The sequence below is a fragment of the Sciurus carolinensis genome, chromosome 11 (genome assembly GCF_902686445.1).
Source record: "Sciurus carolinensis chromosome 11, mSciCar1.2, whole genome shotgun sequence".
Taxonomy (NCBI): Eukaryota; Metazoa; Chordata; class Mammalia; order Rodentia; family Sciuridae; genus Sciurus; species Sciurus carolinensis.
The window spans coordinates 79,243,991-79,519,524 of record NC_062223.1 but is presented as its reverse complement, the minus strand read 5'-3'; the positions used below and the strand labels follow the sequence as shown (position 1 = coordinate 79,519,524).

The 275,534-nt window shown below is 45.7% G+C and overlaps 4 protein-coding genes, 1 non-coding gene and 1 pseudogene across 8 annotated transcripts; 1 reads left to right on the top strand and 5 right to left on the bottom strand.

Annotated features, from left to right (window-relative positions):
- Positions 1 to 13,569: 13,569 nt before the first annotated feature.
- Gdpd4 (glycerophosphodiester phosphodiesterase domain containing 4) lies at positions 13,570 to 119,843 on the top strand. The gene is made up of 16 exons (XM_047517999.1): positions 13,570 to 13,854; positions 17,818 to 17,921; positions 41,118 to 41,211; positions 43,842 to 43,901; positions 54,227 to 54,325; positions 54,398 to 54,491; positions 55,303 to 55,380; positions 56,209 to 56,354; positions 56,706 to 56,788; positions 85,599 to 85,755; positions 103,411 to 103,632; positions 104,598 to 104,752; positions 115,037 to 115,184; positions 118,137 to 118,219; positions 118,941 to 118,993; positions 119,833 to 119,843. The coding sequence occupies exons 1-16, from the start codon at positions 13,570 to 13,572 to the stop codon at positions 119,841 to 119,843; spliced, it is 1,872 nt and encodes a 623-aa protein (XP_047373955.1).
- LOC124958372 (cofilin-2-like) lies at positions 51,617 to 52,267 on the bottom strand (annotated as a pseudogene).
- On the bottom strand, positions 82,896 to 82,998 carry LOC124960786 (U6 spliceosomal RNA). The gene has a single exon (XR_007104118.1). It is a non-coding gene; the product is annotated as a U6 spliceosomal RNA (small nuclear RNA).
- A 22,688-nt stretch (positions 119,844 to 142,531) lies between the features above and the next one.
- Myo7a (myosin VIIA) lies at positions 142,532 to 217,502 on the bottom strand. The gene is made up of 49 exons (XM_047518876.1): positions 217,420 to 217,502; positions 215,516 to 215,575; positions 204,084 to 204,197; positions 199,847 to 199,999; positions 193,695 to 193,879; positions 193,095 to 193,216; positions 192,884 to 193,026; positions 192,488 to 192,601; positions 191,835 to 191,988; positions 190,819 to 190,895; positions 190,068 to 190,187; positions 189,296 to 189,438; positions 188,298 to 188,508; positions 187,684 to 187,819; positions 185,249 to 185,355; positions 179,780 to 179,917; positions 177,715 to 177,873; positions 177,274 to 177,366; positions 175,369 to 175,463; positions 174,133 to 174,217; positions 173,633 to 173,851; positions 173,107 to 173,214; positions 171,818 to 172,027; positions 170,885 to 171,088; positions 170,465 to 170,641; positions 169,905 to 169,994; positions 168,508 to 168,635; positions 166,192 to 166,318; positions 165,422 to 165,541; positions 164,725 to 164,898; positions 163,776 to 164,003; positions 162,320 to 162,490; positions 159,359 to 159,476; positions 158,501 to 158,627; positions 157,338 to 157,507; positions 156,013 to 156,203; positions 155,348 to 155,472; positions 154,710 to 154,867; positions 153,842 to 153,995; positions 152,562 to 152,717; positions 151,985 to 152,090; positions 150,796 to 150,909; positions 149,584 to 149,671; positions 149,322 to 149,428; positions 146,942 to 147,127; positions 146,407 to 146,523; positions 145,116 to 145,199; positions 143,901 to 144,020; positions 142,532 to 143,299 (listed from the first exon to the last, which is right to left on the bottom strand). The coding sequence occupies exons 2-49, from the start codon at positions 215,531 to 215,533 to the stop codon at positions 143,210 to 143,212; spliced, it is 6,534 nt and encodes a 2,177-aa protein (XP_047374832.1). The 5' UTR covers positions 215,534 to 215,575; positions 217,420 to 217,502; the 3' UTR covers positions 142,532 to 143,209.
- Positions 217,503 to 219,029: 1,527 nt separating this feature from the next.
- On the bottom strand, positions 219,030 to 275,298 carry Capn5 (calpain 5). 4 transcript variants are annotated; one of them, XM_047517406.1, is made up of 14 exons: positions 275,236 to 275,298; positions 274,723 to 274,793; positions 256,180 to 256,379; positions 248,689 to 248,820; positions 233,678 to 233,886; positions 229,846 to 230,038; positions 228,844 to 229,037; positions 228,218 to 228,295; positions 226,831 to 227,026; positions 226,062 to 226,184; positions 223,999 to 224,195; positions 222,915 to 223,030; positions 222,265 to 222,401; positions 219,030 to 221,390 (listed from the first exon to the last, which is right to left on the bottom strand). In XM_047517406.1, exons 3-14 carry the CDS (start codon positions 256,342 to 256,344, stop codon positions 221,208 to 221,210), a joined length of 1,923 nt encoding a protein of 640 aa, XP_047373362.1. In that variant the 5' UTR covers positions 256,345 to 256,379; positions 274,723 to 274,793; positions 275,236 to 275,298; the 3' UTR covers positions 219,030 to 221,207. The 4 variants fall into 4 exon arrangements, with proteins under 4 accessions (XP_047373362.1, XP_047373361.1, XP_047373363.1 ...); XM_047517405.1 differs by lacking the exons at positions 274,723 to 274,793; positions 275,236 to 275,298 and adding an exon at positions 273,962 to 274,132; XM_047517407.1 differs by lacking the exons at positions 274,723 to 274,793; positions 275,236 to 275,298 and adding an exon at positions 272,592 to 272,608.
- Omp (olfactory marker protein) lies at positions 240,892 to 243,220 on the bottom strand. Its single transcript, XM_047517409.1, has one exon. The coding sequence runs from the start codon at positions 243,187 to 243,189 to the stop codon at positions 242,698 to 242,700; it is 492 nt and encodes a 163-aa protein (XP_047373365.1). The 5' UTR covers positions 243,190 to 243,220; the 3' UTR covers positions 240,892 to 242,697.
- Positions 275,299 to 275,534: the final 236 nt, after the last annotated feature.

The window sequence follows — 275,534 nt, the reverse complement described above, 5'->3', positions numbered from 1 at the left end:
GCTGGTAGCAGAGATTTTCTCCAATTCTGTGGGCTCTGTTCACGTTCTTGATTGTTTCCTTTGCTGTGAAGAAGCTTTGTAGTTTGATAACATCCCATTTATTGATTCTTGATTTTACTTCTTGTACTTTAGGAGCCTTGTTGAGGAATTGGGTAAGTCATATGTCTCCAGACATTTGTTGATGTGTTCAGGATTTTCTATTTTATTGGAGTATAAATTTTCAAAATAGTTTCTGATTATTTGTATTTCCATAGTGTCTGTTTTGATGTTTTCTTTTTCATCATGAATTTTAGTAATTTGAGTTTTCTCTCCTCATTAGCTTGCCTAAGAGTTTATCAATTTTATTTATTTTTTCAAAGAATGAACTTTTGGTTATGTTGATTAAAAAAAAATTTTTTTGTTTTCAATTTCATTGATCTCAGCTCTGATTTTAATGATTTCCTGTCTTCTGCTTTTGGTGCCGATTTGTTCTCCTTTTTCTAGGACTTGGATATGTAATGTTAGGTTATTGATTTGGTGACTTCCTGTTCTTTTAATGAGTGAGCTCAATGCAATAAACTTTACTCTAATTGCCAGAGATTTTGATATGTTGTATTGCTGTTCTCATTTACCGCTAAGTAATTGTTTTATTTATTTTATCCCTGATTGCTTCTGCTATCCATTGGTCATTCTGTAGTATATTTAGTCTTCAGGTGTTGTAGTAGTCTCTTTTTTTTTATTATTGTAAACAAATGGGATACATCTTGTTTCTCTGTCTGTACATGGCGTAAAGGCATACCATTTGTGTAATCATAAATTTACATAGGGTAATGTTGTTTGATTCATTCTGCCATTTTTTCCCTTCCCCCCCACCCCTCTCACCCCTCCCCTCCATCTATACAGTCCTTCCTTCCTCCATTCCTGCCCCCCTCCCTAAACCCAACTCCAACCCCAACACTAACCCCTCCCACCCCCCATTATGTGTCATCATCCACTTATTAGCGATATCATTCTTCCTTTGGTTTTTTGAGATTGGCTTATCTCACTTTGCATGATATTCTCCAGTTTCATCCATTTGCCTGCAAATGCCATAATTTTATCATTCTTTATGGCTGAGTAATATTCCATTGTATATATATACCACATTTTCTTTATCCATTCATCAATTGAAGGACATCTAGGTTGGTTCCACAATCTGGCGATTGTGAACTGAGCAGCTATGAACATTGATGTGGCTGTATCTCTGTAGTATGCTGATTTTAAGTCCTTTGAGTATAGGCCAAGGAGTGGGATAGCTGGGTCAAATGGTGGTTCCATTCCAAGTTTTCTAAGGAGTCTCCATACTGCTTTCCAGAGTGGCTGCACTAATTTGCAGCCCCACCAGCAATGTAAGAGTGTACCTTTCTCCCCACATCCTCGCCAACACCTGTTGTTGCTTGTATTCTTGATAATCGCCATTCTAATTGGGGTGAGATGGAATCTTAGGGTGGTTTTGATTTGCATTTCTCTTATTACTAGAGATGTTGAACATTTTTCCATATGTTTGTTGATTACTTGTACATCTTCTTCTGTGAAGTGTCTATTCATTTCCTTAGCCCATTTGTCGATTGGATTATTTGCATTCTTGGTGTAGAGTTTTTTGAGTTCTTTATAGATTCTGGAGATTAGTGCTCTATCTGAAGTATGACTGGCAAAGATTTTCTCCCACTCTGTAGGCTCTTTCTTCGCATTGCTGATAGTTTCCTTTGCTGAGAGAAAACTTTTTAGTTTGAATCTATCCCAGTTATTAATTCTTGCTTTTATTTCTTGTGCTATGGGAGTCCTGTTGAGGAAGTCTGGTCCTAAGCCGACATGTTGAAGCTCTGCACCTACTTTTTCTTCTATAAGATGCAAGGTCTCTGGTCTGATTCCGAGATCCTTAATCCATTTTGAGTTTAGTTTTGTGCATGGTGAGAGATATGGGTTTAGTTTCATTCTGTTGCATATGGATTTCCAATTCTCCCAGCACCATTTGTTGAAGAGGCTATCTTTTCTCCATTGCATATTTTTGGCCCCTTTGTCTAGTATGAGAAAATTGTATTTATTTGGGTTTGTGTCTGTGTCCTCTATTCTGTACCATTGATCCACCTTTCTATTTTGGTACCAATACCATGCCGTTTTTGTTACTATTGCTTTGTAGTAGAGTTGAAGATCTGGTATTGCGATACCCCCTGCTTCACTCTTTCTGCCAAGGATTGCTTTAGCTATTCTGGGTTTTTTATTCTTCCAGATGAATTTCATAAGTTCTTGCTCTATTTCTGTAAGGTACATCATTGGGATTTTAATTGGAATTGCATTGAATCTGTATAGCACTTTTGGTAGTATAGCCATTTTGACAATATTAATTCTTCCTATCCAAGAACATGGGAGATCTTTCCATCTTCTAAGGTTTTCTTGAATTTCTTTCTTTAGTGTTCTGTAGTTCTCATTGTAGAGGTCTTTCACCTCTTTTGTGAGATTGATTCCCAAATATTTTATTATTTTTGAAGCTATTGTGAATGGGGTAGTTTTCCTAATTTCTCTTTCAGAAGATTCATTGCTTATGTATAAAAATGCCTTAGATTTATGTGCATTGATCTTATATCCCGCTACTTTACTGAATTCACTTATGAGATCTAAAAGTTTTCTGGTGGAATTTCCTGGTTCCTCTAAGTATACAATCATATCATCAGCAAATAGGGATAGTTTGAGTTCTTCTTTTCCTATTCGTATCCCTTTAATTTCTTTGGTCTGTCTAATTGCTCTGGCTAGAGTTTCAAGGACGATATTGAATAGAAGTGGTGAAAGAGGGCATCCCTGCCTTGTTCCAGTTATTAGAGGGAATGCTTTCAGTTTTTCGCCATTTAGAATGATATTAGCCATGGGCTTAGCGTAGATGGCCTTTACAATGTTAAGGAATGTTCCCACTATCCCTATTTTTTCTAGTGTTTTGAGCATGAAAGGGTGCTGTATTTTATCAAATGCTTTTTCTGCATCTATCGAAATAATCATGTGATTCTTGACTTTAAGTCTATTGATATGGTGAATGACATTTATTGATTTCCTGATGTTGAACCAACCTTGCATCCCTGGGATGAAACCCACTTGATCATGGTGCACTATCTTTTTAATATGTTTTTGTATGCGATTTGCTAAAATTTTGTTTAGAATTTTTGCATCAATGTTCATTAAGGATATTGGTCTGAAATTTTTTTTCCTCGATGTGTCTCTGTCTGGTTTAGGAATCAGGGTAATATTGGCTTCATAGAATGAGTTTGGGAGGGTTCCCTCCTCTTCTATTTTCTGGAATACTTTGAGAAGTATTGGAATGAGCTCTTCTTTAAAGGTTTTGTAGAACTCGGCTGAGAACCCATCTGGTCCTGGACTTTTCTTTGTTGGTAGGCTTTTGATGACTTCTTCTATTTCATTACTTGAAATTGGTCTATTTAAATTGTGTATGTCCTTCTCGTTCAGTTTAGGCAATTCATATGTCTCTAGAAACCTGTTGATGTCTTCGAAATTTTCTATTTTGTTGGAGTATAGATTTTCAAAATAGCTTCTAATTATGTTTTGTATTTCAGTCGTGTCTGTTGTGATATTTCCTTGTTCATTCCGAATTTTAGTGATTTGGGTTTTCTCTCGTCTTTTTAATTTGGCTTATTGATTCCTTCATTTTGCAGTATTCTTCTTGATTTTTTTTCCAGAATCTCTCTTTATTGAGGCGATCTTTAACTTCTGTATTTTCTTTCTGATTTCACTCCTTATACCACCCTTTACCTCACATATCAGTTTAACTATGTACTACATTCTAAACACCTTCTGTGACATTTCTTCCATTCTGGTATCAATGGATTGTGTTATTGAAGTGTCTTGGTTTATTTGGTGTGGTTTTTTTCTCTTGCTTTTTCATGTTGTTTGTGTGTTTACCCATCTAACTGTACAGATCTGCAGCAGTAGAGTTTCTACCCCATGGACTCATGGTATCCCTCAACATTTCCAGTAATTTGTTTCGGGGTAGACAATTTATACCAACAATCAATACAAACAGTATGTGACATTAAACCAAATAGTTCCTGCTATGACATCTACCATATTAATTGTCACAATAAACAGAAATGATATGGTCAATTATTACCTACAATAAAAACAGTAAGTTTGCAAAAGAGTTTACAATTTTGAATGGAGGATAACGAGAGAACAAAAGTGATGTAGGAAGAGATGATTATAAGGGAGGAGAAGGGAATATAGAAGTAAGAAATTAAAGGAAGAGTGAAAGAGAACAATGGAGATTAGCTGTTTACAGAAGTAACAGAAAGAGAATGAAGGGAAGCAGATAAGTGAGAAATATATATGTATATGTATATAGGAAAATTTTTTTAAATTAAAAATATAAATAAAAGAATACAAAACAAAACTGAAAAATACTAATGAAATGTTATAGTCCTCAAAATACTGATCCATGAAAAATAACTTGCTTAAAAAATTATAAAGATAAGATGAAAAACAAATATGAATATATATATATGTCTACAAACCATTAAGGTCACAATTAAACAGAGAAAAGAAAAAAAGGGGAAAAAATCTCAATGAAAAGTTAAAGAATTGTTTCCATTGGAGTACAAAAGATTCTCAGCTTCCCTTCTCATCAGTGTCAGGTGGGATATCTGGAGTGTGTGTGTCTCCACCTTCAGTGTAGGGTTTGCTGGAGTGGTAGAGGTAATCCTGGAGGCATAACTCCTGGAGCCAGTGTTTAGGCTTAGGTATGCTCCATGTTCTTTGCTGAATGCGAGTTGACCTGGAGCTTTTAAATCAGTGTACCTCCAGGGCCCAGCAATTGCTGGTCCATGCTGGAAGACTCAGGGATCTCCCCTGATTCCACTTGTGTGGTGGAAGAGCCAATTCTTAGTCCACTGCATCACCTGTGGACCCCACATTTCCTGGTCTTGGGTTCATTCTCCAAACTCAATCTCTCTCGTCCCCACCCTTTCAAATTCCTGGCCAGGCGTGTCTCTCCTAGCCAGTCCTGTAAATAGCTGAATTGGGTGGGTTTCCAAAACAAGGTGTCCCCTGTGTGAAACTTTCTCCACGTTTGATTTTCTCTTGGTCACTTAGGCACACTCTGTGTCAGGCAGTGTGGGTTCGCCAGGCCTGTATTTCTGGCCAATCTTGTGTTTGCCAGTAATTGGCTCCACTAGCTATGGACACCTGTGCCACAGCTGCAAAACGGTTCCTTCCTCTGTCCTCTGCATGCAGCCATGAGAGATGGGGGTTCCTTCCTACACAAGGATATTGTGAGTCATGTGATTCAGTTTAGTCAGGTAGTATTTTTGATCTCTAAACTCTCCATACCCAGCTACTCCTAAGACCTCATAAAAATGTGGGTTCCTTTAATTCCCTTATTACTTTGCTCACAAAGGGACCGCTCTGGCTGTGGCAGTGGCTGTGGTGCTGGGGATATTTTCCTTATTTTGTCATATCCAACTGCCTGTGTCTCCAATCTGCTTTGAATATTCAGTATTAAGTTCCAGTATAACCCACTCCCCCTTTTTTGTTAATCCACCTTGCTGAGAAACTGTCTCTCTGCTTTTCTGGCTTCACAGCATGGAGCAGCCAGACAAGCAACCTTCTCTCTTCTGTCATTTTAAAACCCCCAACTTGAGATCTTAAAAATTTTGAGTTGTCTACCCCAAGAACATGGAACAGTTTTCTATATATTTGATATCTTTGATTTCTTTCATCAGAGCTTTATGATTTTCAGCATATAAATTCTGTATGTATTTGTTAAATTTACTTAAACTTAAATTTTTACCTAAATAGTCAGTCATTATAAATCATCATTTTAATTTAATTGACTAAAATATTTTTCATTTAATTTTTTAAGGTAAACTTTTTATCTTGAAATAATTTTAGATTTACAGAAAAGTTGCAGTTAGTACAGAGAATTCTCATCTTACTCAATTTCAGTTTCCCCTTATGTTATTGTTTTATATGACCATGGTTCATTTGTCAAAACTAAGAAACCAGCATTAGTACATTACTATTGACTGAATTCCAGATGTGACTCAGATTTCATTAGTTATCCCATTAATTTTTTTTCTGTTTCATGATGTAAATGTGATTTAAGAATTTTAACTTCTTGTTCATTTCTAGTACATAAAAATTCTTTCTTCCTCTCTTTCTCTCCCCCTCTCTCTCTCTCTCTCTCTCTCTCTCTCTCTCTCTCTCTCTCTCTCTCATTTTGGTACTGAGGATTGAATCCAGGGATGCCTAATTACTGAGCCATATCCTCAGCCCCTTTTTTATTTTTTGTTTTGAGACAGGATCTCTCTAAGTTGCTTGGGGCTTCACTAATTTGCTGAGAATGACTTGGGATCCTCCTGCCCCACCCTCCCTAGTCGCTGGGATTATAGACATGCACCACTAGTCCTGTCTAAAATTCTTTATTTTTACATAGGTCTTTGTATGCTACAATCTTGCTAAGCTCACTTATTAGTTCTAAGAAATTTTTGTAGATTCTTTGGATTTTCTGCATAAATAATGGTGGCTACAAATAGACATTTGCTTCTCCCTTTTAGTTCTGCATGCTTTTATTTCCTTTTCTAGCCTCATTGCACTGATTAGGGCTGCTAATATAATGTTGAACAGGACTGGCAACAACAGACATTCTTGCTTTGTTTCTGATATCAGGAGGACAGCATTCAGTCTTTCACCATTAAGTATTATATTAGGTGTTTGTTTTTAATATAGTCTCCATGTGAAAATATAATAATTATCTTTCTAGTCCTTATTTGCTGAGAGTTTTTTTAATAATGGGGTTGAAATTTGTTTAAAAGTGTTTCATACATTTATTATATGGCCATGTATTTTATTTTCTTTAGTTGATAATATGATGAATTGCCTTAATTTATTTTTTTAAAATGTTGAATAAGTCTTGCAGTCCTTAGGAAAAACCACACTTGGTTAGGATGTATTACTTTGGGTTACAAGTTTTTGCATCTGTGTTCATGAGGAACATTGGCTTGTACTTTTGTTTTCTCATAATGCCTTAGGGTTTGGTATCAAGGTAATATTTTGGTGACATAAAATGATTTTAGAAAGTCTTCTCTTCTAAGGTAAGAGCTTTGGTAGAATTGGTGTTAGTTCTTCCTTAGATGGTTAGTAGTACTTATCTGTGAACTCCCAGTATTTTTTTGGTGGGAAATCTTTTAAACTGTAAATCAAATTTATTTAGTAGATATGTGGCTATTCAAGTTGTCTGTGTTTTCTTGAGTGAGTTTTGATAGTTTTAAGGAATTAGTCCACTTTGTATATCTAGAATTTATAGGCATGGAATTGTTTAAAATACTTCATTATTATCCTTTTGATGTCTCTGGAGTTTGTGGTGATGACTCTTTTATTCCTGGTATTGATAGTTTGTGTACTTTTTTTCCCTTTAGAGCCTGTTGGAAATTTATCAGTTTTATCCATATTCTTTAAGAACCACGTGTGTGTGTGTGTGTGTGTGTGTGTGTGTGTGTTTGTGTGTGTAGAGGGATACTGGGCATTGAACCCAGGGTCTTTAGCATGCTAAGCAGATGCTTTGCCACTGAGCTACTTCAAGTTATTAGATTTTCCCTTCACTTATTAGATTGTACCTTCAAATAATAGGATACCACTTCACATATACTGTAAGAACTTTCAATAGCATACTTTAATTTCCTTACTCCTGATCTTTGAGCTGTTGTTTTCACCTACTTTACTTCTGCAGTTGTTATAAACTCATATTCTGTTATTGTTTTTGTATCAAATAGTCAATTATCTTTTGAAGTAATTTTATAAATAGGAGGAACATTATTATATTATATCTACCACATATTTACTATTTCCAATGAACCTTATTCCTTTATGTTGATGCATAGTTCCACCTGGTTTATTTTTCTTTTATATGGAATGACTTTCTTTAATATTATTGTGTAGATCACCTGGTGATTAGTTTTTCCAATTTGAATATATATAAAGGTCTTTTTTCACTTTTTAAATTTTAACTTTTTTCTAAGTGTTGAATTCTAGTAGTTAACAAATTTTGGTTTTCTTTATTCAGCTCAAATTTGTTACTCTGTAGTCTTCTAGTTTTTGTTTTGAACAAGATGTCATTCTTTTTTTTTTCCACACAAGAGATTTTATTAAGTATCAACAGGCAGAGTGTCTCCCTGCAGGGTGAGAGAGAGGAAATGAGAGAAAGTGAGAGAGAGCGCACGTGTGCAAGAGAGAGAGTGAAAGACAGGAGGAGAGAGTATGAAAGTGAGGAGGAGAGAGAGAGGTGAAAATGGCAGGGGAGCTATTCTTAAGTAGTGGAATTTCACGGGTTAATAACAACGGACAAATGACTGGTGAGGAAGTTGGAGGGCTAACAATCTGGGTTGTAAAGTGGTGTGGGGGAGGGAGAATAATGGCGGCAGCAAAATAGCAGATCTGATGCCAACATTTCTTCCTTTTTGTTTTTATAGATACCGGGGGTGGGGCCATGGTCTTTCTTTTGTAGCTTCTTCCTGCTGGTTAGGGGCCAAAGAGTCTCATTCCGAATGAGGCTGGTCAGTGTCTGGATGTGGAGGAGAGCATCCAGGCAAATGGAAGGTGAGACCAGCGTCTGGGGTCTGGGGCGACAGATGGGATTCCACCTGCCTAATGGTGGCAGAAGAGCCCATCTGAGTCACTGCACCAATGAAAGCACCCAGAAACCACTCCGGTCGCAGAACTCACACAAGAGATTTTATTAAGTGGACAGGCAGAGTGTCTTCCTGCAGGGTGAGAGAGAGAAAATGAGAGAAAGAGAGAGAGAGAGCGCAGGCGTGCAAGAGAGAGAGTGAAGGCCAGGAGGAGAGAGCAAGATGTCATTCTTGTTGAAAGAAATGTTGAAAGAAAATAAAGAGGTTATTTTGTTCTCCAGGTACTGTTTTATTTTCCTGTCTGGCTTTGAGATTTTTCTCTTAACCTTTATTTTTAAGCTGTCAAGAATACTATGTGTCTTTTAGTGTCCATGTCTGTCTTTTCCTTGGAGTTTGCTGTGCTTCTTTGGTTCTATGGGTTTATAGTTTTTATCAGAATTTTAAAATTTTCAGCTGTAAACTCTGAATATTGTTTTTGTCCCTTTTTTTCCTCTCTGTTTTAGGGCCTGTAGTCCCATATTAGCTGCTGCTTATTTAAATGCTCAAATTCTTTAAACTTTCTTCTGCAGTGGCTAATCTGCTCTTAGTATATACTCTTAATCTCTGATATTGTTTTTTCATCTCTAGAAGGTCAGTTTAGGTCTTCCTTGGGGTTGGGGTTGTGGCTCTGTTGTAGAGCGCTTGCCTAGCATGTGTGAGGCACTGGGTTCAATTCTCAGCCCCACATATAAATAAATGAATAAAGGTCTATTAACATGTAAAAAAAAAAAGAAAACAAAAGATATCTTCCTTGTCTTTCCTTAACACACTTATTTTCCTCTACTTTTCTTTCCTTTTTTTTTTTTCCTGGTACAGGGGGTTGAACCACTGAGCCACATCCCCACCCCTTTTTTATATTTTATTTAGAGATAGGGTCTTGCTGAGTTGCTAAGTGCCTCGCTAATCTGGTAAGGCTGGCTTTGAATTTGAAATTCTCCTGCCTCAGCTTCCTGAGTTGCTGGGGTTGCAGGCTTGTGCCACCGCGCTCAGCGCCTCTACTTTCTTTCTTCTTTTTTTTTAAATATATTTTTTAGTTGTCAATGGATCTTTTATTTTATTTATTTAAACATAGTGTTAAGCATTGAACCCAGGGCCTCACACATGCCAGACAAGTGCTCTACCACTGAATCACAACTCCAGCCCCCCTCTACTTTCTTAAATAGTGAAATATAGTTAAAATAATATTTTTATGTCCTTGTCTACTCATTTTATCACCTGAGACATGACTGGACTATTGTTGCTTGGTTTTTTCCCCCCCTTTCATGTGTTTTATTCCTTTTTTTGTATGCCTGGTAGTTTTGCATATGTGTATGTGTGCATGTGATACTGGGATTGAACCTAGGCCTTTGCTCATGATAGATAACGAGCTACTGAGCTACATCCTCAGTCCTTTTATTTTTTATTTCATGACAGGCTTTCCTTGGACTTGCTATCCTCCTGCTTTAGCCTCCTGAGAAGCTGGGATTATAGGCATGTGCCACCATGCTTGAATACCTAGTAATTTTTTTATTAGCTGATGCCAGGGATCATGAGTTTTACTTTGTTGACTGCTTCTCACTTTAAAAAAAATTATTTTGGGGGGGGTTTTGTAAGTAAAGGTACTTGGAGACATTTTTTATTCTTTTCAAGGTTATATTTACCCGTCTTTAAACAATTACGGTAGCCTTTAATGTAGCCCACTGCCCCTTATCTTTTTGATACAGGGTCTTGCTATGTTGTCCAGGCTGGTCTTGAACTCTGAGGTTCAATCTATCCTTCTACCGGAGCCTCCTGAGTGCTGGGACTGCAGGCATGTACCACTGTCGCAGCCCACAGCAACAGTTGCGTGGGTATTTAGCGGAGGTGGACTGAAAATAAACTACTTCTCCTATATTCACTAATTTATAGAGGAAGAGAGACTGAAAGAAAGATAGGCTTTGCTTAGAGGAAGAGAAACTTTGCTTATCAGGAAGAGAGACTTTGCTTAGAGGAAGAGAAACTTTGCTTAGAGGAAGAGAAACTTTGCTTAGAGGAAGTTTTAGAGAAAGACAGGCTTGCTATGCTTATCAGAGATCTATTTCTTCTTAGAGGTGTGTCCTGCATCCTGTGAACTAAAGGGTGCAATCTAGAGGTGTGTTCTCAGTTTTCCACTCTACGATCTGCCTTCTGCCGTTGCCTACTGCTTCTTACTGCTAGCTGCTTCTCTTCTCTGCTAGCTGTTGCTTTTCTCTGCTAGCTGCTACTTTTCTCTGCTAGCTGCTGCTTCTCCTAGCTGCTTCTTCTTACTGCTGCTTCTGCTTACTGCTGCTTCGCTCTGCTAGCTGCTGCTGCTTACTGCTGCTAATTGCCTTCCGCCTACTGCCCGCTTATATTCCCTCCAGGAGGCTGAGGGCGGGGCCACACCAGTTGAGATCAGGTGAGGAGCCAGCTGCCCTATCATGGCAAAGGTTAAAGCAAGCAGGCGCAGGCAGGAGTACTAGGGAACATACCACCATGCCTGACTTAGGCCTAATTTCTCCCCGCTACTTAAGCAATATGCTTCTGAGTATGCTATCTAAGGTCTCATATATTACAAGGATATTTTGCCTCATTGGTAGAAACATCAATGATCCCCAGCCTTATCTGATCATTGTATATTGTTCCATCACCTCCTTTTGTGTAGTTCTTTTGCTAGCCTTGGGCAATTTCACATGCATGTACTGATTAGTATTACTGCCAGGATGCACCTTCATTCCCCAAACCCCACACTGATGTTTCATCCTGGAAATTCTGTGCAGGTTGTAAATTGGGCATTAATAATATTCACTTCCATTGTTTCCCCTCTTCATTTCCCTTCTCCGCTGCCTATTCTCTAATGCCTGAAAACTTGTTTCATGTTCTTTCCTGGTTTCAGTCACTGAAGATGGGACAGTAACTACAATCCTTGTTATTCAACAATGATCAAAGTGAAAGTTCAGACCATGTATGCTTAATTGCAATAATAGAGTGCCTTTCACAACAAGCAAAGTGAAACATGACAGTGTTCCAGAATAGAGATAATTGCCTGGCATCAGGTCCTTCATAATGATTGTTTACTTTTCTTTTTTTCTTTTTTAAACTTAATTCATACAATCTTTAAATTGCTTTGAGAACAGTTTTCTCTTATCATAATGGGGCAAGAAAATTTAGTATTTTTCCCTCAGTATCTATTCCTATCCCCCTTTTTTCCCAGTAAGAAAACCTCTGCTAGTGAAATGTCGTGTTCAATTTCTGTATATATTCTTTTTTTAATACATATTTTAATTGTAAGTGGAAACAATACTTTTTTTTTTTTTAATGTGCTGAGGATCGAACCCAGTGCTTCATGCGTTCTAGGTGAGCGCTCTACCACTGAGCCACAACCTAAGTCTTCTCTGTATATATTCTTAAAATAAGGCAAAATAAACTGCTCTGTTCCTTCTTTTTTTTTGCTAGCTGGAATTTGGGGTTATAGTTATAGCTTGAACAACCATTTTGGACCCTGACAAGGAAGCCTTGCAAGGTGGAAGGTGCCTGGGTTCTTAATGCCAATGTAAAGCCATATGCCATACATTTTATTCTTTCTGGGTTTTGTTGCTGTTGTTGGCAAAAGGAAAAATTAACTTGTCTTTTTTTTAGCTATTGCTGTTTTTGTTGTTGTTGTTTGTTTGTTGTACTGGGAATTAAGCCTAAGGGCACTTTACCACTGAGATATATCCTCAGCCCTTTATATTTTTTATTTTGAGACAGGATCATGCTGAATTGCCCAAACTGGTCTGGAACTTGAGATTCTCTTGCCTTTGTCTCTCAAGTTTCTGGGATTATAGGAACATACCACTGTACCCAACTAACTATTGCTGTTTTAAATGTTCCTTTGTTCATAATTGATGCTAACCCTATTATAGTGATACATGCATACTTGTGTTTATAGCAGCACAGTTTATAATAACCAACTATGAAACCAGCCTAGGTGTCCATCAACAGATGAATGGATAAAGAAAATATGGTATACACACACACACACACACACACACACACACGATGGAATTTCATTAAGTCATAAAGAATGAAATCATGTCACTTGCAGGAAAATGGATGGAACTTCAGACTAATATATTAAGTGAAATAAGCCAAATCAGAATATCAAGGGTCATATATTTTCTTTCATCTGTGGAAACTAGAGAGGAAAAAGGAAAAGAAAGTTGTGAGTGTGTTGGTGGTGGTGGGGATCTCAAGGGGAGATCAGTAGAATACAGGAAAGGAACCTGGAGGTAGCAAGAGGGGAGAGATAAGGAAGTGCAGGGGAGTGACATTGGCCAAATTATATTGTTATATTTGTGCATGTACAAATATGTAACAACAAATCCCACCATTATGTACAACTATAATGCACCAATTTTAAAAATGTGGAAAAAAATTAATTGAAGCCAACCCTAACTGATTCTACATGGAAGAAGTAAGAAAGGAAAGGGGCTGGTAGCTATGTGTCTCAATTACTTATTAAGGATTGTATTTTTTATTTACCTCTCCCAGGCCTACAACATCTCGAGCTATTTCAAGAGCATAGTACAGTTTTAAAATCTGATATTATTATCTAGTTTGATGCCTTTAGCATCCATTAGTGGATAGGATAAGAGTATGGTCTTCCTTTAGAGATGAGAAAACTAAACCTAGAATGGTACATTGCTGAAAAACAAAAGCAAAAAACCAACTCAATAAGTTGGTAGAAAAGATAGAATGGAGATTTTTTTCTTCTGTCCCAAATCTCAGATATTATCCTTGATTATAAGTGGGTTTTCTTATCCATATACTTTTGATAGAATTTTCTGTAGAATGATGAGGTAGTATACATAAACTGGAGCTTTATTAGGTTCTGACTGTTTTATTCGTCCTTTCAGTGAACGGGTGAATCATGCCTAAGAAATTGAACACAGTTAAGCCCACTAGAAGGAACACAAGAGGGAACACGAGAGAGAACTTGAGAGGGAACGTGAGAAGGAACACAAGAGGGAACGTGAGAAGGAACACAAGAGGGAACATAAGAAGGAACACGAGAAGACTGAAAGACAATAATCATTGGATTAAACGTATCTTCAATCACAAATGCTATGTCACCTTCCTTACTGGCTGCTACAGTTATGACTGGGAATACAGACAGTGGAAAAAAACTGAGCTTGGATCCTGTTGCTGCTCTCGGGTACAGAGAAATGGGAAGGAGCTGAAGCACACTTTCTCAAAAGTGGGAAACATAGGATACCCGCTGGGCCATAGATGGCTCTTTGGAGTCGTCAGAACTGGAGATGCTAAGGATCCAGTTCTTTCACGAAAGTACTATGCAAATTCTGGAGCCAAAGTTAAAGTCACTGAAACTTGTACTTGCTGTCTTCATTCTTTTTTTGGTTTGCGCTGCTAGAGAGTAAACCCAGGGTCTCCCACATGCTAGACAAACACTTTGACCTTGAGCTACATCCCCAGCCTCTCACTTTTATTCATTATTTGTCCTTTTTTCTATTCTCTTTTATACTATTCATTTATTCATTCATTGCTTTTACTTTTATTCATTCAGTTAAACTTGAAGAAAAAATGAGCTTTGGGTGAATTAAATGTTTTTAGCTAGAGATTATAGGAATGCCTGAATCTTTAATTCTCTTTTCTCTGTGAATTTCCTAGAGGAAGTATACTCATGAGAAAACAAAAACAAAAACAGCAAGTGGGAAACAAAGGTGCTCCTTTATTATTGGTTAAGTTAATGCTTGATTTTCCTTAATGAAGAACTCTGGTAAGGCTGAGTAATAGCCTGTGACCTGGCCTCTTAGAAGGCCTCTTTTTTCCCTCTCAGTCATATATTTGAACCCTTTGGTGGATTAAGTGATATAGGAGATTGAATGATGAGTGTATTGAAGTGAGAAGAGGGCCAAATCATGTACCTTCACTTGATTGTAAACATGGTTAAACTGGGGTCCAAGAATCTGACCAAGGGATCTCTAATTTGTTATGTCTGGCATGGGAAGTACAAATAAAGAGGTAGGAAAATTGGAGACTTCCCTGGAGTAGATTGGAAAGGCTTCTGTCCCATATATCTTTCATTTCCAGATATTTGGCTTCTACACTAATCACAGGGGATACCAAAAGTGCATACAGAGTTTTAGTATGGCAAGATAAGTGCTATAACTGTGTGTATATGCACTTAGGCATATTATCAAGGGAGTGACCAAAGATAATTTTTATTTAGAAGGCAAAAGTGATTAAGAATTGGAAATTATAGAAGAAACAGTATTAAAGGAGGAGTCAAAGGGCTTGGTGAGTTTGGAGATTGGTAGATTTATTTTAGGTGGAACAGAAATGTATGGAGAAGTGATGGGAAATGAAATTAGAGAGGGAGATGGATCAGATGTTGTGTGGTTTTAAGAATTTGACCTCTGCCATATAGTAAATAGAGTGCCTCCACAGGGCCTGGGGTATAGTTCAGTGGTAGAACATGTACCTAGCATGCCTGAGACCCTGAGTTTGATCCCCAGCACCAGAGGGGGGAAAACGCATCTTCAGGTTTTAACCTGACAATGTGTATGAGTTATATTTTAAAATGATTATTTGAACATGTGAAGGGTATATTAAAAAGGACAAAACTAACTCAGGAAGGCTCTTCACTTTCAAAGAAAAATAATAGCAGTATTTCAAGTAAGAGATGTTGGCAGCCTGGATTAGAGTAGTGATAATAAAGACGGAGATAATGGGTAGAGTCTACAAATACTTATTACTTAGAAGTGAGGTAGAAATTCATGTGAGAATTATAAAGGACATAGAAGAAAAAATAGGAAGGCTTCATGGAAAAGGTAACATTTGAGGCTGTATGGTATAATAGAAAAATCCCTAGACCAGAGTCTAGGAAGTATGTTATGGGTCCTAATTATGTCTGTCCTTGGGCTGGTTATCTCTGAGCCCCTCTCTTCAGCTAGGGAATTAGGTAACTGTCAAGATCCCTAGATGATTTTGAAGTCCCTTTTCTCTCAGAGGAACAAATATAGCATAATATAAGTTTAATAAGATATTGTGTCCTAGGGAAAGACTCTCCAGATTCGATTTATAACTTCACTATTGACCATCTCCAGATTAGAATTCCACCACTTTTGGAACTTGGGCAAGTTAATTAACATCTTGGTGCTTCTGAGTTCTCAATAGAATAATGGACATAAGAACAATAGGATCTACCACTAGAGTTTGTTTTGAGGTGGAAGAAATACTTCCAGTTGTGTTTGACACACAGCACTCAGTAAATGCTTAGAGTTACTGGTTTGTGGATGTGACATATAGAAATGACGACAAAAGTCCAGAGATACAGAAGCATAGTGGTGTGTTTAGGGAAAAAAATGACTTTCTAGTGTTGAATTTAGGGATGTATAAGGGGGTAAATAAGAAGAGGATTGGAAAGTATTTTGATGATGTTATGAAGACTTTTTATATCCCCCTGAATACTTGAACTTTATCCTATCAGCAGTGCTGAGCCTTTGAAAAGTTTTGAGCCAAATTGGACACGTTGAAAATTAAAAAATGGAAATAGATTTATTTAACAAAAAGTTTATTTAACACTTTATAATAATTGAGATAGCGAAGGACCCTGGACCTCCTGCAGCTTAAATTTCAGTGGAATAAGTTAGATAATAATAAATGAAGAAAAATGCTTTAAGATAGTAGCAAGAATTTTGAAGATACTACAGTAGGAAAATGTGTTACAAACTGGACTGGAAAGTAGCTGAGTCAACCTTTTATACATCTGGGAGCAAAAGTATTCCAGGCAGAGGAACTATTAAATACAAGTTCCTGAGGTAGGAACAAATTTGGTTGCGCTAGAAATAGCATCTAGATGGAATCAGCACGTGGAATGGAAGTAGGTGGGAGATGGGTAAGAGCTCATCAGGTAAGACCTTGTGGGCCATGTAGGGCAGTTTAGGTGATATCTTTTCTCGGCTCCCATATGAAGGATTGAACTGAGGGCATCACATGTGCAAGGCAAGTACTCTACCACTGAACTACATCCTTGACTCTTTTTACTTTTCCCAGGCTGGGGAAAAGTAAACCAACCCCCAAGTAGCTGGGATTGCAGGTGTGGGTTACCATGCCCACACCTGATATTCTAATACAGTAGGAAACTCTGGGAGAGTTTTGAGCTGGAGAGTAATATTAATTTTAACAAGTTTTTAAAAGTTCACCCAAGATCCATTTAGAAAATGTTTAAGACCTGAGTCAATTTCTGTGTTGTCCATCCTCCTAAATTCAGGGTGGTAGTTTGACACCCATAAGGTCTCTCTTCAACTTTTTCGAATGCCTTTTCTGTTATCCGTTTTGCTTTATTTTTTATTCTTACTCCCTCAGATTTTAGAAAAACCAGGGATTATTCTGTTTTCAACATGCTAAACAGTTTAAAAATGTGGAATTTCTTATTTATTTGATCTGAGGTATTTAAGATCATATCTCAGCAATCTCAGGAAGGATTTGACAGTCTGTGGTGACTGGTTTGTAATATGATTTTCAGTGTTGGGGGGTTGCTTGCCTTCAAGACTTAGTTTGGATCCTTCCTCCATAAAGATATCCTCAGTTCTGGCTTTGAGCTCACACAGATCTAGTCCTGCTCCTGTCTCTTAGCTATTTGACCATAACCAGTTATTTTACTTCTCTGAGCTTTCCTCTGTAAAATACCTAATTCATATGACTGTTAGGAGAAATAAATTAAATGAAAATAGCTTGTAAAGTCCTAATACTACTCAAAAAAATACTTATTCCCTAACTCTGATTCTTCATTGCTATCCCAAGTGGGTATTCAATGATGAATAATGAATGAATCATCAAACAAATATTTGGTGAGAGCCAACTACATTCAAGAATATTGGCAATACTGAGATATGTTAGAGAAGTTCCTTTTCTTGAAAGAAGTAGTTTAACATCAGAAATAAAAAATAAGCATGTAACTATAAAGTTCAGTGTAATAAATGTTATAAGTAAGTATATGTAACATTAGGTGGAGGTAAAATCAAGAGAGTGGTTACTCCAACCTGGGGTGGGTAATACATGACCCTCAACTATACTGACCTTTGTCAAAATTATATAGAAGTCACTGAGGTAACATTGATAAATACAGCTAAGTCAGAATTCTTTCTTTTTCCAGAGAGAGCAATACTTTCACATGTTCCTGGTAATTTCATTTTTCTTGTCTGTGATTTTGCTGTTCGTGTGGGTAGAAACCTCCAATGAATACTTTAACTTTGACTGGTGAGTTTCACTTTTTGTACTTTTACTTGTGTAAGAGCTCTTTGGTCTGATAGCTGCCTGGATTCTACCTTAGGTTGAAAGCATTTGGCATAGTAGGGAAGGTAGACAAAATTAGACTTTCCACAGCTTGTGGGTAAGAGACCTGACTTTGGGACAGGAGTAGGATGCTTATTAGCACTCTAACCTATTTCCCTTCCATCCCAGTCTTACACTGAAGACCAGAGCTGGCTCACTGGAAAGCTTTCTCTGTGCTTCCAGTGTCCCCAGTCCTTCTTAGGTAATGATTCTCTTTCATCTTGTTCCTCATTCTCTTCGTTTGGGTTATTGAGCTAAAACTATTTTGTCTTCTTGATTTCTGCCCCTGAGCCCTGCCTTCTCTACTTCTCCGACAGTCTCTGCCTCCCTCTGTCCTTAGGGACCTGCTGGAATTCTGAACACAGGGACAAGTGTCCCTTCTCATCCCCCTTTCATGGCTAAACTCCTACCCTGGAGTGCTCCCAGACCAATTTTTCTAGCCTGATGCCTTCTAACATTGCTGCAAACATTATCCATTATAAGATATTTGGGGGAGGAGGGTGTATTTGGGTATGAGGTTATTTTCCCTTTTATAGAAGTAAAATGTAGTTTGTTATTTTAAATGTTAAAAATGCAGACGATTAGAGAATATCTGTTCAGCCAAATTGTTGAATGACAGTCATTTGGCATATATTTTCTGGCCTTTTTTCTGTGTTTATTTTTATATTCTTAGGTTCATACTGTTAATATAACTTTGCTTTCATTTTTACTTAAAATAGTCATAAACATTTAAATAAATTATTAGAACTTCTAATACACATCACTTAAAGTGGTTTCAGAATATTTTATGATAAGAAGATGCTAATATACTTACTTAGCTATCTATTATTAGACATTATAAATGTTTCCAGTGTTCTTGTCTTGGTAAAATAATAATGCAGAAAAATCTTCATATTCTGACTAATGTTCTTAGATTAGATTCCCACAAGTGGCATTATTGAATCGAAGACAGTAAACACTTAAAATTCATTATGCCCATTGCCAAAGTATTTACTCAAAAGGTTGTAGCATTTTCAACTTAAAACAGAGGTATGGGAGACGCCCCTCCCCCCGCTGGAGCGGTAAACACGGACAACTGGGATCATCGTAGAGGAGGCGGTTCAGCACAGCGCTTGGACTCGAGCAAACACTGGGGCTCCGGGCGACTGCCTGAAGAGGAGCTGCGTGGCGAGCTGTTTAGACCCAGAACGACCGCTTCTGAACACCGGGGGGTTGCCCAGAGGAAGAGGAGAAGCCCGGCGGGTCGCTTGGTCTAGGAGTGACTGCATCAGAGCCACAGGCGGTTGCCAGAGGAGGAGCTGCGTGGTGAGCTGTTTGAACTCAGAGCGAGCACTCCTGAACACTGGGGGACTGCCCAGAGGAAGAGGAGGAGCGCGGCGGGTTGCTTGACCTAGGAGTGACTGCATTAGAGCCACAGGCAGTTGCCAGAGGAGGAGCTGCGTGGCGAGCTGTTTGAACTCAGAACAACTGCTCCAGAACACTGGTGGCCTGCCTGGAGGAGGAAAGCGGTGGGACACTTGGTCTAGGAGTGACTGCATCAGAGCCACAGGTGGTTGCCAGAGGAGGAGGCGAGTGGTGAGTTGATTGGACTAAAAGTGACCGCTCCTGAACACCGGTGGCCTGCCTGGAGGAGGAGCGTGGTGAGTCACTTGGTCTCGGAGCCACCGCTCCTGAACACCCGGGGGGCTACCCCAAGGAGGAGGAGGAGGAACAGGGCGGGTCACTTGGACTTGGAGTGACTGCCTAGGGCTACGGGTGGTTGGCGGGAGGAGGAGACCCGAAGTGAGTTGCTTGGACTCCTAGTGACTGCGTCGGAAACCGGGCGGCTGTCCGGAGGAGGAGGTGTGTGGCGGGTCTCTGGGTCTCAGAGCTATTGTACGGGGCTCCAGGTGGTGGCTCAGAGGAGGGGCTGCATAGCCAGGCGATTGGTGCAGAGCAGGGTCCCAGGAGCTAGGTGGCTTCTTGCTGGAAGAGCCGCACAGAGACACGCCTAGGGGCGGAGCGAAGTTTCCAGGGCTGCGGGCAGATTCTCTGGGAGAGGCAGCCTAAGGAGACTCGCCTGCGAAGGGTGAGGCTCCCAGGCCCAGGACGTAGGTCCCGGCCCCTGGGATCGTTGCAGAGGAAGACAGCCCAGCCCAGGCGGTAGTTGTAGATTGAGGGGAACCTCTAGGAGGGCAACTGACCAGCGAGACGTCCCCATCGAGTGAGTCTTCCCTGCCGGGTGAGGTTTTCCCACAGGGACGGTAAAACCAGAGACACAGGCACAAACAGGCCTTGCCTCAGCCCACAGTCTAGTTCCCCATTGGATGACCATTGGTCAACAAGTGGAGGCACCTCTGCCCACTAGCAGGGAATAAACACCACCTGAGGGTCACCACCCCTAGAGAGGCAGCTTCTTCGTGGAGCTCTGCATTATCAACCTCCTCCAAGACTTCAGGCTACTGAAGGATAAGAGGGGATATACTAGCAATCTTCAGGGACATTATAAGTCGATAGAGGAAATCTGCAATATCTTAATGACCCACTGATTCCTGAATATGAGAAAACAAGGGAAGAAAATGCCCCAAACAAATCTAGATGTTACATCAATAAAATCCAACGACACCATGGCAGAAGAAATGACAGAAAGGGAGTTCAGAATGTACATAATTAAAATGATTAGGGAAGCAAACGATGAGATGAAAGAGCAAATGCAGGCATTGAACGATCGCACCAATCGACAGTTAACAGAGCAAATTCAGGAAGCAAAAGATCATTTCAATAAAGAGTTAGAGATATTGAAAAAAAACCAAACAGAAATCCTTGAAATGAAGGAAACAATAAACCAAATTAAGAACTCCATAGAAAGCATAACCAATAGGATAGAACAGCTGGAAGACAGAACTTCAAATATTGAAGACAAAATATTTAACCTCGAAAACAAAGTTGAACAAACAGAGAAGATGGTGAGAAATCATGAACAGAATCTCCAAGAACTATGGGATATCATGAAAAGGCCAAATTTGAGAATTATTGGGATTGAGGAAGGCTTAGAGAAACAAACCAAAGGAATGAACAATCTATTTGAAGAAATAATATCAGAAAATTTCCCAAATCTGAAGAATGAAATGGAAAATCAAGTCCAAGAGGCTTATAGGACTCCAAATACACAAAATTACAACAGACCCACACCAAGGCACATTATAATGAAAATACCTAACATACAAAATAAAGACAGAATTTTAAAGGCTGTGAGAGAAAAGAACCAAATTACATTCAGGGGGAAGCCAATACGGATATCAGCAGATTTTTCAATCCAGACCCTAAAAGCTAGAAGGGCCTGGAACAACATTTTTCAAGCTCTGAAAGAAAATGGATGCCAACCAAGAATCTTATACCCAGCAAAACTTACCTTCAAATTTGACGATGAAATAAAATCATTCCATGATAAACAAAAGCTAAAAGAATTTACAAAAAGAAAGCCAGCATTACAGAACATTCTCAGCAAAATATTTCACGAGGAAGAGATAAAAAACAAAGAAGCAAATCAGCAAAGGGAGGAATTATCCTAAAGGAACTGTCAACTTAAAGGAGGAACCAAGATGTGTCAAAAATTTTAAATATGAACCAAATGACCGGGAATACAAATCATATCTCAATAATAACCCTGAATGTTAATGGCCTGAATTCATCAATCAAAAGACATAGACTGGCAGATTGGATTAAAAAGAAAAATCCAACAATATGTTGCCTGCAAGAGACTCACCTCATAGAAAGAGATACCCATAGACTAAAGGTGAAAGGATGGGGAAAAACATACCATGCACATGGACTCAGCAAAAAAGCTGGAGTGTCCATCCTCATTTCAGATAATGTGGACTTCAAGCCAATGTTAGTCAGAAGGGATAAAGAAGGACATTTCATACTGCTTAAGGGAAGCATAAATCAGCAAGATATAACAATCATAAACATCTATGCCCCAAACAGTGGCTCATCCATGTATGTTAAACAAATCCTTCTCAATTTTAGAAACCAAATAGACCATAACACAATAATACTAGGTGATTTTAACATGCCTCTTTCACCACTGGACAGATCTTCCAAACAAAAATTGAACAAAGAAACCATAGATCTCAATAACATAATCAATAATTTAGACTTAACAGACATTTATCGAATATACCATCCAACCAAGAGCAAATACACTTTCTTCTCAGCAGCACATGGATCCTTCTCTAAAATAGACCATATATTATGCCACAAAGCTAATGTCAGCAAATACAAGAAGATAGAGACACTACCTTGTATTCTATCAGATCATAATGGATTGAAGTTAGAAATAAATGAAAGAGTAAAAAACAGAAACTACTCCAACACCTGGAGATTAAACAATATGCTACTATATAATGAATGGATAACAGAAGATATTAGGAAGGAAATTAAAAAATTCTTAGAGGTAAATGAGAACAAAGAAACATCATATCAAAATCTCTGGGACACTATGAAAGCAGTACTTAGAGGAAGATTTATTTCATGGAGCGTATTTAATAAAAGAAGTAAAACTCAAAAAATAAATGACTTAACACTACAGCTCAAAGCCCTAGAAAAAGAAGAACAGACCAACACCAAAAGTAGTAGAAGACAGGAAATAGTTAAACTCAGAGCTGAAATCAACGAAATTGAAACGAAAGAAACAATACAAAAAATTGACAAAATAAATAGTTGGTTCTTCGAAAAAATAAACAAAATTGATAAACCTTTAGCCACACTAACAAAGAGAAGACGAGAGAAAACCCAAATCACTAAAATTCGGAATGAACAAGGAAATATCACAACAGACACGACTGAAATACAAAACATAATTAGAAGCTATTTTGAAAATCTATACTCCAACAAAATAGAAAATTTCGAAGACATCAACAGGTTTCTAGAGACATATGAATTGCCTAAACTGAACGAGGAGGACATACACAATTTAAATAGACCAATTTCAAGTAATGAAATAGAAGAAGTCATCAAAAGCCTTCCAACAAAGAAAAGTCCAGGACCAGATGGGTTCTCAGCCGAGTTCTACAAAACTTTTAAAGAAGAGCTCATTCCAATACTTCTCAAAGTATTCCAGAAAATAGAAGAGGAGGGAACCCTCCCAAACTCATTCTATGAAGCCAATATTACCCTGATTCCTAAACCAGACAGAGACACATCAAGGAAAGAAAATTTCAGACCAATATCCTTAATGAACATCGACGCAAAAATTCTCAACAAAATTTTAGCAAATCGCATACAAAAACATATTAAAAAGATAGTGCACCATGATCAAGTGGGTTTCATCCCAGGGATGCAAGGTTGGTTCAACATCAGGAAATCAATAAATGTCATTCACCATATCAATAGACTTAAAGTCAAGAATCACATGATTATTTCGATAGATGCAGAAAAAGCATTTGATAAAATACAGCACCCTTTCATGCTCAAAACACTAGAAAAAATTGGGATAGTGGGAACATTCCTTAACATTGTAAAGGCCATCTACGCTAAGCCCATGGCTAATGTCATTCTAAATGGCGAAAAACTGAAAGCATTCCCTCTAATAACTGGAACAAGGCAGGGATGCCCTCTTTTCACCACTTCTATTCAATATCGTCCTTGAAACTCTAGCCAGAGCAATTAGACAGACCAAAGAAATTAAAGGGATACGAATAGGAAAAGAAGAACTCAAACTATCCCTATTTGCTGATGATATGATTGTATACTTAGAGGAACCAGGAAATTCCACCAGAAAACTTTTAGATCTCATAAGTGAATTCAGTAAAGTAGCGGGATATAAGATCAATGCACATAAATCTAAGGCATTTTTATACATAAGCAATGAATCTTCTGAAAGAGAAATTAGGAAAACTACCCCATTCACAATAGCTTCAAAAATAATAAAATATTTGGGAATCAATCTCACAAAAGAGGTGAAAGACCTCTACAATGAGAACTACAGAACACTAAAGAAAGAAATTCAAGAAAACCTTAGAAGATGGAAAGATCTCCCATGTTCTTGGATAGGAAGAATTAATATTGTCAAAATGGCTATACTACCAAAAGTGCTATACAGATTCAATGCAATTCCAATTAAAATCCCAATGATGTACCTTACAGAAATAGAGCAAGAACTTATGAAATTCATCTGGAAGAATAAAAAACCCAGAATAGCTAAAGCAATCCTTGGCAGAAAGAGTGAAGCAGGGGGTATCGCAATACCAGATCTTCAACTCTACTACAAAGCAATAGTAACAAAAACGGCATGGTATTGGTACCAAAATAGAAAGGTGGATCAATGGTACAGAATAGAGGACACAGACACAAACCCAAATAAATACAATTTTCTCATACTAGACAAAGGGGCCAAAAATATGCAATGGAGAAAAGATAGCCTCTTCAACAAATGGTGCTGGGAGAATTGGAAATCCATATGCAACAGAATGAAACTAAACCCATATCTCTCACCATGCACGAAACTAAACTCAAAATGGATTAAGGATCTCGGAATCAGACCAGAGACCTTGCATCTTATAGAAGAAAAAGTAGGTCCAGAGCTTCAACATGTCGGCTTAGGACCAGACTTCCTCAACAGGACTCCCATAGCACAAGAAATAAAAGCAAGAATTAATAACTGGGATAGATTCAAACTTAAAAGCTTTCTCTCAGCAAAGGAAACTATCAGCAATGCGAAGAAAGAGCCTACAGAGTGGGAGAAAATCTTTGTCAATCATACTTCAGATAGAGCACTAAACTCCAGAATCTATAAAGAATTCAAAAAACTCTACACCAAGAATGTAAATAATCCAATTGACAAATAGGCTAAAGAAATGAATAGACACTTCACAGAAGAAGATATACAAGCAATCAACAAACATATGGAAAAATGTTCAACATCTCTAGTAATAAGAGAAATGCAAATCAAAACCACCCTAAGATTCCATCTCACCCCAATTAGAATGGCGATTATCAAGAATACAAGCAACAACAAGTGTTGGCAAGGATGTGGGGAGAAAGGTACACTCTTACATTGCTGGTGGGGCTGCAAATTAGTGCAGCCACTCTGGAAAGCAGTGTGGAGACTCCTTAAAAAACTTGGAATGGAACCACCATTTGACCCAGCTATCCCACTCCTTGGCCTATACTCAAAGGACTTAAAATCAGCATACTACAGAGATACAGCCACATCAATGTTCATAGCTGCTCAGTTCACAATAGCCAGATTGTGGAACCAACCTAGATGTCCTTCAATTGATGAATGGATAAAGAAAATGTGGTATATATATACAATGGAATATTACTCAGCCATAAAGAATGATAAAATTATGGCATTTGCAGGCAAATGGATGAAACTGGAGAATATCATGCAAAGTGAGATAAGCCAATCTCAAAAAACCAAAGGAAGAATGATATCGCTAATAAGTGGATGATGACACATAATGGGGGGTGGGAAGGGTTAGTGTTGGGGTTGGAGTTGGGTTTAGGGAGGGGGGCAGGAATGGAGGAAGGAAGGACTGTATAGATGGAGGGGAGGGGTGGGAGGGGTGGGGGGGAAGGGAAAAAATGGCAGAATGAATCAAACAACATTACCCTATGTAAATTTATGATTACACAAATGGTATGCCTTTACGCCATGTACAGAGAAACAAGATGTATCCCATTTGTTTACAATAAAAAAAAAGAGGTATGTGACAGTTTCTGTTTTCATCTTCCAGTGACAGCTTTAAATAATCAAATTTTAATTGCCTTTTATTAATTTTCTTGATGGATTTATTTCTATTTTGCTTTAATTTGAATCATTGAGTTTCAAAAACTATTTTATTTAACATCTTTCTTTTGTTTGTTTTTTGTTTTTGTTTTTGTTTTTGCAGTATTGAGGATCGAACCAAAGACTTCAGGCTTGCTAGGCAAACACTCTACCATTGAGCTATATCCCTAACCCTTTTAAAACATTTTGACTTATTGAATAATTCTGAAACAGTGTCTCACTAAGTTGCCCAGGCTGGGCTGGAATTTATGATCCTCCTGCTTCAGCCTCCCAAGTAGCCTAGATTGCAGATGTGTGCCACCTTACCCAACAATACATTTTCTTTTTAGATTTTTCTTCCTTTGCCCATTTATGCTTTGGGGGGACTTCAGTAACTTTGTTTTTATCAGTTTATATACGGTCTCCACTTATGGAGTAGTTCTGAATTGTTCCCCAGCACTTATTTTTCAATTTTTCTTTGTATTTAAAAAATATTGGGCCCTGAGATCCATACATCCATAAATGACAGTTTGTACAAAATTAATATCCAAATTTTTCTGATTCTCTTCCTGTCTTTTGAGTGGAATCAAGGTCCTAAGACTTTGCACAGCAAAAATAGCATGATGATAGTGAGGGGAACCACTAGTCATCAATCTGTGCTGGTTACTTTTGGTCACTGTTATTTCTGTTACACAATTCTCTAGTCAAGAACTAGTCCATAGACAAGTTTTAGAATTGCTATTCCAGGTGTGGTACAAAATTGTTTCTTACAACAGGCTTTTGTATTGACCACAAACACAACCTAGGAAACCCTCACCCAAGACTGAGATGCTCATTGGTCAACTTCTGTAATTTTCCTTGCAATCATTCCCACATGTGATCTTCTACCTCCAGGATGCAAGGTAAAAGTTGAGGACAAGTTAAATACTAATAAAGTCCTCAGTCTTAGTGCAGTTATTTATTTCTTCATATTTTTATAGGAGGCATATTCTTATTTTCTTCATATATTTTTATTTTGAAAATAGTTATTTTATATGATATTAATTTATCTCTAATAACTTTGCATAGTTATTTTTCTATGTTGTTGCTTTTTAACCTTTTTATTTTCTATGTTTTAGAATTTTCTCTTATAAATAGTATATGGTCGAGTTTCTCAAGTCCAGTTTGGTAATATTTGTCTTTTATGTCCCACATAAAACAAATCTCTGTAATAATATTTGAGCTTATAATCATAATCAGGATTCCTGTCAGTTCTGTATTGTTTCTTTCCTCTTTTTTTGTGTTATTTGTACTAAATAATTTCTTATTTTATTTTTTCCCTTTTAAGTTGGAAGGTATACCCACATTTTCTACCCTATCCACTCCTGTAGTCCTTTTTTGTACTTACCTTAAAAATTATGACATATAGTTTTGACTTATTTAAGTCTAATATTACCAGTGTTTTAGCCTTTTAAAAAAATATTTCTTTAGTTGTAAGTAGACACAATATCTTTTTTAATGTATTTATTTTTATGTGGTTCTGAGGATCAAACCCAGTGCCTCACACTTGCAAAGCAAGTGTTCTACCACTGAACTACAGTCCCAGCCTAGTGTTTTAGCCTTTTTATGGATAGAACAAAGATCTTGAAACACCTTAACCTCATTTACCTCCTTCTGAGTTATGAGCCATTATCATCATGTATTTTAATCCTACCTATATTTTCAGCCATATGATGTATTTACTTACATCAATTTATATATTTACCTTTTTTATTGCTCTTTATTTCATTGTGCATCTCTGATCTTTTTTTTTTGTCTTTTTCTTTTTCTTTTTTTTTGTTACTGGGGATTGAACTCAGGGGCACTTGACCACTGAGCCACATCGCCAGCCCTATTTTGTATTTTATTTAGAGACAGGGTCTCACTGAGTTGCTCAGCACCTCGTTTTTGCTGAGACTGGCTTTGAACTTGAGGTCTTCCTGTCTCAGCCTCCTGAGCTGTTGAAATTACAGGTGTACGCCATTGTACCCAGCTCTGATCTTTTGTGTACATTTTTTTTTCATATGTGGAAAATACCTCTAGAATTTCCTTTAAAAATAATCTTCTGGGGATAGTTTCTCAGTTCTGTTTTTGTGAAGATAGCTTTATTTCATCATTGCCCTTGAAATATGTCTTAGATGGGTATAGAATTCTTTGTCTTCACTCCCTCTCTCACTCCCTCTCTTCCTTCCTCCTTCCCTTTTGCAATGCTGGTGATTAAACTGAGGGTCTCATGCATGCTAGGTTAGCACTCTGCCACTGAAGTATCAGTATAGCTCATGGGTATAGAATATAATTTGGCAGTTTTTGTGTTTTAGTACTTTGAATTTCTTATTTTGTTATCTTCTTGCTTTAATTATTTCTCTTGAGAGGTCCCTGATCAGTCTATTTTTGATCTTTTGAAGGTAATCTGTTTTCTTATTTGCTCACTATTAAGAATTTTCCTTTTAATTGATTTTTGGCAGTTATACTATGATGTGCATGAGTGTATTTTTCTTTCTTTTTAAAAACTTTTTTTAGTTGTAGATGGATACAATATCTTTATTTTATTTATTTATTTTTATGTGGTGCTGAGGATCCATCCCAGTGCCTTACTTGTGCTACCCAAGTGTTCAACCACTGAGTTACAAACCCAGCCCATGATTGTGGTTTTCTTTTATTCTGCTTGAAATTCTTAGAGCTTCCTAAACCTATGGTTTGATGTCTGTGGTGAATTTCTCTTGTCAACGTAGCTAAACTGGACCTTCATTTATCTTTCCTGTATAGTTTCAGTTTCAAGAGAAATTGGCACGAGATTTCAAAAGCACCAGTAAGGCAGCAGCAGTTTTATGTGCTTGAAGATTGAAGAAGCATTATGGTAGCACATGCACATTATTTCCCACATCAGAAATTGGTGTGGGAAAACATTTGGATTTGAAACTTCCCCACTTTCCTCCATGTCTTTTCTTTAACCTGAATCTTGGACCAAGTTTTCATCCAACTTCATGGCAGAGAGTGCTGGATTCTGTAAGTTGTTCATTCCATTGAGTCTAGAGGTGGTTAAGAGTCATAGGGTTGAATTTGTCCTTATGGGTTCCAGTTCATCTGTGGAGATTCAGTTTTTCTTTGTTTTTCCCACTTCACATCCAGCTTTTCTTCTGGAGTACCAACCTGACTAACATATAGTGACTTAGGCCCAACATCAAATGTAGGGATGACCTCTTTCATACAGATTTCTCTGTAAGTTCTCATAATTGTGCTAAGTCTAATCCTTATAATCTCTTATTCTGTATCATTCATAGTGGCTCTGTTTCTCTGATCAAACTCTTAAAGATACAGAAATTATTATTCATGCCAGTTCTAGAAGAATAGAACATTAAGAATAGGTTCTCTAAATTGATTCTGAAATATCTAGAATTGATTCTCTGATGTGATTAAATTTAAAATTTTAAGAGCCCTGTTTCCAGTGGTAAAGTGGACAGTGGTTATCCATGCAGTAGTATGTATGTATGTATGTATTTACTTATTTATTTATTTTTGGCACCGGTGTTGCATCTAGGGGTTTCTTACCACTGAGCATATCTCCAGCCCTTTTCATATTGAGTCAGGGTCCTGCTAAATAGCCGGGGCTGACCTTGAACTTGCAATCCACCTTCCTCAGCCTCCTGAGTGGCTGGGATTACAGGCATACACCAGTACACTCTTTACTGTTTATTTAAGTTGTCAGGTACAGACAACCTGTAACCAAGTAGATGGGGAAGGTTTGGTTGACAAAGCAGTTGCTTCCATTGAACATTTTAGTGACAATAAGGAGTATAATGAACTATTTTCAATAGTAAAGGGATGACACTGAGAAGTGTTGCCATCAAGCCAAGCTCTTTGAATTCACTAGGAATGATGGATTTCCAAGGTTGGGGAACAAGTTGTGGCACTTAATTGCCAAAGATAATGTGAATATGGTTACTATAACGGGCAGCAGAACTGGCACAATGATAAGAATGACCTGACCTGAGAAGATATATGATATTGACTAGTTGATTGAAGTGTCCCTAAAACTGAAATAGATGAGTAGCCTTCTAAAATCTTACCTAAGTTTTATTTTTTTCATATTTCTTATTGATGCATTATAATTATACATAATGGTGGGATTCATTGTTATAAATTTGTACATGCACATAATACAACAATATAATTGGAGCAGTATTCCCCAGTATTTTCTCTTTCCCTTGTTTCCTCCTTCCCCCTGGTCTCTGTCCTCTACTGTATTGATCTTCCTTTGATTTTCATGATACCCTCCATCCTCTGCAACTTCTTTTCCTTTTTCTTCTCTGGATTTCACATGTGAGATAAAACATGACCCTTGACTTTTTGAGTTTGACTCATTTCACTTGTTTTCAAGTTCCAGCTATTTTCCGGCAAATGACATAATTTCATTCTTCTTTATGACTAAATAAAACTCCATTGTGTTTATATATCACATTTTCTTTATCCATTCATCAATTGACAGACACCTAGGCTAGTTCCATAGTTTGGTTATTATGAATTATGCTGTTATAAACATCATTGCACATGTTTACCACTATAGTATGCTGAATTTAATTCTTTAGGACAAATACTAAGGAGGTGGGTAGCTGAGTTAAATGGTGTTTCCATACAAGTCTTTTGAGGAATCTCCCTACAGATTTCCTGAGTGGTTGTACTCATTTACGGTCCCAACAAGTGTAAAAGGATTCCTTTTTCTTCACATCCCCTCCAGCATTTATTATTGTTTGTATTCTTTAGGGCTGCCTTTCTAACTGGAGTAAGATGAAATCTTAGTGTTTTGATTTGCATTTCCCTAATTGATAAAGATGTTGGACATTTTTTCATATACTTTTTGACCATTTTTAGTTCTTATTTTGAGAAGTATTTATTTTAGTTCATTTGCCCATTTATTAATTAAATTGGTTTTTTGATGTTAAGTTTTTTGAGTTCTTTATGTAGTTGGGATATTTATGCTCTGTTGGAAGAGTAGCTAGCAAAGATTTTCTCCCATTCTGTAGATTCTCTCTTCATATTTTTTAAAAATATTTTTTAGTTGTGGATGGACACAATACCTTTATTTTATTTATTTATTTTTATGTGGAGCTGAGGATTGAACCCAGTGCCTCACACATGTTAGGGGAGCACTCTACCACTGAGCCACAATCCCAGCCCTCTCTTCATATTCTTAATTGTTTCCTTTGCTGTGCAGAAGCTTTTAAATTTGATGCCATCCCATTTATTAATTCTTGGTACTATTTCCTGAACTTTAGGAGTCCTATTGAGAAAGTTGTTGAGAAAGTTGTTGCCCACACTTATATGTTGGCATGTTGACCCTTTGTTTTCTTCTAGGAGTTGCATAGTTTCTGGTCTAATTCCTAGATTTTTGATCCATTTTGAGTTGATTTCTGTGCAGAGTGAGAGATAAGGATCTAGTCTCATTCATCTACATGTGGATACCTAGTTTTCTCAGAACCATTTGTTAAAAAGGCTATCTTTTCTCCAGTTTATGATTTTAGCACTTTTGTCAAGGATCATGACTGTTTCTGTGTGGGTTTGTTTCTGTGTTCTCTCTTCTGTTCCATTGGTCCATGTGTCTGTTCTGTTCTTATGTCAGTACCATGCAGTTTTTGTTACTATAACCCTGTAGTAAGACGCCTACAGCATTGCTTTTTTTTTAAGCAAGACTCTTTTTTTTTTTTTTAACCTTTATTTTATTTATTTTTATGTAGTGCTAAGGATCAAACGCAGTGCCTCACATGTGTTAGGCAAGTGCTCTACCACTGAGCTACAACCCCAGCCCTCCAGCATTGCTGTTTTGGCTTCAAATTGTTTTGGTTATTCTGGGTCTTTTATTCTTCCAAATGAAGTTTAGGACTGCTTTTTCTAGTTCTGTGAAGAATGGCATTAATATTTTGTTGGGGTTGCACTAACTCTGTTTACTTTTTTTGGTAATATGGTCATTTTAACAATATTAATTCTGCCTGTCCATGAACATGGAAAGTCTTTCCTTTTTTTTTTTTTTTTTTTTTTGTGGTACTGGGGATTGAACCCAGAGTCTTGTGCATGCAAGGCAAGCACTCTACCAACTAAGCTACATCCCCAGCCCCTCTTTCCATCTTCTTGTGTCTTCTTCAGTTTCTTTCTCTGGTGTTCCATAAGTTTCATTGTAGAGGTCTTTTACTTCCTTGGTTATATTTATTCCTAGGTATTTATTTTTGAGTCTATTGTGAATGGGATTGTTTTTCTGATTTCTCTCAGCAGATTCATTAATGGTGTATGGAAAAACTATTGATTTTTGTATATTGTGTTTGTATTCTCCTACTTTGTTGAACTTATTTATTAGCTTTAGCCGTCTTCTGGTGAAACTTTTTGGATATTATAGATATAGGATCATATCATCTGGAAACACTGGTAATTTGACTTCTTCCTTTCCTATTTTTTATCCCTTTTATTTACTTCCCTTCCCTAATTGTTCAGGCTAGAATTTCTAGTAATGTATTGAATAGGGGTGCTGAGGATGGACATCCTTGTCTTATTCCAGATTTTAGAGGAAATACTTTAATTTTTTTTCCTTATGGACTCTGATGCTGGCTATGGGATTGTCATATATAGTCTTTATGATGATGAGGTAAGTTCCTTTTATTCCTAGTTTCTTCAGTGGTTTTTATCATGAATGGGTACTGAATTTTGTTGGTTTTTCTGCAGCACTGAGATGATCATGTGATTTTTGTCCTTAATTCTTTTTCTTAATTTTTTGTGAATTATATTTATTGATTTGTGTACGTTGAACCAAGATTGCATCCCTGGTATGAAACCAATTTGATCATGGTGTACAATCTTCTTAATGTGGTTCTGTATGTGGATTGCTAGTATTTTATTAAGAATTTTTGTGTCTTGTACTCATCAGGGATGTTTGTCTGTAGTTTTCTGTCCTTGATATATCTTTATCTGGCTTTGGTATGGGGGTGATATTGGCTTAGAATAAATTTGAGAGTTCCCTCCCTTTGTTTCATGGAATAATCTGAGGAATAGTAGGATTCGTTTTTCTTTAAAGATCTGATAGAACTCAGCTTAGAATCCATGTGTGTTTCCTTTTATTGGAAGGTTTTTTATTACTGGCTCTATCACATTGCTAATTATTGGTCTGTTTAAGTTTTATATGTCCTCTTGATTCAATTTTGGCAGATCATATGTGTCTAGAAATGTAGCAATTTCTTCTAGGTTTTCTAATTTATTGTAGTATGAGTTTTCAAAATAGTCCCTAGTGATCCTCTGGATTTCTGTGATGTCTGTGTGATTTCTCCTTTTTTTAATCTCTAATTTTATTAATTTGGGTCTTTTCTCTTTTGGTTAGTTTGGCTAATGGTTTGTCAATTTTATTTATTTTTTCAAAGAACCTACTCTTTTTTCATTGATCCTTTGCATTTTTTTATTCTCTATTTCATTAATTTCAGTTCTCATCTTAATTATTTCCTTCTTTCTATTGGCATTGATTTATTCTTGGTTTTCACATATTTGAAATTAATTTGTTCTAGGTTTTCAAGGACCTTGAGATGCATCATTATTTCGTTTATTTGATTTCTTCTATTACTTGTTCATTATTCAAAAGAGTATTGTTCAGTGTTCATGCATTTATATGTTTTCTGTGGGGGTTTTTTTGATGTTGATTTTTAATTTCATTCCATTATGATCAGATAAGATGCAAGGAATTAGATAACTTTTTTTGTTATTTGCTAAGAATTGCTTTGTAGCCTAAAATATGGTCTATTTTGGAGAAGGATCCATGAGCAGCTGGGAAGAAAATGAATTTGGCTGTCATTGAATGAAATATTCTATAGATGTCTGTTAAGTCCATTTATTTATATTATATTTTAGGTCTGTAGTCTTTACTGAGTTTATGCGTGGATGACCTCTCTATTGGTGAGAGAGGTGTGTTGAAACCATCCAATGTTATTGTGTTATAGTCTATCTGAATCTTTAAACTGAATGGTATGTGTTTTATATAATTAGGCACACCAGCATTTGGGGCATAAATATTTGCTGTCACAATATCTTCTTCTTTTTTAAAAATATTTTTTTATTTGTCAATGGACCTTTATTTTATTTATTTATTTATATGTAGTCCTGAGAATCAAACCCAGGGCTTCACACATGCTAGGCAAGTGTTCTACCACTAAACTATGACCCCAGGCCCACAATATATTCTTTTTTTTTTTTTTCTTTTTTCTTTTTATTTTATTTTATTTTATTTTTTACGTTTACATAGGGTAATGATGTTTATTTTATTTTTCCCCTCCCCCCCACCCCTCCCACCCCTCTTTTCCCTCTACACAGTCCTTCTTTCCTTCATTCTTACCGCTCTCCTTAGCCTAACTCTAAACCTAACCCTAAACCTAATGCTAGCCCCTCCCACCCCCCATTATATGTCCTCATCCGCTTATCAGCGAGATCATTCGTCCTTTAGTTTTTTGAGATTGGCTTATCTCACTTAGCATGATATTCTCCAATTTCGACCATTTGCCTACAAATGCCATAATTTTATCATTCTTCATTGCGGAGTAATATTCCATTGTATAAATATGCCACAGTTTCTTTATCCATTCATCAACTGAAGGGCATCTAGGTTGGTTCCACAATCTGGCTATGGTGAATTGAGCAGCAATGAACATTGATGTGGCTGTATCTCTGTAGTATGCTGATTTTAAGTCCTTTGGGTATAGGCCAAGGAGTGGGATGGCTGGGTCAAATGGTGTTTCCATTCCAAGCTTTCTGAGGAATCTCCACACTGCTTTCCAGAGTGGCTGCACTAATTTGCAACCCCACCAGCAATGTATGAGTGTTCCTTTTTCACCACATCCTCGCCAACACCTATTGTTGCTTGTGTTCTTGATAATCGCCATTCTAATTGGGGTGAGATGAAATCTTAGGGTAGTTTTGATTTGCATTTCCCTTATTACTAGGGATGTTGAACATTTTTTCATATATCTGTTGATTACTTGTACATCTTCTTCTGTGAAGTGTCTGTTCATTTCCTTAGCCCATTTGTTGATTGGATTATTTGTATTCTTCGTGTAGAGTTTTTTGAGTTCTTTATAGATTCTGGAAATTAGCACTCTATCTGAGGTATGGTTGGCAAAGATATTCTCCCACTCTGTAGGCTCTCTCTTCACATTTCTGATAGTTTCCTTTGCTGAGAGAAAGCTTTTTAGTTTGAATCTATCCCAGTTGTTGATTCTTGCTTTTATTTCTTGTGCTATGGGAGTCCTGTTAAGGAAGTCTGATCCTAAGCCAACAAGTTGAAGATTTGTACCTACTTTTTCTTCTATAAGATGCAGGGTCTCTGGTCTGATTCCGAGGTCCTTGATCCATTTTGAGTTGAGTTTTGTGTAGGGTGAGAGATAGGGGTTTAATTTCATTCTATTGCATATGGTTTTCCAGTTTTCCCAGCACCATTTGTTGAAGAGGCTATCTTTTCTCCATTGCATATTTTTGGCCCCTTTGTCTAGTATGAGAAAATTATATTTACTTGGGTTTGTGTCTGTGTCCTCTATTCTGTACCATTGATCCACCTTTCTATTTTGGTACCAATACCATGCCGTTTTTGTTACTATTGCTTTGTAGTAGAGTTGAAGATCTGGTATTGCAATACCCCCTGCTTCGCTCTTGCTACTGAGGATTGCTTTAGCTATTCTAGGTTTTTTATTCTTTCAGATGAATTTCATAATTGCTTGCTCTATTTCTGCAAGGTACATCATTGGGATTTTAATTGGAATTGCATTGAATCTGTATAACACTTTAGGTAGTATAGCCATTTTGACAATATTAATTCTGCCTATCCAGGAACATGGGAGATCTTTCCATCTTCTAAGGTTTTCTTTAATTTCTTTCTTTAGTGTTCTGTAGTTCTCATTGTAGAGGTCTTTCACCTCTTTTGTGAGATTGATTCCCAAGTATTTTATTTTTTTCGATGCTATTGTGAATGGGGTAGTTTTCCTAATTTCTCTTTCTGAAGATTCATCACTTATGTATAAAAATGCATTGGATTTATGAGCATTGATCTTGTAACCTGCTACTTTACTGAATTCACTTATGAGTTCTAAAAGTTTTCTGGTGGAATTTCCAGGTTCCTCTAAATATATAATCATGTCATCAGCGAACAGGGATAGTTTGAGTTCTTCTTTTCCTATTCGTATCCCTTTAATTTCTTTGGTTTGTCTGATTGCTCTGGCTAGAGTCTCAAGGACGATGTTGAATAGAAGCGGTGAAAGAGGGCATCCCTGCCTTGTTCCAGTTTTTAGGGGGAACGCTTTCAGTTTTTCACCATTTAGAATGATATTAGCCATGGGCTTAGCGTAGATTGCCTTTATAATGTTTAGGAATGTTCCCACTACCCCAATTTTTTCTAGTGTTTTGAGCATGAAGGGATGCTGTATTTTATCAAATGCTTTTTCTGCATCTATTGAAATAATCATGTGATTCTTAACTTTAAGTCTGTTGATATGGTGAATGACATTTATTGATTTCCGAATGTTGAACCAACCTTGCATCCCTGGGATAAAACCCACTTGATCATGGTGCACTATCTTTTTAATATATATTTGTATGCGATTTGCTAAAATTTTGTTGAGAATTTTTGCATCGATGTTCATTAAGGATATTGGTCTGAAATTTTCTTTCCTTGATGTGTCTCTGTCTGGTTTAGGTATCAGGGTGATATTGGCTTCATAGAACGAGTTTGGTAGGGTTCCCTCCTCTTCTATTTCATGGAATAGTTTGAGGAGTATTGGAATGAGCTCTTCTTTAAAGGTTTTGTAGAACTCGGCTGAGAACCCATCTGGTCCTGGACTTTTCTTTGTTGGTAGACTTTTGATGACCTCTTCTATTTCATTGCTTGAAATTGGTTTATTTAAGTTGTGTATGTCCTCCTCGTTCAGTTTAGGTAGTTCATATGTCTCTAGAAATTTGTTGATGTCTTCGAGGTTTTCTGTTTTGTTGGAGTATAGATTTTCGAAATAGCTTCTAATTATGTTTTGTATTTCACTCGTGTCTGTTGTGATGTTTCCTTGTTCATTCCGAATTTTAGTAATTTGAGTTTTCTCCCTCTTTCTCTTTGTTAGTGTGGCTAAGGGTTTATCAATTTTATTTATTTTTTCAAAGAACCAACTATTTATTTTGTTAATTTTTCCGATTGTTTCTTTTGTTTCGATTTCGTTGATTTCGGCTCTGATTTTAACTATTTCCTGTCTTCTACTACTTTTGGTATTGGTCTGCTCTTCTTTTTCTAGCGCTTTGAGCTGTAGTGTTAAGTTGTTAAGTTGTTTATTTGTTGATTTCTACTTCTTTTTTTGAATGTGCCCCATGGGGCTTTTCCATGTTCATTACATCAAATGGTTTCTCTCCAGTGTGATGTTTTGATGCTTTATGAGGTACTTCTGGTCAAAAGCTGTTCCACACTCATTACATTTAAAGGGTTTCTCTCCAATATGAATTTCCTAATGCTCAGGAAAATGACTAAAGATGTCCCCACACTCTTTACATAGAAAGGGCTTCTCTCCTGTGTGAGTTCTCTGTGTCTGATGAGGTTGGACTTCTGAATGAAAGCTTTCCCACAATCTTTGCACTCAAAAGATTTCTTTCCAGTGTGGATCTTCTGATGGGTAAGGTTTTCCTTCTGGGTAAAGGATTTTTCCATAATCATTATATTCAAAAAGCTTCTCTCCAATATGAATGTTTTGCTGTTTAATGACATACTGCTTTTAGTTAACGACCTTCCCACATTTGTTACATTCAAAAGGTCTCTCTCTATTATGAAAATGCTCATGCTCAGTAAGATTGGTTTTGTGGCTGAAGACTTTCCCACATACCTTACAGGCAAAGGGGCTTTGCCCACTATAAATTCTCTGCTGACTGAGGTGACATCTGAATGGAAACTTTCCCACATTCACAAGGTTTCTCTGTAGTATGAATTTTTTTGATAAATGAGGATTTACTTTTGGCTGAAGATATTCCCACATTTCTTACATTTACACGGCTTCTCTCTGTGACATCTCAAATGCAGAGGAAGGAATAAGGTTTTGAGAAAATTGTATCATACTCAGTTTGTTCAGTTTTATAATTCAAATTTTCTACTATTCAAAGATATTTTGCTATATTCACTGGTTTCTCCAGCATGAATTTTCTGCTGCTTGATGAGGTCTATCATCTACCTAAAGGCTTTTCAATATTCCTTAGAAGCACAAGGTTTCCCTTCAACATGACTTCTGTGTTCAATGAAGTGTGATGTGTGGGTAAAAGTTTTCCCACATTCCGTAAATTCACAGGGCTTTTCTCCAGTATGAATGCTCTACTATCAGATGGGACATACTTTTTATACTGAAGGCATTTCCACACTGATTTACACTTACAGGGGGCTATTACCATAAGAAATAAGCAGTGGTAGAGGACTTCCAGCTAGCAAAATTGGTGACCCAACTACACACCTTCCCTCAAGGTCAAGTCTAAGTGGTTTCAAATCCAAAACTTCAAAAATATGTTGTCTTAAAAGAAATATGGTCTGTGAGCAAAAGAAGAATTTTTCCAGTTTTCTTATATTCACATCCTTTTCCCTCAGTCTGTAGCTTGATGGATACAACTTGCCCCCAAGTCTTGCTGCTTCTCTGCTTATCATCTTCTCAGGCTGTTTTTTTTTTTTTTAGTTGTAGATGAACACAATACCTTTGTTTTATTTATTTATTTTTATGTGGTGCTGATCAAACCTAGTGCCTCACATGTGCTAGGCAAGTGCATTACCACTGAGCCACAACCCCAGCCCCCGCAGGCTGCTTCTGACAAGACTTCCATTCCACTTTTTTTCTCCACCATTCAGTTTTATCTTCTTGCTTCAATGGAGCAAAGGTTTGGTCTCTCTATCACCTGCTTTCAAGGGAAATGACAGGACTAGAATGTTAACATTGAGACCAAAGTTCCATCCCTAGAACTTAGGAGGAGCCCCAAGGCTTTGGAGTCTATGGCCTTCTGAAGGATGAGAAAGATGTGGTTTACAAGGAGTGGCCCTACTGGACAGTTCCACTTGGAGAAATCTACTTTAGAGACAGTTCTGCCTACTAGGATATTTGGAGTGGAGACTCCCTCCTTAATTCCTCTTGAGTGCAGTCTCAAAACAGGCCAAGCTAAGACTTAGAAGTAAGAGGACTCCATCTTGTCTGTGACTGGTCTGGCGCTGGACCACCCCTATGTCTTCTTTTTTTTTATTATTAATTTTTTATTTGTTCTAATTAGTTATATAGGACAGTAGAATACATTTATGCATTTTGATAAATCATACAAAAATGGAGTATAGTTTCTCATTTTTCTGATTGTACATGTTGTAGGATCACATGGTCATGCAGTCATTATATATAAATGACATAATATCTGTTTCACTCTGCTATCGTTCCTACCCCCATACCCCTTTCCCTCCCTTCCCTCCTCACCTAATCTAAGTAACTCTATTCTTTCCTAGTACCACCCCTCTTATTATGAATTAGCATCTGCATATCAAAGAAAAAATTTGGCCTTTGGTTTTTTAGCTTTGGCTTTTTTCACTTAGCATGATATTCTACAACTCCATTTACCAGCAAATGCCATAATTTCATTCTTCTTTAAAGCTGAGTAATATTTCATTGTGTGTGTGTGTGTGTGTGTGTGTGTGTGTGTATGCCACATTTTCTTTATCCATTCATCTGTTGAAGGACACCTAGGTTGGTTCCATAGTTTAGCTATGAGTTGAACTGCTATAAACATTGATGTGTCTGTCACTGTAGTATGCTAATTTTAAGTTCTTTGGGTATAAACCAAGGAGTGGGATAGCTGGGTCAAATGGTTCTATTCCAAGTTTCCCTATGTCTTTTAATTAGAGAGTTGAAAGTATTTACATTTAATTTTATTATAGAGAGAAGTTTATTAATTCCTACCACTGTAATTTATTTCTAATGTTTAATTTGATCCTGTTTCTCATTTGCTTAACTATTCTTCAAATGAGATTTGTCCATTTAAGAGGTCTGCTTTTGATTTCTTCTGTGTGTAGTACTTCGCTAAAGTATTTTCAGTTTAGTAGTCATGAATTCTATTAGTTTCTGCTTATCATGGAAGTTTTTTTCCCTTCAATTTTAAATGTGACTGGAAAATAATTAGGAAGAACGTGATCCCATTAAAGACAAATCTTAGGTTTTCTTTATTATTTGGAAGGATAACCAATATCACTAATTAGTTAAACTGTTTGATTAATTTTTTGCTGTGTCTAGACCGCTAGTAGCCATCATTCATGATTTTTACTTCAAGAATTTTTTTTCATGATCCATTTGTTTTGATAACCATATGGGCTTGTAGTAAACTATCATTGTTTCGTGTAAGTGTCTTTACTTTTCTGAAGATCTTAAATATATCTTTTTGTGGAACTTTTCTGATTATTTCTATTAATTATATTTTCTTGGACATAAATTCTGCTTGTTGGCTTCACTGGGTTCCTATGTTGACTTTCCTTACATGTTTTCTGCTTCCTGGTTGTGAGCTCATCTATAGAGTGTTCTTCTTTCCCAGTGTCTTGATTTAGGATTGCTCTTACTGGGAAGGGTAGTTGCCTGTTTCTTTGTAGTATGTCTTATAGCCCCTATAGGATGAGAATTTCCCTTTTTTATTTTTAATATGGTTATATATTCACTAGCACTTATTTTGTAACTTTAAAAATATAATTTCTCCAGTTTTTATATGGAAAGAAGGTAATTTCTGTTATCTTGAAAAGTCTAAATTCTTTGACATATAATACCTAGATCAAGTGTAATATTGTTTTTAATAAATAATTAGCAATTTTCTCTTATATAGTACTTTAGGAACAGAATATATCAGTAATATTTTTAAAGGATCCAAATCTCTTACACAGAGTAGAGCAATTAACATGGTGGTTAGTATTGCAATTGTGAAGAAAATATTCATGCACATGGATAAAGAAACTGCCAAAATGTAAATTAATTGTTTTGTTAAGGCAGCAAACTCATAGGATGACTTTTTCTTTTTTTGATATTATGGAATTTTTGTATTGTGTTTTAAAGAGGATATAACTTTTGAATATATGTTCTAAATGATGTTTAAAATTTTACTTTATAGAGACCACATTAATGTACTCCATTGCCTATAGAATGAAGTTAAAACTCAAGTAAATATCCAAAGCTCTCACAGATCTATTTGCAAAGTACTTTTCCTCTCCTTCCATTTTCTTGTGCCCCATTTGGTCTTATGTTGTCCCCATTTTTTGATGCAGTTGCTACTACTGATTTCTGCTGTATTTTAAGAATTGAAACTAATTTTTTCAGGGTTGTTTATCTAGGAACAGGATACTGGCTCTTCTGGTCCATTTTTTTGCTGAGTTTAGCCGCAGTCATGGTTGCCTACTCTACATTGCTGTTGGTGAGTAATGTTTTCCCTTTCTCTATGAATAACCTCATGAGTGTTCCTGTCGGTGATAGTATCTATTTGGTATTGGAAACCCTTACAACCTATGACCACTATAGTCTTAGTGTGAGTCACACTTTATATCAGCCATTTGAATTTCATGCTCAATGACTGGGGGAAGAAACTTATGCGATTATAGGATGTGTCTGACCAATGTAACCCTTTGAAATGGTGTAGAGCATCCTTTGTCAGTTCCCCATTTTCATAACCTATCCTATGTTTTACTCAGTAATGTTATTTTAGATACCCATGGCTTCACATCAGCAGTCTTTCTCAGCCTTGTAAATTAAACCTGTTCTAATATGCAGAAACTAGTCACCTAGCTCAGATGCAAAGCACATTTTAGTTAGTCTGTTTTTTAAAAAAATGTTTCCTGTTCTTTGTTTTTTTTTGGTGCTGGGGATCAAACTCAGAATCTCATGCAGTGGACATTTTAGCAAGTCTGGGTAATAGTGTGACTCTGCCTTTGTTGTTCAACATAGTAGTGTTGGATAGTGAGGCAAATTTATACTGTGCCAAAGAAGATGGAGAGCTGAATGGGAGGATAACTTTAGAGTTTGTCAGTGCCTATTTATACATAGGGCAAACATCTTTCTCTGATTTCACCATTCTGTGTTCTGACTGATTTCCTGTCTGATACAGAAACCAACCCCTGCCTAGATCTATTGCCATTTGTATTAATTTTTCTTCCATCAAAATTTATTAATTATTAAATGAGGAGAACACTGTGATAAATAATAAATATACAGAAATCAGTAAAATAATGTTTCTGTTTTCATGCAAAGTACTCCATAGAGATAGGTATGAGATATAAAGTTATAGCTATTCTTTCATTCAGTGTTCAGAATTTAGTAGGACAACTAAATCATAGACAAAAATAACATGGAATGTTATAATGTTATGACTTAAGAGAGGCCTAAATGAAGTTTTGCAGAGATTCTAAGAAAGAAGGGGTGACTTCCAGTTAAGAAGATTAAATAAAATTTCTCAGAAGAGGTAGCATTGGAGTGGGACTTGGAATGAATGATCAATTTGGACTCATGGATATAGGGATAGGGAAGGACATTCTCAGATGAGTGAATATATCATGAGAAAGTAGCAGGACAAATGAGATGTCTCATTTAGAGGGACAGGTTTTTCTGTTAGTATGTAAGACATAATGAAGAATAATGGGGAAACATGGCTTAAGATTTATTTTGGAAAACCTGGAAAGTAAGGCAGTGGCATTTGGCATACAACAGGTTTGTATTTTAAGAAAATCATTTTGGGCCTGCGTGTGGTGGCACATGCCTATAATCCCAGCAGCTTGGGAGGCTGAGGCAGGAGGATTGAAAGTTCAAAGTCAGCCTCAGCAACTTAATGAGGCCCTGACCAAATTAGCGAGATCCTGTCTCTAAATAAAATATAAAAAAGGGCTGGGGATGTGGCTTAGTGGTTTGGTACCCTGGGTTCAATTCCCAGTACCAAAATAAAAGCATTTATGGTACTGGGTGTGTAGCTCAGTGGTGTAGTGCTTTCCTAGCATTAAGCCCTCGGGTCTAACCCCAGCAGTGCCAAAAAAAAAAAAAAAAAAAAAAAAACGGGGAAAGAAAGTCACTTTTGAAGTTGTGATGTGGAGAGTGCCTATAAGCACAGAGACCAATTATGAACTTTTCTTTTTAATACGGAAAATGCATATGAAGTATGAGCTCTAAGCCAAATTCTGGCCACTGAATTATACCATTTTCATACACAATTAACATAAAATGGTATTGTTAGCTTTTAAGGTAGAATCAATTCCAGTAAACATATGTACATTAACAAACTTTCCATTCTACCCTATTTGGATACACACAGTGGTAAGAGCAATGAAAAAGGAGGGAGACCTGAATTAGATCTGTTTCAAGCTCTATCATTAGGTTACACTGTAATCTTGATCAATTCATATAACTCTTCTGAACCTCAGTTTCTCTTTTTTCAAATGAGTATAATAATATTATTTAATAAAATAGCATTTTATGGGACTGAGTAAAGAATAAATGAAGTCACATGAAATTATTTTGATACATTCAGACTGTCATTAATATGCATCTGAGGATTCTACTTTTTAGTTTCCATTTCCACACTGACTTGATTGACTGACTGGATTTAAAGTTTACTAAGTATATACCAGTGTAGTTATATCATCAACCCTGAGACCCTTGAAAGGGTTGATTTCTTACCTCCATTCTCTTACAGGTTAGTCTAAATTGTAGTAGGAGTAAAGTCCATCAAAGAGAAAAGAAATGGGCAGGAACTCAGAAGGGGTGTCATGGAGGTAACTTAAGAAATCCCAGAGGAAATAATAATGATGCATTCTTCCTGGGAGTGCTGGCAAAAATTACAAAGTGGTGACATTTTAGCTGACTTGAAGTGTCAGTAGCATGGGGAGAGAGAGGTTGCAGGCTGAGTAGTAGCACCACAAACTCTTAGAGGTTAAAAAATACAGGAATAGCAAGAAAGTAAATATGTTGTTCTATGAAAACAATTTTAAGCTACAGAAAAGGGCTTTAGGAAGTAACTTGGTGATTTCAAAATAACTCCCTTGTTCTTCTTTGCTTTTGCAGATACTTGGATCTTTGTTGCTTTGGGAAAGGATGGAACTGTACCTTCACACATGTCATAAGGTAGGATGTTTTATCCTCATGGGCGACCTAAGACCAGGACCGAACATGCTCCTTGGCACTTAAAGTTGTAACCAATTTACTAAAGGAGCTGAACCCAAACTTTTTTCTTTCTTACTACTTTATTCTTTCTCGCTACTTTATTCTTTCTTACTACTTCATGTTGAACTCACTCCGTGGCCCTGTTCTTGCCAACCCAATGAGATATTAGGCATATTTCTTACTTTCCCAGTCCTTTTTAGTCACAAGAACATTCTCATTTCAATCATTAAAAAATTTAGTTCATAACTGGGTGTGGTGGAGCATGCCTGTAATCCTAGCAGCTTGAGAGGCTGAGCAGGAGGATTGTGAGTTCAAAGCCAGTCTCGAACAACTTAGTGAGACCTTAAGCAATTCAGTAATTCAGTGAGACCCTGTCTCTAAATAAAATATTAAAAAGGGAGAATCACAGCCTTTGGGACAGGAGTTCCCTGTGTTTCTCCTTTGCTAGCAAAGCAATATACTTCTTTTTCCTTTTTCTCAAAACGATGTCCTCATTATTGGATTGCCACTGGGGACAAGGACCAAACTTTTGGCAACAAATTTGGTGACCCAGATGGGACCTGAGAGCAGCACCTGCTCCAGCTTTCTTAGGCAGGCCTGGCTCTCAAAGGAACCCCACTTCCATGCTGAGGATGCAAGGTGACTGGTGAACTTATTGAGAGCCATCTGCTGGAGAGTTAGGAGATGGGGTGAATTTGCCTTGGGTTGAACTGAGAAGCTATTCCTGTGAGTAAAGGGAGTGACTGAGGGACCATCCTAGCAGCTGCTGAAGCTCCTTTTGCTTCAGGGAACTCCCTCCTTCTCTCCCTGAACAGTACAGGTTGCTCCATCATGGTCCACTTTGAGAAAAAGAAAACTGAACTCGGGAAAGTCGTGACAACTTTGGCCATTTGTTAAGTCCCCTGGTGTGCACAGCAAGACCCTCAGTTCCATACATCTGGTTTATCTTCATGGGAATATCTGGTTCCTCTTTCTGGGGACATCTGTGGTACCACAGTAAAGCAACACTCAAGAACCTAGGGATGTTTACTCCCTTCTTCTCTGTTCTAGATTCTCATCTGTTTGTTAGCCTTGGGTTTGGAAATTCCCCCTGGTTGTCTGTGTTTTTGTTTTGTTTGTATTTGTTACTGCCCCCATTTAAGACATGGCCAATACTGCATTGATCCTATAGGTAGTCTCTAGGGAAAGATCTTGGTTGGTCAATTTAAAGGTTCCTGTCTGTTGGCCATGGTTTTGGGACTCCTCTCTGGTTTTCTCTCTATGTTTCTTTTTTGTACAATCTTGCAATTGGAGTTGGTCTTTCAGAGGTAAAGTGAGTTGAAGAAAGGGCCACCTCTAGGTATAAGCCAAATATAATGTTTTACTATAATAATCTGACTTTTGAATAGCTTTCTGGATTATTATACAATCTTGCAGTTGCAGTTGGTCTGTCAAGAGGTAAAATAAATGGAAGAAATTTGTGTGTGCAGGTCTGTCTGTTTTAAAGGACCTGTCTGTCAGCCCTGGTTTTGGTGATCTTCTCTCATCTGTGTTTTTTTATATTTGTTACTGGCCCTTTAAGACATCTGCCTTGCTGCACTGATCTTACCAAGTAGTCTCTTGAGCAGAGAGATCTTGGTGCTCTATACCACCTGTAAGTATAAATCTGTCTAAGAGAAAGACCATTTACTATAACAGTTTGACCTTTGAGTGGTTTTCCTGGATTATTATACAAACTTGAAGTTGCAGTTGTTCTGTCAGGGGTAAAGTATATGAAAGAGATTCTGTTTGTACAGGCATTTATGCAGTTGCACGATAGGGTTCTGAACAGTCAGGGACTAATTTGAAGGTGCCAAAAAGGCACTGCCTTTGGTGTGCAAAGACAGTAGGACCCCAGAAGAAAGGGTTTAAAAAAAAGATTTAAATCTTTTAAACTCAGTGCTGGCACTCCCAGTGCTGTTTCTCAGCCTGGCCCTAGGCAGCCACAGATCATCCCACTGTAGTTCAAGGACACCAGCCCTAAACTGGGGGGGTGGCGGGGGATCCCAGAAAAAGTGGCTGGGCTGTACAAAAATGACCAAAGAGAATTTGGCCTCTGCCTTGCCTTCCAGCCCCTTTTGCCTCTAGAGAGTGGAGGCTGCTGGCCACAAAGGATGTGGCAGTAGGTTCCAGCACTGTCAGTTTATGACCTAGGGACAGGAATAGTCTCCCCTTTTAAGATCTGACAGGACACCCCATTTGACCATCACTGGGGCAAAGCAATCCTTGCTATAAAAGTATCCCATCAAACTAAATACATGGGGAGACTGGCAGAATAAACAACTGCACCCAGAAAATAAAAAGACAGAAACTAAAGCCAACCTGTGTTTTGTAGGCAGCCTCTGCAAAGGGATCTTCTAGGAAGTCTAAAGAAAAGGATGGAAAGGGCCTTGTCCATTAAGTATCGATATGCCTAGTATAAGAAAAAGACCCAAAGGAGCCTCTGGATACCCTTGACAGTGGGGAACTCACTTAGAGTTGATGGCATTGTGATAATGATAATGGGGACAGGTCAGGCTCAAAAGTATCCTGTACTCCAACCCCTTGAATGCAACCTGGGAGAAAAAAGATTAAGGCACAGTTTTTGTACATGCTGGATTGTCCAGCCCTCTCCTGGGATGAAATTTGTTGTGTAAATTACATGCACAGATAACATTCATAAGGATTGTTTAAGAATATGAACTTAAGGGTCTGAAACAAAAAAGATAAAAGAAAGTTTTAAGTATGGAAATGTGTTAGTACAGAAAATTAGAAGGTAAAAGAAATGTTTCTGGATGAGAAAGTATTTTGTTTGTAAAGTAATATTCTTGGGCTAAAGTCCATGATGAAAGAGGACAAAACTAAGGATATAAAGTTGTGAATGTCTAACTAAATCATAGAAGTTTTGTGGAAGGTAAATCTCAAAAAGTTTGTTTGTGTGCTGGGGCTGTAGCTCAGCTCATTTAAAGTTGTGTTGAAAAGATTGTTTTTTTTTTTTTTGTTGTAACCATTACTGTGATCTCAAATAATAACGGGAAATAATGCATAACTAAGTAAAAGTTCAAGATTATAAAAGTTATTTTTCTTGGTTCACAGCTATTACACAATATGTTTTTGCTCTGTTAATTTCATTTTGGATTTTCCTTGTAAACTTTATAACTGTTGCCTGTTAGTGTTTTGCAGAGGTACTGCTTCTAAACACACACACACACACACACACACACACACACACAAAACAACCTGGGTTAACTTGAAATAATAAGCCATCACCGACAGGACAGATAGTATATCTTGCTGACTTAATACTAACCCCAATTAGATGAAAGGGGTAACTGTAAAATTGTAGATATTGAAGTTATAACCTGTTACTCCTTCTTTAAGACTGGTGAAACTGACTTGCTGGGTGTTTAAAACCAAAAATTTGGAGACCAAAGTCAAGGAAATAAAAGGGTCAAGGAAAAGGCAGCTAATATTTTGGTCCTTGCCCTATAAGATCAGCCAGGATACAGATACAGACCCCTTTCTGGATCTTGCAACTCTGGTGAGCCACCTGGTCTGCTAATCGGGGAGATGGAGAGGATCCTAGAGAACAGGAAGCCAACCAGTGCCCATTCTGCAAAGAGGAGGGACATGGATGAAAATGTCCCTAATGCTTCCAAAAGAAGCCACATACGGTCAGCAGGACTCTAACCCATCCTGGCAGATGACACCACTGGTAGAGGAAAGCTAAAGGAGCCAAGAAGCTGTGCACACGTCCCCAAGAGTGATCTCTGAGGAATCTCAGCTGACTCTTAAGAATAGATAGGAACAAGGTCAGTTTTGACCGACTTGGTCTTAAACACCTGGGTAGGATAGTATAGGCTAAGCACACTCCTACTTGGACATTTAAAAAGAAAAATAAATTTTTAATGTAACTTAAGATGTACACTTATGTCAGCCCTACCAAAAGTAAGTAAAGCTGGAGGCTATTAGAGAAGGGTTCTTGTGTGAGAGTGCCTAATAATAATGATCACAAAGGACTCTAGAGTTGTAAATTTGTCCTGAGTTAATTTGAGCCTGATTTCATAGACCTACAAATTTTCCTAATTTCTTGCATTGATAAACTAAATCTGTTTTTCACTGATAGGATTTATGAGTTATTATCTTCACAGTTTTTAGAGACTGGCTTAAGTACTAATTGCTTTTATGCTAATTGTTTACAAAAAAGTAATGCTTTACTATCTTGCTTTTTGTTGTCTTAGCATGATCCCTGCCCTATGTATGCCTTTTCCAGTCACCTGCCATCTGCCACTCTGGACATCAAAACTGCTCTAATGCTGAATACCCTTAACTGTCCATGCCCCACCTGATAAAAAACAAGGACTTTGGGTTACTTCCCCCAACTTTTCTCCCCTTTCAGCAGGAAGCAATTTGGAGATGTCATCACCCATTTTTACATAGAAATGGAAATGTAGAAATTGACAGTGGGGAAATGTAACAGTGGACCACTTTATGCTTTGAAACAACCCTTGCTGCTCTGCCACTGCAACTTATTTTTAAAATGGACATGTTTCTCTTTCTCTCTCCTCCCTAATCTCTCCCTCTTCCTCATTACAGGGGAAACAAGATTACCCTTCTTCTTCATTTTAGACAGATTTATCCATTGTTGAGTACTTGCCCACTATAGGAATGAAGTAATTCAGACATTGAGGATGGTACCAGAAGATCTCAGAAATGACTATTTGCCAAATTAACAAGTGAATTGCAACTTCAATAGAGAACATGTGGAAAGTAGCCTTTGACTCACCTCTTTAAAAACCCAGTTCCTGCTGATGGGCAGAATCACAACCTTTGGGACAGGAGTCCCCTGTGTTTTACCCTTGCTAGCAAAGCAATAAACCTTACTTTTCCTTTTTCTTAAAAAAAGGTGGGGTGTCATGCAATGGGGATGTGGCCCAGTGGTTCAGCACCTTTGGGTTTAATCCTTGGTACCAAAAAAAAAAAAAAAAAAAAAAAAATTAGTTCATGGAAACTCATGCTAAGTAAAATAAGCCAGTCTCAAAAAGTCAAAGGTCAAATATTTTCTCTGATAGACAAAAACTGATAATAAGGGGGAAGATAAAAAAAAGTAGAAGATAGGTGGAGTAGATAAGAAGCATGGGACAGGGACAAAGGAATGAATCAGACTTAACTTTCCTTTGTACATGTATGAATATACCACAGTGAATCTTGCCATCACGTTCATCCACAAGATACTAATTAAAAAAACAAAACAAAACTGTGGGACTAGGGTTTAACTCAGTGGTAGAGCACTTTCCTAGCATGTGTGAAGCACTGGTTTTGATTCTCAGCACCACATATAAACAAATAAAGGTTCACTGACAGCTTAAAAAATAATTTTAAAAAACTATAAATAGCAGAAAGATCAGTAGAGCAGAGAGAAGGGAACAGGTATGGGGTGGGATGGGAGAAATGGAGGGAAAGGGGAAGCACTAGGGACTGATTTAAAACAAATTATATTCCATGCTTTTATAATAATGTCAAAATGAATCCTATTGTTATGTACAACTAAAATGGAAAATGTTCAACATCTCTAGCAATTAGAGAAGTGCAAATCAAAACTACTCTAAGATTTCATTTCACTCCAGTCAGAATGGCAATTATCAAGAATATAAACAATAATAAATGTTGGCAAGATGTGGGAAAAAGGGCACATTCATACATTGGTGGCGGTACTGCAAGTTGGTGTAACCACTATGGAAAGCAGTATGGAGATTCCTCAGAAAACTTGGAATGGAACCACCATTTGATCCAGTTATCCCACTCATCAGTTTATACCCAAAGGACTTAAAATCAGTGTACTACAGTGATGCAGCCACATCAATGATTGTAGCAGCTCAATTCACAGTGGCTTAACAATGGAACCATCCCAGGTGCCCTTCAACAGATGAATGGATAAAGAAAATGTGGTATATAGACCTAATGGAATATTACTCAGTCTTAAAGAAGAATGAAATTATGGCATTTGCAGGTAAATGGATGGAGTTGGAGAATATCATGCTAAGTGAAATAAGCCAATCCCAAAGAACCAAAGACCAAATGTTTTCTCTGATATGCAGATGCCAATTCACTATAAGGGTGGGGGTTAGGGAAGAATAGAGGTACTTTGGATTAGACAGAGGGGAGTGAAGGGAGGGAAGGGGATATGGGGGTAGAAAGTATAGTAGAATGAATCTGACATAATGACCCTATGTGCATTTATGATTACGTGACCAATGGGTTTCTACATCATGAGCAACCAGAAGAATGAGAAGTTATACTTCATTTATGTATGATGTGTCAAAGTGCATTATATTGTCATATATAACTAATTAGAACAAATAAAAATGCAAAAGAACAAGAAAGATTTAAATATTAAAAGAGGGCTGGGGTTACAGCTCAGTGGTAGAGTACTTGCCTAGCATGTGTGAGGCACTGGGTTTGATTCTCAGCACCACATATAAATAAATAAATAAATAAATATCCACTGACAACTAAAAAATATTTTAAAAAAGTCTTAAAAGAAAAATCAATTAAAAATTTTAGTTCATTATAATAACCCAAACTATAACTTTATTGATTTTTAAAACTTTCTTCTCCCCTACTTGGACCTGATCCTAGCCTGGAAGTCTATATTGATAAAGTATGATGACCCTTTCACCTTTCCTCCCTGCAAATGGGGTCCAGGGAAAAGGAGAGAAAAGAGCACTGTCCTGCAAGAAGGCACAAGCTGGCATTTAGGTATACGCACGTTGGCTTGTTTCCCTTGTGTCATTTTTCTGTGTGTTTTCACAAACTTTTCTGCTGAAAATCTTGCCTGCAACTCTCTTGGTAGAGTCAATGGCTATAATCTTTTTTTTAATATGACATTATTTTTATTGCAACATGTCCTTTTTTGTGAGGGTGGGGAGTTAGATTTCAAAACAGTGTTCCATTTAAGTGTCTTTTATACATAAATTGTCACCATGACTAGTATTTAAAGTATCTTTGGTGTTGCAAGACTCACATGGTGAACATAAAACTTCTATATTTATTCAGCAGCATATACTAAATGGAAAACACAACAGCTATTTTTTAAGAAACAAAGATAATAGAGGTGAACACTGAGGTACTAGGATAAATTGATGACAGTCAATGAAACTCAATTAACATTTCTTTGGGGAGAACTAAAGTCATTACCAAAAAGTGTGTTTAATGCATAGTGTTAAATCCATGCTGCCCTGTCCCAAAAAGGCTTGCCAAGGTAGGTAAGGTGTATGCATGCTTGTTTCCCTTGTGTCATTTTTCTGTGTGTTTTCAGGGAATACACAGAACTGTAGTCAAGTGCAGCTATAAATAATAGAGAAAGGTTTACCATTTGAACAATGGATAATACATTCAAGGTATTGAACTTGGTTACCTTTTGCAGTATTCCAAGCTATTTACAGTAACAATCACATTCATTGTGGTACTTGCTACAAGGGAGGCATATAACCAATTATTTTGGCTAAAATAAGACAGGAAGACATTCCCTTTATTCTACTTAAAAGTGATCATATTAAAGTCTAATGGCAATCACTGGCAGATTGATGGAACAGCCCAGTGAAAAGGGAAAAACCAAAACCAAAACCTAATACTATATTCCAATGGACTGAGCTAGAGAAATGAAACTCCTTAAAAATCTAAATGGCACTTGATTGTTGTAATGGTTTTCCTTCAAGTGAAACAACTACATTGCCTCCCAGTTTCTCTCCAGGTGTTGAATGGTTCTTAATATCATCCAGGCCATTTACTTGCCACTCATGTTTAATGTCTATAAATTTATTTCTAATTGCATCTTTAGAGGTAGCATAAACCATATTGCTTTTTAAGGGTGCACTTTGGGGAGCTCAGAATATAAAAGCTAGGTCTACTACACTTGCTTTTTTAATATAATGATTACCATTTTATTAAATTTTTTAAATATGGTTTTTTGATGTCGATAGACCTTTATTTTATTCATTTATTTATATGTGGTGCTGAGACTTGAACCCAGTGCCTCACAAATGCTAGGCAAGCTCTCTACCACTGAGCCACAACGCCAGCCCCTTCTACACTCCTTTGTTTCATATGTGGCACTGTACAGAGCACATCAGCAATAATTCAGAGGTAGCAATGTCACAAAGATGTGTGAGGGTCCTCTTCAGTATCACTAGTATTACCCATTATCTTTTGCCATTTCTTAAACCCAAGAGAACTGCTTTTTTTTAAATCTCCTCTTTTGTAGATTTCCTTATTTTCATATCATTAAAAACTTTAATAACTTTATCATTCACTTTAACTCCAGATGCCATAGTGCCTACATCTCTGGCTCTGGCTCCGTGACCCAATGCCTGTCTTCAAATAACCCCCTGAAATTTCTCCTTTGAAGTCCTTTTGACCCTTACTCAGTTTGATTCCCTTTAAAATCATACTAGCTTGGTTTCTCTCAAAAGGTTCATATCTGGTCCCTAGAGAGTAGGCAACTTGACTCAATCATCTGTGGATCTGCAGCATATTTCCAACATAGACTCCTTTATTTTGTTCTGCCGTGGACTTGAGCAGCTCTAGTGACAGCCTTGTGCTTTTTTATAGACTTCATCAGGCATGATTGTGATACCATACCTGTGTTTTCTCAAATTCTACAACGTTTAAGTGGCATCTTAAATCTCTTATTCAAATGAGAAGTACAAATGGAAGTATAAATTCTAGAGTTATTAGAATATTGGAAATTGAAACCAGGAGTTTTATTTTTCTCAGAATAAACCCAGGAAGGAAGAGTTAACACCAGGCTTAAAACCCCTCACCTTCTACCTAGGAATATCCAGAGAGAAATGAATGGCCTCAATCAAACTCCTTGTAATCATGCTAATAACCTGACCTCCTGGTAAATACATTAAAAGTATTTATTAACCAAAAAATAACTGAGTTCTTATCTGTGAACATTTCTAATAGAATAGACCTGGTATATCTAGGTAGCTTTACTGTAGATAAACCTGGAATATATAGATTTCTTTTGTGGAAGACATGGTTGACTAGAGTTGTATGATTAATGGAGTAACAAGTAAGGATACTCCATAACTATTGCTTCTGTAAAGCAATGTTTCTATATACTTTGCTCAAAACACATCTCATAATTCAGTCCTAAAGCAGGATGTATCACTAAAAAGGGAAGGAAAGACTTTTTTTTTCCTGTTTTTGTAATGAGTAGCTATATTTGACATGATTAGATTTCTCCAAGGAAACATATTTTATCTGTATCTCATAATTGTTTGTATCATTTAAATCATTTGTGAAGTTTGGTTTTGGGTAAGAGCTGCTATTCATGTAAGTCTGATTTGACAATTCAACTTCTGTGATGTGTTGTATTTAGTGTTCTAATAAGTTAAGATTTTTGCATTTGTATATATAAAAGATCAGTCTCTATTACTTTGTTATAATGTTATTGAATTTGAGTATCACTATTTTGTTGGCTTCATAAGAAAAGTTAGAAAGTGTTCCTTCTTTTCTATTGTCTGGAAGAGTAAAAGATTGGAGACATTTCTTCTGAAGTATTTGGTAGAATTTACAACTGGAGCTAGCAAGGAGTTATTTTGTGAGAGGATTAATTATAGGTTTAATTACTTTAGATAGACTATGGAAAGGAGGGAATTATCTAGACAGCAGCACACATGTAGAAAACTATATCTTTGAAGTGAAAGTTATGTCTTCTTAGTTTTAATGTCCTTTCTGTGTAAAGTATATAGTGTTCTGGCAAGCAGATTTTTTTTTCATCTGTTCAACAAATATTTATTGAATGCTTACCATGTGCCAGATATTCTGCAAGGCACTGAGGATATAATCATAAATAATATAAATATCCTTGATCTTGTGATGCTTATAATCTGTTGGGGAAGATAGATGTCAAAAAGGCAATTACAAAATATTTTTTACTTAAAATTTAATTGAGTATATATTTGAGGTTTAAAGAAGAGGTGAAGATTTGTAATGACTATTGTTGAAACTAGAGATACCAAGCCATGCTGAAAGCCCATCTGAGACACGAGATGATAAATTAATAATGCATCAAGCCACATAATTGCATAATTTTTTCTAGTCATGCTGTACAGTAAAGACTTAGGAGCTAAGGTGAATGATTGGATCCACCATATATTTTGGATTTGTAAGATGATTAGATTTTAAAGAATGAGATGAAGTCCCTGATATTATAAATATGCACATAAAATTCCCAAACTTGGTGCTTAGAAGTCAGAAGATCCTTTTTGTTTCCCCAGATCCTCATTATGCTAATAATTCTGCTATGCAGCTTTTTACTGACTATTTTAACTATATTCTGGAAAGATAAGTGGCTGATAGCTGGACTGTCACTGCAGGTAAGCATCGTCCTGTAGCTCTTAATTCTACCTGTCCATATAGGTCTAGCCTGACTTTTGACTTTCTCCCAGGTCTTTGCTCCTTTTGTGCACGTGACCAGCATAACTGTGATGGTTATCCTTTCCTGGCCTTTGGCTATGTATATGGGTCGTTTGGAAAGAGAAGGTATGTCATTTGTGGTGGTTCTTGCCTGATCCCTTCAGTTCTGGCTTTAGCATACATACTCCACTCAGAAAAATAGAAACTTGGTAGCTAGCCATCCCTTCATCTTTGAAATTCCTTTAGTTTGTTACATAAGCATGTTTCTTGTGTTTACTCACCACCCATGTGACCTGTCATCATGTTTCCATGACTAAGCAGACCTTCTTCTAAGGATTTTTGTTATAGAAAAATAAGTTGTGTCTTTATGTTATTGTATATCTACTATCTGGAGACAAGAGCCATTTAAATTTTTGACCAGAGTGCCATACAAGTCATAGTTCTTTCAGTTTGTATTCAACTATTACTAATTTCAAGTAACACTAGTCCCTGATTACATCCAAGTTACTCAAGTGAGTTACCCTGTGAGTCCCTGTCATACCTGGGGGCTTACAGTGGAAACAGAAATCCCTCTTTGCTACTGGTTTCCTCTCCATTCATCCTTCCCCTACTGTAACAGAAACAAACAAACAAAAAATGGAATCATATGTACACTAAACTTTTTGAGAATGGAGATATCTTTTACCACCTTTACTGAGAAACCAATAGCTCTTCTTTCTGTATCTCCCAATTTACTCTTGGTTCAGTAAGGGGCATTTGCTTCTCGGCTTGTGGAGGGATGTAGGCAAGAGACAGTCTGATTTGATAGTGGTGCCATTGTACGTTTGTGTAGATGTGTTTGTGAGGGTGAGGGGAAAGTTTTAGAAACTACTTCTGGGGCAGGAGCTTTAAAGAGGACAATAATAAACTCTTTTCTTTTTCATTTTCTTAATTTTAGTTAGAAAAAGAAGACTCAAGATAACACGTTATGAGAAAGAAAGACTCAAGAGATGTAATATATTCACAAGGTTAAGAGGTTAGTGCTGGAGACGTAGATTTGAAAGTCACTGACACATAGGTTGTAACTTAAAGATATACAAATGGGTAAAATCCTCAGAGGTCTAAAATAGTAAGTGCTGGGAAATGACTGGTAATAATGGGTTTATGGACAGGCTCTGTATATGAGTATGTGTGTCTGTGTATGCGTGGAAGTGCACATATGTGGTACGGAAGGGAAGGAGGAAAGCAAATTACTAGAATTTATTGAGTAACTATTATGAGTCAACATGGTTTTAACAACTCTGTAAGGTTGATGATAGCAGCAAGACATCCCTATTTTACAGAAGAAAGTGAAGACCCAAAGAGGATAAGTCAGATGTTCTTAGTCACGTAGTGATGAGGTGATAGAGCCTGGCTTGGAACCCAGATTTCTGTCATTTAATGCCCTTTCCACCATACTGTACTGCCCTAAGTATAGAAGCAGTTTAGGATGATCTGTACAGGCTTCAAGACTTTCTCAGAACTAACCAGACTTCTCCTGAGAAGCTGTTTTGTAACATTCTCTTTCCTTCCTTCCCTTCTTTCCCTGTTAGCCTCCCTACTCTCTCTACAAGTCTTTGTCAATTTCCAGTTCCAGTAATGTTGCCTTAATAATAATATCTTACGTTTGGACGTTTGTATCTACCTCTGAAAGTAAGTGGGGATGTGACAGAAACAAAATGTAAATTAGCTAATCCACAGAGTCAGTGAAACCCATGGACCTAGTATTTACTTAGATTGCTGCTTTGGTGTAGTTAGTTATTTGGGATGATTCTCCATTCTTTGATTTTTTTTTTCCACTCCCCTCTCCTTCCAACTTTTATAGCTCTACAGTTGGCTGCTGGATTGCCCTTTCTTCTTATCCTTTTATGCCTCTATGCGATGCCATTGGGGATTTATTCTCCCTGCATTCAGGAGGAGGAGGAGCTGGGGCCTAAGCCTGTCTTCTTTGCACACAGAGGTGCACCCATGGTAAGTATGATCAGGATAAACTGGATGAGTACAGGTATGTATAGAGTATGTAGATGAGAAAAGGTAACCTCAGAACCATATGAATCCCTGGAGAGAACAAGAGATTGCTTTGATATGACAAGAACAAGGACTTAATTGTAGAGGTTGGACTTGAACCCAGGTCTTCTAACTCCCTATCCATTTCTCTTTGCCATGCCCAATGTCAGATTGGACAGAGGCAGGCTCTGAAAAGAATTCTAAGGAAACCAAGGTCTGCTTCCCAAAGCCCCTTCATTCTGGAACTTTGTCCCTACCATAAAAGGGATATTGAGAGGAGAGACTCTTGAGTTCTGATGTTCCTTTCTTCTACAGGTGGCGCCCGAGAATACTGTGATGGCCTTTGAGAAAGCCGTTGAACAAGGGGCATATGGGCTGGAGACTGATGTATACTTAAGGTAGGAAAGTAGGGACTAGGACAGGGGACAGGAGGGGATATATCCATTGCTATTGTAGAGAACCAGCCGGACCCAAGGTACAGAGAGATCAAGACTTGGGACGTTTCACCTGTGTCCATATGGCACATATGCACATATTACATAAGTGAACCATGTCTTCCTTACAAACCATACCCCTGTACCTCCATATTCTTAACCATGGACGTACTCTGTAGTTTCCACACAGAATTCAAATTTGTCCCCATTGCAAACCATACTTACAAGTTAACCTGTGTATTGCCTTAGCAATTTATTTAATTAACATTCCCTAGATACCAACTATATTCTAGACCTTCTGAGTGCTGGGGAGATGCAAATGAATAAGATGAACTGTGGGAGGTTTTAAATCACCTCATTGTTTTAGAAAGATGTTTTAGAAAGTGTTATCAGGGAGTTAGTTAGCAGAACATAAGAATGGCCAAAGGAAGGCAAAGGGAGGCTTGAATCAGATCAGGGACAGAGAAAAAGGAACATTTTCCCCATAGAATGTATGTACCTGGATAGTTGCTAAAGTAGAAAAACTTCATTTCTAGCATAAGTATATTAGTGTATGTGATGTGCACAGGTCCCTTCATAGTCATTCTGTGAGGCAAACAGAAAAGAAATGAACATTTCACAGAGGAAACTGTGATGTTAAAACTGGATCCAAAGAAGGAATTGTATGGCTCAGGTCATAAGGCTAGAATGTACATAATAAAGATTAGAATTCATTTCCTCATCCCAGACTGGGATTCTTGACATTACCCAACAATGATAACTGTTCTACAAGGGATATTTTGAATCAGGATTAAAACTGTTGTTCTAGCAGAGTTCCTAGAGTCATTCACAGAAGTACCTGATGGTCATGGGCATAATATGGTAAAGGTTCTGAGCCAGTGAACTCCTGGAACATTGTCTTTCTCTATTCTCTTACTTTTGTGACTTCAACTTTGATATAGATGATCCTTCCAACTCCCTAATTTCTCTGCTATTGACAACTTTGTTTCCAATTATGATTTTTTTCCACATATCTCCACCACATTCATTAACATAACCCAAAACTTTATTATTACCCTAAATTTCATATCATTCAAGATCCACTCAGGACATGAAACCCATACCAGTAATTTGGACAGAAAAAAATTAGTATCAAGAACTACTAAGTAGTAAAATGTGGTTAACCATGAAAAGAGGTTAAGAGAGGTAAAAGAAGACTCTAAGGAGTACAAGTGTAGAAAATCATACACCATACATACCAAAATGTACAAAAGTCTCAAATGAGAAAAGACCATCAGTAGATGCCAGCACCAAATGAAATAGTTGTAATTATGTGAGAAAAAGTTAAAGCAGCTATCATAAAATGGTTTCAGTGATATCCAGAACATATAAAAAACTCAACCCAATAATAGAAAAACCTGATTTTTAAATGGTCAAAGAATCTGAATAGATATTTCTCAAAAGATGACATGCAATTGGCCAAAAGAAATACGACTCAAACTAAATGAGGTACTATTTCACATCTACTAGTAGGGCTATGATTTAAATGAAAAATAATATATAGGAGAGGATATGGAGAAATGACAAAACTTGAACATTTGTGTTGGTGATGTAAAATTGTGCAGCTGCTATGAAAAACCATTTGGTGCTTCCTCAAAAAGTTTAACATAAAATTATCATATGAACTAGCAATTAACATATGTAATGCCTGTTTTTATTGCAGCAACATTCGTAATGGCCAAAAAGGTAGAAACAATCTAAGATCCATCAGTAGATGAATAGTTAAACAAAATGCGCTACATACATACTCACACACACATAATATAAGATAGTATTTAGCTGTAAATGTGGATTAAATCTTCTACAACATGGATAAACTTTGAAAACATACACTAAGTGAAACAATCTGGACAAAAAGGATAAATTTCGTATTATTCCAATTATTTGAAATATCTAAAATAGTCAAATTCATAGAGACAGAAAGCAGATTAGAAAGTACCAGGAGCCAGAGGAGGGAGAAGTGGAGAATTATTACTTAATGGTTAATATAGTTTATATTTAGAGTGATGAAAAAGTTTTGAAAATAGTAGTGATGGTTGTACAACATTGTATATATAATTAATGCTACTAAATATTAAGCACAAAAATAAATGGAAAAATTTTAAAATGATGGAAAAAGGAAAGTTTTTACAACAAATATTCCTGGAGCAATTGGACATCCAGAGATAATAAAACAAGCACAAACAAATTAAAAATCAAAACAGAAAACCTTGACCTAAACTGTATAGTTTATTAAAAAAAAAAAAGTCCTCAAAAATGATCATAAGTTTAAGTATAAAATCATAAAATTTGTAGAAAACAAAACAGCAAAAACTAGGGCTAGGTAAATGTTCTTAGACTTTATACCAAAAATATTATCCTGTGAAAGGAAAAAGAGATAAACAGGATCTCATCAAAATGAAAACCTTTTGTTCTGTGAAAGACTTTGTTAGGAGAAAGAAAAAACAAGCATCAGACTGGGAGACAATATTGGCAAACCACATATCTGACAAAGGATTTTGTACCTAGGATATATAAGAAACTCCCCAAACTCAACAACAGCAACAACAACAACAACAAAAAAATCCAGCGAGCAAAAGATGAGCTGGGGTTGTGGCTCAGTGGTAGAGCCCTTGCCTAGCATGTGTGAGACACTGGGTTCCATCCTCATCACTGCATATAAATAAATTAATTAAATTTAAAAAAAGAAAGTGAGCAAAAGACATGTACTTCATGAAGAAGATATATAGTTGGCAAATAGTATGTGAAAAGATGTTCACCGTCATCTAGCCATTACGAAAATGCAAATTAAGACTCTTACTGCTAGCTGGGCACAGTGGCATAAGCCTGTAAACGAAGTGACTTGGGAGGCTGAGGCAGGAGGATCACAAGTTCAAGTCAGCCTCAGTAACTTAGCAAGGTTCTAAGAAACTAAGTAAGACCCTCTCTCCAAATTAGAAAAAAAAAAAAAAAAAAAAAGGCTGGGGATGTAGCTCAGTAGTAAAGCACCCCTGAGTTTAATACTCAGTACAAAAAAAAAAAAAAAGGCTACACTGCTCATCTATCTGAATGACTAAATTAAAAAATAATGAGACAGGAGGCAGAGCAAGGTGGCAGCTGAGTAAGATCCTCTAGTGATTGTCTCCTCATGGACACACCAGCTTAAATAGTTATCTTTACAAGAGCTAAGGAAGCAAGGTGAGAGAATGCAGTGCCTGGTTTTAACATAATAATGAGGAAAAGACTCAGTGAAGAAGACAGGAAGGAAAGAGTTGCCCTTATCACTTCTCCCTCAAATCCAGCAAAGAGAAAAACAAGACTCTACTTCCTGGGGAGTAGAGCACAAAAGCTAGCAAAGTTATTGCTTTGGAACTCAATGCCAGACCTTCTCCTGTGAGACTCAGCATCAGGCAGAAACCAAAGACTCCTATATCCAGCCCAGAGCTTGCAGATAGAACCTCTAGACTTGCCCCAGTATCAGAGTCTTGTGAGCTGGTGAGGCAGACTCAAGTTTTGGTGTGCATCATTGCCAGTCTGGGAGTGGGCCTAGGGCACACCCCTCTTTCCAAATTGTTCATGTCCTTGCAGTTAAAAGACTTAGGTATATTATCCTTGACAACTGAGGGACTGTCTCCATCACTTATCCCTTAACCTGGGCAGCAGAGCTATCCCCAGGTCAGTGGTCACAGATGGAGCCTCTAGACCTGCTTTGGCATTAGACAAAGATCTGTGTCCTGGTGTGGCAAACTTGTGTTTCAGTCTGCATCATTCAGCTGCAGGGTGAACCTGTGGGCATTTCTGAGACTGTGCAATTCTTTGCAGGAGACATAGGTGTACCCTAGCTTAGCATTAGCCTTGAGGTACTAGTCTCTGTGGTGCCAGGGCGAGTAGAGTGGTTCATTCTGCAAACACTGGCCTGGGGATAGCTTTTTCCTGAGGTTGGTCTTCAAGACTGGATAATAAGTATTAAGCTTAGGAATTTGACTTGGAACTCAGTGCCTGGCTAATGAAACCTACACTGGGCAGATCCTAACAGCCTGTCTGTGGATGGATCAGCCCTAGTGTCAGGCAGAGATTACAGACTGTCAGTCTTTAGGTCTTCTGATGCAGGCAGCATCACCTGTTACTGGTTGCAGATGGATTCATGGGCCATGAATCCATCCCAGCAGTAGTATTCCATAGCAGTATGGACCTTAGTTCTATCCAGTGCCGTGCTGGTCCTGGTAGGTTGTGGGCTTAGAGTATGACACAGTGCTATGGTGTTGGTGGCCATGAGCATAGCATAGGAACCTGAGGCTTGTCCTTTTATGGTGATTCTGCTCAGCCAGGTAGTGACTGTGGATGAAGCATCTTGTCTTGTGCCAGACCCAGGGAGAGGTTTGTGGGGATGGGCAACCTTGTTTAGATACTCCCCAGTTCATGCTGAACAAAATACCAACTGTGGATTTGGGACAAACCTGGGCTCGGATCATCCACTAGTGCTGAAACTGATAACATGCCCACAGTGGATTCACAGCGTTCATTATTTTAGAGATCCACTCAGTGCCGAAATAGAAAACAAGAATGGAACTTGGCAAGAATGGAGTCTTGCTCAGATTAAAAAAAAAAAAAGTCTGGAAAAACATGCACAAAAACCATGTTATAAAGATTGAAACAAATACCTATTGTGTCATACACCAGTAAGCGTCCAGATCTATCAGGGAACTGTAACCCACCTGACAATCAAAATAAGATGCAGGAGCCAGGCACAGTGGTGCTCTCCTCTAATCCTACCTACTTGGGAGGTTGAGACAGGAGGATAGCAAGTTTGAGGCCAGTTTGGGCAACTTAGTGAGATTCTATCTCAAAATAAAAAGGGCTGGGGATGTAGTTCACTGGTAGAGTACTTGCCTAAAATGTGTGAGGTCCTGAGTTCAATTCCCAGTACCATAAAAAAAAGTGTAAAAAATAAAACAAGTACAAGAAACCTAACAGAGAGTAAAATCTGTTCTATGGGTAAAATCTCTGATGGAGAATTTAAAACAGGTATTTTAAGAAAACTAAGCTTCAAAAGAACACAAACAATTCAGTACTCTGATAAACTTAATAGATAGAAGCAGTTTTCAAAAAACCATACAAATGCTTGAGCTGAAAAATATACTAAGTGAAATTTAAAAACATGATAGAAGGCAGAATAGATCAAATAAGAGAATTAGTGGACTTGAAGTCAGGCTAATTGAAAATACACAGTTGGAGAAGATAAAAAGAATGAACAGGAATGAAGAAAGCTTACAGGAACTTTGTGACAGCATTAAAAGAGCAAATATTTGGGTTATTGAGGTTCAAGAGGGACTTAAGAATGCCATAGGGATAGACAACTTAAAGAGACCATAAGAAAAATTTCCATACCTAGAGAAGGTTATAAATATTCAGGTACAGGAAGGTCTAAAGTCACCAGAGACTTGTGATCAAGCTCTCAAAAGTTAAAGAGGGGGCTGGGGACATAGTTCAGTTGGTAGAATGCTTGCCTTGCAAGCACAAGGCCCTGGGTTCAATCCCCAACACCGCAAAAAAAAAAAAAAAAAAAAAGTTAAAGAGGAGCTAGGCCCTGTGGCACACACCTGTAATCCCATTGGCTCGTGAGGCTGAGGCAGGAGGCTCCCGAATTCAAAGACAGCCTTAGCAAAAGTAAGGCATTAAGCAACTCAGTGAGACCCTGTCTCTAAATAAAATACAAAATAGGGCTGGAAATGTGGCTCAGTGGTCAAATGCCCCTGAGTTCAAATGCCCCAGTACCAAAAAAAAAGGAAAAAAAAAGGTTCTCAAGGTAGGGAGAGAAAAAGAAATAGCATAGTTTTCCCAATATCACTGATGGCATACTTCTCAACAGAAACTTTATTGACCAGGAGAGAGTGGCATGAGATTTTTCAGAGTACTAAAGTAGGAATTTGGGGGGCGGTGGGACAACAACAACAAACTACCAAACAAGATTATTGTACTAGCAAAGCAATTCTTTAGAAATGAAGGAGAGATAAAGGCATTCCCAGACAGACAAAAGCTAAGACATGTTCTACCAGGAGTATCCCATAAGAAATCTTAAAGGGAGTTCTTAAAAATGGAAGAAAGGAATGTTAATGAATAGAAAGAAAACGTTAGAAGGTATAAAACTCACTGTCAAGAATAATTATACAAATTCAGAATGCTCTCCTTATTACATATATGGGATGTAAGCAATTCATATCTTTAGTAAGAAGATTAAACAGAAATAGGAATAACTATATTAATATGTTAAGATTGGCAATATGGAAAGATATAAAGAGCATCAAAAATTCAAAATGTGGAGAGAAATGGAGTGCAAATGTAGAGTTTTTATTAGTTTATTTTCTCTTGTTTTATTGCGATAATGTTATATTGCTATTATTTCAAAATAGCTTGTTATAATCAAAAGAGATTTCATAAGCCTCATGATAACCACAAAGCAGAAATCAATATAGACAAACCAAAAATAATAAGCAAGGAGGAATCAAAGTGTACTGTTAGTGTAAGTCACTTAACCACAAAGGAAGACTGTAAGAGAGGGAGAAGACTGTAAGAGAGGGAGAAATAACTGCATTAAAAGTAGAAAACAAGTTTAAAATGACTGCAGTAAGACTCAATCAGTAATTACCTTAACTGTAAATGGATTAAATTGTTCAATTAAAAGACACAGAGTCACAAGTGGACTAAAAAAAAAAAAAAAAAAACAAGTGGACTAAAAAACACTACCCAACTATAATGTTGCTTACAAGAAACTCATTTTACCTCTTAGGATATACATAGACTGAAAGTGAAGGAATGGCATGAAGTATTCCATGCAAATGGAATCCAAAAGAAAGCAGGAGTAGTTATACTTATATCAGATAAATTACACTTTAAATCAAAAGCAGTAAAAAGATACAAGAAAGGTCATATAATGACAAAGGTCCATTCAGCAAAAGGAAATAATTCCTAATAATACATGTGCACCCAATATTGGAATGACCAGATATATTAAGCAAATATCAATAGACCTGTAGGGAGAGATGGACTGCAATAAAATGATAATGGGAAACGTTAACACCCCACTAGACCAAATGACCTAATAGACATCTACAGAACATTTCACCGAACAATTAAAAAAATATAGTTCTTTTCAACAACATGTCACACATTCTCTACCAGGTCATATGATAGACCACAAAAAAAGTCTCAACAAATTTTAAAAATTTGAATTCATAAGTATCTTTTCTGACCAAACTGCAATAAAACTAGAAACCAGTAACCAAAAAACCTTAGAAACTATACAAATATATTGAAATTGAATTTAAATAATTCACATTTTTTTTTTTGAGAAGAGGTATTGCTGTGTTGAACACGCTAATCTCAAACTCCTAGATTCAAGCCATCCTCCGACTTCAACCTCCCAAGTAACAAGGACTACAGGTGTGTGCCACCATGCCTGTCTAAGCAACTTACCCTTGAACAACCATTGGAGCAAGGAATAAATTAAGAAGAAAATTAAAAGATTTCTTGAAAGAAATGGAAACACAGCATACCACAACTTACGTAATATAGCAAAAGCAATACTGAGAGGGAAGTTTATAGCATTCATTGCCTACATCAAAAAAGCTGAACAGGGCTGGGGATATAGCTTGGTTGGTAGAGTGTTTGCCTCCCAAGCACAAGGCCCTGGTTTCAAATCCCCAGCACCACAAAAAAAAAAAAAAAAAAAAAGAACAATCTCAAGTAAACAACCTATTGCTATATCTCAAGGAGCAAGAAAAGCAAGAATAAAATAAACCCAAAATCAGTCAGTAGAAGAAAAGAAATAACAAAGATCAGAGCAGAAATAAATGAATGAGACTAATAAAACAATGCAAAATATCAATGAAATGAAGAACTGATTCTTCAAAAAGCTAAAAAATTAACAAATCCTTAGCCAGACTAAGCAAAAGAGAGTGGATTCAAAACCAGAGATGAAAAGGGAAAGTCTACAATTGACACCACAGAAATACAAAGTATCATTAGAAGTTATTATGAACTACCAACAAATTTGATAACAGAAAAAATGAACAAATTCCTGCACACATACCTTACCAACTTTGAATCATGAAAAAATAGAAAGTAATAAATAAAAATAAAAAATAAAAATAGTAAGTAATAAGATTGAATCAGCAACAAAACATCTCCCATTAAAGCCCAGGACCAAACACTTGAATAAGAACAAATACCAATTCTTAAATATTAAAGAGGAGGGAATTCTTCCATTCTCATTATATGAGGCCAGCATTACTCTGATTCCAAAACCAGATAAGAACACAACAAAAAAAGAAAGCTACAGGCCAGTGTCCCTGATGAACATAGATGTAAAATCCTCAGCAGAATACTAGCAAACCAAATCCAACAGCACCTTAAAAAGATTATTCACCATAAACAAGTGGGATTCATCTCAGGGATATAGGAGTGGCTCAACATATGCAAATCAATAAACATGATAAAACACATCCATAGGATAAAGCACGAAAACCACACAATTGTCTCAAAAGATGCCAAAAAGATATTTGACAAAATTCAACATCCCTTAATGATAAAAATTCTGGACAAATTAAGTATAGGAGGAATGCACCTCAGCATAATAAAGGTCATTTGTAATAAGTGGGGAAAAGCTGAAAGCTTTATGAAATCTGGAAAAGACAAGGATGCCCACTTTTACCACTTTTATTCAGCATAATACTGCAAGTCCTAGTCTGGATGATTTGCTAAGAGAAAGAAATTAAGAGCATCCAATTGGAAAGAAAGAAATGAGGTTATCTCTAATCAAAGGTGACATGATCTTTTATACAGATAAAGACTCTGCTAAAAAAAAAAACCTGGTAAAACCAATAAATTCATTAAAGTCACAGAATACATAATGAACATACAAAAATCTATTGTCAGACTGGGGATGTAGTTTAGTGGTAGAGCATGTGTGAGGCCCTGGCTTTAATCCCCAGCACCACCAGCCCCTTGACCCCAGCCCAATAAATCAGCATCACTATATGCCAATATCTGAAATAAAAATCATGCAACAGCTACAAATACAGTAAAATAATTAGTAACTTTTAAAGCAGAAGATAAAAGATCTTAAAATGAAAACGATAAAACATTGATGAAAGAAATTGTAAAGGAAATAAAAAATGAAAAGACATCTCATGTTCATGGATTCAAGGAGCCAATATTCTTTTTTTTTTTTTATAGTTTTAAACTTGTAAAATTTATGGTAAAAAGAAACATAGGACAAAACTTATCATCTTAACTATATTTCAATGGATATATCACATTGTTCTGCAACAGATATCTGGAACTTTAATATTATAAAACTAAAACTCTGTACTCACTAAAAATAACTCCTCTTTTACCGGTCTCCCCAGTTTCAAAATGGTTTCACCACTCTACTTCTTATTTCTATTAATTTTACATTAGATTACATATTCTTGAAATCATGCAGTATTTGACTTCTTGTGATCTGCCGAGTTTACTTTGCATAATATTCTCAAATGTTCAACTATGTTATAGCATATGTCAGAATGTCCTTCCATTTCAAATCTGAATATTATTATTTTTTTTTATTTATTTTTTTTTACGTTTACATAGGGTAATGATGTTTATTTTTTTCCCTTCCCCCCCACCCCTCCCACCCCTCTTTTCCCTCTACACAGTCCTTCTTTCCTTCATTCTTACCGCTCTCCTTAGCCTAACTCTAAACCTAACCCTAAACCTAATGCTAACCCCTCCCACCCCCATTATATGTCCTCATCCGCTTATCAGCGAGATCATTCGTCCTTTAGTTTTTTGAGATTGGCTTATCTCACTTAGCATGATATTCTCCAATTTCGACCATTTGCCTACAAATGCCATAATTTTATCATTCTTCATTGCGGAGTAATATTCCATTGTATAAATATGCCACAGTTTCTTTATCCATTCATCAACTGAAGGGCATCTAGGTTGGTTCCACAATCTGGCTATGGTGAATTGAGCAGCAATGAACATTGATGTGGCTATGCTGATTTTAAGTCCTTTGGGTATAGGCCAAGGAGTGGGATAGCTGGGTCAAATGGTGTTTCCATTCCAAGCTTTCTGAGGAATCTCCACACTGCTTTCCAGATTGGCTGCACTAATTTGCATCCCCACCAGCAATGTATGAGTGTTCCTTTTTCACCACATCCTCGCCAACACCTATTGTTGCTTGTATTCTTGATAATCGCCATTCTAATTGGGGTGAGATGAAATCTTAGGGTAGTTTTGATTTGCATTTCCCTTATTACTAGGGATGTTGAACATTTTTTCATATATCTGTTGATTACTTGTACATCTTCTTCTGTGAAGTGTCTGTTCATTTCCTTAGCCCATTTGTTGATTGGATTATTTGTATTCTTCATGTAGAGTTTTTTGAGTTCTTTATAGATTCTGGAAATTAGCACTCTATCTGAAGTATGGTTAGCAAAGATATTCTCCCACTCTGTAGGCTCTCTCTTCACATTGCTGATAGTTTCCTTTGCTGAGAGAAAGCTTTTTAGTTTGAATCTATCCCAGTTGTTGATTCTTGCTTTTATTTCTTGTGCTATGGGAGTCCTGTTAAGGAAGTCTGATCCTAAGCCAACAAGTTGAAGATTTGTACCTACTTTTTCTTCTATAAGATGCAGGGTCTCTGGTCTGATTCCGAGGTCCTTGATCCATTTTGAGTTGAGTTTTGTGTAGGGTGAGAGATAGGGGTTTAATTTCATTCTATTGCATATGGTTTTCCAGTTTTCCCAGCACCATTTGTTGAAGAGGCTATCTTTTCTCCATTGCATATTTTTGGAATCTTTGTCTAGTATGAGAAAATTGTATTTATTTGGGTTTGTGTCCATGTCCTCTATTCTGTACCATTGATCTACCTGTCTATTTTGGTACCAATACCATGCCGTTTTTGTTACTATTGCTTTGTAGTAGAGTTGAAGATCTGGTATTGCAATACCCCCTGCTTCGCTCTTGCTACTGAGGATTGCTTTAGCTATTCTAGGTTTTTTATTCTTCCAGATGAATTTCATAATTGCTTGCTCTATTTCTGCAAGGTACATCATTGGGATTTTAATTGGAATTGCATTGAATCTGTATAGCACTTTAGGTAGTATAGCCATTTTTCAATATTAATTCTGCCTATCCAGGAACATGGGAGATCTTTCCATCTTCTAAGGTTTTCTTTAATTTCTTTCTTTAGTGTTCTGTAGTTCTCATTGTAGAGGTCTTTCACCTCTTTTGTGAGATTGATTCCCAAGTATTTTATTTTTTTCGATGCTATTGTGAATGGGGTAGTTTTCCTAATTTCTCTTTCTGAAGATTCATCACTTATGTATAAAAATGCATTGGATTTATGAGCATTGATCTTGTAACCTGCTACTTTACTGAATTCACTTATGAGTTCTAAAAGTTTTCTGGTGGAATTTCCTGGTTCCTCTAAGTATACAATCATATCATCAGCGAACAGGGATAGTTTGAGTTCTTCTTTTCCTATTCGTATCCCTTTAATTTCTTTGGTTTGTCTGATTGCTCTGGCTAGAGTCTCAAGGACGATGTTGAATAGAAGCGGTGAAAGAGGGCATCCCTGCCTTGTTCCAGTTTTTAGGGGGAACGCTTTCAGTTTTTCACCATTTAGAATGATATTAGCCATGGGCTTAGCGTAGATTGCCTTTATAATGTTTAGGAATGTTCCCACTACCCCAATTTTTTCTAGTGTTTTGAGCATGAAGGGATGCTGTATTTTATCAAATGCTTTTTCTGCATCTATTGAAATAATCATGTGATTCTTAACTTTAAGTCTGTTGATATGGTGAATGACATTTATTGATTTCCGAATGTTGAACCAACCTTGCATCCCTGGGATAAAACCCACTTGATCGTGGTGCACTATCTTTTTAATATATATTTGTATGCGATTTGCTAAAATTTTGTTGAGAATTTTTGCATCGATGTTCATTAAGGATATTGGTCTGAAATTTTCCTTCCTCAATGTGTCTCTGTCTGGTTTAGGTATCAGGGTGATATTGGCTTCATAGAACGAGTTTGGTAGGGTTCCCTCCTCTTCTATTTCATGGAATAGTTTGAGGAGTATTGGAATGAGCTCTTCTTTAAAGGTTTTGTAGAACTCGGCTGAGAACCCATCTGGTCCTGGACTTTTCTTTGTTGGTAGACTTTTGATGACCTCTTCTATTTCATTGCTTGAAATTGGTTTATTTAAGTTGTGTATGTCCTCCTCGTTCAGTTTAGGTAGTTCATATGTCTCTAGAAATTTGTTGATGTCTTCGAGGTTTTCTGTTTTGTTGGAGTATAGATTTTCGAAATAGCTTCTAATTATGTTTTGTATTTCACTCGTGTCTGTTGTGATGTTTCCTTGTTCATTCCGAATTTTAGTAATTTGAGTTTTCTCCCTCTTTCTCTTTGTTAGTGTGGCTAAGGGTTTATCAATTTTATTTATTTTTTCAAAGAACCAACTATTTATTTTGTTAATTTTTCCGATTGTTTCTTTTGTTTCGATTTCGTTGATTTCAGCTCTGATTTTAACTATTTCCTGTCTTCTACTACTTTTGGTATTGGTCTGCTCTTCTTTTTCTAGCGCTTTGAGCTGTAGTGTTAAGTCGTTTATTTGTTGATTTCTACTTCTTTTTTTGAATGCACCCCATGAAATAAATCTTCCTCTAAGTACTGCTTTCATAGTGTCCCAGAGATTTTGATATGATGTGTCTTTGTTCTCGTTTACTTCTAAGAATTTTTTTATTTCCCTCCTGATGTCTTCTGTTATCCATTCATCATATAATAGTGTATTATTTAGTCTCCAGATATTGGAGAAGTTTCTGTTTTTTATTCTGTCATTTATTTCTAATTTCAATCCATTATGATCTGATAGAGTACAAGGTAGTATCTCTATCTTCTTGTATTTGCTAACAGTAGCTTTGTGGCATAAAATATGGTCTATTTTAGAGAAGGATCCATGTGCTGCTGAGAAGAAAGTGTATTCGTTCTTCGTTGGATGGTATATTCTATATATGTCCGTTAAGTCTAAATTACTGATTGTGTTGTTGAGATCTATAGTTTCTTTATTCAGTTTTTGTTTGGACGATCTATCCAGTGGTGAGAGAGGTGTGTTAAAATCGCCTAGTATTATTGTGTTGTGGTCTATTTGATTTCTGGAATTGAGAAGGATTTGTTTGACGTACGTGGATGAGCCAACGTTCCGGGCATAGATATTTATGATTGTTATGTCTTGCTGATTTATGCTTCCCTTAAGCAGCATGTAATGTCCTTCTTTATCCCTTCTGACTAGTTTTGGTTTGAAGTCCACATTATCTGAGATGAGGATGGATACTCCAGCTTTTTTGCTGTGTCCGTGTGCATGGTATGTTTTTCCCCATCCTTTCACCTTTAGTCTATGGGTATCTCTTTCTATGAGATGAGTCTCTTGCAGGCAGCATATTGTTGGATTTTTCTTTTTAATCCAATCTGCCAGTCTGTGTCTTTTGATTGATGAATTCAGGCCATTAACATTCAGGGTTATTATTGTGATATGATTTGTATTCCCAGTCAATTGACTCATATTTGCTTTTGACATGATTTGGTTTCTCCTTTATTTGGCTATTCCTTTAGGCTAGCGCCTCCTGTTGCTGATTTGCATCGTTGTTTTTCATCTCTTCCTCATGGAATATTTTGCTGAGAATGTTCTGTAATGCTGGCTTTCTTTTTGTAAATTCCTTTAGCTTTTGTTTATCATGGAAGGATCTTATTTCATCGTCAAATTTGAAGGTAAGTTTTGCTGGGTATAAGATTCTTGGTTGGCATCCGTTTTCTTTCAGGGCTTGGTATATGTTGTTCCAGGCCCTTCTAGCTTTTAGGGTCTGGATTGAAAAATCTGCTGATATTCTTATTGGTTTCCCTCTGAATGTAATTTGATTCTTTTCTCTCGTGGCCTTTAAAATTCTGTCTTTATTTTGTATGTTAGGTATTTTCATAATAATGTGCCTTGGTGTGGGTCTGTTGTAATTTTGTATGTTTGGAGTTCTATAAGCCTCTTGTACTTGGTTTTCCATTTCATTCTTCAGATTAGGGAAATCTTCTGTTATTATTTCTTCAAATAGATTGTTCATTCCTTTGGTTTGTTTCTCTAAGCCTTCCTCAATCCCAATAATTCTTAAATTTGGCCTTTTCATGATATCCCATAATTCTTGTAGATTCTGTTTATGATTTCTTACCATCTTTTCTGTTTGGCCAACTTTGCTTTCAAGATTAAATAATTTGTCTTCAATGTCTGAGGATCTGTCTTCCAGGTGTTCTATCCTATTGGTTATGCTTTCTATGGAGTTTTTAACTTGGTTTATTGTTTCCTTCATTTCAAGGATTTCAGTTTGTTTTTTTTTTCAGTATCTCTATATTGAAATGATCTCTTGCTTCCCGTATTTGGTCTTTCAACTGTTGATTGGTGCTGTCATTTAATGCCTGTATTTGCTCTTTCATCTCCTCCTTCAATGCCTGCATTTGCTCTTTCATCTCCTCATTAGCTTCCCTGATCGTTTTAATTACGTACATTCTGAACTCCCTTTCTGACATTTCTTCTGCTGTGCTGTCATTGGGTTTTACTGATGTAGTATTTAGGTTTGTTTGGGACATTTTCTTCCCTTGTTTTTTCATATTGGTCAGTTGTCAGTGGGATCCTGAGATATTGCAGTTTTCCGCTATTGGCTTATAGTGTCCCGGTAGATTTCCAGTGTATCACCTCCCAGCCTTCAGTAGCCTGATGTCTTGGAGGAATCTGATAAAGCAGCGCATCCGAAGAAAACTGCCCCTAGCCCCCTATTGGTTCCACGGTTTGGAACTGGTTCTGTGCGGAAATGCTCTCACTGTTGGCCTGCACCCTGCAGCTGGCCGTGTGGGAGGAGCACACTGCCGGAGTGTGGAAGGCTACCTTGGGAAGACTCTAGCTGCCCTGCCTGGCTCCAATAAGCCACCTCTATCTGGGCCTGCCACCCGGGCCAAGCTTTACCCAGTGGGCAGACTCACTCTATTTCAGTGGAAATATTTCCTATTTCCGTGGCTCTATTTCAGTCCGAGTCTCTCAATGCCTCCCCTTCTTAACTCCTGGGTTCTGGAGCGACTGGGGGTGCAGTCTCCCTCTAGGCCGCCATCTTGGATCGCCCCGTGAAGAGAGCCTGCAGCCGGAGTGGGCAGAGCCGCCTGAAGAGGTCTCTGGCTGCCCTGCCCTGATCCCAGAGGCTGCTTGCGGATCGAAGCTCTCCGTTGGTTCGGGGGCTTGTGGCTGGTTCTATGTAGAAAGACTCTCACTGGGCGGTCAGCTCCGAGAAGCTAGCTTTGAACGGCACCTCCCACCGCAGGGGTCCAGGCTACTTGGGGAAGTCTCTGGCTGCCCTATCCTGGTCCCTGAATCTGCTTGCGTGCCGGAGTACGCTGCGCTGCACTGGCTCCGGGACTCGGAGCTTGTTCTGGTCAGAAAGGCTCTCACTAGCGGGCCAGTTCCGTTCCGAGAACCTGGAGAAGCTGACTGTGTGGGCGGGGCCCACCGCCGGAGTGTGCAGGGCTGCCTGTGGATGACTCTAGCTGCCCTGCCCGGCTCCAATAAGCCACCTCTATCTGGGCCTGCCACCCGGGCCGAGCTTTACCCAGTGGGCAGACTCACCCGTGGCTCTATTTCAGTCCGAGTCTCTCAATTCCTCCCCTTCTTAACTCCTGGGTTCTGGAGCGACTGGGGGTGCAGTCTCCCTCTAAGCCGCCATCTTGGATCGCCCCGTGAAGAGAGCCTGCAGCCGGAGTGGGCAGAGCCGCCTGAAGAGGTCTCTGGCTGCCTTGCCCTGATCCCAGAGGCTGCTTGCGGATCGAAGCTCTCTGTTGGTTCGGGGGCTTGTGGCTGGTTCTATGTAGAAAGACGCCAATATTCTTAAAATACATACTACCCAAAACAGTCTATGAATTCATTAATCCCTGTCAGTATACCAGTGGCATGTTTCACAAAGCTAGAAAAAACAGGCCTAAAACTTGTATTGGACTCCAAAAACTTCCCAAATAGCCAAAGCAGTCTGGAGTAAAGAGCAAAGTAGGAGGCCTTACAAATATATTGCAAAGCTATCATAATTTGAACAGCATAATATTGGCATAAAAACTCACATAGACAAGTGGAACAGAATACAGCGCCTAGATGTAACCCCACATATCTACAGCCAACTGATTTTCAGGGACACACAGTCAAGAAAGGACAACCTTTTCAACAAAAGGTGCTGGGAAATTTTTATATCCACATGAAGAAGTATGAAACTAAATCCCTGTGTCCCACCAGTTATAGAAATCAACTCAAAATAGATTAAAGACTAAGATTGTTTTGAAACTATGAAATTAGTAGGAGAGATGCTTTAGGACAACAGAATGAGCAAGAATTTTTTGGATAAGATGCCAAAAGCATAGAAAAAAAAAAGCAAAATAGATGAATGGGATTATATCAATCTAAGAAATTTTCTGCAGAACAAAGGAAATAATCAGAGTGAAGAGACAACCTACAGAACAGGAAAAAATATTTGCAAACTATACATCTGACAAGGGGTTTAATATCCAGAATGTATAAGGAACTCAAAAAACTCTATAGCAACAGAAAACCTGATTTTTAAATGGGCAATAGAACTAAATAGACATTTCTGGAAAGAAGACATACAAACTACCCCCAGGCATATGAAAAAATGTTCAACAGCACTACTCCAGAGAAATAGAAATGAAAACCTCAATAAGATATCACCTCCAGTAATAATGGCTATTATCAAAGAGTCATATCAAGTGCTGATGAGAATGTAGGGAAAAGAACTCTTACTGTTTGGTGATAGTGTAAATTTGTACAAACATTATGGAAAACAAGATGGAAATTCCTAAAAAATATTTAAATAAGAGACTGGTGTGTAACCTTGTGGCTTGTTATCAAGCTCAAGGCTCTGGTTTCAAAATTATTTATCAGAAGATCAAAGAATCTTAATGAATCACAAGAAGGATAAATACAACAGTACACACACACACACACACACACACACACACACACACACACATTGTATTAAGGATCATTATAAACCAAATTGATGAAGAACTGTAAGTCAAAAGTAGCCAGGAGTGGGGGGACAGAGGAGGACATAAACAGAGAAAAATAAAGATGAGCATACTTCAGACTTCTAAAAATAAATAAATAAGATAGAAAACTATGGAACAGCACTGAAGTGGGGAACTCTGGACTGAACTCAGGGTCTTGCACATGCTAGGCAAGCACTCAACCACTGAGCTATATCCCCAGTCTAGAAAAAACATTTTAAATGCTGAAAGAAAATAACCGTCAACTTAGAATTTTATACCCAGCATAATGTACTTCAGAAATGAAGGAAAAATGAAAATGTTTTCAAACAAATAACAGGCAACAGGCATCAAATTTTTTAAAAAATTAAAAGTTTTTTAAAATTTTTATTTCTTTAAATATTTTTTCTGTTCCTACATTTTAGGACCCTATTTATATATTTATACATAAAATACAGGTTGATATTGCCTTGTAGGTCACTTATACCATGTTACTTTTTATTTCATTTCTATGTTTCAGTTAGTGTTTTAGTCAGCTTTTTCAGTGCTGTGACTCAAAGACCCAACCAGAACAATTGGAGAGAAGGAAGAGTTTGAGGGCTCACAGTTTCAGAGGTCTTAGTCCATAGAAGGTCAGCTCCATTGCTCCGGGGTGGAGGTGAGGCTGAACAACATGGCAGAAGAGTGTGGTGTAGGGAAGCAGCTCACATGATCAGGAAGCAAAGAAAGAGACTCCACTTGCCAGATACAAATATGTACCCCAAAGGCATGCCCCCAGTGCTGTACCTCCTCTGGCTACACCCCACCTGCCTACAGCTACCACTCAATTAATCCCATGAGGTGATTGATTCACTGTTTGGGTTAAGGCTCTTACAACCCAATCATTTTCCCTCTGAACCCTCTCACATATGAACTTTTGAGGACATCTCACATCCAAACCATAATATTTGGAGATATATCTATATATCTATATGCATAAATATATACATACATACACACAAACATACACATATATACACATACATCTATGTACATATACATGTGTCTCCTGGAATTTGAATCCAGGCCATCATGCATGCTAGGCAAGCACTGTACTACTGAGCTACATCCTAGCACTTTTTAAATTATCAAGTTTTTATTATTTTTAATGTTTTTACTAGTACGTCATAGTTATACATAATAGTGTGGTTCATTTTGACATAGTTGTACATTCATGTAATATAATTTGCTTCATTTCAATTCCCAGTATTCCCCACATTCCCTCCTCTCCTCCCTCTTTCTGTTCTCTTTCCTCTACTCTACTGGTCTTCCTTCTATTTATTTACTATTTTTTAAAATTGGTGCATTATAGGTATACATAAAGTTGATTTCATTGTTATGTATTCAAACATTTACATAGCATAATATTTTTTTAGTTGTAGGTGGACACAATGCCTTTGTTTATTTATTTTTAATGTGGTGCTTAGGATCAAACCCAGTGCCTCACACATGCTAGGCAAGCACTCCACCACTGAGCTACAACCCCAGCCCCTCATATAGCATAATTTGGTCGGTTTTATTCTGCCGTTCCTACCCTTTTCCATATCTCCTCCCTCCTCATCAGTACCTTTCCTCTACTCCACTGGTTTTCCTTCTATTTTCATGGAACTCCTCCCCTTATGAATTATTTATTTCTCTCTGTCTCCCACATATGAGAGAAAACATTAAACCTTGACTTTCTGGGTATGGCTTATTTCACTTAGCATGATATTCTCCAGATCCATCCATGTACCAGAAAATGTCATAATTTTATTCTTTATGGCCAAAACTCCATTGTGTATGTATTACCACATTTTATTTATCCTTTCATCTGTTGATGGGTTCCTAGACTGGTTCTATAACTTGGCTATTGTGGATTGCACTGCTGTTTCCCAAAATGTTTCCTGAATGCTGTTTCTCAATCCTGTTTCCCAAAATGATTGTACTAATTTGCAGTCCCATCAACATTATATGACTGTACCTTCCCCCCACAACCTTGCCAGCATTTGCTGTTATTTGTATTTTTGATTATTGCCATTCTCACTCTAGTGAAATGAAACCTCAATGTAGTTTTGATTTGCATTTGTCTGGTTGCTAGGAATATTGAACATTTTTTCATATATTTCTTAGCCATTTATGTTTCTTTTGAGAAATCGGTTTAGTTCATTTGCTTATTTATCGATTGGGTTATTTGGGGGGTGGTGGTAAGTTTTTTGAGTTTTTACATATTCAGGATATTAATTCCCTGTCAAAGAGTAGCTGAAAGAGGTATTCTCCCATTCTGTAGGCACACTTTTTACATTTGTTTCTTTTGCTGTGCAGAAGTTTTTTTTATCTGATACCATCCCACTTACTGATTTTGGTTTTATTTCTTGCATTTTAGAGACCTTGTTAGGGAAGTTAGTGCCTGTGCCAATATGTTGGAGTGTTCAACCTATGTTTTCTTCTAGCACTTGCAAAGTTTCTGATCTGATTCCTAGGTTTTTAAACCTTTGTGAGTTGAACCTTGTGCAGGGTAGAGGTAGGACTCTAGTTTCATTCTTGTATATATGGATGTCCAGTTTTCCCAGCACCATTTATTTAAAAGGTTATCTTTTCTCCAACATAAGTTCTTAGCACCTTTTTCGAGCATCAGATGACTATATCCATGTATGTTTCACTCCTTGGCTTCTATTATTCCATTGGTCTTCATGTCTATTTTGATGCCAACACCATGCTGTTTGGTCACTGAAGCTCTGTAGTATAATCTGAGGTCAGTTATTGTCATACCTACAGCATTGCTCTTCTTGCCTACGATTGCTTTGCTGTTCTGGGTTTTTTATGGTTCCAAATTAATTTTAGAACTATTTATCTCAAATATGAATTTTAGGAATGTTTGTCTACGAAGGATGTTATTGGTATTTCGATGAGGTTTGCACTGAATCTATATGTTACTTTTGGAAATATGGTCATTTTGACAATATTAGTTTTATCTGTTCAAGAACATGGGAGACCTTTGCCTCTTTTAAGACCTCCTTCAATTTCTTTCTTCAGTGTCATATAGTATATACAGTTTTCATTGTAAATGTCTTTCACCTCCTTGTTTAGGTTTATTTCCAATTTTTAAGGCTGTTGTGAATGGAATTGTTTTCCTGATTTCTTTTTCAGCAGATTCATTATTAGAATATAGAAAAGCTATTAATTTTTGTTGTTAATCTTATATATTGCCATTTTGCTTTATTTGTTTATCAGATCTAAAGGTGTTCTAGTGGAATTTTGGCGTCTTTTATGTAGAGTATGTCATTAGCAGGATAATTTGATTTCTTCTTTTCCTATTTGTATCCCTTTAATTTTCTTCTCTTGCCAAATTGCTTTGGCTACAGTTTCATATGTGGACATCATGTCTGGTTCCTGATTTTGGAGGAAATGCTTTTTTTCTCTCTTCAGTTTGATGTCTTTCTGGCCCTAGATTCTTCAGTGTTTTTATCATGAATGGGTGCTGAATTTTGCTGAAGGCTTTTTCTGCAACTGTCAACAGTTGCAGATGATCATGTGATTTTTGTCATTAATTCTTTTTATGTGGTGAACTATATTTATTGATTTGTATATGCTGAACCAGTCTTGCATTCCTGGTGATAAAACCAGCTTCATCATGGTGTACGATCTTATTAAAGTATTTTTAAATGCAGATTAATAATATTTTATTAAGAATATTTTAGTAAGAATTTTTGTGTCTTATGCTCCTCAGGGATATTGATCTGTAGTTTTCTTCCCTTGATGTGCATCTGTTTTTGGTATGAGAGTGGTTTGGGCTTTTTAGAATTTGTGAGTGTTGTTTACCTTTATATTTCATGGAATAATTTGAGGAGGATTGGGGTTAGTTTTTCTTTAAAGGTCTAGTAGAACTAAACAGGCTCTATTTGGTCCTGGGCTTTACTTTATTGGAAAGCTTTTGATTACTTCTTCAATCTCATTGCTTGATATTTGTCTGTTTGGGTTTTTTTTTATCTTCTTGGTTCAATTTGGGTTGGTTATATGTGTCTAGAAATTTGTCATTATCTTCTAGATTTTATTTTTTATTGGAATATAAGTTTTCAAAATAGTTTCTAATGATCCTTTGAATTTCTGTGATGTCTTCGGTGTTATCTCCTCTTTTATCTCTAACTTTTTTGATTTAGGTCTTCTCTCTCTTTTGGTTAGTTTGAGGGTTTATCAATCTTGTTTATCTTTTCAAAGAACTTATTCTTTGTTTCACTGATTCTTTGTATATTTTAAATTTTCCATTATGTTACTTTTGGCTCTGATCTTAATTATTTCCTGTCTTCTACTGGTTTGGGAATGAGTTTTTGCTCGCTTTCCTAGGGTCTTAGGGTGTAGCATTAGATTATTTACTTGGAATCTTTCTATTGTTGTTGTTTGGTAGGCAGTCAGTGCTATAAACTTTCCTCTTAGAACTGCCTTTATACTGTCCCAGAGATTCTGATATGTTTTACCTTTGTTCCCATTTGTTTTTAAGAATTTTTAAATTTCTCCCCTGCTTTTTTTATGATCTAGTCCTCATTCTAAAGCATATTATTCAACCTTCATGTGTTAAAATGTTTTCTGGGTTTTATCTTGTTATTTATTTCTAATTTAATTCCACTATGATCACATGAGATGCAAGGAATTAGATCAGTTTTTTTTTTTTTTTTTTTTTTTTTGTATTTTCTAAGAGTTGTTTTGTGGTCTAGAATATGGTCTATTTTGAAGAAGGTTCCATGAGCAGCTGAGAGAAAGTGAATTCAGCTGCTGGGTGAAATACTCTATAGATATCTGTTAAGTTCATTTTTTTATAATATTTTTTAGGCCTGAAAAGTCTTTACTTAGTTTATGCTTGGATGGCCTATCCGTTGGTGAGAGAAATGTGTTGAAATCACCCAGTATTATTGTATTGGGGTCTACTTGCATCTATATGAAGTAGGGTTTCTTTTATGTAAGTAGATGCACTGTGTTTAGGACATAAATATTTACAATCATTATATCTTTCCTTGGATAAGTCCCTTAACCAGTATGAAGTGACCTTCTTTGTCTCTCCTGATTAATTTTGGCTTGAAGTCCTTTGTCAGATATGAAAGTAGGTACTCCTGCTTACTTTCAGCATCCACATGCATGGAATATCTTTTCCAGTCCTTTCACCTTCAGACTATGGATATATTTACTTATAAAGTGAATCTCTTGTAAATAACATATGGTAGTATATTATTTTTTAATAAACTCTGCCAACCTATATCTTTTAATTGGAGAGTTCAGACCATTTATATCACATGCTATTATAGCGATGCTTTTTATTTCTTGATATTTTTATTTATTTCTAATGTTTAATTCAAACTTGATTTTCTTTTATTTGGTTATTCTTCAGTGCAAGTCATCCATTTTCTGACTTTAATGTTTGACTTTCATTTCTTCTCATGTAATATTTTGTTCAATATTTTCTGTAGTACTGGCTTAGTAACCATGATTTCTTTTAGTTTCTGCTTATCTTGGAAGGTTTTTATTTCATCTTCAGTTCTGAAGAATAACTTTGATGAATATAGAAATCTTGGTTGGCACTCTTGTCTTTCAGGGTTTGGTATATATTATTTTGATCCGTCCTGGCTTTTAGAGTCTAGACTGAAAGATTAGAGGAAAGTCTAAACAACTTACCTCCAATTGGGACCTGCCATTTTTCTCTTGCAACCTTCAAAATTTTATACTTGTTTTATATGTAAGTCATTTTAATTTTAATTGTCTTTGGAGCATATCTTTCTTTAAAACCTTGTCTCTTTGGGGTTCTAAATGCCTTTATTTGAATTTCCATCTCATTCCTAAGGTTTGGAAGTTTTTCTGATGCTATTTCTCTGAAAATATTGTGTATTCCTTTAGTTTGTAGCTTGGGGTCTCCTTTTACCAATAATTGTTAGATTTGATCTCAGTGTTGTCCTGGATTTCTTGAATATTCTAGTCATGGTTTCTTATCTTTATTATTTACTTTGTTTTCAATATTATACACTTCATTTTTGAGGCCTGAAACTCTGTCTTCTGTATAGTCTGATCTGTTGATGATTCTTTCAGCTGAATTTTTAATTTGACCTACTGAATCCTTCATTTCTTGGATTTCTATGTGGTTATTTTTCAGAATCTCTCTCTCTCTCTCTCAAAATGTTCTTTCACTTCCTGTATTTTCTCCCTTAAAGTTTATTCCTTACATCTTCCTTTAGTTATTGAACATTTTAACTATCAACTTTTTAAATTCTTCACCTGGCATTTCCTCCACTGTGGTGTCAGTGGAGTCATTTGTGTTATGATCTATTTGGGATAGTTTGTTCCTCTGGCTCTTTTTTCACATTGCTAGTATTTTTGCCCATCTTCTGGGATGATTATCTCTTCTACTTTTATATGAAGGACTTTTTAATGAACTTATTTCTCTTCACTAAGTGCCCCAGGCTGGGCAAATATCTTTCAAAACTCTCATTCAACATGCACCTCCTGCTATGCCCAGTATCTGGTCCACTTTGAGAGAAAAAAATCAATCCCTTTCAGCTGCGGTTAGTTCAGAACAAAACTAAATACTAATAAAACTGTAAAAACTGATGGAAAGGGGCTGGGGTTGTGGCTCAGTGGTAGAACACTTGCCTAACATGTTTGAGGTACTGGGTTTGATTCTCAGAACCACATGTAAATAAAATGGATAAAATAACTGGAACAAAACAGGGATACCCTCTTTCACCACTCCTATTCAACAGAGTCCTTGAAACTCTAGCCAGAGTAGTCAGACAGATCAAAGAAATTAAAGGGATATGAGAAGGAAAAGAAGAACTCAAACTATCACTATTTGCTGGCAACATGATTCTATATTTAGAGGATCCAAAAATTCCACCTGAAAACTTCTAGAACTGATGAGTTCAGCAAAGTAGTAGGATATAAAATCAACATGCATAAATCTAATGCATTTCTATTCATAAGTTATGACTCCTCTGAAAGAGAAATTAGGGAAAAAAAACCATTCACAATAGCCTCAAAAAAAATATACTTAGGAATCAATCTAACAAAAGAGGTGAAAGACCTCCACAGAACACTAAAGAAAGAAATTAAAGAAAATCTTAGAAGATGGGAAGACCTCCCATATTCTTGGATAGGCAGAATTAATATTATCAAAATGGCCATACTACCAAAAGTGTCTTACAGATTCAATGCAATTCCAATTAAAATCCCAATGATGTACTTCATAGAAATAGAGAACGATCATGAAATTCATCTGGAAGTACAAAAGACCCAGAATAGCCAAAGCAGTCCTTAGCAGGAAGAATTAAACAGAAGGTATCACAATACCAGACCTTAAACTCTGCTATAGATCAATAGTAACAAAAATGATATGGTATTGGCACCAAAATAGACAGGTAGACAGTGGTACAGAATAAAGGACACAGAGACAAACCCACATAAATACAGTTATTTCATACTAGACAAAGGTGCCAAAAACATGCAATAGAGAAAAGATAGCCTCTTCAACAAATTGTACTGGCAAAACTGGAAATCCATATGCAATAAAATAAAATTAAACCCCTATCTCTCACCCTGCCCAAAACTCAACTCAAAATGGCTCAAGGACCTAGAAATTAGACAAGGGACCCTGCACCAAATAGAAAAAGTAGGCCCAAATCTTCATCATGTTGGCTTAGGACCAGAATTCCTTTACATGACTCCCAAAGCACAAGAAATAAAAGTAGGAATCAATAAACGGGATGGATTCAAACTAAAAAGCTTTTTCTCAATAAAGGAAACAATCAACAATGTGAAGAGAAAGCCTAGAGTGGGAGAAAATTTTGTCACACACGCTTCAGATAGAGCACTAACCTCCAGAATCTATAAAGAACTCAAAAAAACTTTACACCAAGAATACAAATAACCCAATCAATAAATGGGTTTAAGAAATGAACAGTCACTTCAGAGAAGAAGATCTACAAGCAGTCATATGAAAAAATGTTCAACATCTCTAGTAATAAGAGAAATGTAAATCAAAACTAACCCTAAGACTTCACTTCATCTCACTCCAATTAGAATGTCTTTTATCAAGAATACAAGCAATAATAGGTGTTGGCAAGGATGTGGGGGAAAAGGTACACTCATACATTGTTGGTGGGGTTGCAAATTGGTGCAGCCATTGTGGAAAGTACTATAGAGATTCCTTAAAAAACCTGGAATGGAACCACCATTTGTCCCAGCTATCCCACTCCTTGACCTATACCCAAAGGACTTAAAACCAGCATACTATAGTGAAACAGCAACATCAATGTTTATAGCGGCTCAATTCACAATAGCTAGATTGTGGAACCAACCTAGATGCCCTTCAGTAGATGAATGGATAAAGAAACTGTGGTATATATACACAATAGAATATTATTCAGCCATAAAGAATAATAAAATTATGGCATTTGCAGGTAAATGGATGGAGTTGAAGAATATTATGCTAAGTGAAATAAGCCAATCCCCCAAAACCAAAGGCTGAATGTTTTCTTTGATAAGTGGTTGCTGATACATAATGGAGTGGGGAGAGCAGTAAGGGAAGAGTGGAGGAAATTTGGATTGTGTAGAGGGAAATGAGGGGAGGGGTAGGGGGAAAGAAGGATAGTGGAATGAGAGACCTCATTACCCTCTGTATGTGTATGATTACATGAATGGTGTGACTCTACATTGTGTACAACCAGAGAAATGAAAAGTTGTATTCCATTTGTGTACTTGAATCAAAATGCAAATAAATAAGTAAATAAACATCCATCAACATCTAAAAAATTTTTTAAAAACTGATTGAAAATCATCTGTATAATTTCACTAATTCTATTATAAAATAGAAGTAAAGTTCTTGAATAGTTTGAGAAATTAGGTATTAATGATAGTAAAATTGCTATTATATAGGGGTTAAAATATGGAATACCTCACAAATTTGCATGTTATCCTTGGGTAGTACCATGCTAATCTTCACTGTATCATTCCAATTTTAATATAGTTGTTTTTTTCAACATTTGAAATATGTTCCTGGTATGGGAATATAGCTCAATAATAGGGTGCTTGCCTAGCATATGATCTGGGTTCAATCTCCAGAGCTTCCTACTAGAAGTGTTGTTTCATAGTTTTCCCTCTTCTTTAATTTTTTTTATGAGAAGTCTGATGTGTGTTTGTCTGTATTCTTCTCTACATATGCTTTCCCCTGCCCCTGGCTACTTTTGACTTTTGACTTTTGAACTTTATTTTCATCATCAGCTTTTCACCAATTTGGTTAATAATGATTCTTAATACAGTGTGTGTGTGTGTGTGTGTGTGTGTGTGTGTGTACTCTTGTGTTCAAGCTTCCTGAGATTCAGTAAGCTTCTTGGATCTGCTAACGTATAAATTTTCATCAAAAAAATTTAACTTTTTATTTTTGTTTCTTTAAATGTTTTTTCTGTTCCACCTTTTTAGGACTTTATTTGCACGTATATAATACTGCTTGATACTGTCTCCTAGGTCTCTTATACCTTGTTATGTTTATGTCATTATTTCCATGTTTCATTTGGGGATACATACACACACAGGTACATGTATGTTTATACGTATATTTATATTCATATTTTTGCATGTATATGTGGTATGGGATTTGAACCCAGGGCCTCATACATGATAGGCAAACACTCTACCACTGAGCTACACCGTATCCCTTTTTAAAATTTTTATTCAGAGACAAGTCTTACTAAGTTGCTCAAGCTGGTCGCAGACTTGCAATTCTCCTGCCTTAGTCTCCTGAGTTTCTGGGATTACAGGTAATGCACCATCACACCCAGATCTTTTTGTTTTGTTTTGTTTTGTTTTGTATTAGAGATTGAACCCAGGAGATGCTGAGCCACATCCACAGCCCTTTTTTTGTTTCATTTTGAGATAGGGTTTCACTAAGTTGCTTAGGACCTAACTAAATTGCTGAGGCTGATCTTGAATTTGGGATCCTCCTACCTCAGGATCAGTCCCAAATTGCTGGGATTATAGGAATGCACCACCACACCTGTTGTGACCAACTCTTTTAGATAGAGCCTGTTGCTGCATCTTTAATTCACTAGTGTTATATGATCTGCAGTATCTGATCTTCTGTAAATTTTATCCACTGGAATTTTTATTTCAGTTGTTATATTTTTCATCTCTAGAGTTTCCATTTCTTTTTTCTTTGTTTCTATCATAGGTTTGTTTTCCTTTACACCTATTGTGTACATCATTTATATTTTGTTATATATTATTTAATACCCTTGTGTACTAATTCTGTCATCTTTCATTTTTGAGATTATCTCTATTGAGTTACTTCTGTGTATATCACATATTTCTACATCTCTGTATCTCTAGTAAGTTTTGGTTACATGTTAGACTATGAAGTTTTATATTGCTTGATGCTATAATTTATTGTGTTCCTTTAAAAAATGTTAGACTTTTTCTAACATAATTATTTCTAGACTAGTTTGATCCTTTGGAGGACTGGTTTTAAGTTATTTTATGGGAAGCTGTAAAGTGGCTCTAAAGCTATTATAGTTCTAAATTACCCCTATTTCTAAGGTGTGGTCTGGAGGCTTTAAAGTATGCCCATATAATTACTGATATCTTTCTTCTTTTGCTTGAGGGAGCTTGAATGATTCACATCCCTATGTCAGCTTTATAATTTGTCTCATAACCTTCTGATAATTTTTCTTTTCTTGAAAGTTGTTTTTGCCAAACTTCATGGAGTTTTACTCTGCATGTGTACAGACTGATATTTAGCCATGTACTCAAGGGATTTCAGCAAGATGGCTGGGTCCCTTTTAGGTTCCCCTTGTCTGTGAAACTAAAAAGATTATCATAACTAAAGAATAACAGAAGAATGGAGTTAGGACATGTACCACAGGTTAGTAATCACATGCAGGAAGTAAACCTGGGTAATAGTATAGCTTACTTCATTTGTTTCCCTTTTCTCAGAGATCATAATACTGTGCTCCCAATTCTCCATTGACTGAACAGTTAATGCCTTTATTTCTACTTGTTTATGGCAGGAAAGTAAATTCCCAACCTTTACTCCCTCCTGACCATTATAGATGTTTTCTTCACAGGTATTTTATTTAAAAAGCATTTTATAAAATCAGAGGTTCTCCAAAGCAGTTAGTAAGTAGCAGAACCAGGAACTTGTCTAATGATAATATCTGATATGAAGGTTCTAAGCCCACAAATACTCAGATCAGGCTAAGCATCAGAAAAACAGAGAAAGATTGTATGGAAGCCTTCTTAGTATGATCCTGGGGACCTAGAACCCTGCCTTGTCCTTATCCCCTTCACTTTATTCTCAGGCCACTACTATACCTATTGCTTTCCCAATGTCAGAAAGTCTCTAAATAGGAAAACTGCTCTTTTCCCATCACTAATATGATTATATGCATGAAAGATTGATCCCTGGAGCAGAAAAATATTGATATCAAAGTTTAAATGACTGGTTCTTAGGCCTTTGTTGAGATTTAAGAGGTAGTAAAGAGCCCTAGTAAGACCTTGAACCTTGAAGGACTTTCTGGGGATTGTGTCTGACAGGGTGGCTTATTTCAGCATGTCTTCCTCTTCCCCCTTTATCTCCCTTTACCTGCAGTTTTGATCATGTGCCTTATCTCATGCATGACTATGACCTGAGACGAACAACCAATATCAAGGAAGTTCTGCCTGAAGCTGCCTTTAGACACCCTGCCTTCTTCACTTGGGATTTCCTAAAGACTCTAAATGCTGGAAAATGGTTTATAAAACCAGAGGTAAGACATTCCTCAGTTCTACAAACTTGTATTGCATTCCTCTTTTATATGAATTAATTTGTTGCTCTTGGAGATAAAGGCCAAAGGTAAAGATAGACAAGTGTACACACAATTTCATGCCAGTGAGGTAGCAGGGTGAAGGGCTTTTCTGGTAATGCAGTGAGTCTGATTGCTGCTCTTTACATTCACAGAAGGTCTGAAAATAAACTTGTCAACTTGTCATTTAATTCCTATTTACCCAAGTATTTTATTAACTTTGATAGTGTGCCCACTGTGTATATAGTATTTTCCTAGGTATTTTGAGTAGCTCACAGTCTTATCAATTAGGCAGACTAGGAATCATATTTATTCTTTGTTGAAGGCTTTTTTTATTTTGTTTTGTTTTGGTGATATGGGGATTGAACTAGGGACTTCACATACTGGGCAAGCATTCTACCACTGAGCTATTTTCTCAATCTGGAAATGTATTTATTCTTTTTTTCTTAATTTTTTTCTTTTTTGGTACTGGGCACCGAATTCGTGGGCCCTCCACCACTGAGCCACATGCCCAGCCCTTTATTTTTTGTATTTTATTTAGAGACAGGGTCTCACTAAGTTGCTTAGGGCCTCGCTAAGTTGCTGAGGCTGACTTTGAACTTGTGACCCTCCTGCCTCAGCCTCCCAAGCCACTAGGATTACAGGCACGTGCCACCACACCTGGTTTGAAACATATTTATTCGATTCCTTCTTTCTGTTCAACAAATAGATAGTGAGTACCTACTGGATACTAAGCACATGAAATCTAATGATGAATAAGAATACATACCTCCAGCCATAATGGAGTTCACAAGGCAAATATAACAGAAAATTATGACACATTGTGATAAGTGAGTTAATTTCAGTTTGTTTCAGGAACACACAAGAATAACTTCTAGTTCAGTCTGAGGGATGGGGATGACTGATACTGGAAGGAGTAGACTAATAATGGGTACTGTAAAATATAAAGCCCATACTGTGTAGAATGTAGTTTTCAGGCAAGAGTGAGTAGTTCCTCTTGAGGAAGTGAGAGAATGCAGAGGTACCATTTGTGCTAAGGGGAGATCATTACTAAAGAGAACCATGGGCAATGGTGGTGATGTGTTTCAGAGGTTACATGATACGAGAGTGTGCACAGGAGTATGTTTGTATGTGTGTGTGAGAGACATGGAGGGAAGATATATATATAGAGAGAGAAGGAAGGGATGGGAGTAGATTAGGAAAAGAATCAGGAGAACATATTGATGGAAGATTATAGAAATTCTTAAATAACACATTCTTAAATAAGTTAGCTTAGAATTATCTTTTGAGTGTTTTGTTTTAGGGTTATTTTGTTTTTGTTTTTGTTTCCTTTTTGTGGTTCGGGGGATTGAACTCAGGAACCACTGAGCTACTCCCCAGCACTTTTTAATTTTTTTAGTTTTGAAACAGAATCTCTCTAAATTGCCCAGGTTGGCCCCAAACTTGTGATTCTCCTACCTTAGCCTCCCAAGTAACTGGGATTACCAAAGTGTACCACTGCATTCAGCTCTTTTGAGTATTTTAAAATGTGTAAAAATTCAGATTTTAATTTTTAAAGGTCAAATTTGCCTTCTCAGGATAAAGAAAACAAAACAACTTACATTTTATAGATTATCTTATAGCTAGGGATAATACATGTGACATAGGTTCTGCCCAGATATAATCATTTGAGACTTTGATTTTGAAAATAGATATTTTAGTAGGATAGATATCAGGCATCCATATTGATAGCACATGTGACAGCAAAGATACCACAGTATGTGGAGTATGACACATACCACAGTATGTGTCATTTGTGGTAATAGCTCCCTTATCAGGTAACTGTAAATAAAAAATAAATATTAGGGGTTTTTTTCTTTTTTTTAATTTTTGGTGGTGCTGGGGGTTGAACCCAGGGCCTCATGCTTGCAAGCACTCTACCAACTGAGCTATCTCCCCAACCCCTAGGGTATTTTTTAAATGGTGAATTAGGATAAAATGGAATTTTATTTATGTTTGATGTTAATCTTGAAGGCTATTTGATTATGTTTCACATAAAAATAGTGAAAAATGAGGAATTATGTAAAGATAGACTTCAGAGACTCCACTTCAGATTTATTCTATTAGCTAGTGCAAATATAAGAGATAGCTGGGGACTGGAGTTGTGACTCAGTGTTAGAGCACTTGCCTGGCATGTGTGAGGCCCTGGGTTCAATACTCAGCACCACATAGAAATAAATAAAATTGAACAAAAGATTCATTGACAACTAAAAATATATATATTTAAAATAAAAAGAGAGATAGCTGAAAGTAGATTTGTAATAACCATAGCTCCTTAAAATATTTGTTCTCAAGGAGTACATAGTATATAAATGCTGTTTTCTTATGTGGAAATAATGGAGTTACTCTAATATTCCAGGTTTCTATGTATATGTAGACTATGTAATGTGTCTCATCATACATGAATACATGAGCACATAAAATCTAGATATATATATCAACATGTATATCAGATTAGCTAGCCATAGTTATTAATGTTTTGGCAAATGGGTATTGTAGATGAAAGGGCTGCTAGATATCTGATGTACAATGTGTTGCTCAGAAAAGTCTCATTAGGATTTGTAGAATTAAATTTATTTTTAAAAATTGAGCCAATATTTCATCATTCTGAGATTTTTGTTGGAGCAGTAGTGCTAATGAGTGAGTGGCTGATGATTTTAGTTAATATGTGACTTTTCTTGGTGGTTCTTATTAGAACTTAGTGATCCTTATTGTTGAGAGACAATAATAGTCATTTTTCATGTCAGTGGTCATGGTTAGATACAATGGGAACTATGATATTTAATATTTTTTATTAAATATAATGTTTCATTGTACTATTAGTGTGACTAATGAGAAGTATCCTGAAACCAGGGATTCAAATAAGATTATTTAGGAGACTTTAGGTTTGATTGGATCCTTTCTTTGTTTTCATGCTGTGTGGTCAGAAGGTGGTTGAAATGACGTTAGCATATGATTTAAATGATTTTGGGGTTGGGTAATTTTTTACAGCAGAACTTAATGGTAAAGATTATTCTGGTGATTCTTTATTGGCATAGGTGTGATTAATTGATGATGGTTATAAATTGATCATTATTCATCAGCATATTTATTGTTCTTGAGATTACTCGTGAAAAGCAGTCTGTGTGGTAGTAACCTTTTTGTTACTGTAATACCTGAGATAATCAACTTTAATGAAAAAAGGTCTATTTTAGCTCACAGTTTTAGAGGTTTCAGTTCATGATCAATTGGCCCTATTGCTTTTGGGCCTGTGCTGAACATCATGGTGAGGAACACGTGGCAGAGCATTCACTTTAGACTATGAAGTGAAAAAGAGAAAGAGGAAAGGACTGGGTCCCATAATCCCCTTCAAGGCATGTCCTGCAGTGACCTAAGACCTCCCACAATGGATCTCTCCCTCTTAAAGATCCCACCACTTCCCAGTAGTACCACTCTAAACGATAAAACCTTTAACACATGGGTCTTTGGAGGAACATTCCAGATCCAAACTATAGCATTCTGATTGATAATGAAATAAGAATAAATACAAAAGTCTGGGAGTTGTTCCTAGAAGCTCAGCCAAATTCCTGTTTCTTTCATTTAATTTTTTTTTTAGTTTTACATAACAGTAGAATGTATTTTGGCAAATTATACCTACACAGAGTATAACTTATTCTAATTAGGATCCTATTCTTGTGGTTGTACGTAATGCAGAGTTAACTCTGTGTATTCAAATACAAGGCTAGGAAAGTTATGTCCAATTAATTCTACTTTCCTTCCTATTCCCCTACACCTTCCTTCCCTTGTTTTGGGTTAACTTCCACATATCAGAACATTGGGCCTTTGCATTTGGGGGATTGGCTTATTTTACTTAGCATGATAGTCTCCACTTCTGTCCATTTATCAGCAAATGCCAATTTCATTCCTCTTTATGACTGAGTGTTATTCAATTGTGTATATATACCACATTTTCTTTATCCATTCATCTGTTGAAGGACACCTAGGTTGTTTCTAGAGCTTGGCTATTGTGATTTGAGCTGCTATCAACATTGATGTGACTGGTCACTATAGTATGCTGACTTTAAGTCCTTTGGGTATAGACCAAGGAGTGGGATAACTAGGTCCAATGGTGGTTCCAGTCCAAGTTTTCTGAGGAATCTTCATACTGCTTTCCATAGTGGTTTCACCAATTTGCAGTCCCATCAACAATGTATGAAAGTAACTTCCTCCCCATGTCCTTGCCAACATTTATTGTTACTTATATTCTTGATAATTACCATTCTGACTGGAGTGAGATGTAATCTTAGTATAGTTTTAATTTGCATTTCTCTAATTGCTAGAGATGTTGAACATTTTTTCATATATTTTTTGACCATTTGTATTTCTTCTAAAGTGCTTGCTTGCAAATTCCTCTTTCTTCAGCTCAACCAACATTTGTGAATTTCTTATATCCTTTGGGAAAGTTTAATTTTCACAATGATAGAGATACAATTTTCATACAAATAGCATGAGTACAGTTTTTGTTTTAGCACATTAATGAGGGACTAAGCAGGATGTCAAAACCCACTCAAGAGAAGTGAGAAATCAACCAGTGGAACAAAGAAAATCTGAAATTAGATTGCTAAATTAGACACATACTTGGTTAATATACAAATGACAATAAAGTCATAACCTTTGGGGTTATCTTCCACAAAAGAAATCATTCACATTGTTATTAGACAAAAATCATTTTTGTTTTCTTCAGTTTTCTACAAGTTAACATCTACGTTTACATAATCTTGCTCTAATCAGAAGTAAAGAAGAATTCAAGTAAAGTACATTCCCCTAAGAATCAGATAGATAACCTTTAGATGCTCTTAATATCTGCCATGATATTTTATGTTAAGCAATCAACTCTTTGCTTTATTTCTAAGTTTTGAATAATTTAACAGTCTTCTGTTATTATCATAATTTATATTGATTATTAAGAAGGATCAACTAATAGGCATAAGGTTCCTTGTTATGTAATCAGCACATCTAGAGTTAGATTGTATTAAACAAATACTAAGGCCATTAAGTTAGTTTCAGAGATTATTTAGAGAATCTATAGTTTCTTTTTTGATGATACTGGGCATTGAACCCAGGGGTGCCCTACCACTGAACCGTGTCCCCAACCCTTTTTATTTTGTGACAGTCTTGATAAGTTGCTGAGGCTGGCCTTAAACTTGCAATACTCCTACCTCAGCCCCTGGAGTGGCTGGGATTATAGGCATGTACCACCACATCCACCTAAAGTTTCATTTTTAATAGTACCTATCATTTCAGAGATCTTTTTATCACTATTACTTATAAAATAAAATGTTCATCTCCATAGTATTTTACCTATATATTTATAAATGTAGGCAAATTTGCTTTCCTTTTTATGCTAGACTGTGACCTTCCTAATGACCTGTTATGCTAGGCTGGTATACAACAGATAGCAGATAGCTCACTAAGCTAGGCTAATCAACATTTGTTCCAAATATAAATTATACTGTATCTTTGATGGGGACAAGGAGTTTGTCATATCTGGTTGAATAGAATATGTTCTTAAATATGATCCTCCAGATATGGCCTTGATTGCACTATTTATTCAGGAAAAGGACAGATTTTGCTTAGGTTATTAAACCTAAGAAAATTGAACCTAAGCATTGCCATGAAAAGTAAGAGAAGCAGTAAAAATATTTCTGAATTCCAAGGGGTCAGTGAGATATGACAGTAAATACAAAGAATATTTATCACAAGCAAAGGAGTCAAAGAAAGACTTTTTATGCCCATCAGAAAACAAAGTTCAAAATGAATAGTCTTAATTAGGTTGCACTTATCCATTCATTCAGTCTGGCATAGTTAATGTCTTACTACATGTTGGGTTATCAGTCAACTTCACAAAGCTCCAAATCCAAAATATGACCTTGAAAATCTTGGCTAATTCTCCCAATACAACTGATCAGTGTCTACTGGAGATGGCAGTGTCATTTTACACTGGGAAGCCTGTTTCTATGAAATTATTTTTTATAGTATCAATAGATGAGTATATGTGTCACAGTCCTTTCAACTAAGATTTTGAGTCTGTCATTCCCAATTTCTCATTTGTATCTTAGGGAAGAAACCTTCCTACAAGAATGGGAATAAAGCAGAAACCATTTGATGGTAACACACTGAATTAGACTGATTAATTTATTATGATAAGCAACAATATCAGAAAAGAGAAGAATGAAATGCTCTATTAATAGAGTATAATACATAATTATTTTTTAAAGTTTTGGTCTGTTTACCTTGAAGGTAAGAACATATTATGGGCATGAGAATATTAACAGATATCTTGGTACTTTGAATCCATCCTTTTATCTCTATGATAATGTGTGTAGAGCTTCCTTTTTTATATTTTACAGTTCCTCCCACATTAAGAAATGAAAAACCACAATGTCTGAGATTAAAAATTCATAGGCTATTCATAAAGGATAAGTAGTTTTCTTTTCTAATAAAGTTGTTATCTGAATTGATATTAGGGTAATGCTGGCCTCATAAAATGAGTTAAAAAATGTTCATCTTCTTCTGTTTCCTGGAAGAGATTGTGTAGAGCTGGAGTTATTTTTTTTTTTTATATGTTCAGTGGAATTCAACAGTGAACACACGTGGATTTGTAATTTTCTTTGTTGGAAGGTTTTTACTTATTAATTCAATTTCATCAATAGATATAGGCCTTTCATTCTTCTTGAGTGAACATTAATTGTATCTTTTGAGGAAATGATCTATATCATCTTCTTTTGAGGAAATGATCTATATCATCTAAGTTCTTTAATTTGTAGACAGTTGTTTATAATATTTCTTTATTGTCCTTTTAATGATGAAGATCCTGATTCTCATAATATGTGATCACTTGTCAGCTGGCTAGAGATTTAATAATTATATTGATCTTATCAGAAATAGTGATTAGTGTCATTGTTTTTTCTGTTTTTCTATATTTAGTTTCACTGATTTCTGCTCACATTTTTATTTCTTTTGCTTGATTTGGGTTTGATTTTTTTATCTTCTTTTTCTACTTAAGGTAGAAACGTATGTTCCTGATTTTAGATTTTTTTCTTAATATTATAAGCATTTAATATTATGTGTTTACCTGTACACACTGTTTCACCTTTATCACACAGATTTGATATGCTATAATTTTAATTTTTATTATTAAGTTCAAAATATTTTAAAGTTTCACTGGAGCCTGTTCATTAACCCATGGATTATTGGCGCCATCTATTTCCTACCACTTTGACATTTGACACGGTTCTGCTGGAGTAGAGGATCCGACACTTGACATGGTTTTGTTGGAGTAGAGGACTCAACACTTGACATGGTTCTGTTGAAAGATCATCCTCCTTCTTGGGGGACATAGGCATGGCATGTCTCCATGTGTAGTTGCTTTTTAATATTAATAATCAATATATCATTAGAAACTTATTGGAAAAACATTGGGAAAGTTTTACTGTATTGGGACACAAAATAGTGCACAATAAAAATTTAGTAGTAATACATAGGTAAAATATATGAAAATAAACAATTGTAGCTATGCTCAAGTTAAAAGGAACCTATGATAACTTTAGTATGATAACTTCTAACTGTAGATGGATAAAGAGGCATTCCTCTGAGCTTGGATGCGGTGGTTAGCCTTTGTTGCTTTCCTAATTTTAATAATTGATTCTAGAGATACTTTACATAATAAAAATGTTTAGGTTAGTCATAAATATAATTCGTTTTTTTCCTATGTTTAGTCTAATTCTTTGAGAATCAAAATAAGATTGTAGTTCGTCATTAAATGAAATAGAATAGACTAAATATTAACTATAAATTGATTTCTTTGCCTTTTGTTAATAATAGTAAAAGCTTTTCACTGTTAAACACTGGAGTTCATGGTGGGGTGGTTTCTCAGAAAATCTAGTGACATATTTGTTTTAGAAATTAAAAGTTAACAGATCACGGTGCCCTTAATTTAACCGGGGGACAAGGTTGTTTTAATCTAGCTGGGAAATAAGGTTGTTTTGGTCTGGGCTGTCATATAGAAAGAATGTGTACTTTGAGAAGAAGTACAGAAGTATAGATTGTACTTTTGAAGTTTTTTTTTTTTTATTTTGAACTAACCATAAAATGATATGATCATTACTAAAAAAAATGTATAAAAAGGCTGGCAAAAAAATAAAGATAGGGATTCAACCTCAGAACACTTGGTGTCTTTGTCTGCTGTTTCTCCACCAAGCCAACGCCTCCCATCCACCTAGAATCCCTGACCGCTGCTAGAGCTGGACCCCAGCAGATTATTTAGAAGCTTTTTTCAAATTTCCAAATATTTTTGAATTTTTAAGAATCTTCTTATTGATTTCCAGTTTAATTGTTATTCCACCTGAGTGAATACTTTGTATGACTTTTTACATACACTTATCTGTAAGATTTGTTTAATGGTTCAGAATATGGCATGTCTTGGTGAATGTTCCATGCGACAAGAACATAACCTGCTGTTGTGGAGTAGAGTGTTCTATGTCATTAGGCCCAGTTGAACAATAGTGTTGTTTAAGTTGTCTCTAGTCTTATGGATTCCCTGCTTATTTGTTCTACTGAGGAAGGTATGATGAAACCTTCAGCCATAATAGTTGATTTGTCTATTTTTCCTTTCAGATCTGTTTTTGCCTCATGCATTTTGACGCTCTGTTGTTAAAAGTATACTCGTTTATTGTTATGTCCTTTTGGAGAATTTAGCCCTTTCTTATGATATATGGTAGCACTTCCTTAAACTAACAGAAGAGAACTTCAAAAATCCTACATCTAGGGGCTGGGGAGATAGCTCAGTCGGTAGAGTGCTTTGCCTTGTAAGCACAAGGCCCTGGGTTCGATCCCCAGCACCCAAAAAAAAAAAAAAAAAAAAAAATCCTACATCTAGCCAGGCATGGTGGTATCACCTGTAATCCCAGCTACTGGGGTGGCTGAGGCAGGAAGATAGTAAATTTGAGGGTAACTTGGTCAACTTAGCAAGACCCTGTCTCAAAAAATAAAAAAAACTCAGTGGTAGAGTGACCTGAGTTTAATCCCTAGTACTGCAAAAACCCAAAACGACACCAACAAAAACCTACAGCTAACAACATTCTTAATGGTGAGAGGATGAATGCTTTCTTCCTAAAACTGGGAACAAGGCAAGAATGCCCTTCCTCACCACTGCTAGTCAGCATCACACTGGAAATCCTAGACAGTGTATTACAGCAGGAAAATTTTTAAAAGACTTACAGACGAATAGATTTTTTTTTTTTTTTTTTTTTTGGTGGTGCTGGGGATTGAACCCAGGGCCTTGTGCTTGACAGGCAAGCACTCTGCCAACTGAGCTCTCTCCCCAGCCCCAGATGAATAGATTTTAAGGGAAGGAGGCAAACTGTCTTTAGTCACACATAGCCTGATTGTCTAGGTAGAAATTTTGAAATAATCTGTTTTAAAAAGTTGCTAGAAGTAATAAGTGATGCCATAAGAGCCAAATCTGCATATAAAAGTCAGTAGTATTCCTATATACTAGTAATGAAGAGTTGGAATTTGAAATTAACAAAATAATGGCAGTGTAATAGCACTCAAAAAAAATCCAGTTCTTGGATGTAAATCTAAAAAAAAAAAACAGAATTTGTATACTGAAATCTTCAGAAGAAAAAGACCCAAAGATCTAAATTAATGGAAAGATACACTGTGTTTATACATTGAGTCAATATTGGTTCCAATTTGATTGGTAGCTTCAGTGCAATCCATATCAGAATTCAAGAAAATCTATTGTTATTAATCTTTTAATTGTGTATATTTATGGTGTACAACAGGTTGGATTTTCTGTTGTTTTGTTGGTTTTGATTTTGGTTTTTTGCAGTGCTGGGGATCAAACCCAGAGTCTCATACATGCTAGACAAGCCCTCTGCAGCTGAGCTACATCACAACCCCAGCAGGCTGTTTTGAAATATATGTACATTGTATAATGGATAAGTTAAGCTAATTAACATATATTATCTCACATACTTATTTTTATGGTGAGAATACTTAAAATCCACTGTTAACAATTAAGTATATAATACATTGTTATTAACTATAATAATCACGTGATAAAATAGATTCCTTGAAAATATTCCACTTATCTATATGAAATTTTGTATTCTCTGACCAACATCTTCCCAACATCCCCCCCAACCAATTCTGTTGTAACCTCTCTTCTACTCTCTGCTTCTGTTAGTTCAACTTGGTACACATAAATGAAATCATGTGTTATTTGTCCTTTGGTGCCAGACTTATTTTGTTTAGCATAATGTTCTCTGAGTTCATCCATACTGTCTCAAATGACAGAATTTCCTTTCTTTTTAAGACTGAATAGTATTCCATTGTATGTATGTGCCACATTTTCTTTATCTAGTCATCCACTGGTGGACACAGGTTCAGTTCATATTTGGCTATTGTGAATAATGCTACAGTGAACATGGGAGTACAGTTGTCTCTACCTTTCCTACTTGTCCCCAATAGTCCTTACATGTTATGATTTTTTTTTCTGTCTTTATTCCTTTTGTTTTTCAGTCATGGAAGTTTATATTAATAGATCTTCAAGCTCAGAGATTCTTCCCTCAGCATGCCCTAGGTTCTAATAAGTCCATCAAAGGCATTCTTTATTTTCATTAGTTTTTAAAATTATAGCTCTTTTGTTTTGTTGGTTCTTTTGTAGGATTTATATTTTTTCCTTACACCTGTTTTGCATACTATCTACTCTATCCCTTACAGCTCTTAGCCTATTATTCATTGTTTTTTTTTCAATTGTTGATCTGATAATTACCACATCCCTGGTTCCACTTCTTGCACTGTCTTCTCAATTGTTTTTTGCGTTTCAGTATGCCTTGTAATTTTTTTGATAGCTGAACGTGATGTCCCAGGTAAAAGGAACTACTATATACAGGTGTTTAATAATGTCATGATTAGGTATATGGGAGAAGTATATGTAGTTATATGACTGGACCATAGTCTTTTAGTGAGCCTGTGCTTCTGGACTGTGAACCTCAGAAGGACTTTTAAATTTCCTCACCTCAACCTCTTCAGATAGAACAGAATGGTTAAAGAGGGCTGAAATTATTTTTCTTCTTTTTACTTTGTTGTATTCTGATAAAACATGAGCAGGTTAGGCTCTGGTTAAACAGTTTCTTTTATTTATTTATTTATTTATTTATTTATTTATTTATTTATTTAGTACCTAGGATTGAACTAGGGTGCTTAACCACTGAGCAACATCCCAGTCTTTTTTTGTATTTTATTTTATTTTTTTAATTTTTATTTTTACAGATTGCATTTTCATTCGTTGTACACAAATGGGGTACAACTTCTCATTTCTATGGTTGTACACGAGGTAGATTTATACCATTCATGTAATCGTATATGTACATAGGGTAATGCCTGTCTCATTCTATCTTTCCTTCCCCCATCCACTCCCACTCCATTTTCCTGTACACCATTCAAAGTTCCTCCATTCTTCTCTTCCCCCCTGCCCACTCCCCCTCATTATGTATCATTATCCACTTATCAGAGAAAACATTCGGCCTTTGGTTTTTTGAGCTTGGCCTATTTCAGATAGCACGATATTCTCCAATCCCATCCATTTACCAGCAAATGCCATATTTTTATTCTTCTTTATGGCTGAGTAATATTCCATTGTGTATATATACCACAGTTTCTTTATCCATTCATCAATTGAAGGGCATCTAGGTTGGTTCCACAATCTAGCTATTGTGAATTGAGCATCTATGAACACTGATGTGGGTGCATCACTGTAGTATGTTGATTTTAAGTCCCTTGGGTATAGGCCAAGGAGTGGGATAGCTGGGTCAAATGGTGGATCCATTCCAAGTTTTTTGAGGAATCTCTGTAATGCTATCCAGAGTGAGTACACCAATTTGCAACTCCACCAGCAATGTATGAATGTACCTTTTTCCCCACATCCACGCCAACACTTAATATTGCTTGTGTTCTTGATAATAGCCAATCAAATTGGAGTTAGATGAAATCTTAGGGTGGTTTTAATTTGCATTTCTCTAGTTACTAGAGATGATGAGCACTTTTTCATATATTTGTTGATCCCCTGTATATCTTCTTCTGTGAAGTGTCTGCCCAGTTCCTTAGCCCATTTATTGATTGGGTTCTTTGTATTTTTGGTATAAAATATTTTGAGTTCTTTATTGATTCTGGAGATTAGTGCTCTGTCTGAAGTGTGTGTGGAAAAGATTTTTTTCCGCTCTGTAGGCTCTCATTTCACATTATTGATTGCTTCCTTTTCTGAGAAAAAGCTTTTTAGTTTGAATCCATTCCATTTATTGATTTCTGCTTTTATTTCTTGTGCTATGGGGGTCTTGTTAAGGAAGTCTGGTCCTAAGCCAACATGATGAAGATTCAGTCCTACTTTTTCTTCTATTTGGTGAAGGGTCTCAGGTTTAATTCCTAGATCCTTCATCCATTTTGAGTTGAGTTTTGTACAGGGTGAGAGATAGGGGTTTAATTTTATTTTACTGCATATGGATTTCCAGTTTTTCCAGCACCATTTGTTGAAGAGGCTATCTTTTCTCCATTGTATGTTTTTGGCACCTTTGTCTGGTATGAGATAACTATTTACATGGGTTTGTCTCTGTGTCCTTTATTCTGTACCACTGGTCTACCTGTCTATTTTGGTACCAATACCATGTAATTTTTGTTACTGTTGATCTTTAGTAGAGTTTAAGGTCTGATATTGTGATACCTCCTGTATCACTCTTCCTGCCTAACATTGCTTTGGCTATTTCTGGGTCTTTTGTTCTTCCAGATGAATTTCATGATTTCTTTCTCTATTTCTTTTTCGTCATCAATGACTTTGACTTCATTTAGTTGTAAGTAGAGATTCCTGGTCTGTATCATATTTTACAATTCAATAGTTTCATATCACACAGAGGCTTGGGCAGTCAAAGGAGTCATTGTAGTGTGCTCCCAGCACCATTCACCCACAGGAGCATGCAGGGGCCATGTTCATGCTCACAGTGGTGACTTGGCTGTGTTCCACCATGATGCTTTAGTTCAGTCGTCTTCTGTTATTTTTGTTCATCTTCTGCAGCTATCCTTTATTCTGCAGCATGAAGGATCCCAAGTGGCACTTGAAGATAAGGATATTTTTCAACTCTAAATAGGGATTGTGTTCATCCATCAGCTGTGAAAAGTCCTATCATGCTTCTTCTCTGCAGACTCACAGGTTCTGCTTTTCAAAGCAGAAGTGAACAATAAACCCTTGGGATGAGAGATCAGGGCCAACTGGATAATAATTTGAACCCTTTAGAAATCAGCCACAGTTGCTCAGGCTGCCAGTCATTAGTGCAGAGAGAGGCTCTCTGAGGCCATGAGGAAGATGCTTACCTTGCCCAAAGAACCTTCCCCACAAGACTGGTATTTTCTGTTTCTTTGGAGTTGGGCACTGGCAACCAGATGATTCGTGGTCCCTGCTCAGGAAGGAAGCTGAAATCTTGGATGTAGAAAGAGTTTCACATCCACTGGCAGGGGCTGCAGATCTGTCCTATTTAGGTCATCTGGAGGGCTTCTTTTCTCTCACACCACCAACGGTAGCTTTTTTAGGGTACTGGGTGAAAGCACACAGAAACCACTCTGGGCGCGGGAACTCACACAAGAGATTTTATTAAGCGGACAGGCAGAGTGTCTGCCCACAGGGTGAGAGAGAGAGAAAGAGAAAAAAAATGAGAGAGAAAGAGAGAAGCAAGCAAGAGTGAGGAGGAGAGAGAGAGAAAATCTTCTTTGTCTGTTTCTATGAGAAATGTCATTGGGGTTTTAATTGGGATTGCATTAAATCTGTATAGTGCCTTTGGAAGTATGACCATTTTGACAATATTAATTCTACCTATCCAAGAACATTGGAGATCTTTCCATCTTCTAAAGTCTTCTTCAATTTCTTTCATTAATGCTCTGTAGTTTTCATTGTAGGGATCTTTCACCTCTTTGGTTAGATGGATTCCCAATATTTTTTTTAGGCTATTGTGAATGGAGTTGTTTTCCTCATTTCCCTTTCAGATGATTCATCGCTTATGAATAAAAATGCTTTAGATTTATGTGTGTTGATTTTATATCCTGCTATTTTGTTGAGTTCATTTATTAGGTCTAGAAGTTTTCTGGTGGAATTTTTTGGATCCTCTAAATATAGAATCATGTCATTGGCAAATAATGACAGCTTGAGTTCTTCTTTTTCTATTCATATGTCTTTAATTTCTTTGGTCTATCTAATTGCTGTGGCTAGTATTTCAAGCACGATGTTGAATAGAAGTGGTGATAGAGGGCATCCCTGTCTTGTTCCAGTTCAGTTTTTCTCCATTCAGAATGATGTTGACTATGGGGTTAGCATAAATAGCCTTTACAATGTTGAAGTATGTTTTTACTATCCCTATTTTTCCTAGTGTTTTGAGCATGAAGGGGTGTTGTATTTTGTCAAACACTTTCTCTGCATCTATTGAAATAATCATATGATTCTTAACCTTAAGTCTGTTGATGTGATGAATTACATTTATTGATTTCCAGATGTTGTAGCAACCTTGCATCCCTGGGAGAAATCCCACTTGATTGTGGTGCACTATCTTCTTAATATGTTTTTGTATGCAATTTGCCAGAATTTTGTTGAGGATTTTTGCGTCTGTATTCATCAGAGATATTGGTCTAAAGCTTTCTTTCCTTGATGCATCTTTGTCTGGTTTTGGTATCACAGTGATACTAGCTTCATAGAATGAATTTGGAAGGGTTCCCTCCTTTTCTATTTCATGAAATACTTTGAGAAGTATTGGAATGAGTTCCTGGAGTTAAAACTCACAAAAGTGTGGAGCTATCATTGGATCTTCCTGGATTTTTTAACTCACTGTCCACACTGAACCTCCAGCAGTTTATCAATTGCAGTTTAGCCCTGGTTCCCTCAGTGGTTTCTATTCATGAATCTTATTCTGGGAAGCTGTGATTCCCTCTTTTTGTCTGTCTCCCAAATCTTGTGGCAAGTGGTTTGCCTGTGTTCTTACCTCTCTACAGATCCAAGATCCAAGAAGTTGATTTTTCAATCTGTTCAGCTTTTTATTTGTTGTTTAGGATAGAATGACATCTTCCAAGCTCCTTATACATGAAACCAGAAACTAGAAGTCTATTTGATTATCTTTTAATCAATATACAAATGTCCATACCAACTATAAGTTGAAAATGTATAGTAGAATTTTCTGAGGCTTTTAAAAATAATTTGTCTGTGGTATATTTTTTCTGGTGCTTCTTCTTGGAAAGTAGATTTGTAACACACAAGTTTATAAGGTAAGTGTCATAAAGAAGGAATATTCTTTAAAACAGTGATTTTCAGAGTAACAATTTTATGTTGGGACATGGAAGAGGATTTAGGATTGTTTAGAAATCCCCAGTACTTGAATGGTTTTAATACTCTAAGCAATCTGATTTTTTATGGTAGTGGGATTAGTGTTAGATGGAGTGGCAAATATTTCAACAAGAAAACTTTTTATTGTTCATCTATTTTTACAGATAGTTCTCCTCAGAATGTTTCCCCTGATGTGGCATCATTAGACATATTTTGGATAATTGTCTATTTCTTAACAAATATGATACATTGGCTCTTCCAATAGCTCTTCTATTTGTAACATCTATCAGCATAGAGAACAGACGAACTTTTAGTCTTTCTTTTTTTGAAGAACTAGATGTTTTGCCTAGAGAATCAGAAGTTTGTTTCATTTCCAATTCTTTACTTCCTGTGATATTTTTGAAAATGTTCAACCATATGTTGAATATAGTCTAAACAAGACATTATCCTATTCTGGTTTTTTTTCTGATTAAGTTCCCTATCTTACATAAACAAAAATGAATCTCAGTTTATGTCAGATGTTAGGTCTATACCATGATACTATTTAAAGCTTACTGTAGAGTTAAACTCTCCTACTGATAAATATTTATTATTTTTTGTGATGTTGAATTTTTGTGCTGTCTTAATCTTTCCTATCCTGTTCTTCTAAGTTTTCCCCATAATTAAGTGACCCAGTTGATCTGAATCTGGCACTATCTAACAAAATCTTGAATTCTGAAATAAGTAGCTATTTTTCTGATAATTAAAAACAAAAACAAAAAAAAAACTCTTAAGTTGTAGCCCACAACTCAGATCTAGACCATGGATTGACTTACATGTTTTGCCTTCTGATTTTGCAGTTTTATTGGGATATTATGCAATATGTATGAAAAATGTGAGAAAGGGTAGATTGTTTAGGAAGTTAAGAGGAGGAAGAAAAGGAAATAGGGAATGAGAACAAAGGTGAAATTGTATAGAGAAAATGTTTCTTGAGTCTTAAGAAAATGTGAGATAGCTATTGCTTCCTTCTCCTAAGAAGTAGGCTTTTATCACTGAATTCACCAACAGATTATCTAAAATTGGCAAGTGATAATAAAAGTAGCTTCTGTTAAATTTAATATACAAACTTAATATGACCTGCTTATAAGGGGAAATGCTGTGTATTGAAAACATATGCTACTTCCTGATATGTGAGAGTTACATTCCACTATCAGTAGAGAATAAAGGAACAAATGTAAATTGTCCACTGGGTGCCAGATATGTTCCCAGGTCCTATAAATATTTTATCCCATATCTTATTCCAAGAAATACATGGATTACCCCTTTACTTCCTCGTTTTGTAGTTTGGGCAATGAAGTCTGAGAATTTAAATGATTTTTCCAATGTTGTACAGCAGTAAGCTTATCGAGCCAGTATTTGGACTTTGCTCTATCTAGGACATGTACCAATATCTATAGAAGGCACAATGAGGCATACACTTATAGGGGCATAAAAATAGGCCATCAGGACTTAATGCCATCAAGGTGTCTTTAGTTCAGAATGTTTAAGGAAAGCTTCATGGGGGAAGTAACATTTGAGCTGGTCAAGGGTAGGATTTTTGCAGGTGGATATAGCAAGGAAGGCAAGTGAGGGAGGTGTAGAACTGGAATCGAATTTAATTCATTCAGAAGCCAAAGCACATGTTCCATCTATTACACAAAACTAGAACTGTAAGAGCACATGCAGTAAAACAAGACTGAAAAGGAATATATTACATAAGAAAGACTCCAAGGACTAGGGTTGTGGCTCAGCGGTAGAATGTTTGCCTAGCATGTGTGAGGCACTGGATTTGATCCTCAGCACCACATAAAAATAAATAAATAAAGGTATTGTGTCCATCCACAACTAAAAAAAAAAAAAGTTTTTTAAAAAAGAAAGGCTCCAAAGCAAGATCAATATAAGAACATGGAGGACCTTCAGTACAAATACAAGAAGTTCTAGGATATGGAAGAAATCATTCCAAAAACTAATTACCAATGGAGATTACATTGTATTTCTCTCCTTGGCAACTGTTATCTCAGAACTAATATTTCAGAGGGTCTTGTGGATTGAGTAGGGGTAATAGAGCAATATGGAGGTAGAGCAGGGGGGTGGGGCTATAAAGCAGAGAACTGGAAAATGCTTTAGATGGAAACCAACGATTTCTTTGATGTATTTATTTTTAGCGCAAACCATTTTTCAATATGGGACCTATATCAGAGGCTGATAAAAAACGAGCAAGCAACCAATCAATTCCACAACTAGTTGATTTATTGAAAATTGCAAAGAAGGAAAAAAAGGTTGTGATATTTGATCTTTTTGGTCCTCCACCAAAACATCCTCTCAGAAACACATTTGTTCGTGAAGTAGTAAGGGTGATCCTTGACTCGGAAATTGAGCAACATCTGGTATGTTTAAGTATACATGAAAAAAGTTGAGAGGTGGGTAGCATGTCCCAGGAATACAGTAGTTGAATTTGACCTACTTTGTAGACCTGCCCTGGGATCCTTAAGTAATTTTACTTTCTATGGAAATGAAAATCATTGCTTATACAGCTACATGTGATTATCTGAGAAAGACCCAGTTAAATTTATCTCAGTGGGGGAAAATATTGAGAGTATTTGCTATTCTAAACCAAGTGAAATATCAGCACCTTGTTAGAGATGCTTGTGTATAACAACTGTGATGTGACCTGCACTATGACCAACATAGATCTGTTGGAAAGAGCCTTCATAATACTAAGACTTTGAAGACTTAGATTTAATGAATGATATAGAACAACTGGTTCTTTTTTGAATAAAGATTTGCTCATCATGTTTTTCAGAAGCAGCTCTCTGCATTTGGGCATTCAGTCATTCCAAATGACTTAAATTCTCAGAATATGGGAGTATTATGAGTGAAACAGATACCTTCTTGAGAATGGAAGTATTTCCACAGATGAGTAATAATAGTGTCCTTGATGACAGGAAATATCTCCTCTCAAAGATAACTTTTTAGTATCACCAACCAGAAGAGGTTTTTTTGTTTTGTTTTGTTTTGTTTTACTCCATTTCATCCGTATCTACCAACTCCTCATCCACTTTTCAGTGTGAAGCTTTCTGTACACAGTGGGTCCTTGACCCTTGATGTTAACTGGTAAATGGAGAAATCCTAAAAAAAATTCAGCTCCAGAACAGCATGGTTAAAGTCCCCATTATAAGAGTTCATTGGACAATATTAGGCCAGGTTAACTCTTTTCACCAAGGACTGGAATTTTTTCTCTTTCCTATAGACTACCACAAGTGCTAGAGTGGAGTCTCATCCATTTTCCATGGGGCTGTTTGTACATAGACAGCTAACTATCCACTGAAGAACTTCCTGTTTCTCCTTACAGATTTTTTGGTTACCAACTCATGACAGGGAGTATGTCAGGTATAAGGCTCCTGGTTTTCAGCATGTGGGTCGTTTACTCTCCATTGAATCCCTAACAAAACAGAATATCAGTATAATAAACGTTGACTACAAGAGGTTATTCTACAATGGGTTGAGGTAAGTGTTTAACCCCACCTCTCTTGGCATGTATTGCCTTACTTGCACAGACTATACATCCCCACCTAAGGAACTTAACTTCCTCTTCTCATTTTAGGATTTCTTTGTGTGGTTATATTCTTGGAATTCGGTACTTTCTCCTTCCTGTACTTCCCTCCCTTCTCTGCCAGCAGACATTTATGAAGTGTACTATGCCATTCAGCTCCTTCACCTCTATGTTCCAATCTGTCACCATTCAACACACGTTTTTGCATAGTTGGCATGTCTTTTTTTATTTTTCATTGTTGCTATTGTTGTTTATTACTGGCAATTGAACTCAGCCTTGTACATGCTAGGCATGCACTCTATCACTGAAGCTACATCCTGGCACTTTTTCATTTATTTTGAGGCAGCATCTTGCAATGTTGCCCAGGCTGGCGGAGAGTAATCCTGCTGCCTCCGCCTCCAGGATAGCTGAGATTACAGGTGCATGTGACTACACCTGGCCACATTTCTGTTTTTATATATGGTAATCATTGAAAAGTCAGAGCTCAAAATTTGTTTATTTCCTTTTGCCAAATGAATTGCAGTGCCTCATAAATAGTTTTGTGATCTAGATGGCCATATGTCTTATAGGCATAGCTACGAATATAACTAAACCATTATTAGGGAAAAATTAAAATATCCAAACATAAGAAGCAAGTAAAATTCTTAATTACATTTATAAATATACAGTTGAAGATAGATTTTCAGAATTAAAATACACAGAAATAAAATAACTCTTCTAGACTTAACTGTTTGCAATCACTTCTTAATTATCTCCCTAAAGTTTCCTTCATAAAAATTCCACTGTATACCATTCTGCATCCCAAGGCATTAGCCAGGCTATCAGAAAATTATATATAACATATCTATCTATTTTTACATTTGTATCTATATGTAATATATATTACATATTGTATATATTTATATGTATGTAATATATGTATATGAAATTTTATGTCATATATTTATATGTAATATATATTTATGTGTTATATATTTTATATTCTATTTCCTACTCAGAAGTTTTTTCTATTTGACTACTCTATTTTGAACATTTTTTTCCCTCTCATCTTTTCTCAAATTAAAACCATGTCTCAGATGATTTCCTTCTCTTATTGCTAACTTAGAGTAATCTACTAGTTGAAAACTAATTATAATGGCTTCCATTTATTGAGCCTTTATTAGGTGTCAAGTTATGTATTTGTGAGACTAGATTGTTTCAAATTCAGGCCTATACATGTGACTTTGGACAAGTTTCAGTCATTTTTCTTTGTAAATTAGTATAATAGTATCTGCTGGAATAGTTAAAGGATTAAATGTGATCGTTCATATTATGCACACAACAAAGTACTGAACAAATGTGAGGAGACTTTAAATCATCACCATGTATGTTGTGCAGTGGATTTATCATTTCCAAGTTGCAGAGGTTAGATAGTTCCCCAAAGTTAATATAGTTGGTCAGTGGTGAACCTGGTATTTAAATATAGGGTGGACAGACTCCAGAGTCCAAATTCTTTCACCCCTATGCCTTTAATGTTGTTCCATGGCCATGGTTATATGGGCATAGTTTTGACTGGCATCAGATTTAACAGGGGATCACTTCCTAGTTCTTAAGTCAAGCAGTTTAGTTTAGTAAATATTTACTGAGTAGTAATATATACAGTAGTATACCATGATAGTTTTATATGAAGGTCAACATAAGCAAGACATCATCCATCTCCTTAAGGAAGGCATATACTATAGTAAGGGGAATAGGCTTTTTCCTTCCAGGTATAATACAGAGTCATTCATGATCAGTTCATGAGCAGGAATCTGTTATAAACAGATATATGAAGGGAATAAATGAAGGGAATGAAGAATTTTAAGAAAGTAAGCAGTTACAGATTAAATATTTGTAATGCTTATGACCAGAATATTTTTAAGATTCCATATCTTAAGATCATATAATATTTGTCTTTCTATGCCTAGCTTATTTTATGTAGTTAATGTTTGCCAGGTTTATGCACATTATTATTATTATTGTTACTATTATTATTTTTGTGGTGCTGGAGATTGAACCCAGGGCCTTGTACATGTGAAGCAAGCACTCTACCAACTGAGCTATATCCCCAGTCCCATTCATTCACATTATTGCAAATGACATTTTCCTTCTTTTTTGAAGCAAAACAGTATTCCATTTTTTAGATATCTTAGTCCATTCATCCATTGATAGACACTTGGATTGATTTCATATCTTGACGGTTGTGAATAATGCTGCAATGAGCATGGGAGTGCAGATAGCTCTTTGCCATATTGATGTAATTTCCTTCAGACACATACCCAGAAGTGGGATTGATGGATCAAATGACAATTCCAATTTTAGTTTTTTGAGGATCCACCATCCTGTTTTCCTGTATTTATTATGTTCCTACCAACACTATATGAGTTCCCTTTTATTTATATCCTTGACAACACTTGTTAACTTTCATCTTTTTTATACTAACTCCTCTAACAGGAGAAAGGTAGTAACTTATTGTGGTTTTAATTTGCTTTTCCTGAGGATTAGTAATGTTAAGTATTTAAATCATTTTTTTAAAAAATCAAGTGGTTTTCTTACTATTGAGTTCCTTATGTATTTTTGATATTGACCCCTTTGTGTTTACATACATTTTCTGACACTTGATGGGTTTTCTCCTTGCTCTATTAATTATTTCTCTGTGAAGTTTTTAGTTGGTGTAATTCTATTTGTCTGGTTTTTGTTGTTATTGTTACCTATGCTTTTGGGGTCATATCTAAGAAATCATTGCCCAGACCAATGTCCTGGAGCTCTTCCCCTGTTTTCTTCAAGTAATTTTTACTCTTTCATATCTTATATTAAATCTTTAATTCATTTTGAATTGTTTTTGTATATGATGTGAGATAAGGATCTAATTTCATTCTTCTGCATGTGGATACGCAGTTTTCTCAGTACCATTTTTAGGTGCATTATAATTATACATAATAGTGGAATTTGTTGTCAAATATTCATATAAGCACATAATATAATTTGATCAATTTTATCCTCCCATACCTCCCCTTTCCCTATACTCCTCCTCCCCTGGTCTCTCCTATACTCTTCTAATCTCCCTTGTATTTTCATGAGATCCTTCCCACACACTTTTTTTTTTCCTTTTTTCTCTCTAGCTTCCACATATGAGAGAAAATATGAGAACCCTGTCTTTCTGAGTATGGCTTATTTTGCTAATGCTTTCAAGTTCCATCCATTTTCCTGCAAAGAACATAATTTTACTCTTATTTATGACTGAATAAAACTCCATTGTGTATGTGTGTGTGCATACGTATATATGTATATATAAATATATCACATTTTCTTTATCCATTCATGTATTAGAGGACACTCAGGTTGGTTCCATAATTTGACTATTGTGAATTACACTATTATAAACATGGGCATGCATGTATCACTATATATAGTAGGTTGACTTTAAGTCTTTTGGATTAATACCAAGGAGAAGTATAACTGGGTCATATGGTGGTTTCATTCCTAGTCTTTTGAGGAACCTTCATACTGATTTCTATAGTGATCATATTAATTTATAATCTTACCAATAGTAGTGTTCCTTTTTCCTTCACATCCTCACTCCAGAATTTTTTATTATTTGTATTCTTTTTAAAAAAAATTTTAAGATGTTGAGCGTCCTTTATTCATTTATTTATATGTGGTACTGAGAATTGAACCTAGTGCCTCACACATGCTAGGCAAGTGCTCTACCACTGAGCCACAACCCCAGCCCATTTATATTCTTGAAGACTGACATTCTAACTAGAGTGAGATAAAATCTCAGTGTAGTTTTGATTTGCATTTCCCTGATCACTAAAGATGTTGAACATCTTTTCATATATTTTCTGGCCATTTGTATTTCTTCTTTTGAGAATTGTCTGATTAGTTCATTGGCCAGTTTATTGATTGGGTAGTTTTTTGGTAGTTTTGTTGTTGTTGTTGTTGTTGTTGTTGTTGTTTTTGAGTTCTTTATGTATTCAGGATATTGATTCTCTGTCAGAATATTAGCAAAGATTTTTCTCCCATTTTGCCTTCTACCTTCATACTCATATTTCCTTTGCTGTGCAGCTTTTTAATTTGATGCCATTCCATTTATTAATTCTTGGTACTCTTTCCTAGCTTTAGAAATCCTGTTGAGGAAGTCATTGCCTGCACCTGTATGTTGGAGTGTTGACCCTGTTTTCTTCTAACAGTTCCAGAGTCTGGTCTGACTCCTAAGTCTTTGATCCATTTTGAGTTGAGTTGACTTTTGTGCAGTAATCTAGTTTCATTCTTCTACATATGGATATCCAGCTTCCCCAGCATCATTTGTTAAAAAGTCTGTCTTTTCTCTAATATATTTTAAAAAAAATTTTTTTAGTTGTCAATGGACCTTTATTTATTTATATTTGGTGCTGAGAAATTGAACCCACCAGTGCCTCACACATGCTAGGCAAGTGCTCTACCACTGCACCACAACCCCAGTTCCTCCAGTGTATATTTTTGCACCTTTGTCAAGGATCAGATAACTGTATCTGTGTCCCTTTATCTCTATGTTTTCTATTCCATTGGACTGTGTGTCTGTTTTTAACGTCAGTACCATGCAGTTTTTGCTACTATACATCTGTAGTATAATTTAAAACTGAGTAATGTGATGCCTCTCGCATTGCTTTTTTTCCCCTTATAATTTTTGAATATTCTGCTTCTCTTAGTCTTCCATATGAATTTTAGGACAGTGTTTTCTAGTTCTGTGAAGAATGTCATTGGTATTTTGGTAGGGTTGCATTGAATCTGTAGACTGCTTTTGGTTATATGATGATTTTAACAATATTATTCTACCTATCCATGAATATGGGAGACCTTTTTCTCTTATAGTGCCTTCTTTAATTTTTTTTCTTCAGTGTTCAATAACTTTCATTAGGTATTTACTTTTGAGACTGTTGTGAATGGAGATGTTTTCTTTACTTCTTTTTAGAAAAGACATTATTGGAATATAGGAAAGTAGTTGATTTTTGTATCATGATTTTGTATCCTGCTACTTTGCTCAATTTACGTATTAGCAGTAGCTGTTTTCTAGTGCAGGTTTTTGGATCTCATGAGTATAGGATCATATCATCTGCAGACAGTGATCATTTGACTTGTTTCTTTCCTATTTGTGTCCCTTTTATTTCCCTTTCTTGCCTAATTGCTCTGGCTAAAATTTCAAGTACTATATTGAATAGAGGTGGTGAAAATGAACATCCTTATCTATTTCCTGATTTTATAAAAAATTCTTTCAGTTTTTCTCAGAAAGTATGATGTTGGCTTTGGATTTGTCATATAAAACCTTTATGATGTTGAGGTAAGTTCTATCCCTAGTTTCTTCATTGTCTTCATCATGAATGGGTGCAAATTTTGTCTAAGACTTTTCAGCATCTATTGAGATGATTATATGATTTTTGTTCTTAGTTCTATTTATGCCCAACAGCATTTATTGAAGAAACTGTCCTTTCCCATCATGTGTTCTTGGCATCATTGTCAGAAATCATTGGGCCACGATGCACATGGAGTGTGTGTGTGCATGCACACATGAGCACATATGTGTACACACAGGTGCACAGTTCTCTACAATTTTATCAGATGGGCAGGTTTGTGGATCCATCACCACTGCTAAGATACAGACTATGACCACATATATCCCTTGGGTTGCCCCCTTATACATGGTCTGTTTTCCTTCCATTTCTTTCCTCCCTGCCTCAAACCCTAATCCAAGGCAAAAGTTCTGTAATATTATTTCAAGAACAAGTCAACTCATACAGCATGCAACTTTTGGGATTAGCTTTTTTTTTTTTTTTTTCATTTAACACAATTCCCTTGAGATTTGTTCAAGTCATCTGACTTATCAATAATTAGTTCCTTCTTGTTTCTGGGTAGTATGCAATGGTATAGATATACCCAGGTTTATATAATCATTCACTAAATTAAGGGCAGTTGTTTCCATTTATGAGCTATTGCAAATAAAACTATTATGAATATTTACATACAGAATTTTATGTGAATGCAAGTTTTCATTTCACTGGGATAAATGTCCATGAATGCAGTTGTTAGGATATGGTAATTTCATGACTAGTTTAATAAGAAACTGCCAGACTTTTTCAGAGGTGATACCATTTTACATTTTTGCCAGCAACATATGATGATCCAGAGTTTCTGCATCCTTGCCAATTTTTGGTGGTGTTACTGTTTTTTATTTTAATTCTGATCAATTTAGAGTGACATCATTATGGTCTAAATTTTTATTCTTTTATTGATAATGATGTTGAATATCTTAAGTCCTAATTTGCTAGTGGTGTATTCTTTTCATTGAAATGTGTTTTTCTTTATTATTGAATTTTGAGAGTTCTTCATATATTCTAGATTCTTTTTTGGATATGGTTTGCAAATATTTTCTCCCAATCTTATCTGTAGCATCTTCCTAACAAGGTCTTCCACAAAGTAAAAGTTTTGTTTTGTGTTTTTATAACTTTGATGGAGTCCAACTTAGCAACTTTCATTTTTATGTGTCATGGTTTCAGTTCAGCTCTAAGAACTCTTTGCTTAGCCCTACATTTCAAGATTTTTTTCCTGTTTTTTTCTAAAAGTTTCATATTTTTACTTACGTGTTCAAATCTATTATGCATTTTTAGTTCATTTTTATATATACTGTGAGGTTTAGCTTGAGATTTTAATATTTTTTTCCTGGCCTATGGTCATCCAGTTCTTCAGTATCATTTGCTGAAAGACTATTCTTTCATTGAATTGCTTTTACACCTTTGTCAAAAGTATTTGGTCATAGCTGTATAAGTCTGTTGCTGAGTTTTCTGTTCTGGTCCACTGATTTATGTACCTGTCTTGATAACCATAAGTTATACAGTAAGCCTTAAGATCAAATAAAGTAGAAATAGAGCAAGCAATTATGAAATTCATCTGGAAGAATAAAAAACCTAGAATAGCTAAAGCAATCCTCAGTAGCAAGAGCGAAGCAGGGGGTATTGCAATACCAGATCTTCAACTCTACTACAAAGCAATAGTAACAAAAACAGCATGGTATTGGTACCAAAATAGACAGGTAGATCAATGGTACAGAATAGAGGACATGGACACAAACCCAAATAAATACAATTTTCTCATACTAGACAAAGGTTCCAAAAATATGCAATGGAGAAAAGATAGCCTCTTCAACAAATGGTGCTGGGAAAACTGGAAAACCATATGCAATAGAATGAAATTAAACCCCTATCTCTCACCCTACACAAAACTCAACTCAAAATGGATCAAGGACCTTGGAATCAGACCAGAGACCCTGCATCTTATAGAAGAAAAAGTAGGTACAAATCTTCAACTTGTTGGCTTAGGATCAGACTTCCTTAACAGGACTCCCATAGCACAAGAAATAAAAGCAAGAATCAACAACTGGGATAGATTCAAACTAAAAAGCTTTCTCTCAGCAAAGGAAACTATCAGAAATGTGAAGAGAGAGCCCACAGAGTGGGAGAATATTTTTGCCAACCATACCTCAGATAGAGCGCTAATTTCCAGAATCTATAAAGAACTCAAAAAACTCTACACGAAGAATACAAATAATCCAATCAACAAATGGGCTAAGGAAATGAACAGACACTTCACAGAAGAAGATGTACAAGTAATCAACAGATATATGAAAAAATGTTCAACATCCCTAGTAATAAGGGAAATGCAAATCAAAACTACCCTAAGATTTCATCTCACCCCAATTAGAATGGCGATTATCAAGAACACAAGCAACAATAGGTGTTGGCGAGGATGTGGTGAAAAAGGAACACTCATACATTGCTGGTGGGGTTGCAAATTAGTGCAGCCACTCTGGAAAGCAGTGTGGAGATTCCTCAGAAAGCTTGGAATGGAAACACCATTTGACCCAGCTATCCCACTCCTTGGCCTATACCCAAAGGACTTAAAATCAGCATACTACAGAGATATAGCCACATCAATGTTCATTGCTGCTCAATTCACCATAGCCAGATTGTGGAACCAACCTAGATGCCCTTCAGTTGATGAATGGATAAAGAAACTGTGGCATATTTATACAATGGAATATTACTCCGCAATGAAGAATGATAAAATTATGGCATTTGTAGGCAAATGGTCGAAATTGGAGAATATCATGCTAAGTGAGATAAGCCAATCTCAAAAAACTAAAGGACGAATGATCTCGCTGATAAGCGGATGAGGACATATAATGGGGGTGGGAGGGGTTAGCATTAGGTTTAGGGTTAGGTTTAGAGTTAGGCTAAGGAGAGCGGTAAGAATGAAGGAAAGAAGGACTGTATAAAGGGAAAAGGGTGGGAGGGGTGGGGGGGAAGGGAAAAAAAAGAAACATCATTACCCTATGTAAACGTAAAAAAATAAAAATAAAAAAAAATAAAAATAAAAAATAAATAAATAAATAAAAGGAAAAAAAAAAAAAGATCAAATAAAGTGATTCCTTCTCACTTCATTCTTTTCTAGGATTGTTTTAATTATTCTAGGACCATGACTTTCCATAAAAGTTTTAGAATCAGCTGGCTTAATTATACAAAAAACTTCTTGGAACTTTCATAGAACTTACATTAAACTTACAGATCAGTTTGGGGACATTTGACAGCTTTACTGCATTGAGTTTTCAATCCATGAACACATCTCTCAATTTTCTTAAATGAGAATTTTCTTAATTTTCTTTATTACTTCCAGCAGTATTTTGTAATTTTGGCATAAGGACTTATACTTGTTTTCTTACATTTATACCTAAGTATTTAGTTTTCTTTAAAGTGGTTATTAATCATATTATGTCTACAATACAATTTAATGTGTCTACATATTCCACATTAATATATAGAAATAGGATTGGCTTTCAAATTTGGGCTTCAAAAAGTACAAGAAGTAACTTTTTGCTACTATTGCCTAATTTCCTTCCTTCCCAGGTCATGCATGCGCATGCATGTGCGCTCTCTCTCTCTCTCTCTCTCTCTCTCTCTAGTTGTTGATGGACCTTTATTTATTTATTTATATGCAGTGCTGAGAATTGAACCCAGTGTCTCATACACGCTAGGCAAGAGCTCCACCACTGAGCTACAACCCCAGCCCTCCTCTTTCTCTTTTTAAAATTTATCTTAAGGTGGTCTGAAGAATTGTCTTAGAGGTGGTTTGTACATATTAATTACTAGCACTCCTGGCAGTATAGTTATTATTTTATTTAAAGTTTATATACTGAGGCTAAGAGCTTGATGCTAGTATATGTTAGAGCTGGGACTCAAACACAGGCTTGCACTGAACACTTTCCAATGTGATGTACCATATCAGTGTTTTTAAAAAAAAATTTTTGAGGGTACCTACATGGTATGTTTTCTGAGCAGAATTGAATCCCTGAAAATGACTACCTGGCTAGAATTACTAAGTGCTCTTTCACTTACTTACTTTCTTCCTGTCTCTATAGGCAGTGTACAGTTATCTACTGACATTTAGTAAAATGCCTTGAGAAAAATTGGGTTTTCTTCCCCTCACCCAATTCTTATAAAAATTCTTTATATATGAAATTTATAACATTTACCAGATTGATATTTATTTTATGCCCCCAACTAATATTTATGGAGCCAGGTATTATGCTAGGTCTGGATATACAAACATGAATAAGACATTATTATTTAACTTGCTGACGGTCAAGTAAAGAAGACTGGTAGGTGAGCAGATCATTAGGGGTAGTAAGCACTGGGATACATTAAAGTAGGGGTGGTGAATGATAGAGATAAGTGCAGGTGTTACATAATTATGCCAGAGATACCTCATACCAGCTTATAGAAGACAACTATTAAAAAGAGTCAGAGACTGGGAATTGATTTCCTCAGTCATAGCTTGAAATTGTAGTAGGAATATTTACACATGAAAATTTGCAAATGCTACAAATAGAACTTTCCTTTTTCTTTGTCTCCCCTGCCCCACCTTTTTATTTTTCTTTGTTTCTTTTGTTAATTTCCCTTAAGAAATGTAGTTTACCAGTATACCACTGTTGCTATAGGAATAGAGCTACTAGATTTAATCCTTTATCTCACTGCATTACCCTTCTCTGTCAAGGTGAATATTATCTCTGGATGAACTGCTGCTGGGGATTTAGGCAACATCCTTTCACAAACACGGTGGCTGCTCCTCTCTTTAAGATGTTGAGAGTCAAACTGGATCTTAATCCTCTGTGGGTTCTGTTTTTGTTCCAGAGATTATAAAGCAGCTAACATCAACATCAACTTATACATCGTCAATGAGCCTTGGCTATACTCACTGGCCTGGTGTTCCAGGATTAACTCAGTGACCACAGACAACATTCCACTCCTGAGTCAGCTTACTCATCCTCAGTTCTTCATGGTGAGCTGCTTGTCCAGATTGTTCTAAGCCTAGTACAATAGCAGTCTATAACCCTACCTTGTGTTGCCCACTGTGCAGTCCTCTGGAGAGTTACTTATAAACAAAGACTTCTGTAAATACTGGAGATATGGCATTCTCCATTCTTTCACCTAGATCCTTCTATGATTTTATTTATTTAATCTTTACAATGTGCTTTGTAACTTAACCCTCTGAATTGGCCACTATTATTATTATCCCCATGAACTCCAAGATGTCTCTGTGCAGGATCTCATGATGTAAGATTCATAATTAGGTCTGACTGTAGAGTTTTGTTTTTGTGCTCCTGCCTTTCTAGAGGTATGGCAACAGTGGCAATGGGGTATGGGAAGAAAACCAAGTGTACTTGACTCAAAAATGAAAACTGTTTATAAGCAAAATTCTTTTGAAGAAGTGAGCCAGTGTTCAGTTGCCTGCCTTGACTAACCAGCTTACCATAACAGAAGGTGTGTGTGTGTGTGTGTGTGTGTGTGTGTGTGTGTGTGTGTGTGTTTGTGGTACAGGGGATTGAATCCAGATCTTGTACATGCTATTCAAGCTCTCTTCCACTGAGCTACATCCCCAGTCCCCCATCTTTTATTATTTTTTATCTGTATAGGAGTAGGTTGACTGAGTGGGACACAATAGCATAAACATAAAATAGTCTTTTGTTTGTTTTTATTTTTAGTTGTAGATGGACATAATACACTTATTTTATTTGTTTTTATGTGGTGCTGAGGATTGAATCCAATACCTCACACATGCTAAGGCAAGTGCTCTACCACTGAGCTACAACCCCAGGCTTGTTTTTATTTTTGATTGATTGACACAGAATCTCACTCAGTTTCCCAGGCTGGTCTCAAACTTCAGTCCTTCTGCCTCAGCCTTCTAAGTAGATAGGATTTCAGGTATTTCCCACCATGCCTGGTAGTGTGTTTTGTTGTTGTTATTGTTTGTTTGTTTTTTGAGATAGAGTCTCACTGTGTTGCCCAGGCTGGCCTTGAACTCCTGGCTCAAGCAATCCTCTTGTCTTGGCCTCCCAAGTAGCTGGGACTATAGCCTCACACCACCAAGCCCAGGGAGAAAACAGTTTGATTTTGCTTCTTTGAAAGTTTAAATTTTAGGCAGAGAAACCTAAAAGGAGGCAAAGGAGATTTTGCCCTCTCCAAACCTCCACCCTCACTTGGATACAGTCTCATAGGGTCAGTACTGCACTGAAGCCCACTAGTGGAAATATGGAATCACTGACCACTTTGTTCTCTGATAACTTGAGCAACTTTCTGGAGATAATAATGAAGGAAACCTTGGATGACAGATCCGTCAGCACAGGTGAAGACTTTTCATCTACCTGTCCCCATAAACTGTCCTTAATGTGTACACTATATATTTTTCTAGTATTTTGGTTTTTAAAACTGATTACAGAGGCTGGGGAGATAGCTCAGTCGGTAGAGTGCTTGCCTTGTAAGCACAAGGCCCTGGGTTTGATCCCCAGCACACCCCAAAAAAAAAAAAAATTGATTACAAAAGTAAGTTTTTTCATGGTATAAAATTCATTCATTATGAAAATGTATAATTTAGAAAGCAACACATCCTGTATACCTATCTCCCTGAATCAATAGTGTCTCAAAGTTGTTCTTTTGGCAAGTATACTTTTACTTAAATGATACTGGTATTTCTGAATTTTTTTTTTTTTTTTTTTTTTTTTTTTTTTTTTTTTTCATTTCAGTGGGGGCACAGCTAAGTCACATTGTATAGGTACCTGCATAGGTTTGGAAAGAATATTGTGGTTCTTTTTATCAACAGTATATAAAACACATAATTCACACATTTTATTTGAATTTAAAATTCATTTTTGTTTTGGTAAAGTCTTTTCTTTGGGGATATTTCAACTGGTTGAGTTCTGTTTTCTCTTACTTATTCAAACATCCAAATGAACTATTTTTTTTTTCCTAATTTTTCTTTCTTTAAAGCAGAAAAGAACATAAAGTCACTGGGAGAAACAATTGATATGAGGAATCCACCTAGATTTTTGTAGTCCCCGCATCTTACTCTTAGTGTTTCACCTACACCAAATTCAAGTGTAGTTTATTTTTCGATCTGTTCTGTCTTCATTGAGTTTTTCAAAGCATTTGACTTAGTTTTCTTTAAGATGACTGTTATGTTTTGGACATAAGGTGCCCCCCCCCCCCAAGCTCATGTGTGAGACAATGCAAGAATTTTCAGAGATAAAATAATTAGATTATGAAAGGAAGAACTTAGTCTGTGGAGTAATCCACAAATATGGATTGACTGGGTGGTAACTGTAGGTAAGTGTGGTGGTAGGGTGTGGCTGCAGGAAGTAGTTCATTGGGTGTGCCTTTGTGGCTTATATTTTGTCCCTGGCACGCAGAGAGCTCTCTCTACTTCCTGGCCGTTATATCCTGAGCTTCTTTTCTCTGCCATGCACTTGCGCCATAAGGCCCAGAGTCAGCCAACCATAGATCAAACCTTTGAAACAGTGAACCAAAATAAAAGATGGCTCCTCTACATTGTTCATGTTGATCTTTTGGTTATAGCAACACAGAAGCTGACTCAAACAATGACATACTTTTTTCACTCATATTTTATAGATTTGAGCAAAATTTAATCACATTGCACAATCACAATTGCTGACCTATATAGTTAAGCCATTTGAGAAACAATTAGAGATGAAGAGTGAGTAGTGTTTTGTCCCTTGTACAGCCCCTGCATGTGTGATAGTGACTTAGAACAGCTGCATAATTTCTAATGATTTCTGTGTTTGAGACTGACACATCAATCAAGTCTCCTTTACCTAGTCTGTCCCTCTTTCTTCTCTGCCCCCAGCCTAGACAGCAGAGCAAGGAACTTAGCCAATAACATCTAAAACTCCTTCCAACTGTAAAGTTCTTTAACAGTGGTTTGTTTTATGTTTTGCAGACACCAAAAAACTATCTGTTTACATGGCTTTTCACAGATATTGTTTCTGCAATTATCATTATTTCTATATTTTATTTTCATTGGTAAGTACATATTTGTAATTTTAAATGAATTTTCTTCAAATTAAAAAATGGGTTTTTATAGAAATTGAAAAACAGTTATACTCTTCCTATAATCATACATGGCAAGATGGGCCTTATAATCTGAACTTCTCATTTTTCTGCTGCTGTCTCACCTTCCTCTTCCCAACACAAGACAGTATCAGGGCAAGGACACTCACTAACACTTAATCAAGTCTGTTGCCATAGATTCAATGTGGAGCAGCTGGAGAGGACAGGGGTTGAAGGTTATCCAGGGTGAGTGCCTCCACCTTCCTACCTGCCAGAAATGACAGAGCAGTGTACTGTTCAAAGAGCAGGGTCACAGACCAGGAAGGCTAGGTTTTGGAACTGGATTGCTCTTTAGTTGCTGGATGATTTTGGGAAAATCACTGTCCCTTTCTGGGTCATAGTCTTTTTATCTAAGAAAATAACATTTAATACTTGCAGGACAAATGTGATGGGATTGCAAATTTTAAGGTTAGAAAAGAAAAGAAACATCCTGGAAGAGGATTGTTAGTTAGAGGATACCATAGTTCTTTAGACCCCATCATTACTTAATTTGTGACTTAATCATTAAAGCGAGGGAAGCATAAGCCTGCTCATATGAGAATCTGACCAAATATTTCTTTTCTGACCACTGCCTTGAATTTTTGCCTTTTTTCAAAGAGACCTGTGAGTTTATGGATGGTTTGCTTCCTTCCAGGTGGAGAGAATTTAAAAAAGAAAAACTGCGGGAAAGCGTCAGCACTACCACAGGTAAAGTCAGAGGCCTCACCCAAACTCCTTTCTCTTCATCACTTCCTTTGCTTCTGAGAGACTGGATCTGCTTTTCATGTTTCTGACAAGAGCTGAGGGTATCTGGAAAATTAGGAGGTCCTGGAAGAAGTCTGGGAGTATAGTCAGTTCCCCCTTTATCCATGGGTTTCTACCCAACTCCAGTGGAAAATATTTGGGGAAAAAATAGTTGTTGCTAATGTTTATTATATAGTTAGGCTTATGACAGTTGTGTCTATTCTGATCATGTAGTCCTTTTTCTTGTCATTAGTCCTGTGTCACTTAATAATGGGGATACATTCTGAGAAATGCTTTGTTAGGTAATTTTATTGTTGTATGAAGATGATAGAGGTACTTCCACAAACCTATGTGGAGTCCGTATTTATGTATGTATCATGTATATGTACACCATGTAGTGTAGGAGCATGTGTATATCTATGGTATAGCTTAGTGCTCCTAGGGCCATTATGAACACAGCAACATAGTATTAAATCAGGCACAGGAGAAAATGATGTATTTGAGAAATTTGGTAAACATGAAATGTATGAGGCTGCTAGCAAAATAAGACACACTGTTTTATAGTAAACTTTCTTTATAAGCAGAAGGAATGTACTCTAAATAATAATAAATAATATAAAATCGGCATCAAGTATTATGTACTGGGTATAATTATAAAACTAGCAACACAGGTTTATTTACAACAGTATCAACACAGATGTGTAATGTATTGTACTCTGATGTCATGAAGGCTGGAATTTCACTAGAAGACAGGAGTTTTTCAGCTCCATTATGACCTTATGGGACCATTATCATATGTGCAGTCCATGATTAACCTTAACATTGTTATGTAACACATGACTGCCTTTCCTAAACAATACAATGTATCAACTATTTACATAGCACTTACATCATATTAGGCATTAAAAGTAATCTAGAGATACATAGGAGGATATGTATGTGTTATATATCTATTTTATATAAAAGACTTGAGCATCTTCAGAGTTTGGTGTCTTCAGGAGTTAGTTATCTAAAGTGGATGGCTACATAGACTGCTAGAGATTCTGGAGGATCCTTTATGTCAAGCTGCAGAGTTTGGGCTTTATCCTCTAAGTAATGAGATCCCTTGGCAGACTTCAAGCATAAGTGTTTATTTGTTGACTTCTTCATATATTCTTGCATCACACAATTATTGAGTACCAGCTTTATGCCAGGTGCTCCAAGAGAAGTTGAAGATAAATGTAAACTGTGGAGGGCGGCCTGAGAGAGAGGCAGGTTGGCCCACAATGAGCAAAGAGGAAGCAGGCAACTTATCAGTTGACACATTAAAGTCAGGCACCTAGGTCCAGGCTGCAGAGTAGCTACCATGCCCGTAGGGATGAAGATGCTTAATGGAGTTACAGTTGTGGGTAATGTTTGTTGATAAATGGAGAAAGAAAACTGCAGAGGTACTGAAATAGGCTAGAATCTAGTCTCTGCATATAGGCGATCAGGAGGTGACAAATGAGTTTCCAACATGGGAGTGGTAAGGTCATTTCTGTGTAAAGGGATGGAAAATTTTTTATTCAGTAGAATAACTCCATGACTGAGGAAGTGAGATAGGCCCAGCAAAAGGAAGGGAAGTTCAAACTCGTTTCTCAGAGGGTTGTGAGGATAATCACACAGTGAAGTACTAGTTTTGGAAGCTAGTGCAATGTCAGAGGGAAAACCAATTAACGCAAAAGACTGTGGTAGGTTTATTGTTTCCTTCCATTGTCCCTAGAGCTTTAAGTAAAGGTGCAGTCACAAAATCATGAGTTAATTTCATTTCTTGGGAACAATAGTGAAAATACTAAGATTCCATGTAGCTAGTAGAGGATTGAACTGATGATGTACCACTTAGGGTTGTAGGAATGGATCCACAGGGCCATGAAAAAATTAGTTTAGAAATTTAAATAAATTAAATGGAGGTCAGTAGTCTTTTTGTTATGTGCTTTATAAAACTCAAAGTTTGGCAGGGCGTGGTGGCACATAACTGTAATCCTAGTAGCTCAGGAGGCTGAGGCCAGAAGCAAGTTCAAAGCCAGCCTCAGCAAAAGTGAGGCACTAAGCAACTCAGTGAGACCCTGTCTCTAAATAAAATACAAAATAGGGCTGGGGATGTGGCTCAGTGACCGAGTGCCCCTGAGTTCAATCCCTGGTTACCCTCCCCTCAAAAATGAATAAACAAACAAACAAACAACAACAACAAAAAAAAACTCAAAGTGTAAGACAAGATCATCTAAATTTCTAAGTAGCAGGGAGATCTCAGTTCCCTGTTCCATGGATTTTAAGTCCATTCTGCTGGCTATGTTGAGAAATCTGAGGACTGAGGACTGTATCCTAGCTATTTTATCATTATAAATAGTTGTAGTAGTAAACTAGGGCTGCCATTAAAAAGGGAAAAAAAAAAAAAAAAACGAAAACCCAAACAGTGGTATACACCTATAATCTCAGGGTCAGGAGGATCATGATCAAGGCCAGCCTCAGCAACTTAGCCAGACCCTGACTCAAAATAAAGAAAAATCAAAAGGACTAACAATGCAACTCAGTGGCAGAGCACCTCTGGGTTCAATCCCAGTACCAACGAAACAAAACACAACACAACACAACACGGACTAGGTGGTGTGAACAACAGAAATTTGTGTTCTCACAGTTTTGGAGGCTAGAAGTCCAAGATCCAAGGAGCTAGCAAATTTTGTTTTTGGGAGAGCTTTCTTCTAGCTTACAGGTAGCAACCTTCCCAGGCATGCTTTTAGGCCTTGCTTGTGTGCAGTGTTTGGAAAAAGAGAGATCTTTTCCTCCTCTTAAAGTCATCAATGCTACTAGATTAGGGACACATTCTTATGACCTCATTTAACTTTAATTATCTCCTTAATAAACCTATTTCCAAATATGATCACATTAAGTGTTAGGGTTTCAACATACATTTGGTGAAGGCAAAAGAATATTTCAGTCTATAACAGTAATCCATCCAATAAATGATTTAAGCATAGAAATGCTGCAGAAAGCAGGTTTTGAAGGAAAAGTTCAAAAACTGTAAATTTGGATGAAGGAGGTAGCTATAAATGCCTTAGAAATACTAAGTTAACTTGACCCTACTCCCCACCATGTTGAAATGGTGATAAGAATGTAAGAAGAAAATGAATTTAGAATGTTCCCTTTTTTAAAAGTCACCTGATTTAAAGCAGAAATAAAATGTATTAAAAAACTATATGGGTAGCTCCAAGAAACACATAGAAGGTGCTGGATCAAGTTTAAAATCAGGGAAAGAATAAGGAAGACTGGAAGAAGCCAGGACCTCAGCAAACACCAGAGCCTAGATTCATTCAGGTTGAGGATGATGGAGCCTCAAACAAAAACATAGAGTGTCATATCTTAAACCAGTCATTTCCAAGATGGGCAGTAACATACTTGCTGATGCCACAGCTGGCAACATAATGAATTACTGTCGCTCTCTTGATTCGTATCATTTATTAGGAAGTCTTGAGTTTTCTAATCTTTGTTCCTCTTTGATGTCTTTTTTCCCCTCTGGTTGCTTTTTAAGATTGTTCCTTCTATTACTGATTTTTGGTAATTTGATTATGATTTACTTTTGGGGTGTGTGTTCTGCATACACACATATTTTTATCTTGCTCAGGGTTTGCTGAAGTGCTTACGTCTGTCAGTAATTTTCATCAGGTTGGACAAATTTTCAGTCTTTTAATTTCTTCAAAAAAATGTCTGCCCTTTTCCTTCCTCTCTTGTTTCTGAGATGGATGTTAGAGAGTCTGATATTATCCTATAAGCAATATGGGATAATACTTAAATTCTGTTATTTTTAGCTTATAATTTCTTTGCTTCATTATGGGTAAATTCTATTGTGTATATTAGGGTTTTATTGCTGTAGAAACCCCTCAAACCTTAAAAAAACATAAACTTATTATCTCACAGTTGTAGGTTATAAAAGTTCTATGCTTAGAGTTTTACCAGGCTGAAACCAGAGTAACAGTTAGGGCTGCAATCTCATCTGAGGTTTAGGGTCCCCTTCCAAGCATACTAATCATTACCACAATTTTGTTTCTTACAGTTATAGTATTGACATCATCCCTTGTTTTCTTAATGGCTTTTTGTAGAGTTTTGCTCTGCTCTTCTAGAGGCCACCCTCAGGTCCTAGACACATGGCCCTTGGCAGCTTACTTCTTTCAGAGTCAACAAGAGAACATCTTTCCAGTCTGCTCTGATGGAATTTTATAATGTAATGTAATCATGGGAGCAATTACCTCATCATTTTTGTCATATAACAAACTTATCATATCCCATCATAGTCATATATCTCACCCCACTCAAAGGAAGGGGTGTATGCTGGAAGTTATAACTTGGAATGTTAACAAAGCATTCTGTCTCCCACACTGTATATCATACTTCACTGATATTTTCTTCTGTAATCTTACCTGGTGTTAATTTCAAACAGGAAAATTTTCATTTCAAATATTGTATTTTTCATCTCTAGAAGTTCTACTTTGTCCTTTTATATTTCCCCTTTCTCTCCCTCATTGTGTTCATGTTTTCTTTAAATATCTGAACATAGTTAAAATAATTGTTTTAATATTCTTGTTCACTGGTCTCATCATCTCCATTATTTCTGGCTCTACTTATATTAACTGATATTTCTGGATATGAATCATATATTCCTGCTTCTCAGCTTGTCTAGAATCTAATATTATTTACTATATTTTAAATTTTAAAACATCTACTGACTTATTTAAAAATAGTTTTTAAAAACCTATTCTGTATAACATATCCTTTTCAGAAAATAACCATAAAACAAAAATATGATGGAAGTGTGGAATTATTTTAAAATTTTTCAAATCTCTTTAATGTCTGGATTAATAAAGGATAAGAATTCTCATTCTGCTACTAAATTCAGTCTCTTTGCACATGACCTGTCATGTGACCTTTGGAAAACTCTGAGACAATGAGGAAGAAAACAGAAAATAACAGATTAGTCTTATTCTGAAGGTAATTCTGGTTTTAGAGACCCCCCCAAAAAGGGTCTCAGAGAACCTCTAGAGGTTCCTAAATAATGGTTTGAGATCTACTGATCTAAATTTGCATATTTGTTGGCAAAAAGTGTATATAATGTCTCCTCTCTGAGGACATTCATTATTATAGATAATTGAAGCATCTATAGTCATATCCCTTACTAATTTTGTGTCTTCATTTTCAAACTACTAATCAATCTCTCTAGAAATTTTTAAATTTTATTATCCTTTGATGAAAGATATGAATATAAATAATCCAAGAAGCTAAAGGAACTCCAAGTAGGATGAACTCAAACTCAGCACCAATACACATTAGAATAAAACTATCAAAAGGCAAAGAGATGCAGGAAGGGACCAAAAAACAAAACAAAGCAAGACTATAAGATATGTGGGAAAAAATAGCACAATGACAGAAGGCCCTCCTTCATAGTTATTAATTTAAATGTAAACTGCCCTAAAGATGAGATTAACAGAATGAATTTGACAAACCATGAACCAACGATATGCTGTACAAGAAACTCAGTTTAGATTCAAAGACACAAATGAATTGAAAATGGAAAAATGAATGAAGATATTCCACACAAATAGTAAGCAAAGAGGCAAGCAGGAGTAGTTATACTAATATCAGCCTAAATAGACTTTAATCAAATAAGTCTTCACACAAAACTATACTGAGATTTCATCTCACTGTGGCAGTCATCAAGAATACAAAAAATGATAAATGCTGGTAGGATGTGGGGATATAGGAACACTTTTACACTGTTGGTGGGATTATAAATTAGTACAACCACTGTGCAAATCAGTGTGGAGATTCCTCGAAAGACTAGGATGGAACCATCGTATGACCCAGCCATACCACTCTTTGGTATTTATCCTAAGGAATTAAAGTCGGCACACTGTAGCAATAGATGCATGCCCATGTTTATAGTAGCACAATTCACAGTAACCAAATTATGGAACTAGACTGGGTGCCCATCAACAGACAAATAGATAAAGAAAATGTGGTGTATATACACAATGGGGTTTTGTTCAGCCATAAAGAAGAATGAAATCATGTCATTTGCAGGAAAATGGATGAAACTTAAGATTGTTATGTTAGGCAAAAACAAGCCAAGAGCTGGAGAGATAGCTCAGTCGGTAGAGTGCTTGCCTTGCAAGCACAAAGCCCTGGGTTCGATCCCCAGCACCGCAAAAAAAAGAAAAAACGAGCCAAACTCAGAAAGGCAAGGGTCATTTGTTTTCTCTCATTATGTGGAGATCAGAGAGAAACAGGGGAGAGTGGGTGGGGGTCTCATGAAAATAGAAGAGAGATCAGTAGAATAAAGGAAGGGGACCAGGAAGTGGAAGGAGGAAAGGGGAACTGAGGTGCTAGGGTAAAAAAATTAACCAAACTTGTTTTATTGTGTGCACAATATATAATATGAATTCCACTAATTCACCAATAAAAAGTTTTTTAAAAGTCCTCAAAAAGGGTGCTGTATGATTAGTTATTGGAAACAAAGAAGACCTAAATAATTGGAGCAATATATCATGTTCATAAATTAGAAAAGCTAATGTCATAAAGATATAAGCTATCATGGAACTGACCTACAAATTCAGTTCAAGTCCAATAAAAAAAATCCCCCTCCTCCTATGTAGCTAACCAAAAAAAAAAAAAAAAAAAAAAAAAAAGAAGAAGCTCAGTGTGCTTCTGTTTCTTCCAGATTCAGACATACTGAGGGCTAAAATAACTTATTACTTCTAGGCTTACTTCTTCAGGTTCTCATTTTCTTGATTTTGGCCCCATAGTTCCTTCTCACCATAGTCTAAACTCTTTTGTTAGTTTTAAGAAGTTTTCTTATTTTTTATATCATCTAGTTTTTAATTTCTCTTTAATAAGAGGATTAGTCTCAATTTCTTAATTACATTACTTAAAGTCTCTACCATCTGTTTTTTTCTATCAAACAAAAATTATTTGTTTAGCATTTATTGTGTGACAGACACTTCTGATCACTTTGTATGTAGTGGCAAACAAGACAGTCTAGGCCCTTAAAAAGCCCCCATTCTAAATGAGGATGTGTTCCTTTTTCTATTTAAACTGATTTATAACCAGTGACTGTGAAATGCATGAACTTTAAGCAAATGTTAGTCCTTGCCTTCTGAGGGCCTCCGTGGTGAAGGAGAGCCTCACTAGACTATTCAGCACCAGCTCCAGCCCCAGGATGAATTCTAGGATCATAATAAAGTTCATACAAAGTCTGAGAGATTGGGGAGAGCTTGGAAGAAAGAAGTTGAGAGGGTAAGCAAGGAGCTAACATTTGAGAGATGATTTGGATTTCATGCATGACTGGCAGAGATTGGATAAGTGACATCTGAGGAATCTGTATTTGTGTCTTTTCTATCCCACAGATAGTCAGAGCACAAGCAATGAGGGTGGAGAAGTTTCACACTTACCTATAAAGTCTCCTGGCAGAGTCATGCAAACTCCTTGGATTCCCATGGCCCTCCAACCAGCTTTAACCAAGAACATAAAGAAACAACCAGGCACTTCCCATTTTGTAAAAGCGCACAAGAACATGATCACACCACTGACACCTGCGAAAAGCAATGTTAAATCACTGGTGCCCATGGGGATCTCTGGACATACCCGAGCATCCACCTGGAAAGATACCAGCAAGGATACCAGCAAGGCTACCTTCCAAACTACAGTTACCTCCTTGAAGACAGATGAGCCAACAATGCCCTTCATAGAGGACCTTTCTGAAATACAATCTCCAGAGAGCACCACAACAGAATACTCCCAAGAATCCTCTGTAACACTACATTCAACCATGCCCCCCTTTAAAATTCAGTCAAAGAAATATTAGCCATACCTGTCCCCTTCTTCCTCTTCCTCTGTGTGCCTCAGGCTGGTGATGATGAGTGGTCAGGAAGTCATACAGAAGGGTCATCCAGGCTTTCTACCTGACCATTCTGGACCAGCCTTTCTATAAAGAATGCATCTCAAGGGGATAGGCAAGGGAGAAACTGTGACATGTGGTCTTGGAACTGGAGCTAGTTGCTTTCTGGGTATTGCAGGGTTGTCCCATTTTAACATTTCCGTAGTACTCTTCTAAAGGAGTGAATGTCAGCATGTAATAAAGGCATCCTCTCAGGAAGAAGTGAAACGCTGTATTCTTTGGCCCCCTCTGTGATCACCCAGGCTGACGAAGACTAGGGGATGGGTGCAGTAGTGATGCCATCCTAAGCCAGGGAATGACAGTGGTCTGGGCATGAGTCAGGGACAAGAATCTTAACCCACACATGCATTTTATGATCCAGTGTGATATTGGATGCTTCCAATACCATGTGGCTCACTGATTCCCCAGGGGCATAGTCCCGTGCTCACCCAATAGCCATTGGCCTTGAAAGAAATCCAGAACCACAACATGTGCCTGGATCCCTGTCATCTGGAGGAGCCCCAGAAAGGCAGACCTAGGATCTACCAAGTGAAAGAGGAAGTGCAATGAGATAAAAATGGAATATTTAAAATACATCATTAATCAAACCCAGGCATAAGCTCTAGAGCCTGTCTTGCTTGACACTAAGAATAGGATATTGCCATTTCCCTCAAATAAGATTCAGTATGTTGCAGGAGTCAAAATAAATATAAATAAATTCATATATTTAATTCTAAAAGGCAGAACATGATTAATTGCCAAATAAATTCATTTAGGCAGTATATTTCTTGGGATCCAGAAAATAAAACTGATATTATTTTGGAATTAATCTAAGGAAGAATTAGAACTGGATTTTGAAGATGGAGTAGGATTTGGAAAAGATGAAGAGTATGTATTGAGTAAGCTAGACAACATAAAACTTTAACACCAATCTTAAACACTCTTTTTACTTGTCCTTTTTTTAAAATGTAATTAAAGTATACATAACAAAGTTTATTACTGTAACCATTTTTAAATAAAATACAGTTCAGGGGTATCAAGTACATCCACATTGTGCACTTATCACTAGAGCCCATAGCCCAAGTTTTTCAACTTATAAAACAAACTGAATTGAAAAAGACTGAAACCACAAAATGACTAGAAGAAAACCGGGGGAAAGCTTGTTGACATTGGTCTGGGTATGACTTCAAGAACATTGACAACAAAAGCAAAACATAGAAAAGCAGGACTACCTCGAGCTAAAAAGGCTTTTGCACAAAGAAGGAACCAGTCAACAGAATGAAAAGATAACCTATAGGTTGGGAGAAAACATTTGCAAACCATACCTCTGACAAGAGGTTAATATTCAAAATATATAAGGAACTCAAACAACTCAATAGCAAACAACCTGATTAAAAAATGGTTGCCTAAATAGACATTTCTCCAAAGAAGACATACAGATGATCAACAGGTATATGAAAAATTGCTCAATATCACTAATGATTAGGGAAATACAAAACCACAATGAAATATTACCTTGCATTTGCTAGAATGGCTATAATCAAACAGAAAAAAAGAGAACCCTGTACATTGTTTTGAAAATAAAAATTAGCACAACCATCATAGAAAACAATACAGAGTTTCCTTAGCCACTTAAAAATAGAACTACCATATGATCCAGTACTGGGTATATTTGGAAAGGCAGTTAATTCAGTCTGTCAGATACTTCCACTTCTATATGTATTGCAGCATTATTCACTATAGCCAAGATAAGGAAATAACCTAAATGTCCGTCAATGGATGAATGGATAAAGTATGGTATATTTATCCGGTGGAATATAATTAACCCTTAAAGAAGATAAATCCTGCCGTTTGTGACAGCATGGGTAAACATGGAGGAACATTATACTAAGTGAAGTAAGCTCAACAGAAAGACACTGCATGAACTCATTTATATGTGTAATCTAAAATAGACTCAGAAGCAGAGAGTAGAATGGTGATTGCCATGGGCTGGGGAGGGATAAAAGGGGAGATACTGGGTACAAAGTTTCAGTTATGAAGATGAACACATTTTGAAAGATCCTGTGTACAGCAGTGTGGCTATATGTAACAACACTATATTGTTTACTTGAAATTTGCTAAAAGGGTATACCTTAAAGGTTCTCACCATTAAAAAAAAAAAGTAACTGTGGCATGTTGGATATGCTAATTCACTTGATTGTGGTGACTGTTTCACAATGTGTAGGTATACAAAAAAAAAAAAAATCAAGTTAGATACCCCTTAAATTAATTTTTGAAGATTAACCACCTTAAAATAAATTTTGTCATTCCCCTTTCCCCAAGCCCCTAGCAACCACCATTCTACTTTCTGTCTCTATGACTGACTATTCTGCTTCAAGGGAGTAAAATTGTATAGTATTTGTCGTTTTCTGACTTGCTTACTTCATTTGGCATAATGTCCTCAAGTTTCATCCATGTTGTAACGTGTGTTAGAATTTCCTTCCTCTTTAAGGCTGAATAATATTCCATTGCATGTTTATACCATGTTTAGTTTATCCATTTACCCAGAGATGGCTATTTGGGTTGCTTCTGCCTTTTGACTACTATTATTAATGCTGCTATAAAATTAAATGTACAAATATCTCTTCATATCCCACTCTCATCATTATTTTCTTCTACTTATTTTGGGTTCAATTTGCTCTTCTTTTTCCAACTCCTTAAGATAGTAGCTGAAGTCACTGATTTGAGACTTTGTTTTGAAAATGTAGTCATTTACTGATATAACTTTCCTCCTAAATACTGCTTATGTATTGCCTCCTAAATTCATCATAGATCGTGATATGTTGTTGCTATAGTTTGTATGGATCCCTCCAAAATACATATGTTGGAACCTAATACCCAAGGTGATAGTATTAAGAGGTGGGGCTTTGGGGGAAGTGATTGTCATGAACTCTACCTTCACGAATGGGATCAATGCTCTTACAAGTTGAAGGATTGACTCAAGATGGCAGATTAGAGGAAGGCTGCATTCCTAGTTGCTCTGTGACTTGGGATTCAAGTGGCAGGAGTTCTGCTCAGTAAGGTGGGTAAAAGAGGGATCTCACTAAAACTCAGCATTCAACAGAGTGTCTTAGAGACTCAGAAATTTGGGTACATTAAAAGAAGAAATGAGATTGGGGCAAAGGACAGGTAGCTGATTATCAAAGAAAAAAGAAATGGGTAGATAGGATTCTTCATGTACCAGTTGCGAAGGCCTCCAGGGGAGGGGAGGCTTGCACTCTCCAACACAAGCAGTGAGGCCCTGGCCACTCTCTTCCCGCCTCTGGGTCACAGAGGCAGGATAGGAAGAGGAGGTGGAGGAAAGGAAAGGAAACCCGACAACTCTAAAAATGCGAGACACCCCTACTCCCATGGGCGCCAGCTCGGGGTCCCCTCCTCTCCAGAGGCGTCTTTCTCTGTTCTAGCCCTCAAATAAGATGTACTTTCTACTCTTGCCTCGGCATTTCTCAGGTGTTTAATCTTCAACACTGGGGGAGCAAGGACCCAATCCTGATTTTCAAGACCAGTATCAGAAAGACTAGATTGAAGTCACGCTGGTTTGGACATGGCGGCAGCACAGTAGTGGAGCTGGTTCAGCATAGAGGGAGGGAGAACACAGGGAAACACAACAGACAAACTTAATACTGAGAAATCTGCGACCAGAAAAGCAGCCTGAGCTTACTGATCCACAGGCTGCACTGTGCACTAGTGTTTGAAAAATGGTGTGTTTATGAAGTGCCCCTGGAGAGCTGAGGTAGGAGCCAGCCCGAGGCAGCCATGCTGCAGGTACTGCTGCAAAGCTGGGAGATTACAGCAAACAACCACACTGTGCACCGAGGACAGACCTAGCAGAATGGGAGTGAAACAGGCACAGAGAAAATTTTACTCAGAGGGATTCAAGACAGAAAAGCAAAGGGGAACCCAACTCACTTCTCCTTTGATTCTGGCAGCTTACATGAGCAGCGGCTGGCATCTGAACAGGCAGGTGTGAATACACTCAGGGACCGAGCCTGGGAAGGCAGTGTTCATAGGCAGCAGAGTGGTGGAAGAAATCTCTCCCTTGCCCCACAAGTAGAATTCTTGGGAGGCTCCTGAGATCCAGACTCCCAGCAGATGGACAGTTGCTAATCTCTCCATAGCAGACACACCCAACAAAGCCTCTGAGGCCCAATTAGACCTAAGCCCCGCCCACAGAACGCCCCTCATAGAACTCAGCAGCAGCCCCCTCCCAGGAGTGCATCAATCTGGTCTGCACAGGCAAAACCAACCAGGAGTACTTTCCATCCCTCCAGCCTCATACAGGTGAGAAGGGAAGCTGAGACTTATTTGAACCAGCTTCGGGCTTAAGCCACTCCACCTGGCAGCTTGGAGAGCAACACAAAAAGAGGAAGGGGTTAAAAACCCCCAGCCCTTGCTCTTGTTTTCAGTACATAGCTCAAGAAGAAACAGAAAGAAAGATAGTTGGGTATAGACAGTGACCATTTTTCTCATTGATTATTTTGACCATCTCAGTGGAAATGATTCCTTCATTTTTCATTAAAAGAATCTTTTTTCTTTTTCACTGTGTGTATATGTGTGTGTGTGTGTGTGTGTGTGTGTGTGTGTGTGTTGTGCTGATTGGTTCATGAACATTTATACACATTTCTTTTTCCCTCCTTTTTAGCATTTTTTAATGTTATTTTTTCCTTGCCTTGTCTTTTGAGGGTTAGGGTTTTTGGTTTGTATATTTTAGTTTTGTTTTATATTGTTTTCATTTGTTTGTTTCTCTTTCTCTGTTTTCTCCTGCTAACAGCCAAATTCTATTGTTCTCTCTTTCTCCCTTTACTTTGTTACCTCTATTTTTCTCCTTTATTATAACCATCACCTGCTACATCTCTTCTGCTATTCTCTGTTCACTTTTTGAAGTAGTAAACTGTTTTCTACCTTCCTATAACATTTTCTTTTCTCTTAATTAGCTGTAGTCTTACCATCTTTTAGAACTAATTGGTTTATATAACTCCACCCCAACCATTAGTGCTATTGCAATTATTACTGCTGTGGATGGCATAGTTGGCGCCTGTTGTATTCTTTAATGCCAGGTCTAGTTTATGGTTACTTACTGTTTTTGCTGTTGGCAATTGCTGACCCAACAGTTAACATTGTAGATATAATAGGAACCTGGTATTTATTTTAACACTTTATGTTTTTGCATCTGTTGTTGCTATTGTTTGTTTTCCTCTATTCTGTGAGGTGCTAGAACCTACAAGGACACTACAACTTCATGGGGTAGAAACTGCTGCTCAGTTACACTCAACCAAAAGACAGTGCACCTTACTGCACACACAATTTAATGATAATCAATCTTCAGCTATACTTTAATACGAAGAATAGAACAGACAAAACCCAAACTAATGACCAAACCCCAATAGAAATGACTAGGGGTGGACCCCAAGGTCCCACCTATGGACATCTGTTGCTACAGCAAAATAAGAATTAGCACAAGGGCTGTGGATACCATACCAATGAGGTGGTCTCAATCTAGATCACTCTAGATCACTCAAGGACACTTAGGCAAGTGAAGACTGTACCCTAAAAAGGCCCACTGCGAAGAGTGGAAGAGAAACCTCTTTCAGTAGATGCATAAGATCCAACACAGGAATACAAGAAATATAAAAAAACAAGCTAACATGGCATGTCCTACAGTTCGTAATTCACCAGCAACTGACTCCAAAGATATTGAAGGGGATGAAATATCAAATACAAATAAAGAATTTAAAAGAATCATTATAAAAATGGTCAATGAATTCCAAAAGAACACAGAAAAACAAGTGAAGGTAGGAAGTCAGTATAGCATATGATGAGAAATTCAATCACTTCACACTGGCAAAGGAAACAATCCAACGAGAAGATAATTAACAGTATGGTCCAAATGCTGGTGCACCTAATTATATAAAACATACCATTCAGTTTAAAGACTCAGATAGACTATAATATAATAATACTGGATGGTTTCAACACTGTCTCATCCATAGAGAGGTCATCCAGACATAAGCCCAGTAAAAACTTTAAAGACCTAAAAAATAATAAAAATTAATGGACTTAACAGACATCTATGGAATATTTTATCCAGCAGCACCTGAATTCACCTTCTTCTTGGCTGCTCATGGAACCTTTTCCAAAAGAGACCATGTTTTAGGCTACAAAGCAACTCAGGAAACACAAAAAATATTGATCTAATCTTGCATCTTATCTGATCATAGTGGAATGAAATTAAAAATCAGTACCAAAAAAACCTCACAGAAATCATGGAAACACATGGAGATTGAACAATACTCTTTGAAATGAGGAATGTTTGATAGAAGAAGTCAGGGAGAAATTTAAAAATTATTAGACTCAGATGAGAATTGTGATAACAAATACCAGAACCTCTGGGACACTAGAAAGTTAGTTCTAAGAGAAAAGTTTATAGCTGTGAGTACCTACGTAAGAAAATGAGAAGAACCCAAATAAACAACCTAATAATACATCTCAAGACCCTTGAAAAAGAACAAACCAATTCCAAAATGAGTAGAAGAAAGAAATAAAATCAGAGCCAAAAATCAGCAAACTTGAGAATAAAAACAAAACAATAAAAAAAAAAAACCCACAAAGGATCAATGAAACAAAGAGTTGGTTCTTTGAAGAGATAAACAAGATTGATGAGCCCTTAGCCGAATTAACCAAAAGAAAAAGAGAAAAAACACAAGTTAATAAAATTAGAGATGAAAAAGAAGAAATCATCATCAATGTTTCACAAATCTAATGAATCATTAGGGATTATTTTGAAAACTTAAAACTCCAATAAAGTGGAAAACCAAGAATAAATGGATATATTTCTAGATACATACAATTTACCAAAATTGCATCAAGAGGACATAAGAAACCTAAACAGACTAATAACTTATAATGAGATAGAAGCAGTAATAAAAAGCCTTCCAACAGGGCTGGGGAGATAGCTCAGCTGGTAGAGTGCTTGCCTTGCAAGCACAAGGCCCTGAGTTCGATCCCCAGTACTGCAAAAAAAAAAAAAAAAAAAGCCTTCCAACAAATAAAAGCCCAGAACCAAATGGATTCTCATCTGAATTTTACCAAACCTTTAAAGAACTAATGACAATACTTCTCAAATTATTCCATAAAATTAAAAGAATTTGGAATACTTCAAGTTCGTTCTACGAAGCCAGTATCACACTCATACCAAAACCAGATAAGGAAACATCAAGGAAAGAAAACTATAGACCAATATCCCTGATGAACTGAGGTGAAAAAATACTTAATAAAATATTAATAGATCATGTTCAACAACATATTAAGAAGATTGTCACCACAACCAAGTTCGTTTTATTCCAGAGATGCAAGGATGGTTTAATAAACACAAAACAATAAACGTAATTCATTACATGGATAGAATTAAGGACAAAAGTCAGTCATCTCAGTAGATGCAGAGAAGTCATTCGACAAAACTCAGCACCAATTCATGATAAAAAACACTGAAAAAACTAGGGATAGAAGGAACCTACCTTAACATCCTAAAGACTATATGTGAAAAAAAAACCAAAGCCAACCTCATAGTAAATGGGAGAAGACTGAAAGCATTTCCTTTAAAATCTGGGACAGGACAAGGATGTCCACTTTGACCATTCCTATTTAACATAGTACTAGAAATTCTAACCAGAGCAATTAGGCAAGAGAAGGAAATAAAAGGGATAAAAATAGAAAAGGAAGAAGTAAGATGTACCTCGCAGAAATAGAGCAAGCAATTATGAAATTCATCTGGAAGAATAAAAAACCTAGAATAGCTAAAGCAATCCTCAGTAGCAAGAGCGAAGCAGGGGGTATTGCAATACCAGATCTTCAACTCTACTACAAAGCAATAGTAACAAAAACGGCATGGTATTGGTACCAAAATAGACAGGTAGATCAATGGTACAGAATAGAGGACATGGACACAAACCCAAATAAATACAATTTTCTCATACTAGACAAAGGTTCCAACAATATGCAATGGAGAAAAGATAGCCTCTTCAACAAATGGTGCTGGGAAAACTGGAAAACTATATGCAATAGAATGAAACTAAACCCCTATCTCTCACCCTACACAAAACTCAACTCAAAATGGATCAAGGACCTCGGAATCAGACCAGAGACCCTGCATCTTATAGAAGAAAAAGTAGGTCCAAATCTTCAACTTGTTGGCTCAGGATCAGATTTCCTTAACAGGACTCCCATAGCACAAGAAATAAAAGCAAGAATAAACAACTGGGATAGATTCAAACTAAAAAGCTTTCTCTCAGCAAAGGAAACTATCAGAAATGTGAAGAGAGAGCCTACAGAGTGGGAGAATATCTTTGCCAACCATACCTCAGATAGAGCGCTAATTTCCAGAATCTATAAAGAACTCAAAAAACTCTACACGAAGAATACAAATAATCCAATCAACAAATGGGCTAAGGAAATGAACAGACACTTCACAGAAGAAGATGTACAAGTAATCACCAGATATATGAAAAAATGTTCAACATCCCTAGTAATAAGGGAAATGCAAATCAAAACTACCCTAAGATTTCATCTCACCCCAATTAGAATGGCGATTATCAAGAATACAAGCAACAATAGGTGTTGGCGAGGATGTGGTGAAAAAGGAACACTCATACATTGCTGGTGGGGTTGCAAATTAGTGCAACCACTCTGGAAAGCAGTGTGGAGATTCCTCAGAAAGCTTGGAATGGAAACACCATTTGACCCAGCTATCCCACTCCTTGGCCTATACCCAAAGGACTTAAAAGCAGCATACTACAGAGATACAGCCACATCAATGTTCATTGCTGCTCAATTCACCATAGCCAGATTGTGGAACCAACCTAGATGTCCTTCGGTTGATGAATGGATAAAGAAACTGTGGCATATTTATACAATGGAATATTACTCCGCAATGAAGAATGATAAAATTATGGCATTTGTAGGCAAATGGTCGAAATTGGAGAATATCATGCTAAGTGAGATAAGCCAATCTCAAAAAACTAAAGGACGAATGATCTCGCTGATAAGCGGATGAGGACATATAATGGGGGGTGGGACGGGCTAGCATTAGGTTTAGGGTTAGGTTTAGAGTTAGGCTAAGGAGAGCAGTAAGAATGAAGGAAAGAAGGACTGTGTAGAGGGAAAAGAGGGGTGGGAGGGGTGGGAGGGGTGGGAGGGGTGGGGGGGAGGGGAAAAATATAATAAACATCATTACCCTATGTAAACGTAAAAAAAATAAATAAAAAAAAAAGAAGTAAAATTACCACTGTTTGCAGATGATATGATTGTTTACCTAGAGATCCAAAAAATTCCACCAAAAGACAGCTAGAGCTAATATACAAATTTGGCAAAGTAGCAGATTATAAAATCAACATACAAAAATCAATAGCTTTCTTATATACCAACAGTGAAGCTTCTGAGAAAGAAATTAGGAAAACAATTCCATTCACAATAGACTCAAAAAATAAAATACCTAGGAATAAGTCTAACCAAGGAGGTGAAAGACATCTACAATGAAATTATGGAACACTAGAGAAAAAAAATTGAAGACCTCAAAAGATGGAAAGATCTCCCATGTTCATGAATAGGCAGAAATAATGTTGTTAAAATTACCTTACTCCAAAAGCAATATACAGGTTCAATGCAATCCCCATCAAAATATCAATGACATTCTTCACAGAACTGGCAGGGGAGAAGTCCTAAAATTTAGAAGAGTAAAAGACCCAGCATATCCAAAGCAATTTTAAGCCAAAAAAGTAATGCTGGAGGCATCACAATACCTGACTTCAAGTTATACTAAAGTTGTAGTAGCAAAAACTGCATGGTACAGACATAAAAACACACATAGACCAGTAGTACAGAATAGAAGACACAGAGACTAACCCACACCTCTACAGTCATCTGATCATTGACAAAGATGTTAAAAATATACATTGGAGAACAGACAGCCTTTTAACAAATGGTGCTGGGAAAATTGGTTGTCCATATATAGAAGAATGAAACTAGACCCTTATCTCTCACCCTGCACAAAAATTAACTCAAAATGGATCAAAGATCTAAGAATTAGACCAGAAACTGTAACTCCTAGAAGAACATACAGAGTCAACACTCCAGCATATAAAATCAGGCAATGACTTTCTCAGGACACCTAAAGCTCAGGAAATAATGCCAAGAATTAATAAATGGGATGGCATCAAATTTAAAAGCTTCTGCACAGCAAAGGAAACAATTATGAAGAGAGATCCCACAGAATTGGAGAAAATTTTTGCTAGCTAATCTTCTGACAGCATTAATATCTAGAATATACAAAGAACTCAAAACACTGTAGACCAAAAAAATCCAATAACCCAATTAATAAATGGGCAAAAGAACCAGACACTTCTAAAAAGAAGAAATAAAAATGGCCAACAAATATATGAAAAAATGTTCTACATCATTAGCAATTAGGGAAATGCAAATCAAAACTACACTAAGTTTTCATCTCACACCAGTCATAATTGCAGTCAGCAGAATACAAATAATAACAAATGCTGGAGAGAAGGTGGAGAAAAAGGAAGACTTATACACTCTTGGTAGAATTATAAATTAGTATGACCACTATGGAACCAGTATGGAGGTTCCTTAAAAGACTAGACATGGAACAACTACATGACCCAGCTATACCACCCCTCGGTATTTAACCTGAAGCATTAAAGTCATCATACTACAGTGATACATGCATACCCATGTTTATAGCAGCACAATTCACAATAGCCAAACTATAGAACCAGTCTTGGTGTCCATTAGTGAATGAATGGATGAAGAAAATGTACACAAAGAAGTTTTATGCATCCATAAAGAAAAATTAAATTGTGGCATTTGCAAGAAAATGGATGGAACTAGAGACCATTATGTTAAGAGAAATGTCAAACTCAGGTCAAGGGAGGTATGTTTTCTCTCATATGCAGAAGCTAGAGAGGAACAAGGAAAAGAAAGATGGTGGTGGAACTCATGAATATCAAAGGGAGATCAGTAGAGGAAATGAACCAAAGCTTATAGCCTAGGGGTAGAGCTACACAATATATATCAAGTAAAGTATATAGCATATTAGTTAACTGGCAAGGGCTACGGAAACAAGAAAGGAGAGGACTGAGTGAAGGAGGGAAGGAAATATGAAGGAGGGACAAAGAAGAAAAGATAGGAAAATTGGGAAAAGGAAAATTACAATTTCAGATAAATTGGCCAAGTAGCTCTAATGGAGGACACAACTATTCTTTTATGTATATATAACCTATAATAATAATTTTACTGTCCATGTTGTCAATTCTCCTTTAACTCCTCCTTCATACTGCTAAAATAAAAATGCTTCCAAAAACAAACAAAAAAAATGGAATATCTTTGTCCCTTTTTGCCCTTCTGTCTCTTCCACCATGTGAAGACACAGCATTCTTCCTCTTCAGAGGATGCAGCAAGAAGTGCCATTTTTAAAACAGAGAGCCCTCACCAAACACCCGAGGCTATAAGCTCTAAGAGGGAAGGGATTCCATTTGTTCTTTTTCCCCATATTTTTTATCAATGCATTATAGTTGTACATAATGATGGGATTTATCATTGCTACATATTTGTACATGCACACAATATAACAATGTAATTTGGCCGATATCACTCCCCAGTACATCCCTCCTCCCTCCCCATCTCCTACTCCTTGGTCCTTTCTGTACTGGAAAGGAAAGTGAAATATATATAAATAAATTTATTTATTATTTGTGAATAATAAATAAGCATATATATGTGTTTATTTATTTTAGAGAAGAAAAGGGAAGGAAGGAAACTACAGACCAATATCTCTGGTAAACATAAATCCAAAATTCTCAAAAAAATTGAATCTGATAGCACATAAAAAAGATTACGTTTTTTGTGTCGTGCAACCTCATAGCCTACATCATCCTGAATGTGGAAAATAAGAGTTTTCTCTAAGATCAGGAACAAGACAAGGATATCCACTTCTATGCTCTTGTTCAGTATAGCACTGAAAGTCTTAGCTAGAGTAATAAGTTAAGAGAAGGAAATAAGGGGATGTTTGCTGATGACATGATTCTATATACAGAGAAACCTACAAACTCCTCCAAAACTGATAAACAAATTCAGTAAGGTTGCAGGACACAAAACCAACTGAAAAATCAGTAGCTTTTTTTTATACCCAATAAAAAAATTGCTGAGAAAAAGATCAAGATATCAGCCCCATTCACAATAGCTACCAAAGTGGGAGGAAACTCACCTAGGAATAAATTTAATCAAGGAAATAAATTACCTCTACAATGAAAATTACAGAACTCTGAAAGAAAGTTAAGAGGACACAAAGAAATGGAAAGATATCCCATGTTCATGGATTTAAAGAATTAATATTGTTAAAATGTCCATACAACCCAATCAGTTTACAGATTCAATGCAAATACTATCAAATTACTCATGACATTCTTCAAAGAAAAGAAAAACACTCCTAAAATTTGTGTGGAACCACAAAATACCCCAAATAGTCAGTGCAATCCCAAGCAAAAATAATAGGCTGGAGGAATCATAATACTTGACTTTAAAACATACTACAAATGACAGTAACAAAAACCACATGATGCTTTCATAAAAGCAATCACATAGACCAGTGGAACAGAAGGGAGAATCCAGAAATAAATCCACATATTTATAGCCAACTGATTTTTCACAAAAGCAGAAAGAATATACATTGAAGGAAGTCTCTTCAACAAATGATGCTGTGAAAACTGTAGATCCATTAGCAGAAGAAAGAAACTATATCCCTGTATCACTCACCATATACAAAAACCAACACAAAATAGACCAAAGCAAGACTGAAACCACTAGAAGAAACCATAAGGGAAATGCTTCAGGACATTGGTCTCAGCAAAGAGTTTTTTTGGATATGACCACAAAAGCACAGGCACCAAAACCAAAAATTAACAAATGCAACTATATCAAACTAAAAAGCTTCTATATAGCAAAGGAAACTCAACAAAATGAAGAAACAACCTGAAGAATGAGAGAAAAATATTTGCAAATTGTTCATCTGTTAATTGATTAAATTCCAGGATATATTAGGAACTCAAACAACTCGACAGTAAAATGCAAAAATTTTAATTTAAAAATGGGTGAATTACCTGGATAAACATTTCTCAAAAGAGAATATACAATGACCAACAACATATATGTATATATAATTTTTTTTTTAGTGTTCAGTATCACCAATCATCAGAGAAAAGCAAATCAAAACCATAATGAGATATATCACTCCAGTTAGAATGGCTATTTTCAAAAAGATAAAAAATAACAAATTATTTGCTGGTGACGATGCAAAGGGAAATTCTCATACACCGTTGGTGGGAATGCAAATTAGTATAGCCATTATGGAAAACAATATGGAGATGCCTCAAAAAATTACAACTACCGTGTGATCCATATATCATGGAAGTAGGTATTAACAATAAAGAGGCATCTGCAATCATGTTTATGGTAGCATTATTCACAAAAACCAAGATAGGGAATCAACCTAGGTGTCCATCAGTGGATGAATGGATAAAGAAAATATGGTGTACATATACAGTGGAATATCATTCAGCCATAAAGAATGAAATTCCATCGACAAGAACAAATTCTGTGCAGCAACATGGATGGAACTGATGTTAAATGAAATAAGTTCAGCAAAGAAAGACAAATACCATAGGTTCTCACTTATATGTTTAAGCTAAAAAGTTAATCTCATAAAAGTAGAGAATACAATAGTGGTTACAGAGCCTGGGAAGAATGTAGGGGAAGGAGGGATGGAAAGAGAATGGTTAACCAGTATACAGGTACAGTTGGATAGGAGGAATAACTTCGAATGTTCCATAGCACAGTAGGATAAACGTGGTTGACAATCAATTGAATATTTCCAAATATCTAGTAGATAGGAATTTGAACATTCTCAGCCAAAAGAAATGATAAATGTTTGAGGTGATAGATATGTCAATTGATCTCCTCATTATGCAATGTGACATACTGAAATGTCACACTGAACCCCATAAGTATGTAGTTACTGTCACTCAAAATTTTTTTTTTTAAAGTATGTGAGTTTCCAAATATTAGGGGATTTTCCAGATATCTTTCTTGGGAAATTGAAGGCATTAGGATTGAAACCCATAGACTCACACATGCTAAATATATCCATAATCTTACCACTAAGCTATACCCTCAGCCCCAACTTCCCCAGACATCTTTGTTATCAATTTCCAACTTAATTATTCCATATTGGAAGCAAATCATCTTATTTTATAAAATGCATAACCTTGAAGCTAGTGTTAGTCCCTCTCTTCTAAGAGTTTCCTTGGTAAACTTTAGACTCACACAAACTTTTTTGCCCCACACAAAACTGGAGAACCCTCTATAAGCTTACATAAAAGCTTCGGGGTGGAAGAGTAGAGAACAATCTGGGGCTGGGGTGGAGGCCATTTTAACATTTAGCGAGTTCACAAATAGCAAAAAAAAAAAAAAAAACCAACTCAGGAAGTGACACTCTTGAGGAATCTGTCTTTTCTATCCTCCACAGACATTCAGAAAACAGTTTCTACAATAGAAAAACAGTCATGGAAAACTCATGAACTTTTGCCACCTTCTAAGCAGCCTGAATCAAAAAACGTCAGATATCTAAACTCCCTCCATTTCACAGCAGTCCTCAAAGAGGAGGCCCTCAAACTACCAGAATCTCTCCAAAGAGAATATTATTTTACCAGGGTTTACCAAAAAGAACATCAAGCCTTCCATGCCCTCCAAAAATGATGCCAATGTCAAACTACCATGTCCACCAAAGGGAATACTGAACCACAAGTACCCCTCAAGGAGGATATTATTTTGCCAGGGCTTGCCAAAAAGAGCTGCAAACCACCAGAGTCCCCTAAGAGGGATGTAAAATCATCACTGTCTCCCAGGGGTAATGTCAGATAGCTGGGGAGATCAGGAAATAGCACTTCTGGAGAGTGGTTGGGCACATAGTTGTGGATGACCCAGACACTTCAATGTGTGAGGGTAAGCAGGACCTAGCTCTACTGAAGTATCAGAGACCTTAAGGGCAAATCACAAACACTCCTCACACACTGATGTCTCTAGGCACTCTTCCCAGCCATAGTCCAGGAGATGCCCCATCCCAGAATCATCTCTGCCTGAAGCCTCTACCTCCCGACCTACCCCAGTCATGCCCAGAATTGGTTATCTCATCCCAGCTGCAAAGCAACATTTTGCAAACATCCACTGGAAAGAAGGATTTAACCCATGACAACATTATTCTTAGTGTTCTTGAACATGGCTTGATGAGCCAAAGAGAACTTTCTGGCAGGGTTCAAGGACCATTCTGACTTCCCTGGTCCTAGTTAAGACCCAGATGCTGGTTCTGTTCTAAACCCCCAGCCCATACACACTGAAGTCCCCACATCTCAGACTGATGTCCAGCACTTTCCCCCCAACCCTCCCTTGTGCCATCTGGCCCCTTTAAGACACTTTCATGCATACCTTGGACTCAAGCATTTCAACCCCCAAGCCCAGAGCAGCTTGGCCAGGCAGCCACAGACCAAGGAAGCAGCTATACAGGGCACTTTTGCTGGGGTCCCATCCCTCCCTGAGCAAAGACACTATAGGACCAGAGGACAAAATGTGCTTTATGCCCTGAGATGATCAGGAAGACTTTAAAAGGACTCAGCACTCACACTGCAATATACAAAAATTGTCTGTGTTGCTCACCCCAGCCAAGGATGCTGAACTTAGGGGAAGTGACCCAGTCCCTTGAGTTTCAGAGTATCCTATTCAATGCCTTGGTTTGGTTATTCCCAGTATGGAGAACTCAATTCCTGTGCCCCCACAGTACACAGAAAGTCAAAGGTGGCCACGTGATATATCAGTCTGAGGAGAGGCATTGAAGGAGCACAGGCTCTTACACTGGGTAGACCACAGCAAGCTAGGATGAGAGCCAACATAGGCGCCGTGGGCAGGTGGAGGGAGGTTGACCTCACTGGGAGATAGGTCAGAGCCCCAGTTGGTGTGGTCTGCAGTAGGTGGCTGGCCCAGCCTCCATGCCTGGATGGCAAAGGTCCTCCCCGGCCGCAGGGGTAATTGATGGGCCTGAGCCAGCTGCTCCCTGGAGGGCAGGCACAGAGCCAGCCTCCTTGCACTGTTTACTTGCCACTTCTGGAGCCCCGCTGCTTGCTCATGGCTGTGAGCATCTGGCTAATGTAGGAGGTGAGGAGGTCATCCATCTTGTAGCCCTGGAAGCAGGGGGTGAGAAATAAGCAGAACACAAAGTGGAACAAGGCCAGCCACTTAGACCTAGACATAGCTCCTAGGACACTCTGAAGTGGACAGAACCCAGGACCAAGGCAAATCCTGTCCCACTCAGCATTCAGTCTCCCCATCTACACAGCTGAGGGTTTGGGTTCACCCAGCCAGATGACTAAGCTGTATGATCCCACGTTAAGCACCTAGCCTATGGTCCTTCACATCCTGGATCCACCTCCAGGGGTGACTTTAAAGGCTGCCAGTGGAGCTATCCCTTGAAAGTCTGAGTGTAGTCCAGAGGCCTCAGAGCTAACGGTTCTACTGTTGAACTCAGAGTTAACAAGCTACAACTACAGGCTCAATCCCCAGATGCCGAAAAAGTAGTTGTTGAATGAGGGATCTATTCCTCAGCCCCAGATTAAGAGCCCTGCCCAGGCTTAAGCTAGCCTCAAACTGACCTGACAACCCCAACCTGATGCTTGACCCTGACCCCAGGCCACCCCACACACTCCTGTTGTAGGGTTTGGGAGGTTGGCTGAAGCTGCAAGAGAGACAGGGATGCACGCCAGGCTGTCAAGGAAGAGTTCTCACCAGTGACGTCTCACAGAGCAGTTTGCTCCCGCGCACCAGGTTCCCAATGGTGATGTGGAAGTAGGTGTTGCCACTGCTCCAGTTGGAGATCTTGGTGAAGGGGTGAGTAGTCAAGATGTCCTGGGGGAGTAGAAGGGCGTAAAGCTGCAGAGCATGGACTTCACTGGCTTCGCTGTCCCTGGGTCCAGTCCATAGACACCCTTTCACAGAAGGCCTCAGGCCCTCAAAGAGGGCCAGCTTTGCATGAAGCTGCTGTGAGAAGCAGGTGCTTGGCCCCCATGCCTTGGTTTGGACCAACTGGCTAGACACCCAGGGAAATCTGGGAAGTTGTTGGACACCTGGAGCCAAAATGAGAAATGGGCAATTTGAGGGAACTGACACTGTGGGCCTGGTTGAGATGGCCAGGGAGAGTGTGAGGAAGGAACCAAGAAGAAAACAGGATGGAGTTTGGGGAAACACTGTATCCATGGGCTGAGTAGGGAAACCCACAAAAGTATCTGAGAAAAACGGACCAAGAGAAAGGAGAACTGGAAATGTGTGGTACATGAAGCCAAGGAAGATAATGGTCGTTAGTGTTCTTCACCAACTCTCTCGGTGTCCCTTTCTGGGGACATGGTAGGACTGTGCTTCCTGGCCCTGGGGCAGGACCATTCTGACCCATATACACGCATTTACCCCAACACAGGTTATCATCCTGACCAATATGGGCAGAGAACATTTTGGAAGAAGGAGCATTTTGTAGCATCCAATGATGCTGAGAGGCAAGGTACTAAAAGGAGTTAATGGGATTTAGTAGCAAGAATTTTGAAATACCAGTGATTTGTGAGGCTGAGGCAGGAAAATTGCAAGTTCAAGGTCAACCTGAGCAACTTAGGAAGACCCTGTCTCAAAATCAAAAGACCTGAGGATGTAACTTGGTGGTAGAGTGCTTGCCCCAGTTTGCACAAGGCCCTGGGTTCAATCCCCAATACCACACAAACAAACAAACAAACAAACAAAAAACCTGTTAGTAACTCCAGGACTCTAGGAGAGCAATTTTGGTGGAGTAAATGAGGAGTAAGGTGTAGAAGGCAATCATAGACAACCAACCTTTCAAGACGCGTGGTGAGTGGTGCCGGTGAGTTGGGCAGAGGCTCGTGTCTGGGACTTTGGTTAATGGTGCAGGCAAAGCAGCTCCCTGCCCCCCACCTGCTTGCTCGCTCCTGCCCTGCTCACCTTGGTTCTGGGATCAATGAGGCTGACCCCATACTTGTTGATAGCAATTAAGAGGATCTCAGGGAAGTTTGGCTCTGTAGTTTGCTAGAAAAGAAAGATGGGAAACCATCATATGGAGATCCGGAACAGGAAAAGCATTTGGAGATAGGAAAGGAGCTGTCCCCAGCTGGAATAAAGTCAACCTGGTCTGCTTCTTAGTGGCAGGGGTACAGAGGTGCTGATGGCCCTGCCAAGACCTTGTGATTTCTCCTGCTGCCAGGCCCCCAGTTGTGCCCCCAACATCCCTTCAAGTGTCCCCAGCAGGGATTTCATCCCTTCTCCCTTAGCTCTCTAGGAGTCTTTGTTATGTCCTCCTCTCCTTCTCTCAGCCCAAAAGGATCCTTTTTTTTTAATGCTGGGATTGAACCCAGGCGCACTTGACCCGTGATCTATATTCCCAGCCCTTCTTATTTTATTTTTAGACAGGGTCTTGCTAAATTGTCCAGGCTGGTCTCAAACTTGTAATCCTCCTGCCCCAGCCTCCTCAGTCACTAGGATGATAGGGTGCCAATGCACCCAGCAAGGTCTCCCATCTTTAAAAAGCCCTCCTTGAACCTTCTGCCTGCCTCCAGCTCCCACCTGCCCCTCTGCTCCTTGCGCAGCCAAGCTTCTCCAGAGCCTCCATCCTAGGTGTGTGGCAGGGTCATCCCCACACTTTCTCTCACCAGCCTTTTCACCATCCTCCTGCTTCTGCTGATGACCCTCAGCTCCCTCCTCCACCCTGTGACCAGAGGGCCACCTGGCACTGGCATCCCTGTTCCCCTGCAGGAGGAAACCCGCCACCTTGCCCCTCACTGCAGTCTGCTCGCCTACACCCAGCTACACGTGGCCCCTTACATTTCCTGCCCAGTCCTGAACTTCTAGACCTTTGCCCAGGTGGGCTGCTTGCTAGAAGCACTCTCCCCAAGGCCTCCCTAGAAAGGTTGGGAGCCTCCTCCAGGAAGCCTCCCAGGCCTCCTCTCTATCTGGGTAGGGCTTCCACAGCTCTGCCACCGAGGCAAGCATTCCACACAAGCACAGCATAGGACACCCTCCATTACTCTGGCCTGCCTTCCCTTCCAGGCTGCGCTGGTCCCTCTGTCCTCAGGGTTGAACACTAGCCAAGGCATCTAGCTGGCTCAAGGCTGAGGGTACATCCCTCCTTTCCCCCCCAGGGTCGTGTCCAAAACCATCACCACTTCCCTCAGGCCTGGGGAAGAGTCTTGTCCCCTTCTTCACCCTCTTCCTCTGCAAGGAACACCCTGTGGCATACCTTCACCTCAAAGAAGGCAGAGCCGAAGGTGGGCCACTTGAAGATGAGCCTCAGGAAGGCCAGCTTGGCCTCTTCCTTGGATTTCCCTGCGTGTTTGTTGAAGTAGGCGACGATGGACTGCAGGGAGAGCGGGGTCAGAGCAGGCGGCTCACAGACCCGCCCCTGCCCACTCCTGCCATCAGCACTGTCAGGACCACAAGTGGGACAGGCAGTGCTGGGAGCCCCTGGGGTTTCCCCATTATCCCAGCTCATGGACTTTTGATCTCCCTCCTCTCCCCAAGGCAGGCAGGCCAGAGGGTATCAAATAAAATCAGGTCACCCTGGTCACCGGTACAGGGCAAGTTACTACCATGGGGCCACTGTATCCTTTCCATGGAAGACGAGAGAAGAGGCAGACTGGAGGGTGCCTTATCACATACAGGAGCCATGAGAGGCACTCCCCGAGGGTGTGGGCCAGCACCTGCTAACTTGCCCCCTGGAGTACCCGGAGACCACTTCAGGGCTCTCCCATTCTCCCTGCCAGCTCCATGCTCACCCGCTTCCAGTCATCAGGTGAGATCTGCCGGATGAGGTCCTGGGGCACCAGCTCCCTCAGCAGCTTTGGGATACTAGGGAAGTAGGACTTGTCCTCCTCGAACTTGACCCTGTAGATCAGGGCCCCCAACTGCAGCACCTCCTCCCGTGTACACTTGTGGTAGCCTCGGAGATACTTGGGTAGCTCCTGCCAGAGACAGAGCAGGTCACAGGCATGGAGGGATCTGGAGGAAGTGGGCTCCTTCCCCACCCTCCCAAGAAGGGGGCCTCCTGCCTTAACCCCATATTTGGACCCACTATTTCTCCAGCCTCCGCTGATCCCGCTTCCCTAGGGGAGATGTCATAGGACAGGGAAATAGCAAGTGTGCCTGCAGATTCAGTACTGAGAGTTTGGAAGCACAGTCATGTCAAAACACTGCCCCATTTCCCCCCCAACAGTACTATGAGGTAAGCCGACCTGTTTCAAAAGTGAAGTTGAGGGTGACCAGTTGGCGAACCTAGACTCCCACAGTCCCCTAGACTCCTCTCTGGGCCTGTCCTCCCTTAGAAGAGCCAGTGGATCTGGCCTCTCCCTATTGTATTCCCTTGGGCCTGATTGGTTTCTGCAGCAGCACCAGCCCTACCACTTGAACTTCCAGAACCAGAACCAGAGCATCTGAGGAGGGAGAGTGGACCAAACGCTGAGGTGCAGCCCCTGAAGGGCCAGCACTGCCCACCACACCTGGAGCCATAGGACTGTCTTCTCTACTGTGGGAAGGGCAGTGGAAATGCTCTGCAGATCAAAGATGCTTTGATCACCATCTGTCCACTTCCCCTCCCACCCACCCACCCACCCTCCTAACATCTGCTCACCCATCCACCACTCACCCATTTATGGGTCTACCTATCTACACAGCCACCATCCTATCCATTTCTCCATCTGTCCATCCATCCACCTACCAATATCCACCCGTAGATTCATTCAGCACTCATCCTTTCACCCATCCATTCACCGAGTCCCTGACTCACCTCTGCAGCCACCCACCAACCCACAAGCACTTGGTAAGCATCTGCTGCGAGTCAGGTCCTTTAAGCAACAACACACCCTCCCTACTCTGGTGGAACTTGTGATCTCAAGGCAAGAACAGACCTTAATAATCACACCAACTGACGTATAATTACAATCTTTGAAGGTACTGTCCACAGTGCTAGGAGAACATATAAAAAGGTGACATGATCCCACCTTGGGGACAGGGAATTCTTCAAGCAAAGACATCTGAAAGCTCAGTTGGTAAGGGGAGGGGTTGAGGGAAGAGTATCCCAGAGAAGATGATGTTACAAAGGCCCTGGTACACCTGAGAATCTGAAAAACTGTAGCTGCCATGAACTGAGCCAAGGGGAGCCAAGTACCAGAGGAGGCACCACCATGCAGGGCCATGGTCAGGATTTGAGGTTGTACCTCAAGAGCAACAGGAAGCCCCTGAAGAGGACTAATGGGGGAGATGAGGGAGAGGGGTTGCCACCATCCAAAGGAAGGGGGGTGGTGATGGACCCAGGTTAGCAGGGTGGTGCTGGGAAGGCCTAGAAGGCATTAGAGATACTCAGGAGGTAAAATCCTTAGGCAGTTGATTCAGAATGTGGGAGACAGGCAGTGGGAGACGTGGAGGCTGACTCTCAGGTTCACATGTTGGTGGAACTGGCGGGTGGGAGAGGCAGAGGCCAGGTGTGAATGAGGGCGGCCCTGAACCCCAGGCAGTGTGCTCTCCACCATGGTGACCCCCACCTCACCTTCTAGCATCCCGGTTTGTCTCTTCCACAGAAGGGTAAGCAGACTGCAGCCCAGAAGAGAGCACTGAACTGCAGTCACGGAGACCTGGAATCAAGCCCCAGTTCTATCCTGCGTGTAACCTTAACTACCTCACTTGGCCTCTCTGAGTCTCTTTCTTTCTCTATAAAATAGAAACAACACGTCTCCTGGGGTTAACTGGAAAGACAGGGGTGAAAGGTGCCAGAGGATAACAGAGCTCAACACGCAAGCTCTCCTCCTGACTTCCTGCATGCCTGTGCCAGAAAACGTCTGCAGACTTGCACAGAGGATTGCATGTGCTCAGCTGTAGCAGCAGAATCTTGAATTCAGAGGGCAGCCAGGCACTGAAGGAGGGGCCTGAACAAGCAGGGACTGGGAGCTCAGAGGAAGAGTGACCGAGCCAAGAAGGCTAAAAGATCAGGAGAGAGAAGGATATGAAGACAGGCCACGCCCTGGGCCCAGGGGTCCCAGGAGTCCCTTCAAGGCCAGCTGCTCCAGGCCCCGCACCTGGCAAGGACAGCAGGGCTCTGCTTCACAAAGTACAGCCAGACTGGTAGCACCGTAGCAGCAGGAGCAGAGGCCCTGGCCAGCTCACCTGGTAGTAGTGGAAGATGGAATCGGCCATGGGGTCCTTGCCTGGCACTGTGGTGGTCCACAGCTTCTTCATGAAGAACACCTGGTAGGTGAGCGAGGGCACGATTCCTGCAGCACAGGGCAGCCGGTCGCCCTGAGTCCCAGCACTGAAGGTACCAGCCCTGGCCCTTGCTCAGGCCCCACCCAGCGGGCCTCATGCCACAGTCCTGAGCAGCACCTGCCCTCTCCAGGACTCAGATGATCCCAGGACCCAGCCTCATTACCATCCTTGATGGGCCGTGCTTTCTTTATCCAGTCGGTCAGGTGGCGAACAAAGTCAAAGAAGAAGTCATTCTCCGGGACGCTGATGACCTAGGGACGTGGCCATTGTAGTCCATTCATTTTAGTTAAAGCAATACTGCCTTTTCTCACTTTCCTAAGGCCCCTTATCCAGAAAAATTCCACTCCCTGCATCAGCCCTCCCCTGCCCTGACTGTCCGTTAAGCATCTTAAGAACACAGCCCTCTTCCTGCCAAGTGACACTCATTCCATTCAGTGCCTAGGACCGAAGGCTGCCCTAGGCCCAGGGGAAAATGGCCACAAGTGAGGCCCAGTCCCCCTGCCTTGGATCTTCCAGCTTCTCCCACAGGCTCTGAGCTCCCTGGGTGCAGGACCTCATGAGGGTCATCTCTGGGTCCTCAGTGTCTGGCACACGGACAGTCATGAGGTGAGAAAATAAATGTGGATATACATAGATCCATCAGTGATCAACAGGAGAGGCCCCCAACTCTGCCTGAGATGGTCAGGAAGTCTTCCCATGGAAGAGGCTTTACAGCTGGATCTGGAAGACCTCCAAGGACAGAGTTGGAGGGATGTGAGCTTTGCACTGGATCTGAGTTCCTGATATGTGACCTTGGATAAGTTACTTAACCTCTCTGAACTCTAGTTCTGTGATCTATTAACTTATTTTATCCCATCATCCCAAATGAGGAACACCTGTAAAAATTTTAATATGTAATTATATTATAAAATTATACTACTTAAAGTTGATTTATATTAATTATAATTATGTGTACGTTCTAGATTATGATTTAATGAGCATGTGTCAATTTTGTTGAAATGTTTGCAGAATTGAAAATTGGAGACGTCATGGGTTAAATGGGGATAATCATACTGCCCTTCGAGTGTTAGCTCAGTGGTTAATGGGCCTTTTCACGGCAGCTGAAGGACCACTCAGAGCAAATCCTCAAAGTACATGGGAGGCACCTGGCGTGTCCAGAATATAGAATTCCTGGGCAGATGGCTCCCCAAAGGGTCTGAGGCCACGTGCAATGACTCTGAGGGGCACTGGGGCAGCTGGTCTTTGTAAAGGGAGGCTGCAGGGATGTAAGAAGGAGTGGGCAGAATCAGACACCTCCTCGCCATAAGTTCCTGTGGCCCAGAAAATCTCACAACATTTGGGCAGGCCAGTGGCAAGAAGAGAGCCAAAGACCCACCTTGTCTGCGATCTTGACAAAGAGGCTGAATCCCTCGGAGGACTTGAGGAGCAGCCGGGTAGCGATGTTCTGGCAGAAGTCCTTGGCCTTGGTGCTAGACTCCACCTCAAAGGCCTGAGAGAGGAGTGCTCACTGAGCCCCTGCAGAGCAGGGCCCTTCCTCAGGGCCTGGCCTCCCTCGTGCCTCTCTGGCTGCCCCTCTAGACCAAGCCCCGCCCTCTTCAGGGCGTCCCTGGGGGTCCAGAGCTGGACATGGCATTTAAGCAATGGAAAAAGCAACTCCTTTTTGGGTCCCTGACACTCTGAGCAGGACTTGGACTTTCTGTGGCCTCCCTAGCCCAGGCCTGGCTGCATAAGCATGAGGGACAACAGAGCCAAGACCTCAAGAACAGGGTGATGGACAGGAGAGAACCAAGGAAGAGAGAAGGCAGCCAGGAGGGGTGAGTGGAGTAGAGAGTCTGGCAAAGTTCAGATGGAGGCAGGAGAGGGGTTTGGGGATGGCTTCCACTAGAGGAGACAGACAGGAAAGGATTTTAGGAGTCTTTTCAGTCCTTGCCCCTAGAACCCTCTTATGGCGTTTCTGAGTCTCTAGTCTCTAATTTCAGACAAGTTTTAAAACTTCTCTTCAAACTTAAAAATTTAGACATTGCACTCAAGTTCATCTGAATGAGACCTTTTCTGAGACAGAGCAGGGAGAGGGATCTTGAGGCAGCCTGACTATGGATGTAACAACAGGTCCTTTGGAAGACAGGACTGAGGTGGAGGGGACCCCAACCACATGTGAGGGGGCAAGAAGGAGCTTGGGGTTCTGCCTGCAGGAAAGTGGGCTCAGGGCAATAGGGGAGTCCTAGAGCTGGGGCCAGCCTGGTCTTATGCCCAGGAACAAAACTGGGACCAGGGAAGTGGCCTGCTAGGGTCCAGCTCAGCAGGAGAGAGTTTTCTCCAAGGCAGCTTCTCCTCAGAAGGAGGGACAGGGAACTAGGGGGAAGCCTTCTCCAAGGAACTGCTAGGAACCAGGGGACTTTTACCCAGGGAGTCTGTGACATTTGAACTGAGCCTTGACTCCACCAAGGTGCAGGAGGATCAGGTGGCTGATGTTGGGGTGGCAGGTGAGGGGTCAGGGCCACCTTGTGTCAGCCGAGGGAACCCCACCCTCTCAGGGGATCAGACCCAGAGGCAGGAGCCCTCACCTCATCAGTGTCATCAGGGAAGTAGACTTTGTGGAAAATCTGGGTGGTCTTGTGCTGGATGGCCTCCACCTCCACCAGGTGCGGAGGGTATTTCCGGGACCCATTTCTGAAAATGGGGCAGGGAAGGGTTAGGTCCTTAGGTACCATGGGAACCAGGGAACAGAGGAAACTTTGAAGACAAGCCCAGGTCTGACCCGCCTCACTTCCTATAGCAGGACCAGCCTTAACTTCTTAGATTCTTGGGTTCCTTGTCTGGGAAATGTGATAACAGTGCCCAGGTGGCACAGGGCTTTAGAGGGAGTGAACAAAGTGAAGGGTGCCAGCGGACTTTGTAGGGTCTTGAGGGTGGCCCAGGTGTGCATGTGTGCCCAGTGCACTTGAAGGGATGCGCCAAGCACCCCTGAGCCACAAGACTCCCAAATTGTCCAGAATGTGACTGTGTGGCTAGCATCCCAGGAGCTCAGAAACAGGTCCCCACAGCTGTGTGGTCATCCTCATCCTCAAGGGGCTTGTCCATGAACCCAGTGTGGCCAAGGACCAACTCAGTGCCTGCTCCTTGCCCCGGCAGCTGCTGTACCTCAGGGCTTTCTGGAGGCGCTGCAGGCAGTCGATGGCGAGCGGGCAGTGCTTGCGGGACTGCAGGAAGCGCTGAACGTGGGGCAGGAGGATGTTGCTAGGTGGGAAGAGGCCGGTGCAGAGCCAGAGCAGCTCCCAGCCCCGCTCCTCGCTGTACCTGTGGGAGGAGGCCCCGTGGGAGTCACAGGGACCTGTGTGATCCCAGGGCCACACCCCCCAGTTCCTCATCCCAAGAATAAATACGGCTCACGTCCGCTCACATCCCTGACAGCTGGACCCAAATAGTGCTACTGAGAATGTGGCTGCCCACCTGCACCAGCCTGGGTCAGGTACCCCTGCCAGAGTGCAAACCCACTGCGGCCAGGCACGCTGCTTGAGGCAGCCGAGGTTTCACTTTCACAGCAAGACTTTCCCCAGGAAGGAGGAAGCGAGATTTACATCTGGGCAGAGCTCTGGACTCGCCATACTGTGAACTGCACTGAATTAGGCCAGCCCCCTGCTTGGGCCTGAGGTGGGAAGTTTGGAGGGCGTCTAGCAAGGAGGTGGCACTTGATCGGGGCTTTGAAGGATGAAGCACATTCTGACAGGCAAAGAAAGGAAGGGAAAGCTTTCCTGCCAGCGGGTCCAGTGTGTGCAAAGGTCAGGCAGTGTGGCAATGTCTGCTTCCAGAGTGAATTTGTGCAAGAGATGTAGAGAGTGAGGAAGCTGGGGAGGAAGTGGGTGGGCTGATGGAATAGGGGGAGCTTTCCTCAGTCTCTAGGAAGAACATGCCTGACTTCCCTCTCCTGCCTCTGGCTGGCCCCATGGGGAGGAAATGACAGCCTCTGGGGCTACCAACCCCCACTGATGAGTGCTTGCAGCCAGAGCTTCCAACTGACAGCCGCTCAGCTGGAGTCAGGACAGGACGTTAGCTAAACCTGAGGTCCAGCCGTCCCTGGATCCCCCGTGGCCTGCAGGCCTGGGCAGAGCCGTCCACAAGAGGCTCACACAGGCTGCTAGAAGCAGCAGTTGGAGGAGCTGGTGCTGATCAACACAGAGGAGGACAGACCAGAAGGTAGAGCCACCACTCCCCCACCTTCTTCCTTTCTCATTTTTTGCAGTGCTAGGAGCGAACCCAGGGCCTCCAGCACACCAGGCAAGCGCTATGCCATGGGCTAAACCCCCAGTCCCTACCTCTTGGTTCTTGAGGATTGACCCTGGGCTGCAGGCCAAGCTAGGCTGAGTGGCCAGGGAGCCTGTGTCCAGGCAGAGCAGTGCTGCCCACCCCCCGCACCCGCTCACCTGATGTGGTTGTCCGTCAGCTGCTTCAGGATCTGCACATACGCCTCATCCTTGAGGGGCTCAGCCTTCAGGGCCCCCTCAAAGATCTGGTCTGTGAGCTCATTGACAGAGCGCATCCTCTTGGATGGGTAGTCACCCATGTACTTGAGAACTGGTGGGGATTGTCAAGGAAGGACTTGTGGACTCCGTGGGGCTGGGAGGTAGAAGGCCACACTTCCCCTGACCCCGGCTCACAGGCCACCCTGCCTCAGTCTCCAACCCCACATTCCAAGTCCTCACAGCAGCCAGGATGGACTTCCTAAATCACCAGTCTGGCTGTCCCATCCCCTGTCCAGGGGCTCCTCCTGGTTTCAGGACATAGCTCAAATTTCTAAACAGGGCTTGGGACCCTCTCCTTAGTCAGCCCACCTGTACCTTCCAGATGCACTGAGTTACCCTGTGCCCTCTTTGGGGCCTCAGGACTTTTGTGCATGCCGTTCCCTCTGGCTGGGATGCTCCCCACCCATCTCCCCTTGGCCTGCTAGGTGGGGCTGCCGCAGCACAGCCTTCGGGTCTCCACCTAGATGCCACTTCACAGCACTGGTTCCTGTCAGCACACCACCCCCAGGAGGCTCTGGTCACAGCTCCATCTCCATGCTGGCTACAGCAGGGCACAATACTACCTGTTAACTGAATGACAGGGTCAAAGGAGACAGGGGGAGAGGTGGCAACTTCAAGGTGCCATGCACACAGATGTGCCCTCCACGTGTGCCCGAGACCCAGCCAGCCCTCAGGAGGAAGGAACAATCTAGCTGAAAAGCCTGCCTGCCCAGGCTCCTCTGCCCAGCAGCCCGCCCCGCCTGTCCCAGGCCCAGCGCAGCATGGATATCGATGAAGGCCATGCAGGCCTCCTGCGAGAGCTCTTCGCTGCCCAGGATCTTCTTGAGCAGTGCCTGCTTGAGCGGCTCCCGCGTGTGGCTCCACAGCCGGTCCTTGCCTCGGGCCTTGGACACCATAACACGGCTCAGCGTGTGCTTGGGTGGGGGCCTGCGCAGCACAGGGACAGTCAGCAGCCATCCACTGCCGGCAGCCTGGGGAGAATCCCAGTGGGGAGCCCCCCAGCAGCCATGGAAGCCATGGCAGGAGTCGGCAGTGCTGTCCCCGCCCCACTCTGCCCCCAGAAATGTCCGCCCTGCCGCCCTCCAGGTCTCCTGGGCACAGTGCTGGCTAGCAGAGCCAGAGCCCCCCGCTTTCTTGCTGTCTCCCCATCAGGATGATGAGGCTGCAACAGGCACTGGTGTGTGACACCAAGGGCCAGGACACTCCTGGGAGGGCACAGTCACCATCTCAAGCAAGGAAGGATGACGGGAGCCTGCGGGAAGCATCATTTCAGGGCCGGAAACTGCCCTCCTGCTGACTCTGGCAGGCCCTGCTCGCAGGCAGACATGGCAAAGCTGCTCAGCACCCGCCGGAGACCACAGGAGCCTGCTGTCCACTGTCCTTTCTCTTGTCCCCAGAAGCTGGCACCTGAAGTAGTCGTAGGAGAACTCCTCCAGCGTGTAGGGCTTGGTGCGCACCTCGGGCTCTGCAGTTCGCAGCTGCAAGAGCCGAATGACATCCTGCCTCTGGTCAGGGGTCATGGTGACCAGGGCCTACAGGCAAGACACAGGGCGCTCATGTCAGCCCTCCCCAGAGCCCACTGGGATCCACAGGGCAAAAGCCCAATGTCCTCCAGCCAGGAGCTGGGGACGGTCTCCACAGGTATAGACCCAATGCTTTTTCTGACCCCACGCCCCCTGCCCCTGGGATCTCAGGTTACTTCCGCCTGCATCCTGCTGGGCTCTAAGCTGCCTCATTAACCAGGCCTGGCTAGGAGCTGCCAGGAAAGCTCTGCGTCCTTGGAGCAGCACTTGGAGGGCCTCCAGAAGAACCAGGGCCCCTGCCCAGCTGTGCCCACACTGCCTTTCAGACAGTGCAGGCCACTGTCCTCCCATCCCGGCCCTTGCAGCTCCTCCTCTGGTGTGCTCCCTGCCTGACGCGGTTTGAGTCTGTGGTGCCTTGAGACCCCCACCCAGAACACCTGCAGACTGATGATCTATCACAACCCCTCGCTCCGTTTTACAGATATGAGAAGAGGACAGAGCGGGGTCTGAGAGGGCCTCCCACCCACCTGCCACTGCCAGGCCACATACCACGATCTCCCGCGGCGGCATGGTGACAGTGGGCATGACATACACACAGTCGGTTGGGAAGTCCCCACGCTGCTTGGTCCTCTCGTTGATGCCGTTGGCCCAGCCTGAATTCATGACCTGCTCACCGGTGTCGTGGTCCAGGATGATGAGGTCTCCCTTGGCAAAGCTGAGGAAGCCCGACTCCTCACCCGCTTTGAGGCAGAGGTGAGCGGGGGCGACACCGGGGCAGAGAGAGGGGCTGGGTTGGAACATCTTTATTTGGGTTAATGACCCATCAGTCAATACTCCCCACTGAAGAATGGAGGCCCTGTCCCACTCATGTCTACCCACCTGGCCTCTACCTTTTCACAACCCTCTGCACAAAGACATCAGAGTGGCTCACTCTTTCACTCAAAAGTTTTCTGAGGGGCTGGGGAGATAGCTCAGCTGGTAGAGTGCTTGCCTCAAAAGTACAAGGCCCTGAGTTCGATCCCCAGTACCACAAAAAAAAAAAAAAGTTTTCTGTGCTCCCCACTGCCCTCAGGAGAAAACCCACGCCCCTAAGACTGCTGCGAGCTGGCCTCCCTGACTCCTCCCGCCCCTGCCCCCATTCCAATCAAACCTAACCAGGAGCAGCTCCCCAAGGACACGCGGGCATCTCCTGGTTCACACTCCGCCCTCTGCCTCGTACACCCTGCTCACTGTGCTTCCTCTGTGGATTCTGGGCTACCTGGGGGCCTTTCTTCCCGGCACCCATAGCCCTGGGCTTCCCTGCTCACTGTGCTTCCCTTCCCACTGAAGGCAGGTCTAGAGGTGCCTAGGCAGCCCTGGAGATGCCTGGCCAGGGTGGTTGCCTTGCTGCTGTCATTGATGACAGTGGGTATTTGGAGAGCACCAAGGGGACTCCTGATCAAATGTAGAGAAGGTGACAGGAAATAAGAATGAAGGAGCTGGGCACAATGACACACGCCTGTAATCCTAGCAGTTCAGGAGGCGGAGGGAGGAGGATCATGAGATCAAAGCCAACCTCAGCAACTTAGTGAGGCACTTAGCAACTCAATGAGACCCTGTCTCTAAATAAAATACAAAAAAGGGCTGGGGATGTGGCTCAGTGATTGGGTGTCCCTGAGTTCAATCCCTGGTACCAAAAAAAAAAAAAAAAAAGAAGAAGGACCAAGGGGTGGGGAGAAGAAGGCAGAGGTGAAGACAGAGTTCTGCCACTGGCCTGTTTCTGGGTAGGACAGGTGAGGATGGGTAACATGGTCCTCGTAGCCTGGAGTGTAGGACCAGGGCCAAGGTGTGTCGCCTGCCTAATACCCCAGCTACCCACAGCAGCAGCCACTCACCAGGGTTGGGGTTGTCCTGCAAGGCCACCACGTACTTAGACCTCTTCCGGAGCCCCTCCAGGAAGGTGACCACTAGGTCACGGATGTCCTCGGCATTACTGGATGTGAAGGTGTACTCATCCCCCTTGATGGTGGCCAGCGTGAAGCTGGGGGCTGTCAGTTTTGCTCCCCTGCAGGACCAACATGGAGAACAGAGCCCAGTCGTGGTCAGTCCTGCGCGGCCCGAGTGAGGTGCTACACAGCCCAGCGAGAGCAAGACACGGCACTCCCTGAAGGAGACCAAGCCCGGACCAGTCAGAGGGGCCCAGCCACAGGGAGTCCGGCCCGAGCAAGGCCTGGTCCAGCAGGGGGAGATGTGGCCCAGGTCAGACACATCTCAGACCAAGACGGACACAGCCCCAGCCAGCATCAGGCATGTTCCCGGCGAGGCCCCGGCTGGCCCAGCCCACTTACGTAACCTTTGCCTATCTAAGTCCAACTTGCCCTTCACGTTGCAGCTTAAATACCACTTCCTCCAGGAAGTCCTCCCTGCCCTCCCACAGCCCTTACCACACTGTCCCTGCTCTACAATGGCCTCTTGATGTCCATCTCCTTCTCTGCTGAAGTTCTAAGAGGTCAAGGACTGTCACACCCCTGAATCTGACATGTTTGGCATGTGCCTGCTCAGGGCAGGATGTGGCCCAGCCCTGGTCCACATCAGATGCAGTCCAGAAATACTCCTACGAGTTCCGTGTTGGGGAGGGGACACTGCACTGCTGGGAGAGGTGGTCTAATCCAGGAAGTTGCCCCCACCGCCAATGTGCAGTGCACTTTACAGTTTACACAGAGCTCTCCTACCATTTATCACTCACTTCCTGTTATTGAAGGAAAGTATTAAGACCCCTACTTTAGGAATGGGAACCCAGAAGCGAGTCCCACCCAGGCCCCTGAAGCCCAGGTGGAGCCCTTTTTGCACACACTGGCCTGCCTGACTGTCCTCTTACTCAGGTGACACCACCTCAGAACCACCTTTACCATCCATGAGGACCCTGGTGGGAGGAGCCTGAGGGTTGCACAGTGCAGCACAAACAGCTCTGCCACGTTAAGCCCCCCACCACCCTCAGTGATGCCTGTTGCCTCTCCTTCCCCGCAGGTCCCTCTGTGCTCCATGTGCCCCTCCTCACCTGCTGCTGGACACAGCCATGATCTCCGGGAAGGACAGCTCCAGAAGCACCTGCTCCTGCTCATCCACAAAATAAATGCCCGTCCAGTTGACAGCCACAATGACATCATTCTTGGGGAGATTGGGACCTAGACGGTGACAGAGACACTAAGAAGGTGTCCTCCCCACTCCTGGGTTCAGCCCCTCTCAATCCTCATAACTGTCAAGGAGGCAATGGGCAGAAGTGTAATGGTTTCCATTTTACAAGCAGGGAAATTGAGGCTCAGCGAGCACAGCCGCCCAACAAGCCAAAACCCGAGGTGCAGGGAAGAGAGTGCCGGGTCAGGAAACCTGGCTTCCGTCATATCTGCCATGGTCTTTGCGCAGCTGTGGACAAGTCCTTTCCCTGCGCCAAGGTGGCATGCGGGCTTGGACCACTGAGCCCCGCAAGGTTCCCTGTGGTCCTGACATCTGGTGACTCCATGAAGCCCAGCATCAGCATAGGGCCTGGCATGGAGCAGACACCCAGTAATGACCCAAGGACAGCTGAGCAAAGGGCTGGTGCAGTTGGCACCAGGCACACCCACACTCAGTTTCAGGGAGACAGCTTAGCACAGCAGGCCCACCCATGCTCTGGGCCACCCTCTTCTATACATGTGAGGTGCTTTAGTGATTCCAGTCCTCATCCAGTTGTTCAACCCAGTGCACCTTGAGCACCTACTATGTGTCATGGAGTCACTGTTGGACCACAGGGATGCAAGACCCCTCTGCAGCATGACCTGAAAAGAGCGGGCACCCTGCAGGAAGGAGTCTGCTGACAGGAGCTGGGCTGAGCTCCCTTCTCTGCCATGAACTGAGAGACCAGGAGACCAGGGCTTACCAGAGAACTTGTAGGCTTCATAAAACCTGGAGAAGAGCAAGGGCCACTTGAAGCGGGCATAATTGACCACATCCTCTTTGACCTTCTGGGCATCAGTTCTCCTTTGGGCATAAATCCCCTGGAGTAGATAGAGAGGGAAAGAGGGTAGAAGGCAATATGTAAGTTCTAGAAATCGTATGTCTCTGCCGCTAGCCAGGGGTGGCCCAGGGCTACTGCATCCTCCTGTGCATCCGTCAAGGCCTCACCCTGTTCCATAGCAGCCCATAGCACCCCCACCACCCTGTCTTTCTCTTATCCAGTCGATATCAGTGAGCCCTTGTGAGGCACTGCCTCTGTGTATGTCCTGGGACACAGAAAACATGGGTGCCACCCCCAAGGAGTTCCCAGTACAGCAGAAACCAGGCCTTAGAAAGGTCAAGGTACAGAGGAGGGATTGCAGAGCAGACGTAAGGCCAGCGGTGAGGAGGACTGCAATAGCCCTGGCAAGGAACGGAAGCCCTAGTGCTGTGTACTCCAAACATGTCCCCCAGGCCCTGGGAGACCTCCGCGGTGTCGAAGTGGAATTGGAAGGATCAGAATGAACTCATGGTTTTGACAATATGTAGACACAGACAAGGATGAACAGTGGTGTGTGCCAGCCTCATACTGCCCCGTTTCCACCTCGGAGAGGACGAGACCCAGTGGCAGGAAGAGTGGGCACTCAGGGCGAGGGGCGCCATGCTGCCGGTGAATCTCACATGGTTCAGGAAGAAATAACAACATGTCGGTATGCAGAGAGACTCAGCTAACGCGGCTGAGTCCAGATGAAACGTACACAACCGGTCTAGTTTTTGAACTTGCAACTTCTCTGGAAGTTTGTAATTATTTCAGAATGAAATGCTTTTAAAATATTTCTCTGTTTGAATTACGTGCCCTGCCTCAGGCCTCGCCCCAATTCATGTGTTGAAGTCCTAATGCCCCAGTAACCATACTTGGAGATAAGGTCTCTAGGAAGTTAAAATGCATTCTGTAGGGTGGATCCTGCTCCAGCGACTGGTGTCCTTACAAGAGGAAATTGGACACAGACATGCATGAGCACTGAGGAAAGACCATGAGGAGACACGGAGAAGATGCCACCTGCGAGCAAGGAGAGGCCTCCGTAGAAACCATCCCTGCCAACACCCAGCTGCACTTGCTCCCTGGAACGGAGGTGCAGAGGTCTGTCACTACAGTCACCCAGCCTGTGGTACTTCACTACAGCAGCTCCAGCCAACTAACAGTCTTTCCAACCCACAGTCACTCACATCTGTCCCCCTGTGAGGGCCCAGGGCCCTGGGACACACACACCAGGAAGCTGCTGTCCAGGGGAGAGACACGGCTCAGCCAAGCGTTCCAAAAGTGCAGAAACCACATCTGTCCCTCTCCTGGCTGTGCCTCCGGGCCTTGACATGGTGCCCGGCACCAAAGTGAAATGAAAGCATGAACAACAGCAGCTATTCCGGAATGTGTCGCCTGCCCCAGTGGATGAACACAGACAGCCTGGGGAAGGCAGAGTGTGGGGCTTGAGAATGGACTGTAGCTATCTGGGGAGCAGGATGGACAGGCCTCAGCAACTGGACAGCTGCCAAGGGTGAGGGAGAAGAGATGGTCAAAGATAAAGAACGGTCTTATCTCTTAAGAAACAGAGGGGCAGCAGGGACACTTCTCTTCTGGAGGGGCCAGAGGGGAGGGAGAGCCAAGGCCTGGATGAAGAAGCTGGCACAGGATGTTCAGGGACAGGCAGGCCTGGCAGGGAGCTAAGCACAGAGGTGTGAGGCCAGATGGAGGGCAGCATGGGGCTCCGTGAGCGGAAGGCCTGGGTGCAGGGGATGAGAGCGTCTGTGGAACCCTCCAACAACTAATGTGCCAAAACGAGTCTCCTCTGGGACAACAAGGATCTTGGAAATGAGGGGCCTACAGGCCACTGCCAGCAGTCAGTGCCCGCAGCCCATCTGGATGCCCCTACTCTACTTGGGCAGGCAAGTTCCTTAGGTTGACCGGGAACTGCTTATATCTGGTCACAGGCCTGCGGCAGCAAGCAGGGGGTGTGATGGAAGCTTATTCCTCATTCCCCAGACAGGAAGGTGGCAGGCATTCTCTTAGGGAAAATGAGGGACATTTTCTAGTTGCAACCTGTGGCACTCCCTCCACTCCCAAGGGGTCCCTCTTGGAGGCATGGCACCATAAGCAGTTGATGTGACACCAGGAGAGGCCACCACAAGACCCATGGCCCCCGGGATTCTCTCGGGAAGCTGTAGGACTAGGTTTGATTCTTCTCTGGGTCACTGGTACCCAGCCCAAAGTGGTTGCTATGGTTTGGACATGCAGTGTCCCCCAAAAGTGCGTGTGTGAGACAATGAAAGAAATTTCAGAGTTGAAATGATTAGATTATTGAAGGTGTAACCTAATCAGTGAATTAACCACTGATATGGATTCCTGGGTGATAACTGTAGGCAGCTAGGGTGTGGCTGAAGGAGATGGTCACTGGGGGCATACCTTTGGGGTCTATATTTTGTCCCTGGTGAGTGGAGCGCTCTTTCTCTCTCTCTCTTTCTCCCCGCTTCCCCTGCTTCCTGTTATGTCCTGAGCTGCTTTCCTCCACCTCGCCCTTCCACCATGATGTGCTGCCTCACCTCAGACCCAGAGCTCTGGAGTTGGCCAGTTTGAGAGGAATGAAACCTCTCAAACTATGAACCAAAGTGATCTTTTCCTCTTCTGTGTTTTCCTGTCAGGGTTTTTGGTCACAGTAACAAAAAAAACCTGTCCAAAATAGTTGGTAACAGAAGACCCACACGAACCCACGTCCACGGGGTGACTTGGGGAGGTCCTGACCCTGGGAGGTCCTGACCCTGCAGCCCCACAAACAGAAGAAACCAGGTGGGAGCATGACTGCCTTGATTGCTCACCCCCCCCCCTCGTCCAGGTCCCCTGATGCCTTCCTACCTTCTTATGGGCAGCAATGGCCAGCTGCGCCCACTTCTCCAGCGTCTTCAGGGGTGTGATTTCGCGGTCAGGGATGTAGGTGGGCACAAGGTTCAGCAGGCGCTCCAGGATCATCTCAGAGCCATAGTCCACGAAGTACTGCTGGGAGGCCAGCTCTGCCAGGTCATCCTCCTGAGGGAGGGGACCTCGGTCACGTGTGTGGCCCGGTACCCTCTGCCCTTCCAGACCCCTGAAGCCTCCAGGCTGCTGTCCTGGCCCTGCTCCTGCAGTTCTGGGGCCCTGCCCTTGGCACCCTGCATTGTCACTGATTTGCTGAGGTGTTCTCGAGCACTGCACCCCTGCCTTCTCCTGGGCCCCACTGGTTCTGTGCTGGACTCTGCCCAGGGGCCTAGGAACTGACCTGAAGAGACCAGCCAGCCTGTCAGGAGCGGGCCAGCCACTGCACGCCCAGCCCTGTGCTACAGCAACTGGGGCTGATGAAAGAAGGAGAGGCTGAGCCTGTCCTGGAAAAGGGGAGAGCTGGGACCACTGGAGATCAGTGAGGGGGCATCACCATCACTCTGCAGCTGGGGGTGCCAAAGTAGTGAACCAGCAGCAGGCTCTGCCCACAGCTTCAGACCAGGGGCCCTGGGCACTTGCCCCTTCTCTGCTGGGACTGGCGTATGGCATCCAGTGCTGTCTACCTGGGCGCCCCAGGGCTCCAGCAGCATGGGCAACAGAGAAAGCCTCTTGAGGGCCTTGAAGGCAATCAGTATTTTCCAGTGCGTTTGAAGCATTTCAGAATTTTAGTCACTGATATGACTGTTCTAACGACATCACCAACAGTAAATGCCATCGTCGCCAACACCACCAACATCATCACCACCACCAACAGCATCATCACCACCAATGATGCCACCAGCACCAACACCACCATCACTCCCTCCGCCATCCCACCACCAAGCACGTCCTCCTCATGTCCATCCTCATCCCTCCATCGCGATCTCCAACGGCACCGCAAGTACCATAAGCAGCTCCGGTAACATCTCCCAAAACAAGACAACCACATTGCTCCAGTCCTCAGGAGATAAAAGGATACATATTTGCAAATTCTGGTATAAAGGACTGAATCTGTTTCCCACTGAGAGCAGAGTTTGCTAGACTAACTCAGAACCATAAGGCAAGCGTGTCCTGAAGTAGTACGTACACGGTACCGTGCGGTCACTGCAGCGTGTAGGGACACCTTTCAGTGGCGGAACTCAGTATATTCTTCAGAGTCCCTGCTCCTGTCATTTTACCTCATCCTCACAACTCCTGTGAGGCAGGTAGTGTTAAGTCCAGGAGAAGCCTGGAGAAGGTCCAATGGCAACCCGGCCACCCTCAGCATTAGCTGGTGATAGGTCACGGACAGAAGCTCTTGGCCCAGATTTGGAAAACAGGTGTCTGTGGGCCGAGCAGAGGACTTGCTCTCACTCACCTTCTCACACCTGTACTCCCCGAACTTGACCCCGCGCACCACCTGCTGGTAGATGAGGTTGGTGGCCACGTTGTCTTCCGAGGGGTTGTGCCAGGGCGTGAAGACCTCTTTGCGGAAGAAGAGCCTCCAGGGGGCATTGCGCTCCTGGGCACCCTGCTCCTTGGCGTACTGCTCACACTGGGAGATGGCGTCCATGACATGGTCACTGCCACTGCCCAGGGAGGACACCTGTGGGCACAGAAGGGAAGGTGGAAAAGTGGGCAGGCATGGAGTCAGGGAAGGACTGCAGAGGGCCACCAGCTGTGGTCCTAGTCCAGATGGAAAACAGACCCAGAGAGAAGCGGATGTGCCCTGGGTCCCCCAGGAGGCAGACCCAAATGGGACCCCCAGATCCAGCCTTGGACTCTGAGCTTGCACCCCAAATTATTGACTTTCTAGCCTCAGTAAGGGGCACAGTTATGTAGGAGCTCCCATTTCCTAGTAGAAGTCCTTTGTGAAACTTTCGGACAAACTGTCACTGCAAACACAGGAGGTGTCTACAGGTGAGAAAAACCCCGGGCAGATTGTCCAACGCGAGGTTCTGTCCCTGGACCTGCCAGGCGGAGAAGAAAGCACCCGAGAAGCCGGCAGGCCCCAGCCAGATTGGCTCACGCTGCTGCTGAAGAAGAGCGACCCTTGAGTCGTTTCTCCAGCCCACAGCACAGCAACCGCGCCGAAGGGCGGTCAATGGGCTCTGCTGCCCGGCTGGGCCCTGTTCTTTCTCAGCACCGAGGGAGAGTCCCTTCCACCTGGGCCCTCGTGACTGATGAGCGCTCCCAGCACCTGTCCTAATGAGCCAGGCAGAACCAGGGCTACCCCGGGCTAGAGTCCCCCACGAAGTCACCTGAGCCAGGAGGTGGCAGCACTGGATGGGCAGAGTCGGGTCAGGAGGTGATGGGCTCCGCCTTACCTTATCAAACAGGGCAATGTAGAGGGAGAACCCAAAGCGGTCCTTGAGTGAGATCTTGTCGGCCAACGCATTGCACAGCTCCTTGGCTGTGGTCGCAGAGTCTGTCAGAAGGGTCTTGGTGGTCCCGTCCATGAATGTCACGGGTAACATGATGGGTTTCTTGGACTTAGTGGCCTGGAAGTGACCCCAGAGAGTTTGGGGATCCCTTCACTTCCGACCAGCTTACTCTCTCAGGACTCTGGCTCCCTGCTCCCATTGGATGGGATCTGCCCCTGTACCCCAGGCCCCTGCCATCTCACTAGGACACTGTCCCTGTCATAGGTGCTCACGGAGCCCTTGCTGCACAGCCCACCCTGATGGGACCTTCAAGGCCCCTGAGCCAGGCCTGGGGCTGGGAGGTTGGACATTGCTACAGGTCAGGCTTCTGTCCTCATTTTCCATAAGGACATCGCGAGCCCCTGCAAGCTGAGTATCCCCATCCCCAGGTTGCTGGCAGAACCCTGGAGATGCAGAGGGAACCCCTCTTGCCCACGTCATTTTGCTATAAAGTAATTGATCCCTTGGGGGCTTTTCTGTTCTGATGGGCCTGGGACTCCAGAAGTTGATGGTGGGCACTCGAGGAACAGAACCCAAAGCAGGGGGCATTTCTGAGGCTCTGGGGCGCACGGAATACCCACGTGCTGGGGGCGGGACACACCTGCAGCTCCAGCCAGCTGGGCGGCTGCGTCCGAGTCCCATTGACAAAGGTCCTCCTCAGGCGCTCCTCACAGTACGGGGCATATCCAGGAGGTCCCCCGTGGATGAAGTTCCGCAGGTACTACAGACAGGGGACCCAATGAGGCAGCCTCCAACCAGCTTCCCTGGGCCTCCCCGACCTGGACCATTCCAGCAGCCTTCAGCCCCCTGCCCACACTTGGGACCTGCCATTCAAGGCACCCACACTCTTCCTCTCTAGCCAGGGCTTCCGCTGGCCTCAGGATATGTACTGTAGCTTGGCAAGAAAACCACACACCCCAGCCCACTTTTCTCTACCATGACTCTAGCCTCACCCCACGCCACCGCCTCCTCCTTGTTCCTGACATAATTGTCCTACAGGGCCCTGTTTGGTGCCACCACCTTCTCCACCCTCATAGCACCCACCGTCAGGCTGGCGTCCCCAGCACCCAGGGCCTGATGCCAAGTTGAACTGAAGTGCCCGTCCCAAGTCACATGTGCAGAGGGCCTAGGACACCCTCCTGAGCAACTCAGGCTAAGAAGAATGGGGCTGGGGGCGGGGTGTTGCGGCAGAACAAAGTGGTCGCTGCCTGGGCAGTGGAGCAGGGAGGATGGGTCTGGGTGGGAGGTGGTGAAGCTGAGAGGCCCCACGTGGGACTTGGTCACCCGGCCCTGCTAAGCCTCCTCCTCTGCTCTCTCTCCTGGACACCAGGACAGGGCCCAGCTCCCCTTCCACCTGGGGGCCTCACCTACCTTAACAAACTTCTCAGAGGGGGCAAAGCAACCCACGCAGAGAGACACCAGGATCCATCCCCGGGCGTAGCTGCTCTTGGAGGGGTTGTGGGTGAGCTGCTTGCTGATCTGGCAGTAGATCTCATCCCTAGGCAGGAGGGGAACCGCCTCAGAGGAACAGCCCCAGCCCCACTCCTCCCAGCAGCAGGTGTAATGCAACAGAGCTGTCTTATCGGACTTGCCAGAGACCATCCAGGAGGAGGCAGGGTGGGGCCAGGTGGGGAAGGCTGAGCCAATGCTCTAGGGAGCCACTGAAGAGGGTCTTACTTTAGAGACAGGATCATCAGGCAAGAAGCACATTCCTAACTCCAATCCAGAGCCCGCCGTACAGAGGGTGGTGCGTACTCTGCTCTGGGCACAGCAGCCACAGCCCTTGGTGGCCATGCTGAAGAGAAGCACAGCCTGCCCCTGCCTGGTTCTCACCCACTGGCTGGCCCAGGCTGGTGGCTTCCATTCCCTGAGCCCAGCCCATAATCAGGGACAGTTTCTACTAACGGCAGCTGGTAGAGCAGAAACCAGTCAAGCACCTGGGGCTGGATGAATAGGGACTCTAACTTCTCTGGATGCATTCCTGTAATGTTTGAATTTTAAGTGGCTATTATTTTCATGATAAGATGAAAATAATGAAAGTAATTTTTGTTTTCATTTTAAAGGGATCCTTTCAGGATTGAGCCAAGGCATATAAAGCACCCAGCACAATGCCTGACATAGGGAGTCTCCCTTAAAGGGCAGCTGTGATGGTCACTGCTGTTGTGAGCAACGTTTCTTCAGGTCTCTGTCTCTAAGAGAGCCTGCCTGCTCAGGGCTGAGGGTGGGCGCATGGTGGCGCACTGGCCACCAGAGGGCGCTCACTGCGCCTCTTGGCTCTCTGAGGACAGCCCTGGTCAGGAGTAGGGTTGATCTAATTCAGAGGCTCCCTAATTTTGAGTGATCGTGAGTCAATATAATTTAGATTCAAGAAGTAGCCAACTTTTTATCATGACAAAATAAGAACATCTAAAACCCATACGTATACCTACACACACACACACACACACCCTGCCCACCACCCCATTTCCTAAAACAAAGGTCATTTAAGATATCCAAAACCAGGTAGTGCATGCAGCTCAGTGGTAGAGTTCTTGCCTGGCCATGTGTGAGGACCAAGGGTCAATCCCAGTATTTTAAAAAAAAAAAAGGGCCAAAATTCCAGAGATCAAAATCTCAGAACAGCTGGGCGAGGTGGTACACGCCTGTAATCCAGGAGCTCGGAAGGCTGAGTCTGGAGGATCATGAGTTTAAAGCCAGCCTCAGCAAAAGCAAGGCGCTGAGCAACTCAGTGAGTCTCTAAATAAAATACAAAATAGGGCTGGGGATGTAGCTCAGTGGCTGAGTGCCCCTAAATTCAATCCCTGGTACAAAAAAAAATTTTTTTCAGAACAAAGAGCAATTCTTAAAGTTAGACAAATATAACTCTAGTTCCAACTCTTGGTGCAGGCATCCCAGCATGTCCCTCTGGAGGCTGTGGCAGTGAGAAGACTGGGTGGCTCCCATTCCCTCCTGGAGGGGTGCCTTCAGTGGCCTCTAGCAAGGCAATACCTGACTTTGGGAAGCAATGGAAGGAGACTCTCCTGGAAGGCAGGAGGTCTGGGAGGCCAAGTGACCCTGGGCAAGTCTCTTCCCCACTCTGAATCTGTTTTCTCATCAGGAAAAGGGGGCTGACCCCTGCCCCAACAGGCCACCCGCAATAGCAAACAACAAGTGTATGGGCTCAAGCTCGTCTTACCCGGTCCTGTGCTGCTCCAGGTGGAGAAGCCTGCCCACCCTCACCCCACCGAGCTGGGCTGATCCCTTACTTGCTCCTGGTGACTCCCGGGTCTTCTTATCACATCCCTAACTACTGGGACCTAGGGAAATGCTCTCTGGCCTCAGGGGAGGGGCCTCAGGGGGCATGCTGGCCACGGTGACCCTGAACCCAGGTAACAATAGTCCTAGCTACAATTACCGAGGGCCTCCTGTGCGCCGTGTCTTTTACACACTTCTTGTCTTTCTGGCTTCCCCCCAGCCTAGGAGGTGGGCACCATTATTTTTCCCCTTTACGGATAAGGAAAACAGGCTAAGAGAGACCAGGAACCCGAGGTCACACAACCAGCCAGCAGCAGGGTCAAACACAGGCCTTTGGGTTTCATCTGTTGCTAAGGTGATGAGGCCACAACCCAGCTGCCAAAAGTCTTCCAGCCCTGCCCGGGAGGTGCCGGGCGCCCCCTCATGGCCTCCCTGTGTCCCTCAGGCACTGACCGCAGTGCTGGTCGCAGGATCCCGTTGCCGATGATGAAGTGCAGCTTCTCCAGGTTGGAGGTGGGCCGGTCCTCCAGCATGCTGTTGCCCTGCACTGTGGACTCCCCGTCATGCAGCCTCTTAGTCACCTTGGCCAAGGGGACACACTTAGCCAGGGCAGGTGAAGTTGGGGACCTGAAACTGCCCAGTCTCCAGAATAGATCCAGGCAGCAGGCAGAGGAGCTGGGCTCCTGCCACTGAGGCTACTGCTGCCCCACCCTGCAGACTAGATGCTGGGCCAAGAGCTGCTCACATGGCCTGGGGGCCCTGACCCGGCACCTCCACTTCTGGGAAGACAGTTCCCTTGAACTTTCCTTACATCCTGCTCCCAACCTCCACCCAGGGAGGACTTTTCAGCCATGGGACCTCTCTGTCTCTCTGGGGTGGGCTCCCTCATACATCTCTGGCACCAGAGTATACCCTCGGTTCCAACCACACAGTCACCCAGGCCTGTGACCCCAGGGTGGCCAGTTTCAGACCTGGTTCCTAGGACATGAGTGTCCCCTCTGTGGGGCCACAGCAGCAGCCCCACACTCTGCCCAGATGCAGTGAGGGAGAGGTGGGCAGCTGGAGTGTGGGTTCCAGATAGGAAAGGCCATGGAAGGTTCTTGCATGTCCTGAGCACCTCCACTGCCACCTGGGGCCCTCCTCCCAGGACCCTGTGGAGTGGGCATTTTCTTGTCTCGGCTCCCCTGATACCAAGGACAGAGCAGGGATTCAAATCTGAGCCCACAAGTCTAGAACCTTGCCTCTGGCGGGGATGGGACAAGGGCAGAGGCAAAGCAGGAGCTGCTGACTTTGCAGTTAGGGGTCAGGGAGGCTTCCCGGAAGAGGAGATCCCCAGGCAGGAAAGGGAAGGAGGAATTTCAGGTGTGGGCAAGGAGGAGCGGGAGGGGGAGCTGGCCCCAGCTGTGAACGCCACGGCCTGGATCTGTCCGACACAGCCCCACCAGCCCCAGGACCAGGACAATGCTCAGAAGAGAAGGGGACCCACTGAGTTCAGAGCGCTCAGCAGAGCAGATGCTCTGCCAGAACCTCAGCCACAGAGAGGCACCCACCTGAAAGGCCCTGGATCAAGTGCCCCAGGCAAGTCCCCTGCCCCCAGGGAAGTCCCCCTTTGCACCATGCACCATACGGACGCTCCAAGCTCTGATCCCTGCTCTGGGAAGCGCTGCCTGACCCCAGCCCCAGCCTGAGCTCATCGCTCTTCCACACGCTCCTGTCTGCCCACCATGTTGTCCTGGCCCCTAAAGATAGGCAGCACCCGCTCCTGCTCCCGCTCCTGGGGGTTCCCGGCTCAGTCAGCTGCAGCCTAAGGCACTACTTGAGGGCTGCCAGGCCCTGGGGCCCACTCTCACCTCTTCTGTGAGTTTGGATTTCTTCTTCAGGGTCAAGTGCACCAGTTTATGCCTCACACTGCTCTTCTTCTGCCCCTCAGGTAGCTGGGCCTGCAGGACCAACAGGGGTCAGGGGCAAGGACTGGGCAGAAAGCAGAGTCAAGACCACCTGACAGCGGGGCCGTGCCCTGGGATCATCTCACCTCTGCACAGGTGAGATGCACAGGACACACCCACACTGCCACCCTGCACCCCCCACCTGCACCAGCCAGCTGGCAGTTGGGAAAACAGACTAGGGAAAGCATAATGATCCGCCCCAGGCCTCCCGAGGAGTGGCTGCAGGAGCTGACTCAACAGCAAAGCCCATCTGCTCTGCCATGAGGCCCCGTGGTTACGACCATCACTTCACAGTCGACAAAACCTCACACTTTTGCTTCGATAAGTAGAGAGAGAAGACTGGGGTCGGGGAGGTGAGGCAGGGGCAAATCATAGGGCGCTCTTTCTGCTGAGGGCACGGAGGCCAGGTGACTCTCCCCACTGGCCTGGGAGGGTCATTGATGGGGGGGGCACCTTGGTCTGACCTCACCCTCGCCCTGCAGGGCCTGCAGCTCCCTCTTGTATGTCTTCTTGCCCAGGGTCTCATAAATCTTGGTCATCACAGGGATCTTCTCGCTGCCATCACTCATGGCTGTGTGGTACTTGGGCTCCGGGAGGTCCCCCATGAACCGCAGGATGGTGATCCAGACTGCCAGGGCCGCCTTGGGGCACAGCGCAGATGTCAGAAAACCAGAGCAGAGGACATTGCTAACACCATGGAAATAGCCTGTGGTTTGAGGACAGGGCCCGGAGAAACATGGCCTGCGTGGTCTGGCCCTAGGCTGCACCCCAGGTGGGAGACTCCAGTCAGACCTAGTCCCTGCCCACCCGGACACACCACCGGGCAGCACCCACAGCCCCAGCCCAGCCTTGCTAGCAGGGACCCAGCAGCAGGCAGGCCTCACCAGCTGGTCGCCCTCATCATCGTGGTAGAGCAGCGGCTGTTTGAGTGGCCGCCGGGTGTAGGAGTGTGTGGTTGTGCCCTGGAAGTAGGTGGCAGCAAATTTTGCAAATTTGTACTCAGAGAGGTCCTCCTCGTCCTCGTCAGGCAGGGGCAGGGCCGCGTCCACGTCCTCCTCCACCATCTCCCTCCGCCCTTGCTCCAGGTCCTGATGGACACAGAGGGGTTCCCTGCCATGCGGGCCTCAGGTGGGAGGGCCAGAGGCAGACTCAGATTGGATTGCCATCCCGACCTGTCCCCACAGAGCCACCTCCTCCTCCAGGAGGGTAGGGACTCTGCATGTCCTGTCTGCTGCCCAAACACAGTAGGTCCTCAAGAAGGCTCTGGGAAGGGACAGTGACGTGCCCAAGGTTACGTGGCAAGCGGGGTCTGCAGGGGGTCTGGGACCCAGTTCATCACCACTTTCTGCTCAGAGGGGTCAGGTGGGTTTTTTTGGGGGATTGAACTCAGGGGCACTCAACCACTGAGCACATCCCCAGGCCTATTCTGTATTTTATTTAGAGACTGGGTCTCGCTGAGTTGCTTAGTGCTTCACTTTTGCTAGGGCTGGCTTTTAACTCATGATCCTCCTGCCTCAGCCTCCCAAGCCTCGGGGACTACAGGTGTGCACCACCTGCCTGGCTTCAGGTGGGTTTTTGTTTGTTTGTTTAAATATATTTTTAGATGTTGCTAGACCTTTATTTTATTCATTTATTTATAAGTGGTGCTGGGGGTTGAACCCAGGAACTCACACATACTAGGCAAGTGCTCCACCACTGAGCCACAACCCCAGTCCATTCAGGTGGGTTTTAACACAAGTGTACACACACAAGAGGAGGAAGGACCATCATACAGTGGGGTGTAGGGACCTCTGAAAACCCTGTCCCCAGTTTGGTACCTCAAAGCCACTAGGTGCCTGTCCCTCCTGGCCTGGCAGGCCTCCTGAAGTCCCAAGGAAGCCAAACATCTTGTCCACCATGTCTGAGTGATTGATGGGCTCCTGGCGGGCCCTCTCCATCTGCTCCAGCAGCTCCTTCTTCCGTCGAGCCTCCTCCTTCTCCTTTAGCTCCCGCTCTGCATCCTCACGAGCCAGCTGGGCCAGGCGTTCCTGAAGGTTGGGGTGAGGCAGAAAAGGTGGGGTCAGCATCCAGTTCCACAGCCTCAGGAAACAAGCTGTCCTTGGGGAACGCAAGGTTGGGACAGCCTCAGACCCAGCATCTACCAGGGCCTCCTGAGTGCAGGGAAGAACTGTACCCCTGGCTTCCCACTCTGACCACACTCAGCTCTGACCTCACAGTCCAAGGCAGATAGATGTCCAGCACCCCTGGGCCACAGGGAGGCCTCTGGAGCAGCCCAGTCAGTAGCCCTGCCCATTCCTCAGGGCTCAGCCAGGAACCACTTCCCCCGAGACAGACCACTGCACACCAACCTAGAAATCCCCAGGCACGGGACTGAGGTCTAGATCAAGTACTACCCAACAGAAATAAGATGTAAGCCACAAAAGTGGTAACCATATTTTAAAAAGCAAAAAGAAGCCAGGCACAGTGGTGCATGCTTATAATCCCAGGAGGCTGAGGCAGGAGGATCGCAAGTTCAAAGCCAGCCTCAGAAACTTAGCAAGGCCCCAATCATCTCACCAAGACCCTGTCTCTAAATAAAATATTTTAAAAGGATTTGGGATGTGACTCAATGGTTAAACACCTCTGGGTTCAATCCCCGTTACCAAAAAAAAGCAAAAAAATATCGGTGAAGTTAATTTTAATAATGTTATTTATCTCATATTTACCAAATATCACCTTAACATATAATCAGTATTATAAAAACAATACTGAGGTATCTTAAACCCTTTCTCCCCCTATTAAGTGTTCAGAATCTAACCTCTTTGCCACAGTACTGTCATTCAGATGAGCCACATTTCAAGCGTTCAGTAGCACTGTGGCTGGTGCTCCCATATTGGGATGCATGGCCCTCTGCGCTGTCCCCCTGCTCAGGCTTTTTATCCCCCCATGAGAGAAGGTGCCTCTTGTCTGGCCCAGTGAGAGCTGAGACATGCACCAAGTGGGCCTCAGAAAGGACACCTCCTGAATGAAGGGAGAAGGGCTGCCAGACAGGCGACAAGTGGCTTGCTGGAGGAAAGCCACGGAGCCAGCAAGCAGACGAGGGAGGTTCTCCATGTTCCCAGCTCACCTGATGCTTGCGCTCTGCCTCCTCCTTAGCTTTCTTGGCGCTCATCTCTTTCCGGAGCTTCTCCTCCTCTGCTAGTCTCATTTTCTCTGCTTCTAGGCGCCTCAGGTACTAAGGAGAGGGACAGTCAAGTGGACATCAAAACACATGCAGCGTTTGTCACGGGGCCTCCTGCCAGCTCTCCCTGAGCCTGGGTTCTGGAACTGAAAGCAACTGACAAATAATTTGGCAGATAGGGAAACAGGCCGCCAGGACTCTCCAGATCAGGTCGGATCTCAAAGCCAAAACAGGTTTGCTTGGGCCCCCGAAGATTCACAAGGGCGACTTGGGCCCCAGCGGTGCCCTGGCTGGGAGTGTGGAAGCAGGATCTGCTCTCCAGTCCTTGGAGCCGGCGTGGCCAATAGTCTCCCATAGGCCTCGGCCTCCTTGGCCAACACCAGGGCTGACCTGTCTGCCTGAGGCAGAACACACCTCAGTGGACACCCCTCCTAGCGCAGGGCTAGGGTGCTGGGGACTTTGTGGCCCTCACCTCTGCCCGGAGGCGCCGGTGCAGTCTGCGGGCGATCATGCCCCTGGCGTAGGCCTGCACGGTGAGCACCGCCCAGAGGCGGTGGCGGAAGGCCTTGCGCACTAGGTAGGCACGGCAGCGGGCCTGGAACTGGATGATGCGCTGGCGGGCCAGGCGGTACTGCTGGTGCAACTTCCGGGAGCGGTGCAGGGCCTGCAGCCGCAGGAAGCCCAGGCGCATCTGCAAGGATACCACCCTGCACTCAGAGACTGGACTGCCACCCTCCCAGAAGGCTCCCGCCAGTGGCAACTTCCACTGCACAGGCCTCCAGTTCCAGACTGGCCTCCTCCCAAGCCAGGCTGCAGCCGAGCTGCTCCACAGAGGTCCATGTGACCCAGCCACTCTGAGGGCCCCTTCGGAGGTCTCTGGTAACCCCAGAGTACTCACCACCCACCAAATCATTCCCAAAGACCTGGACTTTGACTGAAGGACAGGTTGGGGCAGCCCTGGCGGAGGCTCACCAACTCGAAGTTCCTCCTGCAGTTGTGCCCCCGCCAGTGTCTCTGGATCAGTGTGGCGGCATTCTTCAGCTTCAGGAAGTTGGACCTGAAACAGCAGGGGTGATGGGGTGAATCCCAGAGCAGAGAGCTAGCCTGGAGGCAGCCAGGGTGCAAGTGGCTTGGGATCAGGACAGCACACAGAGCCCCCACTCTGTGACACCCCAATGGTGTCACCTTGGGCAAGACACAGACCTTTCTGTACTGCAGCATCCTTTTCTAGAAAATGGATAATGCCCGCTCTTCCTGCCTCATAGGCAGGCATATAGGTTTGTCACATAAATCCATTAAGGCAGATATTCAAAAGGTACTTGTAAAAGGAGGACATGTATGAACAAATTAGTAAAATAATGTAAAAGATTAAGAGCTTCCAACAGTCTAACTTCCTCATTATATGGATGAGGAAGCTGAGACTTGAAGTTGAGACTAGGGCCCATGTCTGTCTGACTCTGAGGAGCCCAGTGCTGTCCTCCTGCACACAGTAGGCTGCTTCTGCAGGCCATCTCCAGCCTATTGGAGGACAGAGACCACTTATCAGACGATGGGTGTCTGTGGACAGCAGGAAAAGACAGAGGAGTGAAGGACGGCGTGTTGGTGAGCTGACACAAGTGCCTGGATGCACCCGCAGCAAATGAGCCACGGTGGAAGGAGATCAATGGATGGATGGATGGAAGGAGGGACAGACAGAAGAGGACAGATGGACAGGTGAGTGGATACAGAGGGGGGAAGGGGCATATGAACTGCAAAAGGGGCAGGTCCTAGATTTGCACGGAGCTGAATCACATTCAAGTTAGTCCTGCCCACTTGCAAATCGTCACAAGCGTACACATGTCCCTTACATAAAAAATGAGACACACTGTGTAATTTATAAAATCTTAAATTTCCTCTTTGGGCAATTCCATTGGCCTGGACGTGAACTGAGGGTCCGTGAGCGTGCCTCGTGGCTTCGTGTACCTTCACATGCACGTAGAGAAGGGTACTGTTACTTGGCTTACATGGCTCGATGGAAATTTGTTAGTCTCATCTCTGCGTTCCTCCGTTTGTGTGAGCGTGTGTGCATGCCAACCACATATTCTTGTTTCCATGTGTGCACCAGGGCATGAGTAGCTGTTCCTGGTGTCCACATGGGAGCAGAGTGAGCCAAGCAAGCACACGCACCTTCACCTGGCTGAGGCGGCAGGAACTGGTCAGGGCAAGTACCTGTCTTTGAATCCCCGGATGATCTTCTGGAGGAGGATAACTCTGTCGGTGATGGCCTTGTCCCGCTCCACCTCCAGCAGCATGTCATGGTGGTCCTGGAAGGCAGAGCTCCTGAGCAGCGCCCAAACAATGTCTCCTCCAGGGCCAGCAGCTCATTCCCAGGCGGGGCTTCTCTTCCTTCACGTGGGGTCCAGGCCTTGGGCTCCGTGGTGCCTATAATCTCCCACCCAGGCTCAGGCCCAAGGTGGCCCCCCATAGCATCAGGGGTTGTGGATGTTTCCCAGAGGCCCAGCAGGACCAGTGGAGCAGGAGAAGCATCATTTCACTGGACAGGGTGGGAGGGCCCCTGTGGCCATCTCTGCCCAAGCCACAGCACTGCCAGACTTCCCAGGGACCCTAGCCAGGCCACTGTCATTTCTCTCCAGAATCCTGGCAGCAGTCTCCTAACCAGGGGTCTTGCAGTCCCCACCACTCTCCCTCTGAACCTAATTCATATGTAGCCAGAGGCAACCTTCTAGCGAGACCCCAGGCCCTGCCTGGACTCCTCACCCTAGCAGTCAACCCCTTCTTGATCCAGGCCCTTGCTGGCGTTTCTACCCTTCCTCCTGCTAGCTCCTGACCCGACCCTCACTCCAGTGGTAAGAATGAATGGATGTCTGCACCGTGCTGTGCTGGCTTCTGAGGACAGTGTCACAGTGGGCCAGAGAGCTGGGGCCCTGCCTTTGGGCAGGTGAGAATCTCATAAGGGAGCTACATCCGCCAAATAATCCCAGACACACACACAGCACAGAGGAGCTGCTCAGTTAGGGCTCCTGGAAGGACAGGATGGGTGAATGGACAAGACTGTAACCCTTGACCTCTCAAAAGAGCCCAGAAAAGTGAGGATGATGATGCTCCTCTGAGTTCCATGGCTCTAAAAGCCACGGTGCTCCCTGCCTGCCCTCTGCTTGACAGGGGCTAGACATCTGACCACCCCAGGCTAGAAGCCGGGTGCTCTGCATCCTAGCTGTCTGACCTCAGGACACTCACTTCTCCTTTCTGCGCCTACAAAATGGGCATGCTTCCTATCCCACAGGATGTGGGGAGGACTGAATGAGACCATGAAAGCCCCACAGAAAGGCCTGGCAGAGGGTGCTTTCCAGTCGGCAGCTGTGGGACGCGCGGGTGGTGGATATCACGCGTCTATCCAGTGAGGACAGGAGGGCTCCGGGCGATGACGGGACTAACGCCAAGCCCCTCAACCCAAAAGGAATCAGACCAGACCCAGACTCCCTCCACTTGAGGTCCCCCCCACCGCCCCCCGCCAGCTGTCCTGGCCATCCGGGTCCCACCCCCACACAGGCAGGAGCCCCGCCCTGTTCCCCAGGACAGCCTGATCTAACACAGCGGAAATGGAAATGAGGAAGCCCAGGAAGCCCGCACTCCCGCTGCAGCTGCCCTTCCATGGCTGACTCACAGCAGCTCTCCGAGGCCCTGACGCCTAAGGCCAGCTTCCTGCTCCCTCCCGCAGCCACCAGGGCCTGTGGGAGCCAGGACTCCAGCTGCTGTGCTCTGGGAGGCTGGGACAGAGTCAGTGAAAGGACCCAAGATACACTCTAGACCACCCCCAAGGTCCATCTCTTTGTATAGACAGGGAAGGAAGAGAGGAATGGCCAGTGACTTGCCCAAAGTCCCTGGGCTGTCAACCACAGCGCCACGACGGATTCCAGGACCCTCTCGTCTTCCGTTTCTAACCTGAGGTCAGGCCTCACTCAGGACTGTGATCCCAAAGGCCAGCCTCCTTTCCCCTTGACACCAAGGCAGCCTTACCTGGCCTGGCAACTTACTCTGTAGGGACCCCTGGGACACCACCCATGGTGGGAGCTTACAGCCCCCGAGGCAGCCTGGGGACAGAGGTGTGCTCACCTTCAGAAAGATCTTGGTTTTCCCAATCTGCCAGTCGTCATGGGTGCCCAGCACAGCCTCAGCCATGCGTTGGCATGTTCCTCGGAGGTCGCCCTGGCCGGCACAAGGGAATGGGCAGCCTCACCAGCAGGAAGGCCTCCACGTATCCCTCTTGAGGCTGGGAGGCAGGGCCCTCCCAGCTCTGCCCTGACTGGTCATGTGACCCAGGCAGGGACCTGCCTTCTCCAAACCTCCATTTTCTCCTTAGCAAAAGTCAGATGATGACCACCATGGCCACTGAAGCCCTCTGACGTCCCACTGCCCAGCCCCCACTCTTCTCAGCAATACCGAGCTGGCCGAGCAGATGCCATGCTCAGCTCATTGACCCATGTGAATCTGGGGCCTTTGCTCAGGCAGCTCCGGGGGCCGCCTCTCCCACCATCTGCACCTCAGGCCTGGTACCTGCTTATAGGCTGGCTTCACTCCAGGCAGCAGCACACGGTACCGCTCCACGAACTCCACAAAGCTGTAGCGGATGGGGTAGCCGGCGCGGCGGATTCGGATGGTCTCCATCATACCTGAGTACCGCAGCTGGCGCACACACAGGTGACGGTCGAACAGCTGCCAGGCAGAGCCAAGGGTGTCAAGGTGAGGCTCCTGCGGGGAGGCCGGCCCTGCCCTGTGTTTGAGCAGCCCCACGAGAATGTCTAGAGAGGCCAAGGTCACACGGCACACAAAGGGCAAAGCCAGCATGGGACCCAGGTCCGCAGGTCAAACCCACACAGCAGCCGGAAGTGAGAACCCCATGGTGGGGATCTGTACCATGTGGGAGCACAGGGAGACACGGGCTCACGACCCTTGGGAGATCCAGAGGGGGCTTCAGGGACAAGAAGGAGTGGGTATTCTGAGGTTGGAGTGGGGTGAGCAAATTCAAAGAGTGGACACCTGAAAGCACAGGACCTGCTGGGGGTCTTTGAAGGGACCAAAGAGGTTAGCCCAGGACAGTGCCAGGAGTGGGTGCTCAGCACTGGTCCAGGGGACACCCTTCACACGGCCATCGTAGATTAGTAGCTATTCAGACAACTTTGTGGCTGCTGACAACAGAGTGCCTTAAGAAAAGGCTCATTTTTCTTTCTTTTTTCTGGTGGGGTGTACTGGGGATTGAACCCAGAGGCACTCGACCACTGAGCCACATCCCAGCCCTATTTTGTATTTTATTTAGAGACAGGGTCTCACTGAGTTGCTTAGGGCCTCACTTTTGCTGAGGCTGGCTTTGAACTCACGATCCTCCTGCCTCAGCCTCCTGAGCCATTGGAATTACAGGCGTGTGAACTACACCCAGCTTAAGAAAAGGCACATTTTCTACTCACAAAGCTGTTTGTGTGCTGGCTGCAAGGCAGGGCCAGCCCCCGGGGCTCACTGAGGGGCTGGGCAGAGATGTGCAAGGCAGGTGCAGGGGCTGTGTGGAGCCTGGAAGGTGGGTCTGGGGAGCCAGGGAAGGTGTGGAGCAGGGACAGACTAGATTAGATTGGCATCTGAGAATGATGTCACTGACATGGACGCGCGGTGGGTGGCAGGAGACGAGACAGGAGGCAGGAGACCAGTAAGGAGGCCCCTGCCAAGGTCCAGGCCACAGCCATCAAGGCCTGGGCTGAGAGAGGGTTCCAGGGGTATTTCAAGGCCAGGGGAGATGGTGCCCCACAGTCTGGCCTAGGTCCTCCTGGACTACCTGCACTGAAGGCAGAGGTTGCTGGAGCCCTCTGACTCTCAGGCCCCTGCAGACCTGGGTCCTAAAAGGGACAGGCCTCACCCACTCTGGGAAATGACTTCCTGACGGGGACAGTGTGTGCGGATGGTAGGCTTCCGAAGCCTGTTTCCTCCTGCCTGGGCCACTTTCCCTGGCCTTCCTTCCCTCCCTCCCCAGACCCTGTGGGCCCCAGCTCTGGGTAAACAACACCACCCAGCTGTAGAAGGAGAGGGCCGGCAGGGGCAGCCTGCAGGGCTTAAGCCCCTCAACCTCCCCAAACACCTCCAGCCCAGGACAGGGTCTGCTCCCTACACAGAAAAGGCAAAATAAATGTTAATCAGAAGAGTGAAAAATTAGGACCTTCCCAGTGAGAGGAGCCAGGGGAGGTTTCCAGGAGGTGGTAGCTGAGCTGAAGGGAGGGGTCTTCAAAGGAGCATGAGCCCTGGCTGCCATTTACTGAGCGCTTACTATGTGCCCAGCAATCTGCACACGTGACTGCACAGACTATGCCCACAGGTTGGGTGTGAACCATCCCATTTCCATCCATGAGGAAACTGAGGCAGAAAGTGACTAAGTGACGTGTCTCCAGCTTGGAAGTGGTAAAGCCCAGACTGACACCAGCTCTCTCCAGTGCACCTGCCGGATCCAGTACATGGGAGCCTAGTTCTATAAGCTCTCAGGTGCTTGCCCCTCCCCAAAGACGACAAAGTCTTGCATCCCCTCACCCTGGTCCACCTTTGGCCCGGCCCTCCAAAGCCCCCCACCCGGGCCTCCACTCACCATGGGCTTCTTGAACTCGTTGGGCTTGATGCAGCGCACGAAGAAGGGCTGGCAGGCTCCCAGCGTGCGCATCAGCAGCTCCAGCGACCGCTTGAACTGACTGCTGAGTGTGGGCGAGCGCTTCCTGGTCTCGGCGCCCTGGGGGGATGGACAGACTGCAATGGGAGGGGCTGTGCCTGCCCCCTCCCAGCCTCCAGCAGCTGCCCAAGGGAAGCAGGAGGAGAGGTCAGGGGGACCGGGACCTGACCTGGTTTTCCTTTGAACCCCCTGGCTGAGTTGCAGCTTGGCCCCAGGCACCTGCTGCAGGGAGCCTCCCAGGACCTCATAGGTATCCCTCGATTGTTCCCTTCCTGGTAGGCTGGGGGACTCTGGGCAAGGTGCAAACCGTCTCTGAATCTCATCTTTCCCTTCCCATGAAAATGGTCACCTCAGGACCCTGGGGTCATCTTAGAGACAGGATCAGGCAAACCTAAGTTCAAACCCTGGCCCACGGCTTCCTAGCTGTGTGGCCTTGGGTAGATCACTTGATGGTGCTGAACCTAGGTTTTGTAAGTGAAAATAATGCCATCTATCCCCCTGACAGGGCAGTGAAGAGGGTCAGAGGTCAGGGTATATTTTGATAAGCAGCACCCTGGGATGGTCCCTGCCTGCCCCTGGGGACTGTGGGGGAGGGAAGGAGGGAGCTGCCTGGACCTCCCCTGCTGTGGGATTAGCCAGACAGCAGCAGGCTGGGGGTGGGGCAGCGGGCCTGGATAATCCTCCTTAGCAGGTACTGGAGCTGAGTCCCCCAGTGCCACCTCCTCTGCACATTCTAGCCCTATTAGGGTTCCCTCCCAGGTTACTGTGAAATAGGGGGAGTGCTGGAGAAGACCTAAGAGCAAACAAACAGGAAGTGAGCATTCCACGCTGATGGAAACTGGAGGAGAAGCCAGGTTCTAATCCACAGTATTTCCGTTTTATTGTTCTCTTGGTAGTTTTCATTTGGGTGAGAAGTTCCTATTAACGAATTTGACTATTATTGTAAGAGTTTGCATTTGTATAGTCATAAATGCCATCTTGGGTCCTGTGTCAAAAATCAGGGGTGCAGGTGTAGATGTGTGAGGTATTTGGGGGCCAGAGGTGTCTAATCCATCCTAAATTTAGACAGCATGCCACCAGACTTAATGAAACCCACCAGGAAACAGCAAACGCTTGCAAATATGTGTGCTTTCCGCCTTAGTTTTATTTGGGATGCAGTCCAGGAATTTGCCCAGGGAAACTGGGAATGGAGTGTTCAGCTCTGTAGCCCCCAGAGTTGCCAAGGGACCTGATCCCTGGGTGGCCTCCCTCTAGGAGCGGGGGCTGCCCAGGTCAGACTGTACCTAGCCTGCATTAAGCCCCTGCCTTGCGTACACACAGAGAGCACACGCACACAGGCACCCAGGACACACACAGACCATGCACACACCATATATGCAAACACACCACACACACCCTTCTTTGAGTTTGACCATTACTGGAGCTGCTCCTGTCTGTCTGTCTGTCTGTCTACCCCACCAGACCATGAGCCCTGTGAGGGCAGGTGGAGCCTGCCTTATTTGCTGCTGGGCCTGACACACGGAACAACCAACACTTTCCTCAACTGAAGCGTTACCGAACTGGTTTCTAGTGTCATCCGTGGGCTCACAGAAACTGCCCACCTTCCAGTCCCTCAGGCCCCAAACCTGGGAGCTGTCCTCAACACCTCTCACATCCAATATATCAGATTTGGAGCAAATTTACTGGCTCCACTTTCAAATATCTGCAGAGCCGGGTGTGGTGGCGAGTGACTATAATCCCAGGGACTAAGGAGGCTAAGCCAGGAGGATTGCAAGTCTGAGGCCAGCCTCAGTAATTTAGCAAGACCCTCAGCAACTTAGTTAGACCCTGCCTCAAAATGAAAAATATAAAGGGTTGGAGATGTGGCTCAGCAGTAGAATGCTCAGTGCCCAGTACCAGAACATATACATATACTTCTCCAGAAGCGGATCCCTTCCCACCGCTTCCTTCACTATCGGCCTGGTCCAGGCCCCAGTCTCACTTTCTCCCATGACTGTGGCAACCTCCTGACTGGTCTCCCTGCCCGGTCACCCACACTACGTACCCCTCAGCCAGGGAGGCTGTTAAAACAAGTCCAGTGACATCTCTTCCTGACTCAAAACCCTCCAGTGACTCCCAATTCACTCTGCAGGAAGGCCCAAGTCCTTGTAAGGCCCCACAATGCCCTTGGGATCGGTTTCTCTGGGCTCCATCACCTGTTCACCCTCTTGTAGTCACCCCAGCCCCCAGACCCTGCCCAGGAAGTGCCAGGCAGCACCTCTGAGCCTCCTCTTCCTGCAAAGCCCTCCCTCTAGGTGCACAGACTGGCCTCCTGGCCTCCCATCTGGCCTCTCAGTGAGGCCTTCCTGTGCAAAGTTGCAGCGCCCACCACCTCATTCCTCCCTCCCTCCCTGGTCCCTCCCCACCCCACTTACACCAACTTGGCTCGCTGTCCTTATTCATTGGCTTACTAAGGTTTCCTGCTTCTCCTAGAACATAAGTCCCAGGGGGACAGAGAATTTTTTTTTTTTCTATTTTGTTCACTACTGTGTGTCCAGGACCTGAGACAATGTCGGGTACATAAGGGGCACCCAATAAATATTCATGGATTGAATGTGAGGCTGCAGAGCCACTCTCACATCCTTAGCCGTCTGAGTTTCTGATAGGGTCCGATTCATTGAGGGAAATCCTGGGAGGTGCTGTTTTCTGGGATAATCCGCAGATGGTGAGGATGAGACCTAGACTAAAAAATCAGGAGGCTGATGTTAAACGGCTCCACAGAACACAGGAGCATGATGGGAGCAGGAAGCCATAGGTGGAGGGCCACCTGCAGGAGGGTAAGCAGACATCCTGTGGCTCTGGCCCAGGACCCAGGGCTGAGGTAGACATTAATCGGGGCCCACTTTGTCCTGGGAGGGCTGCCCTCAGGACACGACTCTCCCCACACCAGCCGAGCTGGGAGAGCAACAGAGGCGAGTCAGAGGAGGAAAACCCGGCTGGGCACTCAGATCACCGGAAGGAGGTGCTGTGGGCTTCCATCCTGACAGGAGCATTGCGCTGCCACACTGCCATCGGGTAGGCTGTGACCTAAGGCTTCACAGTTCACCAAGCTCTTCCTTCCCCTTGGGAGAGGAATCATGTTTCCAGCACTTAGGAAGCATTTTTTCTGTCCCAGTTATGATGGTTTCAGACTCAGCACAGCCCGATAAACAGCAGGGACTCGGAAAACCTCACTTTAGCCCTCACTTGTATGTGGCCTTGGGCACATCCCTGCACTGCGTGGGGACAGAGTTGAGTTCTAATTGTTGCATGTCACAAGCTGTGTGACCTGGAGCAAGTACCTTGGCCTCCCCAGGCCGTTTCTTTACCTGTAAAGTCGGGTGACAGTGGCCAGCAGGGTGAGCGGGGGTGCGTGGGGTGGTGACCGTAAGTGCTCCTGCCAATCAGGAGCTTGGCTGAGCTCAGAGCCTGGCCCAGGGAGTGCCAGGAGATGTGACGGATGCCCACTTCGTCACTGCTGTATCCTAACTCTCAGCTCCTGAAGCTCACTCAGGAGTGTGTGTGGCGGTGGTTGGGGCTGGGGGCTCAGGGGATCCCAGGCTCCTGCGTTTGGGCCGCCACATGAGTCCTCAGTAAAGAGGAGCTCACCGAGGGGGAGGAGCCTCAGACAGGAAGGACACGAAGAGGCTCCAGGCACCTCCAGGAGGTTTGGAAAGAGGGGAGAGAGAGGAGGGATGGGAGAAGAAGACAGGGTTCAACCAGGTGTGCAGAGCCAGTGGACAGTAGCAGAGCAGAAGGGCTGGGGAACAGGAAGAGGAAGAGCACAGAGGCCCCAGAGCCACACCTGTCTCACCATTGTGACCCTACACCACCTGAGCTTCAGATGGCTGCTGAAGACTCAAGTGCCTGTGAGATCTCTGCCTGGGGTCACTCCTGTGTACACTCATTCACCTGGCTCTGTGTGTGTGTGTGTGTGTGTGTGTGTGTGTGTGTGTGTGTGTTTGGCGGGGCAGAAGAGAGGGGCCACCATCCAGACAAGCTCCCTGCTTTTGACACACTGGGTGCCCTGATCTGCTATTAGGGGGGCTTCTAGATTGTTCCTGAGCTCTGTGAGACTCTGGCCGCAAGGGAAGGAGGGGCCCAGCCTTAGGTTAAATGTGGGGGATGTCAGCATTGGGCAGAGAGGAAACTGAGTTGAGAAAAGGGAGGTGAAGGGGAGGCAGCACCATGCTGCGCTAAGGGGCATCCCGCACCTTCGGGATCTGAAGCCCGAAGGAGCCACAGCCTGAAGGTGGCAGAAAGGACACACAGGCAGTGGTGGCCCCTAGTCCCAGTTCCCCACAGAATGATGTCACACCCCTCCCTCTCTGACACAGGGGCCTGGTGGAGAAGCGAGAGACTCGGCAACTGAGGGGAGGGGACAGGAGACCTGGGTTGGAGTTCTGGCCCTGCCCTTTGCTCCTGGCATACCCTGGGCAAGGCTGGCCCCTCTTCCAGGACTTGGTTTCCTCCTTTGCAAGACTGAGGCATCTACAGCGCACACAACTCAAAACCACAAACCAAAACCACTCCAAAACCACGCCACAGAAAACACACTCCAAAAAAGAGGAGAAAGCCCCGCCCTTTCCCCACGCCTCTGCCCCATGGGCTGAGGCCTGTCCCGCCATCCTGGGCCCCCGCTGAGGTTTTACCTTCGCGGAAGCGGCTGCCTGGCGGAGAGTGCCGGAGGAGTAACCACAGAGAAACTACAAGGGGAACCACAGTGCGGTGAGTGGGAGGCGGGGCCAGGCCGGCCAGGACAGAGGGCCAAATCCACTGCGGCAGAGGCCTGGGGTCCTGGCCTCTCTGTGACGGCTGGTGGTCCCAAAGAAGCTTGGTCACGTGCACAGGTGCTGAGGGAAGGGCTCTACCCTCCCCATGAGCCCTTCCAGGCATCCTCCAGAAAAGGAGGCAAGGTGAAATGAAAGGGCGAGCAGGAGGAAAGCCCACTAGACTGCCAGCCTGGGGCCCTAGGAAAGATGGGGGCGGGCGGTCTTCTGTCCTCTGTGCAGGGCCCGGTGTGACTGCACACCACACCCTCCCATCTCCCAAGGCTGGACCTGCTCCCCTCATTCCCTATACCTGCTGGAGGTTGGGATGGCTCCCATGGAACTCCAGTCCTGGCCGGGCTCTGCTCCGTGACCTCTCACGTGGCCCTTCTCTGGGCCTTGCACCCCAGCCACACCCCAGTCAGACAAAAAGACCAGATGGGAGCATCTTGGAGGCCTCTCCAGGTCCCTTCTGGAACCATAGCAAAGCCCTGTCCTTGCTCTGTGGCCCCAGGAGCTCCTCTGATGGACAAGGGTTGGGCCTAGACCCAGACCTGGTTTCCAGGGGCCCACAGTGCCCTGTGGAAAAGTCGCTCAGCCTTACCATGGCAACGTCAGCCTGGAAGATCTGCTTGATGAACTTGTTCCGCGAAGAGTGAACTAGCTGGATGATGTCCCCATGCAAGGTGTCCCGGTTCTTTTCCAAGAAGCCTGGCAGTGGGAAAGAGCAGTCAGACCTCACCAGCTGTGGCAGCCCCTGCAGACCAGACTCATACCTCCCCCAGGTCAGCAGTGACCGAGCCAGGAGGACCCTCAAGATACACCTTGTTTACCCAGGTCCATTTCACCGTGGGGGACACGGAGGCCTGGAGACAAAAGCACCTTGCCTAGGACCGGAGAAAGTAAGGGTCTGTCCCCCAAGCACCCAGCCCCACTCCCAGCCTGTCCAAGAAGGACAGGAGGTCTCAGTCTCTGGGAGAGAGCAGAGTCACCTTGCTGACTGAACCATCTTAGGCCACCCTGAGTCTTTTGAACCAAGGTGTCTAGGCCCAGGAGAGAATGTACATCAAAACGCAGTACAAGCTATCAGTGAAGCAGCTAATGAAAGCTGCCTCACAGTGGGACAGAACACTATGTTTTACAAAGTGTCCTCACAGCCCCCTACGTATATGGGATGGCCAGGACTTAACTTCTCCCTCCACCAGTTGGGGAAACCGATGCTCAGAGAGTCTAAGAGAGTAGTGTAACACCACACAGCAAGCCATGGCAGAGTTAAGACTCAAACCCAGGACTCCTGGTGCCAACCCAGGCAGGCCCCTGCACCACAAAGACCCCAGAGGTGAGAGACATTCCCAGGGACTGAGGAGTTAGGAACTGATTAATGGGGATCTTTGCTAAGGATGGGGTACCCACAGGCTAGGGATACCTAAGGGGAGGAGGACAATGCCACAGAGAGGCAGGACTTACACCCAGATGGCAGATGGCCCACAGGCCCAGCATTGGGTTGCCCAACACCAGTTGGGAGGGGCAACTTGCAGGAGGCACACAGGACACAGGGGGCACTTAAGCTGGGATGGAGTTATAAAGCTCTAGGACAGCCTCACTGTGTGACCCTGGGGGATCCCATTTCTGGGGCCTCAGTGTCCTCAACTGTTAGGTGGAAATGATAAAGCCCATCACCGTGACTAGCCCACTGATGCGCTACAGCTTCTGAATCAATTCAGTGAGGCAGTGTGGACCTGATGCCTCATGGTTTGCTTGTTTTAAATGCCCTTGACCTTTGACCATGGGTGGAATCCTTTGGGGTTGATTGGCAGGAGCTCAGTGTAAATACAACCACGACGGATGCCAACGTGAGGCCAGCACATTATACCACGATGGGAGGAGAGGGTCACAGGCAGATTGTGGTCTTTTGACCAGACCCTGTGAGAATTCCAAGTGGGATGAGCTTGTGTTCTGGTGCCTCTTCCCACCTTCCAGCTTTGAAATGAACCCAGCTGCACATCCTCAGGATTCTCACACTGGGTCTTGTTGCTGCAAGAGTCTGGTGGGTGAGAAGGCTGTCAAGAAAGGACAGTCAACTCCCCTTCTGAGCCTGTCTCCTCATATACACAAATGAGCATTAAGCCCTCCCAAAAGAATTTAAAGCAGGGATGTGGACAGATGCTTGTACATAGTGTTCACAGCAGCATTATGCACACTGGCCAAAAGGTGGAGACAACCCTAGTGTTCATTTACAGAGGAACACATTAGCAAGATATGGTGGAGCCAGACCCTGCAACATTACCCACCATAAAAATGAAGAAAATTGATGTCTGCTGCAACATGGATGAGCCCATTATGCTAAATGAAATGGGTCAGACACAAAAAGACAAATATTTCTGGGTGCAGCAGTGCACACCTGTAATCCCAGTGACTCAGGAGGCTGAGGCAGGAGGATGGCAAGTTTGAGGTCAGCGTTGGCAATTTAGGGAGACCCTGACTCAAAATAGAAAATAAAATACATAAGGATGGTTGGGGATGTAGCTCAGTGATAGAGCACCCCTGGGCTCAATCCCCAGTACCCAAAAAAAAAAAAAAAAAAAAAAAAAAATTATATATATATATACTGTAAGATTCCACTTACGGGAGGTGCTCAGAATGGTCAAATTCATGGAGACAGAAAGTAGATGGAGACAATGAGGGCTGCAGGTGGGGGAAGGAGGGAGCCGTTGATAATGGCCACTGAGCTTTGTGTAGGGTGACGGAAAGGCCCAGGAAGTGGATGGTGGTGATGGTGGCCCAATATTGTAAATGTACTTAATCCTACTGAATCACGGACTTGAAAATGGCAAATTTTATCTTATATATTCTTTAACCACATTTTAAACATATATTTTAAAAACCTCTGGAAAAACAAAAGAAGAGCACTGAGCCCCACTTTTTCTAAGGTCCCCTCTCTCCCTCTCCGCATCCCAGGATCCTGAGGCCTGTCCCCTGAGTGGGATTCGGGGATGGTGGGGCGCAGGCAGAGACAGATGCCCCAGAACCTGCCCGCACCTTGGGTTTCGTAGTAGACGATGCCCGCAAAGTGGTTGATGCCAAACTGGGTCTCGTGGTTGTTCTTGGGGGGCACGTAGTTGGCGTTGAGCTTGTGCTGTGAGTTCAGCTTGTGCAGCATGGTGGCATCTGTGCCCTATGGGGACAGAGGGGCTGCTGAGAGCCACCCTCCCTCCCCGAGCCCCGCTGCCTCTCAGCCCACGGCTGCACCCCTCTTGTGTCTTTTTAGCCCATGTGGGAGCTCTCTGGCCTTCACCTCCCATCTGTGAAGTGGGTGCGTTGGAACCACAGAACCTTAAAAGAACATTCTAGGTTAGAACATCTCTTCCTGGGATTAAAATCCTGAGAGCAGTCTCCCTTCTCCTCCCTGACTCCAAGACATGTTCTGTGTCTTGAACATGTATTCTGCACCAGCTGTGTGCTTGGATCTTTGTTGACCTGGGACCCCGGGGACAGTGGGTGATTCCCACATGTCAGGTGACTGTACTGTAGTTGGCCCAGAGTCACCCTGAGAGGTGGGTGTCACGAGTCCCATTTTGCAGATGAGAAAAGCTGAGGCTCTGAGTGGGGAAGGGACCTGCCCGCTCTCCGGGGCCCTGCCGGCTGTGGCCCACCTTGGGGAACTTGCTTTCCTCGTCGATGAGGGAGATGATGTTCATGGGCTTGTTGGCGATCATGTCCAGGGCGTCCTGGTTGTCGGTGAACTCGATGTGCAGCCAGTCGATGCTCTCCAGGTCGTACTCCTCCTGCTCCAGCTTGAACACGTGCCGCACGAAGAACTGCTGCAGGTGCTCGTTGGCGAAGTTGATGCACAGCTGCTCGAAGCTGCGGGGACACAAGGGATGTGGCAGGGGTGGGGTGTTCAGGCCCCAGCCCTGCCACTCAGGGCCTGGCTCTCCCTTGATCTGCAGCACGACCTCTGGCAAGTCTATCCCGTCATGGGCCCTGAGACCTCCGAGCCGGGGCAGGATTGCCAAGGCCACCCTTCCACCTGCAGAGGAGGACGCTGAGGCCCAGCAAGGGCAAAGGGCTTGCCCAAGGTCAAATGAGAGGGTGGCTCAAGACCAGGACTGTGGGGAGGCCCAGCAGAGCACCCAGGAGTGAGTGGGAGCCAAATGCTGGGGAGGAGGACCAAAAAGATAAAGTGTCACCAAGGGGCGGGAGGGCGGCTGACAGGTGGGCAAGCAGAGCCTCAACTGCTGACACAGCCAGGGTCACACGGCCAGGCAGTGGGCCAGAGCTGGCTGCCCCGGCCCAGGAGCTGCTTGTGCCTGCTCCACCATGCCCTCTCATGGCCCTCAAGAGGTGCAGGTCCCCGAGGGCAGCTGAGACCCTGACACTCAAGCTTGGTTCAGCCTTCTCCTGTTTCAAAGCACCCTGAGGCTCCGACACTGGGTGATCAGCAGTGGCTGGGGGGGCCTGGGGACCAGAGGCTACCTCTGGCTTCCCTCACCACCTGGGCTGGCCTCAGCCTCAAGGAGGGAAGAAGGACCTCTGAAATTTCCAACAGCCCGGAGTCAGATAAATGTGGTTTCACGGGAGCAACGTGACGTTTCTCACACCCATGTTATCTAAGAAACCCCTCCCCCACCAGCGGAGTCCCACGTGATACCTGTTCACAGTAAAGTTCTCGAACCCAAAGATGTCGAGAAGCCCAATGGACCGACGGGAGTTCTTCACTTCCTGGGAGGGAGGCTTGTAAATTGCCACATTGATCTTGTCCACGATCCACACGAAGAGCCGTCCATAGATGCCCTGAAAGGTGGCCGCATCAGCCGCACCATCCCCTCTGGAGACAGTCAGCCTTCTGCACCACGTGGCCTTGCCCTAGCGTCGGTGGAATGACATGCTGTCCAAGGCTCAGGCCTCCTCGCGCTGTTCCGCTCAGGCCCTCCTACTGGGACAATTCCCACTGGTTTCCAAGCTCTGTGCAGACAGCAGCTGCAGAGCCTCCCCTGACCCAGCAGGCTGGAAAGGAGCGCTCCTTTGGGCTTCCACTCTCGTCCATCTGTCTCCCCACTCTGCTCTGAATAGCTTGAGGGTCCCAGAGTCTTGGGCACTTGGTGAGTAGCAAGAATGTGGATAGAAACAGGGGGGACTCCGGGCTAGTCAGGTGAGTCTGTCTTCTGCAAAGACCCAAAAAGGTGTCCCCTGGCTGGGAACAGCTGATCAAAGCAGGCCGAGGGTCCAGGGCCTGAGGGGCAGAGCTGGGAAGGCCCCAGGAGACAGCAGCCACCTCTTATGGGATATGTGGACAGGTGGGGCTCAGAGGAAGGCAGGCGGTGTCAGCCTGGACTCCAGCCCAGGGCAGGTGGGGAGCGAGGTCAGCCATGAGGACTCCCGTGTTCTGCCCACCAATAACCCAGCCTCCATGAAGGGCCCACCTTGACAAAGGCGTCTCGCACGTCCAGCGCCTGCTCCCTGCTGAGCGGGGTGGACACGGTCTCCCCACGGGTGATGAGGGTGCGGCTTGTCAGGCAGCCCATTAGGTCTGGAGGGTTCACCTGGTGCAGACACGCAGGTGCTCACCTGCCACCCATCTCTCCCCCACCCACAGCTGGACTCCCCTCCCCTTTCCCACCGGCCTAACCCAAGCTGTTCCCTCCACTAGGAATGCCCTGCCCCACAGCCATAGCCAAATCCCCCCAACTATCAAGCCACCCAGATGATGTCTGGAGGGACTTTCTCTCCCTAGTTCTCCTTGACTCCAGCGTGTTGCCTGTCCCTTCTAGGACCAGCCCAGTTCTGGCTTTGCCCATCCCAGTTTCCCAGCCCAGGTGGTAAGTGACAGACTTGCCGACAGTGACAGACTGCATGGGCGCATGGACACCAGGCCCTCTACCCAGAAGTGCAGACTGAGACCCAAGGGCTAGAAGGACACTCAGGGCCCCCAGCCCAGGCCTCCTGGCCCCACGGTGCCCCGGGCAGCTGGGCTGGGACAGGCAGTGAGGCTCCAGGCTCTGGTCCTGCTCCCCTGGGACGCGAGTCCCAAACTCATCTGGTTCTCAGTGTTGAGCATAACCCTCCCAACCCGGGCTCCCTCAACCTGGTCCCCACATCCCGGCTGCCAAGCTCCAGGTCAACACTGTCTTCAGAGGGACAGGAGCAGGAGTGGCAATGAGGCCAGGTACTGACCTCCAGCAGTGCAGCAGCTGTGGCCAGCGACGGGGAGAAGAGGACCTCGCAGGCGTCCAGGTTTTCAAACGTGCGTGCTGCTGGCAGCAAGGGAAGGGGTGTCGGTCTGGGCAGATTGGCAGAGGGGCCGGAGGAGAGTCCTAGGAGGACCAGGCTGCCACAACTACTCTCAGGGACCTGCCCTGTCCCCAGAGGGCATCAGTACCGTGACTAAATGCTTCTCTGGGTCAATATATGTCTTATGAGTGTTCTTACCAAGAGCCTATGGGCACATGAGGGTAGGGACCCTGCATGCTAGCACCTGGCCTCTGCCTGACATCTAAGCAGCAGATTGCAGCAGCTGCACCTCTCCCCAACCTCTGCCCCAGGCCCCCAGAGCTCTTGGCACCAGCCCTGGTTCCTTAGATTCAGGCCCTACTCCCTCTGGCCTCAGGACCTCTGCAGGACCTCTTCCCTCTGCCTGATGCATCTTTTCTCTTGACCTTTCAAGGTTCACAAATGCTGACTGCCTTAAGGCTGGGATCATTCATTCACTGAGTGAATTTCCCAGAGCTTCGACTCTGCCCAGGGCCCATGCTGGACACCAGGGAAAGGGCCGAGTGGGAGTCAGTGCCCGCCTCAGACAACCATATCCTATCCAGGTGTAGCGATGCCCAGGGAGGGTCGGATAAGTGAGCGTGTTCTCTTCTCTGATCTTCCTCCTTTCAGAGGCTATTTGGTCACTCACAACTCAGTATGAATTAGTTAAGATTTACCCTCTAAGACATTTAACTGTAAGGAAGAAATCAAATGGGGAAGGGGTCTTAAAGGGCCATGGTCAACTCCTAATCTACCTTGTCTGTATCCTACTATGGTGGATTTCTGCATAGTGCTGCCACGCTTAAGGTTGATGTCAAGCTAGCAGACCTCTTCAAATCTCCCTGCAGGAGAATTCTCCCCAACCTCCATCCCAAAGAGGGTACATGCTGGCACAGAAACCATGCCACCAATACCCCGTGGGCACCTCACAGCCTCACCCTCGTATTGCAGGTTGCCCAGGTGCAGGATGGAAGCCAGGAGCTTCGAGATCTCCCAGTTCTCCGTGTCGGTGAACATGAGCACCTTCATGGCGGAGCGGATGTTGGCGTACTCCTGGCTGTCTACCCGGCCCTCGCAGGTTATGCAGTTACCCTGGTGGGGAGGGGGACAGTGGCAAGCAGGAGGACGTCAGGGAGGCCACAGGTACCCCGGAGGCAGTACCTGAGCAGAAGGGTCCTTTCTACCAGGCCAGCCCGGGGCTTGCCTCCTGACCCCTCCCAGGGAGCACCACGTCTAGAAAGTCTAGAAAGCTCCAGCCTGGGCTTGAGGAGAACACACCTCCTTCAAGTGAGAGGAGCCAGGACACAGGTCCAGGCCGGGCCTGGTCACCTGCCTGGCACTCACAGCACCAAGGCCTTACCATGCGTCCCGTGTCCCGGGGGGAAGCCGGCTCCCAGGGGCTGAAGCCCTCGCCAGGTGCCAGGTGGGAGAGGGAAGGGATCAGCAGGTGGGCATTGCCCCTGGCTGTGTGTGTCCAAGTGTGCCAGCCATAGCTGGAAGTGTCCAGGAAGGCCTGTCACTCCCACCACACACACAGGTGTCCCCTCCTGGGACCCGTGTCCCCTCCCCAGGGTCCCCGCCTGGGACTCACCATGGCCAGGTAGTTGTAGTCCGTGGCCTGGCCCAGGCCCAGCTTCCTCTTCTGCTCCTGGCTCATGCCGGCCAGCATGCAGTAGAACACGTGGTAGTTCCTCTCATCCGGGGCCTGCAGTGTGGGCAGAGGTGTGGGGCCAGAGGAGGCCATCAGGAAGCAGAGGGTCCAGGTGGGGAAAGACGGTAAGCATGGTTCACTATTTTGACAAGTGACTGTCCTGGAGAGCCTGGGCCTTCCACGGTGGGACTTCAGGCTCTCGGGCAAGCAGGCGGCAGCCCGGGGAGGGGAGCAGCTGCCAGGGAGGAGCAGAGAGCGTGTGCCCACCCACCGAGGCTGGGGTGTCTGTACCAAGGAAGGCCCAAGTCCGATCCCGCGCCCCAGGGCCCGGCCCACCTGACGACAGACGCGCGACTTCTCCAGCAGGTACTGCTCGATCTTGGCGCCCTCAATGGCGCCCCGGGTGTTGAAGTGGATGTCGATGTACTTCCCGAAGCGACTGGAGTTGTCGTTGCGGATGGTCTTGGCGTTCCCGAATGCTGCGGGTGGGTAGAGGTCACAGGCAAGGTCGAGCCATCCCACCCCGCCCTCAGAGCCCTGGCCGTACCTTCCAAGATGGGGGTGGCCTCCAGGACCTGCTGCTCGATCCACGAGTGCTGCCCACTGATGGCTGCCAGGAACTGCAGGATCAGCTTCGTGCTCTCCGTCTTCCCTGCTCCAGACTCCCCACTGCAGAGGAGGGCGTGGCAGCAGGCCTCAGCCCAGGCTGAGGCACTCAGCAACCCTGTCTGAATCACGGGCTGACAACTGGACTCTTCAGGGCTGAGGGAAGGCTGAAGGAGGCCAGGGCTCTGCCATGCCCACCGGTAACTCTCCCTCCCTGCATTCAGACACACGCCCCCTGACTCCCTCCGTGCTTGCCGTAAAGCACAGCACATATTAGATGCTCAATCAAGCTTTGGCCTTTTATTCTCTGCCCAAGAGAAAAAAGGGAACAGAGATTTCAACTAAACATACCGGAGCCATCAGTAGGCAAGGCTGGCTTTAAAAGCTAGTGTGAGCTTGGGTAGCATTAATCAAGATTGAAGGCCTGGGAAAGGGGAGGAGATTCTCTGTGCTATGACACAGCCAAGTACACAACGTGGTTCTGGAGGAACTTTGTGGCATTTCTGACGGTGGAGCCTGGCAGCGTGAGGAGGCAGCACACCTGATGATACAGCACTGGTCCCGGCTGTTGCGCTTCATGTTGAAGTAGCAATTGTCAGCAATGGCAAAGATGTGGGGGGGCATCTCCCCAATCTTCTTGTTGGTGTACTGGCGGATGTGCTCTGGAGAGTAGATGGAGAGCAGCTGGTAGGGGTTCACAGCCACCAGGATGGAGCCCGTGTACGTCTGCGAAAGGCAGAGTGAGTTCTCAAAATCCCGTGTGGGAGGCTGACCCTAGAAAGCTCCCAGGCTCTGCCTGCTCCTCCCCGGGAAGGGCACTGGCTCTGCAGCCTCATGGGCCTGGGTGGAACCCTGCCTCCTTAGGAGCTGAGGCAGGGTCTTCCGACTAGCTGTGGACTGAGGACGAGTTCAGTCTGGTCTTTTAGACTAGCTAAGTGACGTATTACAACTTTATGAAGATTAAAGGAGATATTTTGTGTGTGTGTGTGTGATCCTGGGGATTGAACCCAGGGTCTCATACGTACAAAGCAAGTGCTCTACCACTGAGCTGCATCCCCAGCCCTTTTAATTTTGAGACAAGTTCTTGCTAAGTTGCTCCAGACAGCCTTGAACTTAAGATCCTCCTGCTTCAGCCTCCCAAGCAGCTGGGATTATTATGTCATGCCTGGTGAGATGACATATTTTAATATTCATAGCACACAGTAGGTATGCCTCAAATATTGGCTCCCACCTTTGCCTCCAAGCCCTGCATCCATACTTTTGGAGTGAAATTAATACACTGGACCTTGTCCAGAGGGGAGACTGGATGGGTGTGGAAGCGGGAAACAAGTCATAAAGAGCTGAAGGACCTGGGCGCTTTAATCCCAGCTACTTGGGAGGCTGAGACAGAGGACTGCAAGTTCAAGGCACCTCCATCTGCTGGGTGGCATAGGCACAGGGACCAGATGCCTTTCTAAGGGCAGTTCTCTACGGGGTGCCTCTTTGGGTACACGGGTTGCCCACCCATGGGCAAGATTTCCCATTAGGAGTGTGGGGCCTGACCACAAGGGACAGCCATCAGACCAGGGAGAGGTGTTCAGGCGCTAATCCTTCCTCCTCCCACCTGAATCCAAAGCTTGAAAAGGTCAGACCCAGCCTGTAATTGGTGATGGACGTATTGACATTTGAGGCCTGGAGAGGCTGAAGAAAAATGTGTCCACACGGGAGGTGACAGCCTGGCCTGTTCCCACCCCCACACCAGGCTTAGTTCATGACCCAGAGCTGCCACCATGCCCAGCAGCCTCAGCCAGCCATGCGAGGAAAGCAAGGCTCCCAGCGTCACGTGACAGGTAAAGCCCACCCTGGCCTGGGTGGGGCTGTGCCAGGCAACCCTGGCCTGGCCACCAGAGACCCAGAGCAGACACACCCTTCTCCCGGCCCAGGACCCTCCTTTCCCACCAAGTCTCTCCCCAGCAGCCCCAGCCAGAAGCAGCCAGGCTCACTGTGCTGATTCATTGCAGCAGGGGCCCAGGCAGGAGGAGAGGTGGTGGGGCGCTGCAGGCCAGAGGGCAGTCGGGCGGGCGGGGGCAGCCGGGACAAGTGAACAGCAAAAGGGCCACACTCACCCGCCCTCCACAGTTGGTCTGAGGTTGCCAAGTGCCAGAGCAGGAGAAAAGGGAACCGGTCAGTGGTAAATGGGAACAGCAGGGACATTCTCCACAGTCAGCGCCCTCGTGGCCAGGCAGGGCTGAGTGATCAGGTGGAGACCCCTCAGCCCCTGCCCTCTACAGCTCAGTCCTGCCCAGCTGTGGGAACCAGCTGGAGTGATCTCCAGGCGGGGAGCCTGCTCCAGACGACTGTAAAGACTAAAGGACTAAGACTTAGCTGTGCCAGGTGCCTGGTGCATGAGTGGCAGCTTGCTGTCAACTCCTGCTCAAGTGTGTGGCTCCTCTGTCCAGCTGTCACCACAGCGGGAAGCTGCCTCCCTGCAGTCTCCCCACAGCCAGGGGCTGGACCATGGGAGCTCAGACGCAGACCCTGGGCTCACCACGGTGGGTGTTGGAGGGGGCGGCATGGGTATCAAGCACAGAGGGAAGAGGCATGAAAGGGCATGACATTTGGGAGGTCTGTTGGAAAAGGTCACCCTGGCAGCCATGAGGGACAAACGGCGGTCACCAAGGCGGGAGGCAGACACCATTTCAGACCTAATGAGCCAGCCTATAGCAGGAGGTGAGAGTCAGTAATACTGGGAGACTCAGTGGCCAAGTTCAGGGCAGGAACAGTGACAGAAAGGGACACAGGGGACAATAAGACACCATGAAAAACTTCCTGGGCCGGGGTTTGACCCTCCTCTCCCCTTCATGGCTCCTGTGCCCTCTCCTGGACACCGGGCCCTTCGTCCCACCCCCAGAGATTCCGGTTGATGTTCAGTAGCAAGTCCCAGCCCAAGCTCCCCTCCCGTCCCCCGCACCCCCTCAGTGCTCCCGATGGGCCCACAGCTCTGTACAGGGCAGGGACCTGGGAGGCCCAGCACCTCCCCCTCATCCTGCCCCTCCCCCGCACCCCTTCAGGCCACCTCATCCTCACCTCAGTGGGGATCTCCGGGCTCCCACACTTGTCCCTGCAATCTCCCTCTGTTTCACTCAGAGCCAGGGTGGGTTTTTAAAAGATCTGACTGTGTCCCCCATTCAGCAGTTTCCCACGTCCTTTCCCTGCCCCTGGCCCCTGCCGTCACAGCCAGGAGGCCTCCCTGTTAAAACTTCAAGGCCCCACACGCCCCTCGGTCATCTTCCCACGCCCTTCACCCAGCTAATTCCTTCTTATCCCCGGGTCCAAGCTGAAATGACACCCCCTCCAGGAAACAGCAGGTCCTGTGACTCGCCTGACCCCCACACAGTCCCTTTAGTTCACCTCCCTGGCTCCTCCATTGTTCTGGTTCAAGGCCTCTGTCCCCTGTGCCTGGCACCGCACATGTCACATAGGATACGCTCAGCAGTGTTTGCTGAAAGTGTGGCTATTTTAATGGGCTGAGTGGACAGCATTAACTTCTCTCCCCAGAAACAAGCAGGGAAGGGAGCTGGGGACAACCCGAGGCAGCCCCATCCACCCTGCCAGAGGGACCCAGTGCAGCTAGTGCCAAAGGGGCAGAAGGCTGTAAAGAGTCATTTTCTGGGCTGGGGAGACAGCTCAGCTGGTAGAGTGCTTGCCTCGCAAGCACAAAGCCCTGAGTTCGATCCCCAGTACCGCAAAAAAAAGAGAGAGTCATTTTCTTTCTGTGTAAAAGAACATAAAAAAAATTACACACTCACACATACTCACACACACACGCACACGCAGTCTTTCTCTTGGAGGATCAATACAAAATCAGGAGCAGTGGGTCTCTCTTGGTTTGAAGGAGAACTCCATTTGTAGCCCAGGTAACAATTTAAAAATCCATACCCACAACGAGGCCTCTTTCCTCAGTATGGAGGACCCGCCCTCGCAGGAGAGTGGGCACAGACCAACTGCCCTGTGGGGCGCGGCACACTGTGGGCCTCCATCACCCTTGTTCCAGAGAAGGTCACTGGAGGCACATTGTCTCTTCTCAGATGGGAGAACGGAACCTCCCAGAAGAAGAGACTGGCCGAGGTCACCCAGCAGATAACACGGAGTGGGGTGAATGAGGACACTGGCTCTAAGCCCAGCACTGTCTTCTCCATGGAGGCTCCCCCGGCCCCCAGGATCCCCTCTGTGGGACCCACAGAGCTGGCAGCTGGTGGTGGGAAGAGAGCAGGAGGCCTGGCCTCAGCTGGCACTGAGACCCTGGCCCCCTCTGGGCCTCAGGGAGATGGGTTCTCTGAGGTCTTGGCATAGCCCCCCAAGCCCCCTGATCTCTTCTCTCTGAAGGTCCAGGGCAGCAGATGTTTATGGTCAATACCTTCTTGTTCAAGCCTCCAGGAATAAAACCTGCCCCATGGAGCACTGGAGGAGATAAGGCCTATTCCCAAGCCAAGGACATAGCGCATGTGGTCCCTAAGGGCCTCACACCCCTGGGTAGAGACCAGGGATCTCTGTGAGGCCACAGAACTGTGGCAGGAACCATTCCACCTCCAGCCCCCCTCTTCTAGAAAGCCCCCAGGGCTGCCACCCGGGCTCCCCGCATTCAGCAGTCGGCAGGTCCTAGAGACAAGAGCGCTCCCTGGCTCAAACACCTGCCCAGAGCCAGAGGTGCTCTCCCCACGTGAGAGCCCATGGCACCCACGGGAAGGCTAAGACCAGGGGCCAGGGACTCCCCTAGGGTTACTTGCCAAGGCTGGATTCTGCCCCCCACCTCCAAGGCAGGGCTCCAGCCTCTCAGCATCAGGGACCTCGGGGCCCCTACCGACCCTGCCATCTATTCCCCATAGGACTGAGGGATGACACTTGGCTCCTGGAACCACCAATCAGGGCTGCTAGGTGTCTTTCAAGGGCCCACCCCTCTTCTGGGATGCTCAGTGCTGATCTGTGGCCAGGCAAGACCCAGGTAGATAGGAACAGGGTCCACCCAGCCTTCTGCTGTGAGCAGCTGAGGTAACCTGAGGAAATCCTGGGTGCTTGCACCAGGGAAACTCAATCCATGAAGTGATGGGGTTGCCATGGGTAGCGACAGGTCCAGTTTCTGGGTGGGCAATGGCCCGGATGCTTCTTCACAGCCCTGCTCTAGTCCTCGTCCACCAAGACACAGAACCATGAACTCAGAGAGGCGAGGCAACCTCCCCCCACCTCGTACCCTGAGTCTCAGGCTCCGGAACAAGCCAAGCTGTGCCCTTCCAGATGCCACGGCTGGGTTCCCTGGCCAGAGCCCCAGCCAAGCAGGGAGCTCGCTCACCTCCTCTCAGTCACCCCTGTCCCTCCCAGAGGGGAGCTCAGAAAGGTGACTGGTAGAACTTTTGTTTTGGTACTGGGGATTGAACCCAGGGACCCTCAACTATGAGCCACATTCCCAGCCCTTTTTATTTTTTATTTAGAGACAGGGCCTCAAAAAGTTGCTAAGGGCCTGTCTAAGTTTCTGAGGCTGGTTTTGAACTTGCGATCCTCCTGCCTCAGCCTCCTGAGCCACTGGGATTACAGGAGTGCACCACCGCGCCTGGCTGGTAGGAACTTCTAATGAGGCAAATTTCTGAGAATCCATGAACCTCCAGAATTATTTTCTTTGATCCGTAGTCAGCCCATTCAAGGGCATAATGTCCCTGATGTCCAGGCTGAACTCTGCGGCTGCAGCTAATCCAGTTACCACCTTCCCCCAGTTTCAAAAGCAAGAGTCACTGACTCTAGTCAGGCTGGTGCCCTTCCCCTCTCCCTCACAGCTCCCTCCCGATTCTGCCTGTTCCTGGGTTCGGCCTAATCCTGCCCCCGCCCCCTCCAAAATCCCTAAACCACATCCTAGTGCCTCTGTTACTCTAAGCCGCGGATCTGCAGGATCCCTGACAGGGACAACTCCCATCATGCCCTGTTCCTCCCCTGTGAAGGCGGCCCTCAGCTCCTCCTGATAGGAGTGGGCACTGGGGTCAGGCCTCAGCACATGGGCAATGGTGGAGCATCCATCGGCTCTGGCAGGCACCTCCTCTGACAGGCAGGCGGACAGGCAGGCATCCACTCATCTATCACACTGCCCAGGCCTGGGTGATGGCCACAGAGAGCTCTAGGAACCTCCTGTGGTCACCTGATCTCCAGGGAGAAGAGAAAGGGGTCCTTAACATTTTTCAAAAGCAAAAAGTGTTCCTGTGATCAAAAAACACAAGAACCTGTGATCTCCAGGCCCTCATCTTGAGTTCTCTGAGCCCCTCCCCTTGATCAGGGCTGTCCCAGCTCAGTTATCCCTGGAGGAAGGGAGGGAGGGCTGGTGTGAATGTCAGGAGGACGGTCTTAAGGCCCTTCTCCATCCGCTCCAAAGGACACACACTCAGCCTCCCCTGGTCTTTAGGACCCAGTGTCAACCCCACAGCAAACACCCAACAGAGCCACAGCTCCTCAGCTCCTGGGCAAAGTGCTAAGCCTGTCGCAGACCCAGCCTGGCTGCCCAGCGGCTTCAAGGCCCACAGAGGCACCTGGGCCTATCATGCAATCTGCCCCTCTCCCAGCCACAGAGCCCACCAGCGAGGCCTGGGAGGACAAGCCTCAGACCAAGTGGCTGCAGGCAGAGTCCCTTTCCCTGTCCCAGGAGCTTGGGCTGGAGCGGGCCATGGTAGTACGCACGTAGATAAGGTGGTCCCGGTAGCGGATGAGCAGGTTGCGCAGGATGCCTGCCTCGTTGAGGTCCCCCAGGCGAATCATGTCCTCCACACCGTGGACTGAGGTGGGGTGCATGGGCTTGATGTGTGTGGCGTTTTGCGGGGAGATCCAGTGTTCCTGCAAGGAGATGTGGCCCCTAGGTCAGCTCACTTGCCTGGGCCCAGGCTGCGTGCTGCTCAGGAAGGGGCCCTGGAGGAGCTGGAGGAGCTGGAGCCTGGGGTCTGTGGGTCTGGAGTGGAGCTTGGGGGGCAAATACTGTTCGTTCTAACAGGTTTGAGTCTTAGCATGGCACTGCCTGCCCCACCCCTGAAGGTAGCTCTTCCTTCTCTTAGGAGGTACTCTCCAGACCTAAGAGGTGGGCAGGACAGGGACTTTGGTACCTTCAGACAGTTGTCATCAAAGGGATCAGATTCCCTCCAGTCACTTTTCATGACAGAGTGGAAAGTGTAATAATTGAAGTTAGACAGACTTGGCTTCAAATCCAAACTCTGGTAAACAATTGCATAAAAAGTAATTTCAGATAGTCCAAGAATAAACTGGGAGGCGCTTGCGATAGAGAACTGAGAGGGAGCTACTATAGATGGGTGGTCAGGGACCACCTCTCCAGGAGGTGGCATTTGAATTGAGATCTGAGTGAAGACAAAGAGATCTCTGTTAAAAGATGTCATGGAGGGAATGCCAAGCCCAGGAGCGGCAAAAACAGTGCTTCTGAGGCTTGCATAGGTGTGGCACGTTCAAGGGAAAACTAGGGGACCAGACAGTGGCGATGGGCAGAAGTGGGTCCACCAGGATATATTTCACAGGGACTGCTGATGATGTATGTGGAGCTAGGAGAGAACTTTCCATTCCTGTGAGCTGGAGCAGAAACATGCAGGCTGCCTTCCTGGCTCTCCCCTGCAATACTCCCTTCTGCCAGGAGGTGGCAGACAGGTGCACCAGAGAGGTTCATTGGCTCTTCACACTTTGCAAAGCCCTAGTTCCCCAGGGTGCTAAGGAGCTGCCCTGCCTGGAGTCTCCAGCACATTCTCTTCACGTTTCCAGACCCTGCACAGAACAAGAGCCTGACCTGTGCTCTAGATGTAGGTCACAGCCCTACAGACCTCCTATACCATGGAACCAGGCAGGAACCTGACAGCTGAGGTGAGAAGGAACCTCTCTGCCTCCTCCCAACTCAGGTAGATGTGATGCACGTCATGTCTTCCCACACCTGCGCCTCCTCAGGCTCGTCTCTGGCATAACAAACCCCATCAGCTAGATACTAGAATAAAACTGGGCAACCCCCCCCCCACCACCACCTGGTTACCATGTCCTGCCCATTCAACCCTTTGAGCCCTCCAGCCCACCTTGCAGCCCACACCCTGACCCACCTGTCCTGGCCTATCTCCTGGGACAGGGTGGTGGCCTGATCAAGGCACTCAGAGGGATCAGGGCAGGGCCAGGCACAGTTACCTCGGCATTTCAGGCACTTCCAGGAAAGGAGCATTTAATCTGGGCCAGGCCCTTAAACAGACCTCCCTGAGGCATGAGGGGGCCAAGTGGTGAGGTCAGAGAACTTTCCAGTCCCCTGTGGAACATTCTTCTCTCCTAGGCACCCCATTTCTTGATAAAGGCTGATCCATTTGGAAAATTCCCTCTGCCTGACTTGGTGCCAGGCCTTGAAGTGGGCCAGAGGGGAAAGAGCCTGGACTGGGTCTCTGTCCCCCAGCACCTCCCATGGCAGCTCAGCCAGAGTCTAAGAGGCAGCTCAGCCATATGTGCTCTGGAGGTCCACCTCACCCTCTGGAGCCTCCACCTCAGCCGTCAAGTGGGAACGGGGGCACAAGGCCTTCCTGGGCATGCGGGCAGCGCTGACATACCTAACGGCCATGCCGTGCTGGGGCCTGGCAAATGCTAGCACTGGGGATTAGCCCTCTGATGCTTTTTGTTCTACAAGGACGATGTGTGCTCACTTGTTCCTCAGAACGTCCCTTACAGAAGCACAGCCCCTGTGCTACAGTAACAAGTCAGATTCCAGGGAAGAGGCAGAGCAGAGCTGCTCCCGCCTGCTGTGTGGGAGGACGCACCGAGGAGGCCAGCAGCCCCCAGCGCAAGGTCCACTGCCCCACAGCACTGACCAAAGTGCAACCCGGTTAGCAGCCAAGGCCGGGTGCTGAGGGAACGCCAGAGAGATAGAGACAGACAGACAGACAGACATGACAGAGAGAGACAGTGAAACAGACAGAGACAGAGAGGGACAGAGAATGAAACAGGGACAGGGAGACAGAGAGAGAGAGAGAGAGAGACTTAGAGAGACAGAGAGAGACACACACAGAAAGAGAGGACACGGACAATTCCAAGACCAGGGTGTGATTGCCAAAGGGCTGGCCTGGGACTGAACTTGGAGAGAGGTTCTGCAGAGGAGGGGAAGGAGCACACACAGGCTAGGACGGAGGGGGCCCTGGGGTTCCAGTGAGGACGGGGCCCACAACCCTTCACACGTCTTTCCTACCAACCTCCCCTGGGCATATGCTCTCCTGGGCTCGGGGAACCAAAAGTGACTAGCAGGGTCCCTGTTCCCAAGTTGCTGGGGGTCTGTGGGAGCACAAGGCTGTCAAGAGCAGTGGCCTGTTGGGGGAGAGGGCACAGGAGAGAAGGGGCCAGACCCCAGAGGCCCAGTACCACTGAGGCAAACCCCAGTCCCCTAACTTGGCATCCCCTGCTAGCCAGTAATGCCCTCCCCCACTGTGGCCCCCACCTTCAGGGCCTTGGTGGGGGAGGGGAGAAGGGGACCTTCAGGATCAGGTGACACAGGTTACGGGACACCATCTGACGTGCAACATGACCCAGGTGAAACTCAAGCCTGCAGACAGAGCCCCAGTCCCCACCCTCCAGGCTCAGGCAGGTTCGGGGGCCTGTTTCCCTGACAGCAGGGCCCTGCTCCTTGCTGCTGTGTCTCTAGCCTCACTGTGGCTTCCTGGAGGAGTGACGGGAAGGCCCTCCTCTAAAGCCCGGAGACAAAAGCGTGGTAACAGACCTGAATCCCACCGCCTTCACTGTGGTGTTGACAGGGGACACTCATGCGCAGAGGCCAGAGGCCCTGGGTTCTGATTCCAGACCATCATTAGCTGTGTGACTAGCCATGTGGCCCTCTCTGTGCCTTAGAGCCCCATGGAACAGTTACTGCCCACCCTGAACTTCCAGATGCCATGAGGACCCAAAGACAGAATGTGCATCAGAGGGCTCTGTAAACCCTGAGGGTGCCCTTGGGGACCTCCTCCATGGATAGGACCTCCAAGAGCCTCCACGAGCCTCCACTCATGGGTAGGACCTCCTGAGCCCTCCTCTCCCAGCAGAGCCTCCCGTTCCTCTTTGTCCTAACTGTCCCTCCTCAGGTGTGGAGGCTAAGTCGGTGTCTCAGGCCTAGTACTGGACATAATACAAGTTATAATAAGTTGAATTCCCGGGGTCCTTTGTGTCCTGGCTAAGCTGCAACCATGCACTCTGCACTCCATCTACATGTCCCCCATGTCACCTATACAGGTATGCACGGTGCATGTGCAAACGCACCAGGACTTCCCGGTGGGCTCCTGTATAGACCTTCTCCAGGGAAGGCCTGCCTCTGCAAGGCCTCCAAATCACCGCCTATCACACTCGTGCTTCCTGTGTCCCTTCCCTTCTGAGTCAGGGGAGGGAAAGGGTCCACCTGTTAGATGGATTCCCAGGGCAGCACCAAGGTGCCACAACCCGACAGCAAGACTCTAGGTTTCCACACCGACATGAACCGTCCGAGGCACTCTGCCTGCCGTGTCCCCATGGGCAGCCACACTATGAGATAGTCACTGTCATCCCCATCTTACAGAAGAGGACACTGAGGTTCAGAAGGGAAGGAGACGTGACCAAGTTCGCACAGCTGGTAAATGGGCAAAGTGGGTTTGCATCCAGTCTGTCGGACCTCAAAGCACTCCCGTGTCCAAGGGGCGTTTCCAGCACCTACCCCTCACCCCAGTACTGAGCAGAGCGGAAGGAAGAGCCTGTGGAAATGGAACAGGAAGCTGGGCAAGGGGAGCTCCCTCCAGCTGGAGGAGTGGGTACCTGAGAGGCAGAGGGGGCGCAGGCACTGCCTCCATCCCCCGTGACAGGTTACTGCCTGGCCCCTGCCTCGGGACACAGATCAGCCTGTGTCGCCCTGAAGCATGGGCAGGTGGAGGAAGGGGTGACTCACGTTGCCTTCATCGTCCACCACCTGGATCTGCCCAGAGTCACAGAGCTTCACCACCGCCCCGATGGGCACGTCGAACTCCTGCCCGGATCTCAGGGCCATCCACACATAGTCCCCCTGGGGAGAGAGAATCCCAGGATGGCTGAGCAGGGCGGAGAACCAGGCACCTCTTCCAGGATGCCCCAAGCCCACACCCCACACCAGCAGAGGGAGAAAAGGGATCAGGCCTGCTGGGAACTTCTGGTGCCAGGCCCTGAGCTGGGGCTTGTGTGGGGTCATCGTCTCTCCTCAGAGCAGCCATTATTCTCCCCACTTTACAGATGAGTAAGCAGAGGCTCAAAGAGGAAGAGCAGCCTCACAGCAGGACTTTGGCCCTGGCCTGTCCAAAGCCAGCTCCCCCATGGTTCTGCTGGCTACACATGTACGACCCCCTCACTGGAGTTTAGGCACAAACACCAAGCCTCCCTCCCAGAGCACTCCCTCTCTGTCTGAGGAAGTGACCTCAGGGACCCCAGGCTGGTGAACGCTGCAGGTCCCACCTCTGCAGGGTCAACTCTCACCATCCTCCTAACAGTTTCCTTTCCATACACTCGCTGGGCTGAGCCCGGGATGAGAGACAGCCACAGGTCTCCTGGCTCATGCGGACAACCCCAGCCTTGAGGGAGATGGTGTCCCTGCAGCATCTGGCCTAGGGCTCTCAGCACATACTGAGGGCTCACAGAGGCCAAATCAAACTCGGAGAAAAGTGCTGAAACAACCGCATTCAGTGCTGATGTATTCAACACGCATGTATTGAACACCTACTGAGTACAAGGCCTGGCAGGCCTCAGAGACAAAGGTGTCTACCTTCTAGTTGAAGAAGACAGAAAATAAATAACTGAGCAAATCTATTAACATAATCCCTTTGGACATGGGTAAGTGATTCTGAGGGAGTTACCAGGCCAATGGCAGAGCCAGGCAGCCACCCTTGGCCTCAGTAGCCATGAGGCCACACTCTGTGGGGGGAAATCTCTGGGCTGAGACCTGAGAAGCAGCAGCTAAAGAAAGGGCAGGGGTAGTGTCTGGGCAGGAGCTGAGGAAGAGAGGAAGGTCAGAGGTGGACAGGCCCAGGACACAAAGGTCCTTCTTGACTTAGATTAGATTTTATTCCAATCCTAATAAAAGTACTCTTTTTTCGGGTGTTTTCCCAGGTGCGAGGGAGAATTTAGACATCCTCATAAAAAGGTGACTTCATATCGAGCAGCAGTTAGAAACATGACTGATGAACATGATTCTCAGTGACGGGGGATGGCCCAGTGGGAACAGCTCCGGGCTGGGAGTCAGGCGGCCGTCCAGGCCCTGCTCCGGGGCCTCTGAGCCTCAGTTTCCTCACCCCTCCCCGAGTCCAAGGTCAGTTGACAATGGTTTCAGTCTCCTGTTCCCATCAGAAATTTGCCAGTGGGCAGGAGTTAGGACGTGTTAGGAAAGGCTAGTTCCAAACTCAAGGTTCCTCTCAGAAAGTCAAGAAAAAAAAATGGAGGGGCTCTGAGCAGGGGAGGCCTTGTGTCTACAGAGCATCCGCTGCAGGCCGGGGGCTCCAGGGACGCTTCCCAGAGCTGCCCCTTCCATCCTCACGGCCCTGAGCTTCTTGCCCCAACCTTCAACTGCCCCTCCCCAGGGCAACTTACCTGCACCTCCTCCCCTCCCCAGCCCTGCAGCGTCTCTCTACTGGCCTGCCCTGCTGGCAGGAGGCTGTCACTCTGGGGGAGCCGCAGGGAGACAGCCGTCCAGGGCAGGAAGCAGGCCCAGGCTGCAGAGAAATGAGTGGGAACCAGGACAGGCACCAGGTCACACAGGGCCTTGTAAGCCACAGACAGGAGCTGGGCTTTCTTTTAATTTATGACAAGAAGCCATTGGGAAATGGCAATAGATTTACATATTCAAACTTTCACCCTGGCTGCTGAAGAATGGAGTAACCCCTCGGGCTCCACAGAGGGCGGGCTGGGCCTCTTCCCAACCAGGCAAAGCTGGTCCAAGCCTCTCCTTGGTGACTCCCCAGAGCCAAGCACAGCAAAGGCCTCAGTGAGAGAGGAGTGAGTGTGTGAAAGTGAGAGGGTGTGAGAGCCAGAGAGGGCGGGGCCTTGAGGAGGGAGAGCCCTGCACAGGCTGGCATCAGCTAGCTGCACCCCTGGCCTTCATGGTCAACGCTCATGCAGAGCATTCCGCCTCTGTTTTATCTCTCAAAAGAGTCAAAATGTGCCCAAGTTCACACAGTGGTTTTGTGGTAGAGCCAGGACTGAAGTTCAGGCCCCAAAGACTCCAGACCAAGTGCCTTTCCCAACATTCCCTGGGCCCAGCTCTGAGCATGAGAGAGCACTGATAGGGTCTCTGGCCTTGGCTGGCTCTTAGGCCCAAAGGAAAGCTGGAAACAGGTTGACGACAGCTGGAGGACATCTGGCCCACCACAGAGAAAAGAAATTTCCCACGGAGAACACAGAAAAAAAAAAAAAGAAATACCTGAAACAGGCAGGAAATGGCGACTCAGAGAGGCCGAGTGAGGTTCTCAGAGCCACACAGCAGGCAGAAGTGACTAGATTCTTCAAACCTCAGACTGTCACCAGAGCATTTCTGCTCCAGGTCAGAGCTTGCAGGAGAAATTTCAAAGGGCAACTAAGAGGCTTCAGAGAGAAATTCTGAGACCCTATAGGGTGTGATCCCAGGACAAGTCCTTGAATCAGCATGTAGCCAGGAAGTAAGGATCCCCATTTTACAGAAGAGGAAACCAAGGCTCAAAGAGAAAAGGGAACTTGGCCAGTCACTCATCCAACCAGTGAGTTAAGCCTGTTAGCATCTGCAGAACAGAGCCTGAACCAAAATAGGGTGGGCCAGGAACCGCCAGTTGATCCAGGGAAGGGAGGAAGATATGAAAGAAAACCAAGTTTAATCGAGGGCAGGAGGGCAGCAAGGAAAGGGAACCTGGGCTCTAGCTCTAATCCCACAACCCCTCCCATCCCTGTGGCCAATTCCCAGGCCACCATGATTGCGTCTGCTCCCATAGCCAGGGATGACTTCATGCACCATGAGAGGCACCCCTCTAGGAACCTCACCTTGAAGTGGAGATCCCCTTTGTGACATGGCACATGCCTCAATGTGGCTAACTTGGGCCAGTTCCCAGCTGTCCAGATGTCAAAAGAACGGCTGGAGCAGAGAGCCTCCCAGGACCCTACCAGTTTTGCAGGATTCCAGAGTAGTAACTTCCTAGAATGAGTCTAAATATTCTCAAGGGTACCCCAAAACACAGTGGGGCCTACCCGTAAAAAAGCCAGCACGCAGCCATAGTAAGTTCTAATTTCAGTTCTGCCCCTGATGCTGTGTGACTTTGGGTAAATCATTCAGCCTCTCTGGACCTCACTTTCATCAGCCCTCAAATGGAAGCAATCAATGAATGTCAAGAAAAGTGACACATGCAAATGCAAGCTCTCCTAGCTGGCTCCCCTCCTCCCAGGCCAGTCTAGGATCAATATGAACTCTCCACAAGGCCTTACTTAGGGCTTTCTTCCTCTTCCCCACTTGCGGGTCTTCAGGGCTCAGTCCCTATTTGCAGAACGAGGACACCTGAATGTGGACACCCACCCCCACCACGTATCTCCATAATCAGTCTGGGCCACCGGTTTTCTCAGCCCCATTTCACAGATGGGAAGGGAGATCCAAGTGTCTAACCAGAGGCACCCATGAGCAAACAACAGTGTCCAGCGGCTAACCTTTGGATAGAGGGGACGGGAAGGCTGGCAGTCAGCCTATGGGCAATCAGTTGGCTAAGGTGCTTCCGTGCACCTGCGGGCAGTCCCCGCTCTGGACCCAGCAAAAGCCAGGAGGTCTCCTCCTCGTGTAGCCCATCTGGATCCCCCACCGCCCCAGGTGCCCCCCAGGAAGGCCGCCTTGGGCCGGGTTCCTGCTGGGGTAGGGGTGTCAGGGATCCCACGCAGCATCCTGGGGCTGCGGTCCTAGGGCTTTGCGACCCTACGCCTTCCTGGCTTCAGGCCCGCGGGAAACAGGCCCGGGCGCGCCCTCCCGCCCGGCCCGTCTCACCGGCAGGACCGCGTAGGTCTTGAGCGCCTGGTTCAGGCTGCGCACCAGCGCCCACTTGCCGGGCTGCCGGGCGCGCGCCTCGCCGGGGTCAGCGGGGCTGCCGGGGGACTCCATGGCGCGGAGGGTCTGGTGGCGGCGCGCCGCTCGGGCTCCCTAATTCACCTAATCCCCTGCGCGCTGCCCGGGAACCCTAAACCGGGCCATCTGCCGCGGGCCCATGGCAACGGCGGCTTAGGTGACGCCCGCGGCGGGAACGGGGAGGGGGCGCTCGCCGCCCGGACCCCTCCCATCCCGGCGACCCCGGCACCTTCACCTCCTGGGTTCCAGGTGGCTTCTCTAGGTCTGCAGAGCCCAGCCTTGGGGCCCCGGGGAACTTGGCTCCTGGAATCTCACCCTGACTGCAGTTTTGGAGAAAATCAGTATTTTTTTCTGTGGAAGAAAATGCAGGGATGTTATTGAATAGAACTCAACAAACCGCATTTTCAGACTAAGGGGAGGGTGGTCTCTGGCTCGCTGGCCACCTCTGGAGACTGAAAGCAGATAAAAATCATTCTTCAGGGACACCTTTGTGGGAAAAGGCCCTGGAAGAACCTGTGTCCGGTCCTCTTCACCTGGCCTCTGGGGTCAGCTCTGAGTGATGTCCAGCTCAAGGAAGAGCCACTGAGGCCTGGCGCCAGGTCCCTGGATTCCCCAGGACGCTGAGCCACCACAGTTCAGAGATCACCCACAGCGGGCCAAGCAGGGCTCCTGTGTCCTGGCACCCACACAGGGCTGGGCATCTGCCTCCAGTCCATGCTAGGTGGTGAGCTGAGGTCTCTGACCTGGCCAAGGCCCAGGCCCTGTGACTCCCAGTTGACCCTACCTCTGGCCTCTACCTGCTTATCTCTGTCCTCTTCCCTCATTCTCGCCTGCCCCGCATTCATTTTTGACCTTCAGCATTATCTGGACTCCTGGAAGCCCAACGGCTGCCCCAGCAAACAGCAGTGAGGAGTAGAGCTTGGAAAGGGCAGGGAAAGGGCAGGGAGGGAGGCAGTGAGGCCACAGGCTGAGGCTGCCATGGGGTGGGCCTCCTTCCTGTCCCTAGCCACAGGGAGCAGGGCTCTTCCCCCAGCACAAAGCTGACTGACCACAGTGACCCTCACCCCCTCCTACACTCCTTCAAGGATGCACCTTTCCAGAAAGGTCCTTCCCCAGCCAATCCCAGAGCAACTGCCCCTCTCCCTGCCAGCCGTCCCCTGGACTTCACTGGAACAGGACCAGCCTCTCAGACACAAGGAAGTGCTGGTGCTAGACTCAAGAGCACCTTCCATCTGTCCACAAAACCATCCTTCACCGAGCTCAGGTTCAGAGCAACGCGCAGAGGCTAACTGTTCACAAGACATGTCCTCAGAGTTCCCTGCCTAACAGGGAGGACGAACCCAAACCCAGATAAGGATGGTACCACCGGGTAAAGGACACAGTGTCTGAGAGCGTGGACCCTGGAGCCAGAGGGCGTAAGTTCAATCCCAGCTCAGCCTCTCGAAGGCCGTGTGGCCTTGGGCACACTCCTCCACCTCTGGGGGCCTTTGTTTCCTAATCTGTCTGCACCACTAGGGTTCTCGTGGGATGAAGAGGTTAAGATGTCTAATATACTTTGGTGCCTGTGGGAATAAATGCTGTGTGCATGTTGATCATTATTAGCTGAGGAAGTCGTGGTAGGGGTGACCTCTGGGGGTCAAGATCCTTTAGGCACACATAACAGGAAAGGCATTCCGGGAAGCGGGGGCAGCACAATGCAAAGAGAAGAGGGGAGAGGGCCCTGGGGAGCCTGCATCCAAAGTCCCTGAGCTGGAGGAACAGGTCCCTTCCCCAGGGACAAAGACCAAGAGAGGCTCGAAAGCAGCAAGAAAGGTTGCTCACTATGTACAAACCACCAGGGCCTGAAGATAGCAAGTTCATATACTTAAAGTATTGAAAGAAGAGCAAAAAACTGTCAGCTAAGATTTCTACATCTGGCATAGTTATCTTTCAAAAATGTAGGAAAGATTAGGATGTTCCTAGATAAATAAACACAGAGGGAGTTTGTCACTCGCTGACCTGTCTTATACAAAGTGCTACAAATCAAAGGACATAGAAGAACAATAAAACAAACATCTAGATTGAAAAATGGGCAGAGGACTTCAACAGGCATTGCTCCAAAAGTTCAGCCACCTTGGGAAAAAATTCAAAATAGCATTGTTACGTGATCCAGCAATTCTAGTTCTGGGCATATACTCCAAGGAATCGAAAGCAGGGTCTCAAAGAGGTATTTGTGCCTCCACATTCACAGCAGCACTGTTCACAAGAACTAAAACAGCGAAACAGCCATGGTGCCCTTTCATGGGTGATTAGGTAAGCAAGATGTGGTGGATACAGTCTGTGGAATATTATTCAGCCTTAAAAAGGAAGGAGTCCTGTCACATGCTACAACGTGGAGGAACCTTGAAGAAATTATGCTCAGTGAAATAAACCACCATGAAAAGACAAATAGTGCATGATTCCACTTATGTGAGGCACCTAGAGTAGTCAGGGAAGTGGCCAGGAGCTGGGTTATGGGGGAGAATGAGGAGTTATTGCTTAATGAACAGACATACAGATTTGCAAATGAGAAGAGCTAGGGAGATGGATGATGGCAATGGCAGTCACGACATTATGAATGTATTTAATACCACTGAGCTGTGTACATAAACAGGGGCAAGACGGTAAATTTTGTTATATATATTTACAAAAAATGAAAAATTGGAAAAAAATCATAGAACACTAGATAGTAACTCAAACCCATATGAAGACAAAAGGAAAGCTAGTAAGAATGACCACGGAAGTAAAGATGCAAGCCAGAGCCAGGCATGGTGGTACATGCTTGGAATTGCAGAGACTCAGGAGGCTGAGGCAGGAGGGTCGTGAGTTCAAGACCAGACTCAGCAACATAGTGAGACCCTGTTTCAAAATAAAATAAAAGGGGCAGGATGTAGTGCAGTGGTAGAATGCCCCTTGGTTCAGTCGCCAGTATGAAACAAACAAACAAACAAACAAACAAATAATTTATAAAGAAGAGGAAAACCTGGAGGGGTGGTACATGCCTTAATCCCAGCAACTTGGGAGGCTGAGGTAAGAGGATCACAAGTTCAAAGCCAACTTGGGTAAGTTAGGTAGACTCTGTCTCAAAATAAATAAATAAATAAAAATAAAAAATTTAAAAAAGAGGAAAAACTTATACAGAAGAGGAAATGAGAAAGGAATCAAAGCCAAGTGCAGTGCATTTCTGTAATCATAGTGACTTGGGAGGCTGAGGCAGGAGGATTGCAAGTTCAAAACCATCTTCCACAAGTTTGAGGCCATCTTTTGGCTACTTAGTAAGACCTTGTCTTGAAATAAAAATAAAAAGAGCTGGGGTTGTTACTTGTGGTAGAGCACCCCTGGGTTCAGCCTCCAGTACTGAGGAGAAAAAAAAAAGGAGAGAGAGAGAGAGAGAGAGAGGAGAGAGAGAGAGAGAGGAGAGAGAGAGAGAGAGAGAGGAGAAGAGAATCAAAATAGTAAATAAGAAAAAAATCAAACACAAAAGAAGAAATTAATGGAGGAATCTAGAGGAGAGAATTACAAGGCATTTAGAAAACAACAAAACAGCAGAAGTAAAATTAAGCACTTCCTTAGCAGTTCTTGACTTAAATGTAAATGGATTGAATTCTTCAATAAAGGGAACGATAAAGACACAGGATCAACTCTGTGCTGTCAGCAAGAGATCCACTTTAGATCCAGAGACTCGAATTGGCTCAAGTGGAAGGACTTCACGTAAGAGGTATTCCATGCAAATAGTAACCAAAAGAGAGCTGGGAGCTGGGCGCAGTGGCGCTCACCTGTAATCCCAGCAGCTCGGGAGGCTGAGGCAGGAGGACCACAAATTCAAAGCCAGCCTCAGCAACAGCGAGGCGCTGAGCAACTCAGTGAGACCCTGTCTCTAAATAAAATACAAAATAGGGCTGGGATGTGGCTCAGTGGTTGAGACCCCTGTGTTGAATTGCCAGTATCCACCCCCCCCCTCCAAAAAAAAAAAAAAAAAAAAAAAAGAGCTGGGCGGCAACACTAAAGTTGTCTGAACACATTTCAAGTCAACAGTTGTTTACAGAGCTGGCTGCAGCGTGGTGGCACACGTCTGTAATCCCAGCTATTCAGGAGGCTGAGGTTCAAGGCCTGCCTGGGGGACTTAGTGATACCCTATCTCAACAGAATAAAAAGGACTGGAGTGTAGCTCCATGACAGGGCACTGGCCTAGCCTGTGGGGGGCTCTGGTTCCATCCATCCTCCCCCAAAAAAACCTGTTACAAAAGACAAAGAAGGACATTATATTTTACTAGAAGTGTCCACCCAGCCGACATCAACAGCCACAAATTTATCTTCAGACAGTTCTCTGCCCACATAACTGGGCCAAGTACACATGGCCCCAACCTGGCCCTACTGCAGAGAGAAAATCATGGCAGACTGAAACAAGAAAGCACTGCCTCAGTCCTCAGAGCCGCCCGTCCCGTGTGCCGCAGAGCTCTGGGCTCTCGTTCCACCAGCACCAGGGACTTGCAACCCTGGCAAGCCCTCCTCTCTGAGCCCTCTGTGCCCACGTGTTCCCAAGGGCTACTGCAACAGCCTCAGGGTTTCCTTGAGCCCTTCCTGGGCCCCCTCCCATTCCCCACTACCCCTGGGACCCCAGGGGTTCTGCTTGCAGGCACCCTCACTCGGTTCCCACTGTCTTCCCAGTGGGTCCGGAAACCAATTTTCAACTCCTCCAGGGCTGGAAATAGAAGGGCTCAGTGCCACCTTGCTGGGTGGGTGGGTGACAGCGTGGCTGGAGACGGCAGCCTCTGACACGCTCCCCAGCACCCCTTCCCACTCCCCAGGCCATAAACACAGTGGTTCTGCTCCGGCTGCCACAGAGTCACTAGGCAAGAGCCTATGTCCTACATTGCCACCCAGCCCCAGAGGTCCACCCTCTTCTCTCCTGCCCTGTGCCTGTTCCTGAGCCTCCCCTGGGCCCTATGCTGCAGCCCATCCCTGGGTCTCCTCTTCCTGACTGTTGTCCCCCTCAGCCTCTTGGCTCCCAATCCTATCTGAACCCTCCCCCCAGTTTATGTTTTACTTACCCTGAGCCTCAGCTTCTTCATCTGTGATATGGGTGCAAAGGTCCCTACCTCACAGCCTTATTGCTATAAAATGAGATCATAGAACGTAGAGTACCTGGCACGTAGGAGGATCACCAGGGGTACTGGGGTATTCAATTCCCAATTAAATTAAAACTCTTAACAAATGAGTAAGCTTTTTTCATGAGTGAAGAGATTTGGGTTCTTAGCCCATTTCCTGTGCCTGGGACCCTTGGAGGCTCAGACAGGCTGTGATGATGGATGGGTTCGTGGATGGATGGATGGGTGGAGGAATCTGTCACTGATATGTTCCACATGGGGATATCCCACAGGTGGAGAAAGAACCATTGTATCCTTTGAGGTCTCCTGAGATCCCCCCCCACACCAAGAAAAATGAGAAAACAAAGGATGGGAATGTCACAACCAGGAACCCTGTTGCTATTACTGGTAGTTAAGCTGTCCTGAGGGCTGTCACTGGGCTAAGCATTTCAGGTACACTGGTGTTTCGTGGGCGGTACCATTATCAGCCCTTTGTTAGGGATATAGAAAATGGAGTGGCAATTGGCCTGGAGCCACATGGCTAGAGAGAGAGGGAACCCTGAGGCCAAGGTTGGTGTGCTCGCTGACACAGCCAGCAGCACAGAGCTCCTCTGGAGTGGGCTGTGGCCTGGGGCGGAGGGTATGGCGGGGAGGAGGAGGAAGGCTTTCCCTTCCAGGAGGCCCAGGTGGGCAGGCGAAGGAGGCATGGGAGGAGATGGCAGACAGGCTAGCAGAGCCGGGAAGGCTCCCAGGGAAGCAGCGCTGCCCCAAGGCCTAAGCAAGAAGGGGAGGCCAAGTTGGGGGGATCGCTTAGGTCAGGGAAGGAGCCGAGGACGAGGCAGCAGGCCAGGGAGGCCGGTGAAGGAAGAAGCCCATCATGGCCCATTAGCCTCATAAGAGCAGCCCTGGGAAAACAGGGCCTCCATTTCATTTTCTGGTGGGGAAACTGAGCTCAGAAAACATGCCCAAGACCCTCTACTTGTTAGCAAAGCCCAGACAAAGCCTGGTTGTGGCACTGCCTTGTGGAGCCCAGAGCTGGGACATTTTTGGAACCAAAGAAGTAACAAAAGATTCTTTCCTATTTGAGGGTGGACAGAGCCACCTCATCTCCAGACTCCCTACGGAGGCACCCACAGGGTGAGGTAGGCCAGCATGCAGAGGTGGCAGGAGGGGAAGGGGCCAGGAAGGTCCAGGCAGCCAGAGGCCTGCTTCAGAGACCCCTGGGAAAAACACCCCTGGGAGCCATGGAGGCCCAGACCCACCCACTTAGTGAAGGTGACATTCTTTCTCTGGCAGATTCTGGCCGTCTCTGGTGGCCTTTGAAGAGGTTCTCAGGCCAAGGGGCTCTAGAGGACACCTCCCCCAGCTTCTGAGATGAAAGACTCTCTGGTCCCACCCTGAAGCTTGCCTTCTTACGCACACGCACTAGCTCCATGTGGCTGCAGGGCTGCAGGACAAGTCTGCTCCACTGACCTCTGATGGCCCAGGACAACGGAAGCTGTTGGCCAAGCCCCACAGCACCAAGCTCCACAAGCCCCAGGGCCCCGTGCCAGGCCCACCTGGCCCAGGGCCCACATTCCTGGCTCCCGCTCTGGAGACCAGAAGCTCATTAGAGCCTCAGGCCAGTCACGGGAAAGGGCTGAGGGTCGGAGGCTGCTGTGGGCCTGGGGAGGAAGGGGGACCAGAAGGCTCAGCTGAGGGGCAGCACCTCTGCCTCTTCCCATAAAACCCCAGGAGCTCCAGCTTAGGACATGTCAGCCCAGCTCATTGCTGCCCAAGGCCCTCAGGATGAATCAGGCCGACAACTCTTCCTAAGTAGCTTTGCCAACCCCTTCCCCAAGGACCTCTCCACATTTGGGACTTGGCACATGCAGTTCCACTGCCTGGAACACCTGGAATTCAGAGATGTGGGAAATCAATCGTTTTTGCCCAGTGGGGTGAGTCAGTGAGAAAAGGAAGCCCCAGCAGGGACGTCAGAGGGAGCAGGCTCCAGCCTGGGCCTGGAAGAGGTTGGGAAAGTCTCCCAGCGGCAGACAGTAGGAATTTTGCAAGAGGAAGGTCTGGAAAGGGTATCCCACAGTTCAGCACTTAGTTGAGAGAGGATGGGTGGCAGCAGGATGAGCCACCCAACAAGGTCACTCCTTGAGAGGGTCAAAGGTTGGAGCGGGGGCTGGGAGCACCCACCTGCTGGAGAATCACCATAGTCCCGTCAGTGCTCCTGCTGCCGCCCGGCCAGAGACAGTTCTGCAGAGAGAGACCTCATGAAGCCTCTGAGCAGGCCAGCCCGGGAGCCTCCAGCCTGTCTCGGGTCACCTGGACTCCTCCCAAAGTCCCAGCCCCTCCTCCCTCGAGGAAACCCTCCCTGGCTTCTCTCCCTCTGGCCATAGCCCAAAGCACGTGACAGGAGCCTTGGCCACTGTCAGCCACCCCATTGCCCAGAGCAGCTGACCCTCTCATCCCGAGATTCCCAAAGGGCTCCAGAAAGAGCAAGTCTAGCCCCACCCTAAATATATAAGCAAAGGGGCCCAGAGACAGACCAAGACTTGCCAAGTTCACACAGCAGGACAGGACAAATTCAGAACTAAGACTTGGTCTCTGGTCTCCCAGTCAGGGTGGTCCAAAGAGTGTGGGTGAGAGGGCAGCCTTGCCTGGGGACAGCCAAGGGCCAAGCATGACTAGTTCATACTAAATTAAAACCTTTCCAGAGCACCAGCTGCCCTCAGGAGGGACGACTTCAGTCCCTGAAGCCTGGTTTTCAAGGTCCAGCCAATCGGCCCCTGCCAATGTCTCAGTCTTTTCTCTCCTTATTCTTGCACTTGGGACCAGCCCAGGTCACTCATTGTTCCTGAAATATTCTGCTATTCTTAGACCTCTTGATTTTGCTTACATTGGCCTTTCTACCTGGAATTCAGACTAGAAAAATCCTGTCTGTGGTTCATGGCTCAGTTCAGATGGTACCTCTTCTAGGAAGCCTTACCTGACCATGTCCAGGCCTCTAAGGGCCTCTGTGTTTCCCTTCATCCCTGTCCTGACTACATGCATTTTGTTGTCTGGGTTGGGGCCCCTCTGCCCTGAAAGTCAGGGATTTGATTCAGCACAGGGTGTGGCCTGAATCTGAGCTATCACCTGTCTCCTGCCTTGACCAGCACAGGGCTGGGCTCAGATTTGGGCTTGGGAAGTACTCATGGGACTAGGTGTAGCTGTCAAAGCCCCAGCCCATGGCCCTGGCAAGAGGCCCTGATGGCCCTAGACCTGTCCCTCAGGATGAACATCAATTTTTCACAAGGCCCCATTCAGAGGCACTGGGGCATTTGATCCTCTGCCCATGACACTGCATGACATCTGAGCCCTGACCCCTGTGCTGAGCCCTGGGTCTCAGTGGGCACACGGTCCTTCTGAAGACCAGCACTGTCAGGGAAGTGAATTCAACAAGGGCCCGCAGGCAGCTGCCATGGGAGCTATGTCTAAAGAGGATATTCAGGTCACTGTGGCAGCATCCAAGGCCAGCATGAGCCAGGACAGCCAGGGGCAGACCAGAGCTGTCACAAAAGATCCAGGACCATGGGGGGTGGTGAAGGTGCAGAATTTAGGGCCCACGTGGTAGGAGAAACTATGAGATATGTATTTTATTTCTAAAAGTGGGAACAAGACCATGTTCAAGCTCTTTGCTTTTCAGTTGATGATAGGGAACACAGATTGTATTTATATTTCTTGGTCCATGCCTGATTTTACCTTCTCTCCATGACAGTCCTGGCTGATGAACTTCAGACTCCCATATCACAGATGGGAAATTTGAGGCAGAAGAAGGAAGTGACTTATCTGAGGAGAGAGCAGGTCTGCCCCAGGATGCCTCCAGTCCCAGCCCAGCTCAGCAGCAATTCAATGGATACCACTTCTCTCCCCTCTTCCCTTCTCCAGGGTGCAAACCTCCATCTTTCCAGGCTTAGGACAATTTCATTCAATGGCGGCTGTGACAGAACCCCCAGGAACTGGGGGCTATGGGTGCAGGTGCTCCAGAGGAAGCACGCCATAACTCTTCCTGAGTCCGAAACTCCCTCTCCCCATGCCCAGCAGCAGCCCATCCTTACCTGGTCCCAGCCGCACACTCAGCACCCCACCGGCTTGGGTACTGTGGCCACAGGCACCGAGGACTCAGGAAGCAGGACACACACGTAACTGGCCTGCAGACACGCTGCCCTGCCTGCGTCTCACTCTGGGCTCGCTCTGGGTGTTGCTCTGGGTCCTTCCGACTCTCTCTGGCCTCTCCTTCCTGTCTCTCTGCCCAGGAGGCTGTCCAGCCGGCACTGCCACCCTCCTCTGGCACTCCAGAGCCTTCTCCCAGGAGGCGGAGCCCGAGGGGGCCTCCAAGGTCTGTGTGTGGTGACATCAGCATGGGGGATGGGTTGTGCTGGGACTGATGTCCAGAGGCTGTCCAGGGCTCTGTGTGGAGCCCTTGCTGACCTGTGGGGCCCAGGCCCACCCCCATCCTGGCCTCAGGTGCCTGTCATTCAGTGAACCACTACCTGCTGACTTGGCATGTGGGCAGGAAGTCTGTTCTGATCTTGACGTGGTTGCTGATTTGCTGGGACCTCAGGTCCCTGCCTTCCTCCAAGCCCACTCTCTCCTAAGGTGGCTGTGAGACTCCCACGGCACAGGGTCAGGCAGTGGGCGCAGGTCCAGCAAGCCCTGCACTCGGCACCCTCTCCCAGACACACCCCCCTGTGCCCCAGACCCACCTCCCAAGGGCTCCCCAGACATGCCCCCCTGAAGCTCGCCAACCCCACACGGCTCTGCAACTTGTTCTGAGAGTGGGGGTGCATGTTATTCTGTAATCATCCGGAAACTCTGTGAACCAGACAACTTGGGGCAACCCCGTGGGCACCAGGAACGCACACCAAGGGAAGTAGAATGTGTGATTCGAAAGGGAGTGGGGACAAAGAAGTGCACAGAACCTTTGCTATTAGCACTGGGGGCCAAAGGTGGCTGGCAGGGTGACTTGCTGAGACTGTGCCCTTTGTCCTTCCCACCCTTGGCCTATAGCTCTGGGCCCCACAGAGGGAAGGCCACTTTTGTCCCCCTAGGCTCCATACCTGGGGTGCATCGGCAGAGAAGCCAACCACAGGATGGGTTGCGGTGGGTGTGGGCCCAGTGGCCCAACAGCACCACCTGCTGGACAAAGTCTCCATGGCTACCGGTCCAGGGAAGCCAGGCTGAGCGCAGGGAGTCATGCCCCAGCTTCCTAGCCCCAGCGGCAGCCTCCATCAGGTCTACCTGGTCTCACAGCACTCACCTGGGTCCTCAAACCCTTAATGGGGCCCTTTGTGCAGCTGCCTCTGCACTCCTGTATCAGGGTTTGGGCCTGCTTGACCCAGGGAAGTCCCACATGGCCCTAGTAATCTCTCTACGTAGTGTTTGTCATGATCAGAGAATTTGTACCTGTTTTCCCCATAGTCTGAGGACTGTTCCAGAGCAGGGACTGTCTCCAGGGAGAGGCGTGGTGAAGCTAACGGCACTGATTGCTGCAGGAGGGAATGACTGAAGGATCCCACTGGTCTCAGCTCAGACTCATTGGGAGTACAGTGGTCCAGCTTCAACTGTGACTCCCAAATCCACCCTTGCTTGTCCCTCTGACCAGAGGACAATCACCCATTGTCCAGTCCGCCCACAGGGATAGACAGACACAGGAAGATATTTCTGGACTGCAGAAACATTTATTCTGAGAAAGAACAGGCCTCCTCTCCCCCAACCTGGCAGCGGGCCCCAGGAGAAATAAAGCCCAGGCCTGGGTGGTGTGGGCTGGAGGCCCTTCCCATCTGCAAATGGAGGCTCTGCGGTCTCCCTGGGTGCATAAGGTGAATGCTCTTCCTGATCCATCATCTATTCTCACTTGCCCAGTCCCCAGACCTTCCTGGGGACCAGAGATCCCTGCACAGCCAGGAGCCAGCCTGGCCTACCTTGAGGGGCAGGACCTGCTGTTCCAGTTCTGCTGGGGGGTGGGAGGTTGTATCCAGCTTACAAAAATCAGCCACTTGGTCCCAGTTTGCCCCCGTACCTAGGGGGCTACAGCTGAGCAAAGACCCATGTGTCAGCCCCAGAGGCCCAAGCTGGCATACCTGGGGCTCACCTCTCCATCCCTGACTTGGGAATCTTAATTTGAAATAGACAAGAAGCGGTGAGTACAAGAACGTGTGTAGTGTGTAGCATACAGAGATACATAGAGAAGGGGTTACTTTGCCCTTATTTAGCACTGTGGGTGCTGACAAATAGGAATCATTGGCCCCACTTTGCAGAGGGAGAGATCGAGGCACAGGAGGTTTAAGTGACTTGCTCCTGATCACATGCAGAGTTCCAGCCCTGGGTCCTCCAGGGTTTTCAGTTCCTAGGCCAGGGCAGGACCCAGGAGCAGAGTCATCCCCAGAGCAAGGTGGCAATGTCAGAGAATCCAGCACCTCCAGCCAGGACACTGGACCAAATGGCAAGCTCTGGAGTTGAAAATTCAGGTTCCCAAAGGAATCGCATCTTGGAGCCAACCGTACTTTCCATTGGCTGTGCCTGGTCTGAAGTCCAAGGAGGGCACAGAGGAGACCCTGAGTGGGTCATGGCACCAGCGTTTAACAGAAGTCCTTCTGGAACACAGCGCCAGCCTGCAAACACCTAAGAACGAACATCCTCCTCGTCACCCTACTCCAGACCTCCTCGGAGAAGGTCTGACTTCGCCCAAGTCCCTGCCCAGGTGGAATCAAAGTAAAATTAGAGGGTGAGCAAAACTGTGTTGGAGGGAAAAAGGGAATCCAGACTCCCCTTTAAACACCCCTGGCTAAAACTGAGATATATGTATTTTTAATACAAAATGGAGAACACTAAAAGGAACATTTTGGTCCAGGCAGCAAGAGCACTGTGGTCCGGTTAGCTGATTGGAGAAGTGGGCAGAGGGGCCTCTGGTGAGGCAGCAGAGCCACCTATCTCCTGCCATGCCCAGTAGGTGACCTGACCCCGCAGGTCTGGCAGCACCACCAGAGTCCTTTCTCCTGCTGGGGTCTTGCAGCAAAGGGGAGACTGAGCCTCCCTCTGTGACAGCCCTTCTGCCTGCCTGGCCCACTCGCCGGGCACACTCCTTCCAACATCGGGCAGTGGAGAAAGGAAGGTGCCCTTTACTTCCTACTAGGGCACCACCTCAAACCAGGGGCTGAGAACGGATCAGAACCTGGAATGAGAAGGTAGCCGCAGCCTGTCTGGGCATCTGCCTCTGAGGGACCTGACGACAGCGGCTCAAGGTGGAGGCTGAGTCGGGGTTCCCTTCACCTGGAGATTTGTGAGCGTTGCTTTTTCATTTGGGGGAGGAAAAAAAAAAGGCTGGGTAAGTGGCCAGGATCAGAGAATGATCAAATGTCACCTGCATATTTCCCAAATTCCAGCCCGAGCAGGAACCTGGCAGGTGCCCAGAAGGAGCCCTTCAAGGTGGCTTGGAAATCAAGTGTAGGTGACAGAAAAAGTGAAGTCTGGGAGGGTGGGGTGGGCCTGGGGAACAAGGGACAGGAATGGGGCTTGGGGACATGGCAGTTTGTGTGTAAACAAGTGACATCTTCTTGGCACTCCTCGGCAGACAGCAGGCCCTTGGGAAAATGTTTTCAACGGATAGAGTCCTTTAGCAGTGGTGACAGCTAGGGTAGGGAGGAGACTCCCCCACGAAGAGGGACTGCTTTGGGGTCCTCAGGACACTGAGGCTCAGAGAAGGGTAGAGATCTACCAAAGTCACACAGCAAGTCAGTAAAAGTGTGGAAAAGGACCCCAGCATCTGGCTCCCAGGCTGGTCCCAAGTCTGGTGGGGACATGCAGGTGGTGGTGAGACTATTGGGGCCAACTAGATGGGCAGGCATCAGACAGCTGTGAGGGAGGCACTGCTGAGGATGCGCACAGCCACGGTGCCCGGCAAGTCGCTCGGCTGCCGACTGCTGCGGTCTCGGAGGTGGAGGGTGTGCAGGGCCTGGAGGTCATCCGGGTCAGCCTTCAGGTGCACCTGGCCCAGGAATTCATCCTTCAGGACTCGGTGGTTCCAGATCTGGGAGCAGACAGATCATGGTAGGGGCCGTTGCTAAGGCCAGAAATATAGTCTATGGCACGTGCTGGTGGAGACAGCTGAGCCTCAAACTCACTTCCCGCAGTGCAAGCCTGGCCGAGGAGCCCTGGGTGGTCTGCTCCCCCGTGAACCTTGGGCAAGGGCATGCCCCTCCCAGAGCCTCAGGCTCCCGTCTCTCAAGTGCTCTTCCACTTATGAAGTTAGATCTGTTATTAGCTCTGCGGTTGACCTAGGGTGAACTGGACAGGGACACGCCCTCTGCCTAGTTTTCCCATATTTTAAATGAAGGTTGAGTCCTTCCTGTCCCAATATCTATGGGTCTGGGATTTGATCCAGGGGGACCCAATGTTAAGAAAACCTAGAAAATCAACAGTGGCTCCCGGGGGCACCCCAGTTTGTTTAGTTTTTTTCATCCAGAGAGATACTGCTTTGAGCCTGGGGGACAGAGAACTTCCTGGTAAGGAGCTCGAAATCATCACGTACCAGCCTGAGAGGGGCGGGAAGGCTGTCCCAGGACACTGGCTTTCCCACCCCTGCTCAAAGCTCTGAGGAAACAGCCACATTCATCTCCAGTCACTTTTCCAGGTAGATCCACTGCAGGGGACTCTAAGGAACAGCTATGAGGCTGTGGACAAGGTCAGCAGAGATGACTACAGTCTACAGCCAAGAGACCCACCCTCCTGGGTCTCAGCATTTGCACTGGCTAAATCAACTGGCCCACCTACAGAGGGTGACCCTGGAGTGGCAGGAGGGGCAGGCAGTGAATGCCAAGGCCATATCAGGAGTCAGGGACAGATGGAGAACCAGAATCTGGCAAAGGTCTTCTGCCCTGGAGCCTGTGGGCAGGTGGGCTCACCTGTACAGTGATGGGCTGGCCTGGCTTCTTGCGGTAGAAGACTCCTTTCACATTGTACTCAGGTGTGGAGGTCCCTTTCTGCACAGTTGAGCGGACTTTGTCCCCTTCACACTTGATGATCACGTAAGAGTTGGCCCCTAGGGAGACGGAGGGGCAGCCAGGGTGAAGGTGGGGGCTGGAGCAGGGCCCAGGTGGGACAGATGTCTCGGACGTGAAGGGCCTACCTGGGCTCAGGCATTAGAGGGGAGAGCAGAGCCTGACCCACCTCAGGGTGCCTTAACTTACAGAGACCTGCAGATGGCAGGGACGCAGTGGCCATGTCTGGCCTTACCCAGGAGGTCCTCTCTGCTCAGGCTTCCTACCATAGTACCTCCTCAAGCCTCCAGGAAGTCTTCCCTGAGCCTTCCCTACCAGCTCTCTTCCCCAGTATCTGACTTCCTCACCACCCAGAAGCTCCCGGGAGCAAGAGGGAGTCCTACTTCTCTCTCGGTGCCCAGTATCCCCCCAGCAATGGCTGTGCCCACAGTGGATGTCAGGAAAGGGCTGCTGACTTGCTGAGTGTCAGCAGGGACACTTTGGAGGCTGAGAAAGGAGAGGGCCTGGGGCAACTGCCAGGAGGGGGACAGAGGCCTTTTCCTGGGTGAGCTCACCTGTCTGGGAGTCCTTGAGGCCAGCAGCCCCCAGGACATGTACCTGGGTCACCTGCTGGGGGTAGCCACACAGGGAGCTCCAGCAGGTGCGGGGGGGCTCATCATGGCGTAGCTCCCTAATCCAGGAAAGACAAAGAGGCCCGGGAAGATGGTGAGGAGGGGGTTCAGAGGGAGGAAGGGGAGAGGTGTATTTAATACAGACATTCATTTAGTCCTGGGCCCATCCCTACGGCAGACCCAACACCCAAGCTCACGAACTTCCTGCCTTCTCCATCCTATTCAGAGCCGTCCCATACCATGGTAGGGAAAGGGGAGTAATTTTCTGAGCACCTACTGAGGACTAGGCCCTCTGCTGGGTGACGTAGGTATCATTTCTAAACCTCACAAAGCCCAGAGAGAGGGATGACCATTATTGGTCCGTTTTATAGATGAGGAAGCACCAGGCATCCCCAGGGGAAGGCCCCTCCCATACAGCTGGAAAGCGGTGAGCAGGGGCAGGTCAGGCCCCAGTCATCCAATTCCACGCTGGAAGCTGCTGCCTGGGGCTGGGATGTGGGCAGGGCCCCTCTCTGGGGACAGTGAGTCTGGGCTGCATGACAAGGTGGCAAGGTTAGTAGAGGATGCACAAGGTCTGCCCTCCAGCAGGGACAGGAGAGCGGACAGAGGCAGCAAGGCTGGAATCAGGCAGGGTGGTAGGCTGTCCCAACATCACTGCACTGTGGCTTGACCTTGGGCAACCTTGCTGACTTTGATCCCTATTTTCTTTTGTAAAACAGTGGCCAGGCCTCCCACTTGAGGGTACGGGAAGATCCACTGAGGGGAGTGGGAGCTTCTTTGTAAACTGGGAAGTGCGGTGCACACAGGAGCTGCTGTTGCTGGTGGTGCCCGGGAGGCCAGGCCAGGGGCGGGGGAAGAGGAGAAGGGGTAGGGGGTGGGCAGGGGGTCAGCCCAGGGGGGCTGGTTGGGGGCTGGATGCCCAGGCTCCACACCTCGGGCAGACCCTGAGTGCCTTGGGACTGCAGGCCCTGCCGGGCCTGCCGTGCACCGCGCCCCCATGACCCTGGTCACTGCAGTCCCTGCGCACCGGCAGTTGGAGGGCACGTCCGTGAAGACTCTGAGCAGGAACTCGCCCGTGTGGCCTGGCTCGAAGGTGGTGGGGATGATGACATAGCGGCCCTCGGGCTGGTCCGTGCGCAGGAAGACGCTGCGCGAGTTGATGTAGATGGAGCTGGCGGCCTTGTGCTGCAGGCTGTGCATGCGGTACTGGCGGTTCTCCTCCACCTGCAGACACAGGAGGGGCTGGCCACTGTGCCGCCCGCGACACCCAGGCCACCCGGTGTCCCCTCACCACCAGGAAAGGGTCCATGGAACCTATGCCTGTGAAACTCCAGAACAGACAAATCTATAGAGAAGTGGAATAGGGTTCTGCCTAGGGCTGAGGGGAGGAGGGTCCTAGGATCGGGTGAGGGGCTTCATTTTGGGGTGATGAAAATGTTCTAAAATTGTGGTTTCTAACTGTGACCACACCCAAAGGTTCTAGATCATATACTCTGAATAGGTGAATTAGATGGTCTATGAATTGAATCTCAATGAAAGCTATTAAAAATGAAGGGTGCTGGGCATGGTGACGTACACCTGTAATCCCAGTGGCTTGGGAGGCTGACGCAGAAGGATTGCGAGTTCAAGGCCAGCTTCAGAAACTTAGCGAGACCCTAAGAACCTAGTGAGACCCTGTCTCTAAATAAAATATAAGAAATGGGCTGAGCATGTAGCTCAGTGGTTAAGTGCCCCTGGGTTCAACCCTTGTATCAAAACAAAACAAAACAAAACTGAGGGCAAGAAACCAAGCAGTGGGGCATGACTATAATAACAGCTGTTTTGGAGGCTGAGACAGGAGGACTGCAAGTTCAAGGTCAGCCTCAGCAATGTAATGAGACTCTGTCTCAAAATAAAAGGTAAAAAGGCTGGTATGTAGCTGGGTGGTGGAGCACTCCTGGGTTCAATTCCCAGTATACAAAGAAAAAGGGGTCATAAGGAATGCCCCCCAATAACAAGTCCCAGGGGTTTCTCACTGTTGTGAGAACCAAGTATAATAACCTCCCTCATCCATATTCTGCTTTCCACAGTTTCAGTTACTTACAGTCAACTACACTCTAGAAATATTGAATGGAAAATTCTAGAAATACACAATTCAGAAATTCAAAATCTCTTGCTGTTCTGAATAGTGTGATGGAATCCCCTACCAGCTCCTTTCACCTCCCCGCAGGGCAAGGATCATGCTTTCTCCAGCATATCTGTGCACCAACCACTTAGTGGCCGGCTTGGCAGCACTGGAGTGCACAGGCCTTGGTACTACCTGCAGCTTCAGGCATCCGCGGGGTGGGGGTCTTGGCACCTACCCACCATGGAGAAGGGGGACTGCCCAGATCATGGCACTAATCCACTAGCTGCCAGGACATGCTAGGCAAGTCCCAGAGTAAGTGCCACAATATGCTGTGGTCACCTTAGTGAAGGCCGTGACATGCCAAAGTCACAGTGTCACAACTGGCCAGCCCAAGGCAAATGTAGCAGTACAGTGCTGTGAATAGATCACCTGACGAGACCGAACACATCGAATGACAGGAGCCCGGTACATCCATGTGGCTTCATCAAGTTCACGGGGTCTGACAAGTACATGGGTCCCACTCTGCCACCTGTCACCACACACTGGGCCTCACACGTGGACGGCCTCAGCTTCCAGGTTGAGGGGAGAAATCAGAGGTGAGCCCACCTGGCTCAGCCCAAGCATGCTCCTACCTGTGCCTGGCATGGCCTCTGACAGGGAGGTCACAGGAGAGGGATTCTGAGCTCTGAAGAAGGGCAGCAGGCCCATCTGCCACCCAGGACCTCTCAGAGCCCAGCTCCAGCAACAGTCCTCCCCTTCCTCACTTGGGCCTGTGGGTCTTGGCGTGAAGGACTCAGGGCGGGAGCTCCCACAGAAGCCAAGCCCTGGTGGGCCCACGCCTCCACATCCCCACGATGTCAGCTGGGGCGGCTGGCGTGATGTCAATGACCGAGGTCCTCTAGAGCCTTCTCCCCAGACACAGGCAAACCAAATTCTGGCTCCCGCGCTCTCCTCACCCTCAGCAGGGGTCCTGCTGGCCTCACCTTGTAGATGTCAAAGCCAATGGCCAGGTTCTCGCCCTTGCCCTCCTGGCGGGTGGACCGTTTCGGCTGCTGCTGGAGACACACCAGCACCTCGTCTTCCGGCTTCCTGACCTCAAAGATGTACTGCAGGGATGGCCAAGGAGAGACACACGGACTCCTGTTGGAGACGGGCTCCAGGGTGCATGGGCTCCTGAACCAGGCCCCAACCACTTTGGGCTGCGTGGGCTTGGGCCAGCCCCACTTCTCTGAGCCATGGTCCCTCCTCTGTGACATGGGCCTGCCGATGCCTAGTAGTTACTCTGCATGAAGGCCGATGCTCAGCTCGGAGTCTGGCACATAGTTGGTGCTCAATAAAGGCACATTGAGTCTGAGGACTAAGCAGCTGCCATGGGTTGTGACTGAGGAAGCTGCAGGGCAGAGGCCCCTGTGGGGGAGCTGTGCCTGGCCCCGTTCCCCAGGAATGGGCATGATTGTGCTACTGTGGAACCAAGGGCTCTGAGCCTCAGCTCAGCCTCTAAATGTCCTGAAGACTCTGGACCAGACACTTGTTAAGTCCCTGAGAGTCACAGTTTCCTCATTTTTACTGTCTGCAGGTCAGGTTGTAAGTGGGAGTCTACAGGGACTGATGTATCTGTCCACTGTAGACAGGGAGCTGAGGCCCAAGGATGGACAGGAATGTACTCGAGATCACGCAGGAGCCCCTGGCGGGACAGTGGGGAGGGCCCCACAGTTGCTGCAGAGGCAGGGTGGGGTCCCTGAGGATGCCCACCTGCGGGTTCTGGAAGAAGGTGTCCTTGTGGTTGATGCAACCCCCACTGCGGTTCAGCTGAGGGTCCTCGTGCCGAGTCCAGGCGCCGCGCAGGCGGGCCTCCTCCCACGTCTTGTGGATGCTCAGGTAGGACGTGTTCAGCAAGCGGCACTTGATGATGTCGGTGAAGTAGCGGCACATGTCCTCAAAGGTCATCCTGGGTGAGGGAAGGGGCTGAGTTGGGTGACCCCCCAGGCCCACCTGCCTGCTCACTCCCATACGCTAAACCACAGCTCACATAGGAGCGAGTGGACACGGCCTCCTGCAGATAACGGTTTCCTCATTTGTAAAATGGGGCTGAATCTGCAGTTGCTTCACAGGGATAGTGTAGAAATTAAGAAAAGCAGCTGGGCGTGGTGGTGCATGCCTGTAATCCCAGCAGCTTGGGAGGCTGAGGCCAGAGGATCAAGAGTTCAAAGCCAGCCTCAAACTTAGCGAGGCCCAGAGCAAGTTAGCAAGACCCTGTCTCTAAATAAAATATAAAAAGGGTTGGGGATATGGCTCAGTGGTTAGGTGCCCCTGTGTTCAGTCCCCAGTACCAAAACAAAACAAAACAAAACAAAAAAAACCAAATTAAGTAAGGCCATAAAGGCACACTGCACAACTTTTGCAGAGTGGCTGGCAAAGGCTGGCTGGAACAACTATATGCATACACAGTACGGATTACTGAGTACTGCCCTCTACAGTTTATCAAGCCGGTTTCCATCCATTGTATTCTACATCTGCTATGAAGCCTCAATAAAGGTAGGTGTGTGACAGTGGCCAAGGCATCACTATAGGCACCATGTGCTTGGCACACCTCCAGGAGGTTGGGCAGGGCCAGGGGGAGCGCATGGAGCGTGAAGGTGCATGAGAAGGGCCTTAGCAGACCTTTCCACAGGCCAGGGGCTTTGCTATATTTAGCTCAACTGACCCCTGAGCCAGAGTGGACAAAGCAGATCTTGTCCACAGGGACCCAGAATGAAGGCCCTGGGCGGACTTGGGCAGCAGGTTCCCTGACACTGCAGGAGGGTCCTTGATGGGGTGCCAGGATCACTGCCCTCTGCCCCCGGTCTGCCTGGGAGTGCCCTGGCCTGCTTGCCAAGAGCTCAGCTTGGATGCCTGAGCAGCCCAGGGTTCCCTGAGGCGGGCAGAGGGAACTGTAGGGGTAAAGTGCCCATGGCTGCCCAATTCATTATACAGAGGAGGAAACAGGCTCAGAGAGATGGTATAACTTGTTCCAAGCCACTGCTTGGAACAAAGCTGCTGATGGGGCTGTGCTGGAGCCCTGGCAGCCAACCCCACCAGGTGCTCCCTGCCAGGCCTGGGAAGCCCCCTTGGTCCAGATACCAGGCACCAGCACACTCACCAGAATTCGCCATCGTCCTGCACGGTCACGCCCATCTTTTCCCGCTCACTCTTGCTCACTTTCTGCCACTCTTCTGAGCTAGGATGTGCGTGCCAGGAAGGAAGGGAGCAGAGTAAGAGGAGGGGCCCTGCTAGGTCACCCTCAGTGCAGTATGGCTAGGGACACCTGGGGCCAGGCCCAGCCCTGCTCAGACAAGCCCTGTCTGCCCTCTCCCCCAGGGAGCTGTGAGCTGTCTGCATGGACGGGTCGGGAGGTCTGGAAGCAAAACTGCAGATGGGCAGGGAGGGAGGGGACATGACTTCTTAGAGGGGCCTCACCCACTCTGGCCTCCCTGCATCAAGCCCAGAGCATCAGCCCTGTTCACTCTCACCTGGGGCCTCCTCCCTACCCTCCTCCCCAACCCACTCGCCACACTGGTCACTATGTCCTTATAACTGGGCTCACCTCAGGCCTTTGTCCTTGCTGAATCCACTGCCCCACACAACACTCCAAAGTCAGTCTCCCTCCTTTTCTAATTTCTTCCTCCCCCAGACCCTTCAAGGCCCAGGTCCAGTATCACCTCCCCATGAGCCCACCCGGTCCCTGCCCAAACTCTCATGCCTGTGGTGCCCATCCCCAGGCCTCACGTGTCACTCCAGGGCCCATTCCACTCCCGTTCGCCCCAGGGATTGCGTAGGCGGATCATGTCCAGCTTCTCTGACTTGAAAAAGGCCAGCAGGCCATGGCCCAGGCGCACCTTGCGTACATCAGTGACAGCGTAAGCATGGCCCTTCACCAGGCCACATGCCAGGCGTGCCTCCATGTCAGCTGCTGTAACAGCCTACAGGAAGACACAGGTGCTCAGACAGGGGGGCCAGACGGGAAGCCAAACCCAGGTAGGGCAAAGGCACAGGAGCCAGAGCAAGGAGGGCACATCGCCCCCTCCAGGACGTGACAGGAACTGCACCCTCCTATACAGGTAGACCTTGTTCCGCCCTGATGGAGCGATGGGGTGTTCAGAGATTCAGAGAGCAGTCTCTGACAAAGGAAGGTTCCTGCAGTGGGCCAGCCTAGGCATGGGCAGGAGCTGATTTACCCTGGCTCAGCGGATCATTAAATATTCAGGTTTTTTTCTTTCTATGGTACTGGGGATTGAACTGGGGGCGCTCTGTCACTGAGCAACATCCCAGTCCTTTTTATTTTGAGACAGGGTCTCCCTATATTGCCAAGGCTGGCATTAAATTTGTGATTCTCCTGCCTCTGTCTGCCTCTCAAGTAGCTGGGATTACAGGCCTGTGCCACCATGCCCAGCAATATGCAAGGATTTGAGAACTGACTGTTAAAACATTGACAACTGGTGTGACTATTTACAATCCCCCAACCAGCAAATGCTACAAGTCAGGGCTTTCTGTGCTTCTAGAGCCAGTTTGTGGGGTACCACAGGATCAGCTAACCCTGGGTCAAAGCCTGTCTTCACTGGGCCCAGCTCTCTCGTCCAGGACCTGAGCAGTAAGTGAAACCACATGATCCTCTTGAGGTGCCCAGCCCTGGGCCAGCTGTTTGGCCCTGGGTCCTCACGGCCACCTCTCACCCCAGTCAGGGTCAATGACATGGAGGGGTCACCCCTGGGGTGTGCTCTGGGCTCTCACCTTGATGGAGGCACTGATGAGGCCCCCCCGGCTGTGTACTTTTAACACTCGCTCAAAGAGCTGGTTCCTCTTGGCCTCATCATTAGCGAAGTCCCCCTCGGTCAGGTCGATGGGCTCAGAAACGCCGCCCGTGAAGTCCACCAGGGCGTCCGCTGTGTTGCCTCCGTCCAGGGCCTGGTAACAGCCCGCCAGCCTGGGGAGCAGTAAGCAAGAGTTCCCAGTGCATCCCAGCTGGTCTACACCCTTCACCTTGTAGGGGAGAGTTTCGAACCTCAGAGAGCGCAAGTAAACTGCTAAGGCCACACAGTACGCCACAGCACTAGAACCCAGGTCCCAGCTCCCAGGCCATATTGGTCCCAATGAACCACATCATTTCCACTTAAATTTCCCCAGGCCTTAGCAGCTCTAGCTTCACAAATCAAATGTCCAAAAATCTAGCCATTCAATTCAAGGCTCATATGTCTTTTGATACCCCAATTCTGGGTATAAGTAACATGATTAATAATGATATAAAACCAGAAATAACCTATCAATCTAACAACAGGGAATTGATTTTATAAACTAAAGCTGTACCCATACTCTGGAATACAAGCAGTCATGAAAAATGCACAGAATTCCTAAGGTAGGCTAGTGCTTGCTTGTAACCTTTGAAAAGCAATACAACTGGATTCCAGTTGTGTTTTAAAAGTATACCATAATTGGGGCTGGGGCACAGTGCTTGCCTGGCATGTGTGAGGCACTGGATTCAACATCTTAGCACTGTATAAAAATAAGTAAAATAATTATTTGAAAAAGTATACCATAATTCCTTAAAAAATAAAACAACTTATTGGCCAGGAAAGACAAACTATAAAATCAGAGGAACCTGTGTCCCATTTTGTGGGTGCAAAAAAAGAAACTCTAAGAAAATTCCTTAAGTCAATACTATGTGCCACATAGTGATGAATGAAAACAGGAGAATCGGAAAAAGATATATAACACAATACTGCTGATGCAAATTGAAAAAATATATATGTATATACAAAACTAACACTTAGCATGCACAAGCCCTGGATTCAATTCTCAGCACTGCAAAGAAACAAAACCAAACAAAAAAACCCAGCAACATGGTTTTTATAAGGTCACCTACAAACAAAAATGTATCAGAGATGCTGAAAGGGGCTGGGGGTGTAGCTCAGTGGAAGGTGCCTGCCTAGCATGCACAAGGCCTGTGTTTGATCCCCAGCATCCCCTAAAAGAGAAAAAAGTTAAAGTCATTCGTATCAATGTTTATAGCAGATCAGTTCACAATAGCTAAGCTATAGAACCAACTTCAGTGTCCCTCAATGGATGAATGGATACAGAAAATGTATCTATACACAATGGAATATTATTCAGTCTTAAAGAAGAATGAAATTATGACATTTTCCAGTAAATGGATGGAACCGGAGAATATCATGCTAAGTGAAAGAAGCCCGTCCCCCAAAACCAAAGGCAGAATGTTCTCTCTGCTATGTGGATGCTAACCCACAACAAGAGAGGGTAGGGAGAAGAAGAAAAGAAGTTTACTGGATTAGACAAAGGGGAATGAAGGGAAGGAAGGAGGAGAGGATCAGGAAGGACAGCAGAATTGACCGGATACAACTTCCCTAGCCTTGTATTTGAATACACGACCAGGGTAACTCCGCTTCATGTACAACCACAAGAATGGGATCCTAATTAGAAAAAGTTATACTCCATGTATGTATAATAAGTCAAAATACACTCCACTGTCATTTATAACTCAAAAGAACAAATAAACATTAAAAAAATTATTACAAAAAAAGAAAAAAGACAAAGAAAAATGTTGAATTGCCATTGGTGGTGAAGGGGAGAGAAGGGGAGGGGAGAGGCCCAGACGGCGCAGGGCCCGAGCTAAAGGGTGAGGCGCATTAACTCAGACCAAAACAGGGAAGGGGAAGGCGGGGGCTGATCCTTCTACAAATCTTTCATTTTATAATTTAAAAAGGAAATAACCATAAAAAAATAATAAGCAAGCATAAAGTATGCAGCCACTGTGGAAAACAGTTTGGTGATCCCTCAAAAAGTTCCACATAACTGCCCTGCAATTTATGCCTAGGTGTGTGCTCAAAAGAAGTGAAAGCAGAGATTCACATGGACATCTGCACACCCATGTTCACGGCAGCACTGTTGACAAGAGCCAAAGGTGGAAGCAGGCCAGGAGTCCACCAGTGGACAAACGGAGAAACAAAATGTGACATATATAAGCAGAGACTGTCACTTAGCTATAAAGAGAAAGGAAACTTGACATATGCTATAACATGGATGGACCTTGAAAAGACTATGCTTTGTAAAAGATGGCAGACACAAAGGGCCAAATATAGTACTCCACTTACACGAGGAACCTAGAACAGGGCAAGTTCATAGAGACAGAAAGCAGAACAGAGGTTCGCCCGGACTGGGGAGGAGAAAGAGGAAGCTACTGTGTAAGAATTTCCATCGGGGACGATGAAAAGTTTTTGGTGTTTTGGTGCAGACAGTGGTGAGTTCATTACATGCCACTGGATTGTGGGCTTACACATGATGAAAATGAGAAAGGCTGTGTTAGGTTCATTTTACCACAAAACTGCTTATTAAAAATTAAAAGCAAGCCAAGCATGGTGATACCCCAGCAGCCTTAGCTACTTGGGAGGCTGAAGCAGGAGGATCACTTAAGCCCAGGAGTTTGAGACCAGCCTGGGCAACATGGCACAATCCTGCCAAGAAAGAAAGAAGAGGCTGGGGAGATAGCTCAGTCGGTACAGTGCTTGCCTTGCAAGCACAAGGCCCTGGGTTCGATCCCCAGCAACACCCCCCCCCCCAAAAAAAAAAAAAAAAAAAAAAAAGGAAGAAGAGAGAGAGGAAACCCAAGTGCAAGATTGGAGCTGGCTCTCCAGGTGGGTTGGCACCCATGGTGAACACTCAGGGCCACCAGGGGGCAGGCTTTGCTTTCTTAAGATTAAAAATGGAACCTGCCAGTGTAGTTTTCTTGGGTTTGTTTTTACTGTTAAGAGTTTCTGCTTTTCCTTTTCCTCGGACCCTCCCTCCCTTTTCCTGTTCTGTTCAAGGAGACTGACAAATGGGTCTGGGAAGAGGAACCAGGGACAGGTTCCCACCAAGCTGGCTTGGCCATCTCTGGCCACCCACCCCACCCCCACCCCGGCACTCCTGTCCGGCCCACCCCAGTGCTGCAAGGGCCTGGACAGGTCACTCTGCCCCAGAGCCCTCCACAGCTCAGCAAACTTTTGTTCATGAACATTCTGTGTGAGGCCCTGTCCTGGGGACACAGGGTCTGACACAGAGAAGGAAGAGGGGTCAGCAAAAATAGAACGGCTGGATAGTCAGGTAGAGAATGCATGAGTGGACAGGACAGGCCTCTGAGCAGGGCATCCAGCCCGATCTGCACACTCAGGCTGGGTCTCAGTCACCACATTCCCACCAGAAGCCCCCAGGGAAGGTCTCACCACGTCACCTTTGAGAAACTTACTGCTATGAACATGAGCATTGGCTCTGCTCCCAACTAATGCAGGACACCTGCCGGGGCCCCAGCCTCTGCCCCAGGTAGCCAGGCCTCTCCTCCTGGGGTCCAGGCTTCCGCCCTACCTAGCAGAGCCCCAGATGGCCATGCCCACAGTCCTGGGCTCTGAGCATGCTGCGTGCCCTCATGCCAGCCCCTCACCTCCCCATGCCTGGAGCCCTGGCTAAAGGAACACCCCTGGGAGCTGGCCGCGGTGCCCCCAGCCTGGCCACCCAAGCCAGCTGGCCGCGGTGCCCCCAGCCTGGCCACCCAAGCCTGCCCTTGGCCAGCACCTACTTGGCATAGGCCTTCTCCACCAGAGCGCACCAGAACTCATTGCGGGAATTGGAGTGGCAGTAGATGAGCTGGTTGTTGACTGTGGGCAGCCGGTCATCAATGACCACGTCCACCCACTCCCCAAAGCGCCAGAAGTGGAAGTGGAAGATGCCGGCGTAGGCTTCGGGCTTCTCAGGGTCCCACTCCTGCTCCTTCCAGTCTGGGATGACCTGGGTGGAGACAGGAGGGGGCGCATTGAGGGAACATCGGGCTCCAGAAGAAGGGGGGTGCCTCCCACTTCTCCCGTCAGTGCCATGAACCCATGGGGGGCTCAGGAAGCCTTGGCGCCTGTGGGCTCCGAGTTCCCCACCTCTGCGGGGGTGGGGCTCCCTCAGCCTCCTCCACTTGGCCCCTGGGAGCGAAGGGTTCCCTCCCCTGCCCTCTGCTCCAGCACAGCGGGGAGCTGGCAGTCTCCCTGGCCTCTGTCTTTACTCTTTTTTTTTTTTTTTTTTTGCGGTGCTGGGGATTGAACTCAGGGCCTTGTGCTTGCGAGGCGAGCGCTCTACCAACTGAGCTATCTCCCCAGTCCCTCTGTCTTTACTCTTCTGTCTCCATTCTCTCCATCCGGCCAGCGGCTGCTCAGGTGCCTCCTCCTCTCTCCCTGGTCCAACCCCCCATCACTGTTCCAGCATCTGCAGCCACACCTGCCCTTGCCCCCAACAGCAGCAGAGTGACCTGATCCTGTCACATCTTGAAAGGACTCTGCCCCCTCGATCTCTCCTCCCACGGCTGCCCAGTTCTGCACGTGGCTGCCTCTGAGCAGGACCTCCACACCTGCTCCTCTTCCGCCTCTTCTCCCCGATGACTTCCATTCATCCTTCAGTTCCTCTGCTCCTCCAGGAAGCCCTCCCTGGCTCCAGGCAAGGTCAGGACCCCATCCATCAGACCCATGGCCTTGGCCCTTCCTCTGAGATACTTACATTTACTGAGTTAAATACATTAAATGCCCAAGTGACTTTGTATTCAGTGACTGATACTATCACTGGAACATCAGTCCTCTGAGGGCAAGGCCCTGTTGTTCTTGGTCACTGCTATACAGCTAGCACCTGACCAGGGCCTGGTCCAGAGAGTGAGCTTAATACACATGCGTTGACTGAAGAATAAATCCAGACATAGATTAAGACTCTAAAATAATCTATTATGTATGGAGCATCTTACAAATACCAGGTCTTGTGCTGAGACCACCATGGAGTCTCTCAATTTAATTCTCACAATAACCCTATAGGTGGATTACTATTTTCCATTCCTACTTGACAGAGGAGAAAACTGAGGCTCAGAAAGGGCAAGTAACTTGTCTATGACCACACAGCCAGAAAAAAACACATTCTTGGTAAGCACACAGATCTGGGTTTGAAACCAGGATTCGAATCCAGGTTTATTTATTAGGAATGAGTTTTTCATCAGTGTGGACCACTCTGTGCCCAGCACTTGCTGGACAGATGACCCAGACATAGTCCCTGCCCTCAAAAGATCTCCAGTCTGGTGAGAGAGGCAGGCATGCAGGCCACATGCCAGCTAACATGGGGTGCATGCAGGGCCCAGAGGGGAGGGAGCAGGAGCCCTACCTTGGAGGCGGGCATCCTGAGAGCCTCAAGAGGATGTCCCCCAAGCACATGAGGGCAGATGGAAGCAACCTGGGCAGCAGGAGGTGGGCAGGGAAGAGCAACCTCTCGCCCTCCAAGTCAGGTGATGGGCTGGCCAGTCAGGTATGGGACTGGTGTGGCTGAGCCCATCCAGACTGTAAGCAGTTCCTTCTAGAGGAAAACCATGCCCAAGTACAGACAGCCAGCACCGGGCATGCGGGCTGAGCTGGACACCGGCCAGGAGCCCCGCATGCTGAGGCCCTGCCCCACAGGCTGCGGCCACCCCCACCCCCACACTTATTAAGGCCACTTTTGTTTACATACCTCTTCCATCAGCAGGGAGATTGGCAGAGAGAAACGCTCCCTAGTGGGACATCTGAGACCAAGAAAATGAAAACGCTAACTCTAGGAGAGGCACTCTGGCCACTAATGGAGCCCTGCCAGGGGCCGGGCGGGCAAGCTGGCCACTACTTCCCACTTTGCCTTGGTCCCACAGCCAGCCTGGGGCAAGGTTCCAGGAAGCTGCCAGCAGAGGCTGCCCAGGCACAGGCGAGGGAGGCAGGATCACAGCTGGTCACGGCCCAGGCCGTGTCCCCACCTAAGGCTCAAGACCACTACTGCCTCCCCGCACTCCTTACCTCCCTTTCAGGCAACTCTGTCTTTCTTCTCTTTCCCCAGCCTGGCCTCTGCCCCTCTCCTCGTACTGTCTCCCCATTTTGCTTTCAAGATTGAAAGCTGTATAAAAAGTGAGCCATGTTAAGCCCTGTGGCACATTCTTGTTGCCCCAGCTACTCGGGGGCTGAGGCTGCAGGATCACTTGGACCCAGGGGCTTGGGGCCAGACTGGGCAACATGGTAAGGCCCTGTCTCTGGAAAACAGGGGAGGTACATGCAGGGCAGGGGTGACCATCTCTATGGAACAAGTAGGAAGTTCTGGGCTGGGAACACAAGCCCACTGTACCCTCCTCCTGGTGGCCCTGCTCTTGATGCTCTGGACCATGTAGGAGGGAGGAAGAGCCCTTGCAGGGTACTGGGAGGTATGCTGGGACTTCGGAAGAATCATTAGCTAAACTCAGGGCTTGGCCCTGAGCCCTCTGCGGCTCAAGACGCAGTTAATGAGGCTCTAGGGCCTGGGGATCCAGAGTCAGGAATCCCTGGGGGCCTCCACGTCCTATCCTGTGTCACAGCCAATGGACCTGGGGTGGGGTCAACCCCAGGCCAGCCTTCCCACCATGGGCTCAGGCCATCGGCAGCCAGGAGGGCACTGAGGGGGAGAAATGGAACCATTCCACCCTCCCACACCATATCCACCATGCCTGATTTCAAGGAAGCCATCCAAGCATCCTGGGGCCATGTCAGAGGAGGCAGGAAGCAGCCTGAGGAGATTCCCATTGGCCACAGAAGGGCCGATCTGAGATCAATAAGGATAACAGCTGCAGTGGATTAAAACAGCATATCTATTCAAGTTCATGAGACCACAATGATACAAAACAAATAATTAGTCATTCTTGGAGGAGGGTAGGGGATCAACTCATTTTTTGGAAACTGAAAAAAAAAAAAAAAAAAAAGATCAAGCGTTGATCCTGACTTTGCTCCACACACTGTACCAGAGGTGAACCAAATAGTAGACGAAGGGAAGTCTCCATCGGGAAAAGAATTCCAGCTAAAAGATGAGGAATAAATGATAGTATTGGACCACCCCCTTCTATAAACATTGAAGTTAGTGGATTCAGACCATGACCAGCACAGCTCCTCACACCACAAAAGGGACAAATAGACAATACATGCCCCTGGGGTGTGGGGGAGGGACACGGCATCTACTAAGGACCAGTCATGCCACGAAATATTTCACCTCAACTTCATCAAGCTTCTAGAGCCAAGTCCTAAATTTGGGAATGCAGGGGACAGGGCACATGTTAAACGACACCAGGAGGACAGTCACCAAAACCCAGACTGGGAATCCCAGGGGCAGATGACTTTGTTCCTTCAATGAATAAATGGCAGGGAAAGGTGAAAAGACGAAAGGGAAACAATTGGCAACATGGACTTGTTTTGATCTCATTCAAATAAAGTGTAAAATGTCTACTCGTGGGCGGCATGAATTGGAAATGACAATTTCCAATTGTCAGGCATTTGAAGATGTAAGTTGAGCACCCCTACTGTAGAGTCTGGGTCTGGAATGTTGCCTGAAGGCTTGTGTGTTAAAGGCTTGAACCCCAGTGTGGGAGGTGGTGGAAACTTCCAGTGGTGGCAGCGAGTGGCAAGTTTTAGGTCACGGAGGGGTGTGCCCTTGGGACTGTGGGACCCTGGCCTCCTCTGTGGCTTTCAGATCCCAGCCATGAGGCCAATGGTCTTCCTACATTGCACATTCCTGCCATGATCTGCTGCCTGGCCACCAAAAGTCTAAAGGCCATGGACCTACTCAATCATGAACAAACAGGAAGCTAAAACCATGAGCCAAAATAACCTTTTCCTCGTTATAAGTTGATTCATCTTCGGTATTTGTTAAAGTAACAGAAAACTAACACAATCCCTCATCCAAAAATCCAAAATCTGAAACTTTTCAAGCACTGACGTGATGTTTCAGATTTTGGGGCATTTTGGATCTGGGATTTTCAGATAAGGTACGCTTCACTGATAAAGTATATACAAATATTCCGAAATCTGAAGAGCTCTGAAATCCAAAATACTTTTGGTCCCAAGCACCTAAGGGATATCCCACCTGTACTGAGTTGCTTTAAAATATTTCAGTTGTACATTGATATTGTGGTTATTATTTTTTTTAAATGAGTGCTTATTTTTCACGGTTGTATCTGGAAACACTCACAGATGAAATGATCTGCTTCCTGGGGGCGTGGGGAGAAGCAGCAGTGAGGTTGGTGTGAGCTGCTGGCTGCTAGTGCTCTCTGCTCTCGTGGTCTCTGTGCTTGGAATTCCCTGTCATCAGGGACACCACAACCTGGCATGGCAGCAGGAGTCCTGTGGGTGGGCTCTGCTGAGCCTCTCACCTCCGTCCCTCAACATGCCCTTTTGGGGGGCTCTTCAGAAATATTCCATGACCACCAAATGCCCTTGATGCCTCCTGCCATCTTGTCCCTGCATGGGTGCTTTTGATTGTACCCACTTCCCTCGGCGATCAGGCACTAGCCCCCAGTCCTGGCTCCCCCGCACAGGACTTTCCTTTCCCTGCCCACTGGGAAGAGTTCCCCAGTTCCTCAGACCCCCAGCACCCTGCACGGGGCCTGGGTTTCCTTCTGGGAGGAAAATCCCCAGCTCTGGTCTTGGTGAGGCCCTGACGAGCTGGTGACCCTGCACACACGACCTCATAGCAGACTTAGGTCTGGACCGGGCCCCATCTCTCAGCCCGTTTCCTCATCTACTTACCCTCCTCCAGGGCCATCACGAGAACTAAAGTAGAAGGCCTTGGAGGCACACCACATGCTGTGGAGGGCTGTGCACATCCGGGTGGGCCTGTTGGTTGTGGAGAACCTGTGTGCACACGCAGGGCTGAAAACCTCAGGCAGGGAGGGCAGCTGAGGCCACCACCGGGTGACTCCTTCCCCAGAAGAGAAAGGAAAACTCAGTGCGACTGGCTGTGGAGTCAACTTGGGCTGACCTGACTGGAGGCAGGGCCTGGGTGGGGTTTGGAGCCTCCCTCACCTGTCCTCGGGGGTGGCCTCTTACAACACATGCCCCAAACCTCAGAGCTGTGATGGGCACCACAGCGCTCCCTGGTGCCCCAGCTCCTGGGGACTCCCAACCAGGCCCAAGTAGCCTCAGGTTGTGCCACAGAGCACAGGGGTCTGGAGTCCAGGGAGGGACCTGTGTGAATGTGTCACTGTATGTGCAGAGGTAGGGACATGGGAGGAAGTTTTCCAGATGTCTTCCTGGGACCCCATGGGCCAGGTCACAGCGTTTCTGAGTCATTCTGTGGCTATGGGAAGATGGGCTGCAGGGGGCCTGTGTCACCCAAGTTGGGTGAGATGAACAACATGCCTTTTAGATTCCTTGCTTGGGAGGGCAGAGTCCTGCTGCCCAGAGATCAGGACAGCCAGAACCAAGAGGGCCGCAGTGATCTGCTCATCCCAGGCTGACGGTTCACCCACTCCAGGCCACCTGCTTCATGGCCTCAGACAAATCCTTCCCCGTCTCTGAACCTTGAGCTTCTGCTCAGCAAGCAGGTTCTCCTAATCCTCCTCAGAATAATTTGAAAAGTGAGGCCAGGCTTCTACAGTCATTGGGACAAAAAAACAAGCAAACCTGGAGAGGGTGGTTGGGTGCCAGTTCTGTAGTGCCTGACTGACATTCAACCGTGTTATTAACCTCAGTCACCAGATGAAGAAGCCGCTCAGAGGCTGCCCAGGGTCACCCAACTGGACAGGGAACAGCAAGGCCCTCACCACTTACCATGCTGCCTTTCTGGGAAGAGGCTCAGGAAAAGTCAGGTCTCCCACCCTGTGGTTTCCATGGAGAATGGGTCATTTCCCACTGCCTGCACTCTGAGGACACAGCCAGGCCCTACTTCTACCCAGGCAGGGAGGGCTAGATTTCTGACTCTCAGAGGTGTTCTGGCTGTGGCTAGGAGGCAGGCTTGGGGAGGGCATGCTGAGAAAGCAGGGACTCCTGGAAGATGGGGGAGGGGAGATTCTTTGCATGCTGTCAGGAGGATGTGCAGGGGGAGGCAATGGGGGGCCCTGAGGTGGAGGAGGAAAGGGGCTATAAGACCAGCTGGGGGAGCATTTTGAAGCAGGGTCATTCCCAAACAAAACCATAATGCAGCCTCTGACCTCCATCTCAGAGGAGCAGAGGGACACATCTTCCCAGTCCATCTCAGGGTGACAGTGTTGTGGAGTCAAAGGTCTATAGGCCCAGGACCTGCTCCCCACACCCTGTATTCCTGACCCTGGTCCAGCTCCTCCAATCCCTCTGGGACCTGGATGGGAAGCTTCCTCCTCTGGGTCTCAGTTGCCTCTGTCCAAAATGAGCATGCGTGAGAGAGGTGGTGAGGGGACCCAGCGGTGAAGGATGGAAGGGACACCTAGGTGATGTGGCCTTGCAGCTACATCAGAGCCAATATCAGTCTCATCTGGTCATGAGTCTAACCATCTCAAAAGGGTAGGGCTGAAAGGGACCTCACAGAAAGAACCAGGCTATTCCCTCTGGAAAGTGTGGGGCCAGGAGAGCGTCAGGGACTGCCAGAGATCCAGAGCCAGTAACCCAGGCCAGGGGCCCAGACCCAACTCTACCCCACCCCTTGGCCACTCCAGTGCTCCATCCACTTCTGTCCAGTGGTCTTCGGGGAGGGAAAATAGAGACAGCATAGCCTCAGCCTGGATCCCTCCACCCCACACAGGCTGGCCAGGCTGCTGGAGGGGAGCCAGGAGGCCCAGTAAGCCCGGCCTGATGTAGGCCTGGTCGGTCACCTGACTGCTCTGGGCCTCATCTCTATCTGCTGTTGGGAGGAGGGGTGGGCACTCTGGCAGAGGCCCATGGAAGGCTGCCCAGGGCTGGGAGGGCCCTGGACAGGACCGGAAGAGTGGAGGCAGAGCTCCTGAGGGGGAGAGTGCTTGCGGCGAGAGACGCACACCACCCAGGCAGGGCACACAGCCTTTATTGGGCACGCGCAGTGGGCACGGCAGAGGCACTTGGAACCCCACAGGAAGATGGGATGGGACAGAGGCAGGGATAATCAGTCTGGGGGTCCCCAGAACTACAGGGAGAGGTCAAGCAAAGAGGCAGAAAGGGAGGACTTCCCAGGGGTCTGACCTACCCCCGACCTCCACAGTGAGCAGAGAATAAGGCAGCAATGGCTACAGGCAAGGCCAGCACTTCCCCAAACATGTCCCAGAACAGACCCCAGAGCCAGAGTTACACTGAACCAGAGCTCACCACAGCCAGTCTCCCACTACAGAATCCTGACCCCACACGACCTTCCACACCGCTCAGAGGGGGCCCGCCCCCATCGGCCCCACCACTGGGGATGGCTCTGACCCGCCAGGTCTCAGCACTTCCATTTTCAGAGCCAAGTGCCCTGATGGCCCTGTCAAAGCGTGTCTCTGGCCAGGGTCAAGACAGAGCCAGCCTTGAGACAAGGCGTTGGAGGCACTTGTGAAGGTGCCCCTGTCTGATACCAGGCAGCAGGTCAGACTCCTCAAAAAGGGGGGCTTTGCGCCTGTGTAATGGGAAGGGGAATCTGCTGGTAACTGCCTCAGTTTCCATATCTGGTGAATGGTTTGCCCCCAATGACCTCCAAGGACAGAGTCACATCACTGCCACCTCCAGCCCACTTCAGACCATCAGCCCTTATAACCACCCCCTTAGGCTTCATCCACACCCTCCCCTAGCTCCACTCAAGCAGCCCAGGAAATGCCAAGAGATGCTCCAGTAGGAGGAATACCTGCTTTTCTCTGGCCAGTGATCTGGGGAGCCCTGCTTCCAGACACTTCTTCCAGACACAATGTCTCCAGCTCCCAGGGCCCTGGATCCCCTGTATCCAGTCTCCCTCCCAGGCAGAGGAAAACCCTTTACTAAACTACTTCCACTGCACTGTATTAATCTCAAGGTCTCCCTGCTCAGGAAGCCCCCAGGTCTTGTCAGTCAAGCCCCTGCCAAGAGTCACCCTTGAACCAGCAGCAATTGTTCAATGGATAACTTGTCAAAATCAGACTTGTCCACAGGGCAGGGATAGATCCTTGGATACTCCTGTAGGAATACAGCATCCATCTCGATGTGTGTGTATATATAGGTAGGTAGGTAGATCTGTGTGACTTTATATAGCTCCCCTTCATCCACCGGAACCAGAACTGGGCTGCAAACCACCACCCACATTAGCCCTGCAGCAACCTTGCCCCACGTCCTGGGGGCCCTGAGGCATCCTGGGACCACACTGGGTCAAAGCAGAAGCAGCACCTTCCTGAGTTCTCAAGCTGGGTGTTCAGCTCCTGACAAGGGTGGCCAAGGTGCCATGTCCATCGGAGAGCAGAGCCTGCTTCCTGGATTCCCCAAGGAGGTTGCTCCTGTCATCTCCATCTCCCCGTCTCTGGAGAAAGCCAGATGACTGGTTTGAATCTCTCTGTCTCTCTTGGTCTCACTCCCTCACAATGAAGCAGAGAAGGCAGGTGCCCATAGCCTCTCCACCTGCCATATGAGCCCCTACCAGGTCTCTATCATCTACGGGGGTGGCCTCAGTGGCCAGTGTAGTTTCTAGACTACAGAGCGGTGGGATCTTCCTGGGAGGCAGAGCTCTGACACCAGGGTAAAGGAGAGGAGGACATGGACTAAGGGGGCCTCTGACCACACAGAGCACAGGCTGAGCAACTAGAAGAATGTCCCTCAAAACCCACTGTGGGAGGTCCAGGCAGGGACAGGGCGGGGGCAGAGGGGGCAGTGGGTGACCCCATCAGAGTTGGCTGAACACCACGGAGGCCTTGAGGTCAGCAGGCTCGAGCCCTTCACCAAAGGTGATGAGGAAGTACATGACCTTGCGGATCTTGGCCAAATCCGACAGGCGCTCGCCGAACTCCAGGGCATCAGCCTCGTTCCAATCCATGGCCTCTGAGTCCTCCTTGCGCCAGAAGATGGCAGCCGGGTCCAGCAGCTGGCGCGTCATGAGGTTGGTGAGGTCCGGTGTCCAGTTCTGCGAGGTGCCGGTGATAGTGACCTTGCCCGGCTTGTCCAGCACCACGTTCCAGCGCTCGAACTGCAGCCTCTGCTGCTGGATGAAGTCGATGCGGTACACGGACTCCGCCGGCCGCAGCAGCTTCTCACCGTCCTGGCGCTTCTCCCCACGCTGTTTCAGGCTCTCCACGCGCAGCCGCATCTGCTTGGTCAGGTCCTTGTCCAGGACCAGTGGCATGTCCAGCTGCTGCTTCTGCGGCTCGTCCTCCGCCATGGCCCAAGTGCTGCTGCTGCTGCTGCTGCCGTCCCCACCAACGTCAAAGAGCCAAATGGGCCAGGGCCTCGGTGCAGAGAGAAGAGGCCACCCAGAGGCCCCGCCTCCCCTTACGCCCTCCCTTGTCCCCTCCCCTTAAGGTTACTGGCCTTTGCTGACCCCACCCAGTTCTCAAAATGGGGTGTGGTGAGGGGTGGGAGTCCCCATCTGCCTCCTCTCAGCTCCTGGAAGTGATAATGCAGGTGCTGCAGGCAGGCAGGCAGGAGGGTGATGGGCTCCTCAGGGACAGGAGCGCTGATGTCAACTGCTGTGGAAACCACCTTGACAACGTGGATGGGCTGGGAGCTGCTTGTTTGTGAATAAGGGAGTGCTCCATAAGGGCAGTGGGGGAGGAGAGGGGCCCGGCCGAGGAATGTGGGAGGGGCTGCGAGACCCTGTGGGGGGCAAGAACTGGACCAGAGAGGTACACCTGATGGGCATCTGGAGAACTTGGAGCCATTCCAGGCTCCCCTCGTGCCTCACTCGTCCATACCCACCCGCTAAGGCTGGAATATTCTACTTCCTTAAATGCCTGGGAGCCTTTCCCTACATTCCCACTGCCAGGACACCGACCCGGCCACCATCATCTTCCACCAAGACCCGTGGTTCTCAAATTCCAATGTGCATCAGACTCACTTGTAGGACTTGGAAACAGACTGCAAGGCTCCACTCCCAGAAATTTTGATTTAATCCATGTTTGATGCAGCCTGAGAATTTGCATTTCTAAACACCTCCCAGGCTGCTGGCCCAGGCACTGTGCTTTGAGAATCACTGACCAGCAGATTCTGACCTGCTGGCCCTGCCTCGACCCTGCACCAGGGCAGCCACATGACCACACTCCTCTTCTACCAAAATCCTACCACATATTCCACCTGGAACCCCAGGAGACTTGAGGACAAGGAAGAGGGCAAACATCTACATCCCCAGGACCCAACAGAAGGCAGAAGCTCAGTTGTCAGAAGTGGGAAGAGGCGAGTGTGGCTCAGGGGTGGAGCACTTGCCTAGCACGTGCAAGGCCCTGGGTTCAAGTCTTAGAACACACACACACAAGGGGACACATGGAAGAACTGGGCTTTGTGAGTGTAGTTGGGGTGGGGGAGGGGGTGGGCTACTGCCATGACATGCAAAGAAAGAGGAAAGAGGCCCAGGCCCAAGGGTAACAATGGAAAACCATCTGAAGGACCGAGTGGACCACCAGCAGAGTCAGTTGCTAGATGAAAGCTAAGTCAATCAGTGGTATCTTGGGCTACATGAACAGCATGGGGGTACCTGGTTCTGTTAAACATCTCAAGCTGTGGGATCAGTTCTGGGGGCCTCTGGCAGCAAGTCCCCAAGGGTATGAGAGAACTATAGAGGAGGAGATATTAAAGCACCTGATCAGAACCTTTGACCTTGTAGCTGGAAGGGCAGGGGCAGGGGAACAACTGGGTGATGCTGGACACTGGGAGGCTCCTCTCTTTCCTCCAGGAGAGCAGGTCCCGCCCTTCCCAGCTGTGCATTTTGCTTTTTACTTGTATGTTTGCTTCATTTCTGACTGTCATATCCCCTGCCAATCACAAACCCTGAGATGGCAGGGACCATGCCCATCTTGCTCATGACCCTAAGCCAGCACCCAGAATAGGGAAGCACAGAGGAGGCCCGCAGAAGAGCTTGTTGAATGAATAAGTGACACTGGTAAGAGATTAGCTGCTGGAGGGACGGTGGAGCCAAGGACAAGAGGACACGGGCAGGTGGGCACTGGCTAAGACCAAAATGAAGTCAGGGTCAGCAATGTGCTGGGGCTGGGGAGCAGCCAGAGGCTGGAAGCTGAGGCCAGGGAGCCCGGCCTGGACTGCAGACCACTGAGAGCTGTGGCTGCAGAGTGACCAGGTGGCTGAAGGTGAAGGTGGATGAAATGAAACCAAGAACTAGGACCAGGGTAATGGGGGGAGGGAGCAGAGGCGAGGCGCGAGCCACATGGGCACATCCCCAGAACACAGCAGTTCCTAGGGCACAAAAAGCTAGGAAATTGGAGGTGCCACACCCTTTGAACCTGGGTGACAGCCCAGGCAGCTGGACGAGGCTCCAGGAGCCCAGGAGAGGGCCTTGTCTCTGGCTGGGAAGAGAGGTACAACCTGCGGAGGCTGAGGGTAAGGGACAGCAGTGACCAGGCTGGGCCTCACAGACCGGGCAGGAGGGAGCGGGTGACAGGGGCCAAGGGAGGCAGAATGCTGGGAGCTGGGGAGCAGGGAGCAGAGTGTGTGCAGAGGCTCATGAGGAGTGGGCAGGAAGGAGGCAGGAGGCTGCAGGTGGGGTCTGGACACACTGATGTCCTCCACTCAGCTGCCAGACACTCGGGAGGACCCAGCAGCAGCTGGATGCAGGAAGAATTCAGGCGAGTAAAGCAGGCTCCAAACTCGCACACACAATTAAAATAAAGCAAACAAAACTTCTTATCCCAAATGGGAAAAATAAAACCTTAAAGGATCTACAGAAACTGCTTAACACTGGATGCTGCTGGGTAACGGAAGTCACTTGACTGGGTACTTGTTTCATACCTTCTGTTCCAGTACCCTCCGTGCTGCTGGGGCACACTGGTGCTCTGTTAACATGCACTGAGCAAGCTGCAGTATAACTGAGAACCTGAGTGGCTTCTATTAAATGGCAAGGACGGAGCGGGAAACATTTAAAGTGGAACCGAGACGGCCTGTCCTGGCCTGCTCTGCCTTTCCCAGGACTGCCACCCCCAACTCTTGCCCCCAGACTCTGGTAACATCCATGCTTTCTTCCAGTCAGGCACCTGGCTGGCTCCTCCAGGGCCTGGGCCAGCCCAGAGCCAGGGACACAGTGGCCCAGGCAGCAGGCCTGGCCTGTGCTCTGGCTGCACCAGGCTCCTGAGGAGGTGAGTTCACCGAAGACCTTGGATCCAGCCTAAGCCTGGTCTCAGCAAGTGCTGTCAACTGCCACCTCATGATTTCAGGACCACCGCCTCCCTGCCTGCAGAGAACATGCAGGCAAGATGGGGAGGCCAGGGTGCCCTACCAGGGTGCCTACAGGAAGGGAAGCCCGCTGCCCAGAGGTGTCTGGAAGAGAGAAACGGTGGGGAGGCGAGGGCAGGAGCTAAGTGTGCAGAGCGCTGGATGCCAAGGGCTGGTCCTCCTCCCATGACAGAGAACCCTGCCCTGTAGGGCCCAGGCTACCTCAAAAACTAAGAGTGAAGGGTGACTTCCTGGAGGAGGGCGTGTGCCAGGTGCGACACACCTGCTTCTGAGGCCCAGCCTCTTGTAGTGTGCAGCTGGGTTGGGGGGGCAGGGGTGCAATTCAGGCTGAGTGCCCCCCTTGTCCCCTCCACTGCCCTTCCAGGGAGAAAACAGGGTGGGGCAGGGGAGGCCCTGCAGGGCAACAGGCCCAGAAAGTGAGGGGTAACAACAAACAGGGCCCAGTGAGTGCAGACAGCAGGGAACGTGAGGCACCGTAATGAGCTCCCTGGGGCCTCATTCCAGGACCCAGGGGCTGTCACCACAGCAGTACCTGAAGGCAGAGGGCAATTAGCCTGCCCCAGTCTACCTGGGGACCCGAGCTACTGGAGATGGGCCTCCTGGCCCTGCAGCCTGCGAGACCACCCAGGCCAGTGTCCCAAAGCCCTGAAAGGAGGAAACTTCAGCCCAGAGATAAAAATAGGCAGCACAGCATCAAGGCCAGGCCTCCTGTGAGTCTCAGCCTCCTCTTCCAGCAGCTAAGATGGGGAGCTGCCACGGGGACTGAGGGCCAGGCCTCGGGCAGGGCACACAGCTCCTCCCACCTTGTCCGGCTCTGGCCCATGCCTGGACCTGGGAGGAACTGTCAGCAGGGCTGACTGTGCAGCTGCCTGTCAAAAGCTGGGTGGAACAATGGGGGTGGACTTCCATTCCCCAAACTCTCCAGAGGCTTCTCTATGCTGGCCCCTGTGAGGCTCAGAGGAAAGATATCGGTTGGACCAGCTCTGTCTGTGGGGAGCTCACCTCCAGGGGGGAGATGGCAGATAAACAGGCAATTATGGGCGGGTGGGAGGTGGGGGGCCAGCCCTGCAGGATTCCCTGGTGCCACCTCCAGCCCCACATGAGCCTCACCTAGCTGGGGGCTGGGGCTCAGAGGCAGGGGGCCTGGGTCTGGGCTCAAAGAACGGGCCTGGAGGCTGGAAACTACAGAGTGGGCACAAGGCCTTCACCTAGAAAATTGTGCCAGGCCCCAACCCTGTCTGGGTCTTGACGCACACAAATGACAGGATCCCACATGCCCTTCTCCCAGCTTGGACACCATGAATGCCCAAATCTATAAGCTGTAGCAGTTGCCTTTGCTGGGTCCCTGAGGGTCCTAAAGTCAGCTGCCCCATCACTGCAGGAGCCTCAGGGGCCAGGCCTCAGGATACCCACCAGGTGGCTGTAGAGGCCACGCCCTACAGAAGACCTCAGAACAGGGACCTGCTGGAGTCCCAGCCTTGGCCAAGGGCACAGCTCCCTCTGATGGCTGATGGGTGGCTCAGAGGATGAGGAAAAACACGTCACGCTCCTTGCACCCTGCTTGCATAGGAACACCCTATGTCCTAGGAATATTCATAACGCTGCGTTCACCGACCTTGCACCGCACAAGGCACTGTAAGAACAGCATACCATTCACCTTCTTGCAAGATCACTGCTCTGATTCTGCAGAGGAATAACCTGAGGTCAGCTACAAAGCTTCCATGTGATAAGGCAGGGGCTCAGACTGAGCCTGGGAGACTGACACCCCACCAGCGCCTTCCTAGGGAGAGCAGGAAGGGCAGAGAAGGGCAGAGAGCTTAAACCTGTGCTCACCCCTGGACTCCTCTACAATCCCTGTCATTAAATCATCCAAGTCTGGCCTCTACTCCAGCCTCTCTGCCTTCCTAGGAAGGAAGCTCTGTGCATTGGATCTGAGGGTCCCAATGCTAAGTGCTGCCACAAAAAGACCAGCTGGCAGGACCAGAGTCCATTCTTTCAACTCCAAACCTTTGGATCTGGTCGAGAATACCAGCAATGTAGAACCAGGAATCATGAGGCTGGGGATTGTCCAGACCACACCTGCTGAACAACTGGGGACAGCAAGGCCTAGAGAAGGGTAGCAAGAGCCCAAGTCACACAGCAGGTTACTGGCAGAGGTGCCCTGAGCCCCGTCAGAGCTGACTCCACACTGAAAATCATGCAGGCAGTTTCTATACATCACAGGTATCTATGTGGCTCCAGGGACACCAGGCACCCAACAGTGGGGAGAGCACACATGGGGATCACCCTAGAGTTACACAGACTCCCAGCACCTCCCCCTGGATCCTCAGCTGATGGTGGAGGGAAGGTAAATCTGATGCCTGGCCAGGGCTGAGGGGCTCAATGGCACCTACCCCAGCCCTGGCGCAGGCTTTTAGGAAGTCTCTCCAGACACATCAAGCACTGGCCTCAACGCCCCAGCAGCCCTGTCCCCAGGCCTCACCTTCTGCCACAGCGACTCCCGGGAGGCGAGTGAAGAGCAGGCGGCTACAAACCAGCAGTTGCCCACCTGGCCCTGGTGCAGGTCGTGGGAGCTGATGCCATCCACGAAGAGGCGGGGGTCCTCACAGATGTCCTACAGAAAGGCAGAGAGAGCATGAGGGCCCAAGGAGCACAGGAGGCCCGCCTCACAGAAAAGGGACCCTGTCTGCTGCCAGCACGGAGGTTCTCCTGTCCCCACACACTGGGGGCGTAAGTTGGCAGACATCTCCCCAAACCCAGCCTCCCTTGGGTCCTGGTGGGATGCCCTCTCCCCTTCCTAACTCAGGGCACACTTCTGCCAGCAGCATGATGATGAATACGCTGTAGAAGTGCTCAGGGCGCTGGACTGGAGCGACCATCTTCCTTCCACCCTTGTGGCCCTCCCTAACCAGCCAGCCCTGCAGCACCTGCCCCAGCCGGCCCTCGGGTGCCCTGGGTCATGATGAAGTGGGGTGGGGACGTGGGGGTGAGACTTCGCAAAATGATTGATGAGTTGAGGGTGGGGAGGGGGATGGGAGGATGAGGGAGGTGGAGAGCAAAGGGTGGGGCATGGTGAGCAGAGGGCGGGGCCTTGGGAGCAGAGGGCGGGGTGGGGCGGGGCAAGCTGAGGTCCCTCCTCCTCTCATCTGATCCCCAATCTGATCCCCACACCCGCTAGGAGTATGAGATGCTATTCAATTTCAGGAATGGGGGTTCACAGCAGGGTGGCAGCTGGTCAAAGGCATTCAACACAAAATGTCCAAATGGAGCAGAAAGTCCTGCTGCGGGGCTGGGGCTGTGGCTCAGTGGTAGAGCGCTTGCCTAGCATGTGTGAGGCGCTGGGTTCAGTTCTCAGCACTGCATATAAATAAATAAATAAATAAATTAGTTAATTAATTAAATAAAGGTCTATCAAAATATTTTTAAAAACAAGTCCTGCTGCTTTTCCCCTGGGGACTGGCAGTGATGGCAGGAGGGGCTGTGCCCTAAGACATGTCAGGAAGCCAGACTGGGGCAGTCACTGTGCAGTGGAAGTGACTCACACGACAGTGGCTCTGGGACCCAGCCCTTCCTTGTTTCTGGAAGCCCACTGCTCTGCCTGCAGGGAAGTTGGCAGGGGACTCCAAGATCAGTGGCCCTGCACACCAGACCCTCCCACGGAGCTCACCCAGGGTTTTCCTTTAAGGTTCCCTGAGGCTGGGCAGTGGGAGAACCATGGACGTTGGCCTCAGCACCAGGAGACACAGGCTGAAAGGGTTCACTCCCTGGCCGGCATCCCACAGCACCTGACATCCCAGCCCAGGCCTGAGGCGGCATCTGGTTAGGTCTCTGCAGGGTGGCAGACAACCTCGGCTGGGAGCTGAGCCCCAGCTAGAGCGCCGAGGGCCTGTCTGTACCACCTGTGGGCCAGATGGGCCAGGCCGAGGTAGGGCTGGGCAAGAGGAGGGGATCTCTTCCCCTGCCCATCCAGACCTTAGCTGGAGCTGTATGTGCCACCTGTGTCCAGCAGGCCACCCCAGGCCTCTCCTTCTCTCTTCCCAGCACCTTCACTCTGTGGAGTGACTTCCCCAAGGCAGGTGAGGGGAGGCACTGAGTCAGGTCTTCTATATGCCACACAGCTTGCTGGCACCATGATCAATCTCACTGTGGCTTGGAGAGGGGCAATATGCCCGTTTTACATTTGAGAGGTGGAACAACATGCCCCAGTCACCCAGCGGGGCAGGGTGATTGCAGATCTCTCTTTCTACAGGTTTGTTCCTGAGCTCCATCAATCACCACAGAGCTCCTGAGGCTCTGCCACAGGTGGCCAGTAGAGGGCAGCAGAACCAGGAAGATAGAATTTCAATTCTTGCTCCCTATTCATTGGCTGTACAAGTTTGGGCCAGTAGCTCAACCTCTCTTTGCCTCCATTTCCTCACCTGTGCAGACAGATTGTTATTCCTGCAGTGCTGTTTAAGGTCTACACAGATCTTAGTGGCAGAGATTTCAGGTGGAAATGGGACAAAGGGTCCTCAGTTCCCATACAGTGTTTGGGACTCCTCTGGTTTCCAGAAAAACCATAGGACCCTGGAAAGGACTATAACTCCCCAGAGGGCAAGAGCGGCTCCTGAGAGCTGACCCCTTTTTCCAGGTGGAATTGCAGGGTGACCCAGAACTGTGTTGCGAGGAGGCGTCCCCAGAGCAGGTCCGAGTGCTTCACCCCAGGTCGTGGGAAGCCCAGGGAGGCAGCCTGCCTTGCTCCTGTCCCCAGGGCCTCTCGGCTGCCTTCCTTATCTTGTCTCCCAGCCCAACCCACGCCCCGCCTGAGGGTGACTTAGCATCTGCCTCAGACCCAGAAGGATGGGGTGGGAGGGAGCTTCCATATCTGGAGGACCCCAGGTGGGGCATGCCGGTAGGTGCCTGAGGCAGCCCTCCACATCAGATGCTCCCAGCCTGGGACAGATGCGACTGCCCATTCCACAGAGGAGGAGGCTGAGCCCGGGAGGTGGCAGGAAACGCAAGGTCACGAGGAAAGTCACAAAACCAGGTCTGCTGGGCTCCCATCAGGGCCCCCCCCCCCACTGATGCCCAGCACTGTTGGGGCAGATCTGTGGGGCAGGCACGCCCCAGAACAGGGCTCTGGACCCAGGCACCTCTCCGGCGAAGACCCGGCTCCTGGTCAGACTTCCAGGGTTCCGCTGCCCTGACCCCGTGGAGACTGGGACCAGGGCAATCGGAGCCTGAGAGGGAGTAAAGAGGCCTGGGCACGTTCCTCCTGCCTGGAGAGGCTTAGGGTCACCAGCTCTAATCCCAGGAACCCTGTGAGGTTGGGGCACCTCTAAAGGAACAACCATAGAAACAACTCACAAGGTCTGGGCACGTGCCGGGAGCTGGGCATGGTGCAAAGCAACCCTGCGAGATGGATACCCTAGCATCCCCTGTTATAGACGAGGAAACCAAAGCACAGGGAAGTCAGATCGCTTGCCCAGGGCCACACAAGAAGAGGTTAACTGAGACTCAAACTGGCAGTCTGGCTCTAGAAATCCCGAGTAGGCCAGGTTTATGGATGACAAAGCCTCCCTTCTTTCACCTGTCCCCCTGCATCTGTTCTGCGCCCAGCTTAGGGAGCCGGCGTACCCAGAACATGACCCGCCACCATGGGGCCGGGTTTCTCAGGACTGGCATTGGTCCTTCTACCTTTCCTGGGTCAGCAGTTGGACATGTGCCACAAAGTGAGTCAGGGACAGTCCCTGCCCACAGATAGGGCTTTTGAGAAGGAGGAACCAGCGCTGAGTCTCTATGTGAGCAGAGCTGTCACAGCAGGAGGGATCACAGAGGCCACCATCAAAACAGGTGTGGAGAGGGTTGATAGGCAGAGGGGTTCGGAGACAAATGAGAACTCCAAATACTCCCCAAGGCAGGGTCCACCCTGGAGACAGACGCCACCCCAACACGGCCCTGCCCAGATGGCCACCTGTGCCCTCCATCACTATCCAGGCCTTTGGGTCCCCCCACCCTCCAGGGTGAGCAGGGTTTGGCAGGTTCTGCTTGGCTGGAAATAGGACTGGAAGGCCAAGTGGCAGGGCTGGGGGATGGGCCTGCTGTGAGCCCCAGGCCAGGCCGGGAGGGCGGGGCGGCTCCCCTGGTGAACACACCCCCAGGGCACGGGCTTCTGCACCTGCGGTCACCTCTCCCTGCTCAGTGCTCCCAGCCTGCCGGACTGGCTCGACCAGATGCGGGCCAGGCCACAGCCCCCAGCCAGCTCCCTCTGGCACAACAGGAAGTTCAGGTTTCCAATCCTAGAGGACAAACAGGTGTGCAGCAGGCTGTGGGTCCACAGGTTGCACCTGCAGGGGCTCCTGGCCTCTGCTCCCCGCCGTTCTCCACCCACCTTCACCCTGGAATTTAAGATCACAGAAGGAATTGACTACTGGGGACACTGGGAGTGGGACCTCTGCCTGGGACAGGATAGGGCAGTGTTCTCGTGAGTCAGGCCCTGTGACCTGCACCCTCTGCAACAGGCTTGCCTCCCCTGTCAACCCCCCATCCCCTCCCATTGCAATTCCCCTCTGTAAGCTCGGGTGGGCTCGGCGGTGGAACCAAATGTAAACTCGGCGGGTCTCGGGGGGCACGGTTAGCAGCCAAATAAAATGGGACAGAAAAGTGGCTGAAGCAAGCTTTATTGGAATTTGGCTCTGGGTGAAATTCCCAGAACCCCGGGGTATAGGGACCCGGAGAAAATGGCACATGGCCCTGGCTGCCCAGGGTTTTTATAGACTAGGATGGGAGGGGGTCTTGTTGAGTGACAGGTGGGTGTGAAAGGTCAGGGGAACTTTCCATCCACCTTGCTGCGAACTTTCTGGTCACCTTTGGTGGGCTGGTCTTTGTTCTAGCTGCTCAGCTTTGCCCCCTACAGTCACCTAATTTCCTACCTAACACCCTCCTTCAAGGTCACCTCCTTTAACGAGCCTTCTGTGGCTGCCCTGACCCTATTCCCGTGCCAGGAGGGGACTGGCTCCTGGGCAGGGCACAGACCTGCCCAGCACCCGGCCTTGGAGCAGACAGCCTGCTTGTGGGCATTTAGGGGCCTTATGCTCAGCACAGCAGAGGAGCAGAGTCCTCCCCAAGAAGTGGACATGAGCCCCAGAGAGTGGGGATGGGCCACTAGGCTGCCTTGGTCAAGTTCTGGGGGTTCCAAAGCTGGCATTAGTTTGTAGGACCCCCCCACTTGTCCCATTTTTTTATTCCACCAAGTGACCCCCAGACTGATGTCCACGTATAATAAATAGAGTGCTGGATGGGGGCACTGTCCCCGCCAGGGATGACAAGAGGCCCCCTACACGGCCCTGGGCCTGAGAGAGGCAGAAGGTGGCACCTGTCCATGCCCTCAGGTCTCCCCTAAGTTCCCAGGCCCCACTGACAGTGACCAAAGTCTCTTATCTCCCTGATCAGCTGTGAGGGAGGCCAGCAGGTGTTTACCTGCTGGGAAAAAATAAAACAGAAGACAAGGAGCCTGCAGCAGGGTTGGCCTAAGGCAGGTGTCCTGGGTGGAGATGGAAGAGGACAAGGCCTGGTCCCACCTGCAGAATCAGTAAGAGGGGTGCCCCAAGCAGGATGGCTAGCTGAGGAGACCCTCCAAGAACAGAGGGCTACTGTCACCAACAACTTAGAGAAAAGGAGCCAGGAATGGGATAGAAGTGAGAAGGGTTTCCCCTGGGCTGTAGAAAACGTTGACCTTCAACTATAAACAGGTGAGTTATGGGACCCAGGAAGTAGGACTTCATAAAAACGCAGCTGCCTCGGGGCAAAGTTTCACTGGGCAGCGGCTGAGAGCTAATGATCAGGAGCCGGACCCGCCCGCCCTGACCACGCAGGCTTGACTTCCTGCTCTGCCGGCCTCCATCCAGCCATCCAGCCGTGGAGAGGGCTGCCTGCTCCAGGCCCCGCAGGCGCGGCCAACAGGGTCTCCAAACCCACACAGTCATCATGCCAGCCGGTGGTCTTACCTCCTGGTCCACGACAGCCCCCCCAGTGGGGTCAGGCCTTGAACGCCTCCACGCAGACAGTGATCCCCCTAATGCTGCCTCGTGGGCCCCTCAGACACGTCCCTCAAGACCAACCAGTACATGCTGTCACCCCCTCAAGGCAGGACGACTCTGCTTCCTGCTTGTCAGTCGGGGCTGCAAGGGCCCGGGGAGGAAGGTGGTGAAGCAGAGAGAGGCAGGACTCCTGACCCACAGCGGGCAGGGACTCCGTCAGCCACACAGCCAGGGTGACCACAGCCTGCCCACCCTGTCCCAGTCAGGCCTCACCAGCTTCCTTCTGGGGCCCAAGGCCACAAACAGCTTTAGTCCAGGCGACAGCCCAGGGTGGGAAGAGGGTCAGGACGAGGGCAGCCAGGGTGGAGCAAGAAGAGGGCAGAGAGCTCAAGTGTCCAATGCTCCTCCCTGAATCAACACCCCACAAAGGCCCTTTGAGGTTGGCCTCCTTCCCCACCCTCTTGACAAAGAGAAAAGGCATGGGAGGGTGGGCCACTGAAATTCTGTGACCAGGCTGGAGACTCTGGGGAATTCCAGAGAATGAATGCAGGGGCCAGAGGTTCTCCTGCAGCTCACAGGGCTGAGGCCAGGGAACCAGGGGCCCTTCACCTGGTATCAGAGGAAGGTCCAGGCAGGCAGGACTCCAGGGCGCGGGTCCACCTCTCCTCGTGACTCACCAGGTAATGCGAGGTTCAGGCCTCCCCTCCTGGCTTGTTTCCCTCCCTCTCAAGGGTTGCGGTCCAAAAGAATGCAGGGGCATTTGTGAGTTGGAAGGGGTTTGAGACCCAGCCTAGGAGAGGAGCTCGAACAATAGATTTAATTTTTCCCCCAAAGTCCAGGGGCCAGAAAGACTTTGTAAATGCAAACCCGATTCTGTCACCTGCTGCAGAGAAGCTGGCCCGGGATGGCTCCCAGGCCCTCAGAACAAGGGCCAGCACCTCAGCCTGGCACATGGGCCCCTCCCAGAGCCACAGCCCTGAACACCTGCCCCCAGCAAGCCTGGGCACTCAGGCCTGCCCCCCGACCTGCCTCCTCGCCCTCGGCTGAGATGTCTTAGCTGAGAACTGAGCAGAAGTCACAGTCTCCTCCGGGTCGGGGTGGCAGATAGAGCAGTCTCCCACACTAAAGTCCCTTCTGTGGGACAGACTCTCACAGTGTCACTAGCATGGCCATGGGAACTGGGGAGGGGCCTGGGCTGTGACCTCCAGAGGTTTCCCCTTCATGCTGGTCCCTGGGGACACCCACTCCGCAGGGTCCTCTCCCCTTCCAGCCTCCCAGCCAGGAATCAGAGGCGATGAGATGCAGTCATTCTGTAGGGCCACACTCCAGCCTCAGTTCCCAAGGCCAGGATGGGGAGTGGCCATGAGGTGCCACCGGAGTTCATCAGATCAATATTCATGGCAAAAGCTCCCTGTACTGGCGCCAGGCCCTGTTTTAATCCTCACACAAGAAGCAGAGGCTATTGCTTCTGACTGCCATTATTATTACCAATTCGTCATCATCATAAATACTTTCATTTATACAGGAACTGACGATTTCAAAATCATTATGGTGGCCTATATACATGTATGAAAAAAATTTTTAAATAAAAAAAAATCAGAAGAGCAAAAAATTATCATTATGAAAATAATAATCAGGAAAGTAAATTTCTTACCCTTGAACATCACTCTACATTTTACTAAACAAAAGTCACACCCAGGGGCCCAAAACAACCCTGGAAGGGAGGGTGGCCAGGCTGAGCTGACCATCACGCTTTCCTGGTGGGCCTGGTTGGGCAGTGGTAGCTGCCAGGTTAGGGCCCATTCTCCTGGACCCCTGCCAGGTCAAATCCCATAACAGGGTCCCCAAATAGGCCCCTCCCCTCTCTGGGCAGCTGGTGCTGCCCTGTGTCCCTGCAGACTCAGCCCGTGGGGCTCCAGCCTGCTTACCCAGCTCCACGGGGGCCAGACACTGACCTTGGGCCGCTTCCACCTGACAGTGGGCCCCGGGGTGCCCTTGTAGTAGAGCGAGTCGTCGGTAGCAGGGAAGTGGGGGTCCTCGAAGAGCACCTTCTTGCGCAGACAGGCCCGCTTCAGGGAGGAGTAGCTCTGGTCCTCATAAGGCTTCACGCAGGAGAACATGGTGGCCGCTGCCCAGGGAGGGGAGGCAGGAACACCTAGAGGACAAGAAGGCACAAGGGCCATCATGCATGGGGACCTCGAGGCCCCGTCAGGCACCAGCCCCATGTGCTGCCCTCAGCAGCCCTGAGGCGTGGGCTTCATTACCCTCACCACACAGGCAAGTCGAGGGCAGAGGCCTGCCCACGGCCACCCAGCTGGCATATGACTATGAGGATGGGGTCGCTGGCCTGGCTCTGCCACCTGGGTTCTCTCTTCTCAGATGCCCGGAGGGGGCACAAAGCCTACAGGCCACCAGTCCAGGGCTCAGGGCTGCCCAGCCACGCCCCCTTCCCCTCTTTTCAACCAGCTTCCGGGGACCTCCGGCCAAACAGACAAGTGGCCAACCCAGCAGCTCCGGGGCTGGCACCACACCCACAGCAGAGCAGCGGGGACTCCCTACTCTCCTTCCTCCCAACCCTCACCTCGAGCCAGGGCACATGTCCTCCCTGCACCTGAGACTCCAGGTCTCTGTGGGGAGCAGGTCCTGGCTCCCACCTCCCCGCCTCACTCCCCAGCCAGCACTCTGCACCTCGAACGTGGACGCTGACCAAGAACAGACTGGATGTGGGAGGGAAGGAGAGGGAGGGAGGAAGCAGCCAGTGGGGACTGTCCCATCAGGTGCCCTGACAGGTGCTGAGGCCAAGACCTGAACGACTGTCCCTTTCTCCCAGCTGGACCTTCACACCCCGTCCAGGCTGCAACAGCTCCACACCAGAATCTACGCCTCCTGATCCTGCCCAGGCCAACGCTGCAGCCCCATCAGGGTTCAAATGAGCTTCCCAGCCTCACCTGGGGAGAAGGAGGCTCAGTAGGTTGGCTGCCAAAACCAAGTTTGAAAGGAGGGTGTGGGTGCAGAGGCCAGTTGCACCACTCACCTGCTGGGTGACCTTGAACAAGTCACGCAGCCTCTCTGAGCCCCTATTTTCTCATCTCTGCCATGGGAACAGTGCTGCTCCCAGAACTGGAAGATGCTGTTATAATCAACCACAGGCTGGGAGAAGGCTGGGCAGGCCAAAGGCAGGAGGAGCAAGAGGGAGGGGCTAGGGACCACCATGTGGAAGCCACCTGGGTCGTAGTTTGGGCCTATTATTTGCAAACAGAGCTGGATGGGCATCTTGTCGCCATTTCAAGGCTCAGTGATGTGACCTGCCCAAGTTCCCGCTGCACAGCCTGGACTCAAACCCAGGTCTTTGGACTGCGGGGCCTCCACCGTGGCCTCTCAGCCTGCCTTGCAGGAGAAAGAGCTGAGCAGGTGGGGCTCCCCACACACTCTGAACTGAGCTGGGGACTCACAGGAAGGGGAAGATGAGAAACAGGAAGACAGGAGTCAGACTAGGAAGAATATGGTCACAGAAGGACAGCAGGATATGGACGAAGGACAGCTGACTTGTCCCTTGTTCTGTACCCACAGCCACTTTGTCTTCCATTCCCATATCCATATGGGGTTGCTGTGTGACCTCAGGCCAACCAATTAACCTCTCTGGCCTCCCTTCTACCCAGCCCCCTCCAGCCTTCCCACCTCCCTTGGAGGCCTGGGGAACAGCCAAGGGGGGCGCCTGGAGAGGGTTCTGGCCCACAGGCACCAAGCAGAGCCATTAGCACTGTGAGTTCCCAGCAGCACAGCTCAAGAAGCAATTTAAGCTGCAAGAACTAGATCAGAGAAGCTGGAAGCAGGAGCCCAGAAACCAGCTTTTGCGATTCCAGTATTTCAGAGCCCAGAGGGCCCAGAGAGGCGGAGTGGGGGGCCAAGGTCACACAGCAAAATTGGTGGAGAATGAGAGTTCTGGCTGTTGCCCAGGCCAGGCCTGCTCCCAGGGAGGAGAAGGCGTGGGGGCTGACAGGGGAAAGTCTGGCCAGGCAGGGCCCAGGAGAACAGGGGTGGGGCCTCGGGCCTTGGGCCAGCTGCCGCGGGGCTGTCCCTCCACCACACCACACCCAGACGGCCAGGCTGACCCTGGCCTCCTTGTGCTGGTCTGGACCCTGGCCTTTGGGCAGAAGCCCTCCTGCTGCACCAGTGTCCCTGGGTCACAGAGTCGAGAGCGGCTCCCCACAGCTCCAGGCGGTGTCATGGATGGCCACAGAAAACGAGGAGGCAGGAGAGCGGCCTTCCCAGCCCCGGCCTGCCCTCTGTGGGTCTGAGCTTCGGGCCAGGCCCTTCCCATCCTCTAAGCGATTTCACACTGTGTTCCGTCAGCCGGGGCCCAAAGGGGTTTTCAGGGCATCTGAGCTTCCTGGGGGGCCTGTCAGTCTGACGCCTTTCTTTTCTTTTTCTTCTTCTTTTTTTTTGACTGGGGATTGAACCCAGGGGCATTCCACCACTGACCTACATCCCCAGTCCTTTTTTATTCTGAGACAAGGCCTCACTAAATTGACCAGACTGGCCTCAAACTTGTGATCCTCTTGCCTCAGCCTCCTGAGTAGCTGGGATTAGAGGCCGGCACCACCCGGCTTGGCTCCCTCTTCCCTTTCTCGGCCAATCTCACCCTGCATCCTGCACCAGGACCTGAGCTCCAGTGCTATGTGTTCCCTGCAGCCCCCCTAATCCTGCTCACCTCAGGGCCTTTGCACCTTTGGCCCCTTCCACAATCCAGCCCTGCCTCACCAGTCCCGGAGCGCCTTGTCCAGCCCACGGCACGTGCCTCCTGGACTGAGCGGGTGTCCAGGTCCTCTCTGCATTCCCAGGTCGGATGTTGGGGGCTGGGACTGAGTAACAACTCAGTGGGCCAAGCGAGGCGAGGGCCGAGGCACTCCTTCACTCCTCCACGGGCACGGCAGGCTCAGGAGCGACAGAGCTCCCGAGGGGAAGCTGCTTTCCGATCACGGCCGGCACTCAGGTGGGCTGGAGTTGGGCCCACCATCCCCACTAGGCCAGGCTTCCCTCTCCCTCCCTGCTCTTCCTCATGGCTGGGTGCCAGGCGAGGCCCACACCCCGTGTCCAGCCTGGTGTGCTCTGTGGGGCCCGCCCTCTTCCAGCTGCGGACACCCTGGGCTTTAGTTCCCCAAAGCCCGCCTAAGCTGTGAGGCCTGGGGCAGGACTTGCGGCTCCTCTGGTCTGCAGAGTCCTTGTCTGGAAGGAGGAGGGAAGGGGCCAGGCCCCTGTGCCTCTGTGAGCCCTGAACAAGGCGCCACCGCAGAGCAGCACTCGGGACACCTCCATGGGCTGCGAGCAATCAGCTAGAAGCAGACCACAAAGAGCTGAGGGGGCCAGATTCGGTGGGGCACGCCTGCAGGCCCAGTGCCTCTGGAGGCTGAGGCCGCAGGATCACAAGTTCAAGGCCAACCTGGGCAACTCAGCCAGATCCTGTTTCAAGAACATTTTTTTTTTTTTTTTTTAAGGCTAGGGATGTAGCTCAGAGGAACAGCACTTGCTTAGCAGGTGTGAGGCTCTGGGTTCTATCCCCAGCATCAGCATCGCAAAGGAAGAAATAGAAGGGAAAAAAGGAGTGAAGTCAAAGAAAAATAAACCCATACCACTTGCTGGTGGTACGGGTGGAGGGTGGGGTGCTCTGAGTCAGGAGCCGAGACTGAGCTCCAGAGCTGTGCGCAGGGCAGGCACTGACCTCTCTGAGCCTCTGAGGGGGAGGCAATGGAGGGCGTTATAAAAACCAGAGGCATGGCTGAGCTAGTAGTAGTGCAGTAGCAAGAAGACCTCAGATTGGCACAAAGGACCAGGAACAGCCAGTGATTTGCAGAGAAAAAGCTAAGGGACTCACGCTACCAGTGTGGGGTAGACGGCAGACCAGTGGAACTGAACTGAAGGGCCAGATAGGACCAGGCGTGATGGCGCACACCTATAATCCCAGTGGCTCCGGAGGCCAAGGCAGGAGGATCTCAAGTTCAAAGCCAGCCTCAGCAACTTAGGGAGGCCCTAAGCAGCTTAGTGAGACCCTGTCTCAAAATAGAATAAAAAGGGCTGGGGATGTGGCTCAGTGGTTAAGCATCCCTGCCTCCCGGGTTCAATCTCTAATATCAAAAAAAAAAAAACGAGGAGCAGGAGAAGGAGGAGAAGTGGCGCCAGGTAGATCACAAGCACAGGGACACCTGAGGCATGACCATGCCTGGTACTTTTGGAAAAGGACCATCCTTTTAATAAACAGTGCTAGGTCAATTGGCTATTCATATGGGAAAAAATTCATCCTGATGCCTACCAATCCCACACTACACATGGAAACCAATTCCAGGTAGCCTGCAAATCTAACTGCAAGGTAAGCCAATAATGCTTTTAGAAGAAAACATAAGAAAAGGAATACATCCATATGGACAATAAATACAAAAAAGGGCTTGACTTCACTAGTCATTAGGGAAATGCAAATTAAAACCACAAGTAGATAACAGGATATCCCCCCTAGGATGGCTAAAATGAAAAACAGCATAAACACTCACAACAGAGCCACAGAGCTCTGTGGCACAGCATCTGCCTAGCGTGTGCAAGGCCTGGGTTCCATCCCCAGCACCACACCAAGGAAAAGAAAATCCCAAATGGCTGAGCCATTTGACTTAGCTAGTATAGCTGAACAAAGGCATGCTCTACTGCCCAGGAATTCCACACCTAAGAATGTGTCCAACAGAACTGTGTGGCATACTCACCAGTAACGTGTACAGGTGTTTATCCCCATAGTATGTTATGAAAATTAGAAACAACCCACGTGTCCATCAGCAAAGACTGGATAAATATGTTGTCACATATCCACATGATGGACTCCCTAACAATGATGAAAATGAACAAATTGTTGCATGCAACCCCATGAATGGCTCTCACAAGCATGATATTCAACAATAAAAGTAGGACCAGGATCACCCTGATACCAAGCCAGAAAGCAAGAAAACTGTAGGCCAATGTCCCTAATGAACACAGATGCAAGAAATCTTCAAGAGCTGGACATATTGGTGCACCTGTATAATCCTGGTGACTCAAGAGGCTGAGGCAGGAGAGTAGCAATTTCAAGGCCAGCCTCACCAACTTAGCACGGCCCTGAGCAACTTAGGAAGATCCTGTCTCAGATAGATAGATGATAGATAGTTACATAGATAGATAGGGCTGGGTATGTGGCTCAGTGGTAAGGGACTCTGGGTTCAATCTCCAGTATGAAAACAACAACAAAAGAAAAGAAAAAAAAATCCTCATCAAAATAATAGAAAACAGAATTCAGCCGCACATTAAAAGGATTATTCACTATGATCAAGTGGTATTGATCCCTGAGGATCAAGGATGACTCAATATTCATGTATCAATAAAAGAGATACACATTACATATTAACAGAATAAAAGACAAAAATTATATAACCATCTCATTAGATACAAGGAAAGCATTTGACAAAACCAAGCCTCCTTCATGATAAAACTCTCAACAAACTAGGCATAAGAGAAATGTACGAAAATCAGTATTCTTTTTTCTTTTTTCCATTTTATTTTTCCATACTGGAATTGAACCCAGGGTCTCATACAAGCTAGACAAGTCAGTTCAAGGCCAGCCTCAGCAACTTAGTAAGACCCTGTCTCAAAATAAAAACCATAAAGGGCTGGGGCTATAACTCAATGGTAGAGCACCCCTGGGCTCAAACCCTAATACTGTAAAAAAGGGAAGAAACAAAACAAAAACAAAATCTACAAACTTGAATACTTGGTAATCAGACGAGCCAGAGTAAAATCAGCTCCAGGCCAGAAATAAATGAAAAGATGCTTTGTTTATGGATTGGAAGAATTAATATTGTCACAATGTCCACACTATCCAAAGCAATCAGATTCAGTGCAGTTCCTATGGAGGTTCCAAAGACATTTTTCACAGAAATAGAAAAGAGAATATTGAAATTCACATGGAATTAGAAAAGGCCCCAAATAGGAAGGAAGAAAAAAAAAAAAGAAAGAAATCTTGAACAAGGACAAAGTTAGAGGAATCACAATATCTGACTTCAAAGTATAGTACAAAACTATAGTAATCCAAACAGCATGGTGCTAACATCAAAGCAGACACAGAGACCCATGGGACAGAACAGAGCCAAGAAATAAATCCACACATTTATGGTCAATTGATTTTCAATAAAGGTGCCAACAGCACACAACAGGGAAAGGACAGTCTCTTCAATAAACAGTGTGGGAAAACTAGATAGTCACATGCAGAAGACACTTATATCACAACTTATGAAAGTCTGCTTAGATAGATTAAAGACTTAAACTTCAGACCTAAAATTGTAAAACCACTGGAAGAAAACACATGGGGAAATGCCAAGACATTGGTCGAGGCAATGATCTTTTTGCATCTGACCCCAAACCACAGGCAACAAAAGTGAAAAATAGACGTAAGGTACTACGTCAAACATTTCTGCACAGCCAAAGAAATAATCGGTAGAGTGTAGAGACGGTACAGCATGGAAGGAGATATTTGCAAACGATACGCATGACAAGAGCTGAATGTCCCAAATATATAAGGAACTTGTATCGGGCTGGGGATATAGCTCAGCTGGTAGAGTGCTTGCCTCACAAGCACAAGGCCCTGAGTTCAATCCCCAGTACCGCAAAAAAAAAAAAAAAAAAAAAAAAAAAAAAAAAAAAAAAAGGAAACTTGTATCATTTAAAACAACCCTGTTTTAAAAAAAAAAAATGAACAAAGGACCCAGAGACATTAAAAAAAAAAAAAAAAGACAAATGACCAACAGGTATGAAAAAAATGTTCAGCATCACTATCATCAGGGAGACACAAATCAAAACCCAAATGACATGTTACCTAATACCGTTGATGCCTGGCAGCAGAAAGATGAGAAAACAAGTGCCCCCAAGGATGTGGGGGTGCCTCGCATGTGGTCAGTGGGAGGTAAATCAGCAGAGCCTTGTGGAAAGCGGCCTGCAGGTTCCTCAAGGAATTTAAAATAGCCGGGCGCAGTGCACACACATGCATGTCTGTAATCCCAGCAGCTCAGGAGGCTGAGGCAGGAGGATCGTGAGTTCAAAGCCAGCCTCAGCAACTTAGGCCCTAAGCTACTTGGGGAGACCCTGTATCTAAATAAAATACAAAAAAGGCTGGGGATGTGGGGATGTGGTTAAGCATCCCTGGGTTCAATCCCCAGGACCAAAAAAAAAAAAAATTTAAAATAGAACTACCATCTGATCCAACAGTCGGTCCCACTGCCGGTTTACATCCAAAGGAAATGAAGTCAATACGGTGAAGAGATGTCTACACTTCTGTCTTCACTGCAGCATGATTCACAGTAGCCAAGATTTGGAAGCAAGTGTCCATCAGTGGGTGAACACAGACACAATGGAATACTATTTGGCCTTATGAAAGAGGGAGATATGGTCAATAGGGACAACATGAATGAGCCTGGAGGATAGTATGTTAGATGAAATGAGCCAGACAAATACTGCATGATCTCACTTATATGTAGAAATCTAAAATGCTGAACTATAGGGAAGAGAAGGAGGGCTGTCAGGCACCTGGTGTGGGTGTTAGGAAAGGAGGGTTGGGGAGATGGTAGTCCAAGGATACAAAATTTCAGGTAGGAGCAATAAGTTCAAGAGACCTGTTGTACAACATGGTGACTACAGTTAATAACAATGTATTGGATTCCCCCCACCCCTCAGTATTGGGGATTCAACCCCAGGCACTGAGCCACATCCCCAGCCCTTTTTATTTTTGAGACAGGGTCTCACTAATTTGTTGAGGCTGGCCTCTAACTTGTGATCCTCCTGCCTGAGCCTCCAGAGTCTCTGGGATTACAGGTGTATGCCACCACACACCAGCTAATAATGTATTAAATCTTAAAAATTGCTGAGAGAGAGGATTTTGAGTGTTTTCATCAAATAGGCACAAACAAGGTTATATGAATACATGTTAATTAGCTTAATTTAGCCATGAATACATATTTCAAAATATCATAGTGTATATGAACATATACAATTGCTATCCATGAATATTTTAATTTTAAAAAAGGAAAAGCAGGCATAATTCATCTGTAGTGAACAGAAAATAAGAGAACAACCCCTGTGTCAGTCAGCTCTCTGCTACTGTACAAATACCCGAGATGGCCAGCTGCTACAGAGAAAAGGTTTGTTTTGGCTCACAGCTTTGGAGTTTCCAGTCCCCAGATGGGGACCCATTGCTTTCAGGTCTCTGGTGGGGATGCGGATGGCGACAGTGGGAACCCATGGTAGAGCAAAATCACTCACGCCCTTGTGGCCATGAAGCGAGAAAAGAGGAAGAAGAGACCGGGGTCTCAGAGTTCTCTCAAAGGGCACACCCTCAGTGACCCGCTAGGTCCTGTCTCCTCAAGGTTCCCCACCTCCCCACAGCACCTCCCTGGGGACAAAGCCTTTAAGACATGGGCACTGGGGCGGGGGGCATTCCGGATCCAAACGATAGCGCTCCTTTTGGGGTTGGGACTGAAGGGGCATGATGGGGCTTCTGCCATTCTGACAAAACCTTGAGGTAGGTGGTGGTTACATGGGGCCGGCCACTTTCTTTTTTATTTTTTCAAGTACTGGGGATCAAAGCCAGGGCCTCGTGCATGCCAGGCAAGTACTTTACCACTGAGCTACATTCCCAGCCCTTTGCAAAATTGCCAAGACTGGCCTCCAACTTTTGATCCTCCAGTCTCCTCCTGAGATGCGAGGATTATAGGCATGCACCACCATGCCTGGCTGGGGGGTTGTCATTTTGGAAGTCCATTGACCTGTAGGCTTATGACGTATGCACTTTGCTCTGGATCAGTTAAGCGTCATTAAAAGTTTTTAAAAGCTGGCACAGTAGCCCTGGGAAGAAGGAGGGCTAGATGTGGCAACTTAGGCCCTAACAGATCTGGGCTTTCCACAGGTACAGCTCTGTCACATTTGACACTACAAGCCTAAGTGGATGTACTGGGGAGGCAAAGCAGGAAAGAGCGAAGAGTCAGCCTGGACCTGGCCTTGTCCTCTACAAGCTGTGTATCCTTCTACAGATCTCCACCTCTCTGATCTTCAGCCTCCTCCTCTATCCCTCAGGACACCTGTGGCTTTGCCATTTGGAGTGCTCAAGTCCAAGAGAGGGTCCAGATGTGGTGCCCTAGGTCCCCGTGGAGCCCATCCCTTCAGATTTCGCTGGGGCCTGGGTTTACAGACAGCCTCAGAACGTCTCAGGAGACGTACTTGGCCTGGAGGAGCACAGGTACAGTACGCAGGGAAGGATCAGAGATGAGGCTACCGAGGACCTGTCAGAGGTCCTTGGAGGCCCCTCCACAGGAGGTAAGGAAGCCCAGGGAGGTGCTGAGCAGGGGAAGGGCCATGTTATCGCTGTCTCATTAAAGATCCAGCTGGTGGCATGCCATGCATGGCTGAATAAGGTTTGTCTCCACCAAAACTGATATTGAGGCTTAATTCTTCAGTGAGGTGACATTGGGAAGTGGATCCTAATGGGAGGTGTCATGGGTCACGGCCCTGGAATGGACTACCTATATGAGAGTTCAGTCCCCTCTCTTTCACATGTGCCTGCTTCCCTTCTGCTTCCTACCATGAGTTGAAGCAGCATAAAGTCCTTACCTGATGTTGTCTTGGATCCAGTCTTGGATTTCCCAGCCTCCAGAACTGTGAGACACTATAAACCTTTGTTCTTTACAAACTACCCAGTCTCAGGTGTTCTGTTATAGCCACAACAAAATGAACGAAGGCACTGCCACATGGAGGACACACTAGAAAAGGAAAAGACTGAGGGCTGAAATGCCAGAAGAAAGGCTGAGAGCTTGAACTGGCATGGTCACACATGAATGGAGAGGAGTGCGTTCCAGGGGCAGACCCACTCTACAGGGTGGCAGTGGCAGTGGGGGTGAAACAGAGAGTACAGGAATGCCGGCTGGGGTCCCTCCTCAACCCATCCCCACAGGGTGCCCCGGGAGGCACAGGCCTGGCAGGGTAGGTATCATCTAGCGCCAACTGAAGAAAACAGAGATGCCCCCATAGCCTGGCAAGGTCCCCCACGTCCCTCATTTCCTTTCCTCAACCTCCTCCTACTCCCCACTCCAAATAAGGCACCCCCCACCCTTCGCCCTGTGAACAGGGAAGGCTGCAGGCTCCAGCTTCATCATGCTCGGGATGCCATCCATTCCGACTTGTACCCCTCCCTGGCACCCATTCTGGCTGGCTCCAAGTTGCTGATGAGGAGGGCTAGACCCCTGGGGCAGTCCCAGGTGACTTGCTGAGGTCAGTCCTCCCAGGGGCGAGGTGGGTTCGGGGTGGGAAGCCTGAGTGGGGTGCAGTGGCGCGGGCCATGATCCCAGCAACATGGGAGGCCGAGGCAGGAGGATTGAGAGTTCAAGGCCATAAAGGCCGTGTCTCAAAACAAAAAAAACAAAAAGGCTGGGGATGTGGTTCAATGATTAAATGCCACGGGGTTCAATCCCTGGTACAGGGAAGGAAGGAAGGAAGGAAGGAAGGAAGGAAGGAAGGAAGGAAGGAAGGAAGACAAAATAAAAAAAGGCTGAATGTGGCTCAGTGGTTAAGCACCCGGGAGGAGGCAGGAGAGCACCCAGAACAGCTGCAGGCTTGGGCAGGGCCTTAGGGAGCCTGGCAGGACAGGTCAGCAGGGCTGGGGATACTGGGCTGAGGGGTGTCAGCTCCCACTGGTGCAGGGGAACCAGGGGTCAGATGCTGATGTAGTGACCCAGTCCAGGGATGGCCGGTACCAGGAGGGTCCTGCAAAGGGTGGAGCCTCAGCCTTTGGTGGCTGACTGACAATCTGGGTTTCTGTTTGGGGGCTTTGTTGGTGGTGGCTTTGTTGTGATGGAACTGAGGATACCCAGGGCCCAGGCCTGGTGCGTGCAGGGCAAGCGCTCTACCAGCCTAGCCCTGGCTGTTTCTGTTTTTCCCTTTTGATCCCCTGCCAACTTCCACTTGCTTCATTGGCCACCGTTTTAAGAATGTTTTTAAAGCGTGTCTCTGTTGTGCTGTGGTGCACTCCGGTCTCCCAGGACCCATCTCCATGTACCTATACTGAGGAACGACGGCAGGATGGGAGAGGCGCGTGTGGAAGGAGAGCTGGCTCAGGCCGTCGAGTCTCCCGGCTCCAGAGCGAGGCGGCCAGGCCCCATGAGTCACTCCAGCCAACACCAGGAAGGCTGGCACCAGGGCTGGGAAATCCTGTCTTTCTTCTCCCTCCCCTCCTCTTATCACTTCTGTCTGTGTCCAATCCATTCTCCACCCAGCTGCAGAGCGGCTTTTCAGACGTACATCCAGGCAGATGGGGTGGGGCTGCGGCTAGGTGGAAGCGCACTCGCCCCGCAGGCGCCGGCCCGCCCAGGCCAGCACCACCAGGAACAAAGCAAAAGATGCCAAGCAGGCAGCTCCCCCGGGAGACAAGGAGCACCAGCGGGTAGGGCCAGGCTATAGGGCCCCATCTGGTCCTGTGTGGATGGTGGCCCAGGGGCTCTGATGTCCCCCATAGTGTGAGGAAGGAGCTGGCCTCCTGGCCTGGCTCTGGGTGGCCCTGACTGAGTCATGAGACCTGAGCCCACAGCTGTTCCTGATTTGGGAACTGGGTCCTATCCAGGGTGTCGGGAAGAGGAGGGAGCTGGGTAGTGGATGTAGGCAGGATGACCCTGGAGAGGTTCCCGCGGGCCTTCGGCAGGGACAGAAAGAAGCCGCGAACCTGAAGGCTGGGGGCTTCCTACCCAGGTCCAGTCTCAGGTCTCAGGAGATGGGTTGTCATGGGTTTGGTACTCAGAGACCCACATCCCAAGAAAACCCTCACTGTGGGCAACCCAGGACAGCGGGTCACACTACAGTGGGGCCCCCAGGCCAGCGCCATGTTCTGCAGAGAAGGCACTGGGCTGAGGGGCAGAAGCAGTGAGCACTCCCAACAAGGGATTCTCTCTCTTACCAGGATAGAGTGAGGATGTGACATTTGGAGTCCAGGGCACAGGTGCCACTCACTCCCCTATGGGGGACACAACCTGCAAAGATACTTGTTCAGATCATAAAAGCCACTCCAGCTTTATTGTACTGTGCGACACTGGGAAAGCCCGTGCCCTCTCTGGTCTCAGGCTCTTGCTGAGGAATGGTGGGGAGGGGACACTCCTTGCCCTTTTCCAATCTGGTGGGTCTGCCAACAGGACAGCCGCTCTCCCCACTTCCTACAGAAGCAGACTCTGCCCCTAACACACCTGCCTCTTGGCTTCAAGGTTTAAAACCTGATGAACAATGGTGCCCATTTCTCACACAGGGACACTGAGGTGCCATTCCTCAGAGCAAGTCCTGCACAACTGCAGAATGAGTTGTGCTAACTGCAGAGGCTCAGGAAGAGAAGAGGAGCCCCTAGGGCAGAGGCAGCAGCCTGTCCCATGGCAAAGTGCTGCCCTGCCTGGCCCACCACCTCTCCCTCAGGCCAAGATGGCGACCCCTCACCAACCCTGGGGTCTGTCCCCCTATTCTCTTCATCCACATTTGCTCTGTGCCTGGCCAAGTGGGCAGTGAGGAGTCAGGCAGGGCACTGCCCTAGAAGTCGGCCTGGTTGGGGAGATGGAGAGCCCAGGAAGCAGAGGGATCTGCTATCAGAGGGAGGGAATCGTTCAGACAGGCCTGGAAGGCTGCATGGAGGAGGCTGCACGTGAGCAGGCTCTCAACAGGTGGACTGCCCCAGGAATGGTGGCCCACACCTGTAATCCCAGGAACCCTGCAGGTTTAGGCAGAAAGACTGCAAGTTCAAGGCCAGCCTCAGCAACTGAGCAAGACCCTGTCTGAAAATAAAAAAAAAGACAAAGGGCTCTTGATGTAACTCAGTGGTAAAGTGCCCTGGGGTTCAATCCCCAGGACCAAAAAAGAAAAAAAGTGGGGGAGGTAGGTTGCAATTTTAAGAGATCAAAATGGAAGGTTTTGGGAAGAAAAGGAACCATTTAGGCAAGGCTGGCGGACAGGATGCTGAGAGAAGGAAGAAGGAAGTAGGTGCTAGCTCAGGAATGCTGGGTCATGAGCTGGGGTTGTGGCTCAGTGGTGAAGCGCTTGCCTAGCACACGCGAGGCACGGGGTTCGATCCTCAGCACCACATAAAAAAAAATTAATAAGTAAAAGAAAGGTACTGTGTTGACCTACCAAAAAAAAAAAAAAAAAAAAAAAAAAGGAGAGAGAGAGAGAAAGAAAGAGATGCTGGGTCGTGGAGGGCCCTGAAAGCCAGGCTAACAATTTAGGAGTAGCCAGGTGTGGTGGCGCACACCTGTAATCTCAGCTACTTGGAAAGCTGAGGAAGCAGGAAGACGGAAAGTTCAAGGGCTGGGCAACTTAGAGAGACCCTATCTCAAAATAAAACAGCAGTGGTAAAGTACTTGCCTAGCAAGTACCTGGCCCTGGGTTCAATCCCCAGCACCAAAAAGTTGAAAAATAAAAGCGGCCCCTGGGAGAAGCAGGGCTGGTATGACATGGCCGAGGGGATAAAGGGAGACCCCCGCGGGGCAGGTCCATGGCATGCAGCACAGCAGCTCTTTGGGGTTGGCTGACCACGTCCAGGGACCAGCGGTATGTTAGCGGCAACCCCAGGCCCTGAGCAGCCCTGCCCACAGCAGCTTTGAATGCCAATATCTCTTCTCTGTGCCTAGGCAGCGGGTCGATCGGAGCCTCAGAAGAGCAGGCTGGAGCAGAGATGTCCCATCCATGTGCCCATCCTCAGAGGGGGAGAGTGAACCCAGGGAGGGCAAAGCAGTCAACCTCTCCATCAAGTGAAGGCCTTTCCAATCTACTAGTGCAGTGGACCAGGCCCTGCCTGCGGCCTCCCAGGCTGAGACACCGAGAGTGACCTCATGGGGTAACCAGAACTGTGACTCAAGAGGCCAGCAGCTGCGGGCATCAGGGGCTGGGCATGGTGCCTGCAATGATACAACTGGTCCCTGTGGTAGGCCGAACAATGACCCCAAAGATGTCCACGTTCAAATCCCTAGAACCTGTGAGCATTGCTTTATATGGCGCCAGGGACTTGCAGATGTGATTAAGGATCTTGAGATGGGGAAATTATCCTGGCTTATCTGGATGGGTTAAATGTAACCACAGTGTGCTTACGAGGAAGGCAGGGATGGGCACATAGCTCTGTGGTAGGGTGCATGTTTAGCACGCACAAGGTCCTGGGTTCAATTCCGAGCACCACACAAAGAAAGAGGGCAGGGAGGACATGACTGCGGAAGAGGAAAAGGCAGTGAGCTGATGGAGTAGACCCTGGGTGATGTGGTCAAAAGGACACCAGCAGCAACCAGACGCCAGAAGAGACAAGGAATGGATCCTTCCCTGCAGCCTAAGGAACCAGCCTGACTTTTAACCCCACAAGACTCAAGTTAGACTTCTTTTTTTGAGGCAGGGTCTCACCAGGTTGCTGGGGCTGACCTTAAACTTGCAATCCTTCTGCCTCAGCCTCCTAAGTTGCCAGGATTATAGGCATGTGCCACCATGAGCAATAGAGGCTCATGTTTGCCACTGTGCCTGGCAAAACTTCCAAAACTGCAAAAGAATACACCTGTGTTGTTTTAAACCACTAGCTCTCTGGTGTTTTGTTACAGTAGCAATAGGCAAGAAACACTGTTCTTAAAGAGCAGTGGACAGGGGCTGGGGCTGTAGCTGAGTGGTAAAGCGCTTGCCTAGCATGTGTGAAGCACTGGGTTCGATCCTCAGCACCACATAAAAATAAATAACTAAAATAAAGAGCAGTGGACAGGTGAGTAATGGAGCCCGCCCTCTTACTCTGTTCAGGCAAGTCAGCGAGTGAGGAGAAAATCATTATACCTTGAATTGCTCCAGCATAAAACAAAGTCACCTAAACATCAGTGTCTTAGTTACTGTTATTAGTAGCATATCACTTGAGTCCAGCACCATGGCAGGTGCTGGCTGGACAGGGCCAAGTAGATCAGGCCAGCAGGCTCTCAGCTTTTGGCCACTTGCCTGGGCATGCCCTGACAGTGACCGGCAGCTGGGTTCCAATGGATGGGTTCTGGCCACAGGTCCCTTCTGCCACAGCTGACCACATGCTCCATTGTGGCAGAAAACCATGAGACATACTCACAAGCCACCCTTGCCTCAGCCAATGGCACCCCACACACTCAGGCCTGGGAAAGCTGGGGTCCCCACAAAGGTTGTTTGACAAGAGAATGGGGAGCAGTAATCCACCATTCCAGTCCAGCCAACACACACACTACAACTCCAGTGTCCAAGACAACCTGGATTAGAACCCCAAAGGGACCTGGCCCACTTCGCCTTTAGTGAACAGGGAAAGGCAAGGCCTGAGGCCAAAAGGAAGTTTGCAGCTATCCCAGGGTGGCCCCAGCAACCCACAGAAAAGGCTGCAGAGATGCAGGCCTTGAAGGCTGGGCCTGGGGGACCACAGCAAGCCCGCAATATTGGACGCAGGCAGGGCGAGGAGCGAAGGGGCAGAAAGGTGTCTGGGAAGACTGCAGGAGCTGCTGGCAGGGGCTCCAAAGGCACCCGGCAGGTGGGGGCAGAGACAGAGCAGGGCCTGAGGTGACAAGACTAGTATAGAGAGACCACCAGCGGCTGCCCAGGCTGCAGAGCAGCATGGGGAGGGGGTCGCAGACCCTGCCTTCCTCAGCCTGGGATGCCCAGGGCTCCCGGCCGAGCTTTTCATAGGAACCTTCACACGGCTCACTCAGGGAGCTCTCCACAGGCTTCACCTGGTCTCTTCCCAGGGGACAGGTGCCTTTGGGAAGGCCAGGGACTTGGTCAGCCTGAGACACCCATGTGGGGGCCTGCAGGGATCGGCACTTCCCCTCATCCATTGAACCCAAGAGGGGCTCCCACTCCAGTGATCCCTCTCCCTTCCACTCCAGTTCCAAAGTCTTGTCCTCCACCCTCCTCTCAGGGAAAGATAACGTGATGCTGACTGTCAACTCCTATTAATAATAATGGCTACCAAACACCATGTACCTAGTAAAGTGCTTCCAGTGACTCCATCTTACCTTCTCCTCATCATTCCCCAAACCCCGTGATTACGCTGGGCATAGCCCCATATCAAACATGGGGAAACTGAGACAGGGGAGCAGCTCTGCATCAAGGTCACAGGCAGGAAGAAAGGCAAAAAGCCAGTCTCAGGGAGGAAAAAGACAGACCCTGCAGTTAGGAAGGGTGGTAGAGTGGCCTCCCTGTGCCCAGTGTGGGGGCAGGGCTTTGGGCCTATACTGGGAGCCTGTAGCAGAAGGCTGCCTGAATGGCAGCTGCCCTCACCCCCACAGTAGCCTAAGATGGCTGTTGTCCAGACACACACCTGACCTATGTAGTCCCAACCCGCTGGGCAAGCATGCAGCTTCACACCTCCAAGCCTTTGCTCTCATGGTTTCCTGGGCCTCCAAAGTCCTGTCCTTTCTCTTCTGGGTGGTGGACTTCTTCTAGACCCTGTTCTGATGACTCTGCAAGTGAACTGATCCCAGGCAAGAATCAGGTCCAGCCTAAAGGTCCAGGCCCTCTGGGTAGAGGCTTATCCGTTGACCCATCTGCCTCTCGGGTCAGAAGAGGGGCACTGCAGGGCACAGTCTGCCAGAACACCTCTTGGTGTGGCATGAAGCTCTGGTTTGGCCTGGGGCAGCAGCATCTGGACCCACCCTACCCCACCCAACCCCACCCAACCCCACCCAGTTCCTCTCCATCCCCACCCCAGGACTCTGGGACAGGAGCAAGGACCAGACCAAGGATCCTAGCAGGGCATAGTGGTTCCACCAGGAGGTTTCACACCCTGACTCCCTCAGCACTCAGTTGCCCTCAGCTTTTGTCCCTCCAACACCAAGCACAGGGAGGAGAGCCTGGCTTGAGGCAGGTGGCCCTGGGTTCCAATGAAGGAGGTTCACGTCCCCTATCTGTGCCCAATTCTCCTCATCCGTATGAGATCTGGGACTGAAATCCACCACATGAAATGCAGCCAGCAGAGAACTTGGCACCTGTTAATGATCTTTAGTCTTATTTCACCTCTGGTCCCGTAGGCAAGTCTCCCTAGGCCCCCAGTCAGGTGGGAACCTGGACAGGATCAAAGAAGAGCCATTCTCTCCCAGATCCCACCCCACCCCGCCCTGCCCCCAACGTCATACATCCAAGCCCAGCAGCCAAGGAAGGAGGCCCCCAAGCAACCTGGGGAGGTGGACCAAGAAGGGTCACAGGCTCTGACAGCTGGGGTCTTGGCCTTGCCCAAGCTAGGGCGGGGCGGGGGATAAAAGGGGAATCCAGAGGGGTTGGGAGGTCGAATGGGTGGAGGGGATGTGAGGGGGAAGGGGAAAAGGGACTTGTAGGGAAAACGAGAAGAAACAGTCAAACCCGTGTGTTGAGTGCGCCCCAGCGCGTCTGCACTAGGAAAGCACGTCGTCCCCGAAAACACCCAGGGGAGGTGAAAAGAGCCCCCAGCCGTGGGCCGCAGTTGGAGGTGGGGATGAGCCTTGGGGGCCCGGCAGATCTTCAAGGCCCCCGCCCCCTGGGCCTCCAGACTCGCGTTCACCTCACTCCCCCGGGTCCCTGGGGTATACAAGCCCCTACTCCGATCGCGCTCACCAGGTACGCACTGGCCGGCGCTGCACCGCACACACACCCCTGAAACACACACACCTAAGCTCGCGCGCTCGCACACGCCTCCCTCCGCGCAGCGCCTCCTACCTGCCGCGCCGCCGCGGCTCAAGACCGACTCCTGGATGTCGTTCACCGAGCGGGCACTGGAGCAAGACTGGACCGGTCAGCGCAGTGGCCTCCGGATCTAGCACAAGCTGCAACCGAGGCGGCCCTGGGGCGGGGGCTGAGCTCGGACTCCCCGGGTTCTACAGCCCGGACCGGCCCCGCCCCGCAGCCTCCGCCCATTGGAGGCCAGAGGCGTGGTCTCCAGTGGGGTAGGCGGGCGCGCAGGGATGTGCGCATGCGAACTGGCACCGCGCTGTGGGGCTGGCGCACCCGGAGGTGGTCGCAGAGTTTTTCCCCGGCAGTGGGAGGACGGCTCTGGGCCCCGCGCTAGCACGCGCCCACCTTTCTCATCTCTAAGGGGTCTCCGCGCTTCCTCCTTCCCACCCTGTCTCTGTTCGCGGGTAAGGAAGCACTCCTGGAAACCCTCCAGGGCCGAACCCAGGGTGGCAACTCCCCGAGGGCCAGGGACTGGCCGCACAGCACTGGGTCGGGCTGGGCAGAAGTGCAAGACCCTCGGAGCGCGTGCAGAGGAAACCGACTGACTTTGGGGATCCATCTTGTACTGTGTGCCAGCAAGGGCCAAAGCAGGATGGCCGCGAGCGCCCCTCCCTTCCCCGTCTCCATCTTTATATTCATTTCCAAGTTTTTGGATGGAGGAGGAGAAATCCGGGTCCCCATGACACGCAGAGAGGCCCCTTGTCAGATGAGGCAAGCTGGCTCCCCCGCCTGTACTGAGCACTTACCTATGCTGATTAGACCGCAGCAGAAGGGGCCTGGATCCTGGGCTCAATCTGTGACTGTCTCTGAGAATACCCTGGAAATCACCAAGCCTTGGTTTCTTAATCTGTGAAATGGGAACTGTCATCCCCACCCACGCCAGGCTGTTGGGGGAATATGATTGAGAAGATTTATGGCTGACCAAGTCTAACATGCAGCGGGGGCTGAGGCTGGCTGGCATGGAGTCCTCCGCTCTGAGGTAGCAGAGCCCACGCTTACCTGACTTATCTGACCCAACCATCGGGGATCCTATCAGCCCACCTTGCAGGGGTGAAACCAAGGCCCACTCATCCTCTCTCCAGTTTCCCAGTCTTAGTCAAAGATTTCACCAGCCTCAGTCACCCAGATTTCTCCCAGCTCTCCCCTCTGACCACTTTGTCCCAGGCCACCCAAATGTCCCACAAGTGTAGCTCAGGTGTAGCCCTTGGGAGCCACCTATTTAGCCAGAGAAGACTTTTGAATATGTAGCTGATGCCTACCACCCAAGAACAGTGTTCCAAACTGTAAGCCATATCATTCTCCCATGTCCTCCTAACCCTAAAACACTGCCTGTACTGAGTGAGCCCGGCAAGCCCCTGAACACTCAGCTCAGGACTCTGCTCCCCACCTCAGCCCCAGATCACTGAAATGCTGTTGCAACCTCCTCTACACTGCCATATCCTGGGCCCCAGCAACAAACCGGATCCAGTCACTCTCCAAAAACCAAACAGAAAAGGTAATGGTGAAAAACAGGAAAGGAACTTTAGTTAGTATGGCCATACTGGGAAGGCCAAGAGAA

Bases quoted from the DNA above. Each gene is read 5' to 3' on its own strand.
- Capn5 (XM_047517406.1), bottom strand. From the start codon at position 256,344: ATGTTCTCCTGCGTGAAGCCTTATGAGGACCAGAGCTACTCCTCCCTG. The intron at 233,887-248,688 runs GTGAGGCCTGGG...GTCTCCACCCAG, and splicing joins GGGAGTCGCTGTGGCAGAAG to GTCATCCCAGACTGGAAGGA. The intron at 221,391-222,264 runs GTGAGCCCACCT...GTCTGCTCCCAG, and splicing joins GCCAGCCCATCACTGTACAG to ATCTGGAACCACCGAGTCCT.
- Omp (XM_047517409.1), bottom strand. From the start codon at position 243,189: ATGGCGGAGGACGAGCCGCAGAAGCAGCAGCTGGACATGCCACTGGTC.
- Myo7a (XM_047518876.1), bottom strand. The intron at 168,636-169,904 runs GTGAGAGTGGGC...CCCTTGGCCAAG, and splicing joins AATCCAAACTCACAGAAGAG to GTGACTAAGAGGCTGCATGA. The intron at 165,542-166,191 runs GTAGGTGAGGCC...CCCTGTCTGTAG, and splicing joins CCTCTGAGAAGTTTGTTAAG to TACCTGCGGAACTTCATCCA.
- Gdpd4 (XM_047517999.1), top strand. From the start codon at position 13,570: ATGCCTAAGAAATTGAACACAGTTAAGCCCACTAGAAGGAACACAAGA. The intron at 17,922-41,117 runs GTGAGTTTCACT...TAATTTTTTCAG, and splicing joins GAATACTTTAACTTTGACTG to GGTTGTTTATCTAGGAACAG. The intron at 54,492-55,302 runs GTATGTCATTTG...TCTTAATTTTAG, and splicing joins GGGTCGTTTGGAAAGAGAAG to TTAGAAAAAGAAGACTCAAG.